At 37.3% G+C, this 260,176-nt stretch overlaps 6 protein-coding genes across 8 annotated transcripts; 1 reads left to right on the top strand and 5 right to left on the bottom strand.

The window, feature by feature from the left end:
* Positions 1-32,658: 32,658 nt before the first annotated feature.
* On the bottom strand, positions 32,659-40,895 carry mbip (MAP3K12 binding inhibitory protein 1). Of its 2 annotated transcripts, none has more exons than XM_084096908.1 (9): positions 40,726-40,895; positions 40,186-40,296; positions 39,749-39,946; positions 38,848-38,944; positions 38,358-38,423; positions 37,469-37,621; positions 36,423-36,520; positions 33,108-33,146; positions 32,659-32,998 (listed from the first exon to the last, which is right to left on the bottom strand). In XM_084096908.1, the coding sequence occupies exons 1-9, from the start codon at positions 40,873-40,875 to the stop codon at positions 32,891-32,893; spliced, it is 1,020 nt and encodes a 339-aa protein (XP_083953034.1). In that variant the 5' UTR covers positions 40,876-40,895; the 3' UTR covers positions 32,659-32,890. The 2 variants fall into 2 exon arrangements, with proteins under 2 accessions (XP_083953034.1, XP_083953035.1); XM_084096909.1 differs by having other exon boundaries at positions 36,423-36,517.
* A 17,302-nt stretch (positions 40,896-58,197) lies between these two features.
* Positions 58,198-60,859, bottom strand: nkx2.1 (NK2 homeobox 1). Its single transcript, XM_084097287.1, has 2 exons — positions 59,549-60,859; positions 58,198-58,988 (listed from the first exon to the last, which is right to left on the bottom strand). Exons 1-2 carry the CDS (start codon positions 59,913-59,915, stop codon positions 58,315-58,317), a joined length of 1,041 nt encoding a protein of 346 aa, XP_083953413.1. The 5' UTR covers positions 59,916-60,859; the 3' UTR covers positions 58,198-58,314.
* A 7,058-nt stretch (positions 60,860-67,917) lies between these two features.
* On the bottom strand, positions 67,918-68,863 carry nkx2.9 (NK2 transcription factor related, locus 9; the record flags this gene model as incomplete). Its single annotated transcript, XM_084096003.1, has 2 exons — positions 67,918-68,535; positions 68,713-68,863. 2 exons carry the CDS (start codon positions 68,861-68,863, stop codon positions 68,012-68,014), a joined length of 675 nt encoding a protein of 224 aa, XP_083952129.1. The 3' UTR covers positions 67,918-68,011.
* Positions 68,864-86,041: 17,178 nt separating this feature from the next.
* pax9 (paired box 9) lies at positions 86,042-95,061 on the top strand. 2 transcript variants are annotated; one of them, XM_084096688.1, is made up of 4 exons: positions 86,083-86,263; positions 86,752-87,384; positions 89,577-89,716; positions 93,313-94,365. In XM_084096688.1, the coding sequence occupies exons 1-4, from the start codon at positions 86,260-86,262 to the stop codon at positions 93,553-93,555; spliced, it is 1,020 nt and encodes a 339-aa protein (XP_083952814.1). In that variant the 5' UTR covers positions 86,083-86,259; the 3' UTR covers positions 93,556-94,365. The 2 variants fall into 2 exon arrangements, with proteins under 2 accessions (XP_083952815.1, XP_083952814.1); XM_084096689.1 differs by lacking the exon at positions 89,577-89,716 and having other exon boundaries at positions 86,042-86,263; positions 86,680-87,384; positions 93,313-95,061.
* Positions 95,062-97,393: 2,332 nt separating this feature from the next.
* slc25a21 (solute carrier family 25 member 21) lies at positions 97,394-196,110 on the bottom strand. Its single transcript, XM_084096690.1, has 11 exons — positions 195,941-196,110; positions 195,658-195,739; positions 130,480-130,528; positions 117,640-117,723; positions 108,835-108,901; positions 107,391-107,450; positions 104,480-104,587; positions 104,192-104,356; positions 101,130-101,311; positions 98,968-99,020; positions 97,394-98,661 (listed from the first exon to the last, which is right to left on the bottom strand). The coding sequence occupies exons 1-11, from the start codon at positions 196,088-196,090 to the stop codon at positions 98,600-98,602; spliced, it is 1,062 nt and encodes a 353-aa protein (XP_083952816.1). The 5' UTR covers positions 196,091-196,110; the 3' UTR covers positions 97,394-98,599.
* Positions 196,111-197,572: 1,462 nt separating this feature from the next.
* plekhh1 (pleckstrin homology domain containing, family H (with MyTH4 domain) member 1) lies at positions 197,573-240,622 on the bottom strand. Its single transcript, XM_084097556.1, has 30 exons — positions 240,413-240,622; positions 231,446-231,615; positions 224,217-224,279; positions 223,143-223,292; positions 222,973-223,056; positions 222,783-222,864; positions 222,555-222,698; positions 219,635-220,431; positions 218,505-218,583; positions 216,729-216,820; positions 216,454-216,601; positions 216,167-216,303; positions 214,633-214,743; positions 214,440-214,526; positions 213,760-213,918; positions 212,667-212,747; positions 212,297-212,476; positions 210,972-211,083; positions 210,653-210,765; positions 207,768-207,944; positions 207,550-207,647; positions 206,715-206,892; positions 204,897-205,052; positions 204,711-204,808; positions 204,474-204,615; positions 204,262-204,401; positions 203,639-203,768; positions 203,392-203,475; positions 200,684-200,830; positions 197,573-200,259 (listed from the first exon to the last, which is right to left on the bottom strand). The coding sequence occupies exons 2-30, from the start codon at positions 231,587-231,589 to the stop codon at positions 200,077-200,079; spliced, it is 4,296 nt and encodes a 1,431-aa protein (XP_083953682.1). The 5' UTR covers positions 231,590-231,615; positions 240,413-240,622; the 3' UTR covers positions 197,573-200,076.
* Positions 240,623-260,176: the final 19,554 nt, after the last annotated feature.

Below are 260,176 nucleotides of genomic sequence, written 5' to 3'. Positions count from 1 at the left end.
CTAGCTTCCCACACCCAGCTGTCCCCATGGCAATCCCACACACACAAACGTGGGTCGCAGGGTGAGGAGTGAGGTGAAGCGGCGCTCAGCAAGAGTTTGAGCTCATAGAGACTGAGGACTGTGCATTTCTGTGCCTTTTACCTATATGTAATGGATAATATCAAAGATTTGTGAGGCCACTCTGTCAGAGATTATGATAATGACCAGCTAATGATCCCATTTCTAACACAGAAAATAAATAAATGAAATATATTAAAAACTGTGTTTTGATACTAATGGAGCTAACTTGAAATTATTCAATCATTTCCACTATGTAGGAAATTCCCTGAAGGAAAATCGTACAGTTCAGTGATCATTATACATGTATATGGTATCAAAAATGTCTGTTAATTCATTTGAGGCCTAGTAATGCCATGATATTCTTTGAAGATTTGAGTACTATGTAATTACATGTAAGGGACAACTGGCCATTTTATTATATTCATGTAGGGACAAGTGGACAACTAACATTCAAAATAAATTAATGAAGGTTCAATGATTTTTTTTTTATTGAATAAATTATACATACACTACCATTCAAATGTCTGGGGTCAGTAATATTTTTATTTTAAAGAAATGAGTCCTTTTATTCAGCAAGGACAAATTAAATTGATCAAAAGTGACACTATAATTTTTAATAAATGCCGTGGTTTTCAGTTTTATCAGAGAATTCTGAATTCAGAGAAAACCGTTTAAACAGCACAACTTTTTCAACATTGATAATATTTTCTTGAGCACCGAATCAGAATTCTAGAAAAAAATCTGAAGGATCATGTGACACTTCAGTTTTGTCATCACAGGTATATTACATTTTAAAATATATTCAAATAGAAAACATTTTATATTGTAATAACATTTCAGAATATGACTGTTTTTACTGTATTTTTGATTCAATAAATGCAGCTTTGGTGAGCATAAGAGAATTCTTTCAAAAACACTAAAAAACTTTTCAACTAAATTTTGAGACATATATTTACATTTATGCATTTAGCAGATGCTTTTATCCAAAACGACTTGCAAAAGAGGAACAAATCATTCATCAAAGAGCCAACAATCGTTGTTGTGCACAATGCCTGGTTAATTAGGCAACTATATTAGGAACCAGCTAGAGAAGAGAAGATTTAATAAAATAAATGTTTATATACACTGTGGATAATGGGAATACGTTAATCTTATATCATGGAACTGCACAGTAGGATATTGCCCATGAAGAAAGTGAAGTTTGTAGATGTTTTGAGTCCGTCGTCTCTGTCCACCATACAGATCCATCATGTGGTTGATGGAAAGTTGGACAGACAAAGCTGACCCAGGCCTGGTCACCACAACCCCCCTGTGACTTCAGCACAAAGCCTGCTCTCATGCAGACACACACAGCAACAGCTCTAAAAGTATCTATAAATTCTGATATTGCTTTCTCTTTCCTTACTATAGATAAATATCAACAGAATCTTTAATCAAATTGAGCCCATTGCTCTTTGTGTGCATGTGTTTGACTTTTCAGAGCAGTGTAAATCTTTTGCTCCTTCACCTTCTCTTTATGTCTCTGTGCGTGTGGATTTGAGTGTCTACCCAATTAGAATATATTAGCTGTGTAATTTGAGGTCAACCATTTCACTGATCCATGCCATGCATTTGAATGAAATTCATTTGTGTGGACTCGAGTGTTGTTTTAAGGAATCTGGCCCTCTGGAGCACATGGCAGCCAAATCTAAAAATATTATTATAGATTATTATGTGCATTCAAAGATGGCTTGTGCTTACAGCATTCACTACAACGTTTATGCAACAAATTTGACCATTTGAGAGCCTTAAAGGGATAGTCCACCCAAAAATGAAAATTCTGTTTTCAGGAATAAATTAAATTAAATTAATTCTGTTGCAAACCTGTAAGGGTTTCTTTTTCTAATGAACACAAATACATTTTGAGAGGCAGTTTTGGTTCCCATTGACTTCCATTGTTTGTTTGTTTTTGTCCATATAAGTCAATGGGAACCAAAACTGCTTGGTTACCAATATTCTTCAAAATATCTTCTTTCTTCTTTCACAGAAGAAAGTCATACAGGTTTGGAACAACATGAGGGTGAGTAAATGACAGAATTTTTCATTTTTAGGTGAACTATCCCTTTAAGTGTAATTAAGAGGAAAAGTTAATCAACATTGATTAGTTAGTGTTTGGGGCTCGCCAAACTTCGCTGGAGTTTGTTTATTGTGAGTGTGAGTGTGTGTGTGTGTGTGTGTGTCCTCTGTGATCTGAAGTACTTTCCGGTTACCATGACAATAGTGCTCGCTGAGGGTTCGGAGAACAATCACCTGCGAGCCGCTGTGTTGGTCGCTGAGGTCTGTGCAGCCTTTGAGAACAATTGTGCCACTATACTATATGTATTTTTTCGAAACGAAGGAGCCTCGTTACAACAAGCTAATTATTGTACGAATGACCACAGCTACATAAAATCCATGAAATTGTAGATTGTAAACAGAACCATTTGGATTACACATCATCTATTTATTTTTTTTGTATTTGCACAGCACTATTCACAATTCACAAACACTTTCTATAATATCTTTACATCAGAAAACCAGCAGAAATGAAACTCAACACCACTGAAGTCCCCCTCACCGCTTGTTTCTGTTCAGACCTCTTTTCGAGTCATGTAATAAATGCCTTGCATTTTTTGCAAATGACCAATTACTCTCTTGAACAGTCACTCTTCACTTTGACAAAACTGGACGGCGCTCAACGCCTGTCTATGGGGCTTGTTGAGACCCAGTCTCTGGCCCCTAAATGCTGGGCTGAGGGTCTCTCTCTTCTGACCTCATTTGCAATGCTAATGGTCAGGAGACAGCTGCCATCTTACATGGAACATGGCCTCTCAGAATTTCCCAAAGGGGGAAAGAGGAATAAAAAACAAAGGCAGCTGATAAATGGGTTTGCCTATTATTCCCCAGGCCTTGTGTGCACTGGGTCCTTGAGAACATGAATTTGAATGACAGTCAGCGAGAGGAACCGAGAACGGCGCGATAAAAAAGCAAAGATGTCAGTATGAATATATAATATCGGAAAAACAAAACACAGAAAAGTGTGATTTTTTTTTAAAAGCGTGCGAGTTGAGCTCATCAGCAGAATGCTGTTTTAACAATAGCAAATAGAGAGAGCTCTTAATTTAGTCCTCATTCTCTGTCACTCAGCCCCGCTCCCATGCAGGCTATAAGTGTCTCCGTGAGTGATTGCTCCAGCTCTTGCCGAGTGGAGAACACTCGTGGATATTGTAGGGAATATAACGCATATGTGCATATCTGTCAGAATGGCTTTGTGATATCAGCAGTGGAAATATCTCCATTTTCTTCTGCTCATCAGAATTAGAGACTGCCATGACACTCCAGCTGAAGGTTAATGGCTCAATGCGCTTCATGCTGCTTTTGCTAAAACTCTTTTTCTTTGGCTTTAAGGGATGTCCTGTCACAGTGTTTGGTATACATAACCACTCACAATCAACAAAATAGTGATTTGTTAACTCTGATGTTGGCTATATGTTTGTTAAAGGTGATTTATTGGCTATTATCATCACAGCTGGAAGACAAAGTTCTTGTTTTGTAAAATTCATTAATAATTGATTATAATTTCTGATATGTTTGTAAAATGCAGGAAACACATTAAATGTGCTCTTAGGTTTCATTCAAATATATGCATACTTCGCTGTGTATGTGTAAAGATGTCCAAATTCACAAAATTCATAAAACAGTAAGCACAAGATGATGCTACTTCTGGTGACTTTCCAAATGTGGATCAAAGTCTCTTTCAAGGAATATCTGTTCACTCTGCGTAGGGCAACCAAGACCAAGTCCTATCTACTTGAATGGGAAAATCATGAAATAAAAAGAAAACAAAAAAACCTGCTTGCCACACTATAACATATTTAAAATCAGCAACAAAATCTCACTTGAAATGTCCCATATGTTGTTTCACATGCTCAAATAACATATTTTTCAGGCTGGACCAGCCGATGTGCATATGTAGGCCAAAGCGGGCGTTTCAGGACACTGACTATTTCTATGGTTGCAGCGCAGCTGCAGTGACTTCACCAATTGGTGATTATAGCTCTTTTATTTAGAAGGTGGGACATTTCCGCCATTTTGTGTGTTGCATTTTCTCTTATTCATGAGTAATATGAGTCCACTGTCTTTGTATATCTAAAGTCTTTGGTGTGGATACTATCCCATTCCCAAGAGGCCACAGGAGAGGAGTTGTAACAGTGAAGTGCTGACGCTGCAAGGTCACATGACAATGACGAATGTAGTAGGCTACATCCAGATTACATTTATACTACACGCATACAACTTTTTTTTAACATTGCAAAGTAAAAGAAGAGAGTATGCTATTTCACAGCCTTAGTATTTGTTTTCCGCTGTTTCACTGACGGATGTGGTTTTTGAAATGTATACTGACACCTATTGGTGTGGATGCAGTATTACGCCAAAGATTTTGGCTACTGATGCTATTGTAATCTAATATCCTGTATGTTACAGGTACACTTATGATAATAATAATAAAAAAAATCCCCAAAAAAATTGTTAATAGGGTGTTTAAAGAGTAACTTTTCGGCTAGTCATGTGATCTCAACATGGCTGCCACTGTGAGGTGGGTTTTCCCCAATGTAAGACAGGACAACTTTTTAAGGCCACTGATATGACCAGAGACTTCATCTTATGCGAGTACATAATTTTAAACATAGTTTAATGTGAAAAAATGTGTACTTTTAAAGTCAAACATGAAATGGCATTTGCAACTTATTTTACTTGTATTACTAATATGATGAAAAATGAGTGAAACAGGATGTTCAATAACAAAAGAACTGTATGGCAGGTCTTCATTTTTGGCGGGCTCGGTGATGTCAGCAAAAAAGAAAAGTCATTTCAGAGGCAGAACAAGCTATTACTTCTTGATTTAAGATTACAATTAATTTTTAATTATACGCAATTAATTTTATTTGACAATGCGCTTATGAATTATATAAGGTAAGATCAGAAATGTATTAAGAAAATAAATAGGGTCAATTCTGATTTCATGTTTCATATTGGCATCATATTGAATTTCTCAGATGAATCTGAAGAAATTTCCAAATGTGGTGAGGACACAGTCATTCGGCCCTGCGTGAGTGTGTGGAGATGTGGATGTATGCAGGGGCCATAGGAAGTAAGAGCCTCTCTTCAACTCTTTCATTATTGTTACAATTACACTAGCTCTCTTCAGTGCCCACACTCTCCCCTCTTTATAATGTTTGTTCAGGCTGCAATTGGGAAATGAGGTGGAAAATGATGTGTGTGTGTGTGGCTATAACAGTGGGAGTGAATGTGTGTATCCCAGCCATTGATACCACAAGTTAAAGAGAGAGTCTAGAGATGCCAAGTGCAAAACACAAGAATGTTTCCTTTAAAGACTTGCTGCCCTCGTGGGGGTCCGTCTCTCTCTTGCTCTCTCCCTTCCCACCCTGTGGGTGTCACAACCATAATCTAACCCCGCTACAGCACCTCCCAGATCATTATAGACTCTGATCTGGAGTCAGTGAAAGGGGGAATTAGTTTGGAACACAATCCCAGCAACCTTTGTGACCCCAGCACAAAGCCAGGACCGTTGGGGGTCCCAGCGGTCTAAACCACTCCATATGTCCAGACAAAACTGTTACAATGGCCAACACAAAGGAAACACAGTGGGAGGGACGGACTTTCTGTGTGTGTCTCGGAGGAATTATTTAATGTTCTGCCCGTGTATTTGATCATTACTGCGGTTACGCACACCTCTGGGAGATTAATTGCTGGAATTATGAACATATATATATAAACAAAGTTATAGTGACATCGTGATGATGCCAGCTTTGGATGGGTTATAAGCCCCTCCCTCTCTTTCCCTGAAGCTTTCCTGCTGTGTGGATGTTAAGTAGCTCTTTGTGTGTGTTAAGAGTAGGGATATCCTCCGTCCATCCACGTCTCCCACACACTAGACGCTGCATACTAAAGCCGCCACTGTGACTGTACAAGAGAAAATGGTTGTATCACTTTCCAGTGGACATCTGAGAGATTAGAAGGTAGTATGGCACTCTGTGCTTTTGTCCATTAAATTTTTCTTTTTGTCAGTCTGGATGTAAAACGTATGCAAATATCTATTGTCGCCCCAATACACATTTCATTTGAATACAGTGTTGCAATTTAAAGCAAACTATTTAGTGATTAGATGTAAAATGTAAAATTACGCTTATGTTTCCCCTCTAACATAAATGTATCTGTAACATGTGATAAGGGATGAGGAGAGGAAAGAATCCAAATGTAACAGTTTATAAAAAAAAATAAAAAAAGGCACAAACAGATAATCCACGTCATGTGGGAAAAAATATTTCCCCGCATTATTAATTTGTGGTCACATTTTATTAATTAATTTCCTTATTTTAGTTATTGTGCCCACATTGTATTCATTCATTCCCTCATTTTATGTAAATTAAATCTATTACTATTTATTCATTATTATCATTTTACAATTTTACAGAGCCCCTAAAGGGACATGGTGATGGAAAAAATATGAGATGGGAGGAAAAAACATATTTCAATTCTTTTGCGTTCTCTCGCAAATTGTTTGCGCTCCCCAGAGAACGCAAAATCATTGACTTACTATTTTTCCTCCTAACTAATTTTTTCTCCCAACACCCACAATTTTTTTAATTATGTCTTGATTTAACTCTTAGAAGCACCTTTAAAATTTAAGTAAAGAAAAAGGAAGGAAAGTAACTAAAACACAGTTAAAATAGTATTTTTAAACACCAGATATTACTTATGGTTAATGAGTCACACAAGAAATGAATAGTCAATCTGAGCTCTTTGCATTGTTAGATAGACTCGTGTTTAGACGCTGGACATGGTCATGCACACAAAGACAAAACACCATCAGAGGAACACACAACACTAATATAACATTAACCAAATAACAGAAAATGTAACACGAAACGCCATAATGAATGCTACTAACAATAATAAAACTATTTAAATAAAACAATATGCAGAGATATCTTGTAAATATATCATATTACAGAGATATCATATATAAAAAAAATTTTTTTAATTGTTTTTCCTAGTAAATTATCCTTCCAAATGCCATACATTTGACAGTTTTTTTCAGTAAAATTATGTATAATGCAATGTTAAACCATAACCTACAGTTAACCATTTAATGTAATGCATCATGCTTAGTCTTTTTCTGTAAATATTAACAATATTTTTACAGTGTATGCTATTCCAAATATACTTTTTTGATGACAGTGGCTGTTACCAAGTTATCACAGCTTATTAAAGCATCCAATGAATGAAAAATAAATTACCATGGTAATCCATTCTCTTTTGATTTGCTCCTACAGGAAACATGCATGGAAAAGGGCTTCTCCACTCAAGACCATCCTAAGCTTTAGTTTCTAAATAGCACATCAGCTTATACCCTTAATATTATATCTGCTTCATAATTAGGCCAATAGAGCAGTCCCTGTTTACCCTTTCCTCTTCCATCTCCCTCTCTCGCTTTCTCTCGTCTCTCCTCTTCAGCCCTTTCTTATTAGAAGGCCCCCAGCTGTGCGTCGGATAGGATCAGAGGCTGCCTCTATTAGCCTGGTCCATTTGTTGAGCGATTGAATCGCTCTCATCCCTCTTCTCTAGTATGGCCTCTAACCCTCTCTCTCTACCTTAGCCTGCCAGAAGGGCCTCTCAGTGCTCAAAACACAATGGAGCCTGATAGAGGCCTTCTCCCTGAGGCAAACCAAATGCAAGGTGACTGTGTGTGTGTGTGTGTGTGTGTGTGTGTGTGTGTGTGTGAGCGAGAGAGAGAGAGAGAGAGACAGATGAAATTTATGATTCCATGACTACTGTTTCATTTCAAGAAACCATGCAGAAGTGGGCTTCCTGGCAGTTGCTCGAGGTGTTGTTCGCTTACGATCCAGCAGGTGGCATACTTGCACAAGCACAGAGGACAAAATGCCCCTCCCCCTCCTTCTGTGTCCTTTCTACCACTCTTTTTGAGTCCTACATGGGAACCACAAGTATCCTCATCTTCAGCCTGTCTACTCTCCAGAAGTTGTACAGTTATCATACGTCTCTCTCTCTCTCTCTCTCTCTCTCTCTCTCTCTCTCTCTCTCTCTCTCTCTCTCTCTGTCTGTCTCTCTCTCTCTCTCTCTCTGTCTGTCTCTCTCACTCTCTCTCTCTCTCTCTCTCTCACTCTCTCTCTCTCTTGCAGTCTTTCAATCTTTCTACTCCAATCATGAAGTGTCGTTCAAAGGGAAGAGAAAGCACATCTGTTTCTAAACTATGGAAGAAACAGGATTTACATGCTGACATTCCTGAATGTCATTTCCAGCACTGCACTGACAACGTCAGTTGTCAATTCAAACATCGGTGGGTGTGTTTGTGCTGCCGAGACATTTCAGCCTTTGTCAATTACTGGAGGAGACTTCAAGATGGTTCAAAGACTTTAGGGAAAAGGCTCTCGGAGCTTCTCTTTACTCTCAACCCCCACCCTAACCCATATTCACGTCCTCTCATATTCTGACTTGCATTCAAGAGAAACGTCTTTGCTTGAGGAGGAATGGCACTGAGGTGTTCTGCATGGTTGCATCTGAATGTCCCTTTTTTCCAGTTTTGAGGGGTTCACTTGACCGCCCCTTTCTGGCACACCGAGAGATGGAGGAGAGAGGTTAGAGAGCTGCTTAAAGCTGTCAGTCACACACTCGCTCACTCCATTGGAGCCTATTGGGAGTCAACCGAACTGCTTCTTGAACTGCTCAACGCATGACCTTATAATACAGTGGTGGGTTGCAACCCAAAAACGAAGCGCAGACCTGTACTCATATTGTCATGGACTGCAACATGCTGAGTGCAAATAATATGGATCAATCTTTAAAATTGAGGCGAAACACTTCCCATATCTTATGTTGTTGACATCACAGGCCATACTTCAAATCGAGCTCAATTTTGACAAGCTAAGAGTAAAAGCTTGAAAAAGTGATCAGATAGCGACATGGACAGGTTGCATGACGTCGTCATCCTAAAAAACAAATAATGCAAGGTAAAAAAATATACAACCTGGAGTACATTAAACATAGTTTGTGCCCCTGTGTGTTTTATTCCAGTCAATGATTAATATAATAAAAGTATTATTAATAGTTGTATTATTATTATTATTATTATTATTATTATATAATACGTAATGATAAATATTACTAATATTGATAATATAATAATACATTTCTATGTTCATTTTTGTTTACTTTTGTATGCTAAACAATGGACCCTTTTTGCATTTCTGGGGTTCTCAGAACTTTGCATTCTCATTTGCCAATATTACCCCATTGGCAAAAAAAAAACCCACTAAAAAGAGGAAAAATATATAGAGCAAGATTGATTACGTCAGTCAGAAGAGAAAAAACTTGGCATCACTACCTCAGTCATTGTATTAACAACATTCACGGAGTAGTGTTAAATAGTTTTTTGTCATTTAATGACAAGGTAATATAAGAATATATATAAATGTATTTTTTTTTTTTTTTAACAATGTTAGTAACTGAAAACGTGTCACCAGTCTGTGTCATTTAAATATTTAGCCATTTTCATTGCAGTGCGCTTTTAGAATTAGACGGTTGATTCAGTTTTTCCTCAAATCCGTCCTCGTTGTTCTTGGCTCGGCTGTGAATGAGGTCTCGTCCTCTGCGGTGCCCTTTGATCGTGACCGTTTGTTCTGGCAGACTCCATCTCCATGGAGATGAAGGAAAAATTCGGGTTTCTGCAGAGCACAAAAATAAACCTACCTGGCCTTGCCTGAAATCCATCCTTGAATTGATTCTATGTACCATGCAAATACTTCCTCACTAATGGACACATGTTTTGTGTACATTATGCTGTAAATCTCTGTCTGATGTGGCCAGGTAACCTTCATGGCACAAAAAACTAAATCTTTCATTTAAATCTATAGAAACCCTGACCTTGGAGAGCAATCCACAATGATTCTTTTTTGTCACTTGTCAAAGGCCTTGCTGGGCCTTGACCCATTAGGTATCCTTGTCCTTTGTTTGGGTAAAGGCTTTTCTTTTTCCTCCAGTCTTCATCGCACTGATGATAACAGACCTCGGTTCTGAGGTAATTTACTGTTGATTGTGCTCCAGCCACACGGTTCAAGAATTGAATGGTTTACATGTCCATGTTTTTTTCATTGTGCTGGTCTGTGTAGGCTGGTAATTTGTCTTCTTTTCACACCTCAGCTTCATCACCATGTGCTTTTTCATGAACGGCTGGAGAAAGAAAAGGCTGCATTCCTTCAGGAGCCCGGAGAAAACAAGTCCCCATAAGAGTCTGCAAAAACAAGGCTTCTTTGAGTGTTCATGGATGTACAGTTTAGCCTAAGCATAAGGATTCATGTACCAATTAACCCTCTGAACCAACCTGAATCTACATTTTTATTGCTGGCACACTAGATGGAATGTACGACACTTGTGGGAGGGCAGATGCAATTTTCTATATTGCAAAAGTTGTGCAAAAATCATTCTTGGAGTTCAGAGGTTACACTTCACCTTCTCCTTCAGTATTTCAGTTCGTGCCGTCATTGACTCAGGTCACAGATGGTGTCAAAACCATCTCTGAAACTTTTAAAATGCACCTTCAACTGGCCTCTGCCAAGTCCTCAGCTAATTCTGATTGTGATTTGGTGTAGCTGAGGGGCGGATAGATGTGGGTGTCGCCGACGGAAAAAGACAATACAATTAAATGATTAACGCGCAACAGGGCCACCGACAATTAAAACTATTATGGAAATTAAAATGACATTATGTCACAGCGGAGAGTTGATGATACCCGTGTCGTCTTTTTAAAAGCAATTTTCATAATTCCAATAATTGAAATCATAGCATATTCATTCATTTACCGGGTGAGGGGGGCTAAGAGCGGCCACTAATGAAACCCAATCATTAGCATCCAAACAAAGTAATTGGCTAGTCCTTTATCTTCAGAAATAGGTGACAAGGCACAATCACCCCCCTCCATCAGAATGCAAAAACAAGTAATTAAACCGCAGACAAAGATGAGCCCAGCTCGCTGTTAGTGCACGGTGCACGTTTGAAAACAGCACTGATTGCCTTGATTAGAGACCTTACTGTATCCTCTGATTTTGTTTATGGTTATACTTTTAGGGATGGGGTGCAGCGGGGTTGGAAGGGGATTCGTTTGCATGTGGGAAGGTGCGAGAGTTATCCTTATGCTTGACAACTGAATGTGTATGTTGAATGCTCTCATTAACTTCTTAAGGAACGGTGTAAGGAACAATATTGACAATTGCAAGTATTTCATTACATGGCTTTTTTAATACTCGACTCTCATTGGTTTATCATCTTATGCATCTCATCCCAAGCCTCTGTTGCTACTTCCAAAACGTAATTTTAGAGCTAGTAACGGAGGCTTGAGCCATTGATAGCAGACTAGTGCAGTTATAAATGCAGTTATTAGAGAGAGAGAGAGAGATAGTTAGCGTGTGTGAACTACCTCAGTCTGTGCGTCTCTCAACAGTGTTCGGCACCAGCGTCTACTAATAGCGAAACTACATTTATCTGCACCTCGCTAGTGAGAAACGTCATAGCTTTTAATTTGCTAAACTATTTTACTGATAAAATCATCAGAGCAGCGCTGACAACACGCGAGTGTGTGTCCGTACTGTATTTGTGTGTGCGTTTGAGTGGGAGAGAGAGTGGCAAAAAAACTTGGAAATAATTTGTTGTTTTTATCCTATTGTTTACTATATTTGTTTTCTTTGTCAGTGTAGTTGTGTAGTTTTGGTTCTGTAGGCTGTAAAGACCTTTAAAATAACGTAAATTATTTGGCGAAGTGACGGAACTACTTTAGCCGTGTAATTCCCTGAAAATAATTGCACACCTTAGAACATTCATTAACCAGTCAGAGTCAAGCATTCAACAGACCCAAAGAATAAGCAAAGTCCCTTTAAGACAAATCTTAAAGGCACAATGTGTATTTTTTTTGCTTTAAAAATATAAAAAATCACTATATCTTTGTTATATATTTTTTAAAGTTGTGTATTTACATTATCCCGACAGTTCCAATTAACTTCTAAATCCAGAGAAATTCATATTTTAATTCGAAGACACGGACCGTGTCTTTATTTCCGTTATGTCGCAGTCAATGGCGTCATATCCGCGTTGTCCCTGGTTTCCGCCTATGGTTTCCGCTCGTACTGCCATGGTAACCAGAGCTATTCGCAGAGCCCTCTGATTAACCAAAGCGACAGACGCAGACAACTGAGGAGTTCGCAATGTCTATTTGCACGCTGTTGTTGTTTCGTTCAAACATTATGGACCATGGCAAGCAGACTTTGGATAAAGAAGGAGAACTAAAACGAGAATCAATATCAGCGCGGTGTTTTCGAGATGCCGAGAGCTCCCATAGACAGTATATAAACGAGAGCTCCACGTCCGAGACTTCGACCGCTCCTACATGTACTTTATTAAACAGGTGAGCACATTTACATAAAACTAATCAATGTTTTATAGTTCAACAATGATAAAATGTTAGAATATGATCAGTATGTTATTCTAATGTTGATCTAGTTTACTGCTAGCCTCAAACAGACAAACTAACACATACATTTCAACACATTCAAATGCAGTTTAGTGTGCTAGTGTAATGTAGACCAAGTGAAACAGCGCTGCGTTACCTCACAAGTTTAATTTGTCTAATAAACTGACCTGTGAGTAGTAATTCTGCGTGTAGTTCGGTAGAATGAAATGTCCATATTCCTTTTATATCCGCGGGACTCGCGTCGCTTGTGGAGCTGATAGCTGTCTCTTAGCAATCCCGAACTGCTTCATATCACAGTCATGATAAAAGCATCGATGTATTCACTCATCCATAAACATTATTAGATCGGTCGGCTTGACGTTGACGACAAGTTCCATAATTCTTAGCGTGTGTTGCGTCATCAAACTACGCCTTTGTTATTGTAAAGAGGTTAGCGACCCCTAGTGGAGAAAAAATTACATATTGTACGTTTAAGCAGACAGTCTACTAATACTCTAATGAGAGTTGGTTGACATGTAGTTGCAAAGTTACTTATAGTCAACAGAATGTTCAAAAGGGACCATCAAATTAAAGTGTTACCGGTTTTTGTCCTTAAAACGCTAGCGTGTTCGACTCATTTCTTACACATCTCATCCCAAGCCTCCGTTGCTAATTACAAAACGTTATTTTAGAGCTAGTAACAGAGGCTTAAGCCATTGATAGCAGACTAATGCAGTTATTAATGCAGTTAGAGAGATTAAGCGTATGTGAATTACCTGAGTCTGGTGCGTCTCTCAACAGTGTTCTGCAGCAGCATCTCTACTAATAGCGAAACTGTAAGTTTATCTACCTCGATAGTGGGAAATTCATGAAGCTTTTAAGTTATTAAACTATTTTACTGATAAAATCGCAAGAGCAGAGCTAACAACACGTTTACTGTATGTGTGTGCATTTGAGTGTGAGAGAGAGCGGGAAAAGGAGTGTAGCCTATGTGCTTTCCATACATAATAAAACTTAATTTTGTGAACATGGACATAATTTGTGGTTTTTATCCTATTGTTTCCTATATTTATTTGCTTGGTCAGTGTCATTGTGGGTTTTGGTTATTTTCCTGTTGTAGGCTGTAATGTCCTTTTGAAATAACTGAAATGATTTGGTGAAGTGATATGGAACTGTAATGAGTCAAGACCTGCCTGAAACTATGTGTTTCCCTGGAAATAATTGCACACCTTCGTCAACCAATCAGATTCAAGCATTCAACAGCCCCACAGTATAAGTCTGAATACTGCAAAACTGGTGTTATGAACAAATGATTCAGTCAAAAGGCCTTTTAATAAGTACTCTGTGATTATAAAACCTACTCATTCGATTCATTTGTGTATGTCTTAATTATGCTAATTCATTTAAAATTATATGTTACATATTTTGAAATGAATATTTCTTGTTCTTTAACCATTCAGCATACTAGCTTAGAATACGGGTAGCCTGTTAGCCTGCTAGCTAATTAAATCTCATATTACCATATTATCATTTGGTATGAACATACATATAATAAAATGTGAAACAATACAATTTTAATATATGCCCATAAAATTATCATCTGTTGTACAGGACAAGGCTACAGGTGTACAGGTTAACACAGTTTAAAAACTGATAAGCCTACATGCTACATTTGACAAAATAGCAATCCCTGATAGCAAATTTGACCGGTGAATGCATTTGTTCATTACACTGGTGCTACTTTCATGTCGCTCGCATCACCACAGACTCCCTCTCGTTTCATAAATCCAACTGATGCCATCTTGCATCTCAGCTATTGATTGTAGACTGAAAATCGCCTCAGAGGACTTCAGCGTTGCTGCAGTGTTAGCTTATTAGCGAAAGCTAATATATAGTGAAGATAATGTACAGGTCAATTTAACTGACATAGCAAGATTTTTTTCAAACCATTTCTCCACCATGATAGTAATTAACCTGAAAGAGAAAAGTGACTTTAGAATTGTGATCTGACATGTTTCAGGAAGCAACAAGAAGTGAATTGGAATTTGCAATGTTAGCAGTAGCCGTTACACCAGTTTTCACATGATCCTTCATGAATCATTCTAATAAGCTGATTTTGGTGCTCAAGTATCATTTCTTATTATCACAGTTGAAAACAGTTGTGCTGCTTAATATTTTTGTGATACATTTGTTTCAGGTTTCTTTGAGTAGAAAGTAAAAAAAAAAAAAAGAAAAACAGTATTTGAAATATAAATATATTATATAAATGTCTTTACTGTCACTTTTGATCAGTTTAATGCATCCTTGCTGAATCAATGTATTTGAGTTAGCAATTTTGATTGTATTTTTTGGGGCGCCCATCTGTTCCTGTTTTCCCGCTAAAAGCTTGGCTGTCTACAGAATGACTGACACATGTAAGAGGCTTGATGAGGCGTAGGGTTAAGGGGACAGGTGGAGAAGAAAAAATAAGGAGGTTGAGGAAAACACTGAAAAATGCAGCCATTGATATCAGGAATCTTGTGAGAATGAGCTGCTCAAACTCGCCCTTTTACCTTCTACCCTCTCCTGACTTTCTTCAGTGGGGCATTTTTCCTGCCCTGCACCCTGAAGCCCATTATCCAGCCCTTCCGAGGGAGAGAGTCAACAACATAATGCAAGAGGTCTGATACAAAGCATCTCCCAACAACAGGACCCCCTTTTTCTCATTAACACCCTCCCTCACTCCTTCTCCTACATCCTCACCTTGAGCTTCCCTTTTCCCATCCTCTTCAGTCCCATCCTCGTGTAACCTTGTGCTCCGTCGAGAGCTTTTTTCATCCTGTGAAGTTGTAGAGAGGTTTCTTGAGTCTCACTGGTGGGAGAAAGCACCTCGTCTTGTGCTCCTTCCATTCCTACCTACAATCATCAGCTCTGATTGAGCCACCTTTATTTATTTTTTTAATATCAGGACTTTCTACCTCCTGTCCTGTGTCTTTCTTTACCTGTTCTTTGTGCATACTTGCAGATGGAAAAAATATCTTTGTGTGTTTTTTCTTCTTCTTCAAGTTGGACAGGAGAATTGATTTAAGTTGGTACACATTTGATCTTACCCTGTGTCTGGCGGTGAGCATATCTGTGTGTGTGTGTCTTGGTTGGTGCTGATGGTCCCATTACCAGTGTGTTCTCCCCCAACCTCACTATACGGCGCAGTGGAATGACCCCGGCCACGGATAAATGCAATGGAAAGAAAGGAACAGAAATTCTTTTTCCACCCTCCAATGGATGGATGAGACTGAGGGCAGAGGGGAGAGAGAGACAGAAAGAGAGAGGGGTGCGTGGACGGAGCGTATTAACATGGCTGAGGGGAAGTTCACAGTTTTTGGGACTGAGCACCAAAAAATAGGCTCATTTAAAGATGCCTCCGTCGGATTTGTGAGCCAAATGGATTTTGAATGCAGCTTCCAATTTTTTTTTGTGTATTTGGTAATTAGTTACATTTTAATTAGTTAATGAAAATTCTGTCATTAATTACTCACCCTCATGTTGTTCCAAACCTGTAAGACTTTCGTTCATCTTCGGAACACAATTGAAAATCTTTTTGATGAAATCTGAGAGCTTTCTCTCCCTCCATTGACAGCTACGCAACTACCACTTTGACTCTTCAAAAAGTTCATAAAGAGATAAAACTAAAAAAAATGAAAACTAATCCATATGAATTGTAGCCTGACGTCGTTATACTCCGATTCTAGTCAGAATATGAGTCTGATACTGCTCCATTGGGCTGTGATTAAGGGGCGTGCCGCGTGTTTCAACCGAACCAGGAAAGAAAATGCCTCTGCACCTGACAATTTGATTGGTCTAAACAGCTCTGGTTCGAACATAATTGCTCCACAACGGATCAAGTCCAGACCGAACTTCCCGACCTCAAATGTTGTGGGCGGGGCTAAGTTCGGCTGGCATCCAGGCTATATGAATTGAGCGGTTTAGTACAAATTTTCTGAAGAGACTTGATCGCTTTATATGATGAAGAGATTTAATTTAGGCTTTTATTCACATTTAAACATTGATCAGCAAACATAAACAGAAGCTCAACCGAACCTGCTTAACGCGCGAGATCAAACCTCATTGGTACTTGCAGAAGCTCAAACATGCTGCATAACATGAGAATGAAGCTCAAGCGAACGTCAAGCGAACATGCTTGAGCTTTCGTTTACCACAACTGATGTGTGAGTTGATGAATGTTTATATGTGAAGAAAGTCTAAATTCAATCTGTTCATCATATAATGCGATCGTGTCTCTTCAGAAAATTTGGACTAAACCGCTCAATTCATATGGATTAGTTTTACAATCTCTTTATGAACTTTTTGAAGAGTCAAAGTGGTAGTTGCGTAGCTGTCAATGGAGGGACAGACATCTCTCAGATTTCATCTAAAAGATCTTCATTTGTGTTCCGAAGATGAACGAAAGTCTTATGGGTTTGGAACGAGGGTGAGTAATTTATAACAGAATTTTTATTTTTGGGTAAACTATGCCTTTAACAAGTTACAATGGTCAGTCCAATTGAGCTACCCACTCATGTGTCTTCAATTTCCTAAATTCATAACTTTTCACATGATCCTTCAGAAATCATTCTAACATGGATTTGGTACTTAAGAAACAGTTTTTAATATTATCAGTGTTGAAAACAGTTGTACTGCTTAATATTGTTGTGGAAACTGTGATATCTTGTTCTTTGATGAATAGAAATTTCAAAAGATCAACATTTATTTCTTTTGCAACGTTATAAATGTATTTACTGTCACTTTTGATTAATTGAATGCACCCTTGCTGAAAAGTAATTCTTTCAAAGAATTTTTTTTTATTGACCCCAAACTTATATATACAGGTATATGTAAATATTTATATCTGCTATAATCCAATTTATATTTATTCTAAATACATGGTAGAATATATAACAACTTTTAATCTTATGTAAAAATAACAATTTGTTAAAAGATAATTATTTCCTTTGTCCCAGAAAGGACTTACCATATTTCAAACAAGTAAAAAGTACTAACATTTTCTTTTTAAACAATAATTTTGGCTGTCACTACATCTATCATCATCACCCTCCTCTCTGAATACTTTCTGAAAACCTATTATCATAAAACACCTGACATTGTATGCTGGGAGAGACAACACGCCACCATAATGGAGAGAAACAAAGGGTCATACATTCCTCATACCTGCATGAGTGAATGCTTTTTAATTGCTGGTGATTTTCACTTGTTGGTGTTTTGCACACCTGAAACAAACTCCGAAAAGTCACCAAAGAGCCACACTAAGAGAAAACGAGCCGAAAGAGAAAAGGGAGGCTGAAAGAATGTGTTTGATTGCAGCTAGTGCTAGTTATGGTTTAGTTGGTAGTGTTAAGCAGTTGGTCCATTGTGTTCTTTGTGCATTGCTGAGTGTGGCAGCTATTGAAGTGCAGGAGAGAGGGGGAAATGCGTGCACTGACATTCTCTAATCAAATACAGCAATCAGGAACCTCAAACCAGCATTACACCATTTACAATCCCTTTTAATTTATAATCAAAAATTGAGCGGGAGAGGGAGTTGGGAGGGAGAGGGAGAAAAAGAGAATGACAGACACAGACGGGTCATTACATCTCTCTTTATGGGGCCGATGAGAGCAATGAAGAATTAATCAGTGGCCATTAGACTGTATTTACTCACCACTGTAGGGGTTGTGATCAGTCTACATGCTTCCTCTAACCCTTTCTCTCTTTCTGTCACTGGGTCTTTTTCTCTTTGCTGTGGTGTCTGTGATGGACATTTCAGATGCATACTTCTCTTAAACCTTTTTGATGAAGGTCAGGTCAGAGGCAGAAAATTGGGTTGTTAACGCAAGGATATATAAGCATGCCGTTACCATAAAGTACGGGTATTCCAAAACCAAAAAGGGTGCCAACTTAAAACGCATTTTGAGGCATTGCAGGTGAATGAGCTGCAATACAAAGGCTGTTCAAAAAGGCTGGATCTTTGAAAATGCTGGACAAATCAAGGGAAATTATATCTATTTACTCATTTTCTTATTCTTATTTTTTTTTTTTTATTGTTATATATTAAAAAAAATCATTAGGTACAGTAAACGGTAAAACTATCTGCGTGACAAACCAATGTGTTTATGATTAGCCTATAATAAGAAGTTAAAATAATGTGATAACGTAACGATGCTGACATAGAAGCAGACGAAAACAATGATGTAGAGGACCCAAGTGCAGTTTATTATAATGTTGATAATCCAAAAAATGTAAAACATAAACCTGAGTTAATCCAAAGCATGAAACGCAAAAAAAACATGAACTAGAAGCCATAATCTTGGAACACTGAACAGAATTCAAACTTCAATACATGACAAAGTAACATGGCAAACATGAGGGATTAAATACACAAAGAATAATGACAACAAGAAACACCTTTGAACAATCAAACAACGAATCAGTCAGACAGTGACACATAAACAAGGGAAACCAAGACATGATCACACGATGGCAAGGGAAACACATGACAAACAGGAAAGATGACTGTGAGAATTACAAAATAAAAGACATGGAAACAAAAAAATTAACCAAAATATAAAACAGACGTGACATAACAAATGCCAGTTTGCAATATCATGAAGCATAACACACTGTTATTGCACAGCTAAAATAACTGGAAGCGGACAACACCGGAAGGCTCGCATTCAAGTTACAAATGGCTGCGTCCACTCTTACGTTAAAAATAAGGTGGATAAACATCCGTCATTCACAATGCTATACATCTCCATCCAAATGTGTTTGTTTATTATTCTACCAATAAAAGTATAATTCTCAGCTCCTTTTAACACATTTTATTATGTTTAAATCCATTTAGAACATTCCTGCAGATTTTCTGTTGAGGTCTGATTTTCATGTCGTTATCTTAGCAACATGCTAACATCAGACTCCATTGTAATTAACTGTCGAGCTTCCTGTACACAGTATGTGAAGAACAGTGTGTTCCAAATCAGCCACTATGAGGTTCCATTTCACTCAAAAGGCAGCTTGCTTATGTAGGCAGTACATATTCAGGCAGCTCACTTGGTTTTGAAACCAAGCTACTGTATTTGTCAAATGTAGGGGATTACTTACAACATTTCTGTTTACATTTAAATGGGTTTTTCCTTTTGTGTTGAGTTGAGTGAGTGTGTATGTGTGTGCGTTGATGTCAACCCCATCAAGCATAGTGCAGGAAGCGAGACAGGTCGAATCTCTATTAAATCACCTCCTTTAATCTCGGCCATGGGCTCCTCTGACCTATGTTAGCTCAGGCCAAACATAGAGTACATCTTCTCTCCACAAATCAACCCTCATTCCTGTTGCTCTGTAGCTGGACAGGATACTGAACTCTGAGACTTCCCATGGTCCGTGGATATACTTTCTAATCTCAACAGTGTTTAGAGGCTCATACTTTATATAGGCTAAGTCTAATTTCTGATCCATGTGCAGGGGAGTTCAGTGTTCAGGGTGAATCTCCACTTGAAAGAACTGGCACTGCTGACCAACCCCATTATGGTACAAAACCTCTTTAAACTCCTGATAGCAGGACAATAGAGTCACTGCCACACTCTCTGTGGCCGATAGGAGCAAACAGTTAATGATGTTTGCTCAAGATTATCAGCCTCCCTCCAGAAAACCAGTCAGAGGTAGAAAGAAAAAAGGGGGCAAGGCTTTGTTGTATAGATGTTTGTAGGGTGTGACTGTGGCCAGAAGGAATGTCACCTTTAGGTGAATTATTCACCAGTTTTTTTGTGGTAGTTTAGTTCACCAAGAGGTAATGCTAGAAGGTGATTGAAGACTGAATATGTTTTTAGAAGTCGTGTTTTATATTTGTAAAGTGCTTTTGATTAAGGAGAAGCCCCATGAGAAATATCACACAGTGAACTGTGTGAAACAGAAATTGAGGGCCAAATTGTACACAAGTGTTTATTTATTTTTGGACGAGAGCTAAAGGAAAGCCAGAATGCAGAGTCGCTCCGATCCTTCGTTGTCTTAGCAACCTCTTAGTATCTAAAGGAGGGATCAGTGCGCTGGGTTGAATGGCATGCAAGGGTGAAAAACTCGGCAATTAAAAGCAATGGAAGTGACAATTAATATTGTGAGTGAGCAAATAGAGTGCTATGCCCTTTCGAGCATGCTCAACGCTCACCCCATGCTCGACTTAGCACTTTTCTCCTATTAAAATCGTCCCTGAAGACCTCTCCACTCTTCCACTTGGTGAAATGGCGTTGCATGTTCTTTTCTCCGCTCGCATACTGTAGACAGACATGGCTGGTGCTCAGAAGCAGCAACTCAAGAGGGAACTTATCTCAAGCATATAAGGAAGAGTTAATCGTTGCCAGAGTTAAAGCTTTGTGATGACCTCTAAACTAAACCTTCTTTTGGGTCAAAAACATGTTTCTACTCTCAGCCTTGTACTGAAGGTAAAGTTTTCGATGTCTGGGACCCTACATAAGTGGCTGTAGATGATGTGCAAGTAGCCGATCGTAAGTAACTGCAAAAGAGGATTCCCTAGCAAGACTGCTAGTTAGGGATGGGTCACAGTGGTTGATTTGTCGACTAGTCAGCTAATGGCATGATTAAGCTCAAAAGCACACGCAACTGTGCAATGTATGGAAATTGTGAGAAAACAAAGCACAAAATTAAATTTTGTAATAACACAACATGACAAAGCAATTTTGATATCTGCCTTCACGCTAAAAGTATTTAAAGCTTATTATGAATTTTTTTTCATAAATCCCTGGCTAGCTGTGCATTAAACAATTTTAATGCACAATGTGGCATCAACTTTGCCTCCACAAAGTCGTTTAATGGACAGCTAGCCGTGGATTATCCCGCTTATACCATGGTCACTTGCCAGCATTGACAACTTAAAGCTCTTATTGATGTTTGCAGCATAATATTTGACCAGAAGGGTAAAACTGAGGGTTATTTTCATAAGTTATGGCTCGTTAGATCTAGAATTCTGCATTCTTGCATAGTGTGTAAGATTACATTAATTTGAATGAATGAATTTTAGCGTTTATTTGTATTAATTATCGAGAGAGAGTGAAAGAGAGATGTGTACCTGTGTCTGTTCATCTTTCTAATTATTAATTAACAAACTGCGATGTTACTCCCTCGTTGCTGAGAAATGTAGCGATTTATTACTACCAGTCATGGGGCAGGCAGGCAGCGTTAAGTTTCTGTGCTCTTGTGTGTGTGCAGCACTGAAGTGAACCGCTATTAATGACGTATGATTTGATAAAACTGTGTTTGTGTGTGTTCTCACTCACTTTCCTGACAAGCATGACTGACACAAAGCACTCTAAAGCTAAAAGCACCACTGCTATAGCCATGGCATACACATTAATTTTTTTCTTGTCAAGTTCAAAATATTACAACTTTTTAAAAAATATTCTGTTCTATTCAGACTCTGTCCAGTTGTTTTTAAATGCAAGACTTAGGGTACGTGTACACGATGAGTTTTTCCTTTGAGTTTTCCGCATATACGACAAAATTATCCCCATTCACAAGGATCCAAAAACGACTAAAAACCCTGTATTCTGCCGCCAGGTCATTAGATGGTGATGAAACATAATACACATGTGCACAACGTCATCGTCTTCAGAGATTCGCGTTTTTCCTGTTTACACAGAGACCGTTTTCAAAAAGTTGCACTTTGAAAACCGTTTTCAAAAGTTTGCGTTTTCAGACACCAAAAACGCAGTTGTCGTGTAAATGAACGGCCAAAACGGATAAAAGTTTTACGTTTTTAGTTGAAAACTGGGTGTTGTATAAACAGCCCCATAGGTCATCTTCAGGTGAACCTGCCTAATCACTCAAGGCTTCCTTAAAAACAATTAGTCAACTTGATTTCGACTGACTAGTCAATTTTGAAAACATGTAGTTTTACACATCCCTAAATAAATATAAAATGCTCACGAAATATTCAACATTAAGCCCATGTACTCTCAATTTAAAACATATGATTCCACAGCCTCTGTTACATGCTTCTGCGTGCACTGTAAGTGTTGAGATACATCAAATTTCTCAGCTCAGGCTTTTGATGTGGTAATTTCTCTTGATGTACTTCTAGGTGTGGGCGTGTTTGTATATGAGTTTCAGGCACGTCGATTCACGCCATTGAGAAGCTGGCAGGTGTCTGCCACATAAAGCCGGCTGCAGACGGCATAGTGCACGGATCCTGAAGAACCACAGCTGATTCCTGCTGGAATGTATAATTTTCTCATTTCCCTCACAAGCAGTTGGCCCTTCGCAAATTAGCGTAGGGCTCTGACCCCGACGTTACACGCGGAGGGAGCGAGGAGACGGCGTAATGCGCGAAATACAGGATTTCAATCAGACACGCTCTCTTTCACACCCATCAAATCATCTCCATATACATAATTCATACACCTGTGAAGGGATGTGCTCTATTTCCACACTTCTGCAACATGAGGAGTATGATTACAGATTAATCTGCATGGTTTGCCGTCACTTCATAAGAAAATAGTCCTCTTTTCTAGTTTCTTGGGATTCACTCTGCAGTTTTGAATTATATGCACTTTCACTCATTTGGGCAGAAGTCTTCCCTGATTTGTGTGGGACACCTATTTTAGCTTTTGTTCTCAAATGTGGAATAGAGAGGAGTTTTAAAGGAGTATATCAAGCTTTCAAAGTTTCAAAAAGATTGAAAATGACCATAGATAGATGTATCCTTATAGTAGTCCACATGACTTGTTTGTGATATTCGGGTCATCTGAAGTCATAAAATAGCTTTGTGTTTGGAAAAGACCAAAATTTAAGTCATACAGTTCACTTTTATAATACTTTTATGGAGGTTTTTGATGCTTGAAAGTTCCATTCATTTTGGAAAAGATCGACCAAGACATTTTTCTGAATTTCTTCTTTAGGGAAAGAACGTTAAATGGGTGGTAAGGGTGAGTAAATTATGTCAGAATTTTGGGTGCACAAATTGTAGTAGCACACAGGCTCCATACAGTGTTAACCAGCTCGCCTGTCACTTCAATAGTAGAAAGTTAATGAATAAATAGATTAAGCAGTAGACATGCTCTAACTTAAACCGCTAAATCTTGCTTTTGTCTGTGCTGGTGTGGATTGGATGTATATTGGTTGGCTAATCTTGACATGATAATGCTAATCATGTCTTTTGTTGTACTAGTAGGCACCTCATGGACAGTCAGGCTTTTGTGCATTCAAATAACATTAACAGTGCTGAAAGGGCAGCTTACAAAACTCATCGATTTATAAAGGAAATGCATCTCAAAACAACATACTCTGAAATACACATAGAAGAAGGTTCCTTTCAGAAAAAAAAGTGAAATACTTAAATGTGCAAATGTGTACATTTATGCTAAGTGCTAATAATTCAATAAAATTAAACATGGATATTTACATAATATTTTGTATTTGACACTCAACATGTACAGTGACTGGCTGTTATTAACATCAAAATATGTTAGAGATACATTTATGTGTTTAGAAGAAAAATATGATGGTTTTTCACAATTTTTGCATTTTAAAAGGTCCAGTTAATGTTTAAAAGCACAAATATGTAATTTAGTCTCTTAATTAATATAATTAAAATGATGAAATAATGATCAAAGTGTAATGTCACACAGCAAGACAAGAGTAGAACAGTACAAAAACACTATACTTCCATGTGACCAAAATACCTTGTCTTTTTATTACTATCCTTGAGAACTGTAGTGTATTATCTACTTGCTTTCATTTAGCCTATTTTGTAAATACAAAGGAGCATTTTTTTTTTTTTTTTTTTACAGTGAATCGCCTTAAAAATGTCAAGCCATGAAAGAAGAATCCAACAAAACAAATCACAACGGCCATGGCAGAGATCAATGATTTTCTTGAGGATGCACCTCTCGTGCATATTGAAATCTTTCAAACAGCATCCTTAGGTGAACTTCGATCTGCGGCTGTGTACGCCTGTGTTTGTTCAAACAAGCATTTGCGCGTTTCCGTTGGAGAGTACGGCCGAGTCTGTGGATGCCAGCGGCAGCCCTCCCTCTCTCAGAGCTGAGAAAGCAGCCATTCTCGGAGCAATCAGAGCCCTGCCTGCAGGATCCCAGCCAAACCTCTCATCCTTAGTCTACTCGAGAGCTGCTTTAATTAACCATCATACCACAGATGGGATCGATTTTAACCCCCCTGTTCTCTGGGTCGCTCTCATTCTTTCTCTCCTTCTCCACCAACCTTACATGCCTTTCTCAACCCCCTTCTCTAAAGTCTTTCACCTAGCTCTCCTCCTCTGCCTCTCATCTCGTGGCCCTTCTTCTCTATGCTTCCCTCTCCTCTCTCTCTCTCTCTCATTCTCTTCTGTCTCCTGCACTCCACTCTCCTGTACACAAGTCACATAATTGAACTGGAATAGAGCCAGACTTGGCCCCCCTCCTCCTCCAGGCTGCCTGTTTCCCTGCATCCCTTGGCCTCACCTGCTCAATACCTTATTAGTGTCAGGATCTGTGGAGAGCCATTGCGGATTAACTAGAGAGATATGAGATTGATTTCTGCCCCTTGCAGATGAAATTGGGTTCGGTCCTCGTATCCGTAGGTGTGCGCTCGCATGTGAGTGCGTGACGTGTGCGCGCTCGGCGTACAAAAGAAAGCTTGATGTGTTTTTTCCCATGCTCCAGGAGCATTTCTTTAGCAAGGAAAATGAAAGCCAGCTAATTAACTATCTAGAAGCCCACATGTGTCTCTGTGTCTCCATTCTAATTTCTTCTCCTCTGCAGCCCTTGGTTTTCCCTCCATCTTGCGCAGAGACCCCCTCCGCCCCGTTCGCCTCTGAAATTCTAATCTCAACTCTAATCTGCAAGCAATCGCGAACAGAAATGACCTGTTGTGGCACATGCTTGTCTCGGCCTCTGCGTAAATAGCGTGCTATTGATTATTCATGGGTCCTGTGTGTCTCCTGCACAGCTCGGCATGTCAAGGAGTTTAACAGGAGTTGCCTATTGGAGAAGAGATTAAGGTCTCTTGTGGAAATGGGTGGCTGTGCTGTGTGGAGAGAGAAGGCGGGGTGGTAATGACAGGTCTGTATGTGTAAGGTAGTGCTGTTGGGGTGGTAACAGCTGGGCCGTCTCTCTGTGTGTAAATAATAGGGGGTCAGAGCTCTTGCACAAAGAGCTTCACCTGATCCCCAGATTCAGCTCGGTGGTTGACACAATGAATGTTAATGGATTGTTTTTTATGGGGTAGGACACGTTCATCTGCTTGTCTTCATTTGTGTAATAGCTCCAGCTGCATTTCCTTATACTGTTTTCAATGTGCAATGTGTTGCACTGAATATATAATGCTCAATATAAGGCAAAGATGTCTAGTCTATTATCTATGACTTTCATTCTGCAAAATATTCCAAAATGTCTGTCGTTTGAGTTGATACTTTTACATGGCCATACAGCAAATTACTAGTGGTACGCAGTGTTGTAGTACTTGAGTCCGGACAAAGTCTTAAATCCGAGTCCAAAAACCATATTTTCTACGAATAGTCGAAACTAGCTTATTCGAGTCTGCGTCAAGGCCGAGTCCAAATCACCTGAAAATATGGTCTTAGATGGATGGTCTTGTCTGGACTCAATTACTAAAACACTAACATCATTGAGACGAACATAACTGTTGTTCAAGCTTAAGAGCAATAACTATAACCATATACCTTTAAAAATTGTTCAAACTATAAGAGAATAGTGGAGTCCATATCACAACTATAACCGGGTGTTAAGTTTGGACACCGTGAGGCCAAGGGAGACGTTTTTAAAAGCTGAGCTTAAATGTGTGCTATCAAAATGGTGAACGTGATTTCACCAAGTAGAACATGTTCCTGGATCAACATTCTTGTTCTTCTCCCCAATCTCTTTCATGTATGAGAAACCACTAGAAACCACCCACAACACCCTAGCAAGTTTTAATTTTCTTTTCTTTTTCGTTTTTTTGTTAAAATAATGTAAACGGTTGCTTTTAAACTAGAAGAGCTTGATAGAGGTAAAACATACAAATGTTATCAGTTTCCCTCAACAAAATTTACTGACACTCAACGGAAAATACACTCGACTGAACAAAATGAGAAAATAAATGAGACATCTAGTGATATGGATAATGCCTTTCAGCATGTGATCACATCACACTATGGCTTTTGTGTGTGTGTGTGTGTGTGTGTGTGTGTGTAGGGCTATGTGTGTCTGTGTTTGAGGCAGTTTCTGACCTCGAAACACAGAGTCCAAGCTTATTGTGGTGTAATTTCCTCGTCCAAAGGCTGGAGTGTTTGTGTCAGAGTGAGGCCTCTGTGTGATTGCCTCTCCGTCACCAGTGTAAACCGAGGATAATGCTATGGCCACCTTCCCCGCTGCAAAAACGGGATCAACACAATCCAATTTCTCTCTCTGTGCAAAGATGGAATAATTTGAAAGAATTGAGTCGCCAAGCCTAGCGCCTGGGATCCAGGGGGGAAGATAAAGTGCTGTTAAAAAACAGCCATTACAAGAGGAATTGGGCGAGAGGTGTTTCAGGACAACAGAACCCCCAAGTCGACAATACAGATGGGAAGTGGCTTCCAAAACATCAAGTGAGAGAAAGCTACGGGTAAATTGAGGTGACTAACTAGCAATCTAGCCCAAAGCAGAGCTTGAGAAACATGAGACATGTGGACATGAGAAACATGAGACATGCGGAAACATATTTTATGTGGATTACAGCTTAGATGCAGCAAGATGAGGTTTCCATGCCATGGGAGAAACTTGCAATGCGCTGTTTTGCATTTTAGCGGCTACAAGCTTCAGGTATCTAGGAGAATGTTGCATCGAAGTTACGCATTTCCTCGTGCAATTACTAAAAATATCCTATTTTGTTTTGAAACAGCTGGGCTCCAAAGCATCTCAAGTGCTCCGGAATCAGGTTTGTGTCTTCGCATGACAAAAACTTCAACCAGTGGGGGGAAAAAAGTTTGAAAAGCTCTCGAAAAGTCCCCAGTTCCAAGCTACGGTTGAACCCCTAATTGCTTTCAGGTGTCTTCCTCTCAATGCACAGTGACTCTGCCACCAGAAGTGATTTGTGTAGATGCTGGCGTTGCAGGAGGCCGGAGTGAAGCTGGGATGGGTTGGAGTAATCAGGATGGGGAACACACACCCTCCTCTCGCCTATGTGTGTCAGACAGGCCTACTCTGATGAATGGACCCTAGATTAGAGCTCACACAGGGCAGGCACAGGCCTCAGGTGTGCAACCTAATGCGTCGATGTTCAAGAGTGTATTTGTGTTGGAGCGCGAGTGTAGGTGTATATGCACTTTGAAAAGCTTGCTTCTTGTCAGGTGGAAAGACTTCTGGCAGCATGTTTTCGCAAGGTGACAATATGAGTTTCCTAAAACGCGAGAGCCGGTTATGTGGTTTCCTGCATGACTAAGACATTTTCTTATAGGGAAAACTGTGTAAATAATTGGTAAATCATGACATAAGTCATCAAGTGTTTCAAGTTTTACATGAAAACAACCAGTCCAAGCATTTGAGAGGATAATATACAAATGCCCACCCCCACATAGTGAACCAGAGCAGCCCTTACATTGCATATTTATGATTTTTCAATGACACGGATGCACTCCTGGCTGAACGTGAGAGAGTATGTGTAAGTATGGGATGCAGGGATCTAAGGCCGTCCAGCAGGGGGGGTTGGCAGTCAGCGGAGAGGGCCAATGGCTGAGGCTGTGTGGCTAAGTGTCTCATCAGCATCCTACTCATGTTCCAGGCCCACGCTCTAACTGCGCCCTGACTTGATTGTAATTGCCTGAATTCGGCTCCCGCTGCTCCATCCTGGCAATATAACTGCCACATTTTAACCCCAGCGAGCCTAGACACTGCCACACAGCCCTTTGGCTGTTTGGAAGGATGTTATATTTGACTCCACTTGGGCAACATCTGTGCATATATGGTCAAAGGCTTCCAAATATATTGCCTTTGCTTTCAGTTTGAATTGCAGTCTAGAAAGGGGACAAATGAGCTTTTATATCCCCCTCTATTATTTTGGTTTAAATATTTATTTTTCATTCTGTTCCAGTAGCTGGTAGAGCACAGCACTAGCAACAGCAAAGGCCATGGGTGTCTGATTAAATCTATACCTCGGAACACACTAATTGCTTTGGATAAAAACTTTAGTTTATTAAAAATTAAGATTTTTGAATTGCAGATTTGGTTTGTTTTGCCCGGGTTAGCCATATTCTTCAAAATATCTTCTTTTCTGTTGAACAGAAGAAAGGAACTCATGCAGGTTTGAAACAACATGAGGGTGAGCAAATGAGAATTTTCATTTTTGGGTGAATAGTTTTGCCGATTTTTTTTTTTTTAATGAAAAATGGTAATCTAATAATCACACTTATAATCTAATCTAATAATAATCTTGCCTGTAGTATTTTCCCAGTGTACAGGTCAAACAAATGACCATTACCAAGATATCTTTTAATGAAATGCCTTGAGGATTTACCAACATTCCATTAAAACTTGGAAAATCAAAAAGTACATCCAGACACCTCTTGAAGTACATGCATTGTACCAGCATGAGTGTGTGACTTCCTGCTGCATGGCAGGAAGCGTGCGGGCTCACACCGGCAGGGTTAACTTCAGAACTCCCCTGTGGAGCTCCTCTCTCTGTGAGAATAGTTGCTCGCGTAATGAAGAGCAGCCTGCTAGCCAACAGGTGGTCCTTTTTAAAGAGCCTAGCCACTGCACTCAGGACGAAAAAAAAACTGCCATGCTAAAATGTGTCAGAATCTAATGTTCCACAGAATGAAAAACCTGTTTTCTTCCCTTTGTTCAGTGCTAGAGATTCAGCCTTGTTCGCCATTGTTCCCCGCACAAACGAGCAACAGTCTTTTTTGACACAGAGCCATGGGGGGAAGAAAGACTGAAGCTGACTAGTCACAGGAAAGAGAAGGGGGATAAAAGCTTTCTTTCCTTCTTTTTGGAGGGTTGAAGCCCATTAAGAGTTTGGGAGTTATGAATGGTTATGAGTCCATGTCTCTCCCTCGCACAATGTAGGAGAACCAAAGAAAAAGAGAAAAACCTAACTGGCTTTGCAAAAAGTCTTAATCACATACAGGCCGTACAGAGGAGATAGTAAAAGGTAGCGAAAGAGCGAGAAAGTGGGTGACAGAGAGAAACCAGTAAACGAATCAGGACGGAAGTACCTTTTGCTACAGACAGAATGGCTGGGTGAAGTGGAGTGGATGGGGGTTGGGGAACGGAGTTAATCCTCCGGCGGGCCTCAAAACGTCCCCCTCTACCCTTATAAAATCATGAGAATATAGCCATTGACTGCTCTAAAGACTTCTTTGGGTGTATAATATGCTGTGTGTCTCTACTTTCTGGAGGAAAAAAAAGATTTTGTTTGGAATTTTTGGCGATTGAGGAGAAATGCATCGATGCTGTAAAGTGTAAAGTGTTAAAGTATTAAAGTGTAAGATTACTCAACTCTCATGTTTAAAAAAAACTAAATGAGGAACCAATTTGTAGAAAGTCAACAAAGGACAGAGCCTGACAGTCACTGATGTAGACTATACTTCACCTGCCTGCGTTCTCAGCTTAATGACCAGAAAGACAAACGGACACTGCTGAGCCATACTTCAGAACAAAGGTCTTAATTCACTTTTATAATCCATTTGTTATTGTCCGGCCAATTTGTTCTCTTAAGCTACATAAGGGTCCAAGCCTGAGACAAAAGCTGAGGGGTAACAATAGACAACTCCCCCCGTTTGCTTTGTTACTGTTCAAGTACACACCTCCCAGGGTGCATTGCGGGCCTTTTTCGGGCTCTAGAAAGCTAGAGCAAAAATTAGCGAGGTCTGGTAGAACACCTGGAGGAGTCAGCTTTTGCTTCTCCCACTTCACAGTTACAACAGATCGCAGCCCTCACACAGAGAATTCCAACAAGTCCTGTGTTTTGACAAGCCTTCACTCAGGCAGTTTTAATTACCTGTCATGATGGGATTGTGAATGTGGGTACAAGCTGAGAGGAACAGGAACCCTAGGTACAGCTTGTGCAATAAAAGTACAGCGAGATCCAAACATGTCTTTGGTGAAATTTGTAAATTTCTTCTGTTGGACTAGATATTTTCATAGATAAGTTTATCAATGTGGAGTTTAAATAAATTGTCTTTCAATAAAAATCTGTCTATGCACTCTCATCCAGTGCTAAAATGGGTCCCCATGAAATCAAAATTCACTATTCTTTTTTTAATAGAATATTGCAGTATTTAATATATATTTTTTAAATTATTGTGCCCTCTTTATCTTTAATCAAAATAAATTCCCCTCCCTCTTGCAGCAACATCTCTTCTCTTCTCTGATGACAACCTGTCACTCATATGAGATCGACCAATAGCAAAATACAACAATCCAATCAATTCCCGATGGACAAAATCAAGTCCCACCCTACATTTGTTCTTGTACGAGAAGCCGTTTCATGTCATATACATCACAACAAGGAAGAAAAGACTGTCGCAACTTCCATTTTCATGCTGACTTTAAAAAGTCCAGTGCTGTGGTGCAAACTGCCTTAAAGGGATAGTTCACCCAAAAATGAAAATTGTCATCATTTACTGCACTTCATGTCGTTCCAAACCTGTATGCATTTCTTCTGCAATCGACACAAAAGCCTCTTAAACGTTTATAAACACTCAAGTCTCAGTTAAGCTCAAATGCTCAGAAAAAAAAAAAAAGGCATAAGAAAAACCACCATCCTTCAAAAAGATCTCTTCAGTATAATGAATAAATGAAATAATATCAACTATAATTAAAACCTTAAAAAAGTCAAAGGCTACTTGGACTGGACGTGCTGTTTGGGCCTCATCACCGGCTGCATGTCTTCACCTCATATATGAAACACCTGTGAATCAGCAACTACCTGCTAATGCACTCCCATTTTAGCCTTGTTGACAAGTTTGGGTGGGTAAGGCCAAAACACACAAGAATATTGCAAGAATGTACCTTCAATGCACTGTAGATTGCGATATCACTTCTTTTGTAGCAGAAATAAATTGCTGAAGAAAAAGTTAAGTGCCATGCAAAATGTAACGACTTATTGCATTACTAATCACAAATTTATTGGAGTAAAGAATAAATATGGTTATTCAAAAATGTAGGCAAGTAAAGAAAAAAGTTGCTAATATATTTTATACTAAGTCGAAGTACAAAGTAGCTGAAAAAATATCTAAGTACAGTAACTAATTACATTTATACCATTGTCGCAAAATAAAAATCATACAGATTTGGAGCGACAGTGCGAGTAATTTTTTTTTTTGGTGAACTATCCTTTTCATTTTCTATGATCAAACACTTCAAAGTAAAAAAAAAAACAGTTATGAATTTATAAACCACTTGATTTGATTAATTTAGGCTAAAATCTAAGATAATTCAGTCAACTTAAAAAAAAAAAAAACATTTTCACTTTTAAATTTTTTAAAAACTGCATTGAGAGGCTAGAGATGAAAGCTTTGAGTCACAGCAGCCACTGCTGTCTGCTCACACTGCCTGCCGTTTGCAATCACATTCACATATTCTCTGAGCAGTCACCTCTACCCTCAATCACACGCAATAATCATAGATCGGTTTTAACGTTAACATATTCACGGGCCCTTCGCTGCCATAGTTGTATAAGGATTGTTCTTCAAATGTCTTGTACAGCCAAACATCCAGAATTTTCAGCATTTCTCGAAAAATAATTCATAATTTGTGCTTACAAGTAGCTGTAACTGTACAGCTCATTAATATAAATAATATTAATATAGAAAATATACAATATAACATGGTGAGCTCTTATAAGTCCTTATAACTACCTTGCAGATCATTTACTGTAACGTAATTTGTGTATGAAATTATAATTTTTTCGAGCCCCTAAAAATGAATTGTACACAACCAAATACATAACATCTGAGGATTTTTACTGTGACTGGACTGTATGTGAAAGCTGGGGGTAAGGAACATATGCACAAATAAAACTGCAGGAATTAGATTTATTAGTTAGTACATTTATTCACATAAATGGTGTCCAAAAAAGTAAACACACAACACATATGTATGACAAAGCAAAACATGTACATTTTTACAGATAGAAAATATTCAGTGACACATAAATCCTAAATCTTCTTTGAAATCTGAGACCATCACAGATCTATACATGACCTAAAGATCTAACTCATTAGGAGAAGGTAGAAAACATTTAATGCAAAAGTCAGTATGGAAAGTCTCCTGCGTCTGTGGGTTGGAACTCGCTGGTTTTCTTCATCAAGGCAGCTTTGACAGCACTTATCTTCCCATCCAGCTCAGCGAGACTGTAGTTCTGTGAAAACAAGAACGTTTTCATCAGCTAAAATGTTCTCGCTGAACAGCAGGACCTTCGTATATCTTCCCCTCAATGAATACACAAATGCATCAGTAATGGAACTTACCTGCGACATTGAGGCTTTAGGTCGTTTGTGCGAGTAATTCTGTGGGAAAAAGGGAAATAAAAGCATGAAACGAATGCTGATTTATATGAACAATGCACAAGTCGTCATTCAATAAAACGACTAAGCATTTATCTCAATTTCAGACTCTTACATGTTCTGGTTTTCCATAGAAAAAAATAAAATAATGAAAATAGTGTGTGTGTGTGGGGTGGGGTTTAATGAGGGATTTAATGGCAACCAAAACAATAAATTGAACCAAGGACACCCATGAGTGGACAGAAACGGCACATGATTAGAGTATGAAACAGATGTCCTTCAGCATCACTCAATCACCGCCAACAGACCCGAGCTGCTATAGACTTACACTGATTAATAGTATTAAGTGGGAGCCATCGGGATTCTTTCTGTCACCCGATGGCCCTTTCATTTATTCTGTCCATTTCTTTTTATCTATTACCCATAATTTATCTTCATTTTAATCACTTTTCAGTGTGCATATGGACCCACTTGGCAGATACATGATATCCGCTCATCCTGGTCAGCAGAGTTCAATTAATTCATTCGACTTGCTGAAAGCTGCGCTACAAACTAAGAAGATCAGCATATTTGACGGCACTCAAAGTCCCACTTTACAGGCAATATGCACACACAGACACACACATACACGCGCATTGTAAAGGACATGGAAATCAGCTAGCTTTCAGCCCAGCACTGAACTAAGTGAAGCTGGTGTGAGGAGGCGTAGAAATGGTTCAAGAGCACTTACTCAGCTAACTTTGATGGGCTACAATCTGACAGGGATAACAAATTCTGAAGTGAAAAAAAAAAAAAAAAAAAAAAAAAACACTCATATCAGCTTTTAATGGTTTTGAAGAACTCTCTGGCCGACTGTCGTGAGCGCAGGAGGAAACACATACGTGAGAAGTCTTCAGCGTAACAGATAGTCAGTGTAAAAACAAACAGAGGAACCAGTGACACAAACGTGGTCTAATTGCACCAAAAAAGGGTCATAAGGGTCATCTCTTTTTTTTTCATTCTTTCCCCCCGACCTACACTTGCACTACTTCAAAAGTTTGGAGTCAGCAAGACTTTGTAGTTTTTTAAATAAGTCTCTCATAAAAACTAAAGTTTTTTTTATTTTATTTTTTACATTTTATAACAAATATAAATAACTTTTCTATTTTATTATAATTTAAAATGTAATGTATTCCTGTGATGGCAAAGCTTAATTTTCAGCATCATTACTCTAGTCTTCATGGTCACATGATCCTTCAGAAATCATTCTAATATGATTTGCTGCCCAAGAAACATTTATTTATGTCAATGTTGAAAAGTTATAACATTTTTTGATTAACTGAAAGTTCAAAAGTAGCAGTAGCATTTTTTTTTTTTTTAAGTTTTTACTATCACTTTTGATCATTTTAATCTGTCCTTACTGAATAAAAGTATAAAATAGTAAACAATAGTGTATAATGAACCACCATTTCTAGTGTATTTCCCACCCTTTCTCTGACCCCGTGACTTTAAGAAATGTCCCTTTGTATGTAACATGAGCAACAGTGCTTTTCTTCACAAGTTTCAGCCTCTTTGCAAAGCACGTTTTGCATTGTGACAGATTCATAAAACTATCTTAACTCAAATTTGCCACATTAATGAAATGATCAGGGTAATGATCATCATGTTAAAAATAACGTTCACTGGCAGATGCTATTAGGATGATGGGACATTCTCCTTCTAAACAGCATTTTATTGGACAAAACTTGTACATGCCTCTGAGATCAAGATGCATCAATATTTTTGTTCATTTTCATAGTTTTTTTCTTTTATTTTAGGAATACACCAACACGTAGATATTCATGTTTTGATTTGTTATGCTGTCCTTGAAAACTTCACAGACAATTTTCTTAATGCCAGTCGAGTCCAACATTTAAAGTGATATTTCACCGCTGGCAAAATGGGCTTTCAATAAAACTTGGTTGCCTGTACAGTAGAAAGGCTTTTTTTTTATTGCCTGTTGTCTTCCGTTTTGCCAAATAGTTAGCAAAACTTCAATACCCATAATGCACTGGGCATGTCGCTGTCCAAGGCCACTCACTCCCACCAGTCTGCTATAGATGCACTTACCAGTCAAATGCCGTTGGAAAATACTTCTTAGCAAACTTTTAGCTATAATGGTGTCGACTTGTATTGTTACTTGGTGCACGAATTTAAAAATGTAAATGTTTAGCGGGAGTGAGTGACTTTTTCGGTTTCCAGTGAAAGATCCAACGCGTTGAAGGCAGTGGCAAAAAGGCGCAAAGAATCGTAAATACGGAGAGAACGCAGTGTTGGAAAATCTGAAAAACCTCCATGTTTCAAGTAAACTTTTCAAACTGAATGACTGAATAACTGTTCTGTTATTAATGAGGATACAAAAATGCGAAAGCCATGGAGTTGTCCAAAGTCCAAAAAAGTGGACTTTTGCTGACAAATAAACATGAATTTCTCAGTCCAGGAAACACAGAGAACAAGTAGTAAACACTGTTCATTTACATAAACTACCGGCATTGTAACAATACATTTAATCATTTAGCAGACGCTTTTATCCAATGCAACATCCAAATGAGGAGAGCAATAGAAGCAATCAAACTAACAAACACATAGGTTTGAATTAGTGAGTCTAGGTATAGGGGTGTAGAGCCAGTGGTTGTTTTATAGGCAAACATCAGTGCCTTGAATTTGATCGGCAATTGGCATCCAGTGCAATTTTATGAGGAGAGGTAGAGTGTGTTATGAGGAGAGTGTGCTCTCTTCGGCTCATTAAAGACCACGGGTTGAAAATCGGCGACGTTAGACTTTAAGCAACTGAATTTGATTTTATTGAATTCAGTTAATTTTTTACTAATATCTCAAAACATCATTATAAATTTGAAAGTTTTAATCTTTAGATGCATTTTTAAGTATAAAAATTTACAAATTGTCATTTTATGCAGGAACTCCAGTGGCATATTTACATGCTTATGTTCTTGTTAGACATTTTTATCTATTAATCTTTTAGAATACGAACACATTGTGTGATTAGACAGTGGAATATAGTCTTTGATGTTGTGATTAATTTAAAAAAAAAAAAAAGAGAGAAAAAAAAACAACAACTCCCAATCAAAATCACCTAATACCTAGTTCTCTGTGTTCATGAGCTACTGTGGATGTTCAAAGAGCATGGAAGTTGTAGAAAGAAACCACTAAGATTCAATAATTCAATATCTGATCATCCACTCCAACAAACAAGGACACACACACACACACATTCTCTCTCTCTCTTTTCCCACCACTTACTGTGGAATGGAAGTACTCTGGCGAAAGACCCTCGAGCTCCAGAATTCGATCTTCAAGTTTCTTTAGCCGCTGATAAACGCTTTGAGGAACTGGACCTACTAAGAGACAGATACAGTAGAGTTACATGACAAACTAGCATTTATCTGTCAGCACACACTTAGGACTACGAAAAATAATTAAATACAATGTCTAATACATTAAAGGGGCTATATGTAGAATTCAGAAGCCTGTGTTATTACTGAGACCGGTGGCTGTTAAGTGAACTGCATCCAGCAACTTATTGCTCATGATCGCACTTGTGCACACCTAATGTACAAGAGACTGAACGTGATTCAAGGCCTTGATGTCTACTCACAGCGAAGTTCTTTTTTGTTCTTTGCTTAGAAGTAAAAATACATTGAAAATACCTTTTGATAACATTGTCCTATTGTTAACAACATCCAGACGCGTCCACTCTGCTGAGAGTGACGGTTAGATGAAAATGTAAATATGTGCTGTTCGCTTTCCTCTCAGTAACAAAAACACAACAAAAATGACAGCGGTGAGAAAACAGCAGTTAAGAAACAATCTGATCATAGCGATGTTGATATGTTCCCTGCTGGCAATTCAGTGGCATCATGTCAACAGATGAGGTAATTATAATTACACTGTTGTGATAGTTTGATTATAAAGTATATTTGAGACTGTAAACTGTACAGATCTGGCTATGTGAGACTTTGGTTTGAATGAATCCCTTTTCTTTGCATGACACATTGACATGACAGTACAGAATATCTCTTTCAGCATTATCCTGAACATAACCACCCGTTTCATAGAATGGAAGAGAGGCTTTTGGGAATGTGTAAAGTGATATTCGGCACACCTGGCAAAAAGTCCTTCACAAAATAAATCAGTATACAGGCTTTCAGACAACCTAGGTAGTCGGGGAAGTTCTCGTTTCAAGCTGTTGACACATTGGCCATAAAAAAAAAGTGATATGAAAATTCTTACATATAGCCCCTTTAAGACAGTGAACTTCCTATAGCTCTTCTATTGATCCCACTTACCTGGTGGAAGTTTCAGGTGAGATTCCATGTTACGGAGCCTCTCCTCAATGACAGGGTTTCCACAGTCTCGGCTGATGGACCCCTGCTGCTGGTCTCCTAACTCAGAATGTGCCCCTCTGGTTTGAGGTCCGTATGTATTTATAACACGTGTCACTGCAATAGCAAAAAAACACCAATTAATGCTCCACAAATCGACAGATCATCCAGATATTATTAGTCTAGAATGTGAGTGCAAGTACATGAAACAATAAACACAGAGTGTATAAAAAAAAACTTTATAAACTGTATTTACTACCATTATTTCCTACAACATTTTTGTTTTGAACATGTATATGTATGTACATGTAAAAAAAAGTACACTACTGTTAAAAAGTTTGGGATTTTTTTTTTTTTTTATGTTTGAAATTCTCGTACGCTCACGTTGGCTACATATATTTGGTCCAAAATACAGTAAACAGCAATCATGTGAAATTATTACAATTTGAAAACCTTTTTTATTTTAATATACTTTAAAATATAATTTATTCTCGTGATGGCAAAGCTGAATTTTCAGCATCATTGCTCCAGTCTTCAGTGTCACATGATCCTTCAGAAATCATTCTAATATGCCGATTTGCTCTTCAGGAAACATTTATTATTATTTTCACATTGAAAATTGTGCTGCTTAATATTTTGTGGAAACAGTGATACATTTTTCAGGATTCTTTGATGTTTTTTATTTTAAAAACAGCATTTATTTAAATCTTTTGTAACATTATAACTGTAACTATGATTAATTTAATGCACAAATAAAAGTATTAATTTCTTTCTAACAAAAAATCTTACTGACCCCAAAAATTTTAACAGCAGACTTGAGTTTCCATATAATGAGAATGAACAAGCGTCTAACCTTTGACGTGACTCTTAAAACCAGGATATGGTGTGAAGACTGCATCAGTTCTTGCACAGCTGTCTTCTATATATCACACAGGAAAATAATGTTAGTTTGTAGAGTTTCTGCAAAAAAAAGTATATTTTTTATATATATATATATATATATATATATATATATATATATATATAGTGTTATATAATATATATTTATTATTATATTATATATATATATATATATACACACACACACACACACACACACACATTTACAAAAAAACTGCATAAAATGTCTGCTTCGCTAGTTTTACAATAGTAAACACCCCATAGATGACCAAAGCAAATGACCTGATTTGGTAAAACATAAAGAGCTTTTAAGATCTGGTTGTATTTGGAGGCTTGAGTCTTAGATGATGTGTGTATTCTGACCTCACGCTCGTGGAAATCAGCACTCTTACAAACATTGGCAATTGCTGTGCAGTATTCCTCTGACCACCCCCCATTCTCACCCTGATTGCAGTCGATCACGTTGCAAAACTCTCGCACATTGTTTTCATTGATCTCCAGCTGTTTGCGCTCTATAAATGCAGATATCCTGCGTTCAATCTGAGAAAATGAGTGAGAGAGAGAGAGCAATGAGGGTCAGACTGATGAGCTATTGAAGAAGAAAAAAAAAATCAATCCACTGTCTTCTTTATGCTGTTTAGTTTTAATGAGGAACACTAGGCCATATGGGCTGCATGACTAACAAATGACCGCAGTGGACACAATTATTCCAAAAATCAAAATATTTCTCACACACAACCATTTCAGATAGTTGTGATTTGCTTGGGCCTTTTATTACAGTGACTGTAAATAAATAAGCAATAAAAATGAGGGCCTCCTTGTCCTTCGCCCACATGCAATTTCAGCATGTAATGAACATCCACTTCATAACGTTGCAAGGACCAGGACCTCTCATAGGACTCACAAAGTGGGTGGCTATTTGTTTCTCTCTGAAGGAAAGCAGGCGGCGAAAGAGCCTTCCATTCATTCTCAACTGTCTGTCCACAGATAGCAATTCACATTCCCTATGACTGGCCAACTGAGGCAGATTACATGCAAATAATAAATAGTGACTGTCAAACAATCAACTTTAATTGTGCTTGGGAAGAGATTGCTTGAATACATCCAAAATTTGAATGTTTGGTCCAACGATAATCATTGGTAAATACAAATAAAACCAATAACAGCTTAACTGTTCTAAATGGACAAAGTATTATACAAAATAATGCTTTTATTGCAGGCAGCATAAAAACAAAGGTTATTTTTTCAGTTTTTATTTATTACTATGCTTACTCTTTGTGAGAATATAAATGTTTAAAAAATAAATACACAATAATTTGTATAGTGTTATGTTTGAGGTTTTACCTCAGATTTAGCAGCCTTGATCTGCACATTATCATCAACTTGAGTCTTGTTACGATCCTCAAGGACAGATGTAGGAGCAACATGCTCCGAGTCAACCAGCATCTGCTCAGATGTATCTGCTCTTTCTTTCCTGTCATTGTTGCCTGGATTGGAGTGACTTTCAGACTCCACCATTTGCTTCAGATTTTCAGAGACTGACTGGAAGAATCAGAAAGTTAATGACAAGTGAAGTGGTAACACAGACAGTTTTCTACATGTAGTAAATTAATAATATCACTCAGTACTTATTTACGTACAATGAAACTGTCACCAAAAATAAAGTGTAACCCAAGCATTGTCTATCCCCCACAGCCTCGTTTCCATTTAAAAAAAAGTCCATCTATTTATGTAATTAAATTTTAATGCACATAATAGCACTATTTGTGCATTCTATTTACCTGTAATTTGGAGATGTGCTGTTGTAAACAGGTGTACACATGACATGGCTGAAGCTCAGAGACATTGTTGACATTGGCACTTATGCTCAACACTTTCTCACCCACTTTTAACTGGAAAACAAGAGAAAGTTATTTGTTATTGTTGATTCTAACTTGCTTTGCTTTTAATGGGTATCCCTGCTGAAAAAAAAAACTAAACCAGCCTAGGTAGTCTCCCTGTCCGGTCAGGCTGGTCTGTTTATTGGTTTTAGAGGTATTAAAACCAGCAACGATCAGCTAGACTAACGTTAACTGAGACCGTCAACCGAACAATCTCATGCTAGTGGCGTTTCAGCAGGAATATTAGAATTAACATATGCATTCATTTTTATTGCTTTAGTGCAGAGAAACCATACAATATTACGACATGGGTGATCTGGTTACTTCGGAAAAAACTAAAGGTAGGCTATATTCAAATAACTGTTATGTGCTCGCACATTGTGATACAATGCCAGTTTTCCCAACGCTGTTTTAAAGCGCTTGCATCATATTTGCACAAACCTTTGCGCCAAGCTCAGCGAGTGACTCGATAATAGAGCCAATGCAGTCTTTGAATACATCCCGGTGTCCACCATGATGTGAAATCTGGCTGCTGCGCTGCTCCTGTTTACTTTCTGCACGCGCATCGCGTCTCTCTCCGTCCGCCGCCATCACACTTCCGCTCCTGACGGCAGCGCTGATTGGACTAACCCGCTCCTGAATAACATGACCTCACTTCCGCTAGGAACATCATTTTCTTTCTTTTTTTTACAGTACAAAATATAGATAGAAATAACGAAACAAAGAAGACAAAAAAAGATGATACACAGATACAGATGTGTTGGCAAAAAGATAACGCTTGTGAATTAATTTTAATGTTATTTCTTTTACTTTATTGGTAAGCAGATACGTATGAGACAAAGACCATATTTTCTCACAGGGTACATTCTCTTCAATATTATTCCAATATGGTATTACATAAGGCATTGCTATTAACTCTCTCTGGAAGAGAGCTCTGATTTTATTGTATTTTTTTTTTCTTTTGTTTTGTTGCTCTTTTGTCAATTATGTTTAAAGAGTAAGTACATGGCCATGGAAGTTTATAACCTTGCAACAGAAAAGACACTGCAGAGGGAATGGCATTGAAAACAATAGCATATCCATTAGCAGGTACAAAATCTGAATAGTTATAAATTCTGTCATGTGAGCTAAAAAGCTGTCCAAATAAAAAAAGGTTGTTTTTGAACCAGTTGTCAAAGAAAAGTGATTTATTCTTGTAGAGAATATCCTTAGTGTTCCATAAGTAATATCCGTGCAGAGATAAGTTGTGTTTGTATATTAGGGACCAGGCCAAGAGCATCTGCTTATGGAAATTAGAAAGTTTAATACGCCGCTAGGAATATACGCTCTGATCGTGGTTCAAAAATGTCGACAGCAAAACAGAACTAGGATGATTTTACTTTCATTTAAATTGTTTGAAAATTCTTATTTTGTTTTACATTTATTATGTGCATTCTTCGGTTTCATTCTGTTGTGTTTTTAATATGCCATATTTGACAATTCGTCCATATTATTATCCATATTATTTTTGGAACATGCAGGTCTACTATGATAGTTCCTTTGTATATTTAGTTACATTGTATTTTTTTTGTGTGCATATTTGTAAGTGCCACGTAAATGTCTGTAGTAGTAGCCTACATTTTCATCATGTATACCCTTCTGTATCAAACACTATAATATAGGCTATTGTAAGCTATGATATGATAATTTGGTAACAATTTATTTTATTGTGTCCTTGTTACACGTTAAGTACTTAATATTGTACTTATTAAATTATGCCAAATTACAAGCAACTTTAGTAAGTAGATGTCGGTAAGATTACTCAGTTTGTGTAAATGTATGATCAAATGCAGTAAAATTGTAGAGTTCAAGTTGAATTTGCATTAAGTTGCATTAATCTTTTAGATTTAGGTCTGTATTTCCAGGCTAGTAAAATTGTGAATACTGTAAAATATTATTACAATGTAAAAGAAACGTTTTTTTTTGTTTTGTTTTTAAAATGTACCTTCATTTATTCCTGTGACAGCAAAGTCAATGTCACTTTTGATCAATTTAATGCAATAAAACTATTAAAGAATTAGTTCACCCAAAAAGGAAAAGTATCCCATAATTTACTGATCTTCAAGCCATCCTAGGTGTATGTTATTTCTTATTTCTTCTTTCAGCCAACACAATCGGAGTTATATTTAAAAATATCCTAGCTCTTCCAAGCTTTATAATGGGAGTGAATAGTAATTGAGATTTTGAAGCCCCAAAAAGTTCATGCATCCATCATAAAAGTAATCCATACAGATCCAGGGTGTTAATAAAGGCCTTCTGTAGCAAAGCGATGCGTTTTTGTAGGAAAAATATCCACTTTATTTATAACTTTATAAACTATAATCACTGGCTTCCGGTAACGGCCGTACGCGAGTCTAGTTCTGGCGAAAGAGTGAACTCTGTTTGGCTGAAAGAAGAAAGTCACATACACCTACAGGATGGCTTGAGGGTGAGTAAATTATGGGATAATTGTAATTTTTGGGTGAACTAACCCTTTAATTTAAATTATTATTATTTTTATTTTTTATCTTATGGACCCCAAACATACAGTGCTATGCATAAGTTTAGACACCCATGCTAAAGTTGACTAAAAAGAGGAATAAAAAATCATCTTTTGGAAATTGAACTTAATGCCTTAATTAAAAAAATTAGGAAAAATCCAACCTTTAAGGACACCAATTTTCTTTGTGAATGAATAATGTATCGTAAATAATAAAGTAAAATACCTAGAGATTGGCATGGTTTTATTTCAGTTAGCCTAATAGCTGGTTTGATTTGCATTGAGAGATGATCTTATGGAAAGTACTCCATGCCAATCTCTAGGTATGTTGAAGGCTATGTGATGATGTGGGGCTATTTTAATTCCAAAGGCCAAGGGAACTTTATCAGGATGCATAGTATCCTGGATCCATGAAGTAACTGGCCTTTAAAAATAAAAATCTGCCTGCCTCTATGGGAATTTAACATAGGGGTGTCCAGACTTATGCACCCTGTATTTTAAGGAAGAACATTTATTTATTTACGATACATTATTCATTCACAAAGAAAATTGGTGTCCTTAAAGGTTGGATTTTTCCTAATTTTTTTAATTAAGGCATTAAGTTCAATTTCCAAAAGATGATTTTTTATTCCTCTTTTTAGTCAACTTTAGCATGGGTGTCTAAACTTATGCATAGCACTGTACATTTATTTGAGTTATTGCACTGTAACAAAACACCTTAAAATAAAGAGTAACTTATACTTTTTATAGCCTTTTTTTTTTGCAGTGTCAAATATTATATAACATATACTGTAATCCCCATATATTTTAAGTGTACAATTACTAATGATAATGCATCTGTAAAGACAACCGTTTTCTGGGTAGCCAGTTAATATTATTCATAATATACCTTTTCTATAATGGTCAATGTAGCCGAGGTCTGGGGTGTTTTGAGTCATGAGGACATTACTCTTCTTGTTAATCACATCCCCTGTCAATCAAAGTAGCGTCAACTCGGCTGAGCTTGTATATTGTGGCCAAAAATGTGACCTTTAAGACAAACTGAAGGGTTTTGACATTGGTTCAGTATCCCTCATATTCAACGTCAGACGTTTCACTCTTTAGGGGATATGGTCAGATTGTGCTCAGCACTCAAAGTGTTTCTTCCAGGGAGCGTTTTGAAAGGCAGGCTGCCCGTTTATAGCAATACTGACTGTCAAACAATAGTGTAAGGGCAATAGGGATGGGAAGCTGCTCACAATGGAGCTCTTTTCTGTCCCGAGAAAGTGTGGGAAAATCTCCCTCGTCTATTCATACATTTTTTCTTCTTTTTTTCCATATAATGAGGAGACTGATGAACGCAACAACTGAGAAAAAGAACAATTGCCATCAATGACAAAGCACAAGTGCTCGATGCTGAACCCTGTAATGTCTTCTGGAAGGGTTAATCATTTTAGGAAGGGTTTTGGAGACAAACCTTTCAGCTCCAGTCCTTTCTGTGGCGCACTTTAATTCCTCCAGTTGGAAGAGAACTGTAACACTTGACATCCTCTTACACTCTGTGCTGTTTGAGCATATTCCCACGCAGCAGGACACATGAAGACAGTGGCTTGGGTCGGCCACTAAGAGAAACCAGGTTTGTAGTTTAATACATGTAAAACTTGCTGATGTATCTACTGTACACTACAAATGTAATTTATCCTTGCGATGACAGCTGGATTTTCAGCATCATTACTCCAGTCTTCAGAGTCACATGATCCTTCAGAAATCAGTGATGCTCAAGAATCCTTCATTATTAATATTCTCAATGTTGAAAACAATTTTTGCTTAATAAATTGCATAAATAAATTTCATAAATGCAAATAAATGTTGTTCATTGAGCTTCCTGAAAGAATCCTGAAAAAAAGTACCACCATTTCCACAAATACATGAAGCAGCACAACTATTTTCAACATTGATAATAATAAGAAATGTTTCTTGAGCACCAAATTAGCATATTAGAATGATTTCTATCTATCCATCCATCCATCCATCCATAATTTCTCAGCTGCAGACATGTTGTTCGTCATCCATCCATCCATCCATCCATTCATCCATCCATCCATCCATCCAACCATCCATCCATCCATCCAACCATCCAACCATCCAACCATCCATAACTTCTCAGCTGCAGACATGTTGTTCGTCATCCATCCATCCATCCATCCATCCAACCATCCAACCATCCAACCATCCATAACTTCTCAGCTGCAGACATGTTGTTCGTCATCCATCCATCCATCCATCCATCCATCTCTTAACTTCTCAGCTGCAGACATGTTGTTCGTCATCCATCCATCCATCCATCCATCTCTTAACTTCTCAGCTGCAGACATGTTGATCATCAAGTGATTGCAATTGCTTTTTTCCTATATCTTTTGTTTTCAATAATACTTTATCATTAAACATGGTCTAACATTCGCTTAAAGTCTTCCTTAGGTGTAAATCAAGCTTTTAATGTTGTTTATATGTCTATGTGGTGTTTTTAATATGATTTAAGACAAACCATGTACAAATTCACATGTCAACACCATTGCTGAGTAATTCCCCTTAAAACTGCGGTGAACCAAAGACAGTCTCAAAAACGCGGTTTGAAATCGCTGGTGTTTCTGACGTAACAAACTACCTTGTAGGTCAACGTGTGATCGTCAACAAGGGGATTTTTTTTTCAAGGAAAAAACGTTCAAATATGTAATTTTGGTGATCAAAGATGCGTTTTAAAGGATAAAATGATTGACTACATGGGGACTTTATTTTACTTTATCCATTCATCTCTTAACTTCTCAGCTGCAGACATATTGTTTGTCAAGTGATTAACAGGCAATTGCTTTTTTCTTTCATATCCTTTGTTTTCAATAATACTTTATCATTGATCGTGGTCTAACATTCACTTAACATACTTTACACTGTGAGCAACACTGTTTACATTGCTCTCAAGGCACTCAAAAATGACCCTTATTGACATTCAAATAACACCAAGTACTTTAAAAGCATACTACAAACAATTCTTATAATCTCTAAATATCGTACTGTGTTGGTGTGTATTCAATGAGATAAGCGTCTCCTCTGCGTCTCATTTACACTGGAAAAACATGGAAAGTTTCTGAGTGCCCAATTACAGGCACATTACGTTTATGGAGCAGGATTTTGATCTCTTGTTTGAGAAAAACATTGTTGGTGGTCAGGTCAGTAGAAGGTACGAGTCATCAGTTTCCAGTTATATTCTATTTTACCCAGCAACTGTGAGCAGAATGTGCAAGGGCAGATCTACATTATTGTTTCACCTATTTCCTGTTCAACTGCATCTCTTAGTAAAATGTCTTTGCCTTTGTGTCTCATCCTTTCTTTCTCTCTGGAGCGTAAAGGAGTACATGAAGAAAAAAAAGTCGGTGGGGAGTCTGAAAGAACCTGAAAGAGAGAGGAAGAGGACCATTCAATTTAGAAATATCTAAGACCCACCTAATATGTAATAGTGACCTCAGGTGCTTTCATCTATTTGCTGTACAAATAGTGATCAGTTTTAGTAGAAAGGAAGTAGCCCTATCTGCCATGTTTTCATTTCTTCAAAGCAACCTATATAAGGCACACCACATATTCCTGTTCAAATCGATCAAATAATCTATGCACTGGCAACATACGTATTTCTGATGTTGTTCTCTATAGAAGCATGTGACAGTTTGCCTCCAGAAGAATTGGTATTTTCTATTAAAATAATGGAAATGCTACTGACATGAACAATAATACCTCTTTGTGAAATGAAAACAGGAGTGACAGAACATTCTGTTTCTATTGTGAATTTATTTGATGGATTTATTGCAATGATGCAAAAAGTCACAGTATACTAACTCATATGTGCTTTGTTATTTCATAATTTCTTGTTTTCAGAACAGCTTAGAGATTCTCTTACCAATATCTTAATGTTGTATTGTTGTGATGTTGTAATATCATCCTGTCAAATGAGAGGGTTATTCAAAACATTTTTTTTTATCCAAAGAGACTTGCATTGCATTCGAGGTATGCATTTTAGCAGTTCTTGCTTTCCCTGGGATTCGAACCCATGATGTTTGTGTGGCTAGCACGAAGGAAACTAAAGGAAATCCAATTTTCTATCTCAAGTAAGAGATGAATTTGTGACAAAATACTGAGTTTGTCTGGACACACAGCATTTGACTTGAAAATGAGAATATTTTTCCTCTCCCTTAAGTCAAATAAATAGCCCTAATATTTGTTTATTTAATATCTTTGAATTGATCATCGGTTTTGCCAACCTTATCACACCAGACACACAGTAGGCTATGTGTCATTTCTGGGTCGTTCCCCACCAGGTTTAACATTTTTAACATTAACAGAATGTTGCTCCTATATGCCTATTTACTTTATTATGAGAAACATCTTTAATACTATTTTACAACACTGTGTATTCTGTATGTGGTGTAGATAAACACCATTTGATCATCAAAACAAAGAAATTAAGCCATTTTCCTCTCTTGTGTGACGAGTCAATTTTGTAGAAGCGTCTTAGCTATTGTCTTATAGTCAACACACAGACAATTAGCAAACATTACAATTATTTCTTGACTAATGAAAGTCAACTGTACTTTTTAAGAGTTTAATTGAAAATCCATCTAATACTGTTCTGCCTTTTATCGAGGGGATTTGCTCCTACAGCCTTGCTAAGTTTTCTCACTCCTTGTCTCATAACTCCCCCTCGGCCCCCGCTCACAGGAAGCTGCACCTGTCACCTGGGGGCCCCTGCCTGCACTCAGGATACATTTACATAACCTCATTTAGCAGTTCACAAATCAGAGCCATTAAGAGCCGCTAACAGGAACCAAGGGTTCTAATTTAGCCTGCCTTTCACAGTGGGAAAATTGGGCAGCTCAGGCCTACAAATAAAGACTCAGGTCTTGGCTTTGATTGTTGATTGTGATGGTAAATGTGCGGATGATTAGAGCAGATTTTCCCCTTTATTGATTTTCTGCCAAAACACAGCATGCCACGGTCCTGCACTAGGAAGCTAACTCGGATCGGGAGAGGGGGGCAAAAGCTTGAGACGAGGGCAGGGGTCTGCGTGATCACGTGGCAAAAAGTCTTTGCACACCACCGCCGTAATACTGTATATGAAATTTCAAGATGGCAAACACGAGGCTGTGAATGAGAGATTAATGAGAAGCTTAAAATATTAAGTTACATGTTTCCCCAGGTGACCATTCATTGAGCACAAAAAGAGCAATGTCAACATTACCAGAAAGTGAATGCGCTTCAACACTGAAACGATATTAATGAAGTAGGAAATAAAATCAAGTGGAGCATGTTGGGCTTTATTAGATATTATAATATTTAGACACACTGTACAACATTACAAAGCTATTCACATCATCATGATATTGTTCTCATGAATCTCTTTTAAGAAAACGTTTAGGAAAAATCCAAGTGTATGAAACTGTTAACTAAGTTTTGCTATAACATTATTGCTTAAAATTAACTCAACTTCATGTCATTCTAAACCTGTATGACTTTCATTCTATAATTTTTTTGTCTATAAGTCAATGTGGTCCAATGCTGTTTTGGACTCCATTGACTTTAATTTTACAGGCAAAAACAAAATGTTTTCTATATAAAAATATTGTACAATTTTTTTAATTTTTTTTTAAATATCTTACTTCGTGTTCTGAAGTGGAAAACAAGTCATTTTGAAAGTAAATGTTATACTGTAAAGGCAAAACTGTATAACCAATAAATTAAATAAAAGATGCTGCAAATGTCCATCCTATCCGACAAAATTGTGACTGAATATCCTAAAAGGGGATAGTCTGAAATAAATGGAAAAATCTCAAACAATAAAACGTACTTATGAACAAAAGCATTCACATCTATGCTATCAATGCTCTTTTTCCACATTGATTGAAGTCATTCTAATTCATAAATGCATTTTGTTGCCACCATGAATCCACCCCATGCAGACTTTTTTCCTGGAAAGAACAGCCGTGCAATCATGTGGATGATTTTAGCTTGAACCCCTTTCATTTACCATTCATCAGATAAACTTCAGCGTGTCACTATACATAGCTCGTGTCAAGTATGCTTACTCGAAATGGCTCTCAATCGGCAGTAGATTTGGCAAAGATCTTCTTATAATATGAAAGAGCTGATTCAAACTTACACGTGTTCACTGCCAAACTGGTGAATCTGAAGGTGTCTGAAGTGTTTGTTGTCTTAACGGGCAGAGGAACTTCATTAGCCGAGTCATGAAGCCCTTTCCGTTCCCTGTTTTGGATACATATTGAAGCTGTGGTTTGGTGCCATGTGTGGATGCCATGCCAGCAGTGTTATGCAGAAAATAAAAAAGCAATGTCATCCTCAATAATGTTTGATGCTATAGATAGAACAGAAGATCTGGCACAACCATGGCACACTTTGGATGTCTTCCTTAATCTGACAATCAGGTATTGGAGCCTACAAACACAATCCTGTTCAATAACAGAGACAGTGCTGGGGTAATTCTAACCACTACTATAGCAGATTATAGGGAAAGGCTTATGATCAGACATTTCGGCTTAAATCTCCCAAAATTAATGAGCCACATAATGGGAAATGTCCCTGTGGACAGTCGCCATTAAGCTATAACGCATTATGCTGTCATTCTCTGCCTTTGAAAACGATGGAGCAACAAACAACTGTTGTTGTCCCTGCGGCAGCATCCCGTTTAAATTAGCTTTAATGAGCATGTAATTGCTGGGAATAGACTGAGCGGACCAGAAGCAAACAAGGTTTCTAATTGATTTGCATTTCTCTTTTTTTGTGAGCAGGCGCTCATTGTCCGAGCGCGCTATTGATCGGCTACTGTGTATCGCCCCGCATGTGTTTCCCTTCATTAACTGATAACGTGTTACTGATGACTCCCATCCCGGCTCTAATGTGGCTTAACGCCTACTTTGTTCCCGTGTCATGTCGGAGGGCAGCCCGGAATAATGAGTAAGTGTGGGTGGGCTGTGTTTGGGGCTATCTGCTGGGGAGGCGTTTAGTCTGCCGGGTGCAAAGAGATCACTGGAGGGGTTAAAAAAGCAGCACCTCTTAGGTCTGGATTACTTTTAACTGCTGCACAGCGTGGGTCCCTCTTCCATTTTAACCAACAACCTGAAGCGATCACTTGGGCTCAGGGCTCGATTAGTGATATAGACTCCGAACTCTATATCACACTATAAAATTAACTACAAATAGCTAGAAATTCATTAACACCTGCATGATGCTGTGGTGACCAGGTGGGCATTTTTGGTTGCAGCGCACAAACATTTTTAAGGTTGCCGCGAACCAAAAAGGCACCATAGCTACATTTTAAGGGTGCAATAGCTGCAGTTTTGAAAATTCAGCATTTTCCCGAGATCTTTCAACGAAATATTAGTTATGTAATGGCAACAAATATTGCAATAGCAGTCAACACTAACGACCAATTCGTACGAATGAGTAGCCTACGACGTAGCGAATTCGTACGATTTGTCTATAAACCCCAGTGATGGGTAGGGTTAGGGGCGGGGTCAGGGGTAGGTCATTCGTACGAATTCATACGAATTGGGCAACTCATAAAATATGTACGATTTAGCAAAAATCGTACGAATTCGTACGAGTGACGTCGTATGAATTAGCCACCTCGTAAAATACGTACGAATTGCCGTGAGATCGGGTTGGTTGTTCATATATAATTTACCAAAGGTCTAATAAATCCTACTTAGTCCAAATACACTGTAAAAAAACTACTGACTTAAATGTTCAAGTACTACCAACTTTGATATTTAAGTAAATTCAACTTAAAATCACAATAAACTGACTTTAAAATTAGTTGAATCTTGTATAACTTATAAAGAAAGTTGAAAATGGCTTAACTTATTTTGATGATTTAAAGCAATGTAAAAACATAACTTATTGATCATATAGTTTTTTACACTGTAGTCTCAGTATAAAAATTCAATAGTAAATAATACAGTTAAATTTAAGTAGCAATTTTCGTTCCAAATCTTAATAATAAAACTGAATGACTGTAGCCAGGAAAAAAATCCCTAAGATTACTAAGGCAAGTTGGAGTGCATGGGGGAGTGTTGGTGTCTGTCTTTCAGACTGGTAAAATAGGCCTAAATGTAGCTATGTGATTTATATTGTGCATAGCTTACTCCGGAAACTAAACAACCAGTCACAGAAATTATAATCGTCACAGACGTTTACCCCGATTTTCTTTGGCATAGAATTGTAAATTGAGCATAGAAATAATAAATGATACGCCATACGTGCAAATGGCTGAGTAATACAATAGTCACAACGGCGAGCCGCTGCGCTCACAGAGAGAATTGCATGTTAGCTAATTGTTAATTTGGGCGACTCGCGCTGGCTAATTATGGCGGCACCGCCAAGCCATTTGCATGATGGACTTGCCACCTGCCTCGACGCATGACAGCTCGCAGCCTGGGCAAACTATATAATTACTCAACAGTGGTGGGGCAATTTTTTACTGCCGTCCCTTTGTGTGACATGAATTCTTCCTAATGACATATTTTATAAAGGGGCAAATAGCATCCCTCCTTCCGGTTCTACAGAAAAAAAATCCATAATCTCAACAGGTCTTAATGTTTAAGCCATGCACCGCACTCCTCCATAGGCTGATTTTTCACAGGCATGCTTATTGTGTTCCGCCCACTCCACGGTCGCCCGCATTTAGGCCTGACATGACTAGCAGAATGCAATGGTTTGAGAGATAACAATGATTCTCATTTTTTTATTACTTTCTTAACGACTGAAAATTATATTGAAAGATGGTTATTCTACTCAATTATTAGGCAAAATGCCAAATATACACTCTTAAAAATAAAGGTTCTTTATTGGCATCGATGGTTCCATGAAGAACCTTTAACATCCATGGAACCATTAAAGGTTCTTTCTAGTGAAAAAAGGTTATTAGATTATTAAAATGTTCACACTAAGAAAAAAAATGGTTCTTTTAAGAAATGATCACTAAAAGTTTCTTTGGGGAACCAAAAATTGTGGTTCAATGGCATTGCTGTGAAAAAAAACACACATTTTGGAACCTTTATTTTTAAGATATAGAGTGACTGTATTTTGTTGCTTTCCTCTTAGAATAGTGTTTAATGTAGAATATTATTTAGAATGCTTCTTATTTATGTTCTTCAGGCTAGATTGCAATTGCATGCTAATTAGGCCCTACTCCACAAACACTGTGGAAACTTTGACCCTGAAAGAGATGGTTCACCCTTTTAAAGTGAATAATCCAGTTAAATCTATATTACTGACTTAAAGCTTATTTTATGTTACATGGTGAAACTAGTTAATGACATTGTTTACTGCATTTGTCTTGTTCTGATGTTCAATTGCATTAGCTTATTATGATTTTAATATATAATTCCCTCGTTGCTGATTATTGATCCATTTTGTTATTTATAGATGGGTTGTTTAGTCCTAAAAATGATGACTGGTGGTGACTGCATACTTACGGTTTAGATCCGCTATGTTTAATTTTGATGCTGTTTTAAAAGTTTTTGTTGTACCACGCTTCAGTAATCAGATAGTGTTTAAGTGACAAAAAGTTGATGAAAATAGCAGTGGGGTGAGGTGATTACATGTTATTTAGCGGGCGAGGAAGTGTTAACACGGTTAGCAATGGTTCGCTGATCACCAAAGGACTCCCGCTGGTACAGTACAAGACTGCATAGAGCGCCTCTTGTCTGCTCACTGTTTCATTATGGAGTCATGACCCGCGCGCTGTCGCACGAGCCACCCGGACATTTCAGAACATGCTTATTATTTAGAAAGACGTGTATTCTGTCTCCTTGCAACGTGTGGTCTAATTTGTGGACACATTCATATTTTTAGATTTGTGGAGTAAAAATTATAGTTTTTATTTTGATGTGAAAAGATTAGAGCATAGAGAAGGCCCACAGAATTGGCGCAGAAGACCAAAGTGGCATGTTGTTAGTGTTGTTTTTTTAATTGAATTATTGTAATTCATTGGGTTATTATTCCGTAATTGAGTGAAATCATTCAATTTGATTAGTGTTGCTTTTATATCTTCAATTAAAATTCGGCTAACTGAATATGTAGGCTTAAAGAACGAAATGCCTGAATATAGGTCATAGAATAATACATTTACCTTTCAGATCAGTCTCTTTTACTGTGATTCTGCTTTGTCATCGGTTATTCAATTAAAACATTTAGGAAATGTTTCTATTTATTTCCTTTAACAACACATACTGGTTGATGCATCATCATCCTGCGCATGCTCTACTTCAATCTATGTTACAATTTAAAAGTAAATGCACATTGTTCTTAAGGAGGACATCTTTCCCCGTCTTACTCTACGACTGTCCAATCCTACAGTATGAGGGCTGTCCTCAAGAATCTGTTACACATGAAAAATAAATCAAATGATCACGACCCGGCTGATTCATTGTTTCAAAACATGCGTGAAAATCGATTTAATCTTTTCTTACATCCGAGAAGAAATTAGGTATTTTCTTATCGGAACATTTCAGCAGTTTATGATAATTTGCCTCATTGTAAATTTGACCATTTGAACGGCAGGATTCTAAAAAACACTGCCATTAAAAGAGTAATTTTCTTTGATGAGAAGCAAAATAATAATGAAAGAAAAAAACAGTAAAGAAACGAGAAGGTATGAAAATGCAGTTTTTGTTCAATGGATGAGAAAGACTGCATTCACATAAGGCTGAATGCGCTGCATTTCACTGGTGCCTCAATTACACTGAAAGGTCAAGTATTGCTGCATCTTGTGTTCCGCGCTGCATGCTAAGTATTTCTTCTTGCAAATGACCCTCGTCTGCGTGCGCAGTACAATGGCCTCAAGAAGCAGATAAATACTGGACAATTAAATATATTTTTGCTACTAGTTGACAATAAGATTTACTAAAGGAGGTGATTGCAGTTAATGTGTAATTGTGCCATTTGTCATGTAGGCCTACATACTGAAGTTGGTCTAAGAAAGAGTTGGAAGCCGTAGACGAAAACCAGTCTTTTTCTTTGTTACTTTGCTTTTACAATCCCCATTTAAGACGTGTTTAGATTAAACTTGGAAGATGAGGTATGAAGAAAAAGGCTGTCCTTTTTAATCAAAGGCTAACTTAATTCTAGTTCTCTCGTTTTAAAAACTTAAATTAAAAAGTAATTCAGTGCAGAAGTACCGACAAAAACATATTTTCCTTTTTGCTCCATACTGTAAACGATCCAGCCAAATTTAATGTCAGTTTTAAGTCTGTTAAACCTCTCTCTCGGTACTTCGTTTGTAGTTGTAGTTGTTGCTCTCTCATTCCAAGCACATGCTGCGTCTGGTGTGTCAGGAATAAAGTTTAAGTCATGTTGAAATAAAATAGGATTATATTTTGTCATTTGTATATGGACCGCTCTCGCCTGACTTTGTTGCGGACTGTAAATTTTCCAGTTAAGCATTTCATTTAAAACTACGTTTGTGCTTTTAAGTTATAGCCTATAATTGCAATTTAACTTGAACAAAGATGTGTTTTTAAAATAAATGTTTTTTATTAAGTATAGTGTGCATGGCAATGATGGTGAAAGAAACTTCAGCACCCCGGACAGCTCCGCAGCAAATTACATAATGCAATCTAAAGATACATTGTGGCAAACCATTGCATAACCTTACTTTTCGAAGGTGTGGCCAAACCAAGTTTGTTTTGTGTGGACAAAGTCAGTGAATAAAAGATGGTCGTTTTAGTTAAATCAACTGGCATTATTAGATGACTTAGGCTATTTGTCGTATTTGACACGTAGCCTATCTGACGTTTCATTTGCGCTGTAGCCTACTTTACATAGCCTACTTTACGTTTCTTTCTGCTCTTTAAAAATCTCTGTATGACAATACTCTTAAAATACAGTTTTATTTATGTTGAGAATCTTAGATACACGATTAATGCCAAATGTGTATGGTTATTTTTGTCGAGATGGGCACAACGTTTGTGCTGTAAATGCAGATAAATCAATCACTTCCCCGAACTACAGTTTAGAATAAACTAGGGAACGGACCTCGGAAACCCTGATTGCATTGAGATTGGTGTGTAATTGCAGAGAGGTGACTGAGACCTTTGCACCCAAAGCCTCGAGGACAGTCCGCAGTTGTGCAACGTGTGTTGAGTGAGAGTGATGAGAGCATACACGCTTCCAACAAGTCATTTTCAACAGCTACAAGCTCCACATAAAGACCACACACCGAGCCTCAGACATGTTAATGTAATCTGGAGTCTTTCAGAGGAGCTCTAACAAAACGAATCCCCGAAAAACCTAATAGACTCTTTCGGCGCTGCTAGATTGCTGTGGAAAATGATTGAATTTGCACAACGGATAAAAGAGAAAATCTTACTTGCCTATAAAATGAACGTTTATTTCATGTATTTGGTTAATCAGTTTATGCAGTCTTGCGAGGAAAGTACGATAGCAGACATCCTCAAATACAGGTAATATTGTAATAATAAAGCCCTATACTTTTAAAATTAAATTTCGCTCCTTGTAAATACAAATTAACTATACATTTGAGCTTATATCTTGTCATGAGAAACTGACGAACGAATATTTAAATTCTTAAACACGTGTACTCTCTTGACTGGAAAGTACACGTTTTTTGGATTTTTTTTATATCGCAAAAAACAATCATAATACTCATAGTAGTCGCCCATTGATCTTATCTTTTTAAACACATCTTTTATAGACATTGCTTGAAGTTTTAGGTGGGGGTTACATATAATTGAGTATCAGTGTAAGTAAAAGAAGCATCTGTAAGCCTTCGAAAGTATAATTTCGGACATAATCGACAAAATGATCTGTTGATTTAACGACCCTTCACAGAAAAGAAGAGCGCCATTACAATCAGTGAGTCATTAAAACGCTTGCGCCCCACTGCCCGCTTACTGGCGCGAGAGCTTCACATAAATACCTTCATCAGTTGAAGGTTTACTACATGCAGAGGGTTTTTTTTTTGTTTGCGAAAAACCCAGGCGTGAACAGCAACAAGGGCCTCACCGACCATTCGGCCTAATGGCCAATTGTACAACTTTTGCTTTGCATTAATAGTTACAGCAACTTTGAAACCATCTGTATTGTATAAAGCGGTATAGAAATAAAGGTGACTTGACTTGACTTTACTTGACTATCGCTGTTGGTTCGTAGTAGCCTATAAAATATCAGGGTAATCAGTACTTCGTTTATTACAATATTTTCACAAATAACAGAGGGTTAGAAACACTAAAAGACCAATCAATGTTCTTCAGCTCTGGTTTGTCAAGCAAAAAGATTCCCTCACAACGCTAAGGATATATATTCTTCTTCTGGAAATATTTTTGATCAATTTAGCATATGTATTTTGTGCAATTGTGTAAGATAATTGTGTAATCGTGTCATAAAAGCAACAATATTAACAATTGTTTAGTTTAGTTTTTTTTTCCCCTTCGGGGGTCGGGTCGGGTCGGGTCGGGGGGGGCACATTTAATCAAGAAGTTCTTAAAATCTTTGAAATAACAATAACATGGTCGAAACTAGTGAAATTTAAGATTTAAATATAACTGAAAAGTTAAATGTTTTGCACATAATCGATAATTATAGAATTAATATCTGCATGTCATAGAGTTTATAAATCACAGAAGTCCTAAATGTTCTTTGAAAATAATCAGCTCAGCTCAGCTAAGTCCAGCTCAGACAAAAATAAGACATAAATAATTAGGATATTATTGAAGAGGAAAGAAAGAAAGAAAGAAAGAAAGAAAGAAAGAAAAAGTCTGACTCTTTAATGGACCACGGGCTTTATATGTCAATACACAACCGAATCCTACGTGGGCAATTTATGTGAATTAATTTTTATTTGGTCAAAACGTGTAAAAGAAATGTCAAGTAGAAATGTCAAATTTAATTCGATGATTTGCTTGTGTGGACTAGGCTACATCTCTCACAGAGAAACCCACGGCACACACTTTCAAACTCAGTCAGTCTTACCTCAGCCTCTGATGTTTACGGTCTTTATCAGTGGTAAACACGGGCATTTGATTTTGATCTTCACAAACACGGTATTGATGGACGGCGCTCTGATAAGTGTGTTTATTTCGTATTGCAAAGTTGTTTAGGAGAACTGTGTAGTTTGCACAGCGATGTGATTGATAGGTTAGCTTTTAGGAGCGTTTGTTTGATGTGAGTTTCTCTCAAGGAGTGTAGACCTCACCTGCTCTGACTCATTCTTCATACGACAAAGAGTTACAAAAAGAAATCTCCACAAAAACTTCGTTTAGTACTTATCAAAGGCATTGGCTACAACTCATTTAATAGGTTATTCACTAAATACAATTAACTTAGGATCGAGTTTGTTAAAAGGAACTTTTACCATTTATTAATCCAATTGGTATAAAAAATGTGTAAGTTTTATAGCCTAAGCATTTTAAAATATTTAGGCTAATAATTGCTTTTCGGCGTCATTTTGCACGTAAATGTATTCCGGGTACGGCACAAAGTCAGCATTTAATTAATCTCCGACATATTTAGGCTACTAATGTATGTGGTGTGGCTTCATGAGTGTTGCGACACACAGAAAACTACATAACTATTTGCAGAATGAACACTTTACTAGGAGGCCTGTCCAGCTCCACAATCCTGAAGGAATATCCATTATAAACAGTAGAAATTGACGATTGCGAACAATGTGCGACTGCAGCAAAAGCTTGTAGCCTTTAAATGTAAGGCTAATTGTGTGGAAGTCTGTTGACTTTTAGTTAATTAGTTAGTTAATTTTATCCATCTTGAAGAAAAATGTTCCCACTTTTAGCACCGCCGAGTGAAAGATTCTTACACCCAAATCTAGAATAAACGTATTGTTAGGCTACTGTTATTATTGTCATAATTTATTAATATGATTGTATGACTGCGTTTAAGACAAATATCTATATAAGTTACAAGAAAATTAAAACGTACAAATAACAATGGAACTGAAAAAACATTTGACCCTTAATATCGATAAAAATTTTGTACAATATACATATCGCTAAAAACTATGTAATCAGTCCAAACCTTTTACAGAAATATACAAGCTACGTTTTACAGTGAAATCTATAAGAAATCATGAAAGGTATTTAGCAGTCTAACTGTGAGGGGTACGTCTTCATTTTTAAAATCCAACAGGATGACAGTATATTTGTGATTTTAGCTTTTCAATCAGTCTCCGTTTAAAATCTAGTGTATATATAAATAATTCCATCTTCTTAATGGTGTTTTGACGCTCATCCTCACAATAAAAGATTTGATACCTTTTGGCATTTGGCAATCCTCGTGTCGCTTGCAGCCTTGTCACTTCTCCCTCCAGAAAGGAGACAAGGATTTCAAAGCGCAACCACTGTTCGCATGGTCTTTTTTTTTTTTTTTTGAGCAGAGTGTACAGATCATCTGCATCCACCTGTCATTTTGTTATTGTGTCATTGTCTGTTCCGGTGTCACCACGTCCTGCCATAAAGCAGAGCAGAGCAGGGCAATGCCGCTCCATATTCGGAACCAGAAGAGTTCAGGTGTGACAGGCCGGATACCTGGGTTTGAAGAGATGGAGGGCTGGCAGCATGTTGGCCCAGATCTGGGGACTGGCCGGCGCTGCCTACCTGCTGACTTTGATGCTGGCCCATTGAAGAACTGTTATTGGACATAATCATGACGTTTCCTCCCTGGTGATGGTGGTTTTGTACACCGGTGTTGGGTGTATGGCTGCTGCCTTGGCATGGCTTTCCGTCTTTCACCAACACTGGCACGGCCACCCGCCTTGGAGACTGTTGCTGCTGCTGACAGGAGCCATTGTCTTGTTGCATTTGCTGCTGAGACACTTTGTCCTTGGCCTGCCTTTTCATTTTATATCGGTGGTTTTGAAACCAAATTTTAACTTGAGTTGGAGTCAAGTGAATCATGCTGGCCAGATGTTCCCTTTCCGGCGCGGAGAGGTACTTCTGCTGCTTGAACCGTCGCTCGAGCTCGTACACCTGCGCCTGGGAGAAGAGTACCCGTCTCTTCCTGCGAGGTGTGCTGGTCAGCGGACCCATGCTTTTACCAACATCCGCCAAAGAACCCAGAGTGCCCATACTGCCCATATTCATACCAGACGAGGAACCCATGAAACGAGAGACTGAGAAAAAAAGAAAAAGAACAACACATAAAACCCAACAGTCTGATTTAGCATTGCAATTTAACTGCAAGCAGTACAATAATTCCTACTAATAATGACCACAAAAAAACAAAACAAAATAATAATAATAAATAATAATAATAATACAAACTTAATAGCTCAGTGAGCTATTAACAGCACAGTAAAAAGAGCAAATATTGCGATTGTGCACTATTACGCAATCGCATCTTAACCGCAGTTCTAGTATGTCCAAAACTGGGAACAGTAGACTGTTCCCAGCTTTGGACATACACTAGAGCTTCGGTTAAGAGTCTGTTTATTGATACAGTTTGTTTGGGTTTAGATAAAGCACCTGGCACGTTTAAAGTGTGGTTGGCTTAACATATTTCCCCTTAATACTGCCAAAAGCCCCATTTTCAAACTATAAACAGCTACAACCAAAATTACAATTCAAAATTGTACATTTCATAGCTGACATGTTTAATACACTCAGTATATTTTAAAATATTTGTATAAAAATCCACAAACAGTTCTTGCAAATACAACTCGGTCTCACGTACTTGTTGAGAAGCGTGGGTCCGGATTCGTCCCGTACCAGCTGGTGGCCGTCGTGCTGCCTCTCATCCCGTCTTGATAGGCCGGCAGGTCGCTCATGTTGCCCAAATTCCCGTTACAGTAGCCCCCCATGGCTGAGTGTGACAGCTGGGAAACTCCAGCTGCAGTCATGTGGTAGGCAGCGGGTACTGTTCCATTGTGGCCCATGTGGTGCTGCTGCATCGCCGCTTGCGTGACTTGGGGTTGTCTGTACGATGCAAGTGGAGCCCCCAAGTTGTTCCCCTCCATACTCACTTTTTTGTAGCTCTCTTCAAGAGGACTTAAGATATCGGATACAGAAAAAGGAGTCGTATGCTTAGGGCTCATCGACATTGTTCTGTGTTGGAAAGGGAGAAATTAGAAGGCAAGGCAATCTCTCCTTCTTTTTTTTGGCCAGCTCCTCTGTTCCTGTTGTTTCACCGTCGCTGCAGCAGGATGGAAACGTATGAGTGTGCACTGGAGTCCGCCTTAATTGGTTTGAGTGGGAGCTCGAAGCTGACTTTCGTTTGTTTTAGCTCGGTGCCAGGTTTAAGGCTTCCATCAGAGGCGGGGCATCAGCAGCCAGGGCAACAATACAAAGCAGCGCTATCATCTGTGCACCCACGCACAATTTCTATTACGCGGTCTTCAGCTACCCATGCCATCCCCCAACCCCGAAAACATTTGCGCTTGTAACAACACCTGTGCGTAAATTTAATTCGTCCATAGTTCATTTTCCGCGCGAGGCTGTTTATTTCGCGGTGGTGCTTGCAAGAACGACAAGGAACACAGCAAAGGATGAAATATTGACAGTTGGAGTGATGTTTATAAGGGCCCCTTGATGTGAGAGCATATGCGGACTTCAGACTTTGAGAACCACTCAGTTTCTGAAAAAAGAAAAAAAACTTGAGTTGAACTACTGACTTTTAATGGCCACAAGAGGCTTCTGGTGATTGCAGGCGTGTTTGTATTATGCTCCATCGTACTCAAACATGCAAAGGGCACTTGCAACAACTCAGGAACACTGACTGACAAATAAATAAATACATATGAGCGTGTTAAGAGGCCAAGTAAATGATTAAGCCCGTTTCCGTTTGATTTTATTGGACATAGGCAGCGTGTCGTCCAAATTCCCATCCATGTACTCGGGCTCAGACACGCGGTACTGAAGAGAATGAACTCGGGAGGAGGAGAGGCTCTCAGGTAAATTTAACGACGCTGAAATAACCTGAGTAAGTCCTGAAGTAACTCCGTGTAAGTTCAATAATGCATCGCTTACCAGTGCGCCCCGACGCCCGATAGTTCTCCCTCAGTACAGCTGGACAGAAAAACAATTTTACAGAAATGTGAATGACTGGACAGTAGACTTTACAAAATCGACCAGATTAATTTTACAAATTAAGCAGACAATTTTAATTTTGTATATTCTTTATTGTTATTATTATTAGCTATTTCATCATATTTCTATTTTAACAAATATAAAAAAAATTGTTGCTATTTTCAAAACAACGCTAATCTTTTACTCTAATGTCTAACATTACAACTAATAATAGGATGCTATTGTTTGGGATGACATGTTTTCATTTTATTTTCGTCCTCCTAATATCGCAATTATATATAGGCTATGTGGATCTATCGTTCATTTACTCAGACAATAACACCCATTTATCGTATCAAATTTAAAACTGCCAATAGTTTGGGACACCAAGAGTTCATGTCTTTTGGTTAAACAAAACATGTAGATAAATCACAAGTGAGTGGGTAAGATTATCATACTGTAGACTTAGATATTTGGTTTAAACTTTCGTTTTTGTCAAGACCTGCGTTCATTGAGAGTCTATAAGCGCTGCAAGCTTCTAAACAAAATCGGCCAAAAAAAAAAAAAAAAAACTTAAACAGATTTAGATGAAAAAAATTGATCTTATGTTTTCAGCAATTAGGAATAACAGAGACTCTGTTTATGATTTAATATGTTTTTTTGTTTTGTTTTTTATATAGAGTTAAATAAACAACAGTGGCTAAATAAACAACTGTGTTTTTATCTTTTTAAAGATATCATGCTATCCATTTTCTGGATGTATAGAGACCAAAACAGCTCAACCTAAGTCCAAGAAATGCAAAAAATCAGTCGGGCCTGATTAAATAACTCCGAGTATAAAATCACGTTGTTAAAGCAGGAAATACAAATTTGCACTATTTTGCTTTTATGCTTTCTACCTGAATTCAAATGTTATAATTTTCGAAAATGGCATTTTTTCGCTATGTATTTCTTTGTTTCTTTGCGATCTTGTGGAACACTTAAAGTGTTTCAAATCTGAAATAACGAGCTGTCCTGAAGAGTAACAGGAACACACATTGGTCATCCTATACATAGGCCTAGCCTACCTAATAGTATATCCCTAATAAATCTGTCAAATTGCTCTTACGCCAAGATATTAAGAAGACCAAAAAAAAAAAAAAAAGATTCAGAATAACATAACAAACCATCTCTATTAGGATTAGCCGAAAACCTTTTGACACAGCGTCTTCTGGTGGTCACAGCATGAATATTTTCAAATGGCAAGACAAAAAGCACTATCAATAAAGCCAATCCAATGTGCAAAGTAAGTCTAATAGTTTTAATATAATGCCAACAACACATTCGTAACTTTTTACAGGATTATGAGAAACACTTTAGTTCTTTTCAAAATTACAAATGCTTTCATAATATCCAGCGAGCGTTCACATCTTTGGGCAGTGCTCAAGCTTAGTGAAAACGATCGTGATAGTCAGCTTGTCATTTCAGTGAAATGAAATAGCCTACGTGAACCTCCTTAAACAAGCAGACAACTGCGCATCTCTGTAGTTTGAAGTTAGCACAGGTGGGCGTAGTTTGTGCACCAGAGATGATAATCGCGCGTGCAATTATAACAATTAGTGTCAAAACTATGCAGCGTCCAACGTTGCTTTCAAGGTGTTCGGCATACTTGATCCAGTTTACAAAAGGCTCTCTTAATTATCTTAATCAGGCTCGCTGCTCTCTACTGGAGTACGGCTATCATGGTCAATTAACGGCAATTACTGGTACGATTTGTGTTGTTTTTAACATCTTTTTCTATTGACAAACCGGAGTTTTGTTCAGCGCTACCTGGGTGGCTTACGTTTTCAATATGCATATACATATATAGATGAAAATATGAAGTCAAATGCGTATTATATTAGGCTATATTATATTATATTATATTATATTATATTATATTATATTATAAATATTATATTATTATATTTGGCCTGTAGGCCTATATTATATTATAGCCTATATTTGGCTTATTTCTCCTAATGTGTTTTATTGAACGTTTGTTTACGGTGGGACGGGAGTGCTGTTGACGCTCTTCAGGTGCAGTAAATATTGACAGCAGAGCAGAGTACGCAAACTTTAGACTCCACGATGCTATTGTGACATCTAGTGGAGAGTAACAGTTTGTACAGAGAGCACTCATGGGAGAGAGGTGTGTGAGAATATTGGTTTCCTTCTGAGCCAAATCAGGGGTGCTTTTCCCGAAAGCATCGTTAGCCAAATGTTCAACTAGTTCAACGAGTCGGTGTTTCCCGAAACCAAAGTTCCGAAGAACATTGGAAAACAGCATCGCACAGTTCTGTGGTTGGAACTACAGCTCGACCTGTGGTTAGAAGCATAATTTCTTGTTTGCTTGACATGTGGACTTTATACATATAAAAAAAACCCAACAACAACAAGCTTTCAGTGAAATCTACAGATTCCAAGAACACAGGATGAGATGTTACTATCCTTTGTGCAAGCACTTCCAAGAGTTCATGAACAGTGAGCCTGATGAAACTTGGGGAGCGCATCGTCAGTAGTGTACCTTTGGTTCCTAGGGTGTTTCGACCTTTCACACTATACACCCTCCCCACAGGCGGCCAGCGATAGGGTGATCAATCCTACGCTTGCGTCCCATTCCCAATTAGTCATAGGAGTTGCCTTGTTGTTGATAGCCAACATCCCATGGGACTATGCATGGCAGGGGCGTCCTCCTCCCTGAGTCAAGCATTGTTGACCGCATACCTCAATTTTATTTCGAATAAATTCACGTCTTTTAGTTTGTCAAGAAATTTAAAGCCGTTTTCGAAGAGTGTACATGCGAATGTGTTCTAGTAGCCTATAGGCTATAGGCAAGAACAAGCCTATGATTGAATCTGGAAATAAAGCAAAATAACTGGGAAAAACGAGAATAGGTCCTCAGATGACATGTCCGTAATTTATAGCAAAACATCTAGCAATTATCTGATCTCAAACAGATTCATTAAAATAAGTTACTCCACCACCTGCGTGACATCATTAACCAACGCGGTTGAACAACAAATTTGCGACAGTAGGCTACACTGTAAAAAAATTGCTGTAGTTATGCAGCTGTTTGCCAGTAACTTACTGTAGATTTAAATTGATGTTATTTACTGGCAACAGTTTGTTCAAAGTTAAATGAACATTAAACATTAACAAGTCTTTGTCTTTACAGAATAAAACTATAAAATAACAATCTAATGCAAAGCATTCTGGGAACCAGAAATCTTCATCAACCTTTTTCTGTTTTTTTTTCCCTTCAGATTTTGGTTTCCCAGAATGCTTTGCATGAGGCTGTTATTTTAGTTTTATTCTGTAAAGATAAAGACTTGTTAATGTTTAATGTTCATTTAACTTTGAACAAAATGTTGCCAGTAAATAACATCAATTTAAAGGAGCTGTATGTAAGAAATGTATTTCAATTAATCATAAAATGGCCCTGATATGTCACTAGACATTAAGAAATCATGTTCATTTCAAATACTTATATCACTGACAACAGTAGTCTGGCCAGGATATTGTCATTTAAAAAGTGAAGTTGCAGCCCTCAACTGATGTTGATGTTGTCATGTTGTGTTTTGGCCTGAAGCACCACCCTCCACCTATCTACCAATCCCGAAGTCAGTAGTGTTTCGGCATCCGGGTAGCCAGCTCTGCTCTAGTAACCACAGCTGCAGCTACAAACGTTCCTGCTGGATCCTGCAGCCTATCTGGCAACCTTGAGTCAGGGGGGAGGGGGAGGGGATACACCGCTCTACTGGTGCTTTTCCACTGCATGGTACGGTACGGCTCGGTTCGGTACGGCACGCTTTGGCGCTTTTCCACTGCATGGCTCGCTTCGGCTCGCTTTAAATGGTACCACCTCTGTTGAGGTTCCAAGCGTACCGTACCGATACTAAAACACTGCAGATCACTGATTGGTCAGACAGAATCATCTCTACCAGCGTCATTGTATTTACAACACTAAACCCGCTAGATTTAATAGCCAGTAGACAACAGTCAACGCTGTAGCACCTGTTTTAAAAGATTTGCTTAAAAAAAAAAAAAGATTATAAATTTCAAAAAAAAGAAATGGCTGAATCGTGGTCAGTGGACGAGGTGCAGACGTTCCTCTCGTTGGTTGCCGAGGAGTGAATGGGGAAACACGGAATGAAAAATTCGCATGATGATGTCATGGTAGACGGCAACTATAACGATCAGTCCCACCCACTTTGAAGCGGTACTAACTGCAGTGGAAAAGCAAACGAGCTAAAGCGAGCCGAACCGTGCCGTACCGAGTCGAGTCGTACCATTCAGTGGCCACAATCTTACATACGGCTCCTTTAAATCTACAGTAAGTTACTGGCAAGCAGCTGCCAGTAATACTGTAATTTCTACAGATTTGTACAGTTTTGGGAAACAGTCGTGACTTGATTTCTTTAACGATACATCGATGATTGTAGGCTATATGGTATTTACTTAGCCTAAGGGGAACGCACCCCTGATCAGGCCCACCGGAAGCTGTGAACCTCAAGGTGGCAGAGTGGCACTGCGCAAAGCCAACACGGTGGACATCACATATGGATGATGTAACGCTATCCCTCCCTTGTTTCACTTTAGAGTTATTAAAAAGTAAAGTCTGACAGAGCAACTGGAGGCATAAAAACGCATTTGTAATTAAACATAAGATGGGGGGTGTGCATTTATGTGCATCAATGTGCATTTACTTTTAAATTGTAACATAGGCCTATTTAGGTATAGGTCTACGTTCAGCATTTACAGGATGATGCATCAGGCAATTTGTTATTATAGGAAATAAATAGAAACATTTGCAAAATTACTATTTTTTTTATTTTATTTTATTATTCAATTCAAAGAGCCCCCCCCCCATAAACTTAGAATATATATTAATTAATGAATTAATATTTATATATTTTTAAAGTGTCATTAATGCAAATGAAAAATAATTTTATTTGAAGATATGTCATAATAGCAAACTAAAGCTAAACTAGGTTTTAATGCAAGCAAAGATGTCTGGAATGTACATCTAATTAATGGGAATTCGGAATAATAACCCCATTAATTACAATAATTATCAAATTTAAAACTAATAACACTAGTAACAGCATACCACTTTGGGCCTTCTGTGCTTAATCATCTTACTAAGGGTCTAATTTGATCTTTTTACTTTAAAATAAAAAAAATAACTTTTACTCCACAAATCTAAAAACATTAATGTGTCCACAAATGCCTCATTAACAAATAGACACAAGCAACTTTTGATATTCAACATAATACAATGTCATAGTTCACTATTTCCAGAGACACAAAATTAGATCAATTAACCTCAAAACTGTTTCGACTAAAACTCACAAATGTTTATATTCAGATGAAAGGCCAGGGGGACATTTATAAATAATATTTTATCTGGTCTGCTCAATCAGTTTTTTGGTACACACATTTCAATGTAACAGTTGTATATGATTTTAATTTCTTTTAGTGTATTAAGATAGAGTAAAATGTTTACTCAAATTACGCGATTTATTTCAGTAGGCCCTACTTAAGAGAAAAACACAACTTCATTAGAGTAATTGTTGAGTTTTACTATGTTACTACCAAGTTGTTGTGGCCAAGTCTCGCCATAAACCAGGGAAGACCTCTAAAAGCCTGTCTTTGTCACTCCCCAAACCCAACGACTTTTAAAACTCCATTGTCTTGTTAAAGCCCATAAATTTGTCACCCGGGACTGATTAAACATCACGAGAATTGAGACACTGCGGATTTTGTCTAGGTCCCTTTGGAAGCCACACAATGGTCCTTTCAGAGGACGACACAAAAAAGTGTTTTAGGGAAGATGTAGCGAAGAGAGCGCTGCGGTCAGTCCCCTCCATATGTAGAACAAGGTGGCCCGAGAGAGGGGACAAAAGACCAGGTGACAAGGATGATACTAACTGGGTCGCTGAATTAATTGGGACAAGCTCGGGATTGAGAAAGCACGAGAAAGCACGCCTCTTTCATTAATGTTACTTACAACAATGATCACCCTCTTTTAAAATATGGAGGAGGCCGTGAGTTGCTTGAACTTTCTAAAGTCTCAGTGCAATTTGTCACAAACCGCTGCTGTTCTTTTTTGCTGCTGTATGTTGAGGAATCATTTTTAAGAACTTTACGATTTTATAATTTAGTCACCACTCAAATCAAATCAACGCTTAAAACAAACAAAAGTGCTTGTACGCGGTATATGCCTAGGCCTATAAATAAATGCGCAAATCCCAGAATCACACAAGAATCAAAATCCATTGTGCATCTTATATTTCTTCCTCAGTGTTTACTGTTGAGTCTTAAATAAGGGTTCTTTCTTTAAGCTGGTTATTTGCTCTGTTGGGTGAAAGTGGACGTCTTAACATTACAAAAGCACTCACCTCTTGCTGTGCGCTAATTCTCGTACTCTTTTCAGTTCAATCTGAGATCTTTTATACAAACACTATCTAACAATAGCGGGGATTAACAGAAAGGTGAACGAATTATACTAAACAAATAACAAACAATAAATGTGGAATATATTTTATACATTTTAAAATCTTTATGATTAAAAGGAGTGATTTCATGCTGAAAGAATATTTAATATGCTCTGTATAAACACAATTTGTATGGAAAATTCAAACAGAAGTAGGCTATACACTGCTAAAAAAAATGTTTTTATTCTCAGTTTTTGTTTTGTAATACATAGAAGAATAAAGAACGAAAACGTGTAACATTTTAAGATGATGCCATTTCATCCAAATCATAACTACACTGTTCACTGTATAAAACATATATTTTTTTCTCACTGATATATAAACTTTTGGTTTAAAACAAATACAAACTGTTCAAAAATACACTATCTAAGCAATTATACACATCATCAATTAACAATTTGCAAAACGCAACTGGCCAAAACAAAACTAAATAAATCACATAATATGTGCAAACAGCATTTATTTATTAATTTTATATCAACGCTGAAAGTTTCTACTTTAATAGACCTAAGACTGACTTTATGTAATTAAAAACAACTTGAATGAACTTGAATCCATGCTCTGTCCTGTGGGGTAAGTCTCGAAATAGTTCGTGTGGTTAGTTCAAGTGAGTCTCACCAAACACAAAAGTGGTGACGGGAGGCCGCTGTGTTGGGAAAGTGCTGGTATGTGGGGAAAAGCGCAAAGGGCGTCTGCTGCTGTAAAGACTGGAAACCTTGAACGCTGAAGGATGAGGATGGGACTGTTGGTGGAACGATGCATCTTCCCTTTTCTGCATCGATTGAGCAGTTCTGATACGGTTTGCCATCTCGGACCAAAATGGGCACCACGACCCTGCGCAAAACCGGAGGCTGATTGAGGTCCTGAGCGCACTCTATCCGCGCTCTCTTCATTTTGTATCTGTGGTTTTGGAACCAGATCTTGATCTGCGTGGGCGTGAGACGGAGCAGGTGCGCGAGCTGCTCTCGTTCTGGAGCGGACAGGTACCGCTGCTGACGAAAGCGTCTCTCCAGTTCATAAGTCTGAGCCTTGGAGAATAACACGCGTCGCTTCTTCCTCTTTTCATGGTCTGTATCCACTGAAAGCACATCTTGGCCCGTGGAGTCTGGTGAAGCCTCAAGGTTGCTCTCGTCTGATGCTAAAAAAAAAAAAAAAAAAAAAACGATTAGCCTTTATTTATCTCTGGGGAGGGGGGGAAACATGTGTGGTAACACGTATAACTAACACTAATTAATAGGACATGAAAAAAAAGGATGTAGGTTTGAAACATTTTCTTAAAATTGATTTGGAATTTTTTTTTTTTTAAGAAACTTACATATATGTCCTCTGTCGTTTTCAGTCCAAGACGAGTAAGGTGAGACGGAAAACGTGTCCACTGGAGAATGGTGCGCGATGCTTTCGGAGTCGTTTTCTGGCAAATCCAAAATACTTCTCACAGTGAAACTGAACTTGTTCGAAATAGCCATCTGTAGCGCTGGAGTGCTGTTAGTTCCAGGACTGGTTCTCGGTGTGAAAGAGCTATCCTCAGTCGCAGTGCTGAAGTGATGTGTGCGTTTTCAAGACGCGCATCCAAGTGACAATGTGTACACTGATGTCGCGGTGTTTATATAAACAGCACTTGCTGGCTGCTTTCAGGCCTCTCCTACTTATGGGTTCTAAGTACCTCAATGACTCGTGTACTTAAATCCCTGTAATGGTAGGTGTGAACTCGGCAAAGAATAGCCCGTTACTTTCACAATGATGGAGGGTAACACTCTTCATCATTACTGATTCGTCCGAATTCGTGAAAAGTGGGAAACAGATAATGGTAATTGTTGAGGCTGAATCACGTCTTGGGTGGCAAGTGACAACAAGAGCCCTCCCTTCTTTCCCCCGCTCAAATAACATATCGGATATTTGCATACAAAGTGATCCATTAGCGTCCAGAGTTGGTTTTCCTAATTCGTTTATTGGGGTAATGTCGTTTATTGCAGGTGTTATTGCACAAACGCGGGTTAAATCTAGGGTGATATTTCATGGTAATTCATGAAATCTATATATTCTTGGGCTCATGGAAAAATAGCCTGCCCTTTGTGTACTGTAAGAAGCACAAAAATGTCTCCATCAAGTAGATTTTTGAGATATGAAATTAAAAACCTAGCTGTTTATGTTTTAAAGTTGCACCTACTCAACGTTACACTGCAATTTTCTTATTTATGAATATTTAACTTAACAGGTTATTTCTTCCTAGAAATCCGAGATAACCACAGGAATAAAGAACTTCCAAAAAAGATCCAGACATCAAGGAAACAGTAATATGTCGTTATGGTCACTTGCTTACTCCTTCACCTCACCAGTAAGTGCACGAGGCATCACTGGGTTCGGATGATTCCTGAGAGAGCGCGCTCTGGATGACTGCAGAGACCCTCCCAAACAGAGTGGGTATCCGTTCTCGTCTAGTCGTCCTGGGTGGTCGGCCGAAAAAAGGAACACAAATACATGCCAACCAGCGACCAGGAACAAAAGAGGGAAATGTAGCCCCGCGTCCGAGACCCGTTGGAAGCATTTGTTCCAGTCAAGATTTTGCATTTGTTCAGTCCTGAAATAATGCTTGATTGACGCCCCCGCACAATGTCCTTTAACTTTCTCGAATAAATCCGAGCTTGTTTCATGTTGTCATGGTTTTGAATAGGGATGAACGGGATCTTGGCAACTATCTACTGCTACACGTCTAGCTGCTTACGTCTAAACTGAATTATTAGTTATGCGTTTCCAAACGGAATTAAAAGACTTTTCGTTTCCATCAAATTTCAAGTTGTCTCCTGATTAATCAAAGTCTTTAAAAAAAATAGATTTAATTTTATTTAATAAAAAAAAAACTAAACTTTACGAATGAATATATATATATATATATATATATATATATATATATATATATATATATATATATAAAGGTTTTATATAGGCTAATGATTATTTTCGTTGTATCAGGTTTATTTCTAAATAGTGTTTTCCGCTACGACATGCTTCATTCTATGAATGTTGTTAAACTGTAGGCTATAAAGTAAATTAAAATATTTGCCAAGCTCTTTGAATTTAGGCGCACGCTCTCAGAGTATCAATAAAGACCCGTGTAGGCACACAGTTTAGTTTCTAATGACCTCTCGTATCTCCTTAATCTATTAGACACCCACGGATAGAAGTATGCTTCAGGAAAAGTGTGCACTCTCAAGCACCCAAGAGCTCTTCAGTGTCAAATATTTACCCTTGTTGTTTGACTTCTCAAACCCAAGGAGTCAGACAACGGGAAACAGAGAATAATCTACAGAAACAAACATTTCCGCGCGAAGACCAACCAATACAAAATTGTTATATTTACAATAGCCTAATAAAAAAAAGATGGGATTTCATGGGATTTACATAGATGTGGGTAAACACACATTAGACTCTCACCAGATCTTATTTAAAATCATTATACTGTATGTTAAAACACTTTACACTAAGAAAACGGGGATTGTTCTGTGAATTTCAGCATATCCTAATATTGTTTGTTGCTCAGGTTGCTTTGATTAATACAGATAATTGTATTGAAAAATTGTAAAAAAAAAAAATCAATTGTAAATCATGACAATTTATTTATATTTTTGGGTGAACTATCCCTTTAAGAAACATTCAAAGATGTATGAACAATTACATCAGAAGACAAAATGGCACCTGTGATATTGAGTGTAACCATAGACAGTATATAAGTGTAACGGACTTGATACATAGGCTATCGCACACACCTAGAAAAAATGACATTTGGAGTATTTTTTTTTTTTTATTTAAAGAAAAAAGTCCATGTATTTTTAAATGTGGATCAAGTGTCACCACTGTTACATCCATACACGTGTGCGCGTGTACACACACAGAAAATCCATTCAAAAATTATCTCCAATATTATGCATCTAAAATCAAGTACCACAAGTTGACACACAGAGCTTTTAAGACTCAAGAGCTCACCAATAAAACCAGAATGCCTGCCTGTGAACTCGATCTGAAACTCATAACCCCACCTCACATTTTCGGGACAGCACTGCTAAGGAAAAAAGTAAACCAAACATAAAACCCACACAAGAAAGATTACATTTAAAGATACAAGACATAAATACATTGAGAACTTTCAAGTCACATAAACATTTACATTTTAAAAATGTATTCTAATAACCATCTCACCACAAAATCAAAATGGACAATTCTTATTTTTTATATAGAATTTTGCAGTATTTGTTAAAAATAATTTATCCGGGCACATCGTGTTATAAAATGCATGTGTCCCGTAATCTTTAATCAAAAGAACTCTGATGAAGGTCTGGTATTTGTCAGGAGTTATTAAACAGCAATAAAGCACACAAAACTGAAGTAGTGAATTTCATCCATCTTCTTTATTAAAAAAACTTCAACAGTTCAGACTTCATTTTCAAAATAGGAGTCAACAATATTCACTTGTGAACATAACATTTTACCCTTTTTTAAAGAACAGAATATTACATCAGTCCTTAAACCAACTAGGCTTCCGAACATAACGTTTAGGTCTAGTGGTATGAGCGTTTGTGTAGTGAGCAGTGTTCTCAGCTGGAGTTGTTGGCGCACATGGAAATGCTGTGAGATGTAAAGCATTCCATGTCTTTCCATCACTAAGAACTCATGTACCCACCCCCCCAGTCTTTCAGTAACCGTGAGAGGATCAGTACACTTTCTGTGTCTCTTACAAGGGGTTCCATACCCTCACTTTATCCCCCTCCTGGAAAGGAGTATGAGCACTCCACTTAGCATCAGTGTACTTTTCTTTTTGTGTAGCAGCTGTGTAACCCTTTGGCGAACAGTCCTGTCAGTTGGTGGTTGCGCAGGAGCAGATGAAAAATAGACAGCCTTGTGCACAGGGTGAAGTACCAGTTCCAGCATGTGGAGTGGCATGTACATCTAAAAGGAGTCAGGTACCGCAGGTTTCCATGGCTGATGTTGCTGGATGGCCATTTGGACAGTGTGTTTGAGCACATGGTTAAACCTCTCTACACTACCATTAGCTGCCGAATATTCCTTCCTTCCAGAAAAGCAGAGAAAGCAGCAGATGTAAACTGAACACCATTATCAGTAACTATACTTAATGGATTTCCATGGCAGTGAAAAACTGAAACCACAAAATCCGTAGTGACCCGTGTGAATAAAAGAGACCTCAGGCCATTTGCTGTAACAGTCAATTAATGTTATCGCAAACCTTCAGTGAGATGCAGCAGTGTCTATATCCACAGTCACTCTCTGCCATGGTCTATCTGGCAGTGACACCAGCTGGAGAGGAGCAGAACGTGTCTTGACAGTTTTGTCGTTGAGCTGACACACGTGGTAGGGGCAGACAGCATCATGAACCTAAGCATCCATCCCTGGCCACCAGTAGACATCACAATGGCATATTTTTGTTTCTTACCTCTCCCTGATGTCCTTCATGCGTTATGGAGTCCAGCACAGATCGAAGAGAAGCAGGTGCAATCAGCCGTGTGTCCCGAAAGACAAAACTGTCCTTAACAGACAGTTCCAGTCGCAGTTTATAGTAAGGCAACAACTCAACGTCCAGTCCCTTGGGTGAAGGACCATTAGAAATGTATATATGAAGTTTGGTTATAGCAGGACAAGAAGCACATCAGCAGACAGAGAATTACAGGCGGCAGATAGAAAAGCAACAAACTCCTCATCAGGAGCTGGAGCAACAGAATTATCTGCAGGAGAAGCAGGTAAGGTCAAAAGAGACAGATAACCAGCAGGAGCATTTTAAGAACCTGGGTATAAACCACATCATAATTACAATGACATGCAGACCACCTTGCTACACAAAGTCCAGCACACCGACACCCTTATTGGTGAGCAGGGTTGTCAGTGCTTGATGATCTGTACGTAGAGTGAAACGCCAGCCCCAACGATATGTACGCCACCTCTAAACACATGCACATGCATGCTAGCATGTCCTTTTCTACGGTGACATCTTTACGCTAGCGGTAGACAGCGAACGTGATGCAAAAGCCACAGTTCGTTCAATGCCATCCGGGCTGACCTGAGAAAGAATGGGTCCCAGACCATAGTCAGAAGCGGAGACAATCGTGGGTAATGTGGGGTTGAATACTGCCAAAGCAGGGTTGTTTGCTAGCAGTCATTTAACTTTGGTCAAACTATGTTCAAGCTCTTTTGACCAGCTGAATCCATTTGGATCTTGTAGGCATGCACATGCACTACAACAGTGGCAAAACCAGGAATAAACGTAATGTACCACGACATAAGTCCAAGGTGCAAGGGCTTTGAGAATTGCCTGTACACGTGCTGTACACTCTGCTGATACAGTACGACCCAAGAACTGCAGGCTGGTTTGCCGGAAGCGACACTTGTCTTTATTGAGCTGCAAGCCAGCAGCTTCTAGTCGTTGTAAGACCGCTTGAAGTGCTTTGTCATGCATAGACGTCACGTCTGCGGATGATAATGTTGTCCAGGTAATTTTCAACCCCTGACAAGTCAGTCAGGATGATGGTGATCATCTTCTGAAATTCTGCAGGTACTGAAGCCAATCCTTTAGGAATGGAAAACAACAAAAACGGAACGGTCTGTTATATGTAATAAAGGCCTTGAGGTCACGACTGTCTTCATGCAGCAGCACTTGGTAGTAAGCATTTGTCAGGTTGATGGTAGAGAAAACAGTAGAACCTTTAAGAGCAGATAGTTCATCCATGTGTGGCAATGGAAAAGAGTCCATGATCACTGCTTTTTTAGGCTATCTGAGATCAACGCACATCCTAATTTTACCTGACTTTTTCCATGTAACAATTGGTAACACCCATGCAGAGGTATCGATTGATGCATTCTATCATCCCAGCTGCTTGCAAGCGATTTAATTCCTCTGATATAAAGTTTTTAGCCCATCCAATCTCAGTTGACGTAGTTCACTGAAAGACTGGCACTTGAGAAGCAGGAACAGAAAGGACATTAGGAGGCAGGATTTGATTGTTTTCAATCCTCACATGCAGAGCAGACATTAGGTCCCTTCCCATGAGTGGAGTCCCTTTGTCCACAATGAAGAACAACTCATGTAGGGAAACGTTAGCTGACAAACACCAAGCCACATTTGGGCTTTTGAATATGTCACAATTTTGACAGCACAACATTACTGAAATGCCATGCATAAGTACTGTAGGGAAGGATAGATCCGGAAGACCCAGTGTCAACCACCAAATCCACCATACAAGTCTGTGAGTCAGAAGTAGATATAGTCACTGTGTTTGTAATGCTTGGAGTACAAGCTGTATATTCCATGTACAGTACAATAACTAATGTTAATTCAAATTTCACAGGCCTTGTGCGTATTTGATTGCACTGATTAGCACAGTTTAGTGTAATGTCCAATATTTTTACACTTCCAGCATGTTGCAGTTGCAGCCTGGCAATTCGCAGCATTAGCCAAGTGTTCCTCTGATCCACAGCCAAAGCAAGACTTACTTTCCACACCTGAGCAAAATTAAGAGGTGCATGTGATGTTTTCCTAGTTAGTCTGCGTTTTACTGTGTGTTGCACCACTTGTATGGGGGCGGCAACTGGCGGGAATTTGAAATAGATTTAGCCTGATCGGCAGCAGATTCAATCTTGCTTTCATAACCACTCTGTCCAGTGTAAGATCAGTTTCTAGTAAATTATCTCACGTATTCATGGGCTAAGCACATTCTGTACTGATCGTGAATCATTTCGTCAGTACTGGCACCAAATTCACATGAAACAACAACCTCTCGCAAAGCTACAACATACTGTAAAACTGCCTTGTGAGGCTACTGACAGCGTTTACGGAAGGCATGGCATTTAGCTACTATGTAAGCTTTTGGCACAACGTAGGCTTTCAAAGCATCCTCTGCATTCTTATACATCGTACCTGTGTTAGGCAATGAGTGGAAAGTCTGTTGTCCCTCTGTGCCAAGGCAGTGAAGCAGTACAGCTCACTGTCTTACCTCCGGCCAGGCATCCCCTGAAGCATCAATAACTCGTAGATCATTTTCAAATATCCGCAGTCATGTGTTGAATGGCATAGCAGGCTCATGAGGGCAAGGCAGGAAAAAACTCAGGAAAGGCATGTTAACAACAGCCATCTTCAGGACCAACAAAAGCGGAAAAAAAAAGTCTAATCCATGTCACCAATTTGTGGTATCTATCAGGAGTTATTAAACAGCAATAAAGCACTCAAGACATCTTCATCCATCTTGTTTACTCATCACTTTAGTTATCACACACACTATGTCAGAACACAAAACTACAACAGTTAAGACTTCCTTTTCAAAATAAGAGTCAACAATATAATTCCAGATGGACAACATCAAATCCCGACCTATATTGTTTCTTGTTCGAGAAGCTGTTTCACTCGGATATAGACTATACTTCACAATAGGGATATAGACTATATGTTACAATAGGGAAAAAAGACTATTGCATTTGCAACTACCATTTCATGCTAACTTTTAGAATTAAGTCTTATGACATAGTAACTCCTGATTTATGCAGAAGAAACAATTATGACTTGATTAATTTGATAAACAGTCTTGATCTTCAGTAGAAACAGACCAAAACATTGATGACTCATCCCGAACTATTTCCTAAACCAGCAGCTCCTGGTTTGGGGATAGCTCCTTATTAGTTTGTCCTCCCAACATGAAAACAGCTTGAAAATGCTGCATTGTTGAGCCATTGAAAGTTATTAAACATTCCTGAATTATACAGAAGAAACAATTATGGCTTGGGTATTTTCTAACTCTTGAGTGAAAACAGACCAAAAATATTGATGACTTTTACTGAACTACACAGTCTTTTGTCCAATCAAATGCTAATTCAGATCGTGTCCCTCCTCCTAAAGGACCTTCCTACTTTTCAGTAACCAGTTTAGCTTTTATGTGATTTGACAACTTTGATCAGATCTAGGTTCAACGGAGAGAAATTGTATAATTAACATCACCCTTTCTAATCTTTCAGTTTGCCCAGTTTCACAGGTTTCCCTACACAAACAATGGACGCCATTTTGTTCATTTTAGAAATAATTTGGTAGGCTATGTAAAGTCTGTACAATGACTAAATTAAAGTTCTACAATAATGAATCTTATTAGAAGCTGACTTAGAACATGAGCCTTAAATTCAATGTGCAATCCTACCTGTGACACGACGCTATGGGACGCTTTTAGTCCAGTCACTGTGCGACCTCCGTGATTCCACCTGCAACTGACGGGTAAGCAGTCTCGTGTAGATAGGCCTTGATATAATGTCTCAAACAAAACTTGATTTAAATATTTGATTGTTACAGATCTCGCAGTTGGGGCTGATATATAGCCTAGTTAATATTCAAAAATATAATCGATCTGCATTCTGCACCGCGAAGAGGAAGGACAGAGGAAATATAGGCCTATCATGAGTCTATAGAGATGATATACAGATGTTGCCTATCATACAGATTTTTTTTGGGAACACCTGAAGCATACATTCTCCTCCCCTTTCACATATGGAACAACATATTTACATGTGCATGCAGTTTAAATGTGCACCACACTACTTCACCAGCTTTATTAATATTTAAGCCTATTACGAATATTTTAAATAATCTTGTGTACACTCAGGTGCACCTGCCCAACTAGACTACAGCGCTTGAGTGAGCAAATACATTATATTTTTCAATCAACATTGCATCGACACACCCATCAGGAAAGGAAAGGAGGTTGCACAACTTCAGAGATGTGCACCAGTTAACAGACAGTGGGCGGTTCATAGGCGTGTCATTAACTGGCAAGAAAATCATGGCCATGACCGAACTGAAACCTATTGCCTAATTTAAAAAGGGACGAGACCTGATAGGCTCTGACATTTTTGACAGAATTTTTTTACTATTTATTTTAGAATGTTTAACTTCATCGGAATGGTATGAAACTTTGTAAAGGTTTAAGCACTTGCACACACACACACATCATGGACATGATTCCAAAAGGTTAAATAGTCCTGAAAATATACTCACACTTGTATTGTTAGCGGTTCAAAAAGACTGTATTGGAAATGAATGTGAGACGGATTTCATCTATTGGAAACGTTTGGTAGCCTACTGCGCACAAACACATACTGAAAGCTCATTTTTTGAGATATTCTCGTTTTTCTCACGAGATATCTTTTTTGTGTGTTTCGTGGTAGACCCCGAAGTCTAATGTTTTGATGTAGGCTAAGCAATAACATATAATTTTGAGATATCAACTTCAAATTAGGAACACAGCTTGTTTAGACTTATGGCTTTGGTTTTCTTAAATTTTTTGAGTAAAACGCGTTTTTGGAAAATATAGCTATATTTCATATAAAAATTTAAAATGTTTTATTTTTTGTTGCATTTTTCATAAAATAATTTTTCAAGTTCACTTTTTTTTTTTAACTTCAGCAATAACCTGTCAAGTGTCGTCTTTAAAAAGAGATCAAACTTAAGTCTGTTCTCCAAAGCATTTAAGATTTATGACAGTTTAAATTGGAAATTTCATTTTCAGGTCCATGTTCAAAAAGTGAATAAATGGTATAAATGGTGAATAACTGACTACAATCTTCAATCTAGGCTAGCCTACAATCATTTCATTGAAATAAATAATAGTAAAAAAAATTGGTAATTTTTTACCGAAACGCGAACAGTAGGTCTAGCTACCAGAGGGTTAAATAATTTATAAAACAAATCATTTTCTAAATAATTTATGAACCCCTTTGCCTAAATATCACATCAACATCAAGTCACAACACATCAATGACTTGTGAGTGGTCTGAGCTTGTCCTCAAAATTTACGTGGACTTTAAATAACGATGATCCAGCCAATAGATTCACAACACTGTACTCAGAGCACTCATACATCTACAATGTTCTACAACGTAGCCTACAAGTTACGACGCTTCGGAAAATTCCCCGACACCAATGAATCTCAGTTTTTAAGCAAGTTATAGCTAAGTTAAGACATTTCGCTAATTTCCCCCAGAAATGCGCTTAATATGAAGACGCCAGGACGCTCTAGTACTAGCTCTATTTGCTAATGACGAAAAATGACAGTCTCTTCTCATTAGAACTTTTATATATATTAAAAAAATCCAGATTGAACTGTAAAAAATGTAGTTTGACGGAAAACACTGCATAGTAGGCCTACTAAAACCGTGTTAATTAGTTACTAGTAGGCTAAATTAGCTTTATACGGTGAAAAACTACAGGGTAAGATGACCCCACAGAATTGGCACAGAAAGCCCCAAGTGGCATGTTGTTAATAGTGTTAGGCTATTATTTTTAAATGTAATAATTGTTCAGTATCAGTATCTATATGTAATCAGTATTCAACCAAATTGTCCAAATAACATTTTAAATAGAATAACTGATTTAATATTTTACATTAAAGAAACTTAAAAATATATATAAATATTAATAAGAATTAGATTAAAAAATAAGGCTACATGTTGAATAGTAGGCCTATACAATTGAATAGTAAATGCACATTGTTCTTAAAGGAGGCATCTTCCCCTATCAACATGTACTTTTTACGGTTTATTGTAAAACGAATCACCTGTTGGGGGTGCTCCAGGACCATGATTGGGAAAAACTGTATCTGACAGAAATGGGATCTTCTCTTCAGTGATCTTCCACTGTAGATCAAAACACGTGGGCTAGCTACGACTTGTTGTACGGTCAGAGACGTTCTTCTGTATAACCCTGTGGTAAGGCATGGACATTTCAGATTTCAGTTTTGTCTTTTCTTGTTTGTTTATAGGCCTGTGTGTTATTTTTCGTTTTTTAAGTTATCTGTAAACTTAGTGTATATATTATAATATGACCGCATGTGAACATGTTTAGTAAATGTTAAACAACGTAGGCCTACAGTAGCCTACAAGTTAAACGTAGGCCTATCTCTGTATGCGCATCCTCTTTTTTCTCATCCATGTACTAGCGAAAAGTAAACAGCAGGAGGAGCTACTTCTCCATCATTTTCTCAAGGATCAAATGAACATCAAATCTTGAGATTGCATTGGAAAGTTTTTTTCTATGCGACAGAGGTTGAATAGAGTAGAAACCGAGGCATGACATCTAGTTTTTTTGAAGAATGTCAAAATGACACTATAATGCCTTTGAAAAACAAATTCAAACCATAATTTACAGGCTATTCTCTCTACAATGGCACACACGTGAGATGGAAATTAAAAATATTTAAAATTGATTGTGCATGGTGTGCACCATTATAGCAGTTGGATTTAACAGTAGTCCATACTCGTCGTAATTAATAATAATTTTCGTTTTTGATAAAAAAAAAAATTAAAAAAAAATTAACTAGACTGAAATGTAGCCTATATTTAATGCTAATCAAATGCAGGTGAAGAAACTAAAAGCTGTCGATGTGATGGACGCTTAAAACCATCGTAAATATTGTTGGTTTGTCCCTCTAAATCCCGAACTGGCCCCAAAACACAACCCGTTAATCTGCGAAAGTCCTCATTACTGCCGGAATTAAATTACAGGACCAGTCAACCTTTTAGAGGTGTTAACATGCAAAGCAGTTTAATGGTGTCATTTCCACTTGGTAGATAAAAGTTATGGTTATCAGTTGATCCTTTTAAACTGTGAATGATAACTGTTAATTGAGTAGCCTAATGTAATCCAGACATTTGAAAAAACGGATTTGCATTTGTCTAACGGATATTTTATGCAACAACGTAATCCAGCCTGATATATCACAGTCAGCTCTCCACTACTTATAATCATGGAAGACAGAATAATATAACTGTTATTCATACGTAATTTAAGATTGTTGGAGTCTTAGTTATAGATTTGATTCACGATCACCGCGGTCGTCCAGTAACAGTAATTGATTGATTTAATGTAGGCCTATCTTAATTTGTTTTTATTATTATTATTATATTAATTCATGTGACCAATTTCATTTAGCACTTTTAAAGAATTCGTTCAAAACCGCAGTGAAGATGCTTCATGTGAGATGCAGAAAAAAGGGCCCACCTTTCTCAGTGCTCATTGTGACTCAACTGGAAAGTCAAGTCCTACTACGGTTGGGATATAGCTAACAGTTTGATAAATCTGTTTTTCTCACGAGATATTTTTTTGTGTGTGTGTTTCGTGGTAGACCCCGAAGCCTAATGTTTTGATGTAGGCTAAGCAATAACATATGATTGACACCAGAATTAACAGTTAAAAAGACACATTTACATATAGGCTAGCCTAATTATAAGGCATATAATTATTACGATGAGATGAGTTATGAATGACATTATAGACTGATGCTGCAATAATGATAAACAGGAATTTAGGCTGTGAAGATACGCAATAATTTGTCTTTCCGGGGAATAGATTATTGCATAACAAATTTATCCGAACTAAGCTGGAAGGGGTGAATACCTTTTCTTTTCTAAAGAAAAAAGTAATTTCCATAAGAAATCTAGCCTAAATAAAATTGGCGATTTTCAAGTCAAAATCACTTTCCCCTGTAGGCCTATATGTTGTTTCAAGCGAAGATTATACATCATTTAATCGGGTCATATGAAATAACTGAAGGTTATTGCTTCAAAGAAGAGCTTCTTTATACAAGTTCTCTTCTTTTAACTCATATGAAATATTACGACGTTTTGGACATTCTTAGCGGAATTCATAGGCTACTCGACGGTTCACTTCACTTATCATTTAGAATCAACCGATCAGACTCTTCTGTCGGCCCAAATACACCAAATATCATGATGTCAGGTTTAGACAATGTAACAAAATGCATTGCAGTTTTAATATGATTCACGGAATCACGTAAGAAATAGCCTACGAGTGATTTCAAATCAGTGATTTGAATAGGCTACTTACATTAATACTTCGGTAAACTATGGCAAATTATTTGTTGGATCTAAAATAGCCTACGTTTCTTTTTTTGACCGTTTAGGAAATTGCAACTCATTGTTTTTTTTCCCAGCAATTTTGGTTGTTTTTGTGCACTCTCACATTTGAATGTTCTTAACTTCAGAAGGCCAATTGTAAACATGACCCTGTAACAATTGCTTGTCAAATGACCGTGCAAAACCATGTCAAATTTTCCTTTAGTGAAATAGCAGGCTATATAATATTTCTGGACTGTCTTTGAAAGCAATTTTCATCACACACCCGAACTAATGCTCAGGCAGACACAACCGAGACGAGTGAATAAATAAAGATGCGTTCTCGAGAGAACGCTGCGAATGTTTCTGCACACTTTTAACACACTTTTGAGTCTCAATTGGTATTTTGATACACAGTAACAAGTACTTTAGTCTAATGCTTTAGACACTGACTCGAACCATACACTTTCCGTTCCGTGTGTTTATGAATGAGAAGCCCAAAGCATACATTTTCAAGACCGTATCAAAACACATGTCGTAGCCCCTCAAGTAAGCTCAAAAATGTATCTTTTTATTCATTTTATCAGCTAAGTTAAATACTGTGCATGCTCGTCGTAGAATCACCTATTTTCTTTAGCGTTCATCCGTCACGTTTTAGAAATACCTGCTGATCATGCCCCCCCACAGTCGGCTGTATATTGACTGATGGCATCGGCTCTAAAGAACACAGAGAAGAGGAGATGATTGAAATCATTCACACATTCAGCCTTCTCCTAATTTGTAGTCCTGAAATTCTATGAGCGTGCTTCTTAAAACGAGATGAACTACTCTTAATGTACAAAGTCATTATATCAGAGGGTCAGATGCTTTCAAGAGTAACGAGCGCATGGCAGCTGAGATGTGTGTAATGAGTCAAAATAAACTCCTGACTTCCACCCTCTCGGACCATGTGTCATGTGCAGTGCGACCACTCTTAAGATGAAGCGTATCAGTTCAACTTTGCTTGTTTTGGTAGCATTTTATTTTAAGGTGACGTAGTTACACGGTTACTACATGTACTTACTATAGTAATAACAGTAAATTATGCATAATCACAAGTAAATAAACCTAGACCAAACGCTCTCTGCAAGTAGTTAATTAATATTACTCAGTACATATTTAAGTACAATGTAACTACGTCACCTTAAAATACAGGGTAACACTTTATTTTACAGTGTCCTTGTTACATATGTTACATGTACTTACCATAGTAATAACAGTAAATTACATGCAACTAACCCTCAACCAAATCTTAATTCTACCCTAACCCTATACTAAGTGCATGTAGTTGCTTAATATTACTCAGTACTTAAATATATAATTACACTGTAACAATGACACCTTAAAATAAAGTGTAATACAGTCTCATCAACTTCACATTTTTTGTTAAATAATAATAATAATAATAATGAGCTATTATTGTTATTATTATATTGAAGTGTATTATATTGTTTTCTGTCGAATACACAAGTGATTTTTAATACAATGTATAATAATATTTAATTTCAATATTAAGTTTATGGAATGTTTTTTTTTCTCCAAGTATGACAGGATGATGGATTTCTCTTGCGACGAATAAGAAAATATTAATTAAGCTGCACTTTCTTTCGTACATTTCCAAACGAAAACGAGTTCGAGTTGTTGTCTTAAATTGTTGTGTGAGTTGTGTATCAGAGAAATATAAACGACTACTCATTTGTATGAAAGATATTCCTAATACATGTAATCACATTTGACATCATCGAAATACTGAACACCACACAGAATATAATTGTATTTATTAATGGTTCGTGCTGGTGTGATGCGTCATTAACAGAGTTGAAATATTTGTACTTAAACTGACTTGTTGCGAACCATCTTCACCCAAAAATGAAAATCCTATGTCGTTCCAAACCTGCATGACTTTATATCTTCCGTGGAACACAAAAGAAGATATTCTGCGAAATGTCTCGGTGTTTTGTTTGACCATTCAAATGAACATGGTAAATGATAGGCTACCAAAACTGTTTAGTCACCAACATTCTTTATAACATAGGCTTTTATTATGTGTTCCGCAGAAGAAAGAAAGTCTAACAAGTTTAGAGTGACATAATACTGAGTAAATTATGTTTTTTTTTAATCTTTGGGTGAACTATCCATTTAAATCTTTAAAAGAAAGACATAGAAAGCCATAGCAGTCTGTGCAGCTCGAGCTGAAAGTAAACCGCATGGCTGTATATAGGCTACTCTCATCCTTCATCAACTCCCTTCCAGCATAACACCAGAGATAATCAAGCAATATTAACGATGTAGAACATATTCATGATGTTCATGTCTAATAAATTATAACAAGTTAACAATAAACTACAAATAAAAACCGATGCCAGAAATTATGCATGCATTTAGCCTATATACAATGGACTTCCTATCATTAAATAAAAATGTGCGCTTTCGTATTGTGTGCTAAATACTATATAGTATTTAGAAATGACAAATAAACAAATAACAACTCTAAAAAAGCTTTAAAAGTGGTTAAAGGCTTTTCTTATTTGGGTCGGGTAGCATATTTTTCAAACGTCAGGTATCACGTTATTTCCTTTTACAAAACAATAGTATACAAATCATAAAGATATAGGCTATCCTATTATAATTAGCCTACTCTATACTTGCGTAGCCTACTTCAATCCAGTTTCTTTAAACACAATACGTTTAGTTTTTGTGGGCCTATGTATGCTAATATTATGGTCACGGCTGCTCTCATGAAACACTACGTTTCTAATTATATATTTTGTTTTATAATTCACTCGTGGACGGTTTCCTAGAAGTTCATGTTGTCTTGGGTACAGCCACTGTAAGTATAATATCATCTGGGCCCTTCTTCCCACGCAAAAGCGGAAAGTGTGACAGAAGCACATCAGTCTTTACACCTCATTAACGAATCCCTTTCTCTATCTTTCGGTGGTCAGTTAGTGCGCTGGATTTATGCTCTCTTTCTGCCATCACAGCAAAAGACGCAAGAGAACGTTTAATACAGTGGTTTTTTAGAGTAAACTATGCTCTAACATATCCCAACTGTTAATCTGGAGGATAGTCATCGTATTTTTTGCCAGCTATACATGCATGCGATCATGTTTAACCCCAACCCGGTCACACTAAATATCCATTTCCATCCGAGTTCCCTATAGTCCACATTTGTTTTGTCCCCTCACTCGGGTGAAGCCACAAACAAGCCAAACCTGGTTTGGTGGTAGTTCTTCAAAAAGTAATAATAATGCATGTTTTGAATCTCCCTCCATAGATCGATCAGAAACATTGGTATTTGGGTGACTTAAAGAATCTCAATAAATATAAATCGTTTTAGTGAGTGGTGGGCCTTAACATCAGCCCAGATGTAAACATACTGCTATGGGTAAGGACATTTTTAGTAGTAAGAGAAGGTCAAAATGTACATGCAATAGAAGCATCGTAAATTAATTACTTTTTGAGACAACATTCTAAAAAAGTACATAAAAAGCACAATTGAACGCTAATTCGTTCTTTAGCCACACACAATTTTGTGAAAAGGATAAAAAATAAAAAAAATAAAAAAACTCGATCAACTTCGAGATTATAGAGAGTAAAGCCTTCCGTGAGATTTTAGATACATTGAGATTTTAGATACTCTGAAAGTTAAGAGAAAAGCAAACGCTGATGGGAAACCATGAAAGGGCTCAAGTCTCGAGTAAACAGGAAACAACAATGATACAAATAACTTGCCACTATATTTGTAGTGGCTGTTATGCTGTTCAAACAGGCCTGAGCGCATCTAAACAATACCATTTTTTTAAGATAAACGTTGAATATACTGACCAATTATAAAACAAAGAAGTTATTGATTAAATAGCCTAAATATTACTTTAACATGAAGTCAATTTGTTACCTGATTACTCACAATTATTGGTATCCACAGCATCAAACAAACACCGGACTAGTTTGTTATATCCTACGTCGTCATCACTAAGACTTCATTGGTCCATGATTGGTTTGCCATGGAATCATAATCCAATGAAAATAAAAGCGTAAAAGAATCTCACATATGGCCTTGTCGAATTCATTATATTTTCACTACAGTCACTACATTGGGACAGAAAAGTCAATGTCTAATGAAGAGTTCATACAAAATAACTTCGGGGGTAGGCCTATGTAAAGCATCAGCTCTTTACAGTTAAACGTAAAATAAAGCTAAATAAATAACATGGACATAAAACGACTGTTCATTGTCATATTTAACCCGTCTTAATGCATATTTTTAAAAAAAGCAGGTCTAAACATTGGTTTGGAACTATACCACAAACAAAAAATGCATTAGTAATAAATCAGAATAATAAATAAATGTATTAATAAATCGGACGCATTTTAAGTGCAATTTAAATGACATCAGGATAAATCACAGGGCCCCCTGTTTAGAAAAAAAATAGTCTACCGCCCCGCAAATTTCTCCCTCGTTCTAGTCAACGAAATAATTAGAATTATGCTTATGAAACAAAATTACAGTGCAATGTTGCAAACACTTACCATTCTTAGATCTGTCTAAATAGAAAACCAACACTCGGGTAACCCTCAAAAGCCAGCTTACGCCGGTGCAAACGCCTGTCATGTCAAATCTGTCAGCCAATAGAAAAACAACATGGGGAAAAACGCGCGGTTTCATTGGCTGGCAGCACCTCGCTTTCGAGACATGTGTAAAGGGCCAGCCCATCAGTTTCTGGGATTGAAATGTAAGCTTGTGCCCCCTGCCATCAGGAAACAGAAGGCGAATTTTCCTCTCTTGCAACTAATCGGTATCGCATCCGTCTCGGACGCTTACTTTTCATCCACATCGTCTTCGGTGCAATAAAAATCAGCTAAACTGGACTCGGAACAGGTCAGAACAGGACAGCACACTGAAGTTTCCTTTTTCCTCGGGAGGCTAAACGCAATGGGTAAGGTCCATATTTCATGTTTTCCCACATGGGAACGGGCATGCATAAACACTTTTAGGGGGGGAACGGTTAAACAATTTAGTTATATATGGTTTAGTTCTCGACTCAAACTGTTAAACTGACTGATGCTTTGACCGTCATTTCGGGGAACAGAATGGCACTTTGCCGCGAATGAGCTTAATCGCGTCCAAAACTAGCCTACTTGAATGTGCAATTTCGTTTATTATATGACATACGTGTAAAAGAATGTAGTAACGTTGTTTTCCCCCCCTTCTATTTGCAGAATTTATAGAATTACTTTTTGTTCAGCTCATTGCATTAAAATGAAACAAAAAAACTTCAATGCAAATATGAACAGCAGAAAAAAGTAATCGAAAGTTTTACTGAAACATTTATCCGTAGGTTTTCTGTTTCAGACGCGGTTCAGGGCCTGGTAAAATCTGATGATTTTTGCAATTCTTTTTTTCTTCATATATCTGCATCACTAGAGCCAGCCTTTGGGGAGGTGAACCAGCTAGGCGGTGTTTTTGTGAACGGAAGACCCCTACCCAATGCCATCCGGCTCAGGATAGTAGAGCTGGCCCAGCTGGGCATCAGACCCTGCGACATCAGCAGGCAGCTCCGCGTCTCTCACGGGTGTGTGAGCAAGATTCTGGCTCGGTACAACGAAACCGGCTCAATACTTCCCGGCGCTATTGGCGGCAGTAAACCGAGGGTCACGACCCCAACCGTAGTGAAGCACATTAGGACTTACAAACAACGGGACCCTGGCATTTTCGCTTGGGAGATTCGAGACAGACTGCTTGCGGACGGTGTGTGTGATAAATTCAATCTGCCCTCTGTCAGCTCGATCAGTAGGATTCTCCGCAACAAGATCGGAAATCTGTCTCAACAGAACCAGTACGAGTCGAGCAAACAGGCCGCTCATCCTCAGCCTCAACCCGCCCTACCTTACAACCACCTGTACTCGTATCCCACTCCGATCTCCGCCACTGGGACTAAAGTACCGACTCCGCCTGGCATGCCCTCTCTTCCTGCACACATGGCAATGCATAGGATATGGCCTTCTTCTCATTCTGTAACAGATATTCTGGGCATTCGATCAATAACGGAGCAGCAAAGTAAGCATCCTCTCAGTTTTTGGTAAAAGAAAGTCCTTGTTCGTGTGAGTGTGTAGGGGGCATCCTGTCAAAAGACACCAAGGCCTGTCAAAGCGTGTGTGAGATTTTGTGTAGCCTATGTCTGTGTGTGTAACAGAGAAAATTAAAAGAGACGTTTTGGTAGTGATGGAAAGGCCGTTAAGCTATTCAAACGTCTATCATTTTATTGGACTCAATTAATATTAGCCTAGGCCTAATATTTATCGCATATCGGCAGATCCGCAAGAAAAAAAGGAGGAGGAATTTTTACAGCGAGTAGCCTACACGATACAAACAGTGTGCTGGAATTTGTGCAGAAGCTACACGTTTGCATTGAAACACATGGTTTAGTGCTTTTAGTAATAATTGGGCGGCGGATGTGGAATATTTTGGAGTTGGCGCAGCAGAGCGGGAAAAAACAAAACAAAAAAGCTAGCAGTGTTACAACATAGGACAAACTTTCCCAGCTCATTTGAACTCATCACAAAAACAATTTAGCTCTGCATGCGAATGCCTACACATCATTCAGTAAATGTTACGCGACGCATCGCTTGAATTCAATTTATTATCATAATTTCTTTCAAGCAACTTAAAATTAATCTAAGAGACGTCGATGTTAAAAATCTCTTTAAAATCCATTTGTCTGTTCATATGTGGTGTGTTTCAGTAGGCCTACAGTAACGTGTGAAGGCCACAGCCTGTCCTATTTAATGCTAGCCTGTTCATTGCCTATTTTCAAAGGCAGTGTTGACATTAATGCTTCAAACGCAGAGGAGGATATTGCATTTAGGAGGCCTTTATAAATCATTAATGCATTTCCAAATTATTAGCAGACGTTTTAACATGATGTTGGCTACACTCAAAAAGGTGTAGCGTGCAACCGTTTCTCCATTTAAAACATTAGTGAAGCAAACACCGAAAAACATCCCCGAACACAAGCTACTACTTTCGAGGATGGTTTGACAGGAAGAATGTGTGCCGCAGATTTTTGGACAGATTGTCATCATTTAGAGTTCAGCTCTCTCTCTCTCTCTCTCTCTTTCTCTCTCTCTCTGGACACTGAGTAATGACTGTTCATGCTCAGACATCATCTGGTCTTCATGCTAAACATGCACTTTAATTAAATTTGGTCTATGTAACTGTAGATTTGTTTACCCTAATCGACCTTTTTAAAATAAAAGATTGCACAATCGATTGCATAATTGCATAAACAAAACTCAAAAGTAGATAGCCTACTGAAAGTATGGCATCGTTATGGTGTATTCCTGTTTATACGTTGTGAAACAATGCAAAGATTCCGTGAAGGCAGGGGGAAATCTACTTTGTGGCCCTCTCAGGTTACAACACTGGTGGGCTTGCTTTTCCAATTTCAAACTTTAGGAACCGTGTATAATATAATATCCATCAGGCACAAAGGGGAAACGGTTAAAGTAAATCTAATTTGTCCTCCCAGGAAGACGCTGGGTAAATGTTCCGAAGGACTCCATGACACTGTGCGCTTCATCTGATGAATTAACCACACACATTCAGTCTTTTCTGCATCTTCGTTTGAATAGAAATACGGCATATATGTGACTATATGTGATCACTGTAAAAAAAGTTGCTGCCTTAAATTTTTAAGTACAATCAACTTGGATAGAAAGTAATTTCAACTTAAATCACATTAACGGACTTAAAAAATGAGTTGAATCTTCTAAAACTAAAGTTGAAAATTGCTTAACTTATTTTGATGATTTAAAGCAATGTAAAAACATATGTTGTCATAACTTATAGATATTTTTTTTTACAACACACACACACACACACACACACACACACACACACACACACACACACACACACACATATATATATATAATTAATTGAAAAACATGCTAACATTACGTCATTATAATCATAATTTGCTCATGAAAAACGTGTCTGTTTTTTACAATACAGACTGTGTGTGTGTGTGTGTGTGTTTGCATTTATAATAGCGTGCAATGCAAACACACACACACACACACACACACACACACAACACACAAGATGTTATAGCAGTTTTTTGTGTTTAGTCTGGTGAGATGGATGGCAGTGCAGCAGATTTTACTGAATAAGTTGTTCATGTGGCAGTTCTACTCCCCACGCTTGTCCTATCTGACTCCAGTCTTCCATGTCTCTGTTTTGCCCCCCAGTTAGTGACAGTCCGTCCTTTCCCAGCGCCAAACTAGAAGAATGGAGAGCTATTAACAAGAGTAATTTTTCACCAGCGATTTCTCCACTAGTCAATGGTGTGGATAAGCCTCACTTAGAACCTGAAGCAAAATACACACAGGTAAAGAAGCCACCTATGTTAACCATACAAACAATCAAACCCAATCTGGAAGAAACAGAAAAGCTGATTCAGGTAATTAATAGTCATTGTAAATGAGACATAAAATCCATATTATTTTTTGGGGGGCAATTCGGTATGTGTGTGTGTGTGTGTGTGTCTGTGTGTTGTGTTTCTTTGGCGTGGGCAGGCATATGAGGCCTTGTGTATGTAACTGGGTTTCATTTTTTATTATTATAAGTATTTACAAATTAAGTATCGCACGTTTTAATTAAAACGAACGAAGATATTTATTTGTGTCTGTATTCGCACAGCTGTTAATGTGTAGGCATGACTATTGGAGGCTTTTTGTACAATGCAAAAGGTATGCGTGTAATGAATCGAAATGTATTAGTATTCCTCAATACTTTTTATTTAAGAGCGTGATACTGAGTGGAATTCTTTGACAAATAAAATTGTAATAAATGTTTTGATCCAATATTTTGCATAGTTTTTAAACATTTAATCAATATCTTTATCGTGCTCTTACTTATTAAGCAACTCTTAAGTGTACTTGCCACAAACGTTTATTTTACTTTATAGTCAAAATACATTTATGTAGGATTTAACGAATTTTTTTTATTTCTTAAGAAAATTGTTTTGTCGAGGTAAATGATTTACGATTGCTATGTAACACGTGCATGGGCCGAAGAAAAAAGTACAACAATATTAAAGTTAAATATTATTATTTTTAAAAAATATATCAGTTTATGCTTAATTGTTCTACAGCTCCATTTAAAACTGTAAACATTTTGTGAACGACTTATCACTTATCTTTAAATATAAGTTTAAACCATTGCTTTACATACAGATGTAAAATATAATAAATAAATACATATATAAATATTAAAGTGGCTTTCTTTGTTTTTTTTTAAATGCACCTTTCCACTTGAAGCCACCGATCTCATTCAACAAATATGCATTCTATTATTCTTCAATAAACACGTGTTATACATTATTCAAATAATTTCTATTCGCCCAATTTAATATTCGCCAGAAATTTTTTGAATGCTAAACCTCTTACCTCCATGTTTTACATAAGGGCAATACTCGGATTATATCATCATTATTATCATTCTTGTTATTATTAAGAGGCTATTATGGAAAAGTCTTTGGCTCGTGGCTGGATGTTCTGCATAGTAGGCTACTAGTGTTGTACAGTTAAGTGCCGTACCGACATGTGAAAGACAAATGCTCTTCTATTTGTCAAGAAGCTCGCGCACTGGTTTCTGCCTGCTCGTGCTGGAATGAGAGGGGAGAGTGCGCGCGGATAACGCGCGTGCCATCCGGTGCAGTCGAATTATTTATTCTCGCACTGCTGGGCAGCAACAAACAGACTGACTAATCGTTTATTGTGGGTCTTGGAGATTTATGTGTCGTTGAAAGAATAAGATGGAATAAATCTTCATTACCGACTATGAAACATTGTTTTAGCGTAAATTATGCGTGTAATTATGAATAAAACGTAAAAAAATAGAGTGGTAGCTTGCTTAGGAAATGAAAATTGTAACCTTCAGAAATACGATGAATATCACAGACTACCAAATGATTGAGTCTGTCATCTTGGATAAATGATCAAATATCACGAGTCAGACTGCATTACGCAAAACATGAAGACAGTAGGCTAAATAGATAAATTGCTGTGGTTTAAATAAGTTTGTATCTGTCAGATCGCCCGATAGCTTGAAACCAAAAAATGATGATTAAAAACCAAGAGGGGTCACGGAAAATGAATCGTCATTCACACGATTTTAATGAATACACATTATGTTATGCATCTCTTATAACGGAATTAACCCGATAAACATTTACAGTGCAGTGAATTTAAGTAGCCTATAGACTAATACAAAAATATTCAAATTAATGATAGGCTATACTGAACATCATTAGTCTAATTTCCCAGAAAACTTTTGTTTTCCACCAATTGCAAATATTTAACTATCTTAACCTCTACATTTTATAAGGTTACAGAATAAAGCACAACGCGATATTTGAGAAGTTATATGTCCATTTTTTTTTTATTCTCTGGACAGCGTGATAGCATGCTTCATTACCAAACACAACATGCAGAAACATAATTTAGAGGTTGGGACTTAAATCAAGTTAAATGTGTAAGCTATACGATGTGGGAAGTTATCAAAAATTGACAATTGAAAATTGATGATCTGTTCATTACACCGAACACCCACAAATACAGTTAACGACTAAAGAAAATAAATAATATTGCTATATTTGATTTTACAAACAAGTAGCCTAGGCTATATATTTATTTGAAAAATATATTATATACATTATTCTACAACCTAAACAACAGCAAAAACAACAACAATAACGCGCACAGTTGCGGGTGCAATATATAAAGTAAGCACAAATAGGGCTACATTTTAGCACTTTTCAGTACTTTCTTTTTTCTATTTCGCGCGGTGTTTTAGATCTAATGAACTCCAATGATTAGATTTGAGCTCGGTTAACCATAACACTTTATTAACGATCTGCAAAAAGTACATCAGATTATTTAGGTCAAAATCCTACTAAAACAAAACAGATCTACTAAACTGCCGCCTCGACATGTTCATCTATAGGCCTGTATGCCACATACTTTTGAGTGTCCGACTCAAACAACTTTTCTTGAAATAATTTTAAATCTTTGTGAATTCTTCATTATAGATGTGTAAGATTTTTTAAGTTGTTCTTTTTTATATCAGATATGACCTTAAGTGCTTTCCATGGTGTTAATTTCAATTCGTTTTTATTAGTTAGTCCATGACTTGAATCATACAACGAAAGATTGATTTTTATTTATTTGCATTTTTTTTTTGCAGAATGCAAATGAGGGTTTTTGCTTACTTAAAGTACATGTACTTACAGTGTAGTTACCCAAGAAAGTACTGGGTAATATAAGGTAACTACATGGGTTAAGGTTGTAGTTTAGGGATAGATTAAGGGTTAGTACCTGTTATAACCCAGTTATTTTAAATGCTATAAGTAGTACATAGTATGTACATGCGGAACAGAACTATAAAATAAAGTTCTACTGGGTTTTTTCTATGCTGTTTACTATTTAAGTAATGAATTAAAGTTCAATGAATACCATATACATGTATGTATGCATGTACGTTCATGTGTGTACTAGTGGGGTCAAGACTGTCATAATGAGTAAATCATGGGCAAATCCTAACTCTGCAACAAAGGATGTCATCTGTGGAAAACATTTCCAGTAGTCAAAGACCACCCTGCGTCAGAATTTCTTCCCTTTATGTCGAAAAGCCTTGGTGAATTCCTTTCATCCTGAACTGATATTGACATTCTGCCAAAGGGTTACAGGCATTCCTATTTTTGCATTTCCCTTGATATAGCTTTTCCATTTCCGGCAAATCTTTTAATATCTTATCCATTTCTGTTGTTTCTATTCATAGACTCTCCAAGGTAGTCTTCATTTCTATTTTTAACGTTCACCCGTCGCGGTCTTATCCTCGCTATCATGGTATCTTTATGTTCATCTCTGTGGCCGTGTGTGGTTTATGGCCAGAAGACTTACGCTCACTGCTCTCTGTTTTCAGACGCTGAATGGATTGCCCACAGTGAACAGTTATGTCACAGCTCCCAGCATCCATCCTTCCCACCCTCCCACCCAAGTGTCACCCTACACGGGGTACAGCGGCACCACGTCGGCCTATGTGACCGGCCCCACATGGCAGCCGCCCAGTGGCAGTGCTCTCTCTCCCCACAGCTGTGACATCATCGCCTTCAAGAGCACGGCTGCCACGCGAGACTCCGTCCACTCGGCTCTGGGACTGTACTAGGAGCATGGGGGGGTCAAAGAGAGAACATAAGACAATAACGGAGCGCAACAACACGGACCTTTTCATCCTGGCTCTCTCTAGATGGACCAATCTTATCGCTTTACGATATTTATGAAAGACTTGTCGGACGAGCCACGTACTGTTCTGAATGCCCACGTTCTCTCGCACCATATCAGCATCTCGCACTTGTCTGCACGGGACAAAAAAAAGAGCAAGAGTGAGGATATGCAAAGGCCTTGCCGTCCGATCTGATCTGAGCAGAGGTTTTACCAGTAAAGAACAGCACCAGTGGTGTGCAGTGCACTTGGTCTGATAGCGGTGGCCATTCCTCATGAAATTGCGTCATCACTAGCCCGAGTTAAATTTTGGTGCTTCTCTCTGTGAATATATTGTTCTTGTATGTTTTCAAGAATATGATTGAATAAGCAAATCTCATGTAAAACAACCAACCAGTTTGCATTTAAATGTTTTTTCAGGGTGTTCAAAATTGCTAATGTCTAGATGTTCTGCTTTGTTCTTTTTTTTGTTAAATGTTTTTGATAAAAATCCTAACCCTAACCAGTTTCACTTCTCTAATAATGTATGCCAGAGCTCTAGGGAAAAGTTATTACATTTATTTATTAGATTGTAAGGAACGTCGAATGAAGTGCAGTTGGCACGGCTGCGGGAAGAGGAGGCATTATGTGGGACATTGACGCACATTCTGACAACAGGAGCATTCATTCATGCAACATTAATGATCAGTGAAGCTGCACACCTCCAGACATTGCACAATGAAATTGAATGTATCTTATTAAAAGAGACATGTGTAAAAACCCCTGTTCATTATAATTTTCTTGATGTCCTTAATGATAATATAAATATTAACTGCCTCTATTATTACTACTACTTGAACAAATAATACAAATTAAGTGTACTAATTATAACTACTGTAAATAATAATTTTACAGTTTAATATATCCATACGTTTAATTATTATATTGTTAAACTGTTATGATGAAATAATAAAACTAAAGATTAGAGCTCATCAAAATCTTGATTCCATTAAAAAATAATGCTTCAGACAATTGTTATTAATTCAGTAGATGAATGTTATTTATATGCAGATGAACTAATAACAGTATTAATTCTTATGTGAAATGAAAATTCTTGGCGAGCAGCCAGATAATGAAGAAAAAAAGCCCCTGGTTTTACAAAAAGTCTAAATGTGCCATGTGTTCGAATTATTCATCTCCCAAAAATAAATACCATTCTTTGAAGAATGGGGCAGACAAAATACCTTAATTTATTTGTTTTAATTAACTTGCTTATAATTTATTAGATTTGCATAGAATTTATTTGAAGTTCTATATACCCACCAAGGGAAACACATGCACACACGCACACACACGTTGGGTTTTCAAGTTTTATGGGGACATTCCATAGACATAATGATTTTTATACTGTACAAACTGTATATTCTATCCCCTAAATCTACCCCTCACAGAAAACTTTCTGCATTTTGACATAAAAAAAATTAAAAATAAATAAAAATAAAAATCAAGATTTAGAAGCTGTTTTCCTCATGTGGACCAAAAAATGTCCCATAATATAGGGTTTACCTGAAACACACACACACACACACACACGCACTGGGTTTTTATGTTTTATGGGGACTTTCCATAGACATAATGATTTCTATACTGTACAAACTGTATATCCTATCCCCTTACACTAACACTACCCCTAAACCCCTAGAAAACTTTCTGCATTTTTACATTTTCAAAAACATCACACAGTATGAATTATTAGCTGTTTTCCCCATGGGGACCAAAAAATGTCCCCACAAGGTCAAAGATTTCTGGTATTGCCATCATTGTGGGGACATTTTGTCCCCATAACTTTGGTTATGCCTGAACACACACTTACACTTACACACACACACTCACCACACACGTGCACTCGTGCAGCAACATGAATGCACAAACTCCATTACAAGGCCTTTCACTCAGGTGTTACATGAATGGCCACACATTCCTGAGTGCTCTTTCCCCTGAGCTTTGTCTAAAGTCAGAGTTGATGTGAAACGATAAGGTTAAAAGAGAAAAGAAAAGCTTGTATCACTGTGGGCTGCATGTCATACTGGGGCAAAGCTTTTTAAACACCCACGGCCTCCCTTTTCTGGTGCATGGGCCAAAACAGAAACAAATGAAAGGCACTGTAATTGAACGTTTTGATTTTTTTTTAAAATGTTACAAACACAACAAAATACTTCATATTCAGGACCCCAACCAATACAAACACACCACATCCGTGCCGAAAATCCACAAACACACACTCTCAGTCCCTAACATACGATACACGCAGTCCCCATATGTTGCAGTGCAAACAGTCCTTCTGGCAGGCACTACTGCTGATTTGACTTGGAAAACACTTTCACCCCAACCCCGTGGTCACGGACCGTTGCATCGGGATCGAGGTGCTGTTTTGAGCACATATAAACCACCAGAAAGGCAGACAAGAAACCACCACACATAGAGGCCATCACATGTCACAATGAGCCAGACAAACTCCCCAGCTTTGAATGCCATTTTCCTATTCTGATGCCATCGATACGGACGTTGGCTTTGCTGACAATACAAATGCATCGACTGGACGGACATATCACAGCCGTTCATTTAATGCAGGGTCAACAGACGTAAAAACGCTCACAACACACACAGAGAACACGGCGAGACCAGCCTATTGAAGGAGAACATGGCACTTTGGTCCATTCCAATTGGGAGTTTGACACATACAGAACTGTACAGTCCAAACATGGCGATTAATCGAATTTAAAAATCACTATGACGGGAAATTAAATAGAAAAAGTGTATTTTTTTCTGGACACGTACAGTCGTGACAGGAGGAAACATGACAAACACCTTAATCTTAAAGCCACCATTGAAACGGAGGAAAGTGAAAACACACTTGCTCACGCGCCCACATCTGTTTAGAATTAATTCCTATGGAAAGTCAAGTCAAATGTCACATGGTTATCTTAAGCTGACTGTGTGCAATCAGGCTGAAGACAGCAGCACGGAGCACGGTAACACTGCACAGGGGCTGCGGGTGGACCGGGCCGAGGTGCGAGCCTCACTTTAAAGGCCGGCTGACCATAAGCAGACTGTTTTCCTTCGTGTACTAGAACTAGTATGTTTTAAACCCTCAAAGGTAAGCACCAGTTTCTGCTCGTTCTTCTGGTACAGTGAATCTCTGGCTGCTCAACACCTCGCAGTCTGCATTCATGATAAAGAAACAGCAAACAAAAACGTCAGGCGAAAAAGTCAAATGGAGAGAAAGGTTAGGGGATTATATAACAAAAGACTAAATTATCTGATATGTCGCTTCAAATGACTCGGAAAAAGGTTTAGTGAAAAACTATGAGTATAGTCTGAAAATGCGTCTGGTGTCGTTAGACTTTGGTGTTTTAGAGAAGCTTTAAAAGAGCGTTGAAAGGACTGACAGCAAACGACCAATCAAGAGCTGAAGCGGAGGATGAGAGCCTGAGGTGCAACCCAGACTGAAGAGGAGTGTAACAAATGCTAAATGCCTGTCTTTAAGTCAACAAAGTTAGATAAAACATGACCTTTAAAGAGAAGACGGGAAAAGTGAACTGGTCAGGGTGGATTTTAACAGATGACATTGTTTTAACTTATCCAACAAGTTATCTTTAAGCAACACAGAGGTAGAAGAGTATGTGAACAACATGAAATGTCTTTCCTGACAAGGAAACCGCGCTTCATATTTGTATTATGACAGCATCGAGAGGCCATCCTGATTGTTTTGATTTTATTTGCATTTTTCAGTTTTGTTGTTTCAAGTTGTGCTGAGCTATGATGAATCAGCCTGAAGGCCAGGAAAGATGAGTGAGAGTGAGTGTCTTGGCTCATGACGCTGTATGATGACATACTGGATTATGAAGAAAGAAAAAAAATTAGAGAGAGAGAGAGAGAGAGAGAGAGAGAGAAAAAACAAAAACAAATCAGTGATTGTCACCACAGAGATTCCTCCCCCACTGTAATCTGTTATTACCAGTAACAAAGAATTACAAGTCACAAACCTCAAAATACAGATTCAACAGCAAATGAGGGCCAATATGGAATTTTTTTAAAATTGTCCAGTCCAGGCCAAGGAAATAAGTCATGGAAATTCATAAAATCCTGAAAAGCTATATATATTTTTTTTTCCCTAAGGCAAAAACATTTAATCTGCTAGCAAATGATTATTAGTTTTTACAATCTTCCTCCAGAAGTTAGTCATTTTACAATGAAAGAGTTTTATTTCCAAGGCACCAACAAACAGTTCCACCGATTTATCATAGTTCAGGAGCTTTTATTAGCAAAACACAGCCATTGCATGAATAATTTTAACCACTTTGGGATATAAGACCTTATAATTGCTGTTTTACAATTATTTTTTATCACAAAATGATTTTGAAATCACAGAATACTTCAGTTTAATTTGAATTTACATAATTCAAAATTTGCCAATTTAACTTTGCCTAGGTAAGATATGCCTAACATATTTTGAAGTGTCATTGCAAATGTTGTTTGCACTCCGAATTTGAAACATTGCTAGAGTTTGACTTTGAGAGTATTGGATATTCTGGTCTCAGAAATGCAACATATAACAAATTTACAAACTAAATCTAATAAAGTCACAGTCCTCAGTTAGCCATCCAAAGAGAGTAGACGGATCCCTCAGGCTTCAGTAATTCAGTATTAAGTCTTAATTTAAGTTAAAAATGAGATGCTGTATCTATTTGGTATTTTCAGTTAGGGAGTGCTGGCATGTGGACAGGTAACTCTCAAATATGTTCTGTTATAAGTGTTGGAATGTCAAGTATAGATTCAGGGAGTGACTGTTCGGTTGTAAAGCATTAATTGTGGAGAGTCTACATGTCACATGTCTGATGAACTGTGATTTTGATAGAGGTAGGTTGATTGCTGAGGAACAGGCATGGCATTCTGTTCGATAGACCTGGGGGACGATGGACTAAAGACTGATGGTGATGTGCAGATTATCACCAGTTCTTCTGCAACCAGCCAGATACATATTCATAAACCAGCAGCATAACTGCGCCTCCTATATTCAGAGAGTAAAAGTCAATTAATAGTCATGGATAATTGCCAAATGTTATAGGGATAGTAACCTGTATGCCTTCCTTTTTTCCACAGAACACTATATATTTTGAAGAATTTTAGAAGCTAAACAAGTTTTGGGGAAAACTGGCTTCCATTGAATGAACTAAATATTTTCTTTTATGTTCCACGGAAGAAAGGAAGTCATACAGATTTGGAATGACATCAGGATGAGTAAATTATGATAGAATTTCATTTTTGGGTGAACTATACCTTTAATATAGGAAAACTATAAACTAATTTATGTTACCTGGTCCAAGCCTCATTATCTTGGGTATCAGTCCTTTGTATAAGGCAAGATATCTGCAGAAATAAAATGTTAGACAGTTACATTTACTATAAATTAATGATGTATAGTTATAGCCCGTATGACTTGCTTTTTTCTTTGGAACACAAAAGGAGAAATTCTGAAAAATGTTACTGCTGCTCTTTTCCATACAGAACGCAGTGACTTCAAAAAGCAAATTAGAGCATCATAAAAATAATCTATACTACTTGTGCACTATATTTAAAGTAATGGACTAAAATTTTAATAGCTACAGTATTTAAATGTCAACAACATCAAATGCAATTGGTTCTCACAAGGCAAGTTTGAAAATGCTTTAATTTAGGCTTTTATTCACACGCATTTACATAGAGCTCATCAATATGGTAAACAGAAGCTCAGTCATACTTGCTTGACACGTGAGAACAGATCTCGAGTTCTTGAGGAAGCTCAAACGTGGTTACTTTTACAATCCTTTATGAACTTTTTGAAATGTCAAAGTTTTGGTGGAATTGACATTCAATGGAGGGAAATTTCTCAGGTTTGATTAAAAATATCTTTCTTTGTGCTTCTAAGATGAACAAAAGTTCTGTGGTTTTGATTGTTCTCTCACACAGATATATCACGTGGCTTCAGAAGAATCGAGTCATATGGATTACTTTTTTGGAACTTTTATGTTTGATTCCTGTTTTGAGCTTGAAATTCACTTCTTTGTAAAGAGCAGGATAAACATTTTCTTTTGTGTTCCACTGAAGAAAGTCGGTCGTACAGGTTCAGAACGACACGCGAGTGCATAAATGATGACAGAAATTTCATTTTTTTGCTAATCTATCCATTTAAGGTACTGTAAGTCAACTCTCTCTCTCAGTGTCGGTCTGTCTGTGGAGCTGGATCAGGTATAGTGCAGTAATAGCTGTTCTAGTTGTGTACCTGCCCTAATGCGTTCAAGCTGATTTCTGGCAGTGGGCCTGGCCGTCTCCCTGTCCCAGCCTCTGTCCTCTGCTTGTGCTGGTGTTAATAAGGCTTGAGCCACTTCCTCTCTGCCCCGCTGTCTGATTAGACTGACCCGCTGAGCGCCGCGCGCCTCGTTAGGACCTGCTTAACGACGTCTCCCATAGGGACCACTAATTAGCCAGGACTGTGTCGTGTTAGAGGGCTGGACAGGATGGGGTACCCTCTCAGCACCCCTAAAACTAAAACAGCTTCAGTGTCTCTCTCTTTATTACACGCACACAAGATCAGGCCTCAATTCCCTGCCTCTAATAACAAACGAGTTGCCGTTCCCTTTGTACAGGGTGAACGGGGCCAATCAAGGCCCCGAAGAGCCATAAAACTACTGATTCTCTCACAGCTTCCCATGAGGCCTGTCAATTCAGAAGGAGAGAGAGACAGAAGGACGCTATGGGCACTATTAGGGTCTCCGCTATAAGAAACAACAGCTCACGTTAGAATCAACACGGTTTTTCAATGAATGTACGCAAGTTACATTAGAATGTCAGCTGATCTCACTCTTATTGCATAAAATCCTTAAATGCCAATTTAAGCAATTGTTCTAATTCTTTTTTTTCCTGACTCTTTTTTTCTTCAAATATCAATACACAGTAAAACATTAAAAATAATTGCATAATTGTAACTCCCTAATATTTTTTACTTTATGCCTTATATCAAACCTTATATCATAATTGAGCCTTATATTATTGACCCAGTTATTACTGCATGTATTGAGTTTTAGGATGTGATATGCACATGGTATGGAGAAATGGAATAAATATAATAAACATAACCCATATCCAGTTTATGGGTTCATATCAAGTGTCCACTAAAAAAAGAAGTTTATGTAATATAAATACATCTAGACAAAAGAAGTGACACAAAGTACATTAGTACTGATTTCTACATTTTGTCTTATTCCTGCATATAGCTCAGGAAAAAAGACAACATAATTACACTGAGATTTAGAGGTTGCTTAAATATGCCGGTTGTCAAACCTTGCCCTCTTGTCCCCTGTGGGCAGAGGATAAACACAAAATGTTGTGTAATTTTTCTTGTAGGTGAACCTCGTAGCAGTTGTGGTTGGTTAAATATCTCCTGTCAGTGTAATTCTGACACCTGTAGTTGTTGTGTGATGGTGTAGACACAGGCCTTACCCTTCTTCACGGTACACAAGGCCCATGGTCTGAAAGCAGCTACGGTACTTGATCTCCCCTGGAACAGGCTGAGGACCCTGTATACGGCTTTTAGCGACATCAAAAGGAATGTTCACACAGGACGAGACTGTTCCTGAAACCAAACCGATGGCAAATTTCCTCATGAATTCCAAGCGAGGGTCCTGGCATATGGACAGAGAGATAAATTCAAGGTAAAGAGAGTGAGGGCTTTTGTTTATACAATGAATAATGACGATCAACACACATTTTTCACATTTTCTGGTCTAAAAGTTGACTTTCAGATGTAAAGTTTGAGGAATACTCTACAAGTTAAAACTGCACTTGTGGGACAATGTTGATTACCACAAAAAAAGGACTCGTCCCTTAAAAAAGGGTTGTAAAATTGGATATAACCACACAGGAAAGGCTAATACATGATTTTTTCACACTAAAATCATTTTAACATGCATACTGTTTTCATCAATGCATATTGCTTTCGTCAAATGCATATTTGTTTTCATCCATTGTAAGTGCCTCACTGTACCTCAGATTTTTGCTTTTATTAAAGAAAGGGACAAGGTACAAGTCAAAATAAGTTTTTGTGGTATCAACATTATGCCACAAGAGTTGTCAATTGCCTTTAATGACAAATACAACAGTAACTGTTTGATGACAGTTTTATAGGTAGAGCCATAAAATTCAAAATTTTGAGATAACACTCTAGTTGATACGAAAATGCAAATGAACAAACACAGAGACAAACGTAAAGCAGATAAAAGAGCTAATAAAGAGAGATATGAAAATAGAGATGGAAAAAAAACGAGCGAGGAAGGAGTAAAAAAAAAAAGAAGCGAGAGAACGAGAGCTGAAATATAAGCTCAGATCATTTTATGGTAGCGGGGCGCAGATTAGCGTTTCATTAGAAGAGCGAGGCTCTACAATTGGCTGAAGTGGGTCATGTGACCAAAGGCAAACTTTGGGAGAGGATTTATAAACAGAGTCCATGCAGGCAGACTGGGAGGCATATGGGGACAATTTGGGTAATTGGGCTGCGACTCGACACTGGCGTATTACTGTACCAAAAGAAGCCCGAACCAGCGCAGCTCTGACATCTAATTGGCCAGGATATTTTTTACAAATGACAGAAGCCCAGCAGCGACATGCAAGATCGACAACTAAACCTGAACATCGCATTGTAGGGGAGGAGCATGGCTGTGCAACAACAGTGCTCCGCCTTAAGTATAGCTTCGACACCAAACACTCCCTTCAACGACATTATTCTGCAGCACACTGTCCCGAATGCTCACAGAAAGGAGTCGTCGGTTTCACAGCAAATGCTCCTTAAATCTTGAAGTCTGTGTGGGTTGATGGATTGATACCCCTGGAGAAGGATCATTGATTTGGATCCTAATCCCAATAGAATGACTGGCATCTTTGAAAATAGATAGGAAAAGTAGATGCTCATACCTAAAAAGCCATACACTTCCCTGAGATTATTTGCAAAAGACAGTCAAATCAGGGTTAGTGAGCTCTGCCCTTTCGCATGATTGAGCGCTGGAGGTTTCTGGCTTCTCAGGCAATGACGATCTTAGCACCAGATGAAGGGGGAATACAAATCTTCAGTAGGACTTCAACTGTAACTCTCCCCCCAACAAATACCTCAGTCTGCTTCCAATTAGTTCATTTGAGTAAATCTAATGCTCCAGTTTATACATGTGGAGCAGGCGTATGGTAACGTTTCCATTAAACAAAATTAACTTTTGTTTGGGAGTTGAGCCCTGCCGGATGTGTAATCTGAACCTTTGAGGATGTGATGGAGAGCAAACAGGGAAGGTATTAGTGAGGTTTATCTTAGCAGCTCCTCTCCTCCTCCCTCTCACTCTGTTAATGTGCATGACTGATCCCTCCTTTAATTCGCCAAGCTATATGTTCAGTCTTCAGCCTGTGGATGCGTGTAAAAAAAAAAAAGCTCTTACTTTTAGACTTGGATCTCAAATGAAAAAGTTCTGAGATTAACATATATATTTACACTCACTGTAGTTTTCGAGCTATGAAAACAACTTATTCATGTGACGTGAACACATGAGAAAGATAAAAATGGGTCTTTATTTATTATGTATATGTAATATGCATATAAAATAAAGAAAAAAATATTAAGGAAATACATTCAAATAATGTATTGATTAAAAATTTGACATTTCTGTTTGGACAGAATCTGAAAAATATTCTGTTTTCAATATAGACAATGTCGTCCTATACTGAAAAGATATGTTAAAATGAATTAATATGTTAAAATTATAGGTGCCACCTGAATTGTTTGAGAAATGTATGTGGTGATAAATGGATACACAAAGTTTCTCACTAAACGGGAGGTCACACTAGACTTCGAGCACTCAAAATTTCTTTGGATACCACAACGGTCACGATATGATGTCACGCTCTTTAAAAAATATAGAAATTAAACATATAACAAATAATAATAAATCCAAAATTACAATGTACTACACTTTCCTGCAATGCTACAAACCTGCAGCTTTAAAGTTTGTTATTTTAATTCAGCTAAGAGTTTACATCGTGATGTATCAATCTTCTATTTTTGCATGTTGTATGAATGTGTGCATGTTTCCACTAAACATTTAGGGAAAACTTAATTTCCTTTTGTATCACATCCATATTTCTTTTAATAGATATGCCTGCATTTATCTTTTACATGTCACTTGTAAAAAGCTGTTTTCACAGTATGACAAAAAGAGATATATGGTCAAACATATATCTCATTCTTTGTTGTAAGGAAAGCTCTGCAGATGCCACTTGAATCTGAGTTTTTGTCAGTACAGGTAACATCAGTTGTTTTGGACCCCATTGACTTTCACCGTATGAGCAAAAATAATTTAAACATTCCTCAATAGATCTTTTTTTAGGTTGTGCAGAAGAAAGAAAGTTAAACAGGTTTGGAACAACATGAAGATCAGTAAATAATGACAGAATTTTCATTTTTGGGAGGACTGTCCCTTTAAGTGTCTAAATAGTTTTTTAGGGACACTGTATCTGCCTTTGTTTACCTGACTGGCAGGTATGGCATCTTTAACGTTGAAGTAGAAACCAAAGTAGATCATGTTGAAAATGCCATGCCGTCCAAGGGTGGAGGTCAGGCCCTTGTTAAGTCCACGGAGGCCAAAGCCGTCTGCGTTTATAATAGTTCTGGCCTGTTCAAACGTAGAGGGTTGCTGCATGGAGAAACACAGAGAGCAAAAACATTAGCACCCTCAAAATGAATGACCAAGACATTTTGTGACAAGACAAAGGCCAAAACAATACCAAAACGACAATTAACAGCTGTAGCCTCTTACCACTTTGAATGAATCCCTGTTGGCCTGTAGGCTCACTTTCACTACTTCAAATGGATTTACAACCAGTGCCTCGGTTAACCCTGACCCCAGGCCAGCCACAGAGAGAGCCTAGCATATTGAAGCAGGCAGAATTACATCACAAGAGAACATGACGCCACATGACAAACGAGAAAGACACAAAGACTAGTGAAAGTCGTTTTGTGTTTATGTCACACAAGTCTCATAACTCAAAGGAACAATGCTACTGTGACACTTAACCTTTCAGAAACGTGTTTGTCCAGATGCAGAGCTTGACTTTAACCTACAAATAAATGAATGAAACCGCCAGCATCAATCATTCGCAGGGGTTAGAAAAGAAACGCAGACAGGAATCAAAGATGAATGAACCGGCTCAGACAAAATGACGGAGACAAAGATACATTACTTTATGTTGCAATAACAGATCAACTCAAATGTATGATGGAGCAAATGGTTTCATATTTTCATACAAAAATTAAAAGAGGCATCGACTCTACCCCAAATTAACAGCAGTGTTCACTGTAACATAGTTTTGATTTAGTCATACATTTTTTTCTACTTTGATGAAAATGTAATTTTAGTTTAGTCAATATTTTGCCACACCAGTTTGGGGTCAGTAAGATTTTTAATGTTTTTAAAAGAAGTATCTTCTGCTCACCAAGGCTGCATTTATTTGATTAAAAATACAAACAAAAACAGTAATATTGTGAAATATTATTCCAATTTAAAACAGCTGTTTTCTATGTGAATATACAGTAAAGTGTAATTTATTCCTGTGATCAAAGCTGAATTTTCAGCATCATTACTCCAGTCTTCAGTGTCACATGATCCTTCAGAAATCATTCTAATATGATGATTTGATGCTCAAGAAACATTTATGATTATTATCAATGTTGAAAACAGTTATTTACATTTTTATTTCATGATGCTATGATGAATAGAAAGTTCAAAAGAACAGCATTTATCTGAAATCTAAAGCTTTTGTAACATTAAACACTACCGTTCAAAAGTTTGGGGTCAGTAAGAATTTTAATTTTATTTTTGGGGGAAAGAAATAAAATAAATCAATACTTTTATTCATCAAGGATGATATAAACTGATTAAAAGTTACAGTAAAGACATTTATAATGTTAGAAAATATTCTATTTTAAATAAATGCTGTTCTTTTGAACTTTCTATTCATCAAAGAATTTTGAAAATTTTTTGTACACAACTGTTTTCAACATTGATAATAATAATGAATGTTTCTTGAGCATCAAATCATCATATTAGAATGATTTCTGAAGGATCATGTGACACTGAAGACTGGAGTAATGATGCTGAAAATTCAGCTTTGATCACAGGAATAAATTACAGTTTAAAATACAGTTTTAAATTGTCATAATATTTCACAATATTACTGGGTTTTTTTTATTGTTTTTTATCAAATAAATGCAGCCTTGGTCAGCAGAAGATACTTCTTTTAAAAACATTAAAAAAATCTTACTGACCCCAAACTTTTGAACGGTAGTGTGTGTATATATATATATATATATATATATATATATATATATATATACATATACATACATACATACATACATACATACACACACACACACACACACAGTCATTGTTTATCCTTTTGATCTTTAATAAAAATAAATAAATACAAAATTTGAAGTAAAAGACCTGAAAAAGTGGGAAAAATCTCTTTCTGAAATAAATAAGTAAACAAACATACATACACATACACACACACACACATATATATATATATATGTATACACATAAATCATGTCATATTTATAATATTATATGCATATATACAAACCCAATATATATTATATCATGCTCTATTTATATTATATATATTAGTTATTTCTTCCTAACATCAGCTGAACTGAATCTGAATCAATCTAATCAATTAAATCAATTGAAATAAATGTTTGAATTAATTATAATGAATCAATTTGCAATTAGTTATAATTAATCATGCAGATATGTTTTATGTAGATACACTTAATCATTAATTCAAAGAGATTAATGTTGCTATTAAAAATGACTAAATGTGCGGTTGGGTTTTACTTTTATGATTTCCATTCAAGCACTTGACCTGTATGTCAGCAGGCTTCAGGCCTACTTTAAGAGTGACAAAAGAGATCTTTGAGTGTGTTTGTATAAGGTGAGCTGGGGATAGTACACACCCACACCCTCGATTAATACCTCTGATGATTACACTCACACATTTTGTCTTTTTGTGTTTGTGTATGCGTAGCCATGTATACATGCTAGTGCATACATACACTGCAAGACAGTGCAAGAGCTTTATTACTCATTCCTCAAAACCGGACATCTTTTTTTACAGAGTTTACAGAGCCAGCCATCTGCTCTTTCGATTCTTATTTGTCATATTACCGCATACATCTGAATCAATCATACCAGTCATTTCATCTGGGACGGGGGGGAGGAGCCACAGCTCAATATCTCTCTTGAATTCACTTACAGCTGTGCAGACGCTCCCACTCATCCTCTCCGCCTCTCACACACTCCATACATCACTCTTCCCAGCGCCTGTGGGCTCTGTGTGGATTGACATCTCTAGCTAGTGGGCGGAGACAGGTGTGATTGATAAGGCAGGTGAATGTTTTGCTCGACGAGGCTGTGGATTCGGGATCTGCCCCGGGCTCAGCCGTCAAGCCTGCTGCCACACTGATAGACTGCTGTCAAAGTAATGGGCTATCTCTCATACGCCTCGCTGAGAAGCATTTGTCTCGATTACACCTCGCTCCTGCTGCCAGCACGCCATGTAATGAGGAGAGTGCTTCGCTTGACTGTGAATGTGATTGTGTGTATAGTATCAATAACTGTGTGAGTGTGTGTGTGTGTATCTCGCTTGTATCAGATGACTTACCAGGCCGGGTGATAAAGGAGTAAAACTCAACAGCTTCTTGTACTGCTCAAAGGTAAAAAACTGCAAAGAAGATCAGGACAACCTGTCAGGAAGTGTTTTCAGACGCTACATGCATTCACATACATGCACGCAGATAAGATGAATGCTCACACCCAAAGCAAACACAGCTCAAGAACACTAGACACTGCGCAAATATAAATGCACACATAGACTATGGCGTATAATTCTTTATATTAGTAAAGCTTTGCTCAGCTTGACAGATATTAGATCATAAAACATTGAGTAAGACTGATGGACGCCTGTATAGTACACCAAGCCTGTTTAGTAGCTTTAAATCAACATATATGGAGCGTCAAGTAAATTCATAGATCAGTGTTCAAGGAATTGAAAATTCTGTCATCATTTACTCACCCTCATGTCGTTCCAAATCCGTCTTACAAAAGGATTTTTGAAAAATATCCTGGCCACTCTTTCAATTAAAAGTGAATGAGGACGGGGGCCGTCAAGCTCCAAAATGACAAATGTAGCATTACAAAAACGTAAAAATCTTCTCATGTTATACAATAGCTCTGTGCGAAGAACAGACCAAGGTTTTTTCCCTGAATAGGTTGATCTGGTTCACTGAATAATTTGTTCACAAGTTGAGTCAGCTGAGTCAATGATCTGTAGCAGTTACAGTATATAAGAGAAAAGATTTTCAGTGGATAACAGCTTACATTTCGGTCTGTTCGACACAAAGCTATAGTACTGTATGGCCTCAGAAGACTTGGATTATGCCAGATGAATTGTATGGTCTACCTTTATGCTGCTTTTTACCAGTATATTATTCAAAATGTCTCTTTATGCGTTTCACGGAGGAAAGAAAGTCAAATGGGTTAAACGACATGAGAATGATTACATGATGACATTCACATTTTCAGGTGGACAAACCCTTCATGGTAAACTCTTAAAGCTTGTTGAGTCTACAAATCCAGGACTTTCCAATAATGGAATTAAACCCCTTCCAGATGTTGTTTTAGATTAGAAAAGTGAGACATTAATGTGCTCGCCCTCCTTTCAGACACCCATAACCAATGGCCTAAAGCCACAGTAAGTGTTCATATAAACTCAAGAGTGCACCAACAGCCTAAAGCCACAGTAAGTACTCATCTAAACTCAAGAGTGTATATATGTACTGTTTATACATGATACTAAAGTGAGGCCGGTAGCAATCTCTGGCCATGTAGGTCAATATTGGGAGTTTTCAACAGCAAACACATGTGGCATGAATACAAACATAGAGAGGGGATGAGTGTTTTTGATCCTCCTGGATAGAGCCGGTACATTGAGGGCAAATGTGGTCTGTGTGTATATGTTTACACTCGGAAGGCCAGGTTGCAAAGATCAGAGCATGTATGGTTTAACTGATGAGTTTAAGCTCGGAGTCAAATGTGGCTCCTGTTACCTTCACTGCTCTCTTTGGGGTCTCGGCCAAAATTGGGGGAAGGATTCCCTTGTAGAAGCCATACACTCTGTTGAGGAAAAGACGTCACTTATTGGAGTTTGAGACACAACATTTAAATGTCTATTTGTCCAATTAAGTATGCAGTAAAGAAACAAACGGAAATTTGTTTGTTTTTTACAAATATTGTTGTGCTGACTGCATTCATCAAACTTGACTAAATGGTTAACCCATAGAAAAAAAAATGTATCAAACAAAACAAAGAATCAAACTACATTTAGACATTTTGGTAACAGGTCAGCAAAAAATGGTCACCTCATATAAAAAGAACAGAAAATGAAAAGGTTAAGCACCTACTTTCACTATCACCGTTAGCATAACAGGCTGATAGAGCGGACTGTGAAAAATGTTGGAGCAGTGCGTTTGCTGTTTAAATTAAAGAAAAATGTTTGCTGCATTAATTAATGGAGCAATATGGATTCATAATTAAGACAGTGGGACAGATAATGCTCACAGTGTGTAATTGTAGGTCAAATATTTTTATAATAATAATAATAATAATATTGAATATTTTCCCCATGTCCATTAAATAAGTGCTGACATAAAAAATAAAAATAAAAAAGTAGACGTCTTTAGCTGTTTAAATGAATCCCTAACTGGGATTAAATTAAATATATACTTAACTCTAAAAAAAGATGGTTCTTTAAAAGTTTTTAACAGTTCTATTTAGAACCGTATTGTCCTGAAGAACCCTTCATATGCTGAAATGGTTCTTTGTGTTAGAGTTCAGGGTTCTTTTGTAAAAATCATTGTAAAAATTGTAACAATCATTTCCTAACAATCATGTATTTTTCTCTTTTTAGTTTAACAAACATGTAGTGTGAGCAGCTCTGTTCAGTTAAGGATACTCATCTTCTCTTCTCCACAAAGTAAGTAACATGGAATTTATGATCCATATTGTTGTTTTTTGTGACTGACATAACCAGTCACAAAAAAAAAAAAAAAATTAAAGCTATCCCATAACTTTATATCACTTTTTCCTTTTAACATGGTAAAGGCTCATACTGTCCATTTTTGCTAATTTTGGCCTTCATGAACATAATTGTTTTTACATAATCAAATGGAAGAGATGTAACTCATGTACCATAACCTCATCATCTGCAGAGAGAAACTGCCACTCAGAATACAGACATAATGAAGGCCGTAAAGACATCATAGAGGATTGTGAAGATATTTCACTGGAACTTGGTCTTCATTACATCTATATCGTGTTCAATGTCAACTGTTATTTATTAATGTATTCAGCTAACAACTGTACTGTAGAGCACTGTCATTTTGCCTACAATTTGCCATGTCAATAAAAAATAAAAATAGGTTACCTAATTGACACAATATGCTGTTTTTTATTTATTTATGTAAAACCCAAATAGAGGCAACAAGATATAATAGATAGAGGAATAAAAAACAATATTAATACATAATATATCAAAATAATATTAATAATAGTAATATTAATAATATGAACAAACTAATATTAATGAAAATAAATATTGTTGAAACGTTTTTTTATAACACCATTAAAGTTCTATATAGCACTTTCAAAGCATGGTTCTTTATGGAACCTTATAAAAAGGGTTCTACTTAGCACCAAAAAGGGTTCTGCTATTGTTACAAGCTGAAGAACCCTAATTTGGTACTGTTTAGAACCATTTTTCTTAAGAGTGTAGAATTAAAATCAAGTAGATTTAAATGTAACCATTTTTTTTTTATTTAGAGCTTTAATTAGATAAGTTTGGCGCAACTGAATTTTTAACTTAATCCTTATTGGTGCAATCCATCCAATGTGTTAAGGTGGCTTAATAAGTAAATGACCAGGGGCCTATACCATGAAGCTGTTTCAGTTTAGTTTGCACCAACTCTTTTAACTGTGACTTATAGTAACTCCACGGCTAACCTGCTCCGGGGCAGGATATGTTCTGGCCTGGGTAAGAGATCTCAAACACAACTCTCTTCACAGCTTTCACTTGCACTGATAGCAAGATATTTTTCTTCTTGCTGTGTAAATGCATATCCTTGAAAATCTTCAATTTCTTAATCTTCAGCAGAAGAGAGGATTGAATCACGCTGACTCTCTCTAGCCAGAAGTGAATCGCAGTTTCTCTGTGCTTCAAGGCATGTGATTGGTTGTTCGCCACTGATGTCACACTTTCATGTGCAGGCGCTGCATGAAATTAGGATTAAAGCCTGAGTTGCCATTGGAGACAAGTTGATGATACCAACAAAGCCTGATTTGATTGCTTTGGTTTTGTCATCTCAAAACTGATCCCATAACCAGTTTGTCCAACCCCAAGTAGCCTAAGTCTGTTACAGAGTGACTAATACTATATTTACAACTATTTCCCATCCTGACCCATGGTGCCAGGAATGCTGAATCCTACTTTGATGTGCCAATTCCATGGAAATCCACCCCCATTATCATGCATTGAGCCCTGCTTCGGTTGTAATGCACTACTGTTTCCAGGGTACTGTTTCCAAACCAGAACAGGTTAAACTGGTCTAAACACACAAACAAGCATTTATAAATGAAAAACAAAAGGAACCAAAGGAACTACATTTCTAGGTATCAAATGTCTAAAAAACTTGAGACAGTCAAATCCTCTTCAGGTGTTTGTGTCAAAACGGGTGCGATTCTTTAGCTTGTACTATATAATTAATAATGAGTTCATAAGAAAGTGTAACTGTGACAGTATTGCTTCAAAAAACAAAAAAACAAAACAAAAAAACGTAAAGACATACTTATCAGATTTTAGAGCTAGAACTGCAAATAGAACTGTAACCCTCGACAGGTAACTGTGCGATAAGCAAATTAACAAAAAAAACAGTCTTTGTCTTTCAACAGCGTCATTACTAATATCTTTTCTCATTTGAATCTACTATAGCCCCTATAGCACTATAGCGTATTACGTGTTCAGTCTATAAGCGCGTGTGAATTGGAATCGTTTTTTGTCAATGGTGTAGTCTGTACGCGAAAAATGCAAAGGAAAAACTTTTCTGTTTTTAGTGCATCGTTGTCGTGTAAACGTACCCTTAGAAAGCTGAAATAAATTTGAATTAATCTAGATATCTCTATAACTTATATCAAGACTACTTGCATAACTGTCGTGATACAGGTTCACCATCGTAATGGAACAAATTGTATATCAAATATAAGATGATCCAACCATGCTGTAACTTCTTAAGAGAACAAAATGACTTTTTTATGTGTGACAGTCCAATATTTTATTTTAAATATTATATAGTATGTGATGGACATTCTGCTGAAGCCAACGGTGTCCAAAATAAGAGTCCGTATTTTGAGATTCCAGTCTGATCAATGCTACTGGCCACTCTCACCACCCCTAAACGCAGACATGTGCACTTTGAGAAGCAGACATTGTTTGGAGAGCACATGTACTTTTTCTGAAGCTGAAACCTGACTCTGTTTTGCTTTCTGTCAATCTGAAAGTCAGGACAAGCCTGAGCAAGCGAAACACCTGAGCTTTTCTTTTCCCTTCTCATTCTCTCATACAAAAACTCTGCAGTATGGTAAAGAGCTAACATTTACCTAGAATTGTGTGTGTAGTTTCAGTATATGTCAAAAAGAAAAGGTCAGTCATTGGATTTATTGTGTGGTGTTACAATAGGTTAGAAGGACGGTTAATGTTGATGCTTGAAATCATCAGGTTACTCTTTTTAGAGCTGTATTAGCTAAACTTTATTAAAGACTTGCTTTTATGCTTTGAAGTCCACACAGTGTCCATTTAAGAACTAAAATTAAGAAAGAGGACCATACTCTTTTGTTTAGAACTTGGTTTATCTGGAAACATAAAAAAGAAGGATTAAATATGGTATTAAATAGGTACAGTCATAAGTATTTTAACTAATAATTTTAATCATGCAAAAACATTCTATAAAATATGTCAAATTTATCCAATGTTTAGGGCTGTCTAAAACAAAAATGAATTAATAACATGATACACTTAATATTCAAATTAATCCAGTTAAACTGCTATCAATATCAATAATTTGGAAACACTTAAGCCACAATACAGTTCGGTTTGTTAACATTAATAACAATGCATCAGAAATCATAAACTAATAATGAACAATACTTTAACAGCAATTATTATCTAGGTTATTGTTAATTTTATTTCTACATGTACAAATTAATTTTTGACATTTCAAGATGTACAGTACATGCATACATAAATGAAAAATTGCATTACTATATTGTGAATGAACATGAACAAACTGAACAATATTTATAAATTAATCTACAAAACAGTTCAAAAGTTTGGGCTCAGTAAGATGTTTTTTTTCTGTTTGTTTAAAAAATGTATACTTTTATTCAGCAAAGATGGATTAAATTGATCAAATGTGTCAGTAAAGCTTTTTTAATTCAAATAAATCATTTTCTCTTGAACTTAAATATATAAAACATTTTTATAAATATATAATTAAAACAGAAAACAGTTATTTTATAGTAATATTTACAATATTACTGTTTTTACTGTATTATTGCTCAAATAAATGCAGCCTTGGTGAGCATAAGACCTCTTTCAAAAAGAAATAATTTTCTGTTCTGCGAACAGTGGTGTAGATTAATACACGCTATAAAAATGGTTGTTGAATGTTAGTTCATGATACTTAATGGATTAATTAACTGTAAAGCTTTTTTGAAAAAATAAGTCATTACATAGCTGATAAAAACAGATTAAATGGGCATTACAAAAAGTGTCAATTTATTGTTTTTGAATGCAAGAATATCCTTTCGCCTGCTCTTGATAAGCAACAAGAGGAGTGATCTTTTATCTCCCACAAAAGAAAGTCACACAGGTATGGAACAACATTAGGTGACAGAATTTTCATTTTCATTATCCCTTTAAAATGAACAGCCTTACTAATTCCTATGCTTTATATCATGTAACATCCATTTGTGTGTGTGTGTGTGTATAAGAGTGTTGATACATCCCGAGAGGGGGTGGTGAGAATGAAACAGATTTCTCAGTATCAGTTCTAGCATGTATTGATATTGAACACACGTGTGTGTGGACAGGGTGGACAGAGTAGCGTGACAGCTGCATGTGAACTTCTGTCGTTGTATTGTGAAAACATGCCCCAGTAGTCAACAGAGATGTCCTCGGCTGATTTAGTTGGGGTGTAAATATTATCGTTTCTGCAAACAGAGATGATGTGATTAGCGCGAGCAAATTTGCCCACGCCGTGACCGCCACTCCAAAACCTCTGACCCACGGCTAATTACTATACGACACATCTCACCGGATGACAAACAATCTCTACTTCACCAGCATCACGATGTGTCAGGTGTCACAAGCCTCACTTGTCGGGTGAAACAGCAACAGAGAGGCATTGTGTCAAATGAAAGTGTCTGGCAGAGTGGGCTTTTGTCTGGCCGAAACGGAAGCCCCCCTCCCGTCGCCCCCCTTGCGGCGCATGCAAAGGCCGGCCGCGTGTTTCCCGGGTGTGGTCAGTCTAAGAAACATCAGGTGGTGAGATAAAGCTCCAATTTGTTACACACGCACTTAAGACCCCATTTGACTACGCCTGGTTTGACTATGCCTGAATGCCAATTTGACTCTAAATGTAAGCACGCAGTTGGACCTCATAAGCAAATGCTCACACATTTAGGTACGTGTGGGTCCAGCTGCTGGAGTTTGTATAGGTGTGATTTGTCTTTTATTTGCATCAAACCCCATTTCTTCCATTCAACTCATAGCCACATCCTTCAACATAACAAAAGGAGAGGAAGGAAATGATACATTAACCAAATTGGATAATGAGGCAAAATGTTTAATCCCTGTTACAGGGCCGACTGTCAATGAATCACAGGGCTGACGGGGAAACGTATGGAATTTTACTTTACTTTTCGGTCTTCATCAGCTGTAAGAATGTGCACAGTGCCGAGGATACGGTGGTCTGGGTGACTTTGAGCTCTACCTGTTCTGTCCCTTGTCAACAACCTGAATGCTTGATCTGCAAATAATGTCACTTGCCTCTCGAGACTTTACCCTTGACATTGGTTCGGGAAGGCACAACAGCTCCAGGCTCGTAAATCAAGGAGTGCGGAGATGAGAAGCAGGGACGTTTCTTGTGCTTTTGCTTGAAATCAAACAAGACAGACAGAAACTGATCTGATCATTTGAATTTGAACTACAGGATATACTGACATGCAATCATTTGTATACCATTAAAACTATTATTTCATGAACTATTTAAAATGGGGGCAAATATGTGATGACTATATTGGTTTCTTACAGGGGTTCATCATTATGTCTGATACACAACAGTATCAATACAAAATGGACATCAAATCTGCCATACTTTACAGTAGGTTTTGTCTAGTGAATGTGGATGATTTCAGGGTATGCTTAAAACCATAAAAGATAAATATGGGTCTGTATGAATCATATATATATAAACATTCATATTTTTTATGTTTTTAAAATAATTCTCTAATGCTCATCAAGCCTGCATTTATTTGATAAAAAAATACAGAAAAAACAGTAATATTGTGAACTATTATTACAATTATTCTAATATACTTTAAAATATCATTTATTTCTGTGATGCAAAGCTGAATTTTCATCAGCCATTACTCCAGTCTTTGGCGTCACATGATCCTTCAGAAATTATTTGACCGGTACTGTAAGAGAAATGTATGTAAAGGAACATAAGCCTTTTATTTTTATTTTTTTTACATTTACAGGAAACATTCATACAACATTTCTGTTTGGAAACTGGTTGTCTGAACATAATCAGAACCTTCAAAACAATGTACTATAAAGATATATCACCAAATATATATTTTATGCATTTCATGTACATGTATTGTATTTTTAATAGATTAGTGGAAGCAGACAAAAAACTTTCTATTCATCAAAGAATCCTGAAAAACACCCATGTATCATGGTTTCCACAAACACATTAAACAGCACAACTGTTTTCAACAATGACAATAATAATAAGAAATGTTAAAAGCAGCAACAAATCAACATATTAGAATGATTTCTGGAGGATCATGTGACACTGAAGACTGGAGTAATGATGCTGAAAATTCAGCTTTGCCATCACAGGAATAAATTACATTTTATAATATATTTAAATTTAAAATTGTCATTTAAAATTGTAATAATATTTCAAGATATTAATGTTTTTACTGTATTGTTTATTTAAAAAATGCAGCCTAGGTGAGAATGAGATTTCTTTTAAAAATCTTACAGAACGATAGTGTAAACTTACTTAAGAGGCATGCTTACCTGCTGCTAAAAATATTATATAAATCGCTGACCAAGACATACTGTAAAATAATTATGCACAATCAAGCTATTTAAATATGTGATCTAAAACTATTAGTACTGCTGTTCTATGATGATTCACACATGCTACATTATGACGCAAGTGAACGTCCATAACATTTCAAATAGACTCTGAGCCAATTCACAGATGGATCTCCAGCTCTGAACTAATTGGTGTGTGGAAGCCATAGGGCTCGGGTTTCTACCGCACAGAGGGGAAGACCAAAGCAAAATACGGACCGAGAGTGAAAGTGCAATGCTGGCCCATACAGCAAGAACATGTTTATTTTCAATAATAATTCCACAACAGTAACTCCCACCACCATTTGTGTAAATTAAAACTAAGTGGTTCAGCCTGGGGCTGATCATGCTACCGGCTACTGTGTGGCGATCCCAGCCACAGCACAAACAGACGGAGAGTGATAATTGGTTTAGAAGAAAGAAGAGCCATAATCTGCAGGGGAGGCCTGCGAGATGCAGCCGATGACAGCTCCGCCGAGAGTGAAAGCTGGTGTAGGATCTCACACTGTCAGTGTCACCTAGGACCGCATGCGCACATATATTTTCACACCTTGCTGCGGATCAGCTTTAGATCCACTGTAAAGCTGTCATCTAGCCATAAACAGAGCTTTCTTTCAAGTCTGCACACTGTCTAGGATCTGACACGTGCCTCATGTTGCGTGCTGGAGGGAGGGGAGGAAAAACTGAAAGGAGAGGGTGGGGTGGGGTGGGGTCTGGATGGTAGAAATAAAAAAAAGAGGGGAGAGACAGAAAAAGATAAATCTCTGCCTCAAGCGCACTACGTAATATGTGTGATTTCCTAGGAACAGAGGCAGTTAACACGACACATGTGGAGCTTGCCACTGCCAATGCATAATATAAACCTATGACTTCACTTGCTTTTCTGAGATTGACATACTGCGTATTCTAGGGCAGGTGGGTTTAAAGTTTGTGATTTTTGTACATCAGGTTTATTACTTTTACAAAGCTCAAAACACTCCCTGTCACCTGACGTATGTTGTTACCATGGATACAACAGACATGTGTGCAGTTTACACTAAATACATGCTGAAAACAGTAGATGATAAGTACTGAAAAGAAAACATTTCAAACCAGAAGTGTCATGTGTCAAAAACGGTAATAAGAATAATTTTAAATTTTAAAAGTTACAAGTTAAAGTAAAAGATGCATTTTCAGACTATACCATCTTCCTAAATATTCCTAAAAATATATATTTCGTTTTGGTCATGTTTTATTTGACATTGAACTTATTGAGGCAGGACTGGTGCATGGTACTGCTGATAGAATATATTAAAATTTAAATTATGCATGAAATTGTTGACGTCAGAGAACGACAGATGTATGAATGGGATGGCAATACAATACAGAAAGATAAACAGATAGACAGACAGACAGATACAGACAGACAGACAGACAGGCATTTATAACTTACCCCTCAGTGCGAAATATAGTTCTGAAACAGTCTCCAAGGCCTTTATAGCTATTTGGGTCACCCTTCCCTCTTTGGATTTGAAACCTGAAAACCACAAGACAAGATTCACAATAAATATGTAATTCACAAACCTTTATTTCAGAAATATTCAACTAACTTTTCCAACCAGTGAGCACTGTTTCAAGGACAGCACAATACTGGTTTATAATCCAAATTATAAATATATATATAAATATCTCCATCCATCCATCCATCCATCCATCCATGAAATAAGTAACAATAAATATCAACATCATTTTATTACATCAGAAGTTTTTAACATATTTTACCATATTCCACCTCTAAACAAAATATATTGCATGTTTGTAATGGCTACACATCACATTTGAGATCGTCCAAAATAATGTCCACAAGGAAAATAATGATTAAGAATTCATAAATTCTGGAAAACATCACTACCACACATACATTATGTTCAACATTCCTCTGCTTAAATAACAGAGATCATAGAGCATGACCACCATATGCTATCAATTATCTGTGTGCAAGAAATGTGGGACACTGGTAAATCTGCGCAAAGTGTCGACACAAGTCTCAGACGTCTGTCAAAATCCAAACCGCTCCTTTCCCCTGCTCTTACCTTCTGTTCTTTCAGAGGCGGAACTGACTTTCTCGGTCCCTTTAGCACAGCGGAGAAGTCAAACATTTACTTAACCCATCCTTACCAATTAGCTTTGCTTCTTCTATAGCCATAGACCTTGTAGGTGCTAACTTTGTTGCTAACATGCTAATAACCTGCTGGCAACAGTTCTGCAGTTCTGTGTAAATTTTTTATACGATACAAATGGTCAAGAGATGTTTTTGTAGCAACAAGCATGCTAGTAACACCCTAATAAAGGCCATACTGAACCATGTAAATGTTTAACGTGGTACCAGCGCTGAGCGCAAGTTTGGGGGAAAAAGGATTTACTGCTTCACCCCCCATGCAATATAGATGTTTTAGCGGGAAGAAACGGACAAAGCAACTGTAGGACATTTGGTACTTTGACACGACATACGATTATTTGTTTATAGGCCGACATACCACGACAATTTACAGTGGTTCAGGTTGGGTATCTTTTTGGGCACACAGAGACGATAAATAAACCAACCTTTGCCCTCCAAGTGTAAATAGATGAACCCAGACCAAACTCAGAGTGGAAGACACAGAATGAAAAAGATTCTCCTCATATGGCTTTGACTGCCAGGTCAGGAGGTCAGCAGTAAGTCATCCAGGCGGGTGCCTGATGGGACCATAAAAGTGCCCTGGTTCCATCGGATGAGGGGGTTTACTGAGGTGAGCAGCCTTTCATATCGGCAACAGATTAACATCTTAGAGGGGTGTCCCCAGCATCCAATTTTGTAGATTCCCAAATAGCTTGTAACCCGTGCCTAAGAACCAGTTAAAAAAGCATCATAAATGAACGTCCAACACCATATTAAAGAGAAAGAAGAAAAGAGGGTCTCTGACACGGCAGGCAGTCAAGTGAGGGAGAATGCAGGGATTGGGGCACGCAAAAGGATGAGGCACCGAACCAAAAGATTTAAGATCAGTGGAGCTTGTAAACAAATTTAAATCAGTCTTAATTAAAGGCACATGAGAGCAAGGTCAAGGAATGAAGACGGCCTTGTCCCACCACTTCCAGAGTTTCAATTTCTGCAGTACACTGGGATGGCCCAACCCACGCTAGCCCAGAGGTGGCAGGGCCACGGGCCGCTTTCAGCTGCCTGACTCCGCTGTTGACCTTGGGGTCACCTCATTTCCTCATGCCCCTTGCCTACCCTGCCATAAAAGCCTTGGACCAAACATCACGGCCTGGGGAGTGAAAGATAATGGGGAAGATTTGGCAGCAGAAGATGCCTCTGGATTCTCAGAAGGGTCACCCGAATTCTGAAAGAAGTTTGTAATGGAAAAGGAGTTGTAGATAAGGTAAACCTTCCTGTCTTTGAATGCGCTCTCTACCCAGAAAATTAGGAGTGCACATTCAGACATATTTGGAGACCTATATTCAAAGAGTTCACAGATTAGAGAAGAAGAGTCAAGGGGTGATTCAGTCGGCCTTGGAGCCAGGCTCCCGGTTGTAAAGTCAACAAACAGAGGAACTGTGAAAAGCCCAAGGGTTTTGTTAAAAGATCCAGCTCTAAGAATCCCTTTTAAAGTAAACCTAGAAAGTAATGATATACTTGCAGGTGACGATATCTGTGAGTTCATCAAAAACCTCCAATGACCTTCTGTACTCTGTTTTAATAGGACCAGAGCACCATCTTGGATAGCCAGGTGAGGGTGAAGGTAAGGCCAACATGGAGCTTCTACGGGTGAAATGAGCACCAGGGGGTAAATAACCCTACCATCTCCACCTGACCCCAAACTCCCCGTAAAATGCGAACTCTGAACGCTCTGACAGGAAGGTAAATGAAAATAAAGAGCAGGAGAACACCTCCTCTTTGTATTTTTATAGAGAGGAGTAAAGTGTTTCAGGTCCAGGCCGAGCGCTAGGGCCTTGTCCCCTCTCAGACCCCGTATGGAATGGGCCCGCACCAGGTCCGACAGGGGGGGCTGTGCCCCGCTGGAAGACAAGCTTGATGGGTTGAGGCCTAATAATGATGGTGTTAAAAAAAGCCCTGTGGGAAGGGCGGGAGGTTACTGGGTTGATCAAAAGACTTGAGTCTGATGGGTTTGCCTTTAAAGGGCCAGGCCAAACTTTTAAAAAGGTCTCTTAAATTTGCCTTGTTAAATATAGGGGTATTCCCCCAAAGAATGGAGCATAGAGTGGGAACTGCATTATTTCATTTATGACTAGAATATCAACCCTATGATAAACAAGGTCCCATAAGCGAAAAACCATCGCGCAAATGTGCCATTTATAACTTTTGCAGGACTTCCTTTTCTTTTTACAACTGAAACTGTGTGACTGCAGTTGTGGCAGGAACATTTTTAAATGGTGGGCATTTGATATTGACGTCTATGTTTCCAGTCTGGTACAGTGATAACCAAAAATTGTGTGGTGTACGCAAGGCAAAAAAATGCTGTAAAATGATTTTACATTTAATAGTACATTTTTGGGAATATATTTGCTTCAATCACAACAATTAACTGTTTTTGAATTGCAAGAATAGCAGTGGAACAAATATCACTATAGCTAATCTCTTAATAATGGTATTTATTGCTTTCAATTATTCAGTCTTTAATTCTTAGCCATGTAAATGTTTTCCATTTGCTGCCTCTGAACCAACAACACTTTCATCAAGAGCTGAAATGAAAGTAAAATTAGAAAAAGCGAAACACGCACGTGAGCAAGGTTTCTTTTACACACAATCAGTGGTGCATAAGAGAATCCAGAAGGCAGCATTAAAAGGAAATCTATTTTTTACAGCCAGACAGTTAATTTTAATGAGCAGGATCATAAAGATGGCAGACGTCCATTGCAATGGTACATGAGGTAAAACCTCTCTAACCTAAATGCTCCAATATGGCAGATGCCGACATCCAATCAAACAGCAAGGACCAATCGACCGTCTGTGATCATGCTACTCATGAATATCAAACAATGCTGTGGGACTACATTAATCAGATTGTATGCAAGCAAAACATATACTTGAGCAGCGGGTGAATATAAATGTAAAACCAATGAAATGCAATGCTTTTGGGAAACCACAGGAACATTTCTCTCTTAAATTCTCGATAGACATACGTAGCAACTTTCCTCTGTTCTTTTGGCTTTTCAGGCTAATACCGCTGGGCCCATGGCTGGAGGTGGCCTATAAAGCTGAGCCTTTGGAGTGAAGGAGATAAAGCAGAAGAGAAAATGGAAGATGGGGCAAAGGGGAAGTGATAAAGTCATGGCGCTTATGACACCGCATGCTTCCAGGTCTCGGTCTGGGATAGGACAGCTTGGGTTTCAGCGGCACCACAGGCCAACTGGACCCACTGTGACTGGGGCCCAAGGAGAGGGAGGGGTGGGGTGAGGGGTAAATTGACGTCCTCAAGATGACGAGTTAGACATCCCACAAATGCTCCCCTCTCATAGTCTGATTTGCCCCTCAGGTTGCCAAACTCTGGCTGACCTCTTGTGAACAAAGTGAGACACAACATTTTAAGACATTCCAAGCACAAATAAGCATTGATCAGCGACTTTGTGTAAAGCGACAACAAAAACAACTAATTAGTTGGTTATCTGCATTAGTTGGTTATCACTATTTCTTGACATGCTGCAATGATGCAAGGGTCAAACATGATGCAATGGCTACATTTGTCCAATAGTAGCAGTGTTTTAAAGTGGTTAAATTTAAAAAAAGTTAACCAGCATTTACTGTAACAGCTTAGAATGCTAAATAAAGCACCACTACTAAAAAAATCAATTATATTTTTCCACTAACATTAGTTATTATGTTAGGTATCAGAATAAAAAACATTCTGCAATTTATTAGTTCATACTCAAGGGATAGTTCACACCCCAAAAATGTAACTTCTGCCATCATTTATTTATCTCCATGTCATTCCAAACTTTACATGGAACATAAAATACTATTTTGAGAAATGTCTCAGTGTTTTCATACTATGGGCCCTATTTTAACGATCTGAAACGCAAGTATCAAGCGCGAAACGCAAGTAACTTTGTGGGCGGGTCTTGGGGGCGCTGTTGCTATTATACTGGCGGGATAAATGACTCTTGCGCCTGACGCAAATCTAAAATGGGTTGGTCTGAAGTAGCTTCATTATTCATAGGTGTGGTTTGGGCGTAACGTGAAATAAACCAATCAGAGCGACATCTCACATTTAAGAGCAGGCGCGCTTGTTCCATGGCGGATTGCTATTATAACGGAGGATTTGCCAGGCGCGCGCCAGGAGCAGTTCGCAGCCGAGGAGACCGACGTTCTCGTCAGGGCCGTAAAAGACAGAGAAGAGACATTGTATGGGGATGGAGAAACACACCCAAATTAGCTTCGGTTAAACAGGCATATAAAAATTTGGGTAAATGTGTAAGCTAGATTTATGCCTATTTTTTCACATCTTCATGGACACAACGATTTCCCTCGTGTGTTAATATTTTTCCTTGTAATAATGTATGGTTTTCTAAAAATGAGAACTGCTGCGTCTGTGTGTAGATGAGATAAGCAAAGTGCATGCGTGTTGTGCACACGCTACATTGATTATGGACAAGCATGCACCCTTAAAATAGCATATGAATAACATGCGCAACGCTTTAGACTAGGTTTTTCCTGGTCAGTGGCGGAATTGTTTTCTAAACCTGCAAAATAGCACCAGGGAACGTTTGCGCCGGAACACGCCTCCTATTTGCGCTGAACCGCCCCCGGGAGCGCAAGTTCATTTCCTAATTTACAGACGTGCGTCTGTGGAGGGAAAAGTCTGCTGTGCACGGGTGCAAAATAGGAATGATACATGCGTCGGTGTACAAAGTCAATTGCGCTGGGTGCAAGATAGGGCCCAATGTATGTCAATGGTAACCAAAACTGTTTGGTTTACCAACACGTTTACCAACATTCTTCAGAATATTTTCACTCCAAGAAAAGTAAAAATACAGCCCAATTTTTTGGTTAATATTAAATCATTTTCTGTATTGATTTTCCACGTGTTTCAATGTGTTGTGTTTTAGGGTTGAAGGAAAAGTCCTGACAGAAAGTCACCTTTTCTGTTTTCCGTTTTTCTTTATTTTTCTCCTCTCGTACAGTGTTATTTTGTATTTTAAAGAAGAAAGAAAGGCATACAAGTTTGGAACAACATGATGAAATGACAAAAAAAAAATCAATTTGGGGTGAAGTAACCCTTTAATTTACTATAGGCTACTACTTTTCATTGTTCATGTTTTAATTGATTTATACATCTTGAAATTGTCAAAAAAAATTAGTTCATTGTTAGTTTATGTTTGTTTCATTATCTTATGTTAATATAACATTAACGTAATGTTAACCTTTTTAAAGTGTTAGTGGGAAATAAATGTTAATAGGCTAGTCAAGTAGTTGAACAACTATAGTCAGACCTATTGAGTGTAATGATTGAAATTGCTGGTTTACTCTTTCTGATCATCCAAACAAACATTGCTGAACTGAAAATATCAGATTGGGAGACCGTATAATCTTTCTCAGTCCAGTTTCGTGGTTGCTTTGAAGTAAGGAAATGGCTGGCTGAGGACAGTAGAGACTCCTTAGACAGCAGGAGACTGGCAGGTATTACACACACGGTCAGGACAGTGCAGAGCGAGGTCATCAATACTGCACTCGCTGGCTCTTCAGCAACAGAAACCTTAGTCTCTGAATTACAACTCTGCATTTGCGCCTCTCGCCCCCTGCCTGGTAGGAACACGGCCGCTGCAAAACAAAACTCTGAAGGAGTGGGTTACAGATGCTGTGAGGCGTCTGACAGACAGGAGACAAATGAGTTTTCATCAGGCTCTTTACTGCTTCTCTAAAACGGCTCATTTCAGAACACTGGGACATTTTTGTCTTTATTTAGTATGTTTGTAACATAATGCATTTGGGTGTTTGTGACAACTCCTTCAAGCAGACCTGTTTAATACCAGGTAATAATGTGCAATGGCAGTCACATCAGCGGGAGGTCACACCTCCGGTGCTTGTTCTATGAGCACATTAGCTGTTCAATTCTAGAGTCTGATGTCAAACATTTTCTGCGACTGGAGCTTGCCTGTGCAAAAAAAAAAAACATATATAAAAAAAATGCTGATCTCTATATGACCCTTGTCCCTCTTTTAAATGGTTAATTCGCCCAAAAATGTAACCTGTATGACTTTATTTCTTCTTTAGAACACAAAGGAAGATATTTTGTAAAATGTTTCAGTGTTTTGAAGATAGTCATATAGGCTATGTTTAGATTTTTTGAGGTGAAACATGATATGCTAACAAAACAGGAATGTGTTTATTATAGGCATACTATACCTACCAGCAGCAGAAGTGTTATAAAAGCTCTACTATTACAACTATTATTATTATCATTAACAGTAGAATAACAATATTACCACCATACTGTAATATATTAATATGTCACGCTATCACACTCCTATTCTTTCATTGCTCCATTCCAGGAAAGTAAAAACATCCCTTACATATTTAAGCCCACAAATGAACAGAGGGAATTTTGCTTTGGTTAAGGTATGTAAACTTTTCTTTGATGAAAATTCGTTTCATGCACAGTGCGAGTAGTTTGGTGCCAAGTTTCATTCATTCAACATAAACACACATTTAATGTAATTTAGTCTCAGTGAACTTGAGAACATGGTCAAAGAATGGACTTTGGTGGTTTGTATTACATGATGCCAGAACTTTTGATATGATGTCTTCACTAATTACATCAAGCTAATCGTTACTGTTAGTATCTATACTCCTCCATAAATAATAATACAAATGACTTACTCCTGATTTTCCTGTGTATTTGTTTAGCCGTCAATATTGTACCCTGGTGAAGATTTTGGCCAAAATATGTCAGTGGTAAGCCACTAATATAAAAGCTTTTTAATTCTCTTTCTAAACCACAAATAGTAGTGCCTTGAGTTATTTTGGACTGGCTTCAGATTTCCTCTTTATAATAAAACATGCCACAACCAATGTTCTGCTGACTTCTTTCACTGGAATTGTGAGTAGTTACTGTCCGACCACTGATGTGATTGGACTGCCGGCTTCCTAAGCACAGATAGCCCCAGTCGGATACCTGCGTTCAGTTTACGTCACCAGGGCTGTCAGCCAGGGCAGGGTAGGATTAAGAGATCACTGGAGCACAGCTGAGCGACGTGCTGCTTTACTGGGCCGGATCGGCTCTTAGTCCTCTGAGCTTTGAGCCCTGCTGTTTAAGGGCTGCTTGAGGGATTCCATCAAGAGTGCACCAGGGTTCAGCCACCAGTCGGGGGTGGAAGCTTGTGGGCTCCTCTCTCAGCGTCACCCGTGTGTTGTCATCTCTCACTGTCCTCGTCAAACATCCCTTTCCAGCCGCCCTCCCTGGCGAAGCTCACTTTCAAGCATGCTGGGACCCGACGAAGGTTGTCTCATCATAGCGACTCCCATGAGGAGGTAACTCCAGGATTTCTTAATCACCAGTAGTGGAGGAACATAGATAAGCGTGTGGACTGATGGCCAAGAGTCATGTTAGATCCCTCAACATGGACAGATGCAGTGACAGGCTCAGTGCTGGTCTTTTATTTCACTGAAATATGTCTTTAAATTTCTATTTAATATTATAGTTGTTATATTTTAATATAATATCAAAAGAATATTCATTATTTATTATAACTATTTAAATCTGAATACATTTATATAGACATAAATCAATACATAAATTAAACTTTATTTTTGAATTTATATTATATTTATAGTTAATTCATAATGTTCCTATTGAAATCTTGAAATTAAAATATGAAAGTTAAAAAAAAAGTTTTTAAATGATTGATTTATGTAGGTAGGCTAAATATACTCACTAGGGTCAATTAATCAATCAATAATTAAAATGCCACTATTCAAATATATATGTTTGCATATATATATATATATATATCAATCATGCAAATACCTTTCAATAGAGCTATTTAAATTATTACACAATATTACAAATGAATTCATTTTCAAGTATGTACAGTCCTAAATTAATACAACAAACGTATTACATTTTATTTTTCAAAACAAACTTTCCTCCCCCTTTCAAAAAAAAGAACAACAGCGGAGACTGTAGGAGGGGCTAAGGGCATGTTTGGGGTGGGGTGAGGAGGCGTAACCGGAGCTCTTCAACAAGAGCAATGCGAGCTCATTTCTGGTCTCTAATGAGTGCGGCAGGGCGGCCGGCATGATGATCAGAGTCAGATGGGGTGCCCCGAGCAGCCGCCCCCTGCCGAAAGTGCCGCCTGACACCCTTTGTTACCTCCAAGTGAGCTGAGACCAGCCCATGAACCATGTAACTAGGTGGTTTCCAGGTTAATGAAAAGCTGTAACTCCAGTCTCACTGTCTCCTTAGAAGTCTAACTAACCCCCCAAACCCCCTACTTTCACCCTAGCAAGCCCCCTTTGAAAAAAACGTCAACATTCCAACCAAGAAATGAGCACCGTTGAACGCAAATGAATATAAGTGGCACATAGAGCTGTCCTCTTCTAAGAGACATTTATTTGTGAAGGACTGTTCACATCTGAATATACGGCGGAGAGTTATGACGGTCAGAGGAGGAGAGACCCATAATTTTGCTTTCAGCTGGAAGTGCTTGATCTTGAATATAAACACATATGAAGAATGGTAGTAAGAGTTTAAAGTAAACATTGATTTAACCTTACAAACAATCATGGCCTTGAAATATATCCTCTTAATGTTCTCCTGATCTGCTTCCAGATGTTTGTTTGTGAGTTTGTGTGTGTGTGTGTGTGTGTGTGTGTGTCTGAGAGTCTAATTCCTGTCTCCGCCTCTACATGGCTCCAGTACCCTCATTTGCACAGGGTAAATATGTATTCCCAAGTATACATTTTTGTCAGGTTCCACTCAGAAAAAAAGCCTTTGATTCCACTAAGGCGGCTTGTTGAAAAAGAGAGAGAGAGAGAGAAAAAAACTGTTCTCTCCAGTTGGCATCTAATTTGGAGCAGCGGACATTAAAGCGGCAGCCAGTCACTAATAGGAGCCATTCCTGCAGCTAGCGTCAGAGAGGAGGTGTGCTGGGCATTTGTGCTTTAGCAACTCTCTGAGACCTATGCTAATAGATTTCAGCTCTACTAACCCTTCATTCTCCCAATTAGCCTGCTTTAGTGTAACTGAAAGTCCAAGAGAGAGAGAGAGAGAAAGAAAGAGGGAGGGAGAAAGCGGTACACGAGTAATACAACAACTAGTAGTGCTGGCCTGTTCGAAGCACACAACCTCTACAAAGCTTTATTTCAAAGTTCAAGAACAATTAAAAGCAACTAAGCTTTGAAGTTTCAAAGTTTGAAGATTGGTAGATGGATAGACATGCAGATCAACAGAATGATAGAATGATAGAATGACAAAAAGAGAATGACATAGAATAAGAGAATCACAGATTGACCATTGGTAGAATGACAGACGGACGGACGGACGGACGGACAGATAGATAGATAGATAGATAGATAGATAGATAGATAGATAGATAGATAGATAGATAGATAGGGTCAAATGACAGACAGACAGACAGACAGACATACAGACAGACAGACAGACAGACAGACAGACAGACAGACAGACAGACAGACAGACAGACAGACAGACATACAGATAGATAGATAGATAGATAGATAGATAGATAGATAGATAGATAGATAGATAGATAGATAGATAGATAGGGTCAAATGACAGACAGACAGACAGACAGACAGACATACAGATAGATAGATAGATAGATAGATAGATAGATAGATAGATAGATAGATAGATAGATAGATAGATAGATAGATAGATAGATAGATAGATAGATAGATAGATAGATAGATAGATAGATAGATCGATAGATCGATAGATAGATAGATAGATAGATAGATAGATAGAGAGTCAAATGACAGACGGATGGATGGATGGATATGGATATGGATATGGATATGGATATGGACAGACAGACAGACAGACAGACAGATAGATGGCATTTTGCTACTGCATTATGGGTTATAGAATTTAGATGAACAGAAATTGAGCAGATATCTGATTGGCCGATTCTCTCAATCTGAGCCCATGAAAAACCAGGGCACATATGCGAGCCACACTCACATACGTTAAGCAGTTGACTGTTTGCACTCACACTAACAGAAAAAACCCCAGAAAACAAATAAATAAAACTGGCACTCTTTACACAGAGCTTTTATCACTTCTTGAGGAAGAGCATTACAAAGAAAATAGAGAGTGCACTTTTAACCCTGACCCTGTGTGAGGAGAGAACGGCCTAACTGTGGCCTTACCTGTAATAAACCCTCTACTAGCAGCACTAGATCTTAAATCACTCTACAGGACTCTAGAGTATCGAATGTCGCTTCATACAAGTGTACACACAGACACACAGTCGCAAACAAACGCATGCAAATAGACAAAGAAACACAAACAAGCCACCTTGAAACACTTCCTCTTTAAAGTACAAATATCTCATTATCATCTCAAAAAGTTTATTTACCAGAAAACGGTAGCGGAAAATGTGAAACTTCGTAGTGTATGTGTGAGGGGTGTTAGTCACAGAGCCAGAGGTCTTGGCAGGGCACCCAGAAGCTGTAAAGGTTTAGTACCGGCCCACAACCTGTTTACTCCACACTGAGCGACTCCACTGTGAGGGACGGCCCTGATTCATTTGCTCTTTTCCTCTCTTCAACATTCCTTTTTTCTTGCATGACTGAGGGAATGAGGTATTCCCAAAATATTCAATATTCATGCCCAAAATATTCAGAATTGATTGGTATTAGGAATGAGAAATGTTAATAATTTAATAATTCTAGTTCCTGGTAATGATTCCATGAACATTTCTTTTAATAATAAAGATATCATTTTTGGGGGAAAAATGCGATTAAGTTGCCAAAAAATAGAAATTAAATAATAAATAAATTCAAACCAATTCTAAAATATAGTGATTTTTTAAAATATATTCATAGTTATTTATTTTTTTACATTATTATTATTATTATTAGTGCATAAATACAATCCAATAACTGGCCATAACTAAATATTAAAAAACAATACTAAAACAAAACAAAACATTCATTAATTTATTTTCATAAAATACTCCAAACAAATGCATAGTGTTATTGTGACATGAACATCCAGTAAGGATTCATTAACGTCTCATTAATGTCATTCGTTCGGGAATCAGACTACACTGGTCACACTACATGTAAATTCAAAAGAGGTGTTGCAGTGTCGCTGAAAATGTGTTTAACCCTGTAAAGCCTGACATATGAAATCTATTTTATTTTTTATTTTTTTTGAAGTGTTTTATGTTTTGTATTATATGAAATAGTGAGAGTATTGTGCTCACACTGGAGGAGGGGGCACAATTTTTTGTCAGAGCCAAACAGAGCAAATATATTCAGTGCAGTTGCTGTTATTTATATGGCCAAAAAGTCTTTTTTGTTTGTAACAATATAGCACACTACTTATTGTAACATATATCTTAGTTAGAAGATATGAGTATATGATCAAAGCTCTGTAGTTTTAATTGTGGAGGGCAAAACATATTACAGTGCACTGCAATGGTGATTGAGTGTAAAATTTTCTTGTAATTGTATCATATTCAAGTTATACATGTTTACTTTATGAAAACCATTAAAGATTTTTACAGCAAAAATATATACCTGATTTTTAGAACTATATGCCAAAAGGCCTTTTACTTTACTAACAAATTATGAATATCAATCAGAGGGCAAGAGGCATGAAGTAGTTTGTGTGCAATAAGTTTTGATCAATATTGATAATTTACATATGTTGATAATTTAGAGGCCATAGACATTCCTGTATAAAATATTAGGCTTCTTAAGGTTAAGCAAACTGTCATATTATGAACGTGCAAGAGCCGTTAATGGAAACGAACACCATTTAGTGCCGTTTTGTTAGTGCAACCTTGGTTCACAACTCACAATTGGTATTCACATATACTACTTCACTTTCAGAACCAAATCAAAACAATGGATGTAATTAAGTGAAATAATGAGGTAAGTATGTGAGCAATTTAAGAACATTATTAAGTATTACTTAAACATTATGGGAGAATGAGTAAATGATGCATTTGATTTTCCACAGAAATATTACGCTACTGCCAGAGAATTCCTAGTCCGAACAGAAAGGAAAGAAAGACAATTACATGATGACTAATTTTTTACCTGGTCTTCATAACATCCAATGGGTGCATCAAGCAAATCTCCACAAGACCTACAGAGGACAAAAATCACAAGTAATTATAACACTGCCCTGCTAAACCGACATAAATCAGTCAATAAAGCAGGACACGAGCACAACTGAACATGTTATTATTCGCTCACAGGCCATTAAGCTGTCATTACCAAATGCCAAGCTTTCTTTCCTTCTCTTCCACTCTCTCTTGTCATATTTCACTGAGCTTTTTAAGAAATATTTCAGTATAATCCGATTTCATTCAAGACCATTCAAGCCTTATTGCATTGTACAGTGATTTTTTAACTACATAATCATCCCAAACACAGCTTCATTTCAAACACTTCAGGATCCTGCCAAGTGCAAAGTCTCTCGAGACCTAATCCACAAATATTTCACCACGTTAAAATGGTGATGTATTATACCCCACGATCTATATATTTGTAAATACAAGTAAAAAGACAGATGTTTGTGTGATTCCGTTCACCGTCTGTCTGGGTGCATGTGTGTGGTTTGCATGTCTGTATTTGGTAGACAGAGGGTTTTCCCCTCAAACATCCATATGTAACAGTCCCCTGAACTCACATCCGACAGGAGCTGCTTGGCCAGCAGCCACATTCGTCACTCTGATCTTGTTTTTGCCTCCTTGCCACTCCACTGCAACTGACAAGCGTGCGGTAAGGGATCTGGCAACAAAATGGCCTCCATGCAGAGATGTGGGACGTTGCGCTCGCCTGGCCTGCAAGTCATTACCATCATCCATTTTATTTCGGTTCCAATGTGCTGATGGACGTAAAATCCCAAAGTATTTTAGAATCCTATTTTATCTGGACCGGCCCACAGTAAGGCTGCCGTAATGGCCTTCCTAATGCCAGGATTCCAGTTCATATGCGCTCAAGCCATGACAGAAAGGGTGAGGGCTGTTTAACATGCTGAATATAGGTGATTTCACACCACAAAACATGGCGAATAGTTTGTTGTTACCACACAGATTGGGTTCCATTTAACAGAGACAGTGAACAACAGCTGAAACCTTATCTGTGTTGGGCTACAAGTTATGTAAATAGTTAACAGCACAATTCAGTATATGTTTTGCGCTATTCTATTATTCTATTATTCAAGGTAGCTGTAAATAAACATATTGATGGGGTGTCTGACGAGTGCAGTTTGTCGCAAAAAGGAAAAATTATTGTTGATTTAACTTTAAAAAAAGTTTACCTGGTTGCCTTAAAATTTTGAGTTCATTGAAATAAAAATTTGAGTTAATACAACGAGGGAGATTGGTTTAATAAATAGAAACTCAAAATATTATGTTCTCTGAACCACATTTATTATCTACGTAAGATGTAAGATAAAAATTTGTGATAATAAATCATGAAAATATTTTTTTACAGTGAACGTGATTTTAGAGGCACTTTTGCGCAGTTATGCATCTCAGTTGCAATTCTCAGCTCCGTTTGGGCTTTTACTTTAATGGTTTCCCTCACAGATTCCTCTTTGTGTACACAGCTGTTGAGAAATATGGTCCTATTCTAATTTCTTCCATTAAAAGTATTGTCCATAATAAACAAGACATTGCCTCCTTGGGGATTTTCCAGGAAAGTAATAATCAAGAGAAATTCCAAAGAGGAATTGCAGTCCACCATTGTGACTTAGCAAAAGATACATACAAAGGTGATAGAAACAGGTTTGTGTTGTCTTTTTGCATGTTACCTGTCAGGAAACGAGAGAGTCTTTTGAATAGAGAATGTGACATATTCATAAACAAATCCTAGCAGTAGGACATGCTGAGGTGGTGTGATTCATTTCAGGTCAGATATGGGTTTGTGGAAGATGCATCAGTCAGACGAAAATGGCGAAATTAGGTATGTCGTATCTCCCTGTCGCCCAAGGCGTTATAACGCAATAACGTTTATCATTAATTAATCACGGCTGCCAGGGCATCACAGGGGAAAATAATGTTACGCACTCAGGAGGCATATGTTTTCCATTTCAGCACTCTATCCATCCTGAGGAAATAAAAGAGAAGGAGGCCTGGGAGAGTCATCTCAGCAGCGAGACAGCTGGAGGAATAGACCCATCTATACTTGAAGCTGAGGTGGAGCGTTAAAGTCATGTGAAGGGATGTGTCTTTTTAAAATTCCATACCACTTGATAAACATTTTCATTTCAGTGAATTAATTACAGTAATCTTATCAAGTAGAACATGGTCCTGTAACAGCTGTCACAATAACACTCAGTTCAGTTTGTCTTAGTTTCATTTTCATGGACTTTTAATTTGCTCATCATTGTTTCCTTTGTTCTAGTTTCCCGCCAGTTATTTGTTGCCAGAGACATTCATTTAACGAACACCTGTCTGTATGAACCATGTGTATTTTAGTTTTGTTGCCTTTCTTCTGTGGATTACCTTTTTTTTTTTTTTTTATAGAATACATACCTTTTGTTATTGGAATCATTTTGGACTCTTTTCATCTTCATTGAACTTCATTTTCCTCAGATTTTAGAGGTAGTTTATTGTTCATAATTGAACTGAGCATGTGTTTCAAATTTCAATTTAATTCCTGATTTTGAAATTAATTTGTGGAAGGACATAGAATGAAAAACTGCACTTCAAATTGGAATTTAAGAAACAAAATTCAACTAGAATAGGAAGGTTTGTATAAACAAACTTTGAATGCTTGACAAAGCTATGTTTGAAAGTAAAAGGTTTTAGGCCTAGACAAACAGATTGATCTGTTTGAAATGCAACCTGTATATTTGTTAAATACAAATAAGTATAAATGTATATTAAGCATATTCAAACCAAGGTAAAATAACATTTCATTTCCCAGAATGCCAGTAACTGTTGAATTTCTCCTACTTCCTGTAATTCCAAATCAAATTCCGGTGGGTGTTAGCAATTCAATTCAAACTCCAACTGGTGAATAAATAGGACGACATTTTCTTACAGGAATATTAGCAGGGTTCAGTACAAGTTAAGCTCAATTGACAGCACTTGTGGCATAATATTTCCACAAATTAATTTCCATTTGTCCTTCCTTTTCTCTTAAAAAAAGAAAGAAAACAAGTACAGTGAGGCACTTACAATGGGGTCAATCTACAAATGTTAAAATAGTCAATTGATTTTAGCGTGGGATTAAAAAAATAATAATTCTGTTGTTGACAAATTGTTTGACATTTTTCTTTAAAATAAGCGCTTAACTTTGTTGCCATGACAACAAAACAACTAAAACACCCAAAACGACCATAAAAATAACAAAACTGACTTTACATCAAGTTTTAGCAGAATAATTAATGTAGGCCTATGTGCATTTATGAAACAAGCATTACATTTCTTCTTTTAAATTCTCCAGAAATGTGTGCCATTTACAGCTATTGTAAGTGTCACCATTTATTTTTTAAGAAAATGAGGGACCAGTCGAAATTATTTTCTGTGATAATCAACATTATGCCACAAGTGCAGTTGACTGAGATGAATTTGTACTGAACCCAGAATATTCCATTAATTTCAGAATTTTGCTGAACCCTGCCGGGCTGTTTCTTTGATAGGAATGTTCTTTCAGGACCAACAAAAGTTGAGGTAAACGTGGAGTAAGCCTGGATCCGTGTGAACCCTGTTGCTGCTCTGGACTGTACAAGAGGGGCTCGTAGAGGATCAAAGGTAGGAAGCAGTGAGTAGTTGAGAAAGCCTGTCACTCATTTGAGTCTAATGAACTCCATGTTTGGCGGAAAAGAAAAGAACACCCTAGTTAAGCAGCAACACTTAAGAGTTATCGTCTAAGAGCTTCCAAAGAGGGGAAAATGCACAAACAAGGTGAGAGGGCCAAAGAATAAAACACATCCATCGTTGCCATATTCCATATGGGGGGATTTAAGGGAGCAGGAAAAAGACGCCAAGAGGGAGGCAAGAGATGGAGGGACTGAAAGGGTAAGCAAGACTTTCTCTACACAACACTAGCAAGTACCTAAAAAGGTTAAGACGGATGCAATCTGTGCTCTTGAAATAAGAAAGCCACTAAATAAAGACGTTACATAATGGTGATGTTGTAGGCCAAGAACGTAATGGTAGAAATGGGGACCATGAAGGGAACAGGGCTTTCGTCAGTGTGGGCCCAGTATGGTAGCTTACTCATTGGACCCAGAGGAGAGATGATCCACCCATAAAACATTTGTCCCTGGTTCTGTGAATCTTAATGATGACCCTGGATGGGAACAAGATCATTTTTTTGTACAAATCTAGAGCTGGATAGTAGCCAATTAATTGAAAACATAATTTGCTCTTGATATCGAACTTTTAAAGATAATTGTTTTACTCTTTGCCAGTGTTTCCTGCACCACTGAATCTTTAGTCTGAAGTCAAAGGACACATATTTTACCATAGTTTGCTGTCCGAATCTAATGAGATAAAAAGGGAACATAATGCAAAATAATAGAAAACATTATTTCTTCCGTGTTCTTACTTCATTGCAAGGTTCAATAATGTTGTTTACCCAACAAAATAATTTTCACTGGGGTATAAGAACAGAATAAGACAGCTCTGCCATGTGTGGTGGTGGTTGTGGAGGAGGGCATGCGTTCACTATTTGCATGTTTTCCTTGACAGCTGAATACAAACGAACAAACTCTTCTGATGAGCGCGTCACTATGCAGATGCAAGGGATATGATTAGACACCTTATCAGATCTTAAGCCAGGCATAGCTTCATGATTGAGGAATATTTACTAAATTCAATTGGATAGAAAACACGATTCAGTTTTTTTTTTTTTTTACAGTACATACTATGAAGGAATTATCTGCTCCAGTATCTACCTAAAATAGCAATGCAAATGACAACCTTTAAATGCAACCACAGAATCGATATGATCAGCTGGAGACAACAACATCTAAGTTTCTGGTAATCCATCAAGAGGAGCATAATCAAACATGATCAAGAGCCTGCTCCATTCTGATCCAAAATTCTCTGTAGGCTTTCCCATCCAAATGTTGAGTTGCACTTTGGGATTTCTGTAGCTGTCAGCACATGCTACTGTTTGATCATGTGCTTTAAGTGCAGTGGAGAGTGGAGAAAGTGGAGAAATAGAAAGTCTCTCTCTGAACCCCAATGTAATATTGTCATTTAGTCAAAGTTCAGGCAGAAATTGACCTGCCATCTGGTTGGTGTTTTAGGCTTAGTTCCACCTTAGTGAGTGACATATCATTGAGTTCCATTATTTGCCGCGTCTTTTGTATCTGAATCACAATAGCACTGACAGTTTCTGTCAACTGAGGCGTCTACACCCACAGTTACACGCGAGAGAACAGACACACGCGCACTGAAACAGACTGACGAGTAGAGGCCTTTGCCCTCAAGACGCTTTCTCAAATTACACTCTGCAACAATGAAACCAATGCATGTTTGTGTGTTTATCATTGGTGACATTACAATATGCCTGTTTCATGATGAACTTTTTTCACACATGGAAAGTCTGACGCAAGGCTTTCCCAAATGAAGAATGAGAAATATAGAGAATATATAGCCTAGCCTATATATAGATTTATATATACAATCTCACAGCTGGATGACTAGACGGTCAGCGTCACCCTAGCACACACCTTAAAATAGGCACTTTTGTATTACGAGTTGCCTCAAGCATTGATCTTTTGTCGCCTAACTAGAAATTTGTTAATAGAACAGTTATGAGTAAGATAAGAACAGTCCATAGAGGTGATGACTCCAGGAAACTGTTCCTCAGCATGCATTCATAATAGTCTGATATCTTCCCTGATAGAAGACCATTCATAACCACAGTTGAGATCGCTATCTTGCAGTTGGTCTTGGCTCAGGCAAGTACCCGAGTCTTGCCCCCACACAAAAGTTAGAAAGGAAAATAGTGCAGTGACAGTAAATGATTGCTCAACATGCACAGGTGTCATCAATCATCCAGAGACAGTGACTGAGTGAGCAGATTTGCCCTAAAGGCCTATAAGAAAAGGTTAGCGGGTGAGGGAAGGGGGCGTTCACTTGAAGTACAGTGTCGAGAAGCTGGACTGTCTGAAGTTGTGGTTGTAACCGAAGCTAACTACCAGCACCATAACTATTATCAGTGTTAGCTGACTAAGACAGCTGTTGGCATTGGCTCTTCAGCTACATGGGTTACAGTCACACTTGAGTTACGTCAAACAAGGCAGAAAATGCTCTTGGCTCTGTCCAAGTGTTACTGAGATAAAACACTCACTGGTATTATAGTTCTTTTACATATCTAAATAAATTCACAAGTGCTAATCCTTCTTGTTGACACATCAATCAATTTGAATGGTCTGGCTTGACATGGTGGAAAAGTCAAATTGTGCAACCATGCGTGAAATAGTAGTGATGGTTTCGACTTATTGCCGTTCATGACACTTCTCAAAAATTCTTTCAGCAGATAATTCACTAAACTTTTCCTTGCTGGTATAAATCTTGTTGACAACAATATTAGGACAGCTCTGAACCTTTTTTCCTGAGATGGCTTTCGAGCGTTCTTTTATAGGTTGGCAATCTGGGAGAAGCGTATCAGGCATTCCTTTTCACATCAGTCCAGAGCGATGAGATTTGGCCTCGTTCCCGCTTCCACCAGTAGCTAATCGAGCACACCCTCATCATCTGTGACACCTCCACACTAAACCTTGTGAATGCGGCTTCTCAAAACACACAGACAGAGGAATGCTAAACATACAGGCGGCACGACCGCATTGCACTATTTGTCATCCTGACTAACAATGAACATCTGATTAGCCATCAGAGGCTCGAAACCTCACACCAGCATCAGATTCCACCGCTGGCTCACCGAGGGGAAAATAAACTAGGTGAAGTGTGAGCTATGCAGATATCATAAGAAGTTCACTACTATCTGTCTCTGCTTATATGCATACAAGTATGTACACATTTAGCCAAACCTGACTTATGATTCAAATGATTTTTAATTATAATTCTCATGTGCGCATAGGGATCACCATAAAGCAAGTAATAAAAATGATAGTTTTGCTCCTGGATTCTAATCGGTCAATAGCTCTTACACAAAACAAGTTGCCAAGTGTGCGTTTCACTGTTAACCTAGTTTGCATGCCATGGACTATATGTTGTAGCAGAACTTAATACTTTTGCCTAACAAAATGTTTTAATTAAAAAATGTCTGGGCTTTTATGATAAAATGTGTATTTTTAAGTCGTGACTATATTCATATTGTAGAAGTTTCGTTTTATAGCTTAAAAAAAGCATTTTAGGAGGAAAGCATACTGTACAAATATACATGCCTGAATATGGAAAGCAATTAAAAACATAAATGAGAACATCAAACAGTAAACAAACAGAGCAAAATGGAGACATCTACACTGTTCAAATATGGTAACCTGGGGTGAAAGTGTTTAATAGGAGGAAGAATGAAAGTGTATGAAGAAAAGACTACAGGGGATGAAAAAATTAATATGCTACAAGTAATTTGTCAAACATATTCACCCCCGAGGTGTTTTTTTCTTTCTTTCAATGGACAGCTTTTATCTGTCTGCACAGGTCTAAAGATTTTTTTTTGCACGTCTGAAACATTTCTTCATAGAGAAATTACATTATTGTCCTGCAGCTATTCAAATCATGGTTAGTGAGAGGTTTTATGGAAGTTAGTCTCAAAATATGCTTTTACACCAAAGGCTTTCTGGTAATACCATGGAACATGAATATGGAAATAATTTACTAACACAGTAAACATCAAAGTAGCCTATTGTTTTACCATCTGATACCATGGTACTGCAACAGTACCTTTCTTTAAGGTAACAGAGGTAATGCTACAAATGGGTCAATGACTTGACACTTTTTTCTTGGAAAATCTTGTGTTATTTAAAAACATACATTAAAAAATCAAATTTATAAAGACAGTTAATGCACCCTTTCCATGATAAAAATGTTAAAAGCAAAAAAAAAGAAAAGATATATAGATATAGGCTATATAGTGTATATTATCCAATGTGTAAAAAATGTTTTCAGAACTTTGTACTTTTACATCACTTGACATTTCTGAAGTTATAAAAAATATATATTAAAAACACACAAACTTGCATTTGCTTTCAGAACTACATTTTTTAAATGATTTATCATCACATTCGTCACATTTGTCATTGACAAATTTTTTGACCTGACACGACCTTACACAATTATGCATTTATGCTCCTGCAGATGGAAAATACCTGAGATCGAATTTCACAGATGATAACATTTGTAACACATGATGCAAATACCCTGAGGACTACATATAAACATACAAGAGATAAAGCCGAAAGGATGGACATTAAATGCAAATCTTGTATTAACTGATGATTTCCAGGATACTGGATATATATTTGGAGTTGTAGTCCATTCTCTGGAAAAGTTATAAGCAAATAAGGGAACCACAAAGGTCTTGGTGGTAGAATAGACCTGAGAAGAACGAGTTCAGAAAACAGAATTAGGATGACGTATTTTTGTAGGCCAAAACCATCGTCCTGAAGTCAATGGGTTTTTGGTTAAATGCATAAAATTAGGATTTGTACCGGGATCGTTGATCGATGATTTTGGTTCATTCACACTGCTGGTGATTTTCTGGAATCTGTGCATGCGATCACACACATCTCGTAAAGATCCCATAACCTGACATTGATGTGATGTGTAATGTGTCTGCAGCATCTTAGGTTTGCTTATGATCTTGCAATTTCTCTCTCTCGAGAAACTTGTTCTTTTTTTTTTCTGATTCGATCATAAACTAATGCATTGCATACCATTCCACTAAGCTGGAGAACGATCTCACATTGAGCATCATCACTAAGACACACCTTTCTTTGTGTCCTTTTGTTATCATGATAAAACAAAATGTGTAAGAATCATAAACTTTTGTTGGTCACAGAGCTCATTTTCCGCATTCATCCAAAAGCCAATGGAAAAGTCCTATTGGGTTTTTGTTGAGGGAAACAGGGTGATGCAAACTTCCGGGTTGGCCTTAAAAATACGTCATCACTGCAGCGCTCCATTGAACAATGGCAGCATAGTCTGCTAACAAATGTGGAACATAAACAATACAGCAAAGTGAAAACAATAACCCGAATTTTCAGGTTAAACCATTTTTCAAAGTGTATAGTCTGGGTACAGTTTCCATGCGAGCTATTTCTAAACTCAAACTATGTCAGCTAGCAAAAAAAAAAGAAAAGAAAAAAAGAAAGAAAGAAAGAAATAACCCTAATTCCAAACAAAACATTGTAGCTGAACGATTTCCTTCTTAGATCACTGTAGCTGAACAGACAAACAGCTCACTTTATTTCTGCACTCCATTAAGAGAACTCCAACACCTGAATAAGTTAACAAAACAAAACCCAACATATGCAAAAAACGCTGCCCACATTTACATTAACATTTCCACAGAAAATACACGGAGGGAGCTGTTGAAATTAATGCACCGTTTCCTCAAACTAGCCTAGCCACGCACAATCTCGGTGCAATCTGATAAGCCCATCACTGTCAAACAAGGGTGGTTAGGGCCGCCGGCTACACGGCCCAGTGTGTGTGGGTGTCAGTTTCATGGCTCTTTTATGTGTTTCAACTGTTTGTCTGGGTTTTTGTTTATTTAAGCCAGTGTTGTTCATGTTAGTTGAGCGTGCAGTTGGAGACCCACCTCAAAGAACACACTTTAATGTGTTCATCTCTCAATACAAAGTCAAGTACAAATATTAGTGATATTTTAAACTAATGTAGCTGATGTCATGTAGCTAATTACTGTTTAACATGTGATATGTCTAAGGTAGTTAGTGTTTGTCTGTAAATAATGTCCATCAAATTAAGCACACAAACTGGCTATTGGCACACTGTATATAGTCATGCTGTGCCACATATTATGTGTAAAACATGATTATTCCCATGTCAATCACCCCAGAGGATGAGCTGTGTCATTACTGTCACCTAGTGGACAGTCACGAGAGAGTGAGAGGAAGGAGAGAGATGGACACACACACAAGACTTGTGATAGTGTACACACATACACATCCAGGAGTTGCTATATTTTGCAAAACAACCTTGACCATCTTTACCAACCATGAAAGCTAGAGAGAAGTGAAAGTGTTTTGGGAACTAAAGGTGGCATGGAAGAATGAAATGAAAGAATGAAAGAGAATACAAATGACACGCTTCACGCTATATTAGTTCTGCACTCCCAATGGGCGTTCACCAAAGTCCATTAAAATGAAAGTGAGTGCACTCGTGGCCATCTTGATAACGTCCCCACACAGCTATTTTCTATGCGTGTAAATATGCATTAAAGTAAAGCGCCTTGAATCTGCTTTAATTGGGAAAAAACAAAACTTAAAGAACTGTTTGTTAAATTACAGTAGCCTATGTTGCAGTAAAAAAAAAAATATATTATTAACATAGCAACAACAATTTTTCATGTTCCAGTTTCATGTTCCAACTTGCTGTACTGTTTGTGCCGCTAGATTGTCTAAACATTACTGGTGAGCTGCACAACTGGCCATATCTGATAATCTGATTATAAATTAGATGTACTGCCATAATAAATTCGATTTTTTACAAGAAATCAGTTTTCTTGCAACTAAAAAGTTCTGGAAAACAAAAGCATTTGTATATGAATATATGAATATGATTAATATAAATAATACATCACACAATGAGCGATTATCACAATTCATGAATCAAACTCAAACATTTGTGAAATGGTTTTCCACGCAGCATTGTTCAAATTACCTTTTTATTATTTAGATAGATAATAAAAACGTTATTACTACAGTAACACTGTAGTAATTTGCTAATACTAATAACTAATATGGAAACAAGATGAACTAATCACTAAGTAATAGGAAATTTAGAATTGAGATCCTTATTAGGTAATCAATAATTACTGAATGAGATGAGCCTTATTTGGAACTAACAAATTATAAAAAATTACCAATTAATTACTAATCACAACATTAATGTGTCGGAGCATGAGCAATTGTCTGTTTTATTGTGAACATGGTCATAAAATGCATCACTAATTATACCCAAGTGTTACCTAGTCACTCTGTGTGAACTACTAGTGATCTGGACCACTTTTTTCCACTTTCAAATAATGGACCAGACCTGAAGTGAGGGCTTCACACATGTTAGAATTATTATTTCATATATTTTAGTTAGTAATAATTCTAAATGAGGCTAAACTCATTCAGTAATTACTGATTACCTAATGTGAAACCATCTCACTCTTTTATTGCATTATTTTTGGTAAGATTGTCTCTGGTCGTGAAAACACAAGAGCTGGAGACAACATGTGACCTCTTCAAACTCACGCACCGTGCATGACCAGGACAGCGGCTGCAGAGCGCTTTGTCCACTGCTTCGGAAACGCTCACCTATAGTCCATAAAAGCTGATAATGAACCCAATTATGGGCCGGGAACAGCAATAATAGAGTTTTAGTGGGGCAGTAAATTCTTTAATTACCTGTTAACACCCTGTGTCTCTTTGGACAAGTGCAGGAAAGGGGGCCCTGGATCTGTGTCGGCCAGAGGCGCCGCTGGGGAGAGTTTATGAGAGTGAAGACTCATCTCTGCCGTCCCATCACTCAATAATAAGCTTGATATTCCTCACTAAACGAACAGACAGACCCGGCGTCTTCTGTACAGAGGAGCAAGATAGGTCGAAAAACAGCCCTCTGCCTGCAAGGTGCACAAGCAGATCAGAAAATTATGGGAAAGAACAACGGACATTCTTAGGGAGTGATATGATCTTTCCTTTCCCCAGGGGGTCTTTTTAAGAAAACAATGAAAACATTTGAGGGAAATAAAGATCTATAACAAACACATTTGTGTGCTTGCATATTAAATATATCTAACACAGCTGATGATAGTATAAGGTAGAGCTGCCAAGTTCCACTGTAAAACCAAACAGTGAAATGAAATGAGTTCATTTCACTGAAATATTACTGAAAGCTCACTGAACTTAAGACAAAAACACTTTACAATCAGGTTTTATTTGTTAAGATTAGTTAACTACATTAGTTAACATGAAAACTACTTCGAAATAATTTATTAATTTTAGTTTGTGTTAATTTCAACATTAACTAATACATTATTAAAATCAAAAGTTACATCTGTTAATATTATGAACTAACAATGAACATTTTATATGAACTTTAACAGATTAATACATACATTAACAAATGTAACATGCAAATTCATTGTTAGTTAATGTTAGTTAAAAGGGCTATGTGCACAAATTTACATGCATTAATCACATTTTTATTGCCAATGTATGAACAGCCTGTATTGAAAATGAAAAAAACTTCCCAGATTTCCTGGATTGTCTATGAAAGCCTGTAGACTGATTTTTATGCAAAGGACTCGGGTCGTTTTTGCCGGGAAAAACAAAAGGATGTGACGTTTACGAGAGCCACATGTTTTCATGACGCATGAAACCAATGCTTATGTTCAGAATAATGCCAAACGAGATATTCTGTACCGTCATGTCAATGTGTCATGCAAAGAAAAGGGATTCATTCAAACTAGTCTCATATAACCAGATCTGTACAGTCTACAGTCTCAAATATACTTAATAATCAAACTATCATAACAGTGTAATTCAATTACTATGGATGTCAACTACTTGTTTATCAGCATTCTCCAAAATATCTTCTTTCATGTTCAGCAGAAGAGAGAAACGGAACAACTTGAGGGTGAGTAAATGATGACAGAATTTTCATTTTTGGGTGAACGATCCCCTTAATAGCCACTTATAACACGGTTTTCTGAATTCTACATATAGCCCATTTAAAACATTAACTTCTGTTAACTAATGGGACCGTATTGTAAAGTGTCACTGAAAAAGTGACATGAATTCAATAACTAATTAAGATGAACTTAAACTGAATGAGTTGCAGCAGATTTATAGATCCCAGAACACTTTGCGTCAGAATGAATAAGAAGAATAAATGTTAAAAGTAAGTGTTATTTTGTGTCATTTTGCACAAGCTTAATGTAGGCAGAGATGTCTTAGTTGTTATGTTATGTTGAGATTTATAGGGGTTTCGGAAACTTTATTTTACAGTGTCCTTGATATATGTTACATGTACTTATTGTAATAATAACAATAAATTATGCATAATTACATGCAACTAACCCTAAACCAAACTCTAATCCTAACCGTACAGTAATTACATGTAAATTAATATCACTCTGTACTTAAATGTATAATTACACTGTAACAAGGACACCCTAAAATACAGTGTAACCAGGGTTTTTCTTTATGTTGCTGTTTTTTTGTGGCGAACCGCAAACGATGTGACATTAATGGTATCAAACTGTTTAGACAATATTTTAATTATATCACAATTAACATGCTTGTGTTGTACAAAATCATCTGAAACTTTGAGTCTTAAATTGAATAATGATTACCTCAATTTTATTTTAATTCTGCCAATTTAGGGTTTACAGTATGTGTGCTTGTGTGAGTGTGTTTGTCTGCCTTGTAGATTAAAAGTGTGTGTGTGCTGTAATGTGTGTGTCCCCTCCTCGAGTTTAGCGTGAGAGACTGAAGCAGGAAGCCATTACTGAAGTGTAAACGCACTCAGCCAGCACTGGCCAAACACAAGAGAAACATGTTTCACCACCCAGCCTCAGAGAAAACCAACGACAGAAACACACACACACAAGTAAAAACACATCAAGCATCTCTAAACTGTCTCTAAAAGTCTCGGTTTTATGAAGTTCATACAATCTCACACAGACTCTTTCTTTCCAAACGTTACATAAGCGGTGCTGGCCAGCCATGGTGGCGGTTTGGGTCTGATGAGAGCGTGTGATTGTGTTACATACGGCAGTAATTATGAAATCAGCCATGCAGCCTTGCCTTTTTTGTGCGTTGTGTGATGTATTGTCATTATTGGAGGCGGTGCAATGAATTATCCTGATCCGTAGAGCGAGTAACCTGTCCGATCTGATGACATGGCAGCCCTGACAGCGGCTGGCACCGGGTAACCTGGCAAGAGCAACGCGAGTGATTCCACGTGCACTGGGAAACATACGACTTGTCATCACAATCCGTGGTTGGCATATAAATGCACACAATTACACATGTGCACACAGGTACACATACACAGAAAATGCATTAAAGGTAAGGAAATATAATGTCTGTGACTAAAAAAGAAAAGAAAAATCTTTTAAAAATCTAGTTTAAAACACGTGCCAAGTTCTTAGAAACGTACTCTTTGTATTCATGTTGGTTTCATATGGTTTTGAAAAACGTTTATACGGTTTAACTTTTATATGGTTTTGAAAACTTTTATACCGTTTTCAAGAAAAGTTTACATTTAATGACTTAAAATGATTTAACCATCAAGTAAAACTTTTTTTTCATTAATTTTTTATTTACATTACATTAAAATGTTCATTACACCTTCAATTCATGTGAATGTATACATATTAATCAGTAATTATTTATTGTTAATTTATTTCCTTATTTATTTAAGTTTTTATATATATTTTTCATGAAAAAACTTACATTATTAATTCATAAATACCATTACATTTTAAAGAATTTCTCCGGATACAAATAAGGATATCTCATGGCTTTGATTTGGCACAAAGGTTTTTCCAAATGTTAAGCAATGAAGCAGTTTTTTTTTTTTGTAAATATATTTTAGGAAATAATATAAGATGATATCAGGACAGTTGTATCAACCCGACATTTTTTTATTTATTCCACAAAAAATAAATAAATCTATAACAATAATACAAATAATATATATATGATATAAAAAAATAAATAAAGTTGGCACACCATAGCTCCAAAAATATAAAATTTATTGACAGATTCTCACAAAGGTGATGTTTCGAGCACACAAGCTTCATCAGACATATTTATATAAACCTGCATTTTTTTTAAACTAATTTCGAAATTAAAAATATACTCATCATAGAAGAGGTATCTATTCCACTGTTTGTATTAAGTGCATTTTTAAAATGTATTGTTGAATAAGTCAACAAACTTAGACAAGAATTGACTCCATTAACATGACAAGCAAGAGAAACAAAATTCTAAAGATGTCCCTTACAACAGCCACAATAATATTTCCTATACATTAAGACTAAAACATAGCTGATTTTCACACACTGTAGCATCGTTATTGCTGAGCAGCAGTATTCATGCTACACAAAAACACTATAACCACTAATGAAATTCAGCACCATGCATGAAAACAAGCACCATAACTCCATAATTGAGGGGTCAGGATCCTAATACTGGACACTTTCCAAACCAGCCGATTATGCTTTGGGCTTTTTTCATACAGCAATTTGTCAAAGTATTCAAAAAAATATTTCAAACTGTCAGACTGAAAATGCTCATGAGCTTGTGGTATTACAGCAGAGCTGTAAAGCAAGCAGTGGGTTGAGATATGAAACGCAAAGATGGGGCGGACGAGTGAAACTATGGTTGCTTACACACTTACACACTTGAGAGCTCTTTAAATTAAACTCTTGTAAGTATGGACACACACTCACACACGGTGTGTTTTCATGTTTTATGGCGACTTTCCATAGACATATGTACAAACTGTATATTCTATCCCCTTCCACAAACCCTAACTCTACCCCTAAATTCTAATCACAGAAAACTTTCTGCTCTTTTACATTTTCAAAAATCATCACTTAGTAAGATTTACAGTATAAGCCATTTTCCTCATGGGGGCCAAAAAATGTCCCCACAAAGACAAGGATTTCGAATATTGCCATCTTTGTGGGGACATTTTGTCCCTATAATGTAGGGTTTAACAAGCCACACACACACACACACACACACACACACAGACACACAGACACACACACACACACAAAATGTCAAAATTTGGGGTCGTAAGTTTAAAATATATATATTTTTAAACAGTCTCTTATGATCAACCAGGCAGTACAGATTGTGAAATATTACAATTTAAAAGTAAAATGTGAAAACATTTCGATTTTAATATTTTAAAATGTAATTTACTCCTGTGATATCAAAGCTGAATTTTCATATCAGTCTTCAGTGTCACATTATCCTTCAAAAATCATTCTAATATGCTGATCTGATGAAGAAGAAACATTTATTATTATTATTATTATTATTATATATCAATGTTGAAAACAGTTGTGCTGTTTAATATTTTGGTGGAAACCGTGATACACCTTTTTCTTTCAGGATTCTTTGATAAATAGAAAGTTCAAAAGAACGAGAATTATTTAAAGTAGAAAATAAGTATGAGAAATTATGTAAAAATCTTTCATTTTCAATCAATGTAATGTTTCCTGGCGGATTAAAAGCATTAATTTCTTAAAAGCATAAAGTATAAAAAATTGATTGGTAGAATATATTTAATAAAATATTAAAATAACTATATTTTAAAGAATTGCCAAGCTGCTCTTTTCCACATAACCAAAGCTTACTAAAGGACAAAAAAGCACTATAATTGGTCCATACCAATTATGTGTTTTATTCTAAGTCTTCTGAAGATAATTTTAAATGAGTAACAGATCACAACTGAAGTATATACGCTCTTAAATCTCAATTTAACTTCTGTATACCGGTATTCATACTTGGCACATTGCATTAAGTTACAGAAAGATTTTCAAAGAAAAGGTTTTTAATCTGTTCCTCATACAAATCTATATGGTTTCACAGGCTTCAAATATAGCACAAAAGTCAAATGAACTACTTTTATGGTGCTTTTTGTCTCTAGTCCCGATTCGCTTTCGTTATATATAGCCCGAACATTCTTCAAAACATATCTCGCACAGAAGGCAGTCAGTCATACAGGTTTGAAATGATATGAGGTTGGATGAGTAATGACAGAATTTTGGTTTTTGGGTGAACCATCCCTTTAAGCAGGAAGAGAAGCAACACGCTGAACCATCAATGATGACCATCAACAATAAATGAGGGAAAGCGGGTTTGGAGATGTGGATGCAGCCAGAGAGAGAGAGAACGCTTGTTTGAGCTCTTTCTTTGCCTCTGGCAGATGTGGACAATGAACTCTTGACACAGCCAAAGCCACTTTATGTTCAACATGTGTGTTTGTTACTGTCTCTGGCAGCCGGGCTGAATGTGTGTGTGTGTGTGTGTGTGTGTGTGTGTGTGCAGAAGATGAGCGTAGCAGCAGGATATGTGGCAATCTGGGAGGTTGGCCGTAATGACACACGAGGGACAGATTAGCTTCCTGTCTGTCAGAATTCCATCAGAGACCAGCTGATTTACAGCCTGCACTGACCAGGCTGCCTGCCCTGTACCCAAAGCAAACACACACACACACACACACACACACACACACACGTGCACACTATTTGTATAAAGGCTTTGAGAAAGCATACATTAAACTGGGATCCTGCCTACTCTTCTAATATTGGTACAAAGAGTGGCGTCTCTATTACAATGCTAAATGTGTGATGTGTAAATCAGAGTGTGTTGGTGTGTTTCTGCACATTAACCCCTCAGTGACACCCAGCATGCCGTGGCCTGCTGGCCCAGGATGGAGAGAGGGAAGACAGACAGATGTATTAAACAACATGTCACCCCCAAACACAACAATGATTAATCACTGCAAATTATAAGCACCTGTACGACAGGGTACAGATCGCCTTCCACACACACTCCACTGCGTCTCTCTTTCGACTGACGACACACATATACTATTAGATGACTATGTGTATGTTGTTATAGTGCCAATGCTAGTTTACACAGAGTTTTTTATGCTAGTTTTTTTTTTTTTTTTTTAGTTGTTGAAATGTAAATGATCTTTAAATACTTCACATAGTTAAAATCTCTGTATGTGTCCAGGATGCCATGAAAGCTGCAAACACTAACTAGTTTACATAATACCAGTTCACACCAAGGAGCATAAAGATAACGATAGTTCTAAAAATTGTTCTAAATATAAAAGAACAGCAGAGTTCACACCACAACTATAATGATAACGGCACAGAGAAACAATATTGTTTGAATCAGTTTCAGAACGATTTTTGTTTTCAGCTGATGAATGATAAAAACATTGACAGCCAATCAGAATCCATCCTGCTTTTAAGAGCTCATTTAAAGCTGCAGAGGACAAAACTGCAGCATGCGCTTAGAATAAACACAACGATATTGTGCTTCAATGTGGACCCTGATATTGTTATAGTTATCTTTATAGTTATCGTTCTAGGTGTGAACGGGCCTTTAATTAAATACTGTTATACTGTAATTCCATTCAGTCCTAAAGCATCTATATAGGAAATTACTCAAAATTATGGTCTGACATGTTTCTCTCTTCAAACTAAGCAAAAAAATTTTACTACTTATTTCTAACTTTTTTTTTAATTATGTATTTTTTTTAAATATATTTTGTTTCAAAAATGTATTTTTTATTGATTTCATTCTTGTTTTAAGATATACTGTATATATATATTTTTTATGTTTTAAAGAAGCGGGTCAGCTACGAAAAACAGATCTTTAAACAACATCTGAAGGTCAAGAGGTGAGTTTTGCTTTCATAACACTATTAAATAGTTGTTTTTGTGTAAATACTGAATCCGTATCAATATGCATTTAATTTTACACCAAATAAAATGAGAAACTCATAGAACAGGAGTCTAACACTCGCAGCCTCATTTGTGTAAAACTAAACATAGCACCATGTTGTGGGAATATTAGCTGATTTCATCTAGGTCACGAATTGGCCAACCTGCATAAAACTATACCTTTACTTGTTCTGCTTTTTAAATATCCTTTTCCATTCAGATTTTAACACTAATGTTCTTTTTTGGACATTATGAGCCATTTCACATTCATTATCCCTCAGCCAAACTGACTGCAATTCTCAACTCAATATTTCTTTCAGCAAAAGACAGATAAAACAAAAATGTCAAGTTCAGAACAAGAACGTATAAGCAAAGAATTAGTGCTGCAACTGAGCAAAGAGGAAAAATCCTCAGGGAAGGAAAGTGAAAGTAAATAAATCAAAACCATAAAAACTGGCCATGACCATGACCGGCTTTTTTGTAAACTCATTATGTCATGTTTCTTTGTTAGCAGGTTATTGACAATATCCAGCATAACATTTATTTCTGTTAGTTATTAAACCATGTTTTTGAATATACTGTTTTACAGTGCCTGTTTTTGACAATATAAGAAATGTTGAAATCCTAAAAATGTTGTAATTATAGTCTAGGTTAACCCAATAATTAATATAGTAATTAATTAAATATAATAAAAATGGTTGTATTGTCAAACACAATTAATACAATTGAGTTTAATAATGGTTTAAGCACGAATGTGGTGGTACAGGTTTTAGTCTAAAATACAAAAAGTATTTAAAGTACTTAAAATATCAATTTAATGCAATAAATTATGAAGACAATACAAGTTATAAATATAAATACTGAAATAACTATAATATAAAAATGATATGGAATTTAAATATAAAAATGAATACAATCATGCCTATATAATAAAGGATTTGTTACATTTAAAGGGGTTATTGATTATGATTTCACTTTTTTAACTTTGTAATTTTGCTGTTTGAGCATAAACAACATCTGCAAATTTACGACGTTTAAAGTTTAATGCAAAGGGAGTCACTTTTTAAGGACTACAATAAACGGCTCGTAGGGACTACAACAAGCTTCTTCCCGAGTTGGTGACATCACAAACCCGGGAAACACGCAACAAGGGGGCTGAGGCCATGTTGGGCTGCTAAAATTAATTTTTAACACTGTTCCTGAACATTATAACCTCAGCGTTTGTCTGTGCGCTTCACATTTTACGGAGAACAGCTTCCAGAAGAGAGTGCAATGCAGGCTATAGCACAAAAGCTTCTCCTGAAAGACGTAGCCATTCCCATTTTGTCGGGACAATCTGTTGTTTATGGATCACAACTTGTAAGTATGTCTTATTATTTGCAGTTCACTGTAAAAAAAATCCCGTAGTTTTTACGGAAAAAAACTGGCAGCTGGGGTTACCAGAACAATTCCGTAAAATATACAACAAAACAGTAATTGCTTTTACCGAATAACATGTACATTTTACAGTTTAAACCAGCATATAACACACTGGAGTTCTGTTATATTTACTGGTTTAAACTGTAAAATGTACGTGCTATTCTGAACAACATGTCAATTTTACAGTATAATCCAGTAAATATAACAGTAATTTTCAGTAATATGATATAAAGTTAATTTACCGTCCTATTGAAGTATTAATATCTGTTTTGTACACTGATAACCACCAATCACAGCAGTGATGAGAGTCACATGATCAATCAAAGCTCAACACAAGCAGTTCTTCCACAAGAAAGTTAATACTAATATATATAGAAGCTGCACAGTGTCATTCACACAAACATTAAACACCATCATGGTAACACATGAAATTTTAAAAATGCAATAAACATTAATTTAACAACATTAAATGTAACATAAACCCCTAATGTACATAACTGATTAGAAAAAACGAAGAAAACTATGAAGAAACAAACATAGTTATTTCAACAAAAATACATCAAATGTGAAGTGTCACAGGGAATTGTGGGAATGTCAATTTACGGTTTTTCACTGTAAATTATACAATGAGTTGTTTTTTCACTTTCAAAAACTGTAAATTTAACGGTATGTTACAGTAAAATTACATTAAATGTACCGTTAGATCTATCACAGTTATTTACCGTATATAGTACGGAAACTTTCTGTTAACCAATTAACAGTTTTTCACTGTAGCATTTTTACAGTCTTTTACCGTTAAAATTACGATCATTTTTTACAGTGTTGTGTTTTCTATTACCAGTTACAATTATACGCTTTATGTAGTTACTATGATAGCTATGATGTAAAAAAAAAGGGCAAAGCTTTGCCCCCGCTAGCCTCAGCATCGATGTAGTGTTTACTTTAGCTTTCGTAAGCTCTTGCTATTGTGAGACTGTTCACTGCCCATTAAGAAAATTATCCATGATTTCTTGATCGATTACTTTTTGTATTACCATAGTTTTCTGACAAATATGATTAAATGGTGGATAACATCCTATCCTAAAAAATAAAAAATACCACTCTGAAACGTCCTGTGAAATCCGTGCTTGCAAAGTCCATGCTTGAAATCAGTTCAGCAAAATCTTATTTGTTAACACTGTCAGGGTCTGAATCGGGCTTGAAATGGTTTGAAATTGAAGCCATCGTTAATATTTACATCTGAATAGAGCTCGTGGTTATGAATGGGGCATGGCATTTCCCGAACACGAGCTAAGCCCAATCACAACACACTGGGACTCGTTCAACCAGACTGGGGAGAGTGGAGCTGTAATAATGTAAAATATGTGAAAAATAATGCGTGTTTTGAACAATCAAGCATGAAAACATTCTAGTACACCCCAAAAACAAAATCAAGACTTCGTAAAAGGGCATAGGACCTTTTTAAATTATATTAATATATTTAATTATATTAATAAATCATATTAATTTAATAGTTTAACAATACATATTTATATATCACTTATATCTTTTATTTAATATATTGAATTAAATTACAAAAGAAAACTGCTAGTGATGGTGTTCTTGATTGTTAAACAATAATATAGCTAACTCAAAGCTTGATTTGATTAATGATTAGAATCAAAATTGAATCGCAAGCTTGTGAATCATGAAACTGGTGTCAATACCCAGCCCTAATTAGCTAAATAGCTGTTTTATGTAGGCTACTTAAAATTTTGATATTTATCTGATTTATTTGATATTTATTGTGAAATCTCTGGCTAAAGTGGCAGTGGGCAGCTGCCCCGGTCCTCTAGAGAAGAGGAGAACAGAGCGGCCCTCTCTGCTCAGTCACCTGAGCTCATTATGCTGAAAGCACTCGCTGGCCAAACAGACATCGGCTGATGTGAGGAAATGGCAGTGTGATTAATGTGGCCTAAATTGAGCCACGTTTGCTGAGCCCCCGTCCCAGTTAAACCAGTCCCTGGTCATCAGCCTCAAACCGCCACAGTGTACCCATGAATTACACACACCTGCCCACATCAAGCATCACATACATGACGTAGAGCCATGCGACAGCCTACAGCTTCGCGTTTATAATGAATGTGTCAGACACGGGAGAGCCTGAGAAATAAAAAGCACATTTCACAAGATGATTAAAGGAGGAAAGCTTTTGTTTTCTTTGTGCAAATCAAATGATAGGCATATCAAAGGTTGTAGAGCGCTATATAATGCCATCTAGTATAGCACAGTCTCACACACACACACACACACATATATACATGCAAAGAGAGAGTTTCCCAAGGAAACACAGCTGAAAAAGCCAGTGAGAGAGAGAGAGAGAGAGAGAGAGAGAGAGAGAGAGAGAGAGAGAGAGAGAGAGAGAGAGAGAGAGAGAGAGAGAGAGAGAGGCCCCCGGTACCTGCCTATATAGTCTCCTCTCTCCAAATGTTTATTTTGGACCAGACTGGTGGCCAACTGGTTGCAATTGACCCTCTACAGGGACGAGTTAGTGAGCGAACATGAAACTTTTCCTTTTGGTAGAGAGAAGGAGGGGAAAGCCACACACATACTGCAAGCTCAGACACGCAAGCACACATGCAAATGAGGAAACAGACCCCCACAAACAAAAACTACACACACACACACACACACTAAATAAAATCACAGAGAAGAAGCGGAGACATCAAGCAACCAGAGAACTATATGAAAACATGGAGTTTGTATTAGAATGAGCAATCATTTTTCAGCTGTAAACCGTGTAAATGCACAGGGAAAATCTTTAGAAGTTATCATCACAAGTAGCCGATTTTGCCTGTGCGCCATTACAAGAGAGGCCACTACCAGGAGAGAACATAAAACTCACACACAGTAAACGGCACTGGGTGTGGTGAAATCACAGTAACCCACAGTAAACACATAATCCTGTCAGACATTTAACACTATAGAACATTTGAAACCCTAGCAGGTAATGAAAGATTGATGTATATACAAAGATTGGGGTTATTTGAATTATCTGAATCACTTAAATTTGTGAAACTTAACAGAAATATTCTGGCCAAACACAATTAAAACTCTATCAACACCCAACAAATAATTTTATTACATTTTTTTTTGCACACACTTAGAACTTCCATTAACAAATCATGATAAAATGATACTAACCTAAATATAAGAACATATATGCATAATAACATTATTATAAATATTATAGAAAGTTTCAATAACGTTAATATTAAAGGTTGACCAGTCATAAAAAACAAATAATTAAATTTAGATAATGCTATAATGATATATCATCCATTTAAAAAAAGCGAATGTAGGTTTTAATAATAATACAATGATGATACACAAATACCATATAATGTATAATAATTAAATTTGGTAAGGTGGTAAGAATTTTTACTGTGTTTTTTTTTTTTTTAAAGAAGTCTCTCATACTCATTAAGACTGCATCTGTTTGATAAAAAAAAAAATATCTTATTTTTGTTTTAATATGATTTAAAATGTAGTTTAATCCTGTGATATCAAAGCTGAATTTTCAGCATCATTACTCCAGTCTTCAGTGTCACATGATCCTTCTGAAATCATTCTAATATGCCGATTTGCTCCTCAAGAAACATTTCTAATTGTTGGAAACCGTTGTGCTGCTTAATATTTTTGGGGAAACTGTGATTTTGTTTCAGGACTCCTTGAATAGAAAGTTCAAAAGAACAGCATTTATTATGTATTATATTATTATAAAAAGTATGGTAACACGTTAGTTTAGGGTCCAATTCTCACTATTAAGTAGTTGCTTATTAGCATGCAAATTACTAGGACATTGGCTGTTTATTAGTACTTATAAAGCACATACAGTATTAATGCCTTATTCTGCATGACCATATTCTACATCCCTAAACGTAATAACTACTTAATAAGTAGTTTAAACTGTTTAATTAGGAGTTAACTGAGGCAAAACTCGTAGTTAATAGTTAGTTAACAGTGAGAATTGGACCCTAAACTAAAGTGTGACCAAAATGTTTTCACTGACAGTCACTTTTGATTAAAAAACAAAAAAACAATAACTTACTTCCCCCAAACTTTTGAACAGCGTGTATTCATACACAAACAATACAATTATAATTGTATTGTTATCCTTCTACATTATCATTTATGTTGATGGTTGTTAAAACCATTTTTAAATGCTGAATAGATTTGTGCCTATTACTAGTGTGGCGTGTTACATACAGGGAGATCGTGTTGTGCATGAATGACTAAAATTAGAGTCTTTGCTCCCAAGCTCAGCCACACAATACCCACAGCTCGAGCCTACAGTCAGAGAAGAGAGAGACGCTGAGAGCAGGCCTGGCCCTGTAGACTAAATAAAAGCTCTTAATCCTCATAAACTGCTCCATATGAGCATTACATCCCTGACTCCACACGGGACTCCTCAGGAATGGAACTCATTTTGGGGTTAAAACATTACCAGCGCTGCTCCTCTCCCATCCCGGTAATGAGCTCGCTGCCCTTCACTCCCTCCCCCAGCCTGATGACAGAATACGCTTAAGATGAAAAATGCCCAGGAGGATGTTAATGTTGAGGTTGGAAAATGCAGAAGTTGTGGCAGTGAACGTGTGTGGACATCAGTGCCATGGCACTATCTTTGCCGTGAAAGCTGGGAAAACGGCATGTTTGCCATTTAGGCGTGCCATCGTTTGTCTCATTGTCATTGACTCATGTTGTTCCAAAATCATATTTTCTATCTTCCACGAAACAAGAACATTTTAGACATTCACAATATACACACACATACAAAAACCATTCAAAAGTTTGAGGTTGGTTAGATTTCAAAAGCACAGTATTTATTTTCAATAGAAATCTTTTATAACACTAGAAATGTCTTCATCACGTTTAATCAATTTCATGCTAATTGAAAGTATTACATTAATTAATGGTAGCTGTATATGTGAACTTGTGCACTATATTCCATAAAATGAAATTGAATGAGGGCAGATAATGCCGATCAAATTGATTCAGAAGACTTGAAATATAGCGCAGTCATAGTGTTTTTTGTTTTTGTGTTTTTCTCATTCACTTCCATCATATTAGATAGAGCAGCCAATATATCATCTTTTGTGTTCCTTTATGCTGCTTCATGGTACTTTTTTTTGTCATTTTGTAATTTTTCGAGTTCAACAGTGTCTGTCCCAATTTACTTTTAAAGAAGAATTCACACTCTGATGAACATCTCCTTCTGTGTCCTACTAAAACATATGACTAAACTAACCCTTTAAATCCAGAGGTATACATGATAAAGCAAGTATAAGCTGGTTATAAATCCACAGAATCCACTTGAGCAAGAGGCAGCAAGACGATTCAGGCTGGCATGTGACTGCAGGGCTCTCGTTCATCACAGCTGTCACGTGAAGCCCAACACAAATGAATGAACGAGAGAGACGTATAAGCATGTGCTCAATTCGGCCCACTTTGGGAGCCCAGCAATGAACAGTGAAGTGCCAAGCCTGACCACAGGAACACCACGGTCGGCCACAATTGACAGACCACTGCCCGTAGATGCACGTTCATATTTTGAGAGTAAGAAAAAGTGATTTCGAGAGTGAACGAGAAGGAGATGGAATGAGTGACTAACAGAACGAGAAAATCAGACTGAAACTCTCTTTAATCGGCATGTGTGAACCGTTCAGGTAAGTCCGTCAGACACAGGAAATGTATTAACATTGACCACAGTTTACTCTGTTAACCACACTGTGGCCCTGTGGGACATGCCTGCAGGGCAGCGTCTGTTTACATATACAAAAAACACAAGAGCGCACACACCCCAGAACACTACCCAACTTCTCGTACATTTATTACCATCAGTTTTTATTCATATAAACATCCATAGACGATCAATTAACACCCCGATGAACCGCTGCCTGGCCTATGGCTGGTCGTAAACAATTATTTGTGGAACATGGCTGTCAAATATGTGCTCTGTGTGAGTTCATATTTCAGAGAGAGCCTGCAGTGAGCACACAGTCTGACTGGCTTCCCACCGAAAGGATTCAAGCCTATGCAAACATCGAGCTCAGGCACATTCCTCCGCTGAGGGTACAGTTCGAGCCACTGTATGAGGTCTAGTTTATTTACACATCAGGACAGGTAGTTCTCACCATCAATAACTATGACAGGAGTAAAACAAAAAGTGCCATTTGTGTGCTGTGTGTCCAATTTACACTTCAGCCTACTGACTTCATTAACAGGATACTGAATTTCATTATTTGATAGCTCTGACTGTTGTTTTGTAATGTAAAAAGAACCATTTTATTATAAAGAGTTTTTTCATAAGTAGTTGTGTATATTTAAATGGTTTAAACCATAATAACAAATAGCGGGAAGCAGCAATCAAGGCGCCAAGCACATACAAAAAAGGTTATGCAAGCATCGCTGGGAGCATCAGACCAACTGCAACAATGAGTAATTAAAGACTTTTTAAAGATTATTTTAAGTAGAACATTGGAAAAAAATATCAATTTAATCACTACATTAGTAATATGATTTAATTGCTTATCACTTTTGACCACTTTTGGCTAATAGCGGTTAGTGAATTTATGTTGTATGATCAGTGTGAGGTGACAATGACAAGTACAAAGTTTGGGGTCAATATGCCAAAGTGTTGCAGAGTTACCGACTCACAATCAGCTGCAAGTGGCCTCAGGTCATGCTTGTGATTATAGTTTAATAGCTTTCAAACACTTTTTTCCAGCACGGTCTGAATATGCAAGCCTGTTAAAATCAGACGAACAGTCTAGGACAGGGGTAGGCAAGTTCAGTCCTAGAGAGCCGCTGTCCTGCAGAGTTTACCTTCACACCTAATCAAACACACCTGAACAAGCTGATCAACGTCTTCAGGATTGCTAAGGCTACAGGCAGGTGAGGGTTTGTTTCAGGGTTGGAGCTAAACTCTGCAGCACAGTTGCTCTCTAGGACAACTGTTAAAAAAATGTCAAAATCAGAAAAAAAATGTTTTGTTTGTAGCCCTTACAGTTATTGTTATTAGCATAAACATGAGTGTGAATTTAGACAGTTGGTTTGAGTTAGAGATTCCAAAATTGCTGTGGTTAATGTTTAGACTGTCCTCTATTTATGTGCCAAATTTCAGAATTTTCCTGGAAGCTGAGGAGGAAGAGGAATAACTAGAATAGAAAACAGTTATTTTAAACTGTAATAATAATTTAAAATATGACTGTTTTTACTGTATTTTTGCTCAAATAAATGATATAAGAGACTTAAAAACATTTAAAATCGTATCGACCCTAAACTTTGGAATGGTAGTGTTAATGCTTTCAAAGTCACCATGAAATCAAAATGGGCAATTCTTGCTTTTTTATGGAATATTGCAGTGTTTATTATAATTGATTTATTTGTGAACATCACTATGTTCTTTTTTAAATTCATGTGCTCTTAATCTTTAATCAAACTTAACCTCACTCTTGCAGCCAAACTATTATAATAATTCTAATTAGCGTGACTAGTTTTGCATAAAAAGAAAATAAGGTACCACTAGTAAATAAAAATAACATAGCATAGAATACGAGAAACCACAAAAAGAGAGATGCAAAGATGATGCTAATGAGATGAGCCGAGGCAAGAGAACAAATGATACAGCTAACATCTGATAATGTCCAACAGGATGCAATCCCATCTGTGTTCTCTTGCCACTTGTGCTCTGATATGTTTCTCTCTCAGTCTATAGCTGAAGCCCTTTCGCTCCCCCAACTCTTTTTTTCTCTTTCCAGGAACTATGTCTCTTCCATGGCTGGAAGGTTGTAATTTGTAACAGGCGACTCAGCGGGCTGAGAAGCCCTCCTCTTATCTGGACAGAGGATCACTGCAAATCATATCAGAGAAGAGGCCTGTTTAAATATAGCCCTAATTACTGCAATCATTTGTTGCTGTCTTTTTTTCTCTCTTCCTCGAGCCCTCACTAGACTAGCGTGCCCCCTCCCCATTTCACTTCCTTGCTTTTTTAAAAAGCGAGCTCCCTTCGTTCTGAGCATTTCCTCCTCGTATCCAGTAAATCCTTGCTTGTGGTGTGGGCTTGAGGAGCTGACAGTTGCATGACAAGAAATGTTTCCCTTTGTAAGAGTCTACTTCCTCCTTGTGCAGTTTTAGCCTAATTGAAACGTTTCCTATTGGGCTCAATCAGGAGGGCAATTACCTAATTATTCGCTTATGCCTAACTTAGTCCCGTACGCTGACAGAGAGAGAGAGAGAGAGAGAGAGAGAGAGAGAGAGAGAGAGAGAGAGAGAGAGAGAGAGAGAGAGAGAGAGAGAGAGAGAGAGAGAGAGAAAAGAAATGGTGTTTTTACAACTAGACTGCCTTTTTCACTGAATAATTTCTTTTCCTCTTTTAGTCATTTCTTCATTAACAGAATTGCTAGGAAATAACATGATACTTAGTCCAGATTTCACATATTTGAAGGCAGTTGAGTCAGCATTTCACCGGTTACGCAATTCCACTTTATTCTGTATGCAGAATGCTTTAAATTTAAAGAATTATTATTATTATTAGAATAGTGATGAAGTAATGTTATGGAATTAGGGAGGCTCAAGGAAGCTGGAAGAAGGTGTTTGATTTTTTCATGTTTTGAAAGAAAAATAACTCTTCTGCTCACCAAGGCTTCATTTATTTGATCCAAAATACAGCAAAAACAATTTAATTTTAATTTTAATTTAAAATAACTGTTTTCTATTTGAAAATATTTAAAAATGTAATTTATTCCTGTGATGGTTCAGCATCATTACTCCAGTCTTCAGTGTCACATGATCCTTCAGAAATCATTCTAATATGATGATTTGACGCTCAATAAACATTTATTATTATTATCATCAATGTTGAAAACAGTTGAAAAAAAATTCAGGATTATTTGATGAATAAAGTTCAAAAGAACAGCATTTATCTGAAATAGAAAGCTTTTGTATAACATTATCACTACCGTTCAAAAGTTTGGGGTCAGTAAGTGTTTTTTTTGTTTGTTTGTTTTAAACAAATTAAAGAAATTAATCATTTTATACATGCAAAGATGCATTAAATTAATCAAATTGAACATTTATTATGTTGCAAAAGCCTAAATGTTTCTTGAGCAGCAAATCGGCATATCAGAATGATTTTTTAATATTTCACAATATTACTGTTTTTGCTGTATTTTGGATCAAATAAATGAAGCTTTGGTGAGCAGAAGAGACTTCTTTTAAAACATTAAAAAACCTTACCATTCTAATAATTTTGGCCACCACTGTATATAGACCCACACGTACTTTTATATATCTAATTGATAAATAACATTAAGATTCCATCTTTATAGTTGGGTAAAGGGAATAGAAGCGACACCTAATTTCTTTTTTATATATCATAAAATGTAAAACAAATATTATTGCGTGGACAATGTAAACATATCGGCCTGTAAGGAAGCTGTATGTTTTCAGCTGTAAATTCCCCCTCATCCCCCCTTATTTCCCATCGCCGAGACCCACCTAAGCTCCGAAAGGTCATCGCTTCAACAAGTGTGGGCTGTTGGGTTCTTAAATCAATCATTTAAATCTATGGCTAAATCAGCGAGCTGTCTGGGTTTAAGCACACATGCCGTAGCTTAATTCACCCGAGCGAAGGAGCTCAGCGGCCGTATTTCAGCCAACATGTGCGCCACTGTTGTCTAAACAAGCGCTGTAAGGCAGGCTGCAGAGGAGAGTCCTGGCTCCAGGACATGGAAAGCAGTTAGAGGACGTCCACGTGCACATGCGCAACAGATACGCAAAAACACACACACACACTAACGCAGGCCACGGAGAAGACTGGAAGGGCTTGGCTTGAGGTCATGGAAATGGGTTATAATGCAGCCTTTCACTGGGGAAAATTAGAGGAGGACCGGCTTTCCTCGCGCACACACATACGTACAAATGCACACTCATGCATACAATGGTCAGAATGTCCATACACACAAACACACGGACACACATCTGTAGGAATGATGGAATGCTCTCACACAGACTGGGTGGGCCGATTGACTGTTGTACTCTGGATGAGAATCAGGGAGTTTAAAAATGAACCCTACAGACAAAACTGACAATCACACACAAGACATAGTCGCAAAGAGACTCATAATCAACCGGTACGCATATTCATGACTTCAACTCTCTCCATTTAAAGGGGACATTTATCATTATTGACTCACTGCTATGTCATTCCAAATCTGCATGCTGTAATTTTTTTCTTCTTCTGTGCAGCACAAAAAGTACACTTGTTTAAAAGAACCTTCACACAGCTCTTTCACAAAAAACAACAGTCACTAATGACCCCTGTCAAGCTTAAAATATATATTTTTTTTTTAATTAAAAAAAAAAAAAAAAACGTTCTAGGGATGCATAATATATATTGGTATTGATATATTGAGTTTTTAGAGTTTTCTAAAATAATTATATATATATATATATATATATATATATATATATATATATACATACATACATACATACATACATACATACATATATATATATATATATATATATATATATATATATATATATATATATATATATATATATATATATATATATATATATTATATTCTTTGCTGGATATGAATGCTAATTTTCTCTTTTTTTATTATATTACCTTAAAACTCTTAAATGGTATCTTTAGCAAACCTCAAAATGAATATCCATTTTTTTTCACCATACATTATAATGTTGTGATTCACTTGTACCATTTGAAACCATAGATTTTAGTTTTTAAGTTATTAATTTTATTTAGATCATTTTAATTTGATTTTAATCAAATGTATAATTAGACCGCTTATAAAATGAAAATGTTTCAGGGATAAAGAGATTTTATACTTTCCTAATAAATAAATAAATAACTATATAAACATATAACATAGTATACGTATAAAAATATTTTTCTCAATTTTTACATTTATATTATCTTTGCCACCATTTTAATCTTTGCCACCATTTAAGGCTCACTTAAAGTTAATCTTCAAAAACACCAATTTAATAACACTGTTAAATGTAATCTTTAGTAAATCTTAAAATTAATATAATTTTTTTTTATACTGTACATTGCAATTGTTGTGATGCACTTGCACCATTGTTTCCATTATTGATTTATTTATAAGTTTAATGATGATTTTAAAAAATGTCATTGACATCAAACTTTGAAACAAAACCATATGATTTGAAAGTAAATAATGACAACATTTTCAGTTTTGGGTGAACTACCCCTTTAATAAAGATTTTGACAGAAAGAATTGAAATAAATCCAAGTAAAAATATAACTTGACCATTTTCAGATTGACCACATGTAACTTTGATGCAGCTTTTCCAGTCAGATCAACCACAGTTCACACCACAGCGCATTTGTGTGTGTGTGCGCATCCACATTACCCAGTCACTAAACATTTGAAGTCAGGAAACAGTGAGAGAGCGAGGGAACGGGATGGAAAGAGTGACCGTCGGAGAGATAGAAAGAACGAGAGCGAGACAGAGAGAAAGATCGCCCAGGTGGTCCTGTGTACTGTGGCCGCTAGGCAGTGATCTGACGTGAGGGGTAGAACCTGAAACCCATGCAAATGTGATCACTCCCGCTCCCACTGATTGGGGCGGCCGCGTATGATTAAATATAATTGCAAAAAAACCTCTTCCAAATGCTTTGGCGGTTTTGAAAAAATGGGAAGGAAGGATTTAGGAGCAATTCTTGGTCTTTGAAAGAGTGGGGCGAGCTGCATGTGTGGTGGTGGGGGTCCGTGAGGTTAAATACGGTGTGTGTGTGTTGTAATATGCGTGTGAGAGAAACAGGGCTGTTTTCATTGTTGTTTCAGAGAGCTGGTTGCTACATGCAGGGAATGGGGAGAGAGGGGAATATTTGCTGGCAGAAGTTCTGCAGGGTTCAGAAGCCGCCTGTCACCCGGCCGATGATTGATGGCTCAGGCAGAACGCTTAAGTCAACAGTGCATGAGCACGTCCAGGCTGTCCCGGGCAAATGAAACCACACCGAGACTCCACTCAGCACCCATTTAGAGGTCAGCAGTCTCAGAGGAATGACAGCCCTCACCATTATCTTATCAAAAACACCTCGCAGCAGAGCAGTGTGCTGGAGAAACTCTGCGCTACAAGCGAACGATGCAATGCGTTGTGACAAAAACGACTGGAGGCCTTCCAGTCGCTCCAGTACTGTTGGTTGCTAGTAGGCGTTGCAGTTTCATGAGGTGGATCATGTGAGCTCCACACCAAGGAGGTCTACGTTAAGCTGTTATCATTCCCATTCATCTCAATGGTAGTTCCTTGGCTGACACAAGACGCCCAGCAAGTATGCAGATGTAAAATACCTATATGACATATTTAAGAAGTTTGTTGCTTAAAAGCAACTCAAACATCTAAAAGTGTAAACCATCAACAATCCATATATCAAAAATCTAAACGTAACATCAAATATATCCTGATTGGCTGTGTGATTTTGTCACATTTGCTGTAGTTTTCATAGCTAGATTTGTCATGTGAGATTTGGTTAGAACATGGTGAAAGCTTAAAGGGATAGTTTTAAGCCTTCCAAACCTGTATGACTTTCTGCAGAACGCAAAAGATGATATTTTGAAGAATTTTGGTAATCAGAAAGTTTTGGTTACAACTTACATCCACTGAATGAACTTCTCAAAATATACTATTTTATGTTACACATGAAGAAAGAAAGTAATACTGGTTTGGAACAAAATGAGGGTGAGTGAAAGATGACAGTTCTTCATTTTTGGATGAACTTTCCCTTTAATAAAAGCAATATAATTAAAGGAAACACCATGTTTTTTAATAATTATAAAAAAAAATTATAACTAATAAGTTAACTTATGAATAATTCAATAACTTTCAAGATCATAAATATATGATAATAATGTATCAATAATAATAGTAATTTATAAAACAATTATTTGAACAGCATGAGCTGCGTTCAAATCAATTTAATATTAACAGTTGAGACGATAACCATTAATAAATGTATTTATTGAACATTGGGTGTCTTATAAAAAAAATGAAAATAATAATAATTCTATAAAGCTTAGCTGGTTTCAGGGGCATTTTAGTGTCTCAGTCTAGACGGTGTGCACAACACATGTCTGTCAGATGAACGAAAGAGAATGAGACAAATATATTGAATGTGTGTATGGGATGGGGGGGGGGGGGGGGGTGCTCACCCATTAGTCGGGCATTAACGTGTGTGTGAGACGATTTAGGGGGTTCTGGGTCACTGAGAGCGGGAAGCAGGTGTCCCTCACTGATCTATGTGCAGTTCCACTTCAACACCTCATCATTAAACAGACACGCACGCACATGCACCTTCCCCCAACTCAACTAACATGTTTTATGTTCTGCCTTGGAGATTCTGTCGTAGCTTCTTTTCTTTCTTTTTTTTAAAGAAAATCCTAACAAACATGAATGGCTATTACAAGCACCTACAATAACAACGTTGAGGAGGTTGAGGAAGGAATCCCACATGTTAATTTAACTGGAGAAAATTAGGGCGTAACTTTAGCGGCCAATATGAGTGTGTGTTTGTGTGTGTTTGTCCATGTGTGTGCACTAACATTTATGAGATTAAAGTCAATATGATATGGCATCCACAACTCATTTTACTTCCATAATATGATGCGTTTCCAAATGAAATAGGATATAAAAATCAGGATATAAAAATAGGCCAATACCTGATTTTATCCTTCAGGAATTGCTAATGATAAATCTTAATATGATAGGCATCGACTTTAATTAATACTGAAGTATTAAAAGTAATATAATATAAAGTAGCCTATATTATAAAGACCAAATATCTCCTAATTGTCTGTGATTGTGCAGTTGCTTCTTGTAGTAGTAAACATAAAATGAACAAAGAGAGTTTAAAATTAGCTTTCATAATATTTCGGAAGTCAACATGTCTCCCCTTTGGTTGGGTTTATTTAATGGGCCAGGTGGAAAAAAATATATATTTTATACATTTAGTTACAGGTTAAAAAGTCAAAATGGGTTCAAAGCCATAGCTTTGTCCTGTCAAGAAGGCAAAAAGCACTGAAAAAAAAGTTCATGACAGCCCTGGTGACTAACAGCAAACTCTACGTTGAGTTTCTTTTTCCATCCAAACCTTGAGAGTTTGGATGGAAAAAGTAGAGCACCATATCTCCATGATCCGTCATGTAATCTTGATGGTTGACAACATTTCACAACATGCTGTCAATGTTTCGTTCCAAGCGGTCTAAACATTTTATGAACCTCATCCCAACTCAATATCATCTTCTCAATCACAGATCATCAGGAAGAATTAACATGCATAGATATCCTTAAACACACACAGGACTCTGGATCCAAGCGGAGACTAAACTCCACGTTCTCATGAGATTGTATTTAAACAACCTAAAATTCAATTCACTATATTTAATTTTAAATATGGCCCATCTGCAGGTTAGCATACAATGTATAAATGTGCACAAATGAGTGGAAATACCTCTTGCTCTCCACACCAAAAAGCGACACAAATAGAGAAAGTAGAGGCAATGTTGCGCTCCCTTACATTTTCATCAGTGTGTTTGTCTTCCCCTCCAAATGAATGGCAGATGCTGTGAGAAGCTGTGAGCAACAGCGAGGCCTTTCTGAATGGCCCTGAGATGATGGCAGTGGAGAGAACACACACATACACACTCTCACACACACAGATTTATGTTCCTGATATCTTATTGCTGCAATCTCCAGTTGATTAAGAGCAGACCAGGCTGCTAAGCGGTGAGTATGCTAAGATAAGCCGCGCAGAGCGGAAGGACTCAGGCTCCTGAGTCGAGCTGAAACGCTGGAGGTCTTGGCTGTGGCAAAGCCCAGTGAAAGAACGCTGCCACAGCGGCCATGTTAACTCTGGACATAAAGAGAATCTCTGCCTTGACATGATCCCTACAGAACATCACAGTACAAAGAAGACCATGGCACATCAGTACCCACAGATAGTACGGGTTGTTGGGGGCTCGTCCGGGATAAACGAAAGCAATGAGGGCTTGGAAAGCGCATATAAGGGACAAAAATATCACCCTTGTAGTGCACTAGAGCTATAGGAACCACTTAAAAGCTGTGTGTGTGGAGGGGTTGAACTCCCTTAAGTGTCACCGGCCCACCGGTGGGCCCAAAATCATTACATATTTAAAACAGTAATATCCTATACTAAACATAAACTAATCTTGACAAACTATATATCATTTGAAAGCTTACAAACTCTAGTTTTCATATTTGGTGAATGATTTTCAAAATAAATTACAGAGGAGCCGTAATTTATCAATTTGCAAAAAGAATATTTTCATATTCCTAAGGCGTGTTCAGACCTTTATTTTGAAATAGCAATGAACATGAAAAATCATGAAAGAATGGTTGAAACCTCAGTTTGTTTTCATGCCAAGTGTTCAAAAGATATCATCCATTCAATTATTTTAGAAAAAAAGATATGAAAATGTTTTAAATGTAAAGAAAAAAATAATAGATTCACCATTTGTGATGTGGCAGCGAGCTATAGCGCACATACGTGTTCTTTTTATGTTTCTTAGAGGTTGGATTCATTTCAAAATCTGCCAAACTTCCCATACTACTTCTGAATAGAATGTCTACTTCATAAATTGTATGAAAATTGTGGAAATAATGGTTCAGATCACTCAAACCACTTATGGAAATGGAGGCGCCCTTATATGGGCAGTAATGGAGTCTGGTTGTCACCTAGTGAAAATGTTTGGTACTGCGCCCAAACAAAATCTCACTGAAAGCTCATTTTTTGAGATATCAACCTAAAATTTGAAACACAACTTACTCAGATTTTTGGCTTTGAATTTTTAGCAGTTTTAGAGTCGCCCAGGTTTGAAAAATATATATTTGATATAAAATATTAATAATATTTTTTTTTACATTGTACATTTTCATAAACTCAAACTTCTATAACTTTTTTTCTGTTTCACTTTCTTAATTTATTTCACTTCAACAAAAATCTGCCAAATGTCTTCTTTCAATTTTACGTCTATACTCCAAAGCATTCTTTAATTACAACCATTTAAGTTCGAAATGTGCATTTTCATGTCTATTCAAAAAAAGGGGGGTGACACTTAAAGGGTTAAAAAAAGTCACATCGGAATGATCCTATTTGCAAGATGAGTGAACTCTACCTAGGGAATCTCAGGATTTTCATTGGAATTGGGAGTGTATCAATTAAAGAATCATGACCCAACTCAATTAATATTGATCATTATCTGTTACAGTTGTGAATTTTGACTGTACTGTTGAATTTTATTAAACTGCTGATTAAGAAAAACAATATGTAAGGCTTGCCTTTTATCATTTTAAAATTAATAAAACAAATACAGTTAAAATGTTTCCTGTCTTAGTTGGGAAGTAAAACATTAATACATATAAACGTCCTTCAAATATTAATAGCACAAATGTAGATATTTCTGCTATAACTGGTACCTCTGCAGTTTAAAGACTACAGTTAATAGTTCTTTACTGTTTCAGTAATCCTGTTTAGTTAGTTCTAGTAAAACAGATCTATACCAATTACAAAGACCAGGAATGTAAAGTGTAATGTAATGCAACTCATGCCGTTTCAAGCAAGACATGCATGTGTAAGCCCAAATGTGGCAAACTGTTTCATGTGAAGCAGACCCAGCAGTCTTAAAAAGCTATTTTCTTTTCCGACCCTCATCTTCATCTTCGTCCCCCTCTCATTTCTCCTTCCTGTGGCTCTCCTCCCAAACAGGGATGTGTGTTCTCCCAGCTGTGGACCATGGTCTGATTGCCTCTGATTTGGGTTAAGTGATTATTACCCCCCTGTGGTATGGGAGGGGACACTGCTACAGGCTGGAAACAAACCTTCTTTCTCTGCTTCAAAAGAGTATAGTCAAAAACACCAACCATCTGAATTTTTTGGGCTAATACAGGGCTAAACCTGTTACTATATTTGAGCAGAGATATTTTAGCCATTTTCAGGGGTGGAATAATAAATGCCAATTAGCAATGAAATCTTTAAGGAAATGAAAACATATAGAGTTTAACATTTGGACCCACATGACTGAATACATTGATTCATGACCTTCAAGAATTTAAGCGTTTATATAGAAAATTCTAAGTTAATTTGGCAGACCAATAGTATTCAGAATCAAAAGTATTAATTTATGTACAAAACTAACATATTAATTTAAGCACCTCATTAAGTTATTTGTATGAATTGAATTCCCAGTGTTATTGTAGCATATGGGTTTACAAAAGTATTTATATGATAAATGACAATCCACTCATGAGGGACCCCCTTCTTAAAATATAAAAGTAGGCATATATTTTCATGCATTACATACATATGTGATAAATATCATAATATTAATCGTTTTTATTTCTACTTGACAAAATACTTTTTCACAGCACCTTTCCCAGCTTAAACCCCTGATTTAGACAAAAATTGGCTACTTTAAAAAAAGCTAAAATTAAAAGATACATTTGGCCATTTGTGTTTTGTTGACTTAACCATAATTTTGAAATGTGGACAAATATTATGTATAATATAATATAATATAATATACAAACTTTTGACAGCTCCCGTATACACACATTTGTCAAACAGAGTATACAAAAAAACTGGGGTGTGAATGATTTGAAAATGGAGGGACACACATGAAAGACTTTGAAAATGAATTATTATGTCTCAAATATGGGGGGGGGGGGGGCATGTAGAAATGTTTTAAAATAGTATAGAGTAATCCTCAAAATATTCCAGCTTAATTTATGATTTTAACCTTATCATACAACATATGTACTTATATGTATACATATGAAAGTATTATAAAAGCACATTCACTGAGAAAGTCAAAGTTTTTAGTTGGATGATCATCAATGAACTGTTCATAGTGAAAGCAGTCTTTGCCAAAGTAATTAAACATTAAAGCAGAAAATAAATTGTACAACACTATTAACATGCAGATGAATAAACAAGGCAGTAGACCTGCTGATTATTAAATATTAGTTCACTTCAATAAAAAAAATGAAGATTGCTTACAGATGCTTGTGTTTCTTCTTTCATTTACTGTATTTGTGATTAGACGTTAGCAAAACTCTGACGATAACTGCACAGATCATCAGAGGGCGTGTATCTTTACTCATACCTACATACTGTACACGTTAAACCTGAGACAGTGCTGCCTGTGATGGCTTTATATCGCTCTGGGGTGCGTTTCCCAAAAGAATCTTTAGCCAATTATGGTCGCAAGTTTTGTTGAATTGTGTTGGTAACAACAGGACTTGACCAGAGCAGCTTCTTCGCCACCAAAGTCACTCTAACTGAGCCAGAGAAGAGTAAAACAGTTATTTACGACCACAAGTTAAACTGTCTCTCCCCGTGTAATTCTTAATTTTTTACTGCAGGCTGGGGTGAACAAAGTGCCTGATGTGTTATTCTTCCATCCTCCACTCCATAGATAAACTGAGCAGATTTAAAGCACACATTTCATCGCTTCCATAGGGAGGCATGTAAGAAACACCTTGACTTCAGCCCAGCAGAGTCCCCCAAAAAGATACAACACAGTTCACTGCAACCCAATAAACTTATTTTCTGCTCAAACAATTTCTTAGTCCAAGAGGACAGCTATAGCAGATATATTCACGTGACTCACCTCAGTTTGATTCAGACATAAATTAACTTGCCTGAAGCCAGAGGGAGTTTATCTGGTGACGACTAAAGCCCAATTAATACTTTTGCGTCGAACTCACGCCGTAGCTACGTCGTAGGTTGTGTGTAGCACGCGCACCCTTCGCCGTACCCTGACGTGCACCTCTCCAAAAATGTAACAACGCGTCAATTCTACGCGGACGCAAACGCTGTGATTGGTCTGCCAGAACCGCTCCCTCGAGTTTCACATGCTCCCTCTGCATGTGTAATTGCGCGTCAACGCGGACAACGACGCATATGCAGAAGTATGAAAACCAACCCGTAGAAGTTCCGGCGTAGGTCCGACGCAGAAGTATAAATCATCCTTAAGGTCACACAAACTACTTCTCAAATCATTTACAGTGTTATTTATGGGTAAGTGACATAAAGAAATATGCAAATTAGACTATTGACAGTACCACATTGCCTTAAATCTAACTTCTACAGCTAACACACAGCATACAGAAAGAAAATATTACATTCATTTGTATACCTCACATTACTGAATAACTTAATGTTAATTGGCTTAATTTGCCAGAGTTTGAAAAAATAAATACATTTCATAGTGTTTTCTTTGCAAAAAAAGAAAAGAAAAAAAAAGTATATATATATATATATATATATATATATATATATAGCCTATGTATATGCTTTGATAACCTTTCTTTGATAACCTGCAGAGGAGATGTTCCATGTTTTGTTTGTTCATATTGTTTTCATTTCAAGTGTTTGGAGACCAGCACTATTTTTTATTTTGCTAAGGACAGTATTTCACTAATTACTGTTATACAGTCTCTAAATAAAAAAATAAAAAAGTCATACAAATCTGTAAATCTCTGAATGCAATCTTGACAGATTGATCATGGCTTGTATCACCTTGAATGGGTTTATTTTGTGTTAATATCAGGCTTATCCCATGTATTATACTGCAATTGTTATGATATCAATTAAATAAAAAGAAATACTTGGACAAGAAATATTCATTTGAGTTCAAATAATTTTATAAGCATTCTTGTTAAGGCCACCGATAGACTAAACACAAGCAAAACTATAGAAAATAGAAATCTAAGAAACGGCCATTATTCACAAGTCAATATTCAGTAATACAGTATTTGACCAACCAGAATGCTGTGATAGAATGCAATACAATCTAAACCATAAATATATAATATTATCATATTTATATTTCAGATTTTGTAAATTTCATAAACACATTCTATCAGTGTTTCTAAAATTGTTGTGTCAAAAGAATAACATCACACAAACCATATGGTATGTAAGAACACACACACACACTTCACAAAAAATATCAGAGCTACATCCGTATAATCCTCTGTGGTCAAATATAAACATTCTCCCTGAGATAAATATTATATGCACTACACTCTCATAAACAAAGAAAAAGCTTGGGCAACATGCTTTCCCAACACGATCCTGCATGAAATGTAATGGTAAAACGTTTTGGGAAAAAAGTACCTATTATTATTATATATTATTTAAAATGTTAATCATGACTATTATTGTTTGTTATTATTTACAACAATTTGCAATTATAATTATAAACTTCTGGGGTATGGCAGAAGGCTTAATATTACTAATGATGTTTCTGAGCATCACTAATTACGCCCCACACTGGCAACGAAGAGTACTGTCTCTGGCTCAATTCTGATTCTCAAAATAAGGCCTGTCAAAAAAACAAAACATCAGCTGGGGAAAGAGTGCAGACCACCAAGGTAACTTTTTCTCCTCCTTGTATTTGTTTAAACTTTCATGGCTTGGCTCGTGCTCTCCTGGGCCATCTTTCACTCCTTGTTTTCTGCTCTTTCACACCCAAAGCCAGCGGGCAGCAGAAGCCTCTTCCTCCAGCTGACCCCAGGCCCTCGGTCACATCGGGGTCCTGACCCCTCCTGGGCACCATGGACAGTCTCAGAGTCCAGAAGAGGTTAGAGGTTGGGACAGTGGACAGGAACGTCCATCTACCTTGGGCCTCTGTTGTTCAGCCTGGCAGCATTGCTGCAGGTCTGCAAGCTGGAAAAAAGCATGTGATGGGAAAGAAAGGAGCTACGGAAAAAACTAGATAGATGGATGAGCTTGCAGGGTGGCCAATGCATCTGGAGCCCTAATGCCACGGCGCAAAGGGAGGCAATGAGCAGTGCTGCCATTAAAGAGCAAAGACAGGCTGTTGTTTTATCTTCCCCTGTGATTCCCCCACTGGCCGTTTACACTGGGCAATAAATGGATTTCACTCAAAACATATTTGGCTCATGATGTCATGAGCCACAGGTAGGGAAAAGCACTTTTGTGTTTTTTTGGTTTTGCTTTTATGGCACTTACTGTCAAAATACAGCCCTGTGCCCACATGTGTGAGGTAAGATTCTCCTTCTCTCACCCAGGTTCTCTCTATTTGGCTCCCTCTGGTCTTCCATTCACACACTCCAATTCCATTCCAGTGTGTGGGTGCTTGAGCAGATGGTGGGAAGTGAAAGTAAGGGCCACATCAGCTCGTCTGGGCTCAAGACTCAAACTCAGGCAGCTTTTATGATCTGTGTTCCCTGTCCTCCAGTAAAATTCACACCAGAGCCTTTCCAGTGGAGCAGCATCACCAGCCGTCCAGCCAATGATAACAGTTTGACGCGCGTGGAGAAGCAATCTAAACACATAAGGAGAAGCTCTCTGCTGCAGAAATGCCTGCAGCCATCTTTCCTCAACGTCATTTCTTTCCAGAGGCCTTCCGAGACTTGGACATTAACTCACACTCAAGGAACCCCTGAGCTCTCCGCTAATGACTTACAGCACTAATATGTGGTGTTTCCTAAGGGAACCATTTCAATTAAAGGCAGGGTAGGTAGGAATGGTCTAAAAAACTTATTTTTCAAATTTGTTTAAACTTTATGTACATATCAATACATAATTAAAATGTAAGTACTCTGAAAAAGAAAGTATAAAAATCGAGTGTCTGTAGACCTCTCACGACTGTTTTAAAGACAGTTCATTATTTCCATTCACTCCACCCCCTCCCTTCTGGGCTCCTTCCAAAGCCACGCCCCCAAAACACATGAACGCGCGACTCCAACCGCTGAGCTGAAGAGCATTATTTACCTGAGACAAGCAGAGAGGAAGGAGCACAGTGCATGTAGTGACATCATGTCAGAATCACATGTAATAAAAAAATCTAACGCTAATTGCTTATGAATATAAACAAATAAGATGTATTTTAGTACTCACTATCAAGCTAGCATATTGATATTGGTAAATTTAAAATATATATTTTTTGATTCGCTAACGAGCTAGTTATACAAGCTAAAAACAGGTTGCATTGATACACTTTTTTACATTACCATCAGTTACATTGTGATGAAGATGAATTTCGTGTAAGATTCATAACATATACAGTATGGTGTTCTGCATGTAGGGGTGGGAGATATTGACAAAAATGAATATCTCGATATTTTTTTCCAATATCTAGATATCGATATTCAGGCGATATTTTTGCCACCCTTCAAAGAAATGTGAGCAAACTGGCAAAGAAGGTCCAGTTGGTCTTTTGACTTGCTGCATTTGACCTATATTATTCTAGGCTATAGAAAAAAACAATAAAGGAGCTAACTAAACAGAATCTGAGGTAGCCCCTACTTTTTCCACTTACAAAACTTAACTAGGCACTTCTTGCAACAGTGATTATTAAATCAAACAACAATATTGTTGATGATCAATTCAAAGTAAAAAAAAAAACATTTTCAAAACGGTATAAATCCATTCATTTTTTCCCCCAAAACGCTATAAATCCATCTTTTTTTCTTTTTTTTCTAAATTCATGGTTTGTCTTTTTAAAAAAGTTTTTGTCTTTTATTTTTCGTGTTTGCATTTATGAGGAAAAGACAGTATTACTTGACAGTTCTCCATTATGGACGCGAGCGCTCTGAAAGCTGCACGAAGACTTTCAAACTTTAACAGAGATCTCAAAACAGAAAGCACAAAGCCTTTCTTTAAAACGAATTTCGTTTTGGATTAATTGTATCTTAATTTTAATATTTTTTTTTTTCATTAATTCATTAATATTTTCATTCCTGGATTAAATACATAAAGTAAATATAGGCTATCAATCACAACATAAGGTGCTTGAACTGGAGATTATATCATCGTGAACCGAACCGTAGCCTCACCTCACAGGCCTAAAAAATGTGGAATATATTTACAGAAATCTGGTTCTAAACAAAACCATCCAAAACAAAATAAAACTATGTAGCCTAATAAATGTGCATTTCTCCGGTGCATGCGTTCACTAGCCTACTGCGAAGATCGCGAGTCAAATATCGTCAACTTCATCTTTGCAGCCGACACAGAAATTAATAAACAATTAAAATGTCTTATTGCAATATTTTACACATTCATAATCATTACTTTTGCTGGTTCTTTGAGGCAGCTTTTTAGGTTTATGGCGTTTTGGAAAAGAGCTCTTCACGTACAAACACCGTTTCACCAAGGCACAGCAGCCCTTCAGCACAGAACAAAAAGAGAAAAAGCACGGACTTACTCATTACGAAACTTTGATGTGGTTGAACAGGTGAAACAGTCACAAATTCCTTTGCAACTCAAACCTTCTCACGAGTTATGAAGAAAGAGAACAGCATTTCAGTTTTCAGCGCGTCCTCCTTTGATTGCTGTGTTGTGACTGGAAAAGTGCATGCAGGAGCACATGCGCAAAATGTAGGTTTGTAAAATGTCCTTTTGTAAAATAAAAATAATTTTAGGGCGAAGCAGAGGAGGTCGTGCAAGAGGCCGTGGCGTGCAACTAGGGTCCGAGGAAGTAGAGGCCGAGGACGGGGTGGTCGTTGGAAAGCTACGCCGATATTGACACGCGTTTTATTTCTTTGTTTATCCAAAGACTTTTTGTTCATTACCTTTTCTTGTACTGTCTTCTTTTTTTGCCTTGTTTGCCTTCACTAACTGCATGCCGGTAATGTGAATTTTGATTGCTCTTTCTCTGCCATTGTTTTGCTATTCCTAGGTTCCGTGCCTCTCGAATTCCTCAAATCAAACGTGCGCGCGCAAGTGGGCAGATCCCGTGGCAAAAGGGTGGTTGCCATGGTTGCGAGAGAGAGTGACAGTCGCCTAAGCCAATCCTTTGATTCGTCCCGAATCGAAATAATGAGCTGTGTTTAATACAGATTAAACGGTCTAGAGTCACTTGATTTTTATACTCTTTTTTTCAGAGTACTTACATTTTAATTATGTATTGATATATATAGAAAGTTTTAACAAATTTGGATCTTTTATTTTTAGAAAGTCCTACCTACCCTGCCTTTAATATTGCTCATACTTGAGTTGCAGTTTTTTTTTTTTTAACTCAAACCTAAGTATTGAACTTTGGTGTGGAACTAGTCCTGCAATGTTTGTGAGAAACATAAATTAATTCGGCACGCCCGTCACAGTGCATTATCCACCATGGTTTCGGACACCACTACAGATGGCCGCCCGTTCAAATAGTACCCTAGGGGTATAGACGCAGCCAAACACACTTGAAACACAACTAATAAGATCTTCAGGAACAGAAGGTGCATTGGAGCAAGGTTGTAACTGAAGTCTGCAGGAAGGATGGCTACCCTTTTAGGAGTAAGCTCTGTGAATTTTAAGTGGTAAGTTACCTCGCAGCCAGAACAGCCTAGAAACAACTTGAAAACACTGTGAAAACCACCCAAAATGCCCAGAACGATGGTGGCGGGTACCATTCATGTTTTCTACAGAAAATGAAAAATCTAACAGTAACTAAAGCTTTCATGCCATCTTTTGTGGGGTTTATACTACAGTAGGTCTTGTTAAGTTGAGCAAGGTTCTGAATTTTTGAGAAAAGAAAATTTAAGGAAACATGAGAAAAAATAACCTTGGGCGCAGATGCCATCCCTTAAAAGAAAGAATTCACCTAAACGTTAACATTGACCACAAAGGATATACAAAGAAGACAGAGAAACAGCTCACCTCACTTTGGGCCTGTACCAGCCCCTTATCCAAACACAAACAAAGGCTCACAATAAACATAGAAAAGGGGAAAAAGACTGAATGCAATTTATGTAGGGTTGGGAGGGCTGAATTAAGATCAGAAACAACATCTATGTATATATTATGATGAGGATTGAAGGCATCCTGACTGCCGGAAGTGACAGTGACATTGAGATCTTTTTCTGTGTCAGAGACACATGGCCATCTGTCCCATTCCCATGCCACAACAAATCACCATGCTACAAACGCTGAGCTGACCCAGAGCTCAACTTGCAGAGCTGAAACAGGAAAACACACTTGTTTGTCTCCTTTCCTCCTAATTCAAGATAATAAGAGTGATTTGCCTTGCTAAATCAAAAACAAGTGCACATGAAATGAATTTTGACTTTGAAACAATAGAGTAGAGGCTGGTCCAACAGGCTGCTTCAGGTTAGAGACACTCGAAGACTCTTTGATTGCCTTGCTTAACTGAAATAAAAGCAAAGTGGTCCCTTGCCCTTCCTTAGAGACGTGCTCACGTCCTGTGGTGTGCCTCTAAGAGATTTGGGATTTATCTGATCTCTCTTGGATACATGGACCTATACACACAGCCATCTACGTCGAGGACCACAGTGGTGTTGGCGTGTGCAGGGGGCGGCGTCTCCCATGGCCTTGAATGGCTCTGTCTGCATCAGTGCAAAACTGGTTCTGACAGAGCAATGCTGGAGGAGAGACGCCTCTGCCCCTCCCTCATGCTGTTTCCCCTACGAGATACTATCGTTCCTCCCGCAGACTAGATTTCTTGGGTGACTTCAAAGCTTGTTCACTAAGTGTTTAGAAGAATGCGATGGAAACAGGAAAATAATGTTCTGATTTCTGTAAACTTTATAACATCTGCTTTTGCTTAACGTTTCTTCAGCGCTGAACGGCGCCTCCACTCCGCTCTTCGTTCGGGACATTTTTTCCCACAGTTAAAAAAGCACCTCACAAGCTGTGCCAAATCAAAGACAAAGAACGGTGGAGCAAGCAGCAAGAACAAATTCCTAGTTAAAAAAACAAGCACAAGGAAAACAAGAAAAGGAAGCACAAGATTTTTTTTGTGGAGGCTGAGAATTTGATTAGTTAATTGAATCGATTCTTTATTATTTGTGTTTTACAAAATCCACAAGAAAGTGCAGATAATTTGGGAAAAACATAAAGAATCAGAATCCGTTTATGTGGTCTTGTGTGATCTCGGATTAAGAACGGCCTTAAAAAACGAATGCAAACATCTGTGTGCATTTGCATTGTCAGTGCTCATACAAAATGAGGATGTACAGGTACAATTGCACACTACCACACACACACACACTTACACGACCTCCTTATGTGCACAGCAATGGACGCAAAACTGCCTCTGGCATTCAAAAAAGTCCCATTGCAATTTGTAAGTTGGTCACCGCTTGCTTAAAGGGTAGCATGACAGGACTCCTATGTATACACACAACATCCGACTCTGAGCCGGAGGGCTTCTTCTCCTTTCCCTAACTCAATCATGCTCAGGTTTCACTCTCGCCCATCCGAACACACTCACTTCCTTCTTCTGACCTCCCCCATCAAGACCGTAACCTACAACCAAACATGTATATGCAGCTTTTAAGCCTGCAGAAATGTGTCCCACCAATCATCTGACACAGACCTTGATGGATGGATTATATGATGATAAGACTTTGCCCAGAGTATCTAGCAAGGTCACGCATAAACTGCTCAGGTTGAAAGCATTTGTGTTTGCCAGATAATCTTGGTCATGGGTTATTATAACAATATTGGATGTACAACTCTGGACAGAGGTGTATAATTAGTAGCAACGTGTTAGTAAGTGAGACTAGAGATTCTTTATTGACATGTAAGGGTGAAATTTAAATTTGATTTAACATGCAAGAATGGAAACCAAATCACAAAAGATGGATGTGAAACACAAAACACTTTGTGAATGGTGGAAGAGTGCTAACAAGGGGACAACTAAGATACAACTAACTTTTGTTTGTTGAGTTTTGCATGTAGCATTAATCAGATTCAAATCTCAAAAGGCATATGTGGTACAAAGAAATTAAGAGTGCCCCCTATTTCCCTTAAAAAAAAAAGAGTGTCCATTTATCTCTTTTGTGAAAGTTGGCAACCTTAGCTCAATCAAACTTGCAATGCACACAAGGGAACATCGAAGTGTCAGAGCATATTTGCTAAATGCTAGGCCTTTGTTCAGATATTTTTTGTAGGTTTGCAAGATCTCTAACATGTCAAGAGGTTGTCTTACATTTGCAAACATAATTAGTCGACTGAAGCACTGTTGAAAGGACATTGTTTGTTTAACTCATGACTAGAGACAATGCTAACCCATTCCATGCTAGCTAGGGGCTAGTTAAGTAACAGTCATCCAGAACAATTTAAGTGTACCTCTCTGAAGTTGAACCCATCTTGAGCACGCTCTGCTCTCTTTCACGAGCCAACCCATCTCCTCCACCCTGTCATAACGCTGTTGTTTGCAGATGGCATTGCTGTATGGTGAATGTACGTATTTGAGGTTAAATGCTAACACATGTTTCTACACAAACATTTGTAGGGGCACAGTAAACAATGCTTTCTCCGGCTTAATGAGATCGGACTTAGAAGGTCAAGGGTGTTGACTGGTGCTAGGTTCTGTCCGTTTGCAACGTAATACACAGCTGATGTGAGACGAGGGTTCTGAGTGTGGTCCTCACATGTCTTCGTTTAGCATAAAGTTACAGTAAGGCGGAAGTCACCCTGTAACACCCTTACAGTGAGCGGCACGGCAATCTGAGTGGAGGTCATTACCATGGCTGTCAGGGGCACGTGTGGATGGGGTGGATGATTGGGGGTCTTGGCCTGCTGGGCTGTGGACCACAGGTCTACAGATTTGTAATGGTCATTTCCTCACTTTCCTGCTTCAGGAAAAGGGCAGACCAAAGAAAATAAATGAAGGGGGAAAGGGGAGAAAACAAATTAAGGTGAACATTGAGAAGGTGCCACTAGCAATGTATGGGTGAAATTAAGGAACAGGACGGATGGATGGAGGGATAGGTAGAAGAACAGAGGAAGTGGTACAGAGGAAGTGATAAAGTGTCTCACATTATATGATGCAAGAAAGTTGATGCCACCATTCTTTGTAAAGAAATAATTTCTAGAGATCCAACATTACGTTATTAGCATTATTAATGCAAATTTTCCCTCTGCTAACTGGGTCACATTCAATTTACAGACTGTGAGAATTCAGCTGTTTTTTAGTGAGACATTTAAAGCATCATAGGAACGCTCCCAATGCAAAGTCTATTCCAAAAGAAGCTGCCTCCTAAGATCATTTGTTTTCTCCCCCAGTTCTAAGGCAGAATGGCATGTATTCTTCAAAGACAATATAATCCAAGAATAAACTGCAACAAGCTCAGTGAAAAAAGAAAATTCAAGATGGAGGACAAACCAGAATGTATGTCAACTTACCATTTAGTAAAAAAATTACTTAGAATTCATTTAATACCAACAATTGATTTAAAAAAAAAAAAAAGTTAAAATATATACCATTTAAAGGTGCAATAGGTGATTCTCTACAGAATTTCTTTTGTTATGCTGGTTGAAAGATAGCAATCACTATGTTAAGCGGTCTAAATGTATTTTTATAAATATATATTGTCTGTGGAAGGCGTAGGACCATAAAATGTTCGTGTTCCCTGTCAGTCAACGTGTGTTTGCATACCACCGTGCAGCCGGTTCACGCAGACATCATACGTCATCAGCGCGTTCACGAACACTGTGCAGACAGAGCGAGAATGGCAGCTTGTTGTTTACAGTGCAATGAGAAACACTACAATAACGAACGTAAAGTTTTCTCACCGGTGAATGACACATGATGTAATCCAATAACATTGTCTATGGTCGTCTCTCTTCTGGTCTGTGCCTGTGTTTCGGAGGAGGCGTTTCTTCGGATGGTGATTTGCACAGAGGGTGGGATCGTATGCTTTCAATGCTAGCAGGCTAAAGTTTCCATTTCCCAGATCACATATTGCACCTTTAATCAATGTGGAGCATAGAGTGTTCCAAATAGCCCATTTATGAGGTTCCATCTCTGTTAGGATGATACCATTTGGCAATGTAAGCAGTATTAGGCAGCGAGGTAGCTCCCTAGGATTTTGGAACAGACTCTGAGTGTGTCTGTCAATACAGATTTAAAGACAACATGAGAGATGCATTTTCAATGACGTGTCCCATCACCGTCGCCCATGCCCAACAAGTTCGTCCCCCATCCCTCCCTGTCCATAGTGCCTCAGACTCTAACTTCCTGTTCCTGCCTCTCGCTACAATGATGAATGGCTGCAAGCTCCATTCAATTACGCCTCGAGTGCGAAGAGACAGGAACAATGGGAGCTGGCCTATGCAGTGTGGCGCAGGCCCACTGCATTCTTAGCAACAATTTAGCCTAATTAGCATCAACTCCTGCCCCATCCATCATACTCCTCAAGAAACATAAACAAACTGTCAGCTCTAGCGTAACAAACAGATCGCCCAGCTACTTAACACAAATTATTCTTACATGAAACGCAGCTTCTCAGGCAACCTTCCCCCCTCCAGGCCATCTGGGGGAATGAAGGGCTATTAAAATTGAAGACATATGTTCCAGTCAAGTTCAACTCCCTAGACTGTTGCGGCTGATGCGGTGACAGTTTGCCCAGGCTTATAGCGGAGTTGGGTGGGGATTGAGCAGTCTGTTGCAGGAGGGAAGATTCTGGATGAAGATATGATGAAGTTAAGAACAGGTGTGATGTATGTCAATCATGCTTTATGAAGGTTTCAGCTGCCATTTCAAACTGTAGAATTCTCTGGTTGACATTTTTGAAAATGCTGGGAAATAAAGCATTGCTATTTTTTCTTGTAACATTTGGCAGTCATCATTACATGGATATGGACGCCTACCAGCCTATAAAAGTCAGGCATGAAATAGAGGGATCAGTATTTCTTTTTTTAACATTCTGTAATTTATAGGATAGCTCTTATAATTTTTCACAAAGAAGTGAGGCTCTAAGTGACTATTTGGTTGGAGGAGATTAATAAAACAAGTGTCGTTGCAATACAGACAATAGCACAATATGAATACTAGTTTTCACCTAATTTAAAAAGAGTGCAAATGAACAAACTAATCATCCTTTCAAGGAGTCGGAAACTGTTTTCTAGCCAGAACGATTTCATTTAACATAAAACGCAATCCGATCTAAGTATTGCTGAAAAAAATCTAAAAACACAATATTTCAGCTTGTCTTTCCGCACAGACTTCACTCCGTGGGTACATTAAACTTCAATTCGACACATTCCTTTTGTTCTTCTCTTAGCTTTCACAGTCAGTTTGGGGAAGAGCTCGTAAATAAAACTAAGCTAATTAAGGCTAATGATGACTTTAGGGGGAAATAATTTCTGATGGAAACAAACGCCTCTGATACGTTCTGAATATAATGAGCAAAAGAACTGAACAGTGTAGAACCTGTTCAGGTGACAGGACTGCTTGGGAAACCTCAAGCTCCCCAGCTTAGCCTGACTCTCACACCCTGCCAAGCTCTCCAAATTTGTCACTTTTCCATTTCCTTTTTGATGTTATGCAGCGTGTGAAATGCTTCGCTAATTAACTAGGAAGCTTGGCAGGAGTGCCTTGTTGTTTTTAGGGGAGCATTGGCAAACCTCACTTGTCTCGGCCAAAAGAGACTGTGCTAACTCAAGAGTGACAAATATGCCATTGCTCCTCCCCCAAATGTAAGAAAACTAAACAAAAATGCAAGAGAACCAAACAAAATGACAGAGTGCTGTTCATTTTTCATGCCCTTCTTAAAGTACCTTTATTCCACATTAAACATATCACTTTAGGTAGGAAAAAATGGCCGTTTTATGCAAACGTGAGATTCCTTGCCAAGGTGACAGAGAAGGGTTATTCTAAACAAGTTCATTCTCTGACAACACTAGAATGATGTCATTTGCTGTTTTGTTCATTACCAATTCCTGGATCTGGGCCTAAACTAATTTTCGTTCATTTGTGAAGGCAATTATAAGCCTTGATCTTTTGCTCATTTTCTCATATTTTAGTATTTAAGTAAAGTTAAGGAAAATAATATGGTCCTCTAGCATGACTAATAAATGGACTGTGTCTTCAATTTAGGCAGCTCAGTGCCTCAGACAAAATGACACTTAATTTACCCACATGCAAAATGCACATTACACTCATTTTTCCCACACCACTCTGTTTTTTTTTTTCCATTTTCAAAGACAGTTCTGTCGGCTCTGCCCCTTGTGATGATGGATATCACTTATGAGCTGCTCAGCTTCTGGTTTATAAAGCGTAGACTTATTCAGACTGCTAAAGCTGGCCCGCTTTATATCAGGTGCGTGACCTAACAGAGCGCTGAGATACAACAAATTTCCACATTTGTGCCTGCTTTCTGTCTGACCAGGTCACGTTTTCTGCATTGTTTTCTTGAGATTTTCAGCATCACTAATTGAATGCATTTATCACATTTTCCACTCTTAAGTTTACTCAATATCATTGCAAATAAAGGGGGGTTCCTCAAATCCAGCCCTAGTGGGCCACTGTCCTGCAGAGTTTAGCTCAAAACCTGATCAAACTCACCCACCTGCAATTTTCTAGTAACTCTGAAGACCTTGATTATTAGCTTCATGTGTCTTTGATTAGGGATGGAGCTAAACTCTGCTGGGCATTGGCCCTCCATGGCTGGATTTGAGGAACCCTGCAATGAAGCAATAACTGTGCATTTTACCACAATATTGGTAAAAGTTTTTTTTTTTTTTTTTTTACCCCTTAAATAAGTAAATAAATAATCAAAATAAATGTATTTGCTGTTGCTAAGCAACATTTAAACTTTTTTATTGACCAACGCTAGCATGAAAACATGACATAATAGCTTATACAAAGGAAGGAAAATACATAAATATATAGTAATGTGTATAGGTGACACATTTAAGCAATAGATTAATCTATTGTAATATAATAATACTAATTATTATTATTTACATATTTCTGGTAAAATTTTCTGGTAAAGTTATGGAGAAAAAAAAAATATATGCACTGAGTGATAGACTGATAAAGACAATTTAAGATAATAATAATACTATTTGGGCACTAATATTTTAGGCCAATCATTACAGCAATCACATATGTTTCCATTAATATAGAATATACAGCGGGGAAAAGAAGTATTGAACACGTCACCATTTTTCTCATTAAATATATTTCCAAAGGTGCTATTGACATGAAATTTTCACCAGATGTTGATAACAACCCAAGGAATCCATACAAAGAAACCAAAACAAATAAGTTCAGATATTAAGTTATGTGTAATAATGTGAAATGACACAGGGAAAAAGTATTGAACACATGAAGAAAGGAAGGTGCAAAAAGGCATGGAAAGCCAAGACAACAGCTTAAAACTATTAGTAATTAAAAAGCAATCCAGCCCCCTGTCCGTGGAAATTAATAACTGCTGGTTCAGTCCCAACGGATGGCCTACAAAAAGGTCTCATTGCCAAGGTGTCACACAAGACACATCTCATGATGGGTAAAAGCAAAGAGCTGTCTCAAGACCTTCGCAACCTAATTGTTCCAACACATAATGATGACACTGGTAATAGGCACCATTCTAACCTTCTGAATGGTCCAGTGAGCACTTTTGGGGCCATAATACGGAAGTGGAAAGACAATAATTTTACCATAAATTTGCCTCGACCAGTGCTCCTCGCAAGATTTCTGACAGAGGAGTGAAAAGAATAATCAGAAGAGTTGTCCAAGAGCCAAGGACCACTTGTGGAGAGCTTCAAAAAGACCTGCAGAGAGCAGGTACTGTTGTCTCAAAGAAAACAGTAAGTAATGCACTCCACCGCCATGGCCTGTATGCACGCTCACCACGCAAGACTCCATTACTGAAAAAAAACCATGTTGAAGCTCGTTTAAAGTTTGCTGCACAACATTTGGAAAAGCCAGTAAGCAAAAAAAGCAAAACACTGGGAGATTATAGTGTGGTCACATGAGAGCAAAATTGAACTGTTTGGATGCCATAATACACACCATGTTTGGAGGAGAAATGGCAGTACACATTACCCTAAAAACACCATACAACTTGGTGTTGGCTCTTGGACAACTCTTCTGATTATTCTTTTCACTCCTCTATCAGAAATCTTGCGAGGAGCACTGGTCGAAGCAAATTTATGGTGAAATGATTGTCTTTCCACTTCCGTATTATGGCCCCAAAAGTGCTCACTGGAAAATTTAGAAGCTTAGAATGGTGCCTATAACCAGTGCCATCATTATGTGTTGGAACAATTAGGTTGCGAAGGTCTTGAGACAGCTCTTTGCTTTTACCCATCATGAGATGTGTCTTGTGTGACACCTTGGCAATGATACCTTTTTGGAGGCCATCATTTGGGACTGAACCAGCTGTTATTAATTTGCACGGACAGGGGGCTGGATTGCTTTTTAATTACTAATAGTTTTAAGCTGTTGTCTTGGCTTTCCATGCCTTTTTGCACCTTACTTTCTTCATGTGTTCAATTCTTTTTCCCTGTGTCATTTCACATTATTACACATAACTTAATATCTGAACTTATTTGTTTTCGTTTCTTTGTATGTATGGATTCCTTGGGTTGTTATCAACATCTGGTGAAAATGTCATGTCAATAGCACCTTTGGAAATATATTTAATGAGAAAAATGGTGACGTGTTCAATACTTCTTTTCCCCGCTGTATATAGAATTCAATGTTTACCACTAGATTTTGTACATTTTAAATTTAAATGCAGAGTTAAGTGTCTCAGTCCATCTCACGTTCATCACATCATAATATAGGCTAATATAAGGTGGATTGAGTGCAACAGTGTCTGCCCACTTTTTCAGCGGTCTTGGTTGTGGAATTATTTACATCCGTTCATTTTTACCAGTATTTGAAAATTGGACAAAAAGACAAAAGGTAAAACACTGTCTACTGTCTACTTTAAGTTTATTGCAAATATCTAAATATTTTGAGACCGTAGAGAGACTGACTCTATTACGTCATTCGCAGTGCTTTGTGAGAACAGGCGACCACTAAAGAATGCTAAATAATTTTAACACAGTTATTTAAACAAATAAGCAGGCTGAAGGCTTTAACAAAAGCATATACTGTACCATCAATCAACAATCTCGTAGCTCACAGTAGGTCTGTCTGTAAAGGTTTAGAAGTTATTTAAAAAAAATAAATTCCATTAGGTAGAAAATGAATGGGATTTTTGCTTCTGGAACCCGACTGTTGCTCTATAAAGGCTTCAAATGTGGCTCATTCAATCGGGTTTTAAAGCCAGAACAATATGTTCAATGTTATTTTATTTTACCATAAAATAATTTGTGGGATTCAGATTAAAATTAGACATGGTTTCATTATTTATTGCTTTGGTCACATGAAGATGAAGGAGAAAAGAATGGTGCTGAAATTCAGGTGCTGCTCATCTGGCAGAGTTCTCAGAGAAAGAAAACAAACCCTGATCCACTTCCCCACAAACAGCTTCCCGCAAGCTGACTGGATTCTGCAGCCCAGCACCAGGATGTTTGGCTTACAAAATGACTTTGCAGCTCCCGCAGCCATTCTACCTAATTGCCCCCTGGACAATTATTGTAGCCCTCTGACCAGCCATTTTGGGGGGAAAAATTTAAAATTAAAGCCATAATGTTACTGTGGATTGCATTAAATATTTTTCATAACTATTAGTGTTAGTAGTGTGCGTAATGTGCCCGTTTCTTTCAGGATACTCACAAGTACATATCATAAATGCAATTAAATCTGAGAGTGCACGGGTGGGTTGGAAAAAAATTACCAAACAAAACATTTCCCTAAGCAATCCAAACACAAACAGACCCACAAAAACGGCAGCGACCTGCACATAATCACAGTGAGACATTTCCTCTACGCCAGGCATTGCCATTCACTCACTGCCATTTATAAACATTGAGAGGGACAAACAGGGAAAGCACAGGCAATGACAGGCCATATCGGTCTGGATATGAGCTGATAAATTGGTGGCTGTGGAAAAAGTGCCCCTTGGGCTCCATCTATTCAGCCGACTGAGGCGGAAAGGGCCGTTTTCAAAAGCACCCCAGAGCCTGGCCATGCATGACAGAGCCTGACACCAGAGCCATACTAGATTCCTTTCTACATGGGCGGCAATGGGCTCCTGGGAAGAAACAAGTGCTTACAGAGGAGATATATCTCCCATCTCATCAGCTCTGCTTCTACCCTCATACTAACACACACCTGCTGAGCCATCAGATTATAAACATTACATGCTTCTGTTTAATATACTGCTCATGCAATTTGGTACAATACAGAATAAAACTGAAAATATAAGTTTTAAATGTATCCTTTTAGTATCCAAGGTAGAGATATCCAAAATTTGCACGTTCTATTTTATTACATAAAACATTAAGTGGCATCTGCAAACAAATGATTATGCTTTAATCAGATACACACACACCAAATCATATAACAAAAATACAATAAAAACAAAGGACATAAATACACCCTTTCAATGATGAACTTTTTCATTTCTAAATTAAAATAATTTTGTTTTGGGGGGTTGTCAGGGTCATACAACTGTCTTGATAACATAATAATTATATTCTGAATGAAATAAAAAAATTAATCTAAAAGAAAAGCTTAAGTAGTCTGGCATAAACCTTTAGTGTTTAGTGTTCTGCTTCACTGCTTTTTTTATACTTTGATATACTATATTTATTCATAAAATAATTACATTATTATATTTTTTTTTACAAAACTTTTGCAAAAAGTTATGCGGTTCAAGTCTCTTAAATTTTTTGCTTTTTAGTTAGGCAAGATTTGTCAAATATCATGCTGTAACTACCTCAAAACTTGATATTTATAAATTAATCATTCATGATATTAGAAAAAACTAACTTTTCAAAAAATATTTTAAAACTTTTGATTAAAATGAGTACACTGACATGCACTCAACATGGTTTGACATTTTGTTGTGTCCACTGTATCTAAATGGCCATGATATAAAACACAACAACAACAACAACAAAAAGTGTTCATTATTTTCATATGCGTATATGATTCTAATCCACAACCCTCTTAGTCTCATCTGCGGACACGGCAAAGCAGTCGTTGTGTCCTTCCGGAAAGTTTTATCTGGAGAAAGCATCTGTCATCTCTCATCAGAGGCTGCTGCCACAGTCAGCAGACTGATAGCTTAACCTTTCCACCATACTGCACTTCAAAACGAGCAGAGAGCCCCTAGGATCCCTCAGAATGTGTGGTCTTCTCTCTGCACCACTGACTTCTGCATGCACGTCTCATTCTGTACGAGACACCGCTCGAGGATGAAGATGCCTTTTCCCTTCTGAGCTCATTTATTTCTCTATCAAACATCCAGCATGTTCTCAGGACTTCAGCGTCTGGAGCTGAACGAGCTGGCCAACTACGTCAGGCCGCGGTCAGGATGAGCAGTGCCACCTGCCGTGGAGTTGCCCGAGCGTTAGACAGTGATGGGCAAATGACAGATTGGAGTGTTCTTGGAATGTTAGCTAAGCCACTGGCTAGTAGCCATTGCTTTTGTGGGAAATGAAATCAGCACTGTTTGATCACGTCATATGAAGTCCAGAGGGACTTTGAAGTCCTGAGACTCACTACTGATGAGGCTAAAACCATCGTAGGAATCACAGCAGGAGAGAGAGGAAAAACGAAACAGGAAGTTGTGCTTCATTTTTGTGAGGTGACGGAAAATTCGTAACAGCACTAGAGAAAATCAGTCCATTGCACTGGAAGGAAAAATAACCTATATGTGGATTTTTCCTCAATTGTACACAATGCAAACATAATCTAGATTAAAGGGTTTACTATCATTCGTTCCATATGATTCTCCTACATAATTATAACTGAATAAATCTTCTCTATGACTATAAAAAGCTTTCAATTTTCAGCTTGAACTTTAACATTGAACATCATCACTTGGTGAAAGATTTATAAAGGCTGGAAGTGAAACTTCAAAATAGCTCTTTACTGCCACCTATCACAAAGTTTGGCAACTGCAAGCAAGACAGCTAACAACAACAGTTCCATAATGACAGAAAACAGGAGGAGACAAACCAGAAGAGTGAAGTGATTATTGCAACATTATGACAGCTTAAGATTTAGAGGCTGACCAAACATTTTAGTGGACATGTTATTCGGGTATGATGCAGCCTTTTTCACAGACTGGAAAAAAATTACCCCAATCAAAGTGAGGATATAATCACAGATCAGATCACTCTGAAACAACACTTGCAGCACTGTTTTTCAGTGCTCGGCCTTAAACAGCTTCTCTGGCCAAAAATCCCCTATTGGATTAAGATCCTGTCAATCATTCAGAACTTATTTATGAAACCAGTCAGCATCAAATTTGTGCAATAATCCCCTCCTTCTTTCCTGCCATTGCCCACCCAGTGCCACTTGGTAACATGAGCAAACAGGAATTCAAGACGTAAAACTAGGGCACTTTTCCATGACCCAACATCATTTTTTATATCTTTATTCCATTGTATAATTGCCCTTATTTCAAACATAATAATGGAAACCGCTTCATTTCTCCCTCCCATCCCTTCTTATTGCCTCTTGATTGTGACATCTGTGTCTGTCCTGATTTTATTGGATGAAGCGCTCCTTTTGAAAGGATAATAAATGTGTAAACAAATTCAAAACAAGCCTTTCTCCTAAGATTTGGTTCTCATTATCAAATTGTCCGGCTTCCTTTGCCAACGTCCCCCTTCTAGGCAATGTCATCCTTTTACAACTCAAGATCAGCCATAATCAAAAGTGTCTATAAATTTGAGCTTCACTAATTAAAGTCTCCTTCGCCAAGCGCACAAGCGGCGACCCGGCAGGGATCTCTCCCGAAAAGACTCAAATTGGCTCCCAAGCACAACAAATCACATTATGATTTGAGCTCTTGCCCGCAATGCCCGCACAGCGCTCATCTTGAGTCGGTTAACCCAGCTGAAGAGTGAAGAGGCCATCTCCCTGCTGAAGACCTGTGCTCTGACTCTCTAGAAACAAAGAACAACATTAACGCTCACACACACACATCTAAACTCATTGATGTCCACGGGATTTCATATTTATATCGGCTCCCCCAAACGATTTGGACATTTTGGACACTTATACGTCGCAATTAAAATGTAAATGTCATTGCATTACATTAAAAATATTAAGCAAGCGGCATCTGCATTAAATTACATCAGACTTTTAATTAGAAGTAACTTCCCTTTACTTAGTAATTTCTGCATTTACTTTGAACACTGTAAGATTTTTGTTTTTGTTTTTGAAAAGTGTCTTATTCTGACTAAGATTGCATTTCTTTTATCAAAAATAGTTCAGAAAAAAAATTACAATGTAAAATAACTATTTTAATCATTTATAATAATTTATAAAACATGTATCTAAAGCTGAATTTTCAGCATCATTACTCCAGTCTTCAGTGTCACATGATCCTTCAGAAATCATTCTAATATGCTGAATTGGTGGGTAAAAAAAACATTTCTTATTAATATCAATGCTGAAACCAGCTGTACTATTTAAAAAAATATTTTTTGTGGAAACTGTGATAAAAAACATCAACCGATTATTTAACTTGGTTTACTGCGTACAGCGCGCGCGTTGAAAACAAAATGCCCATTGCCATAACAACGTCAGCTGTCCTGAGGCTTCCTACACCGTAAACTAAACACAGTAATGAACAATGACGTTGATTTTACCATATCAATCCGAACGCGAGTCCGGTGATGAAACATTGGAAGAACTAGTTATTGAACCCGAACCTCCATCGCAAGGACGGCTCGAGCAGGAAGTTTCTCAGTGATGCACTACTCAGTTTGAGGTACATGATGAGATGTTGTAACTGTAATTCCTCACCATCAACATTAACAAGTGCATGTCCATCAACAAACCGATTATTTAACTTAGTATTTTTCTAATATATTGCGGTGAACACGTGGAAACTGTATCAATAACAGTGCATGTATGCAATGTTGTATACATTAGCCAAGCTCTAGCGTGACCAACTGATGTAACATAAACATTGGTAAAACAGATCTTGTTCCATGCTTAATCTTTCCTCAAAGTAGTGAGAATGACAGACAATCTGCATTAATAGACACAGTTATAGGTAATAGTGGCCCACAAGGGATAACCCCCCCAATATTTAAATCTATGCATTACAACCCCCCCAATATTTATACCATGATCACATGAAAAATATGCAGACCCAAACTTCAACTCCCCCAATGTTCAAACCAAATCTACACCCTTGATTTTGAACACCATCTTTCAAGAGCAAGCAGTTTGCGAATCCTGCATTGAACTCCGAGATTTGAGAAGCAGTCGTCAGTAAAATAAAGGGAACACAGCAAAAGTTTAGGATTATACTTGCTGTGATATCATGGTAAAGATGAATTTTAACCACTGATTCTTCACGTGCTCGTCCTTGGGCAGTGAAAAAAACTGGCTCTACCTTCACATTGTAGAGCACAGTGTCTTCTCGACATGATGCTATCCAGTATCCACAGGAATCAGCTGCCTGTCTGAGGTTCAAGTTTTCCTTGGTGTCGGCGCGCGCAATAAGTGGGCGGGCAATATGCTAATGTTTCGTCTTGACGTCACAACGAAACGGCTTATGCCTAGTTTGAAAAACGATTCATTTCATTGACTCAGAGTCGACTCTTACTTTTGAAAGACAGTAACTTCATATATGGTGCACTTTCAAATTTAAAACTTTGCAGGATGTTTTCATTCACTTAGAGATATGTTACACACTACATGAAAGGTCATTTTCAAAAATCCATAATAGTTTTTCATTTTTCTGATTTATAAATGTCTTTACTGTCCTTTTTGATCAATTTAATGCTTCCAGAAATGAATAAAACTATTAACCTAAGTTTTTTTTTTTTTTTTTTAAATCATATTGACCCCAAACTTTAATAATACATTATAATAGCATCTTTAAAATAAATTATATTTGTAATGTAAATAATGTAAAGACATTAATATTTAGCCACTGTACACAAGTGCAAAGAACCAACAATCAAGAATTTTTGGCTGTTGTTGTTTTTGACAGTACCTATGTTTTTAAATATAAGTCATACATTTCTACTATAAAAAAGACTAGGTTTGTAATTCTCTACAATTTAGCTTCTCAAATTAGATTCAGTTAAGATGTATACATTACTTTTTGACTTTGTTTCATCCATGACATTTGTATTTGACCAAAAATTCTGACATGTTTGGTTCTCCTTCAAATGACAAACTAGGCCGACAACAGAACTGTAACTCTGGGCAGAGATTCCCCCGACGTTTCCAGACAATATAAAGCTGAAACGGGACAATGATTTGTCTCTCAAACAGAGCAAAACACAAGTTTTCCACCACAGTTAAGTCATTGCAAATTACAGCATGGTGAATTGAGAAACAATTACAAATTTAAAGTGAATTTAAGGAGAGCTCCTTAGAAGATTATTTTTAGCCTTTATGGGAATACGTTCATACAAGACTTTACGATCAATGCAATGTTGTGATCACTCCATCAAAAGCTCTTCTCCAGCCAAAAGACATATCAGCATTCTGTGCTAATTACAAGGTCGAACAACAGCCAACTGGACAGCGGTCCAAGAAAAAGTGAATATACACGCAAATGCATGCACACACAGTGTATCATCTACCGTGCAGTTTCATTTTCCTACAGGGTCATTCAAACTATGGCCCTTGACTACTTAGACTAAGTGCTCAATTAAGCATAGCTTGTTAGCCAGTTTCCTTTCCAGCTATGTTATTGCTGCCATGTGCTGTATTACGGTACAGTATGTAATACAGTGTGTTCGGCCAATATTACTGCATGTTCTAATATATTCATTCCTTTGGAAATCTCTGACATCTCAGACTCTTTTTTTTCCTCCCTTGACTCATATTTTATGTTTCATGTTATGTCAGACCACCTGTTTTTTGGTTATTTGAGGGACTGTGTAAAAGGTTTTAAAAAATCAACATGATAATGTTTTAGCAACCCATTTTACTTGCGCAATAAGACATATTTTCAAGTGACACAGCAAATTTGATGGAAAAATGTTTTTAAATGTGCATTAGACTACATTACTGTACGGTTAATGTACGTAGCCTACCAAAATTGATTGAATACAAGTTTGCATTGGATTGTGGAAAATCATTCCCCTCCTCAAACACTGTTGATGCATTTTTTTGACCATAGACATGAAGGATGAAGGTCAAGTTCACCCTTGAGAGCATCTTGATGTATCCCAATGGAAACAGTTCTTTTTAGTTGTTATCATTATTTGCAATTATTGCTGTAAACTTTATTATATTCACAGGCATCCAATTACTTCATTAACTAAGGTCAAGATTTTAGAAAGGCTGCATTTTCTACAACATTAATCTTAAACACTGCCTTAATAGCTTTATTCACCACGGATTCATAATAATTCCGAGTCAGAAGTAGTTACCATTTAATAAAAGAATGCGAAAGAAAACATTTTTCTTTACCAGGAACAAGTAAACAGACTTTAAAGGCAGCGTTTACCCACTCACGTTAGATATGCCAAGATTTCTTCATAGAAAACTCATTTCAGAACATTTAAAGGCATTTCAAATGCCAATGGCACATACGTCATTCAAACACTAAGACTAGGCCTATGTTTTATCAAAAATGAATGTGGTTAACATTAACAACACTGATTAGATCACCATCGTTATCGGGTGATAGAACGTATTGTATTTATTGTAGCCAGCCAGCTCCCTTCAGTCTTTTCAGTTCGCTCCAAAGGCCTCATTTGAACAATTTCCCCCGGAAAATGAGCACGAGCGCTAGCCCAGACACAGCCTCCCATGTCGAACAATCATAATCACGCTACTCTACCATAACACCGCAATTATCCTCATTGCTTACAGCAACACAAAATGCATGATGGATGAGCGTGTGTGTGTGTGCATCTACAGTAGAAACGTCTCCCACGCACGTCCCCATCTGTCGCGGATCCTCTGCTCAGTTCAGCGTGCGACCTCCATAAATCATACCATTAAGATAACGTCGGTGGCCCCTGGCTGGCTCGTACATTACCCCGGCAGACTAAACTCCATCCGTTCAAGACCCGGCTCTCTGATAAACAGCTGACACAACAGCGACAACCCACATACGGCTCATGCGAACAGTAGTTCGACAGTAGTTCTCGCAGGCGTATGGGTCAGACTTAGAGGGAGTGATGTGTTATCACCAGTAGAAAGTAATCCATGGTGTAATCGTGGTGTAAACAAACACATATTGCGCACATTTGTGGTGTTCGCTCTTTTAAGGGTTGCTCCAATCTACTTCAGGTACATGTGGGAGGTATATGATCTGTTTGGAGAGTCTAAGCTCCTTGCTGCATATGTTACCATTATACTTCATGCCTGGTTGCAGTCAACTGATTTCTTGTGACATTATGATCCTGCACATTTCCTCTAGAGGTAATTAGTCGTAGCAGTCAATAAATCTCCTCTGTTTGTTTTTGTAATGTTTATTATGGTTTAATTGCGTTTTTGCCCCATTTCAAAAACGGTTTTCTCCACATCGAGGAGCGAACTACAAATGCAGTCAAACTTTATGCATAATTACAAAAATATCATTAGAACTCTGATTATATAGCTTGCTCACAGAATTCACTGTGTCCAGTGACAAAAAGACAAAAGTCTTAAAGCGACACAGAAGTGGGTGTACGGCGGCGATTTGGAGACTAGAAGAACCCTCCAAAATCAACATTCAAACATGAGCTCATCTAAACATCTGTCCACAACATGTCCAATCATTGCCCTGCTGAGGCATGTACAATTGTTTCTGGAAATAAATATTAGGCCTAATTCAGCTCTGATTGTAGCGGCCAGTCGTGGGCCGGAGAGGAAGCGGTCGTTTGCGGCAGACATCTAATGTGAATATTTCTCCCAGGGTTCTCCTTTTAATTACCTGTATTTATTTGATCTTGTTTTACTCCTTTCTTCTTCTCGATTGAGGCTACATGGATTTATTCGTCTGATGCTCCTAGACTTTATTTCACACTTATGCACCAGTTAAAACAGTTGAGGACTGAGTGTGTTTTAAGTGAGGGTCTGCTGTGGACTGAGTTCAATTATACTTAGGCTGTCTGTCTTTTCCCGTCACACTCCATTTGCAGTCAGCGGATACGTTTACACAGAAACTAATCATAACTAAAACATTTTTGTGTAAATCTTACCAAATTACTCTGCATAACAGGGGCAGGAGAGGAAATCAATACCAAAAACACTTAAGGTAACATCTGACCGTTCTTCCGGACCTTCTGGATAATACTAAGATAAATGATGAAAGGAAAATAAGTTCCCATTAAGAACACTTATGAAAGAGAATTTTTTATATAATTGGGCAAATGTAAAGATCGCAATATCCGGCTAAAGTAATTCAGGACCATTTTTCACAATTAAAGCTGGATTGCACTGTGCACTGTGTATTGTCTTATGAGTCAGCTAATAGTTCCATATAGATGGAATATTTCCTAAATAAAAGGCATGTCAGTAAATATTAGTGTACTTTTTAATACTGTCATATACTGCAAGAAACAAAACCTGATTTAGTACAACACAGATTTGATTAATTAATTACTTAAAGAGACAATACTTAAAGGATGGAGTGGATATTTAAAATGTGTGTTTTTAAAGAGTCAAATTGATGAAATTATAAATACATTTTCAAGTAATTCTGTCGCATAATGACCTTCTCTCACATGCTTTTGTGTATTTTTGTTTTTTAAATGTATCGATTTTACAACAGATGGACTGTCACAGAATGATAGTCACATTTGCTACATTTCCATAAGCCATGAAAAACAACCAAAAGTTGAAAAATGCTCTGAGACTACAATCAATGCCAGGTATAATGCTTCCCCCTTGTGGTAGATTAAAAAACTTGACATCACATTATTAGATACAGCCTAACTCTCCCTAATTTCAGACTTTAACACATGCCCCAATTTCTCAATATATGCTTGGATGGAATGGCTGTAAAATGAGTCCTGGTAGGATATATAAAACGCTCTGCAGTGACATTAACTCTTGTGTCCTTAAGGGGGGAAAAAAGCAATTTTGGAGAGTCAGTCCAAGCCTGAGAGAAGCCAAGCACAGACCCAATCCAATCCCTGTGACCAGGTCACACACAAATTAACTTTTCTCGCTCCCAAGCCTCGTTAACAGGGAGCTGGAGGGAATATGACAAGTGCAGGAGGTGCGAGCTAATAACACTGGGTTATTCTACCACTGTGAAAGAAAGAAAGAAAGAAAGAAAGAAAGAAAGAAAGAAAGAAAGAAAGAAAGCTTTTTTGCTAAATATGATGCAAAGTTCATTAAATGAAAAGGGCAAGTTGTTATTCATTAATTTTCTTAACGTTAAAACCTGGTACCTTAAGTTCAAAATCCTTCATTGTCACTGCTAAAATAGCCTGGTAGATCATCATACAAACAATATAAGCTCAAACTTTGCAGTCTGCTTGATATCAGAGAGTAAAATTATTCCACAATTGAGATTCTTTTAGCCTCGTGACATCACGAATTTGATGAACACAGACTTCATTTCTGTAATGGCACACAAAATAATGTCACAACACCGGTTCTTTCTTATTAAAGCTACCTAATGAGTAGATTTTCCTATTTCTCTGCCAATACATTTTGACCAGCTCAAAATGCATAATGAAGCCTTTTAGTAGTTTGCTAAGTAGTTGGCATCATTGCTTTTTACACATGTGCAGACTTCCGTCTTGTCTGCTCGATGTATATTAGCTACATAAAACAATTAATAAAACAATTGGTGTTCTATGTACGCAAGCGTCATTTGGGCGTTGTTGGCTGTTGAACTTAAATAATCAAATAAAAAATAATTTATTCACAAACTAAAAGAAAATATCACTCATTCTTATAGAATATACAGATGGCATTTAAACCAAGTAAACATAATAAGGATGAGCTAAAGAAACATTTTACTTTTGCCAAGAATAAACTAAATGGGTTATAAATCCGTGAAGAGAACGCGTCTTAAACTGAGGGAACGATTTGTAAACGGAACTAACTGAAGTGCGCGTGTATCCCGCGTACATCTCCAGACAGACATCCGGTTGAAGGATTCGTCCGTTGGTCAACTTTAAAATTACAAATCAAAACACATTTATTTAATGTAAGCAGATTTATACTATAAAATCCCTGACGAAAAGTCTTTCGCACGCACCTCATGGCGGTTTGCAGTGTCTGCTAACTGGTGCTGAATGTGCACGCGCCGCGCGTGAGACTGAACGAGTTGGTAAACAAAGTTGCGGATTGAGTGAAAATAGAAAGTTGAAGGGCGTCTTACCTGCTGATCCACCCGCAATGATCTGATGAGACGCCTCTCTCAATAAAGTTTGCTTTTTAGATGTCATTTTCTGATTCCGGGCCTATGTCGAGAAGGAAAAAATGTTATAGCAGCGTTGCCGCATTTTAAACCGATTCGTTATTTTATAATTAATCAGAGTCTCAGTGAAATGTAATGCGTAATTAAATTGAAAAGGCCTAGAAAAATTAGTTTGTATGTTAATGTGGTCATAAGCCGCATGATATAGTGCTGCGGACTACACACGTGTGTGTTTAAACCTTACTTTAGTTTGGGATTTCAGGAAATATTGTGTATTGTAGTTCCTCGCGTTACGGAGATGCAGCGCTGTACTGACACGCGGCGTGTTGGCGCGCGCGAGCTGAAACGAGGGAGTCGGTGTGTGTGAGCGCGCTCTTGGGCAATGCAGTTTCATTTTAACTCGGAGACAGATTCAGAGTTCACTGGGGCCACAGGCAGAGGGCGAATGCGAACGAATTATGTAATAGAGTAGAAATAATAAGCTAATAAATACGGTACTATTGCTTATTTACAGTATTTCACATTCTGAATGTCACTGTATTATATTAAAAACCTAAGCAATTCTCATCTGCAAACAGTTTTGCTAAAGCTTGTTATCAGAAATAACGTTTTCAGGCATTTTCTGTAAATATATGTAGTTTCAAGGCGATTTGTATAGGCCTAGATGAAGACAGTTCCCTTCAAATTCACACAGGTGTCCTAGAAGAGTAATCACAAATCAGTAATTTGTGTAGTTCATCACGTTTCACTTTCGTCCAAAAGTTCAAATGCCTTTTGGCTCAGTTTTGAATGGTATATTTAATGTTTTATCACTTAAAACAATAAACTTTTTTTGTGAAATGTTTGGCTTGTTTTTTAAACAAATGCTAACTAATATTTTATGTAATACCATTCATCGATTTTAATTCATACATTGTGACTTAAAGGCCTGGTTTCACAGACAGGGCTTAGATAAAGCCAGCATATATGACATTTACGTAGCTTTTATTAACGTGCCTTAGAAAAAAAAAGAAAAAAAAACATTACTGGTGTGCATCCTGAGACAAAACAATGGCCATGACATATTTAAGATAGCCTATGTCAGTGCATCTTGCTTTTAGTTAAAACAGCTCAAACATGCATTTTAGTTTGGAACATTCAGATATGTCACTGTATTTTGTTGAGTTTTACAACAGAACCCGGATCTTAAAATAGTTTACTTGATGTCTCATAAACTAAAAGCTGTCATTTAAAATGTGAAGTGAAACATAAAAATAGATCCTTGAGAAAGTCTGGGGTTCCTCCAAACCATGTAGTGAGCCACAGATTTTTTTTTTCCCCTCCTGCAAAAGGCAACAATGAAAAGCATGCTTTCCCTAATGCAACGTTACAACTCGCTTAGAGAGAGTGTGGCTGAATAATGAGCATATTACCGTATTAGCTTAGAACATACACATTTTTTCCCCGTTTAATTTTCAAATGTGAATTTATAGCAGGCTATTGGCAGGGAAATGCCATTAGCACTTTGACCTGCCTGGAGTGTGAGAGCAGAGAAAACCCCACCCCGTCTATAAACCCACACGGTGGCCAGCAAATCTGTGAACTTTTGCAGTTATGAATCAGTGTTTTCTGCAATATAATAACAAGTAAATCTAAACAAACTGTTCTGTACATTTTTTCCTGAGGCTTTACTGTGATTGCTACGGACACAGAAAGCCTTTAGCCTAAACCTAAACGAAAAGGTTTTCTTGATAAATATAGTTGAATGGAGACATGTTTTTCACATAAGTGAAAAAGAAGAACTTAACATAATAGTCATACTGTGCGTAAGTGTTATATAATTTAGTCCACAAATCGAGCTTTTCCTTGAAATGAAAAATCGAAAAAGAAACGGCAGCACAATTAACTTTTTATTTGCAACAATCTCTATGGCATATAAAATCTCAAGCTCTCACAGCATCACTTCTGAATGTCTGTACTGCCACATTTTTGGCCTTGAATCTTAACAATGACAAAAGCGACATTATTTCCAATCGGTTGCTTGGAACACTAAAGTTAAAGAAAATAAGTTGGTTAGACCAAAAATGATTTTTCTAAATGACAAAATAAATATTCAAAATTCAGAGAAAGTGGTTTGATTCATAGAATAATTCAAGTCATATCATTATTACAGCTTTTTCAAAACTCATCCCTACACCCTCAAATCTTTCAGAATCTACCATATTATGGGTACAGTGTGTCTTTACCTACTTTGTCAATTATCCATTTCTGAAACACTCTTGATAATTCTTTGCATTTCTCTCTTTTACAATGTAGATAACACTTGTATTTGTGGTTAAGTTTTATGATTTATGGTGAAAAAAATAAAATAAAAGGATTTTCTATGGTTGAAAGCATGCAATGGTTTTCACTGTGTCGTAACTATGCTACGATTTAATATTAAAAAAAAAATCAAATTTCTGCATATGTCATAATGATATCATCAGTGCTGGGTATTAACTAATTACATCATTTTTGGAATCTGATTATGTAATCCAGATGAAGTACTTGTAATTAGATTACATTTTAAAATACTGGTAATCAGACTACAGTTACTTTTTATTGATTACATGCTTACATATTTCTCACACAATGGCAGAAAATCATTAATAATTTATTGATTCTCCCTAATTATTCTTTTTCACATTTTAAATTTCATGTTTCTGTCACCCAGTCGACCAGCCACTAGTCAGGTGGCGATAATTCCATGGAAAACTGAGAGGCTCTGGATTTATAGAAATCATTTCACTTTTAAGGAGCCTTTTCTCAAAAGTTCAACATTGCAAATCGAATCAGCTTCTGACGAACACATTAATTATTATTTGAATTATCACTCCGTAAGTCATTCAACCATATTGCTATGTCTTTGAAAGGCATGTCTTTTTAACACATTTTTATTATTAGAATTTTTATTTTTATTTTTCATTTTATGATTTATTTATTTATTATCTTTTCAATAAACTCACAAACCCCCTGCAGTTCCTTCACAAACCCCAGTTTGGGAAACCCTGACGTTATGTAATGTTTAATGCACTTCATGTTGTTGATAAAGAATGGAATATATTTTCTTTCTCTTTGTATTTTTATATCAATATGGTACAATATTATCCTATTTAAATCAATGTGATAAACGAGTTGGGTCAAAAGTGATCAAAAAGTAGTCAGATTATGTTACCCTAAATGTGTAATGTAATGGATTACGATACTAACTACAATTTTTGTAATGTAATTTGGAGTCAGAAATGAAATACAAATTGGTAAGTAATCTACCCAGCACTGGATATCATTATATAATTATGACCATTCTCAAGCTACAAACTTCACGAAAATATATGATCCTGCACATATTAACGTAATGTTGTGAAATGTGTGGGGTGTGCATCGATTTTTTTCTCTATACAAAAGGCAAGGCTATGGCTAGTATAAGTAAATATGAAATATGTGTGTGCCTTTTTGCAACTACTGTATTACATAAAACTTGTCACTATGTTAAGATGAAAACAGATTGGCTCAGATGAAGCATTATGTTTGGTAGTACATGGCACGTAATATGAGAGCATAAACTAAAACTTTTAGCCCAAACTCTGTAACTTGCTGATGAGGTGCTGATGATGTCATTTCCTGTTTGGATAAATGAGAACAACTCATCAACCCTGTTACACTACCATTAGACACACTAACAGTACCACTCTTGAGTTTCGTACCACATAAGACTGCCCTTTCTATACTGGTTAGCTAACTGGTTTCCACATATGTGCTAATATAATAGAGATGATCTGTTTCTACGCATCCTGATGAAGTATTCACTGTATAAACTTGATGGTATAAACTGTATATGACTGATGGTACCATTAATTAATGTACCGTTAATCAGTGGAAATGTCCTGAACAAATATAAACAAAAATCTAACTAAACCATAGACAATTCAAACAAAGACATAGATGAAACAAAATCATGTTACGCACAAATAAAAAAGTCAAACCATGTCTTTAACTGGACGTCCAGTTTAAAAGCTCTAATTCCTTAAAAATGAGCGCCAATCTTTTTGCACTCAAGAATAAAATACTCTTGGATCTACTCCGACTCGGTGGGTGATCTTCTCAGGGTGGGTTACTACAAAAACCCACTTCGTGATGTGTTTATTTTTTGTATTTGGACTACGAACAAGTGTGCAAGTAGTTGACCGTTTCGCACAATAAATAACTTTTTTCTTCCAGTTTATTGTTTGAACCTTCAAACACAAAAAGTTTGAACTGTATCCCAAATGTAATCATCTAAAGTTTCCCAAAATGTGTTTTTGTTTGTGTATGCGGACCATGCGATAGGTTGAGGATGTGTCCAGACACCTGGAGACTGAGGTTTTAAAGGAGAGTGGGGCCTTTGGTTGTGTATGTCATTGAGGGGAAGTGCCGGCTGTCGATGTCCCAGAGCTTCCGGTCTCCTTGAGGCGCCAGCACTGAGCCTTGAGTCTGGTTACCGGCCCCTGGTAAGCTTGAGGTCCAGTAGTTAATATAACTAGCCATGAGGAGCGTCAGTTCCAGGATCTACATCATTGAAAGAGAGAGAGAAACACAATGAACCAGCAGAATCAGAGGTGCAAACTCTTTAGTAGATGGATATTTCCATATTTAACTTGCTCTTACTGTATCTAGACAAAAAAGACTTGAAGCACAGAAATGCGAATACAGATCCTCACTCAGTGGAGCTCATTAGCACTTCCTGTATCATGTAACCCCTGTTTTTACCATCAGATGTAATTCAGATAGTGGTTTCAGATGGGGCGTATGAGTTTTTAAGATCTGTTTTTAAGATCTGATTTTACCCACACACACTTAAGATAAGATTTCTAAGATGGGTAATAAAACTTAATGCTAAAAACACCACATATATCAGAATTCTGTCTTTACTGGCAGCATTTGGAAATGCAGTTAAACTGTTTTTTCTCTTTTGTAACTTAGCATGTCTTACCTTTGGTTTAGCCAGTGAAAATAAAAGTTTATCCACAGTCTTCTTGCCCAAAGCCTGGTCTTTAATCTGGCTGATCACTAGCATGAAATCTTCCTTGCAGCCTCCGAAGGTGATCACTGACTGGTATGGATATGTGGCGAATGGGTGCTAAAAAATTAGAGCACACAAAATTGAGAATTTTTGTCTTATTGGACTCTACAAAAACAAACATATACACTACCATTCAAAGTGTGTGGTGTTTTTGAAAGAAATTAATTATGGAAGTAAAATAATGTCAAGTGTTTTTGAAATAAAAAGCCTGTTGAATTGCACTACTTGAAAAAACATAGGCATTGCATTAACCATGCTTGCATTTTAATGCATTGTATTTTTAAGACTTGCATTTTTATGGGCTGAAATTCAACATGGTTGAATATTTAAGCTGTGAATATTTCAATTAAAAACATTTCAAACACCGTTTCATTATTAAAAATTCAATAATCCATATTCACCTTTCATATTTCACTTCCAAAATATTCAAACTGTTTAAAAATACAACCTATAATATTCAACAGGCAATTTTCGGTCCATTTTATTTCGCTTTGCAAATTCACTTCCACAAATTCAGTGGTTCAAATTCGACAGTAAATTCAACATTGACGTCCAGGAACTGCAGGAAAAGCAGTAGATTACCGAACATATGGCGCTTTTCCACTGCATGGTACGGCTCGGTTCGGCTCGGTACGGTTCGACTCGGCGCGGAACGGTTCGGCTCGCTTCGCTTTTCCACTGCGTGGTACGACTCGACTCGGTACGGCACGGTTCGGTTCGCTTTAGCTCGGTTGCTTTTCCACTGCAGTTAGTAACGCTTCAAAGTGGGTGGGACTGATCGTTATAGTTGCCGTCTCTACTGCCATGATATCATCATATTAAATGCGAATTTTTCATTCCGTGTTTCCCCATCCACTCCTCGGCAACCAACGAGAGGAACGTCTGCACCTCGTCCACTGACCACGATTCAGCCATTTCTTTTTTTTAAGTTTATACTCTTTTTTTTCTTCTTTTTTTTAAAGCAAATACTTTTTACTACTTACATTTGAAATTATTTTACTTCCATAATTAATACTTTTATTCAGAAAGAATGCATTAAACTGATCAAAAGTGTTAGTAAATACTTTTATATCGATTTATACTGCAACACAGTTTCCACAAAATTATTGATCAGTACAACTGCTTTCAACATTGACGATAATAATAAGAAATGTTTTTTTGAAGCACCAAATCAGCATATTAATATGATTTCTGAAGGATTATGTGACACTGAAAATTTAGCTTTGTCATCACAGAAATATATTTTAAAATATATTTAAAATATAAAAACCACCGTTTAAAATGTAAAAATGTCTCACAATATTAAAGTTTTTACTGTTACTGGCTTTCTGTTCCCGTTTGGATTTTTTTTTCAGTGAGCTGGTGAGAATAGTGAATGGATGAAGAGGTAAACCAAAATAAAAGAAGACATAAAAATAGAAAATTACAGAGTCTGCCCTGACCCGGTTTATTCTTTCTCAAAACAGCTAGACGTCTCCAAGTGAGAATACAGCCAACTGGGCAAGATATCAGGACTACAGCTTTTGGAAACTTCCAGGTCAATAAACATTTCAAACCAGCACACCTGCCAATGTGGCTCCCTCAGTGCCAGATAGATCTTATACAGTTCTAGAAACATAAGAGCAGGATTGAGAAATGCACCGCGCCAAGAGAGGGCGCTAAAGGTCTGAAAAGAAGTGCACTTACAAAAGAGGCCCAGCAAGCTTGAGGACCAGAGGTGTAAAAGCAGAAATATGAAGCTCATATTTTTGTTATAGCTGATTAAATTGTTCTTTTGAGCTGGGACTACGTTTCTAGGTGAATGAACGTCTGGTCGTGCGCTAGTCATGGACATTACTAAAACATTATTATATTTTAAGTGGTGGGATATGTTGGAACAGCAAATGTGTATAAATGTTAATTGGTTGAGATCAGTATTGGAGTATTTGTTCATTTCCAGTAATACACTAGTTGAATCGTGACAACTCTCGGAGTGAATTATTTAACCAGCATGGGGCATTGAATGTACATACACTACTACAACAATATATAACACTACAACAATTTGTTCAGCTTAGTTAAAATAACACATAAGGACATGCTGCTGCAAGAGTATATTAAAACCCCTATAGCAGATCTGCACCAGAGAGGAGGAAGAGGAGGAGGAGGAGGGGTAAACAACATTTTTCATAATCATGCAGCAGGGTGATCGACATGTACGGAATATATGGTTACGTGGATTAGGAAGTACATCTGGTTGGCTAATGCCACAGCGTTAGAGGAACCAATCAGTGCTCGGTTAGAGTTTCATGACTGAATTATGTATTCTAAATGTATTTCCTTTTGACTCAGCTATGTGCTTATAGACTTAAAAGATATTTCCAATTACATTGTAATAACATCACATACCTTGTTATTGTTATATTCTCAAAACAGCATTATAGTTGCACTGCACTTTTGACTTGTAGGTTTCCATTATAAGAACATTACTGTAAGTATGTTTTTCATTTGTTTTTACAACCTGAGGGAGTCTAAATGGTAATTAACAGCACACTTAAGAGCTTAAGTTGTAAATGGCCCGTAATATTCCTTTAACGTAGTCTTACTTTCTGAAACTATAAGTATCCACATACACTCACCATTGTGTAGTCCAGGACACTCAGCCCATCCTCATTTACAGCCAGCCACACCTGAGTTTGATCCAATGAAGAGGGAGGCAATGGCTGTGCACCAACAGAGTGGGAGTAAAAGGAGAAATTCTGTCATGTTTTAACAGCGCTCTTGTGAAAAGGTACATCTGAAAACCTTTTTAAGTGGTCGAGGTTGCGACCACGTAATCTTGGCAGTGGTTCTGGAAACTGTAGCCTCTTCTACATCTGAACTTACCTTGGCACTGAACAGCTTGGCCCCAAACAGAGGCCACTTGCGGGCCACGGTCAGATAGATTCTCACACATTCGGAGGCTGTGCACCCACCCAGGACAGACCACTTAGTGGCCAAACGCTCACCGAGGTCCCTGTGGGACAAACTTACTATTAAATAGAGTGTTTGTATAGAGTGTCATCCAGTGAGCTCTTAAAACAGCATATTAATGTCAATAAAGCAAAGTATATACATACTGTGTATATATATATATATATATATATATATATATACATATACACACATATATATATACGTACATACAATATATATATATATATAAGGGCTGTCAAAGGGCTGTTAATGCATGCAATTAATTTCAAATTCTTAACTTTTAAAATTCTTGCTTAAGTTAAACTACAGATAAATTATTACATTTATCATATAAATTATAATTATTCTGAAATAACTATTATACTGATTATACTATTTAATAAAATAATTATGACATTAATTATATTAATATTATATAATTATATTAAATTAAATAGTATACACTTAAATGCTAAAGATAAATGATAATATAATATAATAAACATGAATGTGACGTGATTATAATATACTCAATCAAATAAATGTGAATTTACCTGAGCTGTTCCATGCTGAATTCTTGCTTGTAGCGTTTAGGGTAAAAGCGCTCCAGTACCTGCAGAAGGACCTGTTGGGTCTTCGGCTGAGGAGAACCAGCGGGAGACATTGCTGGCCGGTCTAGGTCACCATGCTCGACCTAAAAGATAATTGAGTTGTGTTTGTTACCCACCACTTCAGATACACTCATGTGATTTAGATCAACACACACCTGTGCCATCAGCGCAGCCACTTCCAGGGCCAGTTCCTTACTGACAGGGAAGTGCCCTTGTTGTACCTCCTCATTTACTTGATAGGCCAGCAGAAGGCGCTCTCGCTCAGTTTCCCCCTTAGCCTGAGCTCGGAAACACAGCCTATGAGGAAGATTGAATACTAACATTATTAAAATATTGGTAAAAACATTCATAATTGTTCATTGGCGTACGAGACCACCGTATTTCAAACGTACCTGCTTTTATAAGTGAGACGGACAATCCGTGTTCCTTCATATTTTCCAGGATGAAGTTCTTTCAGTGCCTGTTCCCACTTTGAGATCACATCACAAATCTGCACCAGAGGATTATAAAAAAAAAAGTTTTTGCAGCAAAGAAAATGTACTTTATAAAATCTGTAATATTTAATGTACATATTATACTTTATTGCTGGGCTGCAGGCAGTGCTCCAGGTCTTTGCCAGAGGGGTCGTCAGTGAAGAGCGCAAAGCCTGAAATCTGTGGTTTCCTCATGCCTGCCCTCTGGTTCACTGTGTTCAGGAACTCCTCCACTGTGGTCGAACCATCAAAACCTACAACCTATAGAGGTGGAGAAAGATAAGATGGTATGAAGAACATCCTGTATAGTAAAACTTTCTACTGTTATGTATTCCATATCATATATCAAGGACCTGTTTACCCTTGGAATCAACCATGCATTTTTTGTGACCGGATCACAAGTGGTCAATGCTGAATACAGGTGTAAATGAGGGCTAAAACCTGTTCTGACCAGAACACAAGCAACCACATATGGAGGTAGTCGTAGTGTAAATGCACGTGTAGTGTGAATGCTCATCCGTCCTGACTGCAACTTAACTCTGCAATCCGTGTTTTCACTTTTGTATGGTGGGGGTGCTATAACCCATCTTCTGAAAGAGTCCAGAATCTCCGGATCAAAACACAGGAAGGGAAGAAGCAGAAACAAGCTGTAGAAGCATTGCTTATGCACATGTGACACCGCTTTTTGTCCAAAATGTTGCTTTTTTTTTTAAATGAAACTAACCTACATTCAAGTGTTGATAAAAAAAAAGAATGCATGAAGCTAGAATAAAATATCAGGTGTAACAGGTAAAAGTTTGCATAATGTGTTTTTTGTCAAATATCATATTTGATACACTAGGCTTTCACGGCTCAGCTGTGTTCAGTGACTGCATCTTTCGAACGCTGCATTTGAAGTGGCGTGACGAGGGCTGTCTCCATTCAAAGACTCCTTCGAATGCGGCCTATAAATGCATCCTTTATTTCCCGAGCCATTAAGGATAGAACGAGTGGATCCTTCGCAGCCTAGCCTATCCCAAGATGCATTGCGCACCAGTGACAACGAGAAAGTGCTGCATTTCACTTTTAAATGTAAGTATTGGGTTTAAACTTACTCAAATATCTAATGATACAAATGTGTATATGTATATATATGCATATATAAAAACTTTAAAGCTGTTCAAATGTTGACTTATATCTTACTAAGATGCTATTGTATATAGTTTACTCTTTATTATGTACAGAAATGGACCAAGGTATAAATATTTAGATCGGTTGTGAACCCTGTTTTGACTTCAAAAAAGTCCATTACAAACATTCCTGGCACTCGTCAGCGGCAGCTGTCACAGTTGCACCTCGGTTTTATTCAGAGGCCCAAACTGAACAAAAATATGCAATTTGGTGAAGTTGCCATATTTATATGACAAAAAGTAAAATTAAATTTTGATAGCTTGTAATGTAAATCAATGAGACTTTTTATACCAGCATGGCTGACTACTTACATAAAATGCATATAGATATCAGTTGTCACTCTTTACCTCCCAATAATGTCTTAGTAAGATGATAATGCTTAGTTTTATGATCAAAGCTCTGTAGATTCTATTGTGGGGGCAAACATATAATGCAATGCAATAAAATGATGATTGAGAGATGTACAAATAAACATTCCCCAAAAGACTGGTGTGTCATATTTGATCCTAACATTTTAACATGATTTTTCCAAAAAACTATGGATAGTCAAGTAAAAGTTGCTAAAAGGCCTTTTACTTACTAAAAAGTATAATCTCTAAATCAGAAGGCTTGTAGTAGATGGTGTACAGCAGATTTTTTCAGCAAAGTTTTGATCATGTTCATAATTTAGAGGCGTTAGAAATTTGCGTATCAAATATGATACTGTAAGCTTTATTGGGGTAAATGTAAGGGCCACTGAAAGTGTTTGTGTACCTCATAAGTGTTGTTCATGAAGTGTACAGGTATGCTGAAGGGTAGAGAGTGATGATAGGGGTTTCTCAACAGAATAGATAGAATTTCCATCCGCGAAGGCTTTGCTTCTCTCTCTCCATTCTGTAAAGTTCTCTCTACTGAGCGCTGGCAGTACACAGCATATTTCCCCACTTCCGTCCTGTGAGTGTACATAAACAAACTCAGGTTTTCAAGTACATTAGACATCACTGCAAAACCCTTATTCTAATCAGTCCTTAGTCTTGTTTTCCAGTAAACACAACAAAATGCCCTTAAATCCAAACATAATTTCTCTAGTTTCATTGTCAGATTTTTCCCACTTACATATTATGGGTTTCCCACAGCGCGTAATAAGATTGCTATTTCTGTAATTATGATAAAAATTCAGCTTTGCCATCCAAGAATAAATAACCATTTAAAAATATTAAAATAGAAAACAGTTGTTTTAAATTGTAACAAAATTTCACAATATTAAGTTTTTTTCTGTATTTTTTATCAAATAAACCAGTCTTGGTGAGCATAAAAGACTTTCAAAAACTTTTTAAAAATCACTTTTGAATGGTAGTGTATAGTTGTAAGTCTGATAATACAATTGTGAATCTGATTTACAGATATATAAAATATACAGTTGTTAGAAATCCTTTATATATATTTAATTATAAATAGTACAACTATTTACAATCTACTGTATATATATGCAGATTTATTAGTATAAATTACAAACATAAATATATATTTGGGTTTACAACTATATAGTCAGATATATAACTATATACTTGAATTGATAGGAGGATTTAGGGCCAGTACGGCCAGTGACCTGGGATCTGCGTTCTGCTGCAGGTACTGTCTCAGGTACCACAGGAAATGATGCTGAGGCAGGAAGAGAGCCACACACAATGACAACAGCTGCCAGCACTGAGAAAGAAAGAGAGAGAGAGAGAGAGAGAGAGAGAGAGAGAGAGAGAGAGAGAGAGATACAACACTTGATCTGATGATTCAGAGTAAAGTGTGTGTCTGCACAAATATGACACTGACCTGTGTGAGGGCATAGTTGTGAGGAGTGCGGCAGTTGGTCTGTTTGATCAGCTGACAGTACATTTCATTCTGCAGCTCTGGATGTGTTAGGCACACCTGCAGTGCATTCTGGGCCAGCGAGGTGTGGTAGTCAATTGAGGGAGACTCCACCAGCACATTGATGAAAAGCTGGCAAGACTAACAGGGCCAAAAAAAAAAAAAAAAAAAACTTATTTGTATGCATGTGGGTCAATGACACAACACTTCACATTTTGTCCTATTTATTAATTTATACAAAAATACATTACAAAATGTTATTCATAAAAAAAGTCCCTAAAAATGTCAAATAACTCAATCAGGCAAAAGTAAAAATATAATGTGGTGTGACTGCCCCAAAAATTATTTACATTATTATTATTTTTGTTTGTATTACTACATTTTGATTTAATTCAATCCTTAGCCTTCAAATATGTATAAGATGTAAGAAAAAATATGTTATTACTTTTTATGTGATATTTACACCACATTACATTTTAAGAGACAATAGTTTTTTTTCTTGAAATTGGTGTAAGTTTTTGAAAACAATATAAAACCAACATGAATTCAAAAGAAAACATAAAAAAAAATATAAAAAAATACACATTTTTTGGTAAAACTCTCCGATATACATTCTACTAACTAAGTAACTTTGCAACTACATGTCAACCAACTCTCATTAGAGTATTAGTAGACTGTCTGCTTAATATCTGCTAACTCTTTATTGTGATGCTCCTCCAACAGACATTCTACTGACTATAAGTAACTTTGCAACTACATGTCAACTTATTCTACTAACCCAAACCCTCACACCTAAACCAAACCTAAAAGGCCAAACGAGATTGGGATTTATGGCACTAGTGTCTCCGATGAGAACAGAGAAACCAGCAGATGGCGAACACCTCACACAACACATCACCACACACAGCTGCTACAGTCAGCGCATGCAACAACATGCTTTACTTTCTTATTAACATTCCGTTTCTGCTCTTACAGAAACTCTTACAATGCAAATTAAATCAAGTCAGGATGTAGCTGTCGACCCCCCATTCATTACTTCAGAGTGGGAGACATTTTCTTTCAGTATCAAATGACTACCTAAATAGTGCCTCTGATCTTCAAAGAGCACCGAGGGCTGCGTATGATGCTAGCTCTCGAGGATACGCCATTGAACTGTCAATAGGGCATAATGTCTGTAAACCTCAGGAGAACAGGGTTCTCAATAGAAAATGGGAGCCTGGGGAGAAACCACGAGCAACTGGAATGAGACTATCTCTCCAAACACTGTCAGCGATCCTCTTTGAACTCAAAATGAAATGTTTAGGCCTGTCCTCAAAATGAGACGTTACAGGGCTAGTGCCATTTCCCACACAAAGTGCTGAGAGCCACTGCTGAGGAGTAACTATACTAACTATATTTCTCTGCATTATGAATAACGGTGGCAAAACATTTTGTAGCATGTAGCTTTAAAAATGAATGATCTGAGAGACAATTAAGAGAGTATATCACGTGCACGATTTTGATTCATCCTTGAGACTCAAGTCTTCTTAATCTATTTAACAAAATGATTCATTCATTCATATACTGATACGTTTAGTGACTCTTTCTGCAGGTTAAGTGCCGTCAAGTGATTTTCTTTTTGTGTTTTGAGTCACTGAATCATTCACTCAACTGAATCATTAAAAAAACATAAAAAAGTTATTCACAACCAAAAGATCTTATCATTTATTAAAATTTGCATCTACAAATCTACTAAGAAAGTGTTTCGCCCACAAGTGACAACAGAACAGTTTTCCTGTTTTGTGAACTGCTGAGCATTAATTTTTTATTATGAAATGGAAAATACAATAATCTAAATACATTATGAGCAGTGTTGTTACTGTTTACTAAAACAAACTATTACAAATCATTTTTGTTAATTGAAATAAAGCTGAAATAATATGAAAAATAAATAGTATATGAAAAACTTAAGCGCATTTGATTTCAGATAGCTACCAAATCAACATTTAATTTTTTTTAAGTTTAAGTACTAAAATTACTAAAACTAAAACTGACATAAAAAGGCAATTAAAGCTAAATAAAAATATTAACCAAATAACAAAATTACTGAAGCAAACTAAAATTAAAATATACTGAAATTATATCAATTAAACCCAATCCAAAATAGTATATAAATTATACTAAAATAACACAGATTATGACATTGTCATTTTAATTGTATCAATGGCCATTTTTATACATTCATTATTCTTACGCCACTTTTCTCTAATTGTTGTGAATGAGACTCGCATGATGAACTGAACAAACGAAATGCCTTCTCTCGTTTAGTCAGTCAGCAGATGACCATTTATATAAAATATCTGATTTGTTAAATTACTTTTTAAATTGAGAAGGCTTGTTTGTCGAGTTCATTCTGAGTCTTGTTTGTCGAGTTCATTCTGAGTCTTGTTCAGACTCAAAATGAGATTAATTTGAATTCATTAACATGAATTGAACAAACAAGCTTGTATCTTGTTAAGCTATCATTTCAAAGCAGCTTCCTCAACATGACTACAGCGCAGAGAGGTTTTATGTCAATCAGAGCCAAATCCAGCTCTTTATCTCCTGCGCTATAATGAGCACAAGGCCTCCCATCACTGCCTTTGATCCTGCTGTGGGAGTCCACAGTAGGGACAGGACGGCACCATCACCTCTCAGGAGAGGAGGATGAGGACAACTTAGAAGTGTTTGAGAGATGGGAGTGATTCTTCAAGGGAGATAAAGACAACAAGAGGACATCGAGACTTGAGAGATGTGTGAATGTGAATAAAGCAGAAAGAAGGATAAAGGACACTGAGAAAGAAAGAGAAGACACCGACGAGAGCGTTCACCTTAAAGAGCTTGAGAGCTTCGGTTTGAAGTGCCTCGGAGGGCAGCGTGGTGAGGGGGTAGCGCAGACCCTCCTTACTGAAGCACAGCACTTCACGTTTCCACTGAGCACAGTCTGCACACATCAACACAGATTGAAAAACAAATTCAAATGGCACAACAGCTGCCATCAGAACTGGTCGTAAACACTGTCTGGGGTCTAGATGGAGTCATTCTATCTGTCTATCCCAACTTAAAACCATCCAGTCTGTCGTGTGACTTGAGAAGCAGTTAAGCAGTTGTACGTGTTTTAGAAGTAGATATTTAAAAGTAACCTCTGACCTGGGTCTCCATCGACATCCAACAGCTTGCCAATCAGCTGCTCGTACTCGGTGCCCACCCTCAGGCTGGCACAACTGCCCGCCGCGACAGTCAGGTGGTATAGCCAGGTGTCCTGTGAGAAAGACAGCAAGAGACCGAGGCCCTGTTAACACCTGGTATTAAGATGCGTTTTGGTCGATCGAATCACAAGTAGACGAGGGAGACATTCCCGTTTACACCTGGTGTTTTAATCCTTCTCTTTTGTCCACTTTCAATCACTTTTGTCCTGATTTCTCCGAGGGGAGGGTCTATCTAAATCAGGAATGACTAGAGAACATTGTGCTTGGTACGTTTTTCGTCTTCAAACCAAACTTGGGTCTTCAGCCGACAAAGTTTAAATCCTGTCTGGCTAGCGCGCTTCCCATAATATGTATGCATTATGTCAGTAGGCGTTTTTTTGTGACTGTTCGAACGCATTCGACCACAAGAGCGTGAAATTGAAACAGCAATTACTCGTGAAATTGGACATAAACTCCCTCTCAAATCATATTTCCTACTAGTAAATTCAGATGTCCTAGTAGGAAATATGATTTGAGAGGGAGTATGTGTCAAATTTTCCGAGTAATGGCAATAAATTACAATAATTTCCTACTAGGAAACTCATATTTTTCTACTAAGAAAATTCCTAGTAGGAGATTATGAAAAAGCAATCCTAACTATGAAAAACTATGAAAGCAATCCAGTCGAATGCATTTTCGACTAGCTCTCGAAGTGGTCGCAATTGGGCAAGCTCAAAACTTTTTAGACCCCGTTTAAACCAGTATTTAGCATCATCCGCTTGTAACTGGATTGATAAAAAACTTACACTTCAACTTGAAAAACTTAAATGGAAATCAGAAATTAAAGGAATAAATTACATTTTTAAATATATTCAAAATAGAAAACAGCCGTTTTAAGTTGTAATAATATTTCACAATTTTATCGTTTTACTGTATTCTTTTAATACATCAGTGTAGCCTTGAAAAAAGTGCTTTCAAAAACATTACAAAATCTTAACCAACCCCCAAAAAAATCTTGTTTTATTGATGGTATTAGTTGATAAGTTGATCTGTCTCAAATGTTGTTTAATGCTGTTATCCTAACATAGTCTTTGTAGCTTAACAAGCTACAGTAAAGTAGTTCCCCAACACTTGTAATCACATACCTTGACAGAAAATTGATATTAATATCAATTAATACATTTTATTAATATCATATTAATAAACTTTTTTACATATGGCATTCTAATGAACAAAATACAAAGCATTAGCGCAAAATTCAGATTGCGTTTGTGGTGTGAGTGGTACCTTTTCTTGTTTAGTGCCGACAAGCAGGTAGGTAGGGCTTTGCTCTTTGGGATGGACCACTAACGTAAAGTGAGAGGAGAGGAAGCCCCGCCCACCTGCTTCATAATCTTCGTCAGAATCACACGATCTGTCCACTTCTTCCACACGCGCTTCCCAAACACGTAACTGACCCAGTGGGAACTGCGACAAACACATATTTGATCTCAACATACAATAGCAGCATATGCATAAATTAATTGACAAATTACCTGAATATCTTTTTTTATTTTAACATCAATATTACACACTTCAGCTTAAATGAAAACTTTGCAGAGCTACTAACAGAAAATCCCTCAGTTTTTCTGAATTTAAGGAAGCTAAAAGTACCTACCTTGTCATCCAGGTTACGGTAGTAGTAGAAGACTTTCCCAATCAAAGCACACCACACAAGCTTTGAATGACCATGTTTCACCTGTAGTAACATATAAAACATCATCAGAAAAATGGAGAGAGAAGGAATACGAGAAAGAAACAATAGATCAAATCTGCGGTTCATTCATCAAACTGAAAATGTATGGTCAAATCAAATGCATTCAAATGGAAAAACCATGCCATTAACATACCCATAAAGTCACCATGAAAACAAAATGACAATTTTATGGAATATTGTAGTATTTATTATAAATAATTGATCCGTGCACATCACTATTATTTATTTGAAATATCTTCCCCTCCCTCTTGCAGCTCATCTCTTCTCTTCTCTCATGAAGTGTTTACCGGCGCGAGGGCAGGGCAACCTGTCACTCACACGAGATCAGAAAACCACAACCATCTAACCATCCAATTAAGTCCCAAAGGAAGACAAAATCAAGTCCCGGCTTACTTTTTTTCTCGTTCAAGAAGCCATTTCACACTCAGATAAACATCACAATAGAGAAGAAAAGACTATCACAACTTTGTTTCATGCTGACATTAATTACAAGTTGACCTGTCTATCAACAGCCTGTGATCAGGGACAACGTATCGGAATCATCCAGGGTCATCCAGTAATCTCATTCTCATTCCTCCTTTAATCGCCATCACTTCATTGCTTTATACATGTCAAAACTCTTACTGTTATCCTATAAAAATATGCATTTATATGTAGATGTAAGTGCCATTATGCTCCACTAGGTGGAGTATGGGTTTAGGGTATATAGGTAATCAGAGAGCAAGAGACGTTAGGTGTAATGGGGAAGCAATCATGTAAGGACATGCTAACTGCTGATTGCAATGTGTTTGAGCATCAGAACTGAGACAAATAAAGAAGATAAATGCAGTACTGGACTGGAAGTGTATTTGTTTGGAACCACGCGTCAGATAGCCCTACAAACACCTCTAAGTGACAAGATGGTCATTTGTCGCTACAGTAGATATACTGTTCAAATACTTTACTCAATCATTCTCTCACTCAAAACCTCCATAACACTCCTGTGAACTCTTACTTTTGTTAGCCAGCCTCGCACCGTGGCCTTGAATTCTTTATCCATGGAAACTGGTCCACTGGCCTGGACCTTGAGAACATTCTGGAGAACTCTGATCCAGTCCTCCAGGATATTTGGAGAGTCTGCAGCCAAGTAAAAGATCTTCTTCTCTGTAATTAACTAGACACAACACGCACATGAGAATAAGTAGGCCGATAATCGCTAAATGGCAGATATTCAATGTAAATATTGATAGATCTATCTGTCTGTCTGTCTGTCTGTCTGTCTGTCTATCCAATTCATTTATCCATCCATTATAACTGATACATGGTGCATCCTTAACTATGCTATTTGTTGAGTATTAAGTGAGTTGAAGATTTGACATGATGCGTGAAGATTCTGAATAATCTTGGCCATCATGGAATGTATTATAGTATATTCATTTTATGATTATGATCATCAGTTCCTCCGAAATTGTAACAGATGTGATGACACAGATTAAAGTTTGAGGAAATTATAGATAATACCCAATTATTGTTATTATTACGACTTTGAAAATCCAATAATGACAGCAGTTGAGAGCTGTACATTCCCTCAAAACGCAAGCGAAGCTCATGTGATACCCATATCAGGCTGTTTCTGAAAGCCTCAGGATGACAGATTTGTTAAAGGCTGTTTAGGTGTATCAGAGTGTCTCTCACCTGGAATGTCTGAGCTCCCTCTCCGCGGGCTATATGACACGAGGAGTTTAGCTCCATTTGGCCCTGAGGTTTCCGGATCACGTCACTCTGAGAACAGAGCAAAGGCAGATATCATCAGCGCTGTAACTCTAAACTTCCTTCCCTCACTCTCTCTCTCCAACACCGCTGCAGAGTTGTGGAAAAGTCTACTCACCGGCGACTTGTAGTACAAGATCTCCCCGTTCTTCAGAATGAACCAGCGCCTCTTCCATGCCTTTACCTTACTGCCCATTTTCAGCAAGTAACCTGTCTTTTCTAGAGTCTCCTATGTAGAAAGACACATAGAAAGCGTTTAACCATGGACAACCCGTCTTCCAACTTCTATCGATGTTACTGGATTAGGATCGGGGTGAATGGAAATGCTAACAGACAGCTTTCTCGAGGTATTACAGACCCCCTTGGACTAAAACTAAAACATAAGAAAAGATTGCCTAACACACACACACAAATGTCATCTGAAGAACCTTTGTACTAAAATATATGAATATATGCATTACCATTGAAAGATTTGGGATCAATAATGTTACAAAAGATTTCTATTTCCAGTAAATGCTGTTCTTTTGGACCTGCGATTCATCAAAGAATCACCATTTTCAACATAAATAATCATTCATAGTTTTTTCAGTCAGTGACGCAGAGACCTGCAGGGTAAAACATCCATAGAACTGAAGCACAGGCCTGTAAATTTTCCATCTCAAAAGAAGAAACACAAAAATGTGTGAACAAAATGCAAGTTTTGGGCACTTGTGATACATATACAGCGCCTGCTGCAGTGTTTCAATCACTAAAAACAGTGGGACATTCTAAAACACTTAATATGAAAAACACTTAAAGTGCCTTAATGTACTAAAAGATTAAAAGTGATATTAAAAGATCAAATCAGTATAAAAAAATCAGTATATACCTTATTGATGATGCATACTTTATACAGGCAAGAAGATGAGCCCAGAATATGAGCACAATGGGCTAAATAGTTAAGCATATTCTTTATGTTTCTTTTTATGGAAAAATGCTTAACGAGAAACTGATTGTTGCATTCATATTCTGGGTTCATCTGATTTGCCTGGGTTACACTTTATTTTAAGGTGATATAGTTACATTGTACTTACTCATATAAGTACTGAATAATATTAATTAACTATAGAGTTACGGTTATGGTTTAGGGTTAGTTACTTGTCATTATGCATAATTTACTGTTATTACTATAGTAAGCACATGTAATAACATGTAACTACGTCACCTTAAAATAAAGTGTTACCTAGTATTTTAGTACAAACTTGGTGAAAAAAAGGCGGGCAATGGAGGAAAGCCTCGTTTTGCCCTCCAGGTGGGTGGACATCACATGAAAACTATGAACAAGAAATGTTTCTTGAGCACCACATCAGCATATTAAAATGATTTCTGAAGGATCATGTGACACTGAAGACTGGAGTAATGATGCTGAAAATTCAGCTTTACCATCACAGGAATAAATTACATTTTAAAATGTATTCAAATATAAAACAGTTATTTTAAATAGAAATAATATTTCACAATTTTTAGCTATATTTTTGATCAATTAAATGCAACCTCGGTGAGCATAAAATACTTTTTTCAAAAGAATACAAAAATCCCAAATTTTTGAATGGTAGCGTAGATGAGAAGACAATATGGAGACGGCTCAAAGTAGAAGGAGCGCAGAGACGTACCTGCCCAACACTCTCACAGGAGTAGGAGGAGGTGCGCTGAACCTTGTGCTCGGGCTCTGAGCAGTCGCTGTCCAGCGAGTACGCATCTGGAGGAATGGCATAGTCACTCTCTGAACTGATGGAGGACATAGAAACACCTGCAGGACAAAAGACGTAAAATGGTTTAAGAGTTGATCCCGGGTCAGACTTTGAACATTTTTAATGCTACACACTTATATTATTCACAAATTACAGGGGAAAACGGTTCAAATGTTAAATACAAATATTTGTTTTACAGATTTCCTCACCTCTTTTGACAGCCCGAGGGCTGCCAGGGGTGCTGCCCTTTTTATCTGGCCCCAGTGTTGACGTGTACAAGCTGGCCAATGAGCTGCTGTCGTCTTCTGAACCGGAGTCATCATCCGGGAGAGGGACATTGCTGATCTGAGTTGCCTTCTAAGGGCAGAAGAACATTGTGGGAATGATGAGAAAGACAAGTAGATTTTACCTGTTATGTACAATAACACTTAGCATGACACTGGTAATATATAACGAGTTAGGTATCATATTGATGTAATCTTACCCCTTTAAACGTGGAGTACACAGGCACACTGATGTTCTTGTAAATGAGGTGGGTGAAGGGGCCGGTTGTTGAGTGCTGAGTTTGGGTGGATACTGGAGACACAAACAAACAACACATGGGCACTTACATAAAGTCCGCAAAGTTGTAAAAAATTCATAAGGCCTGGGTGGGCACTTCAATATAATTTCATATGGCCATTTCATTTACAGACATCAGTGAAACAGCCAAATATGGTGTTTGTTTGTACATTTAAAGGGATTGCTCACACAAAATTAAAAAATACTGTCATAATTTACTCAGCCTCAAGTTGTTCCAAACCTGTATAAATCTCTTTGTTCTGCTGAACACAAAGGAAAATATTTTGAAGAATGTTTGTAACCAAATAGTTGTGGGGCACCATTGACTTCCATAGTATGGAAAAAAAAATCGTCCTTTGTGTTCAGCAGAGATTTATACAGGTTTGGAACAAGTTGAGGGTGAGTAAATGATGACAAATTCATTTTTGGCTGAACCATCCCTTTAATTTGCTTATTTTTTATTTGATTGTCTTTCTTTTTTTCTAGCAAGTATACACTACTGTTCAAAAGTTTGTGGTCGGTAAGATTGTTTTGGATGTTTTTCTGAATTTAATTGGTCAAAAATGATTTACATTTTAAATAGCTATTTTCTATTATTATATATTTTAAAATGTAATATATTCATGTGATGGCAAAGCTGGATTGTCAGCAGCCATTCAGTCTTCAGTGTCACATGATCCTTCAGAAATCATTCTAAACTGATTTGCTGCTCAAGAAACATTTATTATTATTACCAATGTTGAACAGTATTTATTTGACAAAGGAATCTTCCATTACATTACAATATGTCTTCACTTAATGCATCCTTGCTAAATAACAGTATTAATTTCATTAAAAAAAATAAAATAAAATAAAAACATATTGACTTTTGAATGGTGGTGTATAAGATTATTCATGGTTCTCATAGTACTTTTTGACCAATGAACTTCAAGGAATTTCCTTGTTTTACTTATAAGAATCCCCCCCCCCCTCCCTTGAAATGCATAAAAAAGTATTCATAATGTACATTATAATGCATTATATCTTTTCATAAATAATGTTAACCAAAGTTAAAATGCATTATAATATTTGGAGATTGCTTGTTACATCTGAAATTGTTTTTTTCATCGTGATTTAATGCATTATACTTTCTAAAAGCGTAAAATAAGTACTATAATGTATTATAACTGTGGATACAATTATTCGTGAGATGCATTATAAGGTGCCTTTTGTGGTATGATCTGTCATATATGATTTTCAACAGTATCAGCATGGAAGGGTTAAATGCAACTGTCACTCCCAAATCTTTACACTGAGTATGTGGCATAAGAAATAAAACCAAATGTCTGATCAGACTTGTGTCTCAAAGCAGAATACAGCACAGTCCCATTGACGTTTGTTGTAGAGTTGAGGTGAGAGGTGGAATACACCCTGAGGTAATAATTACACAGCGGTTTTAACCTTTCATCACGGCATATTGAAAAGCAGGGTTTTCATTCTCACCCTCAGAAGATTCTCATTCTCAGCCTCTTAGAAGATTCAAAGCACGGAGATCACACCTGCACAGGTGTGTTCCCGTTAGGTAAGAGGAAGTGACATCAAACAAGTCCTTACCTCTAATTGACAGATCTAAGGGTATGTGTTCATATAGTGTTATAACAATTGCTGGTGACAGGCCTATACTGAGTGATCAGTGTTGACTGCTGATTGGTCGACTGACCTCTCCCAAGAGTCTTGGCTCCAAGACAGGCCTCTGAGACTCTCATTCCTGATTTAGCTACCGCATAGATCCGGCTCTCCTGAAAAACACACACAGATACACACAAATAGTGGTGTCAAACATTAATCATGCCATACAAAACTTGGCACTATAGTGTTAGGGTGATGTGGGTGGTTGCAATTTGGTTGCTAAAATATTTGGAGTTTTCTGTGTTGTTTTGCGTGTTTCCAGGTGGTTGCTTTCTGGTCCAAAGTCAAAAGAGCCCCAAAAGCCCACCCCAAGCATTCTGGGTAGGGTTGCACCAACCGTTTAAAGTAACTTGCACTACCAGCTTAGTAAATACTACTTATTTTGGAACTTGCTCTTAATTAATGATATTTTATGTGATTACACTATTAGTTCACTGCTTCTACAAATTAATTAATCATGCTATTGTAGTTACAATACAGTTAAAAAATTTGGGTTCAATAAAAGAAAAAAGAAAATAATACTTTTATTCAGCAAGGATGCATTAAACTGCTCAATAATGACAGTAAAGACATTTATAATGTCACAATAGACTTCTACTTCAAAACATTTCAGTTTCCACAAAAATATTAATCAGCACAACTGTTTTTAACACTGATAATAATAAGAAATGTTTCTTGAGCAGCAAATCATCATATTAGAATGATTTCTGAAGGATCAAGTGAAAATTCAGCTTTGATCACAGGAATAAATTACATTTTAAAATATATATTATACTATATAAAATATATATTTATAGTATTATTAATGCAGCCAGTATAGTCTGAATAGTAGATTTACATATGTAAATAATAAAACATTAAAAAAGAGTTAGGAGCAATAAATAAATACTAATAAAACATACTAGAAAATGAATTTAATTTCAATTGATATTTTGTGGTGAATTGTTTTGTTTACATGTCAGGTTATATTTCAAATTTAAAGTTTAATAAGATTACATTTTTTGTGTGTTTTAATAAATGTAGTAGCAAGCTGCAGCTAAGAGCTTATTTACATTACAAATAGGCTAAGCTGTAACTTGCAATTTGCAACTTATAAAACATTATTCTTCAACAAGCTGCACAGTTTAAGGTACAAGACGTAGCATTTTTTTCCTGTCTTACCCATGAGGGAAATCGGTGCAGAGGTGGTGTAGGCGGTTTAAGAGCTTCTGGGTCCATCATCTCAAACTCTTTAGCCAACCCTTCGAATAAGCCTCCATCAGTAGCCTGAGCTTCCATCTCTGACCCCTCCACCACTCCCTCCATTCTTTCAGGCGGCCCTTCATCAATGTCTGTCTCCTCTAACCCATGTGTGGGAACTGAACCAGGGACCAGACTGTTACAGGATGGAGAGATGCAGCTTCCGATATCAATGTTGACGTTGACCTGATGGAGGCGCTCTATGCCGGGTTGTGGCTGACTGTGGTGTTTCTTCACAAGTTGGATGCTGTCACGGGGGGTTAGAGGAGTGCGAACTTTGGGCAGGGTCATGCTGGTGCCCATGGGTAAAGCCAGAGGGAAAGGGCACAACAAAGGGAGGCGTACTAATGGGGGTGAGAGGGACACAGGAGGAGGGCTTTTAGGAGTGGGGGTAGGAGTGTCGAAACCAACTGGACCAGGAGTCTCATACGCTGAAGTGGATGAGGAAGAGGATGATGAAGAAGAGCGGAGGCGCTGGGAACGAAATTTGCTGTTGAGCTCATCAGAAGAGTGATCTCTGTCTGAAGCTCCTCCCACTCCTCTCTCACGTGGCACTCCAAAAATAGGCTCCGCCCCCTCTCCGGTTTCCTTTATCGAGGATGTGGTGTCAACACCATCTTGACTAGACTTATGAGAGTCTCCTTTGTCTTGTAATGTGGGGAGTAAGGATGCACTATGAAAAGCAGAATCGCAACCCTCCGTGACTTTCCTTTTGCTTTCTGAAATTTGAAATGGATATTAACGTATATTAAGATGAAAATTAAAACTTATACATCCAAAAAGTGTGGCATGGAAGTTAGGAGGGAAAATTAAGGAAATGTTATGGGTTTTTATTGTTTAAAATATTACTATTACATGTTTTAGTGATGCACCAAAATTTAGGCAACCAAAAATATTTGGTTTTGGGTGAAATAGTTTTGGAAGGCCAAAATCGTTGACGGAAACATGATATTTCATTAGCACATAATAAGCTAAAACTAGTAAATGTCAGCAGAGTGGATGCACTTCACTGTGACAAAAATAAATAAATAATAATAATAATTATGCTAGAGTAGCAATATGAAAAATTTGTTCAGCTAAAGCATTCCAAGTTCAATTACCCAACTTTATTTATAGTTTGTTAGAGTTTTGTTTAAAAAAAATAAATAAAAAATTGATGCATCCCTAATATGTTTTTGTAATTATAATTATATTTAATATGGAGCTTATAATATGACTTTTGAAAGTCAACATTTAGATCATTTGATAAATGCATTATATAGGCCTAAATCACTTTGGAATAAATCACAGCGTGTTTCATGATAAAACACGTGACTTTACAGTCTGGATAATACGGTAGGTTGTAGCAAATTATTTTCACGGAGCCCCTGACACTCGAGAACTGCTGGTCTACACAGAAGAAAGCCCTGTCTAGGCTCTTCCCCGGCACGGGTTGTGTCGAGCCATTCGTTAGTCTGGTTGTTTGAGAAGAAAAAGATGAAATGTAGTTGCAATAAACGCGTTAAGACAAAAAACTGCAGCAGCGGAGGACTATTATTAGAATATTAGAAATCTAATATTCAAGCTGTATTCTCATTTTTCTACTCTTAATATTAAATCAAAAAAACGACTGAACGAATGATAAACGGATTCTCTTGAACCACCACCACTTGAAACTGTATATTTGCAGTCTAAGAATTCAGAACAAAGAAACAGCTGTTTGAAAATACATGTCTATAAAATTCAGCCATAAAAACATTTCAATTCATTACATTTCAAATGTTCAATATTCGTTTAAAGAAATCAAATTCAGAACTATTTAAAATTCCACATAATATTCAATTTTGTTAGATTACACTTGTCAATAATTAAAATTTACACAATTCAAATCCAAATCATTTTGTCATATTATAAGCTCCATCATTTAAGATCTATTTTAATAAAATCTTGATAACTCGAACATTAACAAAACAACATCCCAAGTTGACAGATAATTTATGGATGCCTCATCGTGGATTTATGCAAAAATCGTTACACTAACGCCGTGTCCTAACCAAATGCGCCGCGATGTGCGAAAAAAAGATATATTTTCCATGTTAATCAGAGTTTTTGTCCTAACCAGCCACAACAGCGAATGGTGACAATTCTATTTTAGAAACTTTTTTTATTTCTGCAACTTGTGGCTAGGACAACAACATACAAAGTATGACAGTTATAATCCCTGGTACTATTTTTGTGCTTTATTTGATATTAAAAGCATCTTATGAGAGAATTAATATAATTTTATATTATAGCCCTTTATAGCCATACTGAAAGCAACAATGGATAATTCACCTCAAATCTTGGAAATAAATTACAGGGAACAAGAACATTCAAACTGTCAACTCGATGTAAACAAACAAGTGTTTATTTATTTATTAATTTGATTATGTACTTATGTACTGCGCATGCACAGAGACTCCGCCCACATGCTCTTCTGATTGGCTGTTACTTGTTATTGGAAACTTAAAGCTTATCACTTCTGGTTAGGACACGCTGTAAAATGGAGTACAATAAATAGCTAAACAGCAAAGACAATTATAAAAGAGGTAAATTGTACATAGAAGTCTCAAAGGTACAGTATTAAAAACATCTTGGTTAATTTTGAGGGCAGAAAATGCTGATGTAAAACTAAATGCAAGAAACCTTGTCTAGTGGACTTACAAAAAAATAAAATAAATAAAGAGTAAAATAAAGTTACTTTAATTAAATCAACAGTTTTACACCATCAGCCAATATTTGTAAAGACTGTTCCGAATGTGCGAATCCATTTCTGTTCGACACTAGAAAGAGCTTCAAACCTTCTGAAGGTATGTACCTGTACCTGTAGAATTGGCTATGCGAGATCCTGTCAATCTCCAGCCCTCCTCCTGGGCAGGGGGAGTCCCGGGGCAGCTGGGAGGGTGGAGTGGGCTGGAGGGGACCAGGTGGATATCCACTGCTGGGGACAAGGGCCTCTCGAGAAGAGCTGACAGAGACACAGCGAGAGGTGTACAAAACCAACAAAAACAAATGCTATAAGGAAAGAAAACAGGAAAGGAACTATGTTTACTCTGAAGCTTGTCTTGCAGCATGAGGATCTGCTCAGCCTGCTTCAGATTTGCCTTTTTCAACTGCTGGTTTTCTGTTTCCATCTACCAGACACAAAAAACAAAGGACACTCTGTTTCAACAAAAAAAAACAAAAAAAATTGGAAAAAAAACCCAAACATTTATCCACAGCACTTTCACGTTTCAACTGACCTCTCGCAACTTAAACGTGACCCAGTCTTTGATTTTGGCAGCCTTCTCTTCAATAATCTTGGCCTCTTGGGCCCGAACCAAGTTCTGCAGATAAGGAGGGCAGTTGAGCAACGTTTCAGTCCTTATGTGAGAGTTTAATAGCCATCTTTTCCTTTTTGTGAGGTCTTTACCTGCTTCTCCAGCTGTCCTTCAAGACTCTTTATGATCATATCTTTCTCCTGCGTTTGACTGCTCAACTCTTGATAACGCCTGTACAAGGAGTTTTCCGATTCGCTGGGCTGCATGTTTGCAGACTTCAGTTTCTCCTCCATAATGTGGACCTACAATGGTCATTTCGATTAAGTCCCCAAAGAGAAAAGGGTTTAGTAGTGGCCAAAAGTGATGCCTGGAGGGGATATTTGTTTTTATTGACCATACAAGTTTGATACACAATCAAAATATGAGGAAAATATTTTATTTGTTTCAAATATTTTAAGTAGGAGGGAAGAACAATACACTAAAATTGGTGAAGGTATTTATCTGACAAAATTATTTGGCAAAAAAAGGCAATCTACAGCTATGGGGTTTTATTTTAGCATGCAAAACATAAAGGCACAGAAAACAAAAAGCTCACAGGAAAAAGCATACATTGACTACAGCATGTGTTCGTAATTTCTTTGTATGACAGCCAATCAAAAAATTATGTCTGAACAATTTGGCATGTTTCATTGCGTTATCACAAATAAAACAATTGATGCCAGGCATATATATGCAATGTGCTTACAAAATCTTTTTTTTTTTAAAAAGTATAATATTTGAAATAAGGGGGAAGATGTAAATTTTCCTAGGTTGGCATCACTTTTATCCACTACTGTATTTATCATCATGTTATTTAAATAATAATAAATAAAAAAAACAGATCATTTTCAAGAAAGTATCATTTGTGCTCCCATGATTTATTACTTATAATTAATTACAAAATACGTGAAAGGATACTGAAGTTATTTTGAACATTTATTTTTATATTAATGTTTTGTGATGTTTTTTCATCTGAATAAATATATAAATATATATATATATATATTATTATTTTTTTTTCAATGTGTGATTTATTTATTATACGACAGGCACACTGACCGAAAAGTATACAATAATAATGAAATATCCCTTTTAAAAAAATATGGCAAATAGGACACCATGTCCTGAGTATGATTCTAATACAGTAATTTCTGAAAAATAAGAAACCGGTGGTACAAGAGCAGTACCTGTTTTTCAGCGTTCTCTGCCCGCTGGTCAGCCTCTATCACTCTCTGTTCCAACTCCTGCATCTATAGAAAGAAAAAGAGAGAATCATGGAATGTTCCATCGAGGCTAGGATGTGTGTGTGTGTGTGTTGGTTATATAAACTATAAGTGTGAGATAAACTAAGAGAATAATCCACCGTATATCTGGCTTTCAGTGTCGCTACCTGTCATGGTTAAATGATTTTGATCATAATCCGGCACTAAATACTGAGGGCATGTTGTACTGGTGCGGGTCTGGGCACGCTTATACCACAAACCACTGTGGTTATCAACAGGACCACCATGATGGCCTGACAGCGCAGGGAAAAGATTCGGGTACATCCTAGTAAACAAGCCACACACTCATTCTGTGCGTATGTGTGTGTGTGTTTATGGTGTAATATAAGTGAAAATAAGTGACCCTATGGCCAGGTTTCATAGACCAGGCTTAGATTAAGCCAGGATTAGGCCTTAGTTAAATTAGGGCAGCTTTTATAAATGTGCCTTAGAAAAAAAATATTACTGGTGTGCATCTTGAGACAAAACAATGGAACTGATATATTTTAAGATAAGCAAGTGCAAGTTGCTTTCAGTAAAACAGCTCAAACATGCATTTTAGTCTTGGACTAGGTTTAAGCATTGCATTTGAAACCAGGTTTATAAGTCTTATTTCAGGAGAGGCTGTGTCCAAATCGTTTATATGGAGATGTTTGGGCACGTCTTATGCAAATTACTAACAGCAGGCACACACTTCTGGATTCATCAAAATTAAAATGATAGCAAACTCAAATTTTTGTGCATCTGCTCCTGTTGTAAAGCTGTTTTGAATTTGGTAAAACAATCTTTTCTGCTCACGCAAGTACTGTATGCAACTTTGGTAACACTTTACAATAAGGTTCATTAGTTAACTACATTAACATGAACTAAGCATGAACAATACTTCTTCAGCATTTATTAATCTTAGTTAATATTAATTTCAACGTACTAATACATTATTAAAATCAAAGGTTGTATTTGTTAACAGTAGTTAATGCACCGTTAACTAACATGAACAAACAGTGAACAGCTGTATTTTTATTAACTAATATTAACAAGGATTAATAAATACTGTAACAAATGTTTTGCTCATTGTTAGTTCATGTTAGTTAATACATTAACTAAAGTTAACTAATGAACCTGATTGTAAAGTGTTACCGCAACTTTTAACTTTAAACTAAAAATGAGAGATGAAGGGGAAAAAAGGCTGTTGGAAGGAGTGCTAATCTGTGCATGGATCATCTTCTCACATAGAAATACTGCGAATAGATAAGCAAAAGCTAGTAAGAACTCACACAAACAGAGTTCCTGATGTGATTTGTGCTCACTGTTTCATGAGCTCACTGACCCAGTAAAAAGGAGGACAAGTATACTAATGAATTCCCACTGTATGACAGAGCTCTCCTTTTGTTCAAACTTCTTTGTTCTTTCCGCCCTTTCTCGCTCCTCAAGCCAAAAGTCCAGGGATTCCCAGGAGGCACCCGCTCCATGTGAGAATTCCCTGAGCGTCGAGGCCAGAAGATTAGCCTGTGGGGTCATTGTGTGGAGGTGTGACTCTTCACCTCAGGGTCACCAAATGTACAGAAATGAATAGATGACACAGCGACAAATATGAACAAGGACATGCTTTCGCTGACACTTCATCAATCCGCATTACTATAGGAATAGTGTCCACTCACCCAAGCTCAGCACTGACCTCAGGTTAGCCTCACCCACTCAGCAATGATTCACTGAGCATTAAGAGCTATTCAACAACTATGCCGTAAAGTTTACTGGTGGTGAATGGAGAGTGTTGAGCTACCAAGCCTCAATAGAGTTAATAGAAACATCTCAATGACACGAACAGATGCAATTCCAAGATACTGTAATATAGACTTTACTAAGAAGACGTTGAATTTCTCACAAATGAAAATTGGGCTGTGAGAGTAGAGTCTGTTTAATTGATCTAAAAAAAAAAAAGGTTGGTCAATGGTTTCGGCCCACCAAAACTATTTCGGCCAAATATTTTTAGTTGTCGGAATTTCACTGCATCACTTGTAGAAAGATGTGTTTTTTTGGCCGAACAATGAACCTACTGTAGTAGGTACTGTATGACATACTCAATGTATATACAAATTTAAATGCGGAGTTCAACGTGATCATAGCACTAACAAAACAGCAGTTCTCAATATTTCTTTGGTTCCGCCCCGCACCACCTTGTTGTCATTCTTGTCAAAATTATAGATAGCATCTACTCTGACAAAAGTCTAAAGATCTAAATGTTGAATTTGCATCATTAGCAAGTGTGGCAAGCAGGGCGGGGCAGAGAGCCGTGGGAACGAAGAATAAGGATGGACTGACGGTTGACTGTATGACAGGCCACAGGTTAAACAGGTGGAGGCAGGGCAGCTGCTCAGGCATCGGACAACCAGGTATGTGAAAAATGTAACAACTGTTCTCCTGCAGTTGCTATGGGTAAATGCAAAGAAGGTTTCCTCCTTTGTTTGAACTCCAGAACTTAACCAGTTGACTACACCGCCTCAGAATATGGAAGCAGAGAATGTGAACTATGCATTAATGACTCTGGAAATCACCAGCATAGCATCCATCTGCCATGATCAAGACTCTTACTAAAACAAGTAAAACTGGGTTTCATCAACCTTTTTTAGTGTGTAGGACAGTTTAGTTGCTAAAATAAGTGTCCATTGTTAAAGAAACATCAAAATACTGTCTGAAAATGTAATGATTAACCATATTAGATATAGACACCAAAAGTCTGAAACAAGCAACAGCTCAATAATTAATTTGAGAACTATGCAAGAAGATAAAGACTAATGAAGCAGGGATGGTCTTTTTATGGAGAAAGATTGAGTTTGAGAGAGCGAGAGCGAGAGATAGCAAGAAAGCATTATTGCTATTCCAGGCTAATCCTCCTGTCTGGCAGCTCATTAGAAACAAGACAGTTCTACAGAAAGCATGAAGAACTAGGCCAAATCCCACATGAGGACCAACTTACGGAATCTTCTGCATTTACTTTCTCATTTTAAATGCAAACACATGTGGCACTGACATAAGGAAAGGATGATTTCTGTGTGAAGTCAAATCAACACAATCAGAAATTAAGTATATCTTACAACTACTGTACATCTGAGAGGCTGAGCAGTTTTAAACTAAGTTTTGGCAACAACAAAAATTGCTCAACCACATATCACATAATACTCTTTTTAACACGGAAAATGTGCATAAACTATGCACATACACATACTGGGCCTCATTCATGAAACACGAGCAGAACTGATTTTTGTGTAAAACGTTCATAAAGCCGTTCTGACGTAATTTTTGTATTCAAGAAAATGTTTGTATTCTCAAAATGTTAGTTGGTAAGAAAGAAATTGTAACCTGCTCCCTACCACGTGTAAATGGCATGTAAAACGCAGCGCTTGTCACTGTCACTTTTTACCAAGCCGTCCAATCACAGTGGAGGAGGGGCGGGGCAAATACTACACTGACCAACCATCCTACTCGTACAACGACTGACCAACAATGGAGGAGTCAAAGGGGTAGTTGAATATGATTTCACTTTTCTAACTTTAGTTAGTGTGTAATGTTGCTGTTTGAGCATAAACAACATCTGCAAAGTAACAACGCTCAAAGTTCAAAGCAAAGGGAGTATTTTCTTTTAAATAAATTGCTTTTTAAGGACTAAAACAAACGGCTGGTAGGGACTACACAACATTCCTCCCAGGTTAGTGACATCACTAACCCTAAAATTTACATAAACCCGCCCCTGGGAACACGATTTATAGATTATCAAGACAGAATATGCTAATCAATGACTAGAAGATAACTACACATAAGCTTCATAAATTCACCAACTAACCATTCAGAAATGTTGTCTACATGTTGTCACTTCTTCTTGAGTCTCTCCATCTTTCTGACTTCGGTTTGAACATAAAGGCTAAAAGTTTTTGAAATTTTCAGTGCATGTCTGTGTGAGGTAAAAGGACACAAGCTGTTGAAGCTCCGCCCACTGTGCTGTGAGCAGCAGCTCATTTGCATTTAAAGGAACAGACACAAAAACGGTGCGTTTTTGCTCACCCTCAACAAGTGACAACTTTAACATGCTATATAAAAATATCTGTGGGGTATTTTGAGCTAAAACTTCACATACACACTCTGGGGACATCAAAGACTTATTTTAAATCTTGTGAAAAGGGCATTATACCACCCCTTTAATATTGCTGGTTACTGTGTTTTTATATTCAGTAATATTCTTTAAAATGAGATACTAGTAACACGTTTCTGCCATGGATATTCCAAATCATAGCAACCAAAGCGTTTCAGATGGGCCTCCAAAGTGCTCTCAAGTGCCACCAGCTGGCCATTTTTAGAAGAGCACCAGGCATTTTTTCAGCTGGCTAAAACGCTTTGGTGGAGACATGTTAATTAAAAAAATGTTGTCAGGCATATGTCTATTTTGCATTTATGCAATATACTGGAACCAAACCCAAGAAGGAAGTCCGGAAGATTCCACAGCGTTTCTGGACGCGTAATTTGTGTAGTTGTAATTCATAGGCGGGGATTATGCTAATTGTGAATGAGAACGCATGCGCGCACTATTTACAAATGATTGGAATTCATTAATATACACACATTTAACTATCAAATCTGATGTTTACGAAGCGTTTGTGAATCCAGAGGAGAGTTTTCGGGGAGGTCTGTTTTACACACAAATTACTCGGAATGTACTCGTATATTTACAAAAGTTTCATGAATGAGGCCCAAGATTTTGTGCAGAAATATGGTAGTGTGCTATTTGAACATAGCATATGTGCACTTACAATTTGAATCTTATTCTACTATGGGATGAACTTTTACAACTGTAGGGTATGCGTACGTGAACAGAATGGAAAATGTATTCCCTCGCGCCAGAATGAGAGCTCACACCCTTCACACAATTTTACGTCAAGCTTTTCCTCTGCAAAGTGGGTCAATGTGTAAAACACTCCTAACACCACCCAGAGAAGCAGATGAGAAGCATATGAATCTTTTTTAAAAAGACACCAGCAGCAAACACTCAACACTTTCTTTTGTCCGCTTCAACAAAATAAGGTTTCAACCCCTGAGACATTGAGCCCTGATATCCAGCGAGAGAAAGGCTGGAAAGAATGGGAGAGCAGGAGAGATTGGAGGTCAGGGTGAGCGAAAGGCTGTTAGAGACGATGACCAGAGTGGGAAGAAACCTGATGGAGGACGTTTGGGAGCCGTCCAAGACTTAATGTCCCTGTGGTCAGCGTGTTTGGACAGTAAACACCCTAATGGCACCACCACAGATAGAAAAAAACAACACAACAACAGACCTACCACTTAGACCAAAAAGAAAAACAAAATTTATGTTGTTTTTGGACCGACTTGTTAACATCAAGAAGAGCAAGTACACACATGGTCTACAGACCCTTCTAAAATATTGTTTATATGTTCCTCCGTGAAGGGATGTTTAATCCCCAGTGTGTTTATTGAGACAAAGTTATGCATGCAAAATGGTTAGAAGGTGTTCTGATTCTTCAGTAAACGGTTTTATGGCTAAAGAAGGTTTGAGATTGACTATAGCACAAAACCTCAATCCGTAAGTCCTGAAACACACTTTAACCAAGCATGTAAGCACAGATGCTTCTGGCTATGCTAGCTGCCTCACCCCCCCGAAATGTGTCTAATACAATTCACAAAACAACGCAAGTATGCTTTGCATTCTCAGTGTTGCCACAAGAGGCGCTACATCAAGTATTAGCATAAATGTCTTTTTTTTACAGTCAGTTTCCTCTTTCAGGTCAACTACTATCATGGCAGTTTAAGATTGGCTATCACAAAACCCCTAATCGTAAGTTCCTAAACATACTTTAGACAAGATCATGAATGCAGATGCTTCTAGCTACAAAGCTCAATTTTGTATGATGATGCATTCTGAAATGTGCCTGACTGCAATTCACAATGCAATACAAGTATGCTTTGCATTCATAGGGCCAGTTACATAAAAAGGTAGATCGGTCTAATTTGAATCCAAAAAGTAAGACTGATTACCTCTTATCTAAACTGCTAGTTGGCCAAACTAGTTCTTTAGACACAGTCTTAACATAAAGGCTAAGTTTATGCAACTGCCCCCTGAACTAGCCCCCCCGGCATAGACTTGAAGGTAACTATATCGCCCCCATGCCACTGGATGTCAATAAAACAGGCAAACAAAATCTCGTAGACATGAACCACAATATCATAGAACCTTGACTCTTGACTTTGCCAGTAAGTAACCACCTAGAACACTAAATCTACCACATAGCAACATGCTAACAACCACTCAGAAAATCTTAACAACTGCATAGCAATGCCCTGGCAACCACCCACAACAACCTAACAATGTGGCCATTAGGAAAGCAACACCATTTTCTTAAAAAACTATAAAAAATATTGTTACTTGTTCTAATCTGGTCATTAATAATGGAATCCTTCCGTCGTCTATCACACACACACACAGACACACACACCTGTATATCCACTCAAGCATTCACACGAGTCATTGGTTTTTCCCTGCAGGGCCGCCTGCCAAGTTTAACCGTTAACCTTTTCTTGCAAGACAAAACACTGAGGTCAATGCAGCATGACCAAACTGTAGATGAGGAGGGAGACAAAAAGAGCAGAAGAGAAACTAAGCAACTTTTTCCAATGTGACTGAGGCAAAAGATTATTTAAAAGAAGTAAATCAGAAATAGAATTAGCTAATATCACCCTTACAAAGAATTACTTTGGTGGTCCAGCGATGAAAGATGATAATGGGGTGTTTTGATATATATCAAGGTACTGACTGATTTCAATGTTCAGGTAACATGGTATGTTCATGGTACAACTAAGGTATTTCAAAAATATCATGGTAAATGTCACACATTTACAGAAGACTTCATGAGCAATTCATAAGATGCAACCCAGCAGCATGTACCCTGTTTACTAAATTATAGAGTGATGTTTACTGTCAATGAAAGTGGCTTTGTTACATTCCAACTCAAGGGAATTGATATTTGTTTTGGCTAGATGAATTCATGCATACATAAGCTGTGCAAAATGTACAAAATAAACAAATCATATGCGCAGCTGGAATGCAGTGGGCGATTTTGTAGACCCTGTGTTACCCATAATACCCCTTCTTTTACCCTCTCAGCAAGTAGGTGGCGGATATTTCCCGCTTGCAGACGAAACCTCATAAGCTGCGTCTCCAGAGCGATGCATCGCTTCTGCCAGTCCACACTGGTGTTGGGCACTGCTGCCGTGGCTATACCCTCCATCACCTCTGCCATCTGTGCCTGTGTGCCAGTCTGCCAACCTGAAGGAAACAGTGATGGAAATTTGTCAGAGAACACAATGAACTTTTACATGAACACAAATGGTAAATAGAGGACAGGGTTAACAGGTTTGCCTTGAAGCTTGTAAAGGAGGAGTGGGACCTTGGACCCGGTCTGGTTTAGAGAGAGGAAAAAAAATTTCCTTCATAACCAAAGCCTTAATAGTATTGACCAGAACCATTAATCTGGCAACAGTGTTTACAGACACAGGCTTATAAATGTCCTTGAATGAATTCCAAAATGTACCAACAGCCTTGTCCACAGATAATCAAATGCTTCATTTCCAGGGTTGTTTTCCACACCTTTTGACTAAATAATTGCCATGAACTTTACGCAGTCATTCTTGAAAATTTTATCGAGATTGCACTGAAGGAGAAAAAAACAACTAAGAGTTGAGCATAACTAGCATAATTTCCCAATTTAATAAATTATGAGATTATGAAATTATCAGTTATGAGAAATAACTATAGCAATTCTGAAAATAAAGGCACAATTTTGAGATTCCATTCATATCTTCCATTCATATCATTTTAGTATTATGCCTATATTGGCATTATATCAGCCACCGACCACCCTGCTCTCTTAGAAATTGAAATGGGCCCTGGCCATTAAAAACACCATATTAGTGGACCATTACTAGTGTAACTGACAGGAACTTTACTGGAGTGTTTTTAGTGGAGTTTAATTCCACTAGACAGTCTAATAAAAAAAGAGGCCTGAATCTTGGTGATCTAAGACTGACATTTCCCATAAGATGAGAACACACTGTTGACATCACAGGTCTGGCGGCAAACGCTCTGTGCCAAGGGTTTCTTTTCACCTCTCTTTTATTGTTTCTCTCCCTTCAAATGAGCTCACTTTTTAGTGATCACCTAGGTAACCACTGAAAAGCAAACTTGAGCTGTGAGCTCATAGAGATGACACAGTTTAACAAAGGCTACCTTCTCTCTTTCTCTCTCTCTCTATATATACAGTATAGACACTAATATACACATGCATATATCGTTTGAAGGCCGTGTGGATGGGGTTAGTCCAGTTATGCATGTGTAGACAGTTTACCCAGCGGCCTAAGCAATCCCTACCCTATATTCAGCCACCTAAATATCCCTGTTCAAGCAATCCCTTCTTAATTACAGGCCCAGGGAGAAACAGGATCCTGGCCCACACAATGGAGTCTTTCTGCATGACAGTCCCATTACCAATATAAGGGAGGGGGTCTTTCTCTCTTCCCCTGAAAAAGGGATAAAGAATGTGGCGGCTCAAAGGAGACAAGTTCTTGAATAGTGGAAAGCGCTGCTTATTTTTACCTGCACAAAGCTGACAGGCGACCGATAGTTTGTAGCTCACATTTTAAAAGTTTGTAACTTCTGTGATGTTAGCCGGTCAATTACCTTTTTTTTTCTTTTTCTTATCAACAATTTTTATTCAAAAATACATTAGAAATTCAATTCATAAATACAATGTCTTGAATACACATTTTCTATGACGATCAAGTTTTGAATATCTGTATTAAAATGTATTTAAAATCAAACGTGATGGTGGAAAAACTGTCCTGTTATTATACATTTAGATTAGATAGATAGATTACTCTGAAGTGTTACAACTTTTTAACTTGATGATTACACCACATCACAAAACATTAAAGAGGCCATGAATTGAGATCTTTTGAGGTCATTATACTTTAAAAATATCCGGTAAATTTCAGAAGTAAAAACTTCCTTGTTAGTCCAAAAACAGCTTTTATTGAAACCAAGCTCACAAATATCTGTAACGCGTCATTTGTCTCGGTATGACGTCATATTGCGACGAAAGACCGCCTCTGTAGAAGATCGACGCCTACTTCTACATCATTTCCTCTTTAGCTCCGCCCACCAATTCATACATGTCATCTAGTAGAAAATATGAGAGAGACGCAAACAACACAGGATTACTCCAGTAACAAAAATAATAGAGAGGATTACAAGACGTTTTGAAGTGCCAAGTTGTGGAAAAACACGGTCTTTGCATTGCCTTCCTTGTGATACTAAGCGTGCCGTGGATTAAATTTATTTTAAGACACTGTCCGTTTGTTCGCTTCATTTTACAGTGGATTCATTTTTAAACGAGAGCGTTTGACGTAGGCTTTTCAGAGAGACTTAAAATAAATGATGATGCAGTGACTGTGAGTAGCAATGTTTTTACCATGTGTCACTGTTGCTTTGTCTGTTACAGATCATTTGACATACTCACTACTTTCACTTTACTGAAAATTATAAATCGATGAATATAAGAATGACAGTGCGACAAACCATGACACATTTATTCATAATTTGTTTACACAAAACACCACAAGTTATCCTATAACTGTGGTAACTAAGAACCTAAACTTTATTTGTCACAACCAAAACTTATAAAGCATATAACACACAAAAATGTTTCACAGTTGGCAAATGTTTCAACTGAGATAGTAGCATCTTCGCTTCAACACTAATTTAATGTAATAAAATAGTAGGCTACAATGCTACCTCACAAATACATAAGGAATAAATATTTACCAAGCTGTCGCAGACTGGAGTATCCTTGGTACTTGAGGTGTAGGTTTGTCTCCTGATTCGGGATCAGACTCTGGCGAACATTGGAAGTTTTCAGAACAATTCCACACATGCAATAGCGGGAACGTTGAAAATTATTTTAATATGCAAAACTGTTACCCAATCATAACAGAGGGCGTTTACTTTTGAGTCTTGAATGTGCGTCAGTCAAAATTGAGTGTTTGAAAGAGAAGGTCAAAGACAGGATAGGAAATTGTCTGTGGCGATTACTTGTAAATTAGAATGTTTTTTGATGTAAAAATCTTGCTAACATTATAAATGGACCTCAAAGAACATTTAAAAAAAAAAATGCAGTTCATGGACCCTTTAAAGCTTATTAAATTTAAACCACGAATATAATAACTTGGCATGTATGTTTTAAGCTAGTTAGATAATCATATGTCAGTGACCCTATATCACAGTTTGCACAACTGCTGTGACAAAGCCTCTCTCTCAGGGTCCTGTGGTGTATCTAATCAAAGCGCCGGCCTGTATGAGTTTGTAGATCATTTTGTTACTGGATTTTAAATGTAGCCTGTCACAAACACGCACTGATCTAGAAGTCTGAAAACTGCTAAAGATAACATCTCTATTCACATTGTGGGAAAATAAAACCTCAAGTCAAAATGCAGAATGCAGGATAACTAAATAACAGAATGTTTCGAAAATTCACGTCCCAACAATAAACACAAGAAGAGGTTTTTGACAGACTACAAAGCCATCAAGGTTAACTTCTGGACAATATAAGGGCCCTTGTAACAGACAAAAAGGAAAACTATCTGTGGCGTTGGAAGTGGAATGGTAAATGAGACAGGCTGACACCAGAAGTCTCCAGACATTAAAACTGCAGAGCGGCACAACAGTGCCATGTCGCACTCTGCAATTAGCATGGTCGTAACTACAGCCCTACTGACAAATTACAGAAGCGGCGCACAGAGAGATTCCGCTAGCTGACCAAAATGCTATAACTCTCTGTCCTGTTATGTACGGACTTGACTGAAGTCAGAACCTGAGGTTTGGGAGACATTGCCTGGCAGAGGCAGACATGGCCATCAGAAAGAGAGGTCAAATTAAGCCAATGTTTCTGCCAGCTCAGCCCACGTCCACTTGTACTGCCGAATATGACAGCAAGATGCAAATAATCCAATGGCCCCTGAAGCCTCTGTGCTAATGCTGTGAGGAACAAGGCATTTTGCACCCTTGGATGGTTTGGCGGGGGAAGGGGGGAAGAGAGGAGGAAAAGTAGCCACACTCTTTCCCTATGTGCCTAGAGTAGGACATATCCGATATGTACAAGATACAGACAAGATTTATCAAACATTCCCAGTATATTCTCTATGATATCAAATTAACTTTGCGGTTTATAAATCACAATAAATATTACTATTAAAATATCACACAATCATGGTCAAAACTGGAAAGTATGAAATTGTTTAGTCAGTAGCAAAAAGCATGAGTTGGCAAGTTACACTCCATGAATCAGTTTAAACTTTCTTTAAATAAACTGATTAACAATACATTTTAATCATTACAATAAATTGATTCTTGATCCGTTTAAGTCACTAGTCAAAAATGTTTACAGAAGTCTCTTCAGTAATAAACCGCAATATTTAGGCTACCTATATATATGTATATACAGTGCAATGCATAAGTGAATACACCCATGCTAAAGTTGACTAAAAAGAGGAATAAAAAATCATATTTTGGAAATTGAACTTAATGCCTTAATTTAAAAAATTAGGAAAAATCCAACCTTTAAGGACACCAATTTTCTTTGTGAATGAATAATGTATCGTAAATAAATAAATGTTCTTCCTTAAAATACATGGTGCATAAGTGAGTACACCCCTATGTTAAATTCCCATAGAGGCAGGCAGATTTTTATTTTTAAGTATTTTTTTTATTTTATTTTTTAGGATACTATGCATCCTGATAAAGTTCCCTTGGCCTTTGGAATTAAAATAGCCCCACATCATCACATAGCATTCACCATACCTAGAGATTGGCATGGAGTACTTTCCATAAGATCATCTCTCAATGCAAATCAAACTAGCTATTAGGCTAACTGAAATAAAACCATGCCAATCTCTAGGTATGGTGAATGCTATGTGATGATGTGGGGCTATTTTAATTCCAAAGGCCAAGGGAACTTTATCAGGATGCATAGTATCCTAAAAAAAAAATAAAAAAAAATACTTAAAAATAAAAATCTGCCTGTATTCACTTATGCATTGCACTGTATATATCTATCTATATCTATATCTATATCTATATATATATATATATATATATATATATATATATATATATATATATATATATATATATATATATATATAAACATAACATTATAAAAATATATAGCCTATGCATTATTTGTAAAAAATAATTATATTTTTATTTTAAACTTCATTTTTATATTTTCATATTTTATGTTAACTTATTTTAGTTCTTGCATTTCACATTTGATTTTCTTTTTTACTTTTACCTTTTAAATCATGGCAGTTTGGTCAAATTTAAGTAATGAAACATTTTAGAAGCCATAGCACAGCAAATAAATACTTTGATTTATTTCATATTTATTTACTCATAATATTTATTTATTAATAATGACAAAATAATGATTTTTTGATATTTCGCTCAAATCTATAGGCTTCTCAAATGATCAAGCTATCACAATAGCTCTCATATAACGCACATCCACGACAAGAAGTGTATAAGCCAAAGCTGTCACTGTATAGCTTTTAATGACCGAAAATAGACTGTCATCATTATCAAAACTCAATATTATGAGACACAAGCAGAATATGATCTCTGCAGCATAGTAGTGGAAAGAGTTAATCTTATGAATCAAAAAAAAAAAAAAAAAAAAAAACAGCAATGTGAAATAAATAAAAAATTAGTAATGTGCATGCGGATCATTAAAGGCCAGTTGGAAACCAGGACAGGTCTCTGGTGCATCATTCAATAAAACAGACCCTCCTCTGTTACTCCAATAAAATGAATATCATTTTGAAACTCTATTTTATGTACCCCCATGCACACACACCCCAGATCTCGTGTACAGCTGCGGTGATGTAAGCGATTAAATGATATCATCGCAACAGACGTGTGAAATCCGCTCTGTTGTTTTTCTGGATCGTCTCTGTCAAGACCAAACTGGTTTTCCAAGGCTTTGGCATTTCATCCGAATTACTCAAATCAGCAGAAAAAAAGTGTGTCTGGGTCAGCTTGTTGTATGCATGTGTGTGTGTGTGTGTGCACAAGTGTGTTTCTGCCATTACAATGACCACAATTTTAATGCAATCAGTGACATTTGAGTACTATTACGGCTGCATTTTTATTCAAATAAAACCTTTGTGTGTGTGGCTATATGATATCATGTCTGCATGTGTGATCTAAATGAAAACTTAAAGTAGCTATTACAGGTTGGAGCAAGCATTCTGTGAGCTTTCCAACTCTTTTCTCTTGCACGGACTATATATCTTAAAAGAAAGGCCACCACACGCAACTAAACAGAGTATGACATCTTTTGTTTCAGCCTGAAACAAAGTTTCCATTTGGCGTCTGTGCAGCAATTTATGGCCACCCATAACATCAGCTTTGGAGGTCTGACTAATAGAAACGCCTGCTCGACTAACTCAAAGTAGCTGTTCGTCAGAAAACAGCAAAATAAAATCCATTCCACCATGCAGACGCTTTCTGACTCCACTGTACTGTAGTTCTCTGCAGAGCTCTAATCTGTACACTCGAGAAGGTCGGACACGGTTGGTTCCTCCCAAGGTTTCTGGTGAGAAAAAAAAGAACTTAAAGCCAATCAGCTGGTATCCAATAATGTTTTGATGGTTTATAGGGGTTTTGGGTACTTTTAAATCAGCTGGTTTGGCAAGGAGAACAATTAAACCAGCTCGAGGCCAGCTTGGCCAGGGAGATCATCTAATCCATCTTAAAGTTGCGATAGTCTTTTCCTCTCTGTTGTGACGTATACCTGAGTGAAACGGCTTCTTGAAAAAGAAAAAATGTAGTGAGGGACTTGATGGTTCATCAGGAATTGATTGGATCGTTGGATCATTGTTGTTTGCTTTTGCTGATGTCATGTGAGTGAAAGTTGGCCGGTAAATGCACCATTAGAGAAGCGATGTTGCAAGAGGGAGGGGAAATCATTTTGATTAAATCTCATGAGGACACATTAATTTTGTAAAAAATGATGTGCAAAGATAAATCATTTATAACAAATAACGATATTCCATACATAAAAAAAGAATTGTCAATTTTGCTTTCATGGTGACCATGCAGATGACTCTGTAGAGCTTTAATCAATACAACTTGTGCAAATGTCTGAAAAGGTAAGTTTCTCCAAAGGTTTCTGGTAAAAAAAAAAAATTACTTAAAAAATAACTTAAACACCGCCATCTGGTCTCCAAGACCTAAAGATGGCTTTAGGGGTTTGAGGTACTTTTAAATCAGCTGGTCAGACCAGTTACACCATTTTAAGGCCAGTTTGGCCAAGTTGGAAAGCCAGCTAAATCAGCTAAGACTAGCAAACCATGCCACTGAACCATAAATTGAACAGCTATCAATGACGCCAAAAGGCACTACTGAATATAGCTCATCACCACAGCCCATGCCTGAAGATATGTCATATTTAGGGGTGAGAACATCTGCTGCTGAGTACAACACCCATTTAGTGGTGGTATAAATAGCTGGGATTACAAGAATCACAGAGTTTCTAACAGCTGTAGATGAGGCATGGAGATCTCCTGAAGCTCATCCTCAATATTCTCTCCTCTGGTCTACAGGAAGCTTTGTATTCAGCCTAATAACAGGCTTCTGTAAACTAGCCACACTCATTATCAGCTGGAGCAGTAAATATAGCCCATGACATTCCTCTATTCTGAGGTGTAAACATCACCTACACACCGCAGTTGCCCTTTAGAAAGCATTGACTGACGCAGGCTGAAGAGAAAAAGGAAAAAATGCTGCATTTACAAGACAATAAATGTTTTAGGCATGCTTGGGTTTTACGCTTTGGTTCTACACAAATTAAGTGGCATTTGTCATTATGAGAATGAACCCTGACATGATGATAAGACTAGAAGATGAGGAATAGGGTCAATGACAAATAAAGATGTCTGAGATAATAAAAAGCATATTATTTAAAAATCTATATGAAAATTTTCAGCAAATTTTGATTCATGTCATGTGGTGTAACTATTAAGAAATAATATTTTCCTTACACCTTCAATACATGTACACACATCCTGTTCATTAGTTTTTAGTTTTCAAATAAATAAACTATTTAATAATAAACCATTATAACACATATTATATATTTTTTTTTTACATATCATAATAATTTATATTAATCTTTTTGAATCCTGAATCATTGTTTTCTTTTTCTTGTTCCACCACTTGACCATGGAGATTACCATTTCTGAATCTTTTTTTTTTTTACGATCATCAGTTACATACAATTAAAAAACTGAAAACGTACATCATAAAAGAGGTTAGTTCAAGCCATTGAATATACTGCATAAATTAATAGATATGAACAAAAAAAAAATATGTTATTGGCTGAGAAATTGCATGTTTGAATAATATCAACAGTGATATTTTGCAAGCAATGTAATAATGTGTTTAAGCATCTGAGAGAGAGGGAAGAGAATAACTAGGGTTTATTCTAGAAGCATTTACTCAAGACTGTTTATTGTGCAGAGTTAGATGGGGTGTGTGTGAGGTCAAACTGAGATCAAACTCATTCATTAAAATAAATTTAAAAAACTCCACGTGAGCACAAATGCACATGCACTGGGAATGTTACAGACATAAACACTCTCAAGAAACACTTCATAATCTGTTTTATTAACAGCACGAGTCCAAAGGCGGGATGCAAACAGCATCATTACTCTTCCTTTTCTGTCTATTCATTAAACAGCAGAACAAAACGTTATTAGTAAAAACACAATGATGGGCACATGTAGGAACTGCTGGCGTTACTTTCGTCCAAAAATGGGCACAACGCACAGGTGTGTCAGACTGGAAAATGTCAACATTAACATATGAACATCCCAAATAACGCACGCTGCAATTTGAGAGATCTAAAGCATGAAAACATTAAACATGATCACACATGCCATGATCCACATATTTTCTAAACCGGAGTCAAACTATCCTCGTGTCCCACGTACATACCCACCGTTGAGCTTACCTTGACTGTCCTTCTCTTGAATGCCCGAGTTTTTTCTTTAATGTTTTCAGAGCCGGTAGATCACATCACATCGCATCACACCGCTGCGCCTCCAAAGTTCGTAAACGCTCTCAAAAGTTTCTCCTCCAAAACTTTCATTCTTCTATAGCGCCGTCTTTTCGAGCTTTCGGTCCTGCTCTGAACTCAGCAGACGTTGCAGCGGATCTCCATTCAGTAAATTCATCCTTTATTCCTTTAAAGAGCCGAGTGCTGGGGTCAGATTACGCCGAGAGCCAAACCCCCGTCTGCTAGCCCTGACCGATTCATAAATGAATCGTTCAGTTGAGTCGGATCTTTTGAATCGTTTGCAACTAGAACGATTTCATCACGATTCGGACTGAATCGGTCCGAGAGGTTCTCGAGCCAAACTGACTCATCAAACCGAGAGCCGTCACTTCAGACATGTTTGATTCAATAGCAAGAACATTACTAATAGGCTAAACCTAAAATTTGACCGATTAATCTAAAAGTAATGTACTTTGTAGCTAGCCAAAATGTAACTGGATATACTGGAATTTTTGGGTTACTTGATTATTTAATGAAATGAATCATGCCCAGTAACAAACTGAACTGGGACATAGGGAATTATTTTTTATTTATTAGACATTAGACACAACAGACAACATTGACATATGGAATTATTGTCGATGTCCTGGACAACGTGATGACGTAAGAGAACCACAGAATCTTTTTTGAGCCGGTTCATTGAAACAAATCGTTCGAAAGAACCGATTTGAAGAATCGAATCCCTACTCTCAGCGTGTCTGTGTATATGCTCTGCACACACAGGAAATTGCATCAGGGGCCACTACTGTCCAACTCTGAAGAGTTACACGTTTTCTGACTCACTCCTGACTGTATCATTTTTTTGTTAAAGAGATTTTGGATGGAACGTTGAAAGTGAATCTCAGGAAGACATGATCATCCCGATTTCCCAAAATCAAAAATGAAAAACAGGCCTACTATAGCCTATATATATATATATATATAAAGCCTATTTCTATATTTAAAGCCTATTTGTTCAAAAGTACCATTCACATTGTGTTATTGTGTTGCACTGTGACATTTTCATGAACATTAAGCATTTTGAGAGGAAATATGACCTACAACACTTTGAATTTATTAGCAACTAGGCTATTTTACCTCCAAATTATTACAATTATTAAAAAAGGTCCATTTAATGACATTAGATCTCAAAAGGGATTGTTAAGGAGCAAAAATCGTAGAGATTTCAGCAGAATATCATTGTAGACCTGATATCCTTTTTTTAATGATGCCGAAATGTTCACAATGTTGTGAAAGCTGAATCATTATAGGCCAATAAAAAGTTTGTAGGAGTGCAATTATTGAGGTTTGTGAGGGGACTCATGCATGATGCATGCTTTAATTGACCTTAACTGGATTCCTCAAAAAAAATCAAATCTACTTCATGAGCACTGACATTATCCTGTAGCTCAAGAAACACATTAGCATTACATCTGTTCATTTAGCAGAAACCTTTTTATTTTCAGTGTGCAAAATAATCAGACCTTATAACCTGAAAAGCTGTAGCCAATATTGAGGAACATCCTGATATTTTGAACATTAGGTTTGTTTCATCATAAGGAATTATAGACAGACAGTGCATCTGCATGTAATGCCATTATCAGCTGTATTACATTTCCATTTTCTCCTTTGGTTTCACAGAGCAACACCGAAGTATATAAAACTTTGGGCCTGCTGCAGATGTTAGAGGACAGGCAAGGTCCTCTAACATCCCCCCCCCCCCCCCCTCCCCTCCCCTCCCCTCTCTGTCGCAATCTCTTTCTCCTTGCCTCCAGTATGTGTGTAAAGTATGTAATGTTGAGGTAATTGTTAACCACAAGCTGTTGTGTTCAGTACAGAAACGTGACCGTTCTGTTATGAACTGCTGCAGCCGATGGTTAACCGAAGTCATGCTTAGACAGTTATAAACGTTGATTCATCTAATATTTCATTGTCAAAGGTATGTTTCTGCATCTGCATGCATTTAATGCACAGGAATATATACACCTACATAAGAGCACATGCATACAAAGATGAATTATATCTTTATTGATCTCCAAAGGGAAATTTGTATATGGTCATATGACCCATACAGCAAAGGACCCAATTCACACATAATACAGTATAAACAATAACAGAACAGTACATGTGCATATCAAAAGATAAAACAAGAACAATAAAGGAGAATAGATAGAAAAAATAAATAGATAAAATAATATCAGCATTTCTTTATACAACATAGAAAACAAATATTTTATATTGTAAGAATATTTCACAATTTTACTGTGTTTATTGTACTTTTATTAAATACATGCAGCCTTGGTGAACATAAGATACTTAAAACATTAATAAATTGAAATGTTTCCAAACTTTTGACAGGTACAACCGGGAACATTCCTTAAAACAAATGTGGAAGAGAGAGAGAGAGAGAGAGATAGAGAGAGATAATTTATATTATTATTGTATTGAGAGATATATAATTATTCTATATGTTCCAAGCTTTGGCAATATTGTAACATGTACAGTCATGCCAATAAAGCAATTTTGAATTGAATTGAATTGAGAGAGAGAGAGAGAGAGAGAGAGAGAGTGTGTGTGTGTGTGTGAGAGAGAGAGAGAAAGAGAGAGAGAGAGAGAGAGAGAGAGAGAGTGTGTGTGTGTGTGTGTGAGAGAGAGAGAGAGAGAGAGTGTGTGTGTGTGTGTGTGTGAGAGAGAGAGAGAGAAAGAGAGAGAGAGAGAGAGAGAGAGAGAGAGAGAGAGAGAGAGAGAGAGAGAGAGAGAGAGAGAGAGAGAGAGAGTGCTCCACTGCCCTCAGTCAAAATAAACCATGATAACTCAGAATGTAATGTTTCACTTGACTGCGGACTAACTGGAAAAAGAGCGAAGAATTAAAATAAAGTTTGCCCAGAGTGGAACTGTTCTGTCCACAGTCTGTCCACATGCAAGATGTATGCATGAATTCTGTTTTTAGAGTTAAAGCGATTAAACTCAGTCAAACACAAGATGATGCCACCCAGCAGTGGACTGACACACACTCCACTCACTGTCATCACCCAGCACAGTAACTTAAAAACCACATAGAGCGAATTACATTCGAAAGTGAGCATGACTAGGCCTACTTACTCTAAGACACTTGAAGTGATGCAGGGCATTATTGTCATTTATGAGACTGTTTAGTACACCTAACAGTAACATTCATGCATGCTTTTAGCTGTTAAGATTGAAGTAAATAAACCTTTGAAATGAATTTGACTTGGTCAAGTATACACTTGGTGAAGGTATATAACAAATATGTAAAAATTAAAGGAGTCTTTTGCAGAAGCAACTGAATTTTAAAAATCCCACATCACACTGAAAAAACAACATGATCCAGTCGAAGTCAAAACTGAGTCCTCATGCTCCGGAGTCAATGACATGTACAAGAAAATATGGTCTTAGACTTGGACTCGAGAACAAAGACCATGAAAATATGGTGTTAAGACTCTGACTTAAAGACAGACCATGAAATTATGGTCTTGGATTATGACTTGGATTTGGTGTTGGACTCAGATATGGTTTTAGACTTGGCTTCGAGGACAAAGACTAAGACCATTAAAGTAAGGTCTTGGACTCTAGGTTGAGTCTAAGACTGTATTTTCATGGTCTTGGTCTTTTCAGGATCATGTGGACTCAGTCTACATTCAGACTCGACCTTCTTCAGATCTTGACCCGAATGAACTTGTCTCGACTACAACACTGGCTAAGGGCTTGGATTCTGACTCTGACTCAAAGACCAAAACCATGAAAATATGGACTTGGATTCTGACTTGGATTTGGTATTGAATTCAAATATGGTTTTACACTTGGCCTTGAGGACCAAGACTAAGACCATGAAAATATGGCCTTGTACTATAATAAGTCTAAGACCGTATTGTCATGGTCTTGGTCTTTTCAGGACCATGTGGACTCAGTCTACATTTAGACTCTGACTCGAAGACCAAAACCACTGACATGATAATATTGTCTTGGACTCTGCAAAGACCATGAAAATATGGTCTTGATTCGGACTCAAGATCAAGTCTAAGACCATGTTTTCATGGTCTTGGTCTTGTTGGAGCATGTGGACTCAGTCTTGACTCGGACTCGACTCTCTTCTGGTCTCAGTCTTGACACAAATGAGCTGGTCTCGACTACAACTCCAGCTAACAGCCACACATTCGTCTGCAATGACCCTTCGGGTGGGTCTGGGTCAGTGACTTTTAAGGGTGCAAAAATGCCATTTGGAATTCACTCATTCTCTTTCCATCACTTGTTTCTGTGTCTTTTACTCCCTCTCTCTGCTGTCCTGTGAGGACTTTATTGCCGTTTGGCCAGCCTCTCTGGAACCTCTGAGGGAGTGGATCATGATGGAAACTCCTTTTTTAAAAATGGAGAATTTAGTGTAAACCATGTTTAACAGCAACAGCGTGTAGCAGCAGCCCAGGCCTAAAGAATCTGAGGATTGCCATTAGCAATGATACATTCATATGTGATACATTCATGTGTAATTCCATTTGAATTCGTTAAATCGCAATATTTCTCTTCTCTCTGGCCAGCTCAGGCTGACTTTCTCTGAGCGTGTGCTTTGTGTTTGGCAGATAACTGAAGAGTACAGCAGGTGAAGGTCAGCTGCAATTGCCAAGTCACATTTTTCCATTCTTAAAAATAAAACGTTCTTAGAAACAAAATGGATTGTACAGTTTTATGTCACATGACTTTTTATGTTCCAATAGTCACTTTTTTTTCTTTCTTTTTTTACTAGAAAGCAATGTAATGATTGTTGTACAACAGATTTTTAAGTTTTACCACCAGGATGTTTTTTATCAGGCTCTTATTTGCTAGGATGTTAATAAATGAACTTTATTATTTCTTTCACTTCTTAGCAATTAAAATGTTGATATATTTGTATTATTATTTTCATTATTCTGACAGTTTTTATTTTTTATTTCTGTTTACAAAAACTATTTGTTTTCATTTTGTCTGAAAATAATCTAAAATAATAATAGCACACCTCTCATCAACAAAGCCACATGATTGGTATAACAGCACATTGGCTTAGATGAAAATTTGTATGAGAATGTATTATCTTAAAACCATATGTATGCCTTGCCTGCTGGGATTGATGCTGGATAATATAAGGATCAGTACAGGTCCATATCATCTGGATGGAGTCCATGGAAATGTGGCCAGACACTTGTCCTCAAATCACAGACTGCAGAACTGATGGCTGTTTATCACATTCACACAAGCCCCTTATTTCAGAACCGTCCACTGTATTTTACTGAGCTCTGCTATTGTATCCATGTTTCTGTGGGCCTTTCTGTGGGTGTGTGTGCGTGTGTGTGTGTGTGTGTGGCTTATGTCTGAATATCTGAATATCTCCATAAGTCCCTAACTCTCTTGAAAATTATAGTATACACACACAGAGCTCAGCACGAATGCTCTCCTAAATCTTGTGGATTAGTGTCTTACTGACTGACTGAAGGTGTCTTAGCCAAAACACACCCCCCCCCCCCCACACACACACAGTAAAAATGTTCATAACTTTAACAGAAAAAGAAAGGAAAATGCTACAGTGCTATAACTATAAGTTACCTATCTTTCTTAACAATATGTTATTTTACTGAAAATGTTTACTGTAAATGTTTGGAAGAAAAAAATTAAGACAGGTTAGGATCCAATTCACACTATTAATTAACTATGACTTTTGCCTCAATAAACTCCTAATTACTGCTTATTAATAGTTAGTAAGGTAGTTGTTATGTTTAGGTTTTAGGTGGATTAAGGTATGTAGAATAAGGTCATGCAGAATAAGGCATTAATATGATATGAGTACTAATAAACAGCCAATATCCCAATATGTATGCTAATAAGCAACTACTTAATAGTGAGAACTGGATCATAAAGTGTTACCAAAAATTAATTACAGTGTAATTTATAGTGAAAATATACATAAAACAAGACATTTAATGCATGTTTCCAATGAAATATTGTTAAAGATATGTTGTTTGCAGGTAAAAATGTTTTATATTCAATTAAAGTTTTTAAATTACTTTCATAATTAATATAAATTATTTAAATATACAATTTACTGCAATAAAAAGTCCCTGTAATGCATCATAATATTCGATTATATCTTATGCAAACAGTAAAATTTAATAAATGATGTTTGTACTGTATATGATGGTGTTTTTATATTTTAAATGTCAACTTTTGAACTTTAATCATGTGACCTATACTTATTATTGTGCTTATTCAGTATATTTTACAATACAAAGCTTGCTATACTTTATATCAACAGTATATCAGTAAATTAAATATGGTTAAGAATTAAAAAATAATATTATATTCAGGCACCAATTGCCACCAAACTGCTTGACACCTGCAGCTTTCGAGACCTTCACACTCACATCCCCAAATGCTCACACATGTTCCTTTAGTGGTGTTGTGTGTTTATGCGCTGATTGAGTGTGTTGAGGTGGGGTTGTCTTTACACATGCACACCATGACTATCCATCCGTCCATCCATCCATCGCCCTGCTACCTTTAGACAAAACACATTGCTCTTCTCAGCCCCTCAGGACAGACGAGATCTCTCACTAAATAGCGGACATGTTTATGTTATAGCATGCTAAAAGAATGGAAGAATGTGGATAGACATTATTGGGGGAAAAAAGAAAAAAAAAAGGTATTTTCTGAGATTTGACTTAGGACCACTTTTGGTAATGGTAATCATTGCAAAATGGCATTATTTATAAATTTATTTATTTATTTAATAGAAAAGTCCTTCATACCAACAGCAAAATGCTGAAGAAGAATTTTCTCTTTGTGTGAATAGGTCAAACTCAACACATTAACATTTGCCTTTCAGACAAGGAAAACATAGGAAAATAAAACATATAACTGTCTTTTACGAAATGAAATCTCTTCTCAAGATGTTCTCAACACAATATCATGGCAACAATCATTTTTGTACAGTCTGCTTATGTCCAGTGACTGTAATGTTTAAGGGTGGACTTTCATGCTTTGATTTAAAAAGCTTGTTTTGTAAGATTCACATTGTATGAATTCATACAAATTCGCCACCTTGTAAAATAGTTTAGTTTTCATATACCTTTGCTTTTGTCAGGCGTCTTTGTCATGTGCAAATAACACGCAGAGAGAGACACAGAAAGGGGAAAAGAAAAGCACACCAGAACACAACATCTGACACAATATACCGTAGACTACCATACCAGAAGCCTATATAGCCTAAGTATTTATATTTTAGACCTAGTGGGATGGGTTTCGCGGGAAATTGCGATCATTCGTCACTCGCCCGTGCATGTCTCGTCATATAGGCTATATAAATTGCACTCATAATAAAACGAGAATCAACATTGGCTTGGCTTTTTGGAGATTACAAGAACTAAGGGATTTGAAATGTTGTAAAATATGTTTACACCATTTGTAATCTCCAACATCACAACATCGCCATCTCCAGTGACGTGGAGATAGCGTTTTTATTAGTCAATGGGTGAGGTATTTTATTGAACACATAAATGGCCATATGTAGTTCTCTAACAGTTCATTCTAAATCATTATCTAATGTGAAGGGGCATTTGTTGTAGCGCTCTCCTGCTGAAGTTTATTTTCAAGGAAATACCGTGTCTATTAATGGCTATAACATCTTCAGCTAGTCAGCTTGAGATCCTTTCCATCTAAACTGGTTATCTCTTAGTAGTGAATGTTTTATGAGCAGAAGGATAACCATATTTATCCGCACAGTCATGCAGAGTTCTTCTGCAAAATGCATGCAGTTTTGTTTTTTAACCGCTAGAGGGCCAAAAGTTACATTATGTACATTTAAATAGCGATTTCTGACTATAGAAAGCAGAAAAAAAATAAACGTTTTTAACTGGTTTTTATTATTATTATTATTATTTTCCACTTCTTTCATTTTTCCACTGTTTTCCTCTGGTCTTTTCCATGGTCACACTTCTCATGTGTGGCCTCAGGAGGTCCCCAGGCTCCAGATAAGCCATCAAATTAATGATTTTAAAAGTTTTATCAGTTCAAGTATTTTGAGCATGAATCTCTGAAGTAATGACATCATATGGAATGCCATCATAATGGGGCCATTGCATTATGAGTGTCAGATGATGGCAACAAACTAAAACCTCTAAATAAAATTAAACCTCTAAAATGATGCTAATGGAGATGAATGTTTACTTTTCCAATCTTACAGCCTCTAAGAGTCCCGGCCTTGAGTTGTTCATTTTGTGTCTGTTTAGCAGATTTGGTGATATGCTAGTTACATTCAGTTTAAGTGAACAACATTTCCTTCTTTTTAAAGCCAAATGTCTCAAACTTTAAACATTTGTGCTATGTATTACTCATCCACGTTTCCAACATTACTGTGATCAGGGATGTAAATCTAATATTAGTAATCAAGTTACTTGAGTATCCCTGGGTGGTATATCATCTTTCGGGATAGATTATTTCCACATATTTTGCTATAGGATACAAGAGAACAGTTACATTTGAATTTTTTTGGACTGCACTAATCTTGATATAGTTATGTCAAATTTCAGAAATGCACCTTAACATGAATTTGGTGGAAGATGTCCTGCCAACAAGGCGGTTGAGATTCAAAAAGATCGAACAGATGAAGCTACTTTTACTGATGCCAATCAAGCAATGTGGACAGGAACTGGAAGTGATCATTTGTCCGCATAATGAATTATGGCATCCATACTGCATAAAAGCAGTGTCCCAAAAAAGTGTTTTGATCCATCACACACTCAGCATACACTACCGTTTAAAAGTCTGGAGTCAGTAAGATTATTTAATGTTTTTGAAAGAAGAAAAAAATACAGTAAAACAGTAATATTACATTATTACAATTTAAAATAACTTTTCTATACAAATATTTATTAAAATGTCATTTATTCCTGTAAAGTTTAATTTTCAACATTTAATTTTCCAGTCTTCATGAACCTTCTGAAATCATTCTGATACGCTGATTTGGTGCTCAAATAAACATTTCTTATTTTAGACTTCCAAGTTTTCACAAACAGTTAAGGGATGATCCCTGTAGATGTTATCAACTGAAGGCAGTAAAGAGGCATTGAAGGCAGATTCATTGAGTGAGAGAGAGACAGCGCTGGTGTATTTGGATGGATGGGGGTAGCGCAGTGATGACTTTAGCAGACATACACAGATGGAATAAGCACTGGGGGAGGAGACAAAAAAACAGCACACTTTACAGTGCAAAAGGGCTAAAAACAAGTCTGCCCTGTGTGTGTGTGTAACAGTTCAGCTGACCTCATAAATGTCTGAATGTGGCATAAACACTTTGCTTGTTCTGAGACTTTAGCATGTGAAACGTGGCCTAAAAAACAATTTCTCTCAGTGGATTCTTCTGACTGCTGTTTTTTATTATACTGTCAGCTTTGTGTAGTTTTAGCTTGGTGACATTTTTTTTTAAATTAATGATTGTGCTTTAGAGAAATCATTTGAAAGTAACTGTGCCTCAAAGGCAAGCGGAAATAACTGTCTAATGCAGTTTGATATGGAACGACATTATGTGGGTATTCAGTATGTGTAGCATTTTATGATTTATGTTTGGGCCTGGCTGATGTAACTTTGCATCAGGGATGAGACACTGACAAAAACATTGTTAAACCACTAAAGAAAGCATGACTGGATTTTGATTCAGTGCACCTCAATTGAGTGTATCATTATAGGATAAGAACACCTGGGGTTCATCCAAAGCACCATTTAGCATGATCTGCTGCCCCCTGCTGTTAAATTTAAAAATATATAGTTTATTTCCAAAACACAGCCACATCGAGGCGCTAAAGCTGTTTGGGATTTTTTGTGCATACTAGACAACTTTTATTAGTAATGCTATGTTTTTTCAATTTCTTCCTCACAAGTTCACCTCGAGCTCGGTGAAAACGGGGGAAAAAGCACGAGATGTTCTCTCGTGACACCAAAGATATATATATATATATATGTGTGTGTGTGTGTGTGTGTGTGTGTGACACCAACCTGTGTAACCTGACACCAAAGCTATATATATATATAAACTACAGGATATAATAGGTATTGGAACTGTACTTTCAACAGAGATAAACAAAACAGAAATGAAAAATCCTTCCCTCCCATAATGAACAAGCATAATTGAGAACACATACAGGTCTACGTAAGATTCTGCCAACTTCATTTTAAAAATGGATTGTTTTTGGAAAATGTTCCATATTGTTATGGAGACTTAATCATATTTTCATTACCAAATAACTGTTTAAAAATCTTCTTTTCCTCTACCATGTATCTTCCATGAACGACTTAGGCCAAACCAGCTGTGTTTCATTCTTTTATTTATCTCTAAGTCTGTTATTTACTGTACCATGGAGAGCAATGATAAAAACATGGAAAAGCATGATGGTTGTGTCTATGTTTGTGCCCGTTTTAGGGTAGTATAGTATAATTACTCTCTCAATCTACCATCAAAACCTCTATTGTTTTCATTTGCGTGTATGCCATACAGAAATCACTCTGGCAGAAATCTGTAGATGTTTCTCCTGAAAACAGATAATGAAGTTATATTAAATGTTTTAACTGCACAAAGTCAAGTACGCACCCTGCAGCTATTTATATGAACAGGATGTTTGACATGGAAAGGAAAATAAGTATGAACAGGCTGACATGTTTACTGAGAATCAAAAACAGTCTTTCTGTCCCGTCTCTTGTTTCCTTTCCTTTGTCAGCTGTGGTTATATTTTCTTTCTCTTTTGTAGTTACTCTTGAATTCTACTTCCAACTTTGACTCAAAGAAAATAAAAGGACCCTCGTCATCCCATAGCCCTCCTCCACTCATCTCCAAACAAGAAAAGAAACAAATACAGTTCCTGAGAATGGATTCATACACCCAACGTTTTTTGAGAGAGGGCCTTCATGTTGTACCACCGTGACCACTTCATGTTGGGGCCGTGACCGTGACTCAAGCATCAACCGGCCCCATTCATTTTCAATTGTGTGAAAGAATGGGGAAAAGAAAAAGAGCACTCTCTCTTTCTCCAAACATGCTGCCCCCCTTCCAGTGTCGCTTCGTATTGGGTAACGGACACTTTGATCAAAGACTAATTACTGTTTCCTGGCTGCCACTCTATTGTCCATTGAGTGTAGAGGACACATCAGCATGCTGTTGTCTTTATAACAATGGAGAAACCTGCTGTTCAGTTTTATTGACAATGAGGTATGTGTTCACATGTAGGCCTACCGTACACTCGCACAAACATTGTGACTCATAAGTTATTGGTGATGCTTTCTATGACAGGCATCACTACTGCATACTAAAAAAGTATGCTTAACTGTTTTGAATGTGCACTTGTGTATCTTTTTTTTCTTTTTTAAAACTATGCTTGTAAACAATATATTATTATTGAAATAAAATGCCATGTAGAGGTTACACTTTCATGACTGTTTCTTAACACTTAAGTACACTTTTAAAAAGTGCACTTTGTAATGTTAAATTAAAAGTTTTACTGTACAAAGTACAAAGATTTAAAGTACATGTTAAATCATTATTTTAATCATCTTTTTTTTGTGCTTTAAAGAAGTACACTTATTTTAAGTGTACATTGCACATTGCATTCGGACTGAAAATTTTTTGGTCCTGTGACTTCCATAGTAGATACATGTTTTATTATTTAGACCACTTCTCTTAATGATTGCTATCTATCAGAATGTGAAGATTTCTCTTAAAAAGTAAAACAGTAAAAAATCCTTGTTTTCATATATTATATCTAGAATATAAGTGTCTAACTGTATTTAAGATTTTTCGATTGTATTCAGTTTCTTTTTAAAATAAGTGTAAAAAATATGTAAATGCATTGACAAAATTCACTTAGTTTCTTCAATGTATTAAAGATACATTCTCAATATCTAATGCAGGCTAACTGTATCATGTTTCAAGGATTTCTATATAATTTAACTAGAAAATTAGACAATAATACTTGTTAAGAATATGATTGGGGTAATTTGTTCTAAATATTTGTGCCATGGACAATGATAGATGACTCAAATAGTGTATGTGAGAGTGCAGGAGAGGTGTTATTTTTCTTTTCTAAGTGATAAAACTGACGATTTGATGGAAACAGATGATAAAATGGGCAAAAATAAATAGATCATACATTAAAGTAAAAATCTGTCATATCCAGGAACATAGCTGGAGGTGGGCTCTTTTGACTTGGAATCGCTCAGCAATGCTCTTGACACCACACACAACATCCTAAAATCGCAAGGACAGCTTGCATTTTTTAAAATTATATTAGTGTGAAACATGCTCTTGAATGCAGCATGCTCAAACTGCATTCACACGCATTAGCGGTTGATTCCCAGCAGGCGTAACTAAAGTCTACAGGAGACAGCTGAAACATGGCCATCCCATACGCCAGATTTTGCAACCTCATTTCTGCTTCTCATGGAAATCCAACTCTCCAGAATGTCCCATTTATAAGCATACATGTTGTTGATTTCCCAGCCAAGCCCAAAAAACACAAGCACTGCTGTCAGCTTCCTTTAGCACAAATAATTCCATTGACAGACGTCTCAGCGGTTCAGAATCATCCATAAGTATAAAACAAAACCCTGAAAGATTGGGGAAAATATGTTTCTGGGTTGATGGAGCACTGTATTGTGGTAAACCTGTTCTCATATGCAACCGTTTTCACATCTGCCCCGCAGCTGCTGCGCTGGCCAGGGGTGCGAGAGAGATGAAGAGGAGCAGGGAGAAGAAATAGAGTGGAAAATGGGCTGAGTGGGTAACGTATAATACAGCAGAATATAAATGAGTTCTGTACTGCTGAACTACTTAATAAGAACATAATGACCAACCGTATGGGTGTGGGACAATATTTGTCTTTGTAACAAGTAAGAGCCAACTACTGTAAACACATAGGTCAAAGTACATACTAATGTATTTACAAAGCTTATAATATAAATACCTTTAAATAACAACAATGACCTGACCCATATACTGAGGTTTCAATGTCAAATCCAATCCATGGAAAATTTCAGGGCAAAATGTGTTATGAACAATGAATCCTTTATAATGTAAATGCAGCCTGGCAGTTATGAACATGCTCTGATGCATTGCAAGTTGACAATGTAGATAAGAGTGCCCCTTTATGTCTCTATTGTTTCCTGTGTCCTCTTCAACTCCATCAATGAAATGGTGAAAAGACAAAAGAAGGTGGAAGTCAATGTAAAATTTTAGCCTGCAGTTCTCATTGTGTCCAGCAGGTGACATATGAGTTCCATGATCTTTGACACACATCTGAGATTAGCCTACCAACAACCAGCTTGTAATGAGTTAACTTTCAACACTGTTGTAAAGCTAACCACAACTCAACAACAAACTCAATGACTTGACAGTGATACACTACCTTGCTGTGAATCAAACCCAGGCACATTACCATGCTCACTCACTGCTCCAGGATTAGCCGTTCCATTAGCAAAGGGCAAAATTAGCATCTGTAGAGTTTCATGGTCGATTTATATAGGCTCAAGCATATGCTGTATCATACAAATAATGTGGCAGGGCAGTGTGGCTCAGTCTTTGTGATCTACATTAGGGCGCATGTCTCACATGTATGTATTCATGCAAAAAGCAGCACTGCAGTGAGAATATGAAATGCTTGCATATTTTACTTGCTGCAGAGCAATCTGAACATGTGTGGATCTGAATGGTTATAATTGACAGACAGAGACAAATTGGAATGCTGCTCAGTAGGATAACGAACTGAACGTTGTTGCTATCTGACACTGTGTGAAGAGTCAGGTCGATACACATCTTTGTCAGAATGAGGATGTATGACAGAAAATAATAAACATAGGCCTACTTAAGGTTATACCTGTTAAGTGATTTTCCATAAAAAAGAAGTAGATAAAGGCTCGTCAGAGGCATTGAAAAGTTAAATAAGTCTTCTGTATTTTAAACCACTTTGTTTAGGAATACATTGGGGAATCCAGCAAACCATTATAATCTTAAAGTTATAAACACATAAAGTTATTGCATCATATATGGAAAGTGTGTTTTTGTCTCAGTTTTATAGGCTACCAGGTTTCCTAAAGATAGCACCTTGTGGGAGCATGCTGAAGGAGAACAGTAAAGGTCTTAAAACAGAGCCTTGTGGCTCTCCATAATTTTATCTGCATCAGATTAGGCCATTTCAATTTTACACTCACAAGGTGTGCATATATATATGAATATATATTTAGTACATTATTATTATTAATTCAGTATATTTTAAAAATTCATTTGTTTCTTAATGTGAGTATTCAAGGAAGTACTGAACAGAAAATTGCTAAACAAAGCTAAAAGACAAAATAAGGTTCAGTAATGAACCTGATTGATACGTACATCCTGAAGTGATAATATTACTGATATTGTGGAACTGTGAAGGTGAAACTGAAGTGATGAGATAAAAAATATCAGTCTAAATAACATTTGTGTGTGCAGGTACTCTTGCGTGTGGGAAAAAAATATTTGCGGTCTATTGTCCTATATGTTATCACAGAAACATTTATTGTGTTTTAATACTTTACATATTTTCAATCTGACTTTCTTTCTTTAAAAAATGACTCATACATGGGAACTCTGTATTTTACTGGGCTTTGTTGAAGCCCATGGGGTGACACAGCAAGACAAAAACAAACAGCAAGTAGATGACATGGAGACATAGACTTCATACACCAGATTCGCTCCCTGACACTAACCACATCACTCATAGTGATGAAGGAAATGAGGCTTCAAGAAAGAGAGTAAGATGAAAAATGAGATTCTGCTGCTCACCACTGCGTGTGGCTTGTGTATTTATGTGCGTTAGAGTATACATGTGTGTATTTGAGACTGCCATCATGTGTGTCAACAAGCCAATTCCTGTCCATACATCTCCATGTGTGTATGCTGAGTGTGTATTTGTTGACATATGTGTACGTGTGCCATGAGTATGTGTGTGCTCCATTCATAGAGACAAGCAACCCCACCTACTTCTTTCACTGTCTGAATGATAGAGTGAAAAGGCTTTTGGTTGTAATTACAGTAATTAATGATTTTCTTTTTTTCCTGCCTTTCCACCAATGAAAAGTACCCTGACCTCATCCACCTTTCCCAGTGATGTTGGATGTGGTCTGTTCTGTAAGGAGATCCCCCTGTTTATGTTCAAATGGGTGTTACACCAAGTTCTTCTATTCAACCATTGGCCCTTTTATGCGCTTCACTTCCCCTGGGTGTATAGGTGTGCTTGAGTGTTTCTTTGTGCAGAATAACTTCGGTGTGTGCAAGATGCAGTAAGTGTGCAAGTATTGGGACGTACTACCATGTCATAAAATATCATCTTGACCTCAGGTGTTGTTTGTGTTAGCATTAGCATCTAGCTATAGTCATTGCTTTAAATGCATTAATATTTAATTTTACCCATTAACATTCATACATTTAAAAACTGCTGTATCAACTTCTGCCTTGGACTTGAAGTTGAAAAGATAATACTCACAAACTGTTGTGCAAGGTGTTGTGGGTAACATTAGTAGAAAAAGCATACTTGGAGTCACAATCCAGATTGAGATTGAATAATAAGTGTCCAACATCCCCAATGGTTTCAGATACCTAAATGGCTGTTCCCTCAAATAGTGCCCTATTTAAAGTTGTTTGGCTTTTAGTATGAATATGTTAGCCTTACTGTTATCTAAGCTAGTGTGCTCCAAAACAATGACAAAATTTGCAGACCAAACCCAATGTTGAAAATGAAAATCAGGTTGATGTCAGAATCCAATGCCAGATCGACATTAATCTCCAACGTCGGACAGACATTGTATTGTGGTTGAAAATGAAAATCGGGTTGACGTCACAAACCAACATCACTCGGGTTCTGACATCAAACCGACTTTCTTTTCCAACCAAAATCCAACGTCTGTCCGACGTCGGGTTCTGACGCTAACCCGACTTTCTTTTCCAACCAAAATGCAACCCCTGCAACCAAAATCATGCCCTGACTGACATTACTACTTTCTACCTAAGGACCTTGAAAGAATTGCAGTGGAGTAAAAAGTATGACATTTATCTTTCAAATGTAGTGAAGTTAAAGTAAAACGTTTCCAGAAAATATAATACTCAAGGAAAGTACAGATACTCAAAAAGTGTACTTAAGTACAGTTCTCAAGTAAATGTACTTTGTTACTGTCCAGCTCTGCTTACACTGTAGGCACTACAAGTTATCCTCTTACACACACACGCACGCACGCACACACACACACACACACACACACACACACACACACACAGTTGTGTTTTCATGTTTTATGGGGACTTTCCATAGACATAATGATTTTTATACTGTTCAAACTGTATATTCTATCCCTACCCCTAATCTTACCCATCACAGAAATAAATCTACATTGTTACATAACATCACTAAGTATGATTTATAAGCTGTTTTCCTCATGGGGACCAAAAAATGTCCCCACAAGGACAAGGATTTCAGATATTGCCATCTGGGGACATTTTGTCCCCATAATGTAGGATTTATCAGACCAAACACACGCACACACACACACTTGCACACGTCCATTTCTATCCAATCACACATGGTAAAATGGGGGTGGAGGGTCTTTCAATATCATTCGACACCTATTACCCAGAGACAAACACAAGACCTACACACCCCACTGAAACTCACTCACTCATTACCCCCAGCCTAGGCCAGTGACCTTTTTCCACATAAATACAATACAATGATGAATGATGACAGAAGATACACATTTACTACTTTGGGGGGACCCATGTCTATAGGCAGAGGTGTTTAGTCCTTATTGCTCAGCAGAGAGAGTTTGAGAGGATGAATTAGGGCCGCAGGTTGAGAGAGGTGTCTTTGTGGTGAAGCCATAAACAAAAGACCCCCCGAATCCCCGTCATCCCTTTTTCCTCCTGCTTGCCTCCCACGAGCCTTTGCGGCTTCGCTCCCAAACTCACACGTACAGAGAAAGAGCCGTGTAAATCTGGCTCCCAGTGGGAGAGAGAGAGAGGCTGGAGAAAATAAATCTGGCACAGTTCACAGCAAGTTCAGCCAAGTCATGGCTCTGAGTTCTCTCTCTCTGCATCTCCCTCTTTCCAATCTTTGTTATCTTTCTGTCATCAGTTTACCCCCATGCTGGTGAATCTGCTTTCATTAAAGTGTTTATCTTCTGTCTGACAATACATCTGTCTGTCATATTTAACTTACCTGCAACTTAACGTCTTGACACAGTTAAGACAATTAGATTGTGAAGAAAATGTGAGTGCTTTGCCATACTAAACTCACTGCCATGATGCTTGCCCTTGCAAAAACGTTTATTCAACTGTGTTATAACTTCTTTTAAACTAAAAATAAGAGATAATACTTTAATCTACTTTTTATGTACAGTACTTAAAAGAGTAACAAGCTAAAACAAGTAGCTATAGTTTTATTATAAAAACTTGTAAACTTTACCGAGAGTATACTTCAAAGTATACTTTCATCAGTATACCTTTAAGATAACTAGTATAGTTGTAATACAAAAGAAAAACCCGGATGTAAACTAGTGATGTACTGTAATAAGTCTACTAATGTCACACTTAAAGTACACTTGATTAAAGTATACTTTTTTAAAACTAAAGAGTGGGCCAATTTAGACCTAAGAGGTAGTACATTGATTTTAGTATACTTACTACATAAAGTATACTTAAACTTTACTTAGGTTTACATAAACTTGAAATACTTCTTTTTGTAAGGTAGTATTGTGGGGGTTGCGAGGTGTTTTAGCCCCTTACTGGCCCTGGTGTCCATAATATTCTATTCCTTCCTTAGATATAGACAATGAAAGTTTACAAAATTGTAAATTTACTTCAAAATGTAATAGTACACTTCTAATCAAAACACTGAATTCTAGGTATCATTCATGTGTGTAGCACAAACAGTGCTGGATGAGTTATGTGCCAACGTTTATAGAAGTTATGTAAGTTTGGGCCTTAGCAATTACCACTAATGATGGTCTTTGTGAAATATGCTTAATACAAGACTACCTAGTACTGATGCACAGGTATATAGTTTCATAACAAACTCTATGCCAGCTATGTGGACTAAAATAAATGAATGGTGCAAATATGGCAGCTAACAGTAGTGAGCTGTAGAGTTGTTTGTTGGGAATGAGAGAGGCAGACATTCTGTGGATTGAGGAGTTCCAGACGGTTAATGAAGATGGATGCGAAGACGTGGATTGCTGGAACACTGAGATCTCCAACTCTGACCTCTGATGGGGAGAGAGAAAGAAAAAAACAACAGCTTGACAAACTCTAAACATCAACAGTTTGAATTTGAGATGCTTTTTACTGCGAGTCTTTTATTGTTGAGTCTTTACTGCCCAGTTTCATTCCAATTTGTTTGGAGAAGTCTAAAATCTGTTACCTTCTTAACTAGTGTATAGGTGTTCATGTACTGTAGGCGTTTTCATTCAACATGATGAACTAGTACAGTAATCTCAGTATTCCGTATTTGAGTTCAATGCGTTTACGCTCTATTTAAGATGTATATCTGGTTTAGATGGAGATCAGTGCAGATCTATGGCCCATTGTTGTTATGACCCTCCCTCCCCTAATCCTTCTTTCTAATAAAACATGAGCCAAGCACCTAAGGGAGTGGCTGCGGTGTTAAATTACCTGCAGTCTGTAATTACACACATACACACACACACGACTCTTTCAAACACACATGCACACACTGATCATGTATAGTTGAGGTAAGCTGCCAGCAAAGACGTTTGCACAGGGCATCAAATATTTGTTCACATCAGCTATAATTTCTTGTTGAGGGAATTCATTGGAAATGCTCACAAAAGCATGTGAGCGGCCTAATCTAGTATATGGGTTGCTTGGCCAGTTCCCTGACCGGGCAGATTTGTTAATCAGCTTACTTATCAATGGCCCTGATGACAGAAGACTAAACCTGAAGACTTATTTAAAGAGGGTAAAGAGGACACAGCTTTCTTTAATTGTAGTGTCCCAGCAAATAACCCTAAGGTGAGGGGTCAGAGGTGATGACCCCTGCTGGAGAGGAGCTTGGGGTGGGGTGGGAGGGGGGTTGAGTCTCTGCAGTGCTCATGGCTGAACCAGCTGTAAAAATAGATGACAGGCCAGCTCACTGAAACAAGGCCGGAGTTAAGATCCAGATCTCTGCGAGGGATCGTAGAAAGCTTTCTTCTCTCACATGGATACATATGGCCTCAAGGCCTTAGGTCAGGGGAGAGAACACACACACACACACACATATATTGTTCCCTTACTGAAACCAATGCGTTCTCTGGAGGTACAAGTTTGAGAAAAATAAGTTCTGTTTTTATGCTTAGCAAAAGTGGCTAAGGATGTCACCATAGGTTAGCATTTAGCAATTTAACTGCTCCCTCAAATCATGAGGTAAGTCACACATGAACATGCCCACAAAACTGCATAAACATACAAATGACAAAATAGCAGGTGATGTGTACGAATTCTTAGTATTCATAAAACAGGTGAAAAGTACCTGAATGACTTACTACTTCCACCGAGATTCTGAAGTGCAGAACCGATAAACACTTTACTATCCTATGAGGCCATGGGAGAGGAGTTGTGAATGGCAGTGAAGTGAC

This window comes from Abramis brama (assembly GCF_963993115.1).
Source record: "Abramis brama genome assembly, chromosome: 21".
Classification (NCBI taxonomy): Eukaryota; Metazoa; Chordata; class Actinopteri; order Cypriniformes; family Leuciscidae; genus Abramis; species Abramis brama.
Note: the sequence above shows the minus strand (reverse complement) of the source record. Positions and strands in the feature narration are given on the sequence as shown.

Bases quoted from the DNA above. Each gene is read 5' to 3' on its own strand.
- mbip (XM_084096908.1), bottom strand. From the start codon at position 40,875: ATGGCGGCGGACGGAGAGAGACGCGATGCGCGTGCAGAAAGTAAACAG. The intron at 39,947-40,185 runs GTAAATAGAATG...TGATTCTTCCAG, and splicing joins AGCACATCTCCAAATTACAG to TCAGTCTCTGAAAATCTGAA. The intron at 36,521-37,468 runs GTAAGTGGGATC...TCTGTCTCTTAG, and splicing joins TCACCTGAAACTTCCACCAG to TAGGTCCAGTTCCTCAAAGC.
- nkx2.1 (XM_084097287.1), bottom strand. From the start codon at position 59,915: ATGTCGATGAGCCCTAAGCATACGACTCCTTTTTCTGTATCCGATATC. The intron at 58,989-59,548 runs GTACGTGAGACC...TTTTTTTCTCAG, and splicing joins GGACCCACGCTTCTCAACAA to TCTCTCGTTTCATGGGTTCC.
- pax9 (XM_084096688.1), top strand. The intron at 87,385-89,576 runs GTAAGCATCCTC...TTTGCCCCCCAG, and splicing joins ATCAATAACGGAGCAGCAAA to TTAGTGACAGTCCGTCCTTT. The intron at 89,717-93,312 runs GTAAAGAAGCCA...CTCTGTTTTCAG, and splicing joins CTGAAGCAAAATACACACAG to ACGCTGAATGGATTGCCCAC.
- slc25a21 (XM_084096690.1), bottom strand. From the start codon at position 196,090: ATGAAACTGCATTGCCCAAGAGCGCGCTCACACACACCGACTCCCTCG. The intron at 104,588-107,390 runs GTAAGTCATCTG...TCAATATGCTAG, and splicing joins CTCCTTTATCACCCGGCCTG to GCTCTCTCTGTGGCTGGCCT. The intron at 104,357-104,479 runs GTAAGAGGCTAC...TTCTCCATGCAG, and splicing joins ACAGGGATTCATTCAAAGTG to CAACCCTCTACGTTTGAACA.
- plekhh1 (XM_084097556.1), bottom strand. From the start codon at position 231,589: ATGGCAGAGGTGATGGAGGGTATAGCCACGGCAGCAGTGCCCAACACC. The intron at 223,057-223,142 runs GTAAAGACCTCA...CCTTATCTGCAG, and splicing joins AAGGACAGCTGGAGAAGCAG to AACTTGGTTCGGGCCCAAGA. The intron at 216,602-216,728 runs GTAAGATTACAT...TTCTGCCCTTAG, and splicing joins TGTACTCCACGTTTAAAGGG to AAGGCAACTCAGATCAGCAA.